Source organism: Cavia porcellus, unplaced genomic scaffold, assembly GCF_034190915.1.
Source record: "Cavia porcellus strain 051 isolate PalLab524CR breed Dunkin Hartley unplaced genomic scaffold, mCavPor4.1 scaffold_14, whole genome shotgun sequence".
In the NCBI taxonomy this organism is placed as follows: domain Eukaryota; kingdom Metazoa; phylum Chordata; class Mammalia; order Rodentia; family Caviidae; genus Cavia; species Cavia porcellus.
The window spans coordinates 3,365,467-3,617,137 of record NW_026947497.1 but is presented as its reverse complement, the minus strand read 5'-3'; the positions used below and the strand labels follow the sequence as shown (position 1 = coordinate 3,617,137).

The 251,671-nt window shown below is 47.8% G+C and overlaps 2 protein-coding genes and 1 long non-coding RNA gene across 7 annotated transcripts; 2 read left to right on the top strand and 1 right to left on the bottom strand.

Moving 5' to 3' along the window:
- Nucleotides 1–12,780: 12,780 nt before the first annotated feature.
- Nucleotides 12,781–95,719, top strand: Manba (mannosidase beta). Of its 2 annotated transcripts, XM_063260559.1 has the most exons (18): nucleotides 12,781–12,930; nucleotides 13,134–13,352; nucleotides 25,484–25,578; nucleotides 27,481–27,586; nucleotides 28,458–28,628; nucleotides 30,471–30,594; nucleotides 45,516–45,691; nucleotides 47,218–47,328; nucleotides 64,168–64,319; nucleotides 65,834–65,951; nucleotides 67,409–67,495; nucleotides 72,293–72,460; nucleotides 74,865–75,083; nucleotides 77,397–77,561; nucleotides 89,282–89,426; nucleotides 90,526–90,668; nucleotides 91,397–91,654; nucleotides 94,162–95,719. In XM_063260559.1, the coding sequence occupies exons 2-18, from the start codon at nucleotides 13,161–13,163 to the stop codon at nucleotides 94,384–94,386; spliced, it is 2,655 nt and encodes an 884-aa protein (XP_063116629.1). In that variant the 5' UTR covers nucleotides 12,781–12,930; nucleotides 13,134–13,160; the 3' UTR covers nucleotides 94,387–95,719. The 2 variants fall into 2 exon arrangements, with proteins under 2 accessions (XP_063116629.1, XP_063116630.1); XM_063260560.1 differs by lacking the exons at nucleotides 12,781–12,930; nucleotides 13,134–13,352 and adding an exon at nucleotides 18,360–25,228.
- Nucleotides 95,720–100,231: 4,512 nt separating this feature from the next.
- On the bottom strand, nucleotides 100,232–202,910 carry Nfkb1 (nuclear factor kappa B subunit 1). Of its 4 annotated transcripts, none has more exons than XM_063260557.1 (24): nucleotides 202,777–202,910; nucleotides 182,198–182,243; nucleotides 178,320–178,395; nucleotides 174,462–174,502; nucleotides 170,857–170,955; nucleotides 143,793–143,941; nucleotides 135,548–135,714; nucleotides 134,199–134,357; nucleotides 132,946–133,050; nucleotides 131,127–131,218; nucleotides 128,839–128,977; nucleotides 126,015–126,164; nucleotides 124,141–124,230; nucleotides 123,049–123,315; nucleotides 121,919–122,060; nucleotides 120,083–120,197; nucleotides 108,554–108,755; nucleotides 108,182–108,351; nucleotides 107,839–107,941; nucleotides 106,019–106,143; nucleotides 105,461–105,527; nucleotides 105,131–105,303; nucleotides 104,188–104,353; nucleotides 100,232–101,074 (listed from the first exon to the last, which is right to left on the bottom strand). In XM_063260557.1, the coding sequence occupies exons 2-24, from the start codon at nucleotides 182,234–182,236 to the stop codon at nucleotides 100,914–100,916; spliced, it is 2,997 nt and encodes a 998-aa protein (XP_063116627.1). In that variant the 5' UTR covers nucleotides 182,237–182,243; nucleotides 202,777–202,910; the 3' UTR covers nucleotides 100,232–100,913. The 4 variants fall into 4 exon arrangements, with proteins under 4 accessions (XP_063116627.1, XP_003468075.1, XP_063116628.1 ...); XM_003468027.5 differs by having other exon boundaries at nucleotides 123,049–123,222; XM_063260558.1 differs by having other exon boundaries at nucleotides 174,462–174,499.
- LOC134478650 (uncharacterized) lies at nucleotides 131,686–134,291 on the top strand. The gene is made up of 3 exons (XR_010051392.1): nucleotides 131,686–131,978; nucleotides 133,705–133,851; nucleotides 134,078–134,291. It is a non-coding gene; the product is annotated as an uncharacterized LOC134478650 (long non-coding RNA).
- Nucleotides 202,911–251,671: the final 48,761 nt, after the last annotated feature.

Below are 251,671 nucleotides of genomic sequence, written 5' to 3'. Positions count from 1 at the left end.
CAGCACAGAATGACAATACTGCTAATAACTATCTTTTTAACTATTTTTACTAATAACTATCTTTTTTAACTTTGCATTTTAGTTTTTTAGCATTTTAGTACAATAGTCTCCAGTAAGTAATATGGTACTGCACAGTACCATAAATTGAGTAGAACTATAACTGCCAACAGGATTCTGGCATTTTTTTCTGAAAATTGGAATGAGTCAGCCATTTGAATTTAACTACTTTTGAAATATAATGAAAAAATAAATAGTCCTAAGAGTTGGTTATGAATTAGTCAATCTTTTGAAGCAAGAGAATGGAATTTTAGGGGTATATTTCTGTTATTACTATAAATGTGCATTCTTATGAGAGGACTTTGTTGTTCTACAGTGATTCTAAATACTGTATTTGTTGTTCTGATGCAAGTTTTTAAAAATGCATTACTGGGGATTGAACCCAGAAACATCCTAATATTGAGCTCCATTCCTGCTCCTTTTATTTTATGTCATTACTTTTTAATTTTTGTTTTATTATTTTTTCTAAAGACAAATTCTCACTGTGTAGTTCAGACTGGCCTTGAACTCACAGCGATCCTCCTACCTCAGCCTTCTAAGTGCTGGTGTTATAGGTGTGTACCACAATGCTGGCTATTCATTTTTAATTTTGAGATAGGGTTTTACTAAATTGCCATGCTGGGCTCAAATTTGTAAGCTTCCTGCCTCAGCCTCTCTAAATTCTGGGATTACTGGGATACAGCACTGCACCTTTTTGATTAAGCCATAAATAAATAAATAAATAAATAAAACCTATCTTATTAAAAAATGCTAGAAGGAAACAACAAAAGCAGATAGGCTGGAGAGAGGACTATGATACTATTTAAAAGATCCTTCGGGGGAGAGTAAAAAAAATGATTGATTTTAGAATTTTGTAATTAACATGGTAAATGTGTTGTTTTGGGCTGGAATGTAGCTCAGGGGTAGGGTATCTACCATGTGCAAGGCCCTTGGTTTCATACCAGGGCACCAAAAAAAAGTATAAGTGTAGGGGGGGCTGGGAAAAAAAAGTATAAGTGTAAAAGATGGGTCTTCTTAGATGGGCGTGGTGACACATGAGGCAGGACATATCCAGGTTTGGCCCAGGCTCAGAAACTTTGGGATTTGGAAAGATAAGATGAGATCCTGGGGCGAAAGTATCTGGCTCATTCCTGGGTATGTGGTGTCTCTCTCTCACATACACACACACACACACACACACACACACACACACATCCCAACTGATAAATGCAGAAGGGGTAAGGGACGTGTAAACACTTCATAACACTTCAGGAGTCAAAAGAAAGGGTCACCGAGGGAAGCTAACCCAGAGAGCCGAAGCAGAATGCAGGGACAGAATATTTACATGAACTGGTGCCATCTCCCAGCCCCCTCATCTGCTGACTGAGAGGGGATGAACAGCTGTGTCAGGCAGAGGTGCCTGACAGTCACCACCTCGGACACATGCACAGGATCAGTGCTGTCACAGCATCACTTTCCAAGGGCATCAAATTTCTGTGCCACCCTTCCTGGGAGTGGTGACCTCCATCAAGTAGCACAGAAACGCAGACACACCCAGGTAGAGGGACATTACCAAATAACAGATGGTGCTCTTCGAGGGGATGTTATAAATGGCAAGGACAGACAGAGAACGTGTCATGGGAAGAGACTGAGGAAGTGTGACAAGTGATGGACTCCAGCCTTCTAGATTGAACCCCCCAGTACAAAAAGAACACCGATGGGAAAATGTGTGAAATCTGAATTAAGTGTATAGATTAGTAATCATATTGTATTTGTGTTGATGTCTTAGACCTAATAGTCTTCTGGGGTTATATGTTTAATTTTTTGTTTGTTTATTTATACTGGGACTCAAACTCAGGACCTTGTACTTGCCAGGCAGGCACTTACAGCACTGAGCTACATTCCTGTCCCTACATGATGTTAATATTAAGGGATATGTTGGAATTTAGGGTGCTGGGAAACCAAGCAACCAGCTCGCCTCCCTGGTAAGCGGCTGTCATGTGGCAGGCTGCAGCTGCCCCAGGGGGAGAAAGACCAGCGACTCCTGAGATCTGTACCATGCTGGAACTTAGGGCTCTGGGAAACCAAGCAACCAGCCTGCCTCCCTGCTAAGCGGTAGTGAGTCTACCGGTGCACAGGCTGAGAATCAAACACACACACACACACACACACACACACACACACACACACACACCGTTAGCAAATGGGAGCCAGAGATCTGAGCATCTCTTGGGAGGTTGACCATATGCAATATAGCAAATAAGGCAATTTCCTTCTACTCTTTGAAGGCAAATATTTTTACCACTGGTTTGCTTTATTCTGATTAATGCTACTGCTCTATTTAATATTCTGTTTTGATAAGTTCTATAATGTTCTGTACTTCATTTGATTTTGCTATACCTGATCAAAAAAACAACTATTGTGAAGATAACGAGATATACTGTGATACCTATTGCTGTAATCCCGGTAACCTGCTGTGAAGTTCTACACCATGTTCACTACATGGTCTAAATTGGCTTTGTTCCATCTTCTTCTGTTATATTTTACTACTTTCAAAATAATAAAAAATTTAAAAAATATTAAAGGAATTAGGTTGACCTAAAAATGTATACTTTTGGGCCAGGGATTAAGCTTAGCAGCTCAAGAAGCTTCCTAGTAAACATGAGGTCTTGAGTTCGATCCCCAGTATAAAAAAAAAGTGTATTTTGTTTTTTTTGAGACAGGCTCTTGCTATGCAATTTAGGTTGACCTTGAACTCACTGCGTAGCTCAGGTTCACCTCAACCTGTGATGATCTTTTTGCCTCAGGGTCCTGAGTGTTAGGGTTATGGGGGTGCACCACCACACCTGGTTAAAAAAAATTGTACTAATTTTGTGATGCTCTGTAAATCCTAAATGATCTGAAAATAAAAATCTTTTTATAGTGCAAAGAGACACATAGACACACACATGAGTGTGTACACATACGCCAGGAAGAACACATCGTATTGACATAAATTAGAAGGAGGGAGCAGTGGCCACGGAGAGCGGGGAGGCCGGCCTTCGGAGAGGTTTATCCCAGAGGATGCTGGGTTTACTGGGTGCCCCGTGGCCCTCATTCAGTTTCTGTAGTCACGTTCATGTGTCGAGCCAGCACCCTTGGGAAACATCCACTTGACCACTGTGTCTGATCTTACCGAGGCTGCTGGACTCGGTTTGTTGATATGTTGCTGAGAAGTTTTGCATCAAATCCAAGGGAATTAGTGTGTAATCTTTTTGTACTGTGTCTCTGTCTCCTCTTAGTGCCAGCATCATGCTGATTTCATAGAATTATGCTCCTTTCAATTTTTTGCAATAGTTTGTGAGAAGAATGGGTGGTAGTTTTTTTTTTTTTTTAAGTTGTTTGGTTTGATTCATTACTGAAATCAGAGTCTCTGTAGTTCTTGTGTTTCTTCATGATTCATTGCTGCTAGCTTATATTCTGCAGGAATTTATCCATGTCTTCTTAGTATTCCAGCTCTTTGGTATAGAATTATTTATAAGAGTCCTTGGTGATTTTTAAAAATTTCTGTTGTAATAACCTCTTTTTTATCTCTGATTTTAATATTGGCTGTTCTTGTTTTTCTTTTTTCTTTTTCTTTTCTTTTCTTTTCTTTTCTTTTTTTTTTTTTTGTCTTTTTCCTTTTTATCAGTACCGGGGATCGAACTCACGACTGCCTGCTTGCAAGGCTTGTGCCGCTGAGCTAAATCTCCAGCCCCTGTTCTTGTTTTTCTTGATTAGTCTTAAGACTTGGCGAATTTGTTTATTTTTCCAGAACACCAAGTCTTTTTTTTTTTTTAAACACACTTCTTTTTTTTTTTTTTTAATCGGTACTGGGGATCAAACTCATGACTGCGTGCTTGCAAGGCAGGCGCTTGCTTATGCTGCTGAGCTAAATCCCCAGCCCCAGAACACCAACTCTTTATTTCATTGTCGTGTAAGTCACTACTAATATTCATGTTTCAATTTTTGTGTGAACATGCATTTTCTTTTCTTTTCCTTTTTTTTTTTTGTCTTTTTGAGACAGGGTCTCACTATGCAGTTCAGGCCGGCCTTGAGCTCATTCTGTAGCCCAGGCTGGTCTCAAATTTGCCAAGATTCCCTCGCCTCAGCCTGCTGAGTGCTGGGATTATGGGTGTGCATCACCACTCCTGGTAGAATATGTGTTTTCAACTCCTTCCAGGGGCTGAAGCCAAACAGCACCTACGGCTTGTATCCGAAGAGACTCATTCTGGGGCACTGGCTCCTGTCATCCTGAGATGACAAGTCCACGGGCTGTGAGCTGAAGCCTTGGTTGGATCCCAGAGACGGGTGGGATACTGTTGAAGTAAGAGGACTGAGGCGCCTGTGTGAATGCTGTCAGTCCGGGGAAGCCAGGCTTTGCTGTCTCAGGCCGTCAGCAGACTGGGCGAGGACCACTCCCATTTCACAGGGCAGCCTGCTTTCCCAGTCCTACGGCATCTGAAAACACCTTTACGGAAATCACAGAGTCACATTCAGCTGGATGCTTGGGAACCCCATGGCCGGCCTATACACAAAAGGAAGCATTTCATCTGCTAAGAGTGTGTTTAGTTTGCTGAGAAACAGCCCAACTGCCTTTCAGAGTCGCTGTCCCTTATAGTTCCACCAGCCACGGGTGTCTGCCGCCTGGCATCCTTCCTACTTCTGGTGGTGTCCGCCTTACAGTTTTTGTTCCTTCTGTAGATCCTCCGGGACGCTGACTGTGGTTTTAATTTGCACTTGCCTAGTGGTATATGACGCTGAGCACCTTTCACATGCTTTGTTTTAGTCAGTTTGTTCATTTTCTTACCATTTAGTTTCTAGAGCCCTTTGTCTATTCTGGATACCGGTACTTGAACAGATTTGCAAATATTTTCTCCCAGTCTATTGCCTTCATCCTCTTCTTAGTATCATTTTGCTTGTTCTTTCTATTTCTTTTATTTTTTCAATACTGGATTGAACTCAGAGTCTTTGCCTCTGAGCTACCATCACCCTGGTTTTTTTTGTTTTTTGTTTTTTAACCTTGATCTGCATCTCACTAAGTCAGTAAATTGCCTGGATTGGGTTTAAACTCAGGATCCTCTACCTCAGGCTCCCAGAGTGCTGGAATTACAGGCATGTACCACCACACCTGCTTTAGACAAAGTCTTTTGCAAGGTGAATGTTTTTAATTTTAAGGAAGTCCTGTGTAGCAGTTATTTCTTTCAGAATCTTTCTTTTGCTGTTGCGTCTAAGAAGCCACTGCTGTATCCAAATGTCTGCTCTGCTATGTCTTGGGAATTTAGTTTGCGTTTCCCATTTAGGCCTATGATGCATTTTGAATTTATTTGGTGAAGGGTGTAAGATCTGTGCCTAGATTCATTTTTCTTTTTTTTTTTTTTTTTTTTTTTTTTGTCTTTTTATCAGTACCGGGGATTGAACTCACGACTGCCTGCTTGCAAGGCAGGCGCTTATGCCGCTGAGCTAAATCTCCAGCCCCTACATTCATTTTTGATTAGCCTCTGTTTTCTCAAGGGGTTTTAGCTTCATGTCTAATTGAGGTATGACGTTCCATTGTCACTCCTGCCTCACATGGACAGCCTGCCCCCAACCACAGAGACACGGGGATACAGACCATGGTCCTGCGTGTCATCAGCACCCCAGGTCTTCCCATGAGGGCCTGCTCTCCGGCTGTTCATCCAGATTCTTTTTTTAATTTTTATTTTTGATGTGGATGTTGTGTTGTTCTGGTATTCCTTGGTCTACTGTTATGTCTTTGGGCCCTGTCAAGCCCTGAGAACACACAGGGAGGACAAATGCCTGCTAACTAGAACTCAGGCTCCGCAGCTTAAGACTCCACGACTGGCTGTAAAGCTATTGCCATCGAGACAGTGCGGTATTCGTGAAAAATCAAATATATCAGTGGGGTGGACTGGAGAGCCAAGAAACAGACTCCCACAGATGTAACAGGCTGGGACTTGGTATGGGACAGGTGGTGTGCAAGGCTGGCTGTGGCCAGTCAAGACCTCTGTGTATCATATTTCTGGCCCTAGTGCCTTCCCTCCTGAGCCTTGTTATGGGAGTCCCCGGGCTGAGTCCTCTGAGATGTCCCTACTGGGAGGGGGAAGCGGGGACAGGGAACCTTGAGTCCACCTGTGTCCTCTGCAGCCAGCCCAACCCCCTTCCTGTTCTCCAGCAAGCAGCTGAGCCTGTGCTCAGGGCTCCTGCAGTGACACAGGCTCTCGCCTCTGCTGACCCCTGGCCCTTGACTGGCAGGGGGCAGGAGCACACGGTGTCCTCTCTGGCTTAGGCTCTCACTTCTGTGAAGGAAGTGACGGGACGGTGACTGTCACCCGATAGTAGCTCACTGTTGCTTTATGGGGGATGCCCACACCCGACAGCTCACCTTTCCTCGGTGTTCAGCCAGGCTCCTGCAGGACAGGAACAAAGCCCCTGGGCCCCGAGCCTGTCCCTGTGTCACCTTGGTGACCTCCTATGTTTACTTAAGCACTGATCACCAGACTCATCCTTGCTGATAGCTGTCAGTCAGGCTGAGGAAGGATGAGAAAATAGAGCATGATTTCCACCTCCACTGGCTCCTCTAGGCTCTTCGTTTTTTCAGTTAGACCTTGAATCACTGTCTTCCTCTCTGAGGAACCCCCTAACATGCCTGCAGAGGCAGGTCTACGGGTGACAGACTGTGGCGTATGGCTGGCCTGAGAGAGTCTTGCTTTCCCATTTCCGAGGCACCGCAGGCTGGCGCAGGCCTCCTCCCGACATTCAGGTCTTCTCTTCAGACCCTCCCGCCCGCCCGCAGCTGTGGCCAGGGTCCGGGCGGGTCCCTCTGCTTCCGCAGAGGTGAGGGGCTTTGCCTCGGGCCTTTCTTTCTGTTTGCTTTTCCACAGTCTGAACATGACATGCTTACGTGAATTTTGGGGGCCTTATTCTGCGTGCTGCTCTCTGAGCTTCTGGATCTATCACGAGGTAAATGACATGGATTTGCAGAAAGTCTCAGTCATTTCTGCCTCAAGCCTCGTCTGCTCTCCTTTGTCTTTCTCCCTCAGTTATTACTGATTTGTGAACATAATCTTGTTTCTCATTGACTTTGAGGAGGTTTCTCTGGTCATGTCTTTAAGTTTAGAGATTTTCAGCCCTCGTTGGTTACCTCAGGAACTGTGTTAGTTACTTTTTCATTGCCGAGACCAAATATCCGACATCCCAAGTTAGAGGAAAGGTTTATTTGGCTCACAGTTTGTATAGGTTTCAGCCCATACCTGGCCGGCTCCAAGGCAGGGTGGCATGGCAGAGGGTGTCGTGGAGGAGACACAGCTCATGATGGGCAGAAGCCAGCGAAGCAATAAGCTGAGATGACCACAGCTCTTTCTATCACTTATATCATACCCAGGCTGCTCGACATGGGCAGCTCACACACCCACTTAATCCCAGAATTGCGCCTGTATCAATTGCAGCATCACACACTCTAGATCCAGCCACTGCTGCAAAAGCCCCATCTGTGATCGCATGAGGCTTTGGGGGGACACCTGGACACCAAACAACAGGAGCCATCAGAGCGCCCTCCTTTCTGTGGTTGTTTCAGTCTCTCTCAGAATCCTGTCTTTCAACAAACACCTGTAATCCCAGCACTTGGGAGGCTGAAGCAGGAGGATCTTTGCAAATTCAAGTCCAGCTACAAAGTAAGCTCAAGGACAGCCTGAAATGCATAGTGACACCTTGTCTCAACAAAACAAAACAAAATAAAATCAAAAAGGACTGCAGAAGAATCTTGTCTTTCCCTTGCATTCCCCGCCCGTTTTTGCACGATGTTGCTGGAGAATTCCTGCCCTGCTACCTTGGATCTGAGGCTTGCTCTCTCTTCAAATTGTGTTTTGCTATTTTTTTTAAATTCAAAAGTCATATGTGATGTTGGGGCAAAGGGTCTGCAGTAATGGGCTTTGGCTTTGTGGGGGGGGGTGTAGGTGGGTGACAGTCCTGGGATGGGGGACATCCCAGCTTGGTAACTGTCCCTAGATTGTGAGGTCCACAGTGCTTTCAGAGTACTTTACCCTGTTGGGGTTGAAGGTCTGGGGGCTTGGCGAGGTTCGGATAAAACCCCAGCTGGATTGCTCAAGTAGGAAGGACAGGTCCTTCCGAGGACAGCTCTTGCAGAGATTGGTTGCCTGCCCCTCATGAATGGGTCCTTTCCTAATGTCTTGCAAGAAGTGCTAAGGGTATCAAAATACACAGTGTTTACTTTTATTTAATTTTTTTGGTACCAGGGATTGAATTCACAACCTCATGCTTGCCAGGCAGGTGCTATGCCGCTGAGCTATATCCTTGGCCCTACGGTGTTTAATTTTTAAAAAATCCACTACGTAAAAGACATACGGTCCCCTTTGCTTCAATGCACTTATCCTGTGGTTCTTGCCAGTTTCTGAAGCAGCTCTGGAGTCCTCTGTCCTGGGTGTCTTTATAAAGTGTGATTAAAAAAAAAAAATAACAGGGCTGGGGATTTAGCTTAGTGGCATAAGCACCTGCCTTGCAAGTGCAAGGTCGTGAGTTTGATCCCTGGAACCACAAAGAAAAGAAAAGAAAAAAAACAGTGAACCCTTCTGCCAACGCCATCCAACAGACAGGCGCGTGCAATCTTGACTCTGTGTCTTACATCGGGCGCTGTGTGACTTTCGGCTCCTCCCCAAAGTGAAAATGGCCACGACAGGGAAGTGTTTTGAATGATTCAGGACAATGAGGCAGCTAGGACATTCAACCACAGACTCACATTTAAAAAAAAAAGTTTAAACGCCATGTTTTTGATCATACTGCACATGAAATTTTTTCTCCAGTCTTCAGTGAGTGAGCTTGGTACAACGCCTGGGGGCAAATTCCTGGAAATACGGAGGGTCCCTAAGACTGGACCCATAGGTCTGGCTTGCCACGCATCCCTGCAGCCACTCTCATAGCTCAAGACTTTCTGCCCTGCTGTGGCTCCGCACAGCGGTGTTGTGAGCCCCGTGGCCACTTGTCCTCCCTTCTTGGCTGGGGCAGTGCTTCCCCCTGGGACGCCCTGTCTCAGGAAGGTCTGCATGCTTGCTGTTTACAGTGTCTGGCTTTTTCTGGGTTTAGGGTGGAGGGGCAGCTTCTAAACGCCAGACGCTCCTGATTGGAAACTGGGGTCTACTGCTTCTGTGACTCAGTAATCTTTTTTTTTTTTTAAATAATTTTTAAAAATTCCAAATAAATGCAACTTTTGCTACCTTTTTAATACTTATTTCTAGTTTTATTACATGATGGTTCAAGAATGTTGTTTTCCACATTGTTAGTTCCTCAGAATCAGATAATTCTCTGTGGCTTGGCACAAGGTCAGTTTTTTTCAGTGTTTCATGAGACCTGAAAAAGACTGTGTCAGGTACAAAGAGGCCTTTCTGTTACCCAGATATGAGGGTTTTAATTGCGCTTCATAACTCAAGCTCTGGGCCCATAACCTGATCACTGGTCCACCCCCTCTTTCTTTTTGATAACCCAAGGAGGGCGACTGCGACAGTATCACATAGTGACTTTTCTTTTCCCAGCTGAACCACTGGGAGACAGGTGTCCCTGACAGCATCTGAGATGTTACAGAGCAGGAAGAGTGAGTTTCTCAAGATCAAGTCCAGAACATAAAGCTACCCTATAATCCCAGCCTGAGGGAGGCTGAGACAGGAGGATCACTGTGAGTTTGAGGGTTAGTATCTTCCTCTACTGCTTCAGTTAAACCCATGTTCAGTCTCTTTTCAGTTTTCACAGGTTTTTGTTTGTCTTCAGGTACTTTTTTTTTAAGATTGGGTCTTGTTGGAGCTGGGGATTTAGTTCAGCGGCATAAGCGCCTGCCTTGCAAGCGTGTGGTTGTGAGTTCGATCCCCTATACCGATTTAAAAAAAAGATTGGGTCTTGCTATGTGGTCGAGATTGGTCTTGAACTCACTATGTACCCCAGGCTGGCCTCAAACTTGCAGCAACCTCCTACCTCAATCTGGTTCTGTTCATTTTGAAAGTTAGTCTCACAGTCATTGCAACTTTTCTGTCGTGCTCCGTGGTTCAGGATCTGTTTGTAATTGGGGACTGAGATGGAGAAAGGGGTCTCTTTTACACCCTTTCTTGCTGCTCTGCTTGGATATGCGCTTCCTTTGTGGGGGATTGGGACATTGATGAGGGATGTGGGGCTTCTGTGACTACCCCCCCCCCCTGGGAACTAGTGTACCCTTGGATGTTGGGAAAGTCGCAAGTCTCCAGTACACCATGCTCTAACAGTGGGATCATAGCTCCTACTACGTTCTCTTCTTGCTCTAATAATTGGGGCTTCAAACTCTATGGGACCTGAGCACGGTGGTTCATGTGGGAGGCTGTAATCTCAGCATTTGGGAGGCTGAGGCAGGAGGATGGAGAGCTTGAGGCTGGCCTGGGCTACATAGTTAGATCTTGTCTCACAACAACAAAGGTCCCTAAACTCTAGTGGTTAGGTCAAGCTTTTCCCGAGCATTCCTGTAGCAAGCTCTGTATTCTGCATTCCTGCTGAGATTAGGAACTCCTAGACCACGGCATTTGGTTGGAGCTAAGGTCCCAGACCCTTGCCTCATAGCCTCCTAACCTCCACAAGCAGTTCTGCTGGACCTTTCTCACCACAGCAGATTTCATTTGATGGTTTAGTTTCTATGGTTGGCAAGAACCCAGGTCAAGGGAGCAGCTGGTCCCTTTAGGACCTCTACTGTCCCCAGGTTAGAGATAGCAGATACCCAGGTGAAAGAAAATGACTGATCAGCACGCCCTTAGACTTAGACTTCTGTTTTCTTGTAACTCTTGTCATTGTCTTTGGACTGGAACACCTTTGCTGTGGCATTTGTGATATACTAATGGGCAGCCTTATACACTTAGAGACAAAGGTAGTATAATTACGTGGTGTTGTGGTTTACATCTGAAAGTCTAGAAGTGTCTGAATGGGCTGGACTGTGAAGGTTCTAATTCAAGGATCAACGCCTGGAGGAGACTTGACTGAGAGACCATCAGGCAGTGGTGGAAACTTGAGGTGGGGTTTGGGTGCATGGAGGGCGCCTGAGTGTGTCTTGTCCTTAGTCCTTTCCACCTGGGGCTCTCTCACCCTTTGTGCTTCTCGGCTGCCAGGAGCTGAGCAGCTCTCTTCCCTGTGCCCTCTGCCACGATGTGCTATGGAGCCAACCAGGAACTGACACCTCTGCAACCGTGAGCTGAAACAAGCTTTCCCTTCTCATTGTGGCTTTTCTTGGGTATTTGGTCACAGGGACAAAAGACTGGCTAACTCAGGAGGGTCCCAAGAGCCTGTGGACCCCAAACATCACATGACCACCAGAGGCCCTGTCCATTTCTTTAAACCACAAGATTATGCCAGCCATGGTGGCTCATGTCTGTAATCCCAGCACTCGGGAGGCTGAGGCAGGAGGATCATTGCGAGTTCGAGACCAGTCTGGGCTACAAAGGCTAGCCTGAACTTCATAGAGAGATTCTATCTAAAAAGACGAAAAAAAAAAAAAAAAAAAAAAAAGCAAACAAAAAACCCCCCAAAACAAAAACCAAACAAGCAAAAACACATGAGATCACTTTTCCTAAATAATTCAGATTTTGAAAACCATCAGATGAGATGATCAAAGTGGAATCATGTACACAATACAGATTTACAGATATCTATGGTTACTTTTAAGATTATATTTGGCATCAGGACTTGAAAGTACATTAAACTGAGCAGCTTTATGTTCCCTTTAATATTGAATATTCTTCAAGGAAATCATGGAAAAAGATTATCCGATAACAAAATAGAGGCTTATTTTGTCTAGGCCAATCCCAACTGTAGAGAGTCTCCACGGATTAGGGTTTTGGTTTTTCCTGATGTGCCACGATAACCTAAGTGACCTCAAGCTTATGTAGAGTATAAAAAGAAGGACAGAAGGAGCCATGGCCCTGTTTTTGTTTTGCTTAAAATAAGATTTCTCTTAAGCATTTCCTAGTTTTTCTTTTTTTTCCTTGAAAAGGTGACTCTTGCCAGATTCCCCAGGCTGGCCTTGAACTCACAATCCTCTTGCCTCAGCCTCCTGCACAGCGGGGATTAAGGAGTGGGTCACCACGTTCAGTTTAAGCATTTCTTAATAAAAAAAAAGAATCAGAACACTTTGGCTCAGTGAACTGTTGTGATTCAGCCTAAGAGAAATGCCTTTTCTTTCTTTGTCGGCGTTGTTCAAACCATGTCAGCCACTTTGGGCCACAGGAGTAGCCCTCCTCCTCCTCCTCTTTTTCCTCTTCCTTCTCCGACAGCGCAGGAGGAGCCGCAGCAGCACCGCAGCGCCTAGCAAGGGAACAGTCAGCTCACGGCATCCTAACTGTTGCGTAATCGGGGCGCGGCCCGGCCCGGCCATGGCCGCCAGCCCGGCCTGGGGCGCTATTTCCTGGCCCTGCACCTCCAGGCCACGTGTGTCACCCGCTCCTCAGAGGCGACGCCCGAGGGGGGCGGCGACGGTGCCAGAGGGCGGCTCCCCACGGGAACGGCACCCACGCAGGATGGCTCCCCACTGGGGACAGCACCCATGCGGGAGGGTGCCCAGCGGGACGGTGCCCGGCAGCCGCCGTGCCTGGATGCAGCCACCGCCCAGCCCGTGCCTGGATGCGCGCTTCGAGCTCCGCAGGCCGAGGGCCCGTGGGCACTGCATGCCGCCCCCGGCTCGCCCTGGACTCTGCCTCCGGCCTGGTGCGTCCGCGCACAGATAGCGCTGTGGCCTCAGCGCCGCCCAGGAGCGGAAGCAGGCACCGCCGACCGGAGGCTGCGGCCGAGCTCCGCCCCTGCGGCCTAGGGGCTCGAGGGAGAGGAAGGCACAGGCGGGACTCGGGCTGGCTGGGGGCCGCGGTGAGGCCGGGGCGTGGTCGGAGGTGGGCGGGCCTGGCCCTCGAGGGCGTGGCCTGCCTCGTTCTGGGGCGGGGCCTAGCGGGGGCGTGGCCGTCCTTGGAGGTGGGGCCGGTCCTGGGAGGCGGGTGCTGTTTGCTGGGCGGGCCCTGGGCGGGGCTCGCTGGGGGCGTGTCCTGCCCTCACCCCAGGTGGCGGTTTTCCAGAGCCCTGGCAAGTTCGGCGTGCAAGTCATGCTGCTCCCGCTGCTGCTGTTGCTGTTACAGCTGCTGCTTGCGCCGGGCCGGGCGGGCCCCACGGCGGGCGCGCGGCACTGCCGCCTGCGGGACGGCTGGCGGGTGCGCAATGGGAATGGCTCCCTGGAGCTGCCGGCGGCCGTGCCGGGCTGCGTGCACGGCGCCCTCCTGCAGCGCGGCCTCTTGCAGGTACCGGGGTGCGGGGACCGGGGTGGCGCTGCAGGCGGGGGGCGGTCGAAACGCCCTGGGTGACACAGGGCTGCAGGGAGGAGGAAGTGACTGAATGTGTGAGCGAGTGTGGCCGCGCGGGCGCCATCCGTGCACCCGAGGCGCATACTGTGTCCCCACCGACGCCAGCGCCCGCTGTGTGGCCCGGGGCCGTGCCGTGCTCGTGGTTCCCGCCCTCATAACAGCTCTGCGGAGCAGGGAACGGTATCCGAGTTCGCACCGCGCCAGATCCGTCCTGCCTGTGCACCGCAACTTCCTCCTGGAGCAAAGTTCGGATGTCAGGGAGTACCGGCCTAAGTGCTGCATGCGTGGGGCTGGCGGCTGGGGTCGCAGCGCTTCTGGTGCACTTCTCAGAAGTTGTTGCCCAACCCTGTCCCCAGTGCTTCCCGATGGTGTGCAACAAGAAGGAAGTGAGCTCCACAGTGACGGCGATCACTGTCTGGAGTTGAAGTGTTTTATCTTCAGTTAACAAACGACACAGCCCAAGCTGACCCTGGCGCCCTGAACCTGGGCTCACGTCTTCTTGGACAGTGCCTGGCGTTAGTTCCACCGGGTCCCTGCCTCATTTTACTATTGCGAAGCCCGTAGGAAGGAACTAGTGATGTTAGCCGTCAGGTGACGGTATCCCAAGCTGTGTGACAACCTATTCAGAAGGATGTCTAGTGACCACTTTCCCGAATAAGGTCGCATTATCATCCCACCTATTCTGTGACAACATTTCCTTGGTGTTGCCATCTGGGCACACTGTATTGTTTAATTCGAAACTGGGCCAAATACTGCATTTGCACATGACCTTGAGAAGTTCCCTGGCTGTCAGTCATTTGCATATTCATTCACCTAATTAATCATCCTGTAAGTAGTACAGTACCTTTGGTGTAGCAGGGAGTGTTCTAAGTGCTTGACCTCAAATGGTGAAGAAAACAAAATCTTAACCACGTGGCCATTTTAGTAGGGGAGACAATTACCAAATCAATGCAGAATGTATTTTTCACTGTAGAAAGATTAAGCAAGTTAAAGGAAGAGAAGGTAAAGGCTGACTGGAAAGGATTATTTTTATTTTTAATTATTTTTGGTACAGGAATTGAACTCAAGGCCTTGCATTTGCTAGACAGGTATTGTGCTGCTGAGCTACATCCCAGGGCCAAGGATTGCTGTTTAAACAGTAGTTAAAAATAGCTATTTTGATAAGGTGACTTCTATTTTTTTTTGTACCGGACATTGAACTTAGAACCTTGCTGTTGCCAGGCAGGTGCTGTGCTGCTGAGCTATAACCCTGTCTAAGGTGACTTCTAAGCAGAGACATTTTTGCTTTTGAAGAGAATTACATTTTGGGCAAAGTTCGAAAAAAGACAAGTCCAGGGACAGAATGCTGGAGCCTCGGGAGTCCCTGGGGACGAAGGGCCTGTAACCCAAGGGGGATGCTTTGGATTTTATTCCGCTTGAGTTTGAAGTTCTGGAGGCTTTTGACCTCTCTAAAGTGATCATTCTGCGAGGAGACCAGCTAGAGACCCTTGCAGTTCTGTGGGCTAGAGACGGTTTCTGGCTTGGATCCCAAGGGTAGCAATGAAACAGGAATCTCAGTGTTGAGAGCTTTTTTTTTAATGAGAGCATATTTTAAGTGCAGAACCAATGAGAGTTGTTTAATTGGATTTGTTGATGGATTGGAAGTGAGAATAAAGAGAAAGAGGAGTCAGGAAAAGTTGGGAATATTCACCTGAGCTTCTGGTTGAGGCTCAGAGGCTCTGTGATCAGCCTGGACTGTTCTGAAGTGCCTGGGTTTCCTATATGGGATCCAAACCTTAGGTGTGTAGGGTGAAAAGAACTTTCTTGCCACTCCCAGGAGTTTCAATAATTTGAGTCTGTAAAACAGACTGATGAGTGAGGGTTGACAGAACAGGCACACACTTATTAAAGTAATGGGAATTATGCCAAGTGTGATCCCTAAAGAAAAGCCAGATGGTGAGGCTTGAGTATCCCCTTTTCAGGGCAGAGGGAAAAGGAGATTGTAGGCAACTTAAAAGAGAAAATGACGTTTAAGGGAGATGAATGGACCCAAAGAAAAAAGAGCAGTGTGGTACAGACTTTGCCTGGGATGTGGGTTGCATATAAGGTCCAGTCTTTGTCCTGCTGGTTGTCTTGTGGAGGACCCAGCATCCGGGTAGATGGGGAACCCCAGAGTGGGCCTTGTCCTGCTCCTTGGTAGGCAAAGAGGGGCAAGAGATGGGGTGATAGTAGAATGGGGCCCCTGAGAGTGAGTGGAAGAGGCCAGCTAGACCTCAGCTTTCCTTTGGGTGTGTTTTTCTGAGCCCAGCGGATGTCGGCTGGGGATGACATCATGTACTGATGAGGAAGAAAAAGGGATGAATGGGGCTGTCATAGTCACTCTCCTTGTGTCTGGAACAAAATATGGACATCTTCAGCAATTTAAATGAGAGGTGCATTTTGGCTGCCATTGTGGTCAATGGTTGGCTCGCTCCAAAGAAGCAGCCTGGGCTGGGGATTTAGCTCAGCCGCACAAACGCCTGCTTGGCAAACTCAAGGTCGTGAGATCGATCCCCGGTACCAAAAAAAAAAAGAAGAACAGCGTGACAGGTGTGCCTGGGAAGGAGAAGTGACTCACTTCATGGAGACAGAAAGCAGAGAGGGGAGGAGGAATGGGATGACCTGAAGGGCTTTTCTTCCTCAGTCCTCAGTGACCACCTCTAACCCCTTAACAGAAAGGCAGCCGCACTGTGTCACTGTGCAGTCCTTTTGCAGAAACCCTGGTTTAGGAGCTCATGGAACCTTTGGGGGACATTTTCGATGCATACTTTACAGAGGCCCAAACTTCCCACTGTAATTTAGTGAGGCAGAAAACTTCGCTAATCACTTATGATGTATTGAGGGCAGAGATAAGGGGACTTTTAAAAAATTAGGAATGTTTTCAGGGTTCCTGTGTCATTTCTAACAAGTTAAAGTTTTGAAAAGATTTTTCTTTTTTAAGCATTTCTCAACATGATGAGTGAGAAGATATGAATAAAAAGAAAGCAGTTGGAAGCCCAGCTTCTGGAGGTGACCACCGCTGTGACACCTCTGGCTGTGCTCTTACTGCTGGGTCGTTTGTGCTCCGATACAAAGTTTTAGATTTTTTTAAAATAACTCTATGAAGAACCTCACTGGTATTTTGCTGGGGATTGCCTTAACTTTATACATCACTTTCAGTTATGTGAGTTTTTACCAATGTTAATTCTACCAATCTATGAACGTGGGAGTTCTTTTCATCTTCTGTGGTGTCTTCAGTTTCTTTCTTCAAAAATCTGTAATTTTCATTGTAGAGATCTTTCCGCAACCCTAGTTTTTAAAAAATTTAAAACTTAAAAAAATTTTTTAGACTATTGTGAGTGGAATTGTTTTCCCGATTTCTTTCTTAGTTCATTGTTATATGAAAAAGCAGTTTTGAGCTGGGCATGGTGGCTCACGCCTGTAATCCCAGCACTCAGGAGGCTGAGGCAGGAGGATCATTGCGAGTTCGAGACCAGCCTGGGCTACAGAGTGAGCTAAAGGCCAACCTGAACTGTACAGCGAGACGCTGTCTCAAAAAGACAAAAAAAAAAAAAAGCAGTTTTTAAAATCTTGATTTTGTATCCTGTTAAGCATATATTTTAAGATCTACTTGTTACATATTGTCTTTTTTTTTTTTTTTTTTTATACTGGGGATCAAACTCAGGACTTTGTCCTTACCAGGCAAGTGCTTAAGCCATTGAGCTAAATCTCTGGCCCATTGTACATATTTTCAAAAATGTCGCATTTAATAACAATTTTTTTTTTCTGCGACAAGGTCTTGCTGTGTAGTTGAGGCTGGCCTTGAACTCACTATGTAGCCCATACTGGTCTCAAACTTGCAGTGATCCTCCTGTCTCAATTACAGAAGCCTGTAATCCCAAATGCTGGCTGGGATTACAGGGATCTGCCACCACACCTGGCTCATAGTGATTTTTTTTTGTCATGTACGTACTTTGACATTTCATATATTGAAATATTTTAAGCCTTTTCTTTTGTGGTAGTATCTGTCTTTGGTAGTTTATTAGTCTGTTTTCCGTAACCACAGTGACACTCCTGAGGCTGAGTACATCATAAATGAGATTTACTCCATGAGTACTGTTGGAGGCTAAAGGTACAAACAGCACACTGCTAGTTCTTGCCCGGGCTCTTTGTGTCAGGTCATGGGAGGTGGGATGATGTGGACGGAGTGTGAGAGAGGCCTGATCACATGGCAGGCAGTAACAGTCTTCACCTGTCTGGCGGCGGATTTAGCTCAATGGCGCAAGCGTTTGCCTGGCAAGTGCAAGGTTGTGAGTTCGATCCCTCGTACGAAAAAACAAAACCAATCTCCACCGGTCCATACTTCTTAATTGTCCACCAACTCTCAGAGTTCACGCTGGGGACTGAGTTTCTGCCATACGAACCTACAGGGGACAGATCATGTCTGAGCCAGAGCAGGTATAGGATTAGAAATCTACTCCACTCATATGTGTATGGCTCCTTCTTTATATTTAAATTTTTAATTCGTTGGAATTGTTTCAAGTGGCTATCAGGTTGATTATATCCTATTATTTGAGCATTTCTCTTTTGTACACTGATATGGTAATATTTTATCATATGGTAAATTCTCATGTACTAATGTTAATTTTCTTATTTTTTTATTTTTAATCTTTTAAAAGAAGCTATACAAGTTAAATGCTTATTGTTCAAAAACTTAATGCAGAACCTATAAAGAAGAAATTAAAACCAGTAAAACATATTAACGCAAAATTAATTTTTTCAGATTTTTTGTAAGCTATTTTTAACTTTAAAATATATAGTTAATATCTGTGCCTATAAATATAAATCCAGGATAATTTTTAATGACTACATAAGCTCCATTATAAAATGTATTCTTATTAAAAATCTACACTTAAAAGAAAATATGTTAGAAATATATAAATAGGTACAAATACTAAAAAGCAGTAGGGACCAGATGCTTAGTATTTTTTCTCTACATTTTATTATTACCTTACATTCTTACAGGTAATTGGGTCAAGTGATCAAAGAAGGACATTTATTAGATGTGTAAGTTTATAAAATATAAACTAAGATTACCTGACAGCGGCTGTCAGTCTGCCTGGGGAGGGGAGGCCCGTGCGCAGGTTCTCATTCATGAATGTGTCCTAACCACTGTGTGGGCAAATGGACAGTTTAGTTTTGCACTCTTCAAGTGTCAGAGAAGCAGTTACCTTGTAAGCAGGTTTTAAACTTATTATTTCAGTGAATGTCAAACTAACACTGAAATGGAAGGAATGGCAAAATGAACCGTTTACCTGTACCTGGCTTCAACAGTGACTAGTTTCTGGCTGATTTTGTTTCTTCCTCCATCTGCTGTGCCTTCTCTTACCATTTTGAAGCACTATTAGACATCCTACAAACATTTGGAATAGCTCTTTGAAAGGAATGGACTTCCTGGTTTTTTTAAAATTTATTTTAATTTAGTTTTATTTATTTTTTTTACACTTTTTTTTTTTTTTTTGGTACTGGGGATCGAACTCACGACTGCCTGCTTGCAAGGCAGGTACTTATGCCGCTGAGCTAAATTTCTGTTTTTTTAAAAAAAATAGCTGCAATACCACTACCTCTCATGAATTGTTCTGGTGTGTTGTTTCAGAGTGCAAAATCCCACAATGATGGCCCACATGACATAATATACATTTGAACATAAATGTGTTCTGACACCAGAAGTCACTTTTCTGGTTGTTACACTGGCCTTCCGCGTAGGTCTTTAAAGTGAAATGTTGGGCATTCTTTGATCATTTTACCATGTAACACGAGCTTAAGAGCCTTCGGGAAGGCTCTCAGTTAATGAACTTTCTGTCTGCTAAAAGTCTGATCACACAGACTGTGTATGACATTAGGAGATAAATTACCTAGTGACTCAGTATTTGAAATTTAAATTTAACTGAAAACAGTTATCAGTGCATCATATCAATTTTTTAGCAAGAGAGAACTATGAAGTCTTTATTAAGCTCTCATTTTTTTTTAATCAGTACAGGGGATCAAACTCACGACCTCATGCTTGCCAGGCAGGCGCCTATGCCACTGAGCTAAGTCCTTGTTTGATGCCATGTGAGATAGAGTTTGAGAAGGTTGCCTTCACTGGGCCAAAGAGAATCAGGGCCATATGAGGTAGAGTTGTAGGTGCTTACCGTGTACATCATCCACCTAAGCTATGCAATCCATTTTCATGTAATATTCATTTGTTGTCTTTTACATGTGCAGCACTGTCCTTGGCCCTTGTGTCCTTATTCAGTTTCTCCCACAAGCCCATGGAAAAGGCACAGTTACTGTACTCCCTTTGACGGAGGCTCAGAAGTTACTGCCCATGATCATGTGAGCCTGGTGGAGGAAAGATTCAAACGCACATATGCATTTCATTGTCACGTGGTGTCAACTGGCAAGAAGGATAAATAGCAAAGAAAATGATAGTTGTTTTAATTTTAAAATGTCCAAGGAAAATCTGTGAGTGGTGATCAAAAAATAGGGTGTTTAAATTTAAAAACATTCTAATTACAGTAAAAGACACATTGCCATTTGTCCCCCTCGTATCCCACCCCTTTGCTTTGAACACATTTACCCACCATTCCCGCGATTCTCTGAAGCAGTTCTGGAGGTTCTTGAATGTCTTTAGTAGCAGTGGCGTGGCTGTGTCAGTGTCCTGAACAGATGTGTTAATGTTTACCTTTCATGGTCATTTTTTTTTTTTTTTTGTCTTTTTTGAGACGGGGTCTCCCTATGCAGTTCAGGCTGACCTTGAGCTCACTTTGTAGCCCAGGCTGGTCTCGAACTCACAACGATCCTCCCACCTCAGCCTCCCGAGTGCTGGGATTACAGGTGTGAGCCACCATGCCCGGCATTGGCATTCATGGTCATTTTGACTTTGGGAAAGAGCCAGAGTTGCACCATCTTAGCTCCTATGAATCAGGTGGGTGAAGACACATGGCCATGTTTTTACAAGCCTGCCATTCTTTTGGATGCTATGTGGCAGTGACATTCACAGTAGTTTTGATCAGGCCTTGTAAAGACACTCATGAAAGAGGACTCAGAACAGCTTCAAAAAGTGGAAAGAATGCAGGGTAAGTGTGCTCAAAGTGAAAGGCAGGACTTCAGGGAGTTCATGCCAATATGTCTTACTGTAATATAATTTTTATTTTAAACGTTCACTCTATCGTTTGATGACCCTTCTGTTGTTCAAAATATACCACCAAAAGCATTTCATTTGCTGAGATTTTAGTAAATGCAGGTGTTTTCTGAGAGTCAGTCCATGCCTCACATCTGTCTCCATTCTCTTTTCAGAAGCTTCTAACCGTGGCTCTGGGCCAGCGTGTTGATCTTGGGCTGCCACCTTCCTGATTACTGGGAAGAGAGTGAAGTCCACCCTCTTCCCTGAATGTCCTGGGGGCTCCTGGCACTCCACACACCCACGTCTCTCTTCTCGAAATCTCAGTCCGTGGTTTCTGTTATTGCCCCTCTTTCTCATAAAAGCCCGAGTTGCGTCTCTGTGAATGAGGCCCGGAATCCTGCTGCATCTAGATTTTGTCCCCAGCCTTCGATTTTATAACCTGCCGTGCTCTTAGTCATTTCTGCTGCTATTAGCTTAGTTGCTTTTGAGAAGAGCACAGTTAGTTTTACTGATTTTAGAGCTATGGAAAAAAGGCCGGGTGTGGCGGTGCAGGCCTTTAGTCCCAGAATTTGGGAAGCTGAGGCAGGAGTATCTTGAGTTCAAGGCCAGCCTGAACTGTGGTGCAGCAGCTGCCTTCCCTTGCTGCCTGTGTCTCCGTGGAAATGTGGGCCGGGCCAGTTACCAGGCTCAGACTTACTTGTGTCTTACTGACCGCCTTCTGTGCGTGTTGCTTGGGGCTGACCTTTCTCTCTAACTTTCTCTGTCTTAGAAATCTTCTAGGATCTGTACCTAGAGCAGAAAGCATGGCTTTCCCCCTCATTCTCCACGGAGGCAGGAACACCGCTCAGCTCCTAAGCCGGCACCTCTTCCCTCTTCTGCTGACTCTGGGAGGCCTGGCGGTGCCGTGCTCATCTGTTCCAGAATGGAGGCAGGCGGATGTCAGCGCCTTGAAGCTTCTCAAGGTTCCCAGCTGTGAGGCCCAAACTGGGGCTCAGGGGACCTCCTGGCCCCATCTCAGAGGCAGCCAGTGTGAGGAGCAGCCTCCCCTCCAGCCTCCTGTCAGTGTGGATCCCCCAGGTGTCAGTGTCCCGGCTCTTGGAGCCACACTGCACTGTCTGGGGCTCCACACCTGCCCTGTCCGTTTCCTCAAAGCCCCTGATATGGTGCTTGGTACCCGGAAGTGAGCTAAGCAAATTACCTGTCTTGTTTTGCCTACTAAGAAACAGCCTTGGTCACACGGAGGAGTCTTGTTACATTGCATGCAGCAGTGCGTTGGGGACCAGCAGAATGATTTTAGGCAGCGGTGCCATTCAGGCTGACCCAAGTCCTCCGGCTGATTCGACGGCTGCGCCATGCAGCCTTGAAGGAAGAGTTGTAGCTAAGGAGGGGAAACTGAGGCCAGGGAGCTCAGCTTCTCTGAGTGGAATGCACAAAACACTCCTAGCTGCTTTAGGGTGCCTTGGCTGGCCAGAAAATTTTGTTTCTTTTCTATTATGCAGTACTTCATCCATGGGAAATTCTATCTGTGCACACGTGTTTAGTCAGGTAATGGAATGGATATCTGTGCACTTGCTGCCCCCTCAGTCCACTGCCCACTTGTCCTGGAGGTAATCTGGGGTCAGTGTCTGCCATGGTCACCTACCTTGTGATAATCGCCCTGAGGGAGAAATGTCCCATTGGCCTGTCGCTCAGTAGCTTTCAGTGTGTGTTGAAGAGCCCACTGTCTGGGCCAGGGTGCTGTCTGCTTCCTTGTGGCTGGGCAGCTGGAAGCAGGAAGAGGGTCCCTGCAGCGTGCACAGCAGTGACTGGGAGGCCCCTGCTGAGCCCCGGAGCTTCCCAGGTACCCAGCTGGGCCGGACACTCCACGTGGGCATCCCGGCTGCCCGAGCCATGGCGCTGCTGTTCTGAACTCTCACTGTCTTGCTTTTTGCACTTGAAGGTTTTTACCAAATATCTGTGACTCTTAATATATTGTTCACCTTTGCTTGTTTTCATAACAATGGTTTCTTAGTATTTATTTGTTATTTTTGTCTAAATATCCCAGAAAATAATGCCGGTGAAATGAAATAGTTCGTCTTTCTCCATTTAACTCGGTTTGTGGTCGCCGTACCTGGGGTAGAGACCTTCGCTGGAGGGAAGCCGAGTGTGGGAGTGGAAAGTCTGTACTTGGGTAGTGGTCCCCATGACCCCATGGCAGCAGAGGTAGCCGGTGGTGTCCACAGCAGCATTACTCGTAAGTGACACTGGTGTGTACTGCAGTGATACCTGGCTTACTGATGTCCTGTGAGGAGGAGGTATCTATGGTGTCAGGTGGTTGCATGCTATGCTGATCTCGTGGTCTGACTTTGTGAGTTGCATGGACAGTGTCACCAGTGGTAGTATTTGTGAGACTCATGACTGCACAATTCACATGGCCCCAGTGCTAGTGTTTGTGAGACTCATGACTGCACAATTCACATGGCCTGGGTCTGAGTCAGTACCCCACTACTCATTGGTGATTTGACTCAGCGTTGGCCTCTGTTAGTGGGAACAGTGACAGTGCTTACCCAGCAGGGTCACACTTATTATTGCTGTTGGAGAGCCCAGCTGGTATAGAAGTGTAAGCCTGGTGGCGTGGAGCCTCGGGCCTGGTCTAAGGCACGTGGCCTTAGCCTCGAACCAAGCTGGTTTCATTCCTGACTGTACTTCTGTTTTGTCATGGGACTTCTGGGACTTACTTCACCTCTTGGGCTATTAGTTTTTTCTTATAAAAAAATGATGTCTGCTGTATTTGTTTATGATGGGGATAGGAGTCCACAGTGTAGGCTGGAGACGTGGTGTGATTCACAGCCAGCCCACGGTGCCACCAGTGGCCAGCACCATCAGTTTGCTCCAGGTCTCAGTGATATAAGTGTGTCCTCAGCCGTGGGAGTTTTATCCTGGCTGCTGTTTGCTTTAAACAGAATGCAGAATTACAACATGATCAAAGAGGTTAGGCCAACATGAACCAGTTAAGCTAGCTGATGAACGTTTGGAGTAGTTCGTATAAATGTGATCGATGTCTCTGCCACTTTTTTTTTTTGGTACAGTATTTTCCTTTAGTAAGATCAAAAATTTTAGTTGACTCCTTTTTTAAGCAGTGTGTGTGTGGTTCACAACAGTGTGTGTGTGGTTCATGACAAAATTGGCTGTTCAGGGTTCCGTGTACTACCTGTCCTGAGGCAATCAGAGTGTGCCCGGTGGCAACACGCTCTGCTGGAGTGGCGCTGAGACAGTCACGGGGGCCTTCCTTGGTGGTACGGCCAGTCGGTCTGGGCCACTGTGTGATGACGTGTTCCCCATCACAGAACACTCAGAATGGCCGGGCTGCCCCACAGATTGGCCTTCTCCCTCCCAAACCCTGACCTCTGCCCATCCTACTGTCGCCATGGTTCTGACTTTTCCATGTCAAAAGACAAAATTTCAACAAGTCAAAGATCTGATTAGCTCGTCTTCACAGTTCATGAATCAGAACACCTTCTGTTCTCTAACGTAGTTGGAGAATTCCCACTGGCCCACGGCAGAGCGTGGGTTTGAAGACAGGAACAAGGGAGTGGACGGTGGGAAACGGAACTGGGTTGGTCAGCATGAGGTGTGCCTGCAGGCGGCTTTTCTGGCCGGGGTTAAGCAGGGAGGACTTGCTTGTGCACTGCCTCAGCTGTTTGCAGGAGAAACCATCTGTTTGGAGATCTGCCTGTGTCCTTAAGGTCAGTCAGATTACACGGCCTGGAGCATGCGTGGCTCCCTGTTGGCTTGGTCCAGTCTGCGGGGTGGTGGTGCTTGAGCTTCACATTGTGGAACGTTTAGCACTGGGCTGTATGAGGCTGTCTCACCTGGGCTCTTTTGAGCCAGGGAAAAACATTTGAATGTGTAAATTCTGTTTGTGTTCTACAAAATCTGTCTAGGAGATCGCCCTCCGGAGTGACGGGCTGAGACAGACTTTGCTCCTTCTCTGGAGTTGTGGTGAAGGTTAGCGATGAACAGAAGAGCTCACTTCTGCTTTCAGTTCTGCGCTTGCTGGGGTGCCCTCTGTGGATGGGGAAGATGGAGAATGGGTAGAAGGAATGGGTACTGATGAGGGGCTGCACACACAGTGGGGGAGGACGGCTTGGAGCTATCGCCAAGGGCAGGAGGTGGCCCTGGTCTTCCATCTAGGACTTTGGGCTACGTAGTCCCTGCAGGTGGAGGGAAGGCAGCTTCTGTTGTATGGCCTCAGGTGTCTCTAGCTTGCTGGCCACTAGCAGTGGCAGTGAGTGGCCTTGTGTCTGTGACTGCAGCTTGCTCACCCCGCATGGGTGCTGGGGATGCTGTCTGGAGGTCGCGCAGTGTGTGCTGCCTGGTCTCTTCTGCCGAGGCTCTCTCTGTGCCCATCTACTCAGGCTGTGGAAGATAACACGAGAAATGCCAGGGGCGCACGAGGTGGAGCAGCGGTGCTTCCCTAGGGCCAGCTGGGGTTTAGCAGGAACAGCCAATGTCAGTCTCTATGCAGGTTCTTTGATAAGGAAACTATACATCTGGACATGGTGGCACTCGCCTGTAATCCCAGCACTCAGGAGCCCGAGGCAGAAGAATCCCCACAAATTTGAGCCCAGTTTGGACTACACAGTTCAAGGCTAGCCTGAGCTGCATGGTGAGACCCTGTCTCAAAAAGTAAAAGCAAAAAAATAAACACTCAAAAAATCTACAAAACTGTATTTCTCTCATAACTCTTCAGATGTCTGGTTTGAGTTGTTTCTTTCCTATTTTTTAGTGTTGGTTATCTAACTTCTTTGTACTCCTAGACCAAATGTTCATTAATTTTTAGGTGATCAATACTTGTCAGCTTATTTTATGTTGATGTTTGCATAGCTAGTTAACTCCTGAATTTTTTTGCTTCAATAAACAGGACCCTTACTACAGATTTAACGACCTTGACTACCGATGGATCTCCTTGGAGAACTGGACCTACAGCAACGAATTTAAATTACCCTTTGATAGCAGGTGTGTATAGTTTATATGTGTACTATTCATTGTTACTTGAGCTTTTCTTCTTTTGCTTTTGTTTGCTTGTGTTGTATATCAGCGCATTAGCTCAGATAAATCTTCTTCTGTAAGAGTAAATGTGTGAGTTACGTTTTGTTCTGTGTAAAGGTGGTGCCCTTGTCATCAGCCATGGCAATGTGTTGTGGGGAATCTGTTTTCACTTCTGTCATAGAGTCACCTAGACATGGTCCATTCTCTATGTAAACTCTTTCCTCCCCCCAGTAACCAATAGGGTCCACGTATGTGTAGTCTGATTAAATAGGATCAAAAGTACAGGATTTGTTGATGCTGACAAGCCATTGAGATCATGGCTTTGTCCTTATGCTGTGACCTGAAAGGAGGGCTCATGTTGATTTCAGTAATATTCTGTGTTATTATAAACAAATACTTCTGTATGAAGCAGAATATAATCTAAGGGCACATATAGTACCAGTATTGTTATTAAAATTAAAAAATCTTGTTTATATGAAATTTTTATTAAAATACTAGTCTTAAAAAAATAGAATATTGTGCACAGTATCTTGGAGTTTCTCTGCTGCTCCAGGCTTTAGAAGGGATTTGAAATACCTGTTAACACAGGCCTGTTTCACTTTGGGTACCACATCTCCAGAAGTCAGTTGGTTGACTTTCCCTAGTCAGCTTAGGTCCTAACAGCCTCACGTCTGTCCCGATGTAACCCCACTTCAGAACTGTGGGGGTTAGGCTGTCATGTCTTTACCTCTCTGTTTTCAGCAGTCTTGTCTTAGTTACTTTCTTGTTGCTAGGACAAAATAGCCAACATCCACGAGTTAAAGGAGGACAGGTGTGTTGAGCTCACTGTTTGTGGAGATGTAAGTCTGCAGTCGGCTGCTCCAAGAAAGGATGGCGCCAGAGGAGCACTGCAGAGGAGAAACAGTCTGTGGAGGGCGGGCAAGAGGGAGGAGGCTTTCTCTCTTTTTATCCCATCCAGGCTGCATATTGGGTGGTGCCACCCACAGCCAGTAAGACCATCCCTGGAACTGGTCTAGGCAACCAGTGGGTCATCCAGTATCAACCTCCATGATCCAGTCACCCCCAAACTCCCATCTAGAGCACATGACGCATTTGGGGGAGGGGGAACATCCAGATAGCAGCCATAACATCCTGAGTCTTTTTTTATTTTTATTTTGTCCTTTTGAGACAGGGTCTCACTATGCATTTCAGGCTGGCCTCGAGCTCACTTTGTAGCTCAGGCTGGTCTTGAACTTGCAATGATCCTACTGCCTCAGCCTCCCGAGTGCTTGGAATACTGGCCATGTAATATCCACTCATAAACACTAGTCGGTGCTTAACATGTTCTTTTAGCATCTCTATGTGTAATAGTTTGTGGAAAAGTCTGTGTCTATTATTTAACTTGGTTCTCATAAGAATTTGGTGAATTAACTAAAACTCACTACCTTTGGAAATTATAGGTATGCTCTTGACTTTAGGGCAATTGATTGACTTACTGTGGGGAAAGATAATCTAGATTGCATGTGTTGAACTATTACACTTGAAAATTGTTTTGGAAATGCTATTTAAGAATGTATTTTTTGGGCTGGAGATTTAGCTTAGCAGCACAAGTTCCTGCTTAGCAAGCACCAGGTTGTGAGTTCAATCTCTGGTCCAAAAAAAAAAAAGATTTTTTTTTTCCCCGTGAAATATTTTTTTTTTTTTTTTTTTTTTTGGTATGGGGATCAAGTTCATGACTGTGCACCTGCAAGGCAGGTGTTTATGCTGCTGAGCTAAATCGTCAGCCCCTAAAATATTTATTTCCTTAGTTGTTAACTAATTACAAAAAGACATCTAAGTTAAATGTTTCATATATCTTATATTTAAAATTATTTTTTTCTTTTTTTTAAGCAAATGGCAGAAAGTAAATTTGACTTTTGAGGGAGTTGATACAGTGGCCGAAATCTTCTTCAATAATGTCTCCATTGGGAAAACAGACAACATGTTCCGTAGATATGTAAGTAAGTATGTGGTAGTGTTGGGCTCTGTGTAGGCCTGTGCGTCCGCGCTGGTTTTGAGCACGGAGAGAAGCGTGTGTGTCGCTGGTCCGGGACAGGTGCACGCTCCCTGAAGCCCTGACTGGGTCAGTCATTGAATGTCTCCATGGCCACATGTGAAGGAGGCTGGGAACCTTAGCAGGCCCCAGGAGGTCATTGCAGGAGTTTGATGAGTGACCTCGCAGAGTGGCTGGCAAGCACCTGGCAGGTAGAGAGTGTTGACAGCTTTGTTCTCTGTTGTTTGGAGATACAGACCTTTACGAGAAGTGACGACTGACAAACGGTTATTCAGACAAAATGTTTTCCTTCTGGAAAATTCCACTAGGAGGTTGTACCGTGATCTCCCTTTCCTTTCAAGGACATTTTTGTGTGTGTGTGTGTGTGTCTTTTTGAGACAGGGTCTCGCTATGCAGTTCAGACTGGCCTTGAGCTCACTTTGTAGCCGAGGCTGGTCTCGAACTTGCAGAGATCCTCCTGCCTCAGCCTCCCAAGTGCTGGGATTACAGGCATGAGCTACCACAGCTGGCTAGGACATATTTTTTTAAAACAGTGACAGCTGATGACCTGGGGATTCAGGCTCAGGTGGCAGCAGGTGTCTCAGACTGGGGCTTGGGGCCAGGTGCAAATGGCCGGACTGGACACCCGGGCTTGAGGTTTCCTGCTGTTTCTCGGGCCGGTCATCCTGTCAGCAGAAACACGAGGAGCCCGAGACCCGCGTGGCCGAGCTCGGCTTAGGGAGAGCGAGGGGCGGCTTGGAGAGGCGCCGTCCGCCGAGGGGCAGCGCCTTTCTGTGCACTCTGTCCCTGAGTCCACTCCGCCTCCCTGCTGCAGAGCTTCGACGTCACCCGCCTGGCCCGAGACCTGAACTCCCTGGAGCTGCGCTTCCAGTCCGCAGTGCTGTACGCCGCGCAGCAGAGCAGCGCCCGAGCCGGGCCCCCCGTGCCCCCCGCCTGCCCCCCGCCGCAGCAGCACGGCGAGTGCCACGTCAACCTCATCCGCAAGGTGGGCCTCGGGCGCCAGGGCTGCCAGGCTGACATGCGGGGCGTGGGCGGAGGAAGGCGGTCTGACGACTCGCCTTGCTGGTTCAGAAACTGGGCTCAAGAGGCCAGCCATGGTAGCACACTCCTGCAGTCCCAGGACTCAGGAGGCTGAGGCAGGAGGATTGCCAAGAGCCTGAAATACACAGTGAGAACCTAGCTCGAGAAGGAGGAGGGGGGAGGGGGGGAGGAGGGAAAAGGAGGAGGAGGAAGAGGAGGAGGAGGAGGAGGAGGAGGAGGAGGAGGACGAGGAGGAGGACGAGGATGAGGAGGAGGAAGAAATGTGTGTGATTTTACAGATTAATATATAACATAACAGATTTATGACACTTGTCACCAACTGTGAGAATGTTACTGACTTTTATGACCAGGCAGTCTTTTGCAAAGACAGCACTTTTGCCAACACAATCTTATATTTGACTGCTAGGTTCTCATAACATCTAAAAAAAACGTAAGAAAATGATGCAGGTGGTTGTTTCCCTGGAGCTGTTTCCAGTCCAGAGGGCCTGAATTTATCTAGAGCACACTGTGTTAGCATTCCAGGTGGCATTAGGGTTTCCTCCCTCCGTGGTGTTGGGGGATTGAGCTGAGAGCCTTGCCCACGCTAAGCGAGCGCTCTGCCACGGTCCCTTTCACTTTTTAGGAAACAGAGTCTCACTAAGCTGCCCAGGCTGGCCTCTGACTTGGGATCCTCCTGCATCAGCCTCCGAGTAGCTGGGCTGAGAGGCACGTGCTGCCATGCTAGTCTTGCGTTTTGTTTTTAGGAAGGAAGAGTCCCCTTGGGCCCCTCTGCTCCCTCCGTGTGGACATAGTTCCCTTCTGTCTGATTCCTTCTCCAGCCCACCTTAGTGAGGGCCCCAGCTTTTCGGTTCCCCCTTCCCAGTGCTTGGCACGTCCTAGTGCTCTTCCGCCCAGTTCTGAAAGTGACGGCACCTCCATTATTGTGTTCTAGTGCAGTGATGGTGAACCTTTCAGAGGTGAGAACCCAAACTGTAGCCCTAACCCACACACTTATCACAAAGCACCAACACTGCAGTTAAATTTAAATGATGAGGCTTTAGTTTAGAAGGAACAACTTTTTTTGAGACAAGGCCTTGAATTCACCACATAACCCAGGCTATCCTCGAACTCTCAGTGATTTTTCTGCCTCAGCTTACTGAGAATTGGAATTACAGGTGTGTGACACTATACCTGCATAACTCAACTCATATATTAACATCTTTGGTCTTAGAAGAAAAACAGCCCATGTGCCACAGGCTGGCTGGAAGTGACTGTCTAGGTCCAAGCCCTAAGGGAGAGTACTGCACAAGGGTGTGGGCCCTAGAGGGGAATAACTGTGGGCAACCAGAGGCTGGTGTACACGATGTAGAGACACACATGCCATGTGTGCACACAGGTATGGGCTGAATTCTGTTGCCACAGTTCCTACGTTGAACTCCTAACCCCTGTGCTCCAGGACATCCTGTATTTGGCGATAGTCTTTAAGGAGGCCATCGGGTCAAGTGAACAGGTTAGGCCGGGCAGCATGTTGGAGGACTGGCTTTGGACAACAGAGACCCCAGGGGAGCCTGAGCATAGGCCATAATGACAAGGGCCGTCTGAGGCCAAGCAGGGACATGGAAGAGGCCCCTCAGCCTGGTTGTGACCACATGGCCTCTGGAACCTGTTGTCCAGAAGTTTGGTTTGGTGGAGCCGCTGGCTCTGGCGTTTGTTAGGCAGCGTTAGCAGACTGATGTGGCGTCGGGAGGCAGGTGTCTTACACCGTGCACACCAGCGTGGTCAGCCCCGTCTCTCCTTTGCGTGGCAGGAGCAGTGTTCCTTCAGCTGGGACTGGGGCCCTTCCTTCCCTACCCAGGGCATCTGGAGAGACGTCCACATCGAAGCCTTTGATATCTGCCATCTGAGCCACCTCACTTTCTCCTCCGTCTATGGTAAGTTCAGCCTGGTGCCTCTGGCTTTTCTTTCCGGGTCTCCTTGGTGAAGAAATGGGTTGATCACTTGAGAATGGAGGTGTATTTTTCAGAGAAGTGAGGGGTGCAAACTGTGATCTGTCATGAAAATTCACAGTGTGAAGCAGGTAAGTAGGAAGGGCACGTTAGCGTATTAAGAAGTGAGGGAGGGCAGGTGTTGCCAAAGCTTCCTGGGCTAGGAATTCATTCCTCATACAAAGGGGCGTGCGGCAGTCCTTGGTCGGCTCCAGTCAGGCTCGACCTCCTCTCCTTCCTGTTATCTCTGTGACTAAGGTGACACTGAGGGACACATGAACCTGAAGCCAGGAGGTCACACGGTCTTGCAAAGGGGAGAGTGCTGCTTTTCAGCTGAAGGAGGTATTTGCTGTCAAGGAGCACTGAAATGAAACCTCAGAGATGGCACAGACCTCAGTCAATCCCTTCCCGTCTGGACAGATGTTAGTTGAGTTCTCTGCTCACCTGGGCCACTTGGGCACAGACCGGAAGTAGGGTGTATGCAGTCACTGCTCAGTGTGCTGCCCAGGGCACTGGGTGGGAGGGTGACAGGACAGGTGACCAGGTTGTACAGGATGGTTGTGGTTTTCTGGGGTGAAGCAACCGCAGCTCAGAAGGAAAGTCTGAGCAGGGAGGGTTGGGGGAGTAGGGAAACCAGGGGGAAGGCAGAGGGGGGTGGGTGTGTGTGGCAGGCAACGGCTGGACGCTTACCCTGCAGGACCGGTCAGTGGAGGCCCCACGGCCATCCCAAGGCCCCAGGGACCCTAAGCTGCCCTACTGTTGGGTCAGATCTGAAGGCAGAATTCAGAGCACTGAGAGAGAGCTGGCGGTGGAAGAGCTTTTTAGTACGATGGTGCTTCTGAAGGTTATTTAGAAAGCCACTAAGGAGACCAAGGTCAGTGCTCACGTGTCTCATTCAGTGCATCTCAATCTGTCCTTCCGCAATGTAGACAGAGGGTTTTGCTACTAAGATCAAATATGGGTTGATTTTCTTTGTTTCCCATTCCCACTCTTTGGTTTCTCAGGTGCAAGGCTGTAGGTTGAGTATCCTTAACCCAAAAATCCAAAATCCGAAGTGCTCCAAAATCCAAAACTTTCCGAGTACCAACATGATGTCACAGTGGAAAATTCCATGCCATGAATCTGTTTAAAAACACCGTGTAGATTTCCCTTCAGGCTACATAGCATATAAATGAAGCAAATTAATTTTGTGCTTAGTCTTGAGGTTTTTCTGTAACGTGCTTCATTATGTGTTTGCCAATGTTGCAGAATCTGAAGAAACTTGAAGTCCAGGCTACTTGTGGTCTCAGGCTTTGGTTAGGGATCTTCAACCGTTAACAGAGCCTAGCAGAAGAAAGGTCTGACTCAGCAAAGAGCTCTTTAATGGTCCTTAATCAGTTTTTTAAGGTGTTTTCCAAAAAGTGCTGTAAGTTAGATAGTCTGATACCTGAGAAAAATTTGAGTATCACTGCTTTAGTTTAAAATTTTCGGTGTGAAGTGAAATATTTCTTTCTGAATGGATTTATTAGATAGAGTTTAATCTCTAAAATCTTAACTGAAGTTTATTGGAATTAGTTCAGTTTACCTAATGCTTAAAACTGAGTTTGAGTTCAGTGTAACCAACTTCCCCCATCAGCTACAGTTCTGGTTTTATGATTACAAAGTATCACTCACTTGACACAGAGAAAAGTCCATCTCCTGGCCAGGAGCTGTGCTTTGTGGACTCCTAAGCAGTAGTTCTCATGTTTCTGATTAATTTTATAGCTACCAATTTGGCTATTTGGTATAAGGAGGATAACTGAATCATAAATTTATGACAGCGTTAAAAGAACTGCCTTTCATTTTCTCAGTGTTATATTTTCTTTCAGTTTTTATGTGAAAGGCAGCAGTTACTGGTGAAGTTATTAGATATTTAATAGTTGAATAGTAGCATAAGAGAGGATAAAATAATGTAGCTTTTTCATGGTACTGGAGGTTAAATCCAGGCTCTTCACCCTGAGCCATATTCTCAACCCTTTGAAAATACTTTTAATTTTGAGACGGATCTTGTGGACTTGTCAAGTTGCCCAGCCTGAGCTCAAACTTGTGATCCTCCTGCCTCAGCCTCTTAGACCGCTGGGATTCCAGGAGCATACAGACCACCAGGCCTGGTTTCAGTCTGGATACTTTGATGCATTTATTTGTTATACACTATGAGGCAGGCACTATGGGAGTTATTATAAACTGAAAAATTCATTTATTACCAAAGCCAGAAACATTTTTATTTACACTCAAGTATACTCATTTTTAAAATTTAGATATGAAATGAGATTGCTCAGACCTAACGCAAACAGTAGCTGCCTCTGTAAGTAGTACTACAGTGTTTTGTTTGCTTATTTGAGTGCCTTTGATTATTTTTTTAAATTTTTATTTAAAGAAAAAAAACCAAAACAGAAAAAGGGTAGAAATAATACATAATTCCAAAAAAAAAAAAAAAAAAAAAACACTGAGAAATCACTAGCTGTTCAGGTTACAAAAGTGAAGCATACAAAGTGCACATTCAAACAGGGAGACTGCAAACAGTTCTGTTCAACTATCCAACAAAAAGCTTAGCAGTATGGTGATCAGTCCTACACACTTAAACATACACGCAGTTATATCAGAGCACTTTCTTTTCCTGTCTTTTTTATAATAGCATTAACACATTTTGGGTTTTATTACTCCTGCATTTCTTGTTACTTTTTACATTGGAGACAATATGATATTTATAAATATGATTCTTATTTATTTCACTAATGAGGATAGCCTAATGAAAGTTGTCTCCCTTTGCCTATGAAGACCTCAAGATCATCCTTTTTTATAGCTGAGTAATAGTCCATTGTAGAAAAATACCACATCTTTTTCATCTACTCTATGGTTGATGGGCATCTTGGTTATTTCCAAGATTTAGCTATTACAAATTGTGCTGCTATGAACATGGGCGCACATATATCACTGTGACATGACCTTTTTAGTTTTTCTGGGAAAATACCCAGGAGGGGAAGAGCTGGATTGAATGGAATTTCCAATCCTAGTCTTCTGAGAAATCTTCATACTGATTTCCATAATGGTTGCACCAGTCTACACTCCCACCAACAGTGGAGAAACGTTCCTTTTTCCCCGTAGCTTTGCCAACATTTGTTATCAGTTGATTTTTTGATGGCAGCCCTTCTTTTCAGAGTGAGATGCAATCTCAATGCTGCTTTAATTTGCATGTCTCAGATGACCAGTGATAGTGAACATTTTTTCGTGTATTTATGTACCATTTGTATGTCTTCATCTGAGAACTGTGTGTTCATCTCAGATGCCCATTTTTGGAGAGGGGCTTTGAATTTGGGGGCTTGATGTTTTTCAATTCTTTGTATGTTCTGGATATAAGTCCTTTGTTTGCAGATTGCTGGCTATAATTCTTTCCCATTCTGTGGGTTTTCTTTTCACTCTGTTGGTGATTCCTTTTGAAGTGCAGAAACTTTTCAATAATATGCGATCCCAGTTGTTGATTCTTTGAGGTGTTTCCCGTGCAGTTTATGTTTTGTTCATGAATTCTCTGCCTACCCCTATGTTTCCAAGACTTCTACCTACCTTGTTTTCCAGTAGATTGAGTGTTTCTGTTTTAATATTTAGATCTTTGATCCATTTAGACTTTAGTTTTGTGCATGGTGATAGGCATGGGTCTAGTTTCAGTCTTCAGCATGTGGAGAGCCAGTTTTTCCAGCACCATTTATTAAAGAGGCTATCCTTCTTCCAGTGAACACGTTTAGCCCCTTTGTCAAGCATCAGGTGGCTCAGTGTCTTTGTAGAAGTGTTTACATCTTCTAATCTGTTCCATTCATCCTCAGGTGTATTTCTTTGTCAGTACCATGATGATTTTATCACTATGGCTTTGTAGTATAGTTTCAAGTCAGGAATTGAGATGCCTCCTGCCTTGCCTTTGTTGGCCAGAATTGCCTGTGCTATTGTAGGTTTCTTCTGTTTCCAAGTGAATTTTAGGAGTGTTTTCTCTAAATCTGTGAGGTATGTTAATGGTATTTTGATTGGGATTGCGTTAAATCTGTGTAACAGTTTTGGGCCATTTTCACAATGTTGGTTCTTCCTAGCCAAGAGCAAGGAGTGTCCTTCCATTTTCTAATATCCTCTTCAATCTCCTTTTTTAGCATAGCATAATTTTCAGCATGAAGGTCTTTTACATTCTTAGGCTGATTCTTAAGTATTTCATTTTTTTGGATGCCATTGTGAAGGGTGATATTTCCATAATTTCTCTCTTGGTGAGTTTTTTGTTTGTGTACAGGAATACTATTGGTTTTTGAGCAATTACTTTGTATCCAGCTATACTGCTGAATTTGTTTATTACTTCTGGTAGTCTTTTAATGTGGTTTTTTGGATCTTTTATGTAGAGTATCGTGTCATCTGCAAACAATGATAATTTAACTTCTTCCTTTCCTATCTTTATTCCTTTTATTTCTCTCCCGTCTGATTGCTCTGGGTAGTATTTCTAGAACTATATTGAATAGGAGTGCGGATAGTGGACATCCTTGTCTTGTTCCTGATTTAAAGTGAAAGCTTTCAGTTTTTGTCCATTTAGTATAATGTTGGCTGTTGGTTTGTCATAGATGGACTTTATAAGATTGAGGCAGACACCGTGTATTCCGAGTTTCTGAAAGGTTTATCATGAACATGTGTTGGACTTTATCAAAAGCTTTTTCTGCATCTATTGAGATGACCATGTGGTTTTTGTTTTTGGCTCTGTTGATGTGGTATAGTACATTTATTGATTTGCATATGTTAAACCATCCCTGCATTTCTGGGATAAATCCCACTTGGTCATGATGTATAATCTTCTTGATGATTTGCTGCATCCTATTTGCCAGTATTTTATTGAGAATCTTTGCATGAATGTTCACTAGTAAGACTGGCCTATAGTTCTCCTTTTTGGTTGGATCTTTCTCTGGTTTTGGTACTTTGGAAGACCAATACTTGCCTTCAGGAATGATTTAGGGAGGATGGCTTCCTTTTCAGTTTCACTGAAGAGTTTAAGGAGTATTGGCATCAAATCTTCTCTAAATTTCTTGTAGAATTCAGCCGTGAATTCATCAGGACCTGGACTTTTCCTTCTTGGTAAGTTTTTAATTACATTTTCAATTTCATAGCTGATATTGGTTATTCAAAATTGCTGTCTCTTCTTGGTTGAGCTTTGGTAGTTCACGTTTCCAGAAATCTGTCCATTTCCTCTGTGTTTTCCACTCTACGTGAGTAGAGGTTTTCAAAGTAGGTATTTATGATCTTTTGAATTTCCATGGGATCTGTTGTAATTTCCCCCTTTTCAGTCCTTATTGCGTGAATTTAGTTTTTTTCTTTCTTTTTCTTCATAAGGTTAGCTAGAGCTTTGTCAATTTTGTTTATTCTCTCAAAATACCAGCTTTTTAATTTGTTAATTCTTTGTATTTTTTTTTAAAATTTCAATTGCATTGATTTCTGCTCTAATATTTACAATTTCCTCTCTTCTATGAGCATTAGGTTTAACTTGCTCTTCTCTTTCTAGAAGCTTGAGATGAAGCATTAGGTTGTTTATTTGCACTGTTTCTGTTTTTTTGTTGTTTTGTTTTTTATCTTTTTCTTTTTTATCAGTACCGGGATTGAACTCACAACTGCCTGCTTGCAAGGCATGTTCTTATGCTGCTGAGCTAAATCCCCAGTCTCTCTTTCTGTTTTCTTGATATGACAATTTATTGCTATATATTTCCCTCTTAAGACCACTTTCATTGCATCCCACAGATTGCAGTATGTTGCTTCTGCATTTTCATTGAATTGTAGGTATTGTTTGATTGCTTTTTTTTTGTCTTTTTGAGACAGGGTCTCTATGCAGTTCAGGCTGGCCTTGAACTCACTTTGTAGCCCAGGCTGGTCTCGAACTCAACGATCCTCCTGCCTCAGCCTTCCGAGTGCTGGGATTACAGGCATGAGCCACCATGCCTGGCTATCTTCTTTAATTTCATCTGTAGCCCACTGGTTGCTCAGAAGGTTGTTATTTAATTTCCATGTATTTATGCACGTTTTGCAATTTCTTTTGCCATTAATTTCCAATTTCAGTGCACTATGGTCAGATGTTATGCATGGGATAATTTTAATACCTTTGCACTTACTTAAGAATGTTTTATGGGACAATATATGGTCTGCTTTGGAGAATGTTCCATGCACAGCTGAGAAGAATATGCATTCTGATGTGGTTGGGTGGAACACTCTATAAACATCTACTAAGTCCAATTGTTCATAGGTGTGATTCAGTTCTATTATTTCTTAGCTGACTTTTTGTCTAGTTGATCTAACTCTTTGTGACAATGGGCTGCTAAGATCTCCTGTTATAATTGTGTTCTTGTGTATTTGGTTTTTCATGTCCATTAGTACTGTTTTATATAGTTGGGTGCTCCTGTATTTGGTGCATATATATTTATAATTGTTAGTTCTTCCTCTTGAATTTTTCCACTGACGAGTATGTAATGACCTTTTTTATCTCTTTTAGTCATTTTAGGTTTGAAGTTCATGTTGTCTGCAAATAGGATAGTTACCCCTGTTTTTTTCTGGCTTCCTGTTGCATGGAGTACTGTTTCTATTCTTAGACTTTTAATCTATTAGTTTCCTTTTGGGTCACATGCGTTTCTTGTGTACAGCATATTGTGGGATCCTGTTTCATGATCCATTCTGTCAACCTATTTCTTTTGCTAGGTGTATGGAGGCCATTTACATTTATAGATATAGCTGATATGTACTGGCTCAACCTTGCCATGCTATATTCCAGTTGTTTGCTTTCTGATTTTTCCCATTGTTTAATTGCTTGTCCTACCTGGTGGTTTCTTTCTGTTGTTGTTCTGGGGATTGTTGTCTTTTTTATCTTTATCTAGTATGTCTTTCAATACTCTTTGTAGGGTTGTCTTGGTGGACATCAGTTTCTTCAGTTTTCTTTGTCATGGAAGTATCTTGTTTCTCCATTAAATAGGAATGAAAGTTTTTCTGGGTACATCAGTCTGGGTTGAAAGGTGTTTTCTTTCAGGACTTGAAATACCTCACTCCAACCTCCTCTTGACTTAAGGGTTTGCCCTGAAAAGTCTGCTGTGATTCTAATGGGCTTTCCTTAATAGTTGAGTTGTCTCTTTTCTTTAACAGCTTGTAGTATTCTGTTTTTATACTGTGTGTCTGAGATCTTAATTTTTATATGTCTGGGTGTAGATTTATGTTGGTTGTGACTGTTTGGCATTCTGTATGCCTCATTTATGTGTGTATCAGATTTTTTCCCCATGTTTGGGAAATTTTCTGCTATTCTGTGAATATTTTAGTTATGTCATTTGCATTGACTCCTGCATGGTCACTGATGCCTATTAGTCTTTTTTTTTTTTAATCTTTTTATCGGTACCGGGGATCGAACTCACGACCGCCTGCTTGCAAGGCAGGTGCTTATGCTGCTGAGCTAAATCCCCAGCCCAATGCCTCTTAATCTTACATTGTTTCTCTTGGCATCATATTCAAGCTGCTGGATTGTCACTGCATGCTGCTTTATTTTTAAAAGTTCTATCCTTTCATGATCGCTAATTGTGATACTGTCCTCAAGGTCTGGAATCCTGTCCTCAGCTTCATTTAAACTGTTCTGCCAGCTCTGAAAAGAATTTTTTGTTTCTTGGATGTCTCTTTGAGTTTGTCTCATGAATTCTGCTTGTTTTCTAAATTGTTCATTCAAGATTTCAATCAGTTTCCCATGCTTCTGTACTTTTTTCTATTTCTTCTTTAGCTGTGCTCAGCATCTCCTTTACTAAGGTTGTTATTTCTATCTACATGGGAGAGCACTTCTAATTTGATTTCCTCTATATCCTCATGGCATTTATTATTATTTTTTTTTTTTTTACTTGCTATGTTTTCAGAGATTTCCATTGTGTTACTTTTGGAGTCCTCCATTTCAGTGTCTCCTGTACTTGCTCCTGGTGGACTAGATGTTTGAGATTACGTTTTGCTTTTTTGTTTTGCCATTTCCCCCTTTTGAGTTAGTATTTGGTCCTTCAGTCCCACTAGTGTCAACTGTTGGTAGTGTGTATCTTGGGGTCCTACTGTAAGGTTGATGTCTGTCCAGTTTCTGGGTCCCTCAATGAAGAGGTGGGCCGGTCACCTGACTTCCCCCTGCAGGGCCTGTTGGGTGAGTCCTGTATTCTTCCTGGGCTGACAAGCCTGGTAGTATTGATGTGGGTCAGCTTTTAGTTCTGCTATTACTTAATCTTCAGGTTATTCCAGGTCACCAGGTCTCCCTGTCTATCGTGTTTGTGTCAGCTGAGGCCCTACTGTGTCCCTGTTGTGTGCCTGTGTGTCTCATAAGCCCTTTTGATTTTCTCCAAGTTGGGGGAGTCCTTATTGGCACACTCCTCACCCTGCCTGATGTTTTCTGTGCAGGAAGGGGTCACCCACACTCTTGCTGGACTCACCAAGGTCTTACAGTTAGTTGGAGGGAGCTTTACTCCTGGCCCTATTTACCCACTGCGCACCTCTATTTTAGGGGCATACTCACCACACTGACTGGAGCCTGCCGAGATCTTCTGTTTGAGTGAGGCAGTCACTGAATCTCCCTTCAGCTAGCACAGTTAATCTGCTGTAGTCCAAGGTTCTGGGAGAAAGGGTGGGAGCTGAAGGTGAATAGCAGTATTAGGTCCAGGAGGTAGGGAGTGTCCCTGAGGGGCCAGCAGATGTCCTGGGTCCGGGCACCTGCTGGGTGTGGGCCAAGTTCCCGAGGCAGCATGGCATTCCTCAGTGCTGACTGGAGCCACGCAGGAAGTGGGCAGCTGTGCAGGCCAAGGTCCGAGGGCAGCCCATGTTTTGCAGGGCTGGCAGGAGTCACGCAGGAAGCTTGTGGCGTGGCAGCCGAGGTCCCAGGGCTGCGTGCTGTTCCTTACTGCCAGCTGGAGTCCCGCCTATTTCCGTCTTTTGAATGATGTTTCAAAGCTTCCTTGGTGCCCTGGGAATCATCTGGCCCACTTTTGGCTCCCGAGGCAGACTGCTGGCAACTGTTTGCTACTTGGAGCTCACTGGGTGTGGGCCAGTTGGGCCTTCGGGGAATCCGTGTGTCCTCTGGCGATTTCAGACACAGGTCGTGGTCTTACTGCCTGGGAGGGAAGTTCCAAGGCTTCCCGGGCACTGGAATTCAACCCTGGTGCACGGTCAGGGCTGGGGACTGGATTCTGGGCCCCGCTTGCTGCTTGGAGTTGGCTGGGCCTGTGTGCCTCTTCTAAAATCTCTGTGTTGAGCCTCTATCTGTTGTCCATGATGTAAGAGGAAAGTAGTTATTAAGCTAGTGATTTCACCCAGCTCAGCGTGAAAAGCTGGATTGTCTGTGTCATGGCCGTGTCTAATAGGTGGCGCTTGTTCAGAGGTGGCTGAATCTGACTGTGTGAGTGAATCATGGTGCAGTGCTGGGAAAAATTAGAAATTAATTTGGCCTTTGTAAAAACACTTCTGTGACTCTAATGATACTTACGCCTAGCTGCAGTTTGCACCTGAACTATTTCTTCTGTTGTCTGAAGCGCATGTTGCACATTTTCATAGTTAACCCCGAGTCCCACATTTCCGGGGCGAGAAGGAATGGTAGGCAGCTCCAGACCCAACGCAGCCGAGCCAGCTTAGTGCTCGACTTTCCGTAGCTCTTCTTGGATTTTTGTGTGTGTGTGTGTGTGTGTAGACGAAAGCTTGATACTTGCTTTATTTCCTTTTTTTCCAGCTCATCTTCACTAGGAAGCAGGCTGTGTACAGATGTACATAGCTGGCATTCTTTTTTTTTTTTTTTTTAAATAAAGGATTTTATTTAAAGAGAAAAAAAGCAAAATAGAAAAAAGGGTAGAGGTAATACAGAATTTCAAAAAAACATAGTAAAAATCACTAGTTGATAGATTACATATTGTCATCTTAGAAGTTGCTGTTCATGTTACAAAATTAAAGCATACAAAGTGGACATTTAAACAGTGAGACTGCAAACAGTTCTACTCAATGATCCAACAAAAACTTAGTAATATGGTTATCTGTCTTACACACTTAAACATGTATATGGTTATATCCTTTAGAGCACTTTCTTTTCCTCTCTTTTTGTAATAATAATTACACATTTTGATTTTATTACTCCTCCAGTTCTTATTACTTTGTTTGAAGAGAATAAAACCAAATGTGACAAAGCAAAATGCAGTCAGTTAAAACAATAGACATAGTATATGATTTAAAAACAAAATACAAGGTGATCAACAATGGCTACTAAAATGCCTCTTGCTATCTTCAAAAGAATTGCCCATATCTTAAAGAGGGTAAGATTAAACATACCAAAACACAACAAAACAGATCATAAGGAAACAATTTTAAGAAACACTGATTTCAAAGCAAGTCCACAGGAGATCTTCACTGTATGTCTTATTGTCTCTAGTTTTCTTCTAAATAGTTTCTTCACACACAGTGAATACATACTGAACGTTATAGAACTAATCTGATCATAACAGGGTGATGAAGGCTTTTTAGGTCTTTAAGACCTAATATTGGGGAAGTCAATAGTGACCGCCATAATGTCCCTCATTTTCTTCATAGTAGCTGTCTTTATCTTTATGTACGCTGAAATTGAACATCAGAGACTAGACTAATATCACTCTGAATAGTGAATAATAGTTTTGCTAGATTTTATATCATAATGTTACCGAATTAGCACTGGGTTTCTTAGTGTCTCTTCTTCAGAGTATCTGTTCATTACATCATGCATTATATAATCTGTTCCTGTAAACTGTTTAGAAATTCTCCCCATGTGTGAATCTCTACATGTATATCTATCTTTTCTGTATTATAAGGAAAAACAGATCATAATCTATCAACTAGTGATTCTTTACTATGTTTTCTCTCTCTAGATCATAATGAGACAAAAAAATGAATTCTTAGAAAAACATGAAATGAAAAAGACAATTAAACCACAATATTATGTGATCGTAATTGAATGTAGCATTACATAGCTATTTTAATAAAAACACAACTTTGGAGACAATGTAGGATTTCAAAAGCAGTTAATAATCAAACTGGAATGAATACCTTCTTACATCTTGTCATCTTCAGAGTAGTTGCCTTTACTCTTAGACTTGATACTATCAAGCATACTAAATTCGAATAAAATCAGTCAAGGCAAAACAGCAGTTTAACAAACCAGCTTCAAATAAGATCAGTCATAGTAAGACAATGTAGGTAATGCAGGGCTTCAGTTTAAGTTAGTAGGAAATTAAGGATAGTTACCGTAGTGTAGCCTGCTATGTTTGGGATAGCTGTCTGTGCCCTCAAATCTAGTATGAGTAGACAGACTGGAACAAAATAAAATCAAACAGAGCGATAAGACTAATGTGGCTTTTAAATCCTGATACGCTATTAACAATGTCCTCTGCCTTCCTTTTTCAGGCAATTCCTCACCTTTCCCTTTCTCAGGATGCTTTGCATATTTTGGGTCCCAACTAGCTCCTTTAGTTTTTAGATTAAGGAGGCCAACCTGTCATCTATCTGAGTGGTGCTGAACCTTTTTACCCCTGAGCTTGATCTTGAGCTATATTCCTTTACCTACTAAAACCTCAAGGTTTTCCTTCCTTCTAGCTGTGTAGTTCTCCACTGCACAAAAGTGTCATAACTTTCCAACCTATCTGCAGCTGCTGGACGAGTTGTCCCTATTTCTCTCTGGTTCCCTTTCACTTAGAGCTTCATTTTCTCGTCTTTGACTTTCAGTGTGAGTATATTTACTATCTTCTTTCAGGTTGAATATATCTCCTATTCAGAGCATCTCGATGGATCCTGCCTCCTAATCTACTCTGCCTGTGTTTCCTTTTGTTAGTGTATCTAGCCTATCTATGTTAAAAATTATAGCCCATCTTCTCTGCCTCATCTCTGCTATTCTATTTTTCTGCTATTATTTGTCCATTTTTCTCCTTCATTCCACTGTCCTCCTTGTTCATTGAGGCCTCTCAGCCACTGTTGCTGGAATCCTGGTATTTTTTTTCTCTTTCTCTCTCTAGAATATTCTTCAGTATTTTCTGTAGGTTTGGGTTGATGGCCATGAACTCCCACAGTTTCTCCATTAATTTTGAGAGAGAGATTTTCAGAATACAGTAATCTTGGGTGGAGGTTATTTTCTTTCAGGGCTTGGACTATTTTCCCTCAGGCTCTTCTTGATTTAATAGTTTGTGTTGATAAATCTGTCATTATTTTGATGATTTGTCCATTGTAGGTGATCTGCTTCTTTTCTCTGGCCGCTTTTAATATTCTGTTCTTGTAGTGGATTTCTGGAATCTTGATTATTATATGCCTGGGTGTAGATCTGTTTTGGTTGTAGGTGACTGGATTTCTGTACACCTCATTTATCTGGATATCATTTCTTTTTCCTACACTTGGGAAGTTTTCCTTAATTATTTCTGTGAATAGTCTTTATAATTCGTTTGTGGTTACTCCTGCTTCTTTGCTTACATTTTTTATTTTTAAGTTATAGATCCTTTTGCTGTTTTCTAGCCTTTGAATTGTTATTTCTTGGTTCCTTGTTATTTTTAATAGGTCTTTTCTTTCACGATCACACATTGTAAATCTCTCTTCAAATTTCGAAAGGCTAACTTTAGTTTCTGTCAAGGCATTTTGCCAGCTTTCAGTGGAGTTTTTAGTTTCCTGGTAATCTCTTTGGATCTGTTTCATGTATTCTAGATTTTGTTTATGTTCTTCACCAAAGGTTTCTCTTCCTTTTCTGAGTTCCTTCCTTCTTCCGTGTTCTCTTGAGAGGAGCTTAGCATTTCTTTAATTAACCTTTTTATTTCTTGTCTTACTTGGTTTAGAATTTCAGTTTTAAGTTAATCTATGAAGTCACAAATGTATTTCTTTATATCTGCTGATGTTGTGGCTAACATTGCATGATTGCTGCACTGGTTCTCTTCTGTATTTACCTCTTCTGGGCTTATTTTCCCAAGGTCAGCGGCTGGAGGTTTTCTCTTATCTTTGCTCTTATCATGTTTCTGGTTTCTTTCAGAAGGTGTGTGGAGGAGGTCTCAGGCCGTCTCTGTATTACTTACAGTTTTTCTAAAGCATGCTGGCTGGGGCTTGCTGCTGTCTCCAGTTTGCTGATATCTTAGGTGGTGCTCAGGGATGCTGCGGGCTGGCCCCTCCCCTCTGAGGCAGTCAACCTGCAAGTGCCTTCAGCACTTTACCCTGTGCTGTGGCAGATGTCACAGGGTCAGAACAATTTTGTTCCTGGCTATTGGTTCCTGACCAGGGGTGTGGTTCAGCCCAAGCTGCTCCCACCAGTCCTCTCTGGGCCAGGGGGGGTTGACTGATGCCACCGTGGTGCCAGGCTCTGCCCTACTCCAAGATGTCTTCCAGTCAGCCACCTATGCCAGCGGACCCAATTTCCAGCACTCACCGAGAGCCAATAAAGCTCTCTACCTTGGCTCCACACTGTGCCACATCCTCCCGCCAAGGGCCCGGGACTCACCCACTGCCATTATCGGCAGCTGTGGCTTCAGCATGACCTTGAATCATCTGACTCTACCGGGCGCCCAGTACAGCACAGAATGGGTCTCAGTGACAGTGTCAGGCTTCAGCCCTCCATCCACACTTTTCCTTCCTCATCCTAATTTTATTTTTCTTTCAATTTCCTCCTGGGTTAGTGAGACTCATTCTCCAATCATCTGACCCTCTCCATGTTGTCAGATTCTAGCATCTGGGCTGTTTTCCCCAGAGAGGTTCTCTATCCAGCTTCCTAGCAAGCACCATTTTTTCTTCTGTCCCACCTTTTTCCTTCTTAACAGCTTTTGATCTTCTTTCGGGCCGGACTCCACCTCTCTCTCCACCATGTTGGGCCCACTTGGAACCGCAGCCACTCCCAGCACGGTGGTGGTGGCACCTCTCGGCCCCCGCCCAAGCCTGCAGACAGGGCTGGCTCGATGCAGCTTTCCCCACCCGACTGGGCCTGGCCCGGAGTAAAGAGGGGCGGATGGCTCACGCCTGGTCACAGGGTCCCATGAGTGTGCATGTGGGCGGCAGGGCCTGCCCGGGAGAGGGGGGCCGGGACTCTGGGGGGTTAATGGCCTCCAAGGGGCCCCATGAGTTAGCTGGCATTCTTCACAAGATTTTCAAATCTCATGTATTGGACCCAAACTAGAGGTGTCTCAGTGGTTCTTTGACCTTTTGCGTAGAAGCAGTGCACATTTTAGTCTGCGTTTCTTTCTGTCGATGTTCACCCAGGTCGGACACGTGGTCCCTCCCTCCCTCCCTGCCGTTCTCCTTCCCAACCTGAGCTGCCCTGGGGAAATCTTACCTGCCCTCCTTTCTGTCGGGAGTGGGCCTGGGCTGTTGGGAAGAGGACAGTGTTGTCGGGAAGGGTGGACCCTGCAGAGGATTTCAAACACCACCACCTTGCTCCCTCTTTTTTCCCCCTAGCTCTCTGAAGTCACTGCCCACTTGGAATGGGTGTACTGTAGGAAATGCAAATGTGGGGTCTCCGGGAGACACTTGACAGGGAGCTGTATTCTAGACTTGAGTCCTGATTTACCAGATGGGCTCTCCTGTATTAGAAGGGGGATTACACAGCGACAAGGGAAAACAAATGCCTTGCAATATCAGGAAAATTACTGGTTAACTAAGACTGCTTTGTAAACTTTGCTCCTTATTTTCCCATGTGCGAGTCTATATAAAGTAGGTAACTGTGGTCATTAGAATAAAGCTCAAGCTTTCTACGTTAAAAGAACATTTCATGGGGCTTTGTATTGTGCGCACTCACTGGTTTAGAAGTGGCTTAGGCCTCATGTCCACTGAACCCGAGGATGGCATTGATAATTTTCCTTTTTCTCTTTGTGCTTTAGATGACACCGCCCAGGTGTGGAGTGTTGAAATTGAATCTGTTTTGGATGTTATCAGCTCAAAGCCAGTTGGCGGTCAGGTGGTCGTGGCCATCCCTAAACTGCAGATACAGCAGGCATACAGCCTTAAGCTCCAGCCCGGGGAGAGGGTTGTTGAGCTGTCTGTGAAAATTAACAAGGTGAGTGCCAGGACTTTCTGAGACCCAGGAGGAAAGTCACAACTGTTCAAAGAAAGATAGGACTTTGTATGAAAGTCCATCTCATTTTTTTCTCTATTTTTAACCTCTCGTATAATTGTGGGAGAATAAACTTTAAAGAATGAGTTTCTCAATTTTTTTGGTGGAGGGAGGTTTGACATAATCTTACTATGCAGTTCAGACTGGCCTTAAACTCATAGTGATCCTCCTGCCTCAGCCTCTTGAGTGCTGGGATCATGGGTATGTATTACAATGCCTGATACAATTTTCCCAAATGTTAAAAGAAAATGGAAAAAAAAAAAGGAAAAAATGTGACTAATTTGGAAACCTTTCCTCTCTCAAGAGGTTGGTAATACTGTATTTTTTTCTGTTGTGCTTGTGGTACCCTAAATCCAATATACATGCTATGCATTATAGTTAAGTGCAGTGATTACTTTGCTACTGGTCTGTTATTTTGAGTATTGGTGCTGTTGCCTGAATTTCTGGAGAGATATAAAAGAAATGTCTGCCTCCAGATGGGGAGGGATGACAGTCCAGAGAATGACTTGGACAGGACAGTGAGCAGCTGTCTGTCAGGGAGACTTAGGGAGCAGTGTACTACCAAAGTTACTGAGCCTTCCTTGGTAAGCTGTTGGTTTTCTAGGGCACTGATTAAAACAGCAGAAGTGGGAACAGAGGCAGAGGGGTCCTGGGAAAGTGGTGTCCTCCACTCAAGGCCAGTCCTTATCAGAAACTCGACCTGTCCCAGCCAGCACTTGTGCTGCAGTCTGGAGCTGAGCCTTGTCCCCTAGCAGAGTCACTAAAGACAGAGTGACCTTAGCTCTCAGGGGACAGGTCTCATGGGAGGTGCACACTCTCCATGTGGATTATGATTCCAAATTCCTGAGCTTTTATGGATGGAGCTAGAATGGGATTTATTCCTGCAAATTTTCCCCTAGCCACTATCTCTAACCCTAATCCTAGTCCTCCCCAGGCCTCTGGTCTCTAAACCCTGACCCCTAACCCTAGGCCTTAAATCCTAGCCCTAAGCCCTACCCCTACCTCTAACCCTGAACCTCTCCCAGCTTTGCTGTTCTTTGGTTGTAATTGCAAACTGAGAAGGATGGGGTGGATACCATTCAGTGACTGCCCTGATAGAGTTAGAGCTCCACAGCTTTTTCAGGGTACTTGGAAAGAAGAGCCAACCTTAGAGTCTTACTCCACGTGGAATCAATGCAAGTGTGGGAGTCAGGGAGAGGAAGAGTTGTCTTGGTGCCTGTCTGTCCTGTTCTGTTCTTCGCTGTCCTCTTTGTGTCTTAATGTGGGCCAAGCTCTGGGCATGTTGATTTTAGGCTCTTACCAGTGGGTTGGTATGATTTGGCATAGTCAGGTAGGGAGATCTGTGCTCGTTCAAAGTGTACAGCTTTCTGTGCTTGATAATATGAGAAACTGATATAGTGCTCTAAGTCATATGGTTTTTCTGAAAATATGCTTCATTATTTCGAGTGATTTCTCTCATTTCTTAAAAGAATATTACTGTGGAAACTTGGTGGCCTAATGGACACGGGGACCAGACTGGGTACAACATGACCATTCTTTTTGAATTGGATGGAGGCTTACGTATTGAGAAATCTGCTAAGGTAAGTAATTGTCTTAGTTATGTTATACTCATTGCTGAGAGCCTGAAGCCTAAAGTTGGGAAAGGAAAGGTTTATTTCTTACAGTTTTTGGAGGTTTCAGTCCACACTCAGTTGGCTCCAAGGCAGGCGGGCATGGCATGAACTGCAGGTCATGGTGGCTGCAAACAGCAAGCGGGAACCAGCAAAGAGCAAGACACGCCTTCTTCCTGCCATTACATCACATCCTGGCTCCACCCCTATGTGGGTGGAGCACTGACACCATCCATCCAAGCACTAGACAATGAACCATCACAAATGCACAATGCAAACTCATGAGGTCTGGGGGACAGAGACATAAACCATGACAGTAATACTTGGAGTATTTTATGAGAAAATTATATTTCTTATTAAAGTGGCTGTACAGATCTTTGAAGGAAAAGAAAGCATAAAATGTATGACTCTACCACTCAGAGTTATTACATTTAAAAGCTTTCTGTGTGTACAGATTTGCATTTTTAACTGAATCAGACTTTGCATAGTATTTTGTCACATTCTCCTTTGGTACTCTCTTTCTGTTCTTTTCATGATGTTGGGGCTGATCTCAGGGACTTCCGCCTGCTATGAAAGCACCCTACCACTGAGCCACACCCCCACCTGCTGTGCTTTTAAACTGTACTTGTTTATATCCAAGCAATACATATGATAATTTTATATACATAAGATAATTTTAAAGCTCACATATTACTACAAGGCTTATATGACAAAATAGTCTCCTTTGCCCACCTTTTCCTATTTTCTACTCCCCAGAACCAAAAATTTTAACTTCTACTTATCTCTTTTGCTATTTATTGTCATTTCCTCAAATCTACTGGTGTTTACACATTGAGCTGGGGAGTAGGTGCCATCTGGCGAACGGGGATTCTTGGGTTTTAAGGAGAGACTAATGATACTAGTTTTTAACAAAGGTTGTATAGTTTAGATTGAATGAGTAGTGCTATGGTTTTGATATCTAATGATCCCCTCAAGTCTCCTGTGCTCAGAGCTGGGGCTTTTGAGAGGTGAGTGGATCACATCGTTGTTCAGTGGGTCTAGGTCCATCTATTCATGAGTTCATGGCTGATTGCCGTGAGGAGGTGGGGCCTGGCTGAAGGAGGTGGTCATTGGGTGTGACTTGGAAGAGTATTCTTGTCACCATTTCCTCCCTTCTCTTCTGCTTCCTGGCTGAGCATGGTCGAGCAGCTTTCCTCTACCTCTCACTGGGTCATTTCTATCTTGGGGCCAACTGACCATGGACTGAACCTTGTGAAATCATGAGACAAAATCAACCCAGGCGCCTGAGATTTCAGTCAGTAAGAGTGCTCTACTGAGAACTGGACTAGAGGCCATGCATTTTACATGTGGGCAGAGTTTGTTCCTGTCCTAAGACTTTGCTGAAGGCTGAGTTTAAGGGCTGTGAAGTTGATCTGGGGGAGGAAATTTCCAGGCAGCCCAGTGTTCAGGACATGGCACAAGCACTTTAACTTTCAGTCATTATAATGGAGATCAGGGACAAAAAGAAGAGCAGAAAGTTTTGAAAATCTTAAGTTTTGTGTAGAAAAGAATCATATGTAAAGCTGGAATGAAAGAGTGGTGGTTGCTGAAGAGATCGATACCATTAAAAAGAAACTAAGTCCTTTGTACAGATACAAAATGCTGCCTTGAGGACACCTCAGAAATCAACAAGACCCCACCTACTGCAACTCAGGGTGCAAAAGTGTAAAAGCTTTCATGATCCGTCCTGCGGATCGGTCCATGGGCCTCGCCTGGAGAAAGAACGGGGATGAAGGGCAGGGCAAGAGAAAAGAGAGATGGAGACAGGATGAGATTCCAATGGAGTCTCATTTATTCTTAAAATGGCTACAACTTATATAGGGTGGAGGCGGGCCAATGGGGCAGGAAGAGGGCACGGAGTGTTATCTGATAGGTCATCGTCACATCCGGATATATGACGTAAGCAGGAGAGGATTATGGGGGATGTAGGCTGAAGCGGGAAGTTGCTCACGTCATGCGCACTGTAGGCAAGGGGAGGATCATGGGAAATGTAGGTTGACACACAAAATGCCCTCAGGGGGGAGGGGCAGGGCAGCAGCAGCCGTTCTAAGCCGCTCCCTACACTTTCATGTATAGAGAGAGCTCCTGAGACTCCTGCTTGAGAAGGCTTCCTGGGGGATTGTTTCCTTGGAATTCATTTCACAGTGTTCAGTCATCTGGGTACTCAGGGGTTGCTATAGCCATGGTCCCGGGGGCCAGGCTGCTGCTTGTGTTGGCAACAGACTTTGTTGTCATCCGTATGAGCTTTGTTTTACCAGATTTTAATGGGAGGACTGTATTGCCAGTGAAGGAGAGACTCTGCCCTGGTCAAGATTGTTGTTACTAGAGTGATTTACTGAGCAATATTTTTTCTTATTTATTCATTTGACTGGAGGTGGAGATTAGATTGAATGATCTCCTGTGCCTCCCTGCAAGTCTAAAATTGCCAGTAATGAAAATCTGAATGATATAAGAATTTGAGCTCTCTGTAAGTTTCAGAATCAATATGTGGTTTTGAAATTAAGATAAAAAGTATTAGTAAAAGCCAGATTTGGTAAGAGAGAGATGATATCGTTTCCCTTTCTTTCCATCCAGGCTGGCTTTTCCAGGGCATTTTAACTGCTCCTCAGTCCTTCACTGCCAAATCTTTTCCGTTGATTTCAGATTTGCCTGAGTTCAGCCAGCAGTTGTCTGAGTCCTTGCCATCAATCTCTGCTTCCTGCCTAGGGTCTCTCAGTCTTATTTCTTTCTAGCTGTTCTCTGGTGGGAGTGTGCCAGACTGGGATTCTTTTTTTTTTTTAAGCACTGGGAATCAAACTCATGACCTTGCACTTGCCAGGTAGGTGCTGTGCCACTGAGCAATATCCCCTGGGATTCCTTTTTATGCAGTATTGATTGTGAAATATAATACACACACAGAGAAGAGAAACAGCATAAATGAAAAGCTTAATGGATTATCAGAGAGTGAATTCATAAAACCGACCTCCCAATAAAGAAGTAGACACCATCTGAACCTTGGAAGTCCCCCCGCCCTGCCGTGAACCTCCCCAGTCACTACCTCCCCCTCACCAATCTGTTATCCTTACATCTAATAGTGGTTTATTTTCACGTGTTTTTGAATTTCCTATTCATGGACCATTATGTCCATGGCACTCAGGAATGTTGTAAGTAGCAGTGGCTTGCATGTTTCCATTGTGAGGTGATATTCCATTGTCGGATAATTCCACATGTGACGTTTGGCTCTTCCATGCAGTGCTTCTGTGACCATGGGTGATGCAACCCTGATGCCAGGTGATGCCAGGGGCACACCTGCTGTCACCAGCAACTCTGCCAGTGACGGAATTGCTGGATCGTGGGGCTCATGTGCATTCAGCTGGGTACACAGTGCTCAGCTGCATCCCCTGGCATCAGCTGAGGCTCATCCTCGCTTCCACGGTCACCAACACTGGGCAGTGTGTCACAGGGGACTACAGACACCATTCCCTTGTCACCGGCTCCTCATCTTACCATTGTGACTTTTTTCTGGATGGCCTTATTTTTACCCTGGCCTTGCTTTTTGCAGAACTGTTTCTTCTTTTGTGTGCTGGAGATCAAAGCTAGGTCATTACACACGCTGGGCAAGTGTTCTACCATTGAGGTACCTCTCCAGCTGCAGAATAGTCCTATTTTTAAAATATCCCATTGAAATCGGCATTGCTTGCTTCTCTTCCACTGAGATTAGACTCACGCATTCTATTTTTCTTTGTCATGTCACAAGACAGCAGTGCATTTAGTGAAGACAAAGGCCTTTGAGGACTGGCTGCAGCTCCTGGGCCAGAAGTGTATGGATCCTAGCAAAGGCAGTGCCATGGAGACAGGAAGGGGCCGGCTGCATTTCTTCATGAACATGGAGGAATATTTTGATGACTGAAATTCTTTTCAGTGTTGAAAGAAGAATGCTATGGCTTGAATGATTGTCCCCCAGAATTCCTGTATTGGAAACTTAATCCCCAGAGTTATGTGTTACAGATATTTGGAGGTGGGGCCCCAGGGAGGTGATGAGGAGTCTCAGGATGGGCCCCGCAAGGGCATCGGTGGTGTTATGGGTAGAGTTGAGCTGGGTTGCAGCTCAGTGGTTTGCCTGGTGTGCGTGAGGCTCTGGGATTGCCCTCTGCTTCTGAGAAGAAGAAGGAAGAGAAGCAGGAGGAGAGGGGATCGAGTCCCAAGCTGGCACACTCGCCCTGTCCTCTTTTCGTAGTTCTTTAGCCACTGTCCTGTCAGTGGGGCACAGTGCTGGCATCGGCCACCTACAGGAGAGGTTTATGTGGGCTTTCGGTTCCAGTGGGTCCAGTCCACGCTTGGCTGGCTTCCAGGCAGAACTGTGAGGTGGCAACCAGTCAGGAAGCGGACGGAGGGAGGAGAGAGGACAGAGATGCACCCTGTGAGTCATGACCCCGGTGACCCTCTCCTGTTGCCCAGGCCCTCCCCTCCACCGCACAGCCCTATGTGAACTCCTCAATGGATGGACCCGCTGGTGAGCACTGCGCCCCAGGAACCAGTCAGCTTCCCACAGCCCCGCCTCGACAAATGAGCCCTCTGAAGGACATTTTAGATCCAAACCAGAACAAAGACTACATCGCTACTGTGGAGCAGTGCAGCAACTAGGTCCTCAGGGGCTCTGTGAGTGACCTGACACAAATGTGTACTCCAGAAACCCGAGTTAAATAAACCCTCTAATCTTCATGAGTTAGCTGGCTTCAGGCATTTTGTTATAGTGACAGGAAAAGGACTAACAAAGTGACTTGGGAAAATCACCAGTGCTTTAAAAATTAAAGTCACGACATCAGACATTCTGCTGACAAATCATTGCAGGCAAGAACCTTCCTGGGAGGAGACCTTGCTTTCCACTTCCGCTGACCCCTAGCATTCCTTGCTTTATAGATGCCTTGCTCGAGTCTCTGTGTTCATCATCACAAGGCCTTGTCCTTTCTCAGAAGGACACTAGTCAGAGCCTGCTGTGACCTCACTTACCTAAGCATATCTGCAACAACGTCACATTTTCAGGGTCCAGGGGGACATGAATTTTGAGGGCACACACAACACAGTATAACTTCCTTCTTCCTGTCAAAAGTGTGGGTTCCCCAGTGGAAAGGGCTGTGGGAGCAGCGAACCTGGGAGCAGCAGAAAGTGGAAATGATATTGTATTTCAAAAACAAGACAGAAGGAAATCAGCAATAGTTATTATACTGCACATTGTTCTTCTCTAAATAGTTGCTCAGACTCCCAGATACAGGCATGCAAAATTAATCAAACAATACAACACTAAGTTGTGTCTTTAGTTCAGTTGCCATCATTCAGAAGTCTCAGGCGTGTGCCTTCTAATTTCTTTTGTGCCTGTGTCCCCGGGACTTGTCCTGGGTGGGCTAAGGTCTGAGACTGCGCCCTGCTCCTTCGTCTTGACGTTTTCCTGCGTGCCTCCGAATCAGCCAGTTCCTGAGTCTTGGGCGCTTCCTAAACTGGCTGTACCCCGAGGTGTTGGGGCCTGGGCCAGGCACCTGGGTTCCTCCAATCTAAGGTCCCCAGAGTGGTGGAGAGGTGTGGAGTGGCCGCTCACTGATGCTCCCTCTGAGGATGCAGGTCTCTACAGTGTGGCTTCTTCCCTCTAACCTCAGCCTTGCTCGTGGGGTGGGGGTGGGATGTATGTGACAGATTGACTAAAAAAAATATTTTGTGTATTAGCAGGTGTAAATAATGCCAGAAAGTGTAGTGCCCACTGACCCGTGAAGACTTCTCTCATGCATTCTGTTTTTTTCCTTGAGACAGAACGTTGCTGCATAGTCTCGGCTGGCCTTGGCCTCACGGCAGTCCTCCTGTTTCAGCTCCCAAGTGTTGGAATTACAGGCATGTGCCACCGTGCTGGGCTCATGCAGTCATTATGAGAGGATGTTTCAGTTTTGAACACAGTTGATATCTCCAGTCCTTGCTTTATTTTGTAGCAGTTAGCAGTAAAAGACAGTAGCAGATGATTATAAGCAGGAGGAAACTGTTAGCATGCGTTACTTTAACTGTCAGTCTCAGATAACTCTTGGGGTTGCAGGATTTTTTTCTCTTTTTTTTGGTACTGGAGATCGAAGTTATGACCTTGTGCTTGCCAGGCAGGCACTTGTGCTGAGCTAAATTCCCGGCCCTTCATGGGTGTTACATTTGTGTTTAAAATTTAAGATGGCAACCATGGAACACATGAGATGCCACATGTAAACCTGTGCTTGGTTCAGTACATGCTTTTGTTTGTATATGGAAGAATCTGCTAATTTTAAAAGCATCTTTATAATGGATGTTCATTCCTTTAAAATTTATTTAGTTTTAAAACTAAAGAAAGAGCTGCACGTGATGGCTCACACTTGTAACCTCAGCACTTGGGAGGCTGAGGCAGGAGGATTGCTGTGAGTTTGAGACCAGCCTAGGCTACAAAGTGAGTTCAAGGCCAGCCTGGACTACATAGTGAGATCCTGTCTAAAAAAAAAAAAAAAAAAAAAAGCAAAAAATCCCAAAACAAAACAAAACAACAAAAGCAAACAAAAACAAAGAATTAAAACATGGTGTCAGTGGTGTATTTTTGCTTAGCAACATATCTGGGAATTCTCGTGGCCTGCATGTAGCAGCCTTGAGCAGAGGTCAGGGTGCCCGTTGTGTGTGGGGCTGGGGTGGGGAAGTCACACTGGCGTTTCTGACCCATAGAAGGTTCCTCCAAGCAACTGGGTCATTGTGTCCTGGGCAACGTTGGGTGACCTAGCAAGACCCTGTCTCCGAATAAAGCATAAAGAGGGGTGGGGAGAAGCTCAGCAGTGGAGCGCGTGGTACCGTTGCATCCAGTGGGAGGGTCTCTGAGGGGGCTGGGGTCCCCCACAGTGGCCCTCCGCCTCTCTTCAGGTCCTTGCTCTCGCTCTGGTGAAGATGAAGGAGTGGGGCTCTTAGCGGACAGTAGGGGAGTCAAGACTGATACAGTGCAAAGCAGAAGTTAATTTAAAGTGTGACAAATACAGAAAAAGCAGAAGAGAAGCCATCTTAGCAGCAGGGTGGTCCTCAGAGGTAGGGGCATGTGGTTCGGGATGCCTGGTGAGTTTGGGATGTGCCCAGACTTACAGGGGCAAACTGCTTCATTGATCGGTGTGGGCTGCACCAGTGAAGGTCTGAGCCTTTGGTTCCGGGAAGGGGATCAGGTCAGCGGGTGGGGAACGTGAGTTACACTTCCATAGGGACACAGCAGGCTGCGCTTCCTCAAGTACCTGACACACGATGAGCACGTGATGGTTTTACCCCTGCTTTAACGCTGAGTGTTCTCTGCCTCTGATCTGCCCCTTCGGTGGGTCAAAATGAACTCGACAAGTACAAGTTTTGAATCAACTCAGGATGCTGAGGCAGCGATGAAGACGCAACTGAAGTCACTCCGGGAAGGCGGCCTTGAGAGCTGCCTCCCAAGTGGCAGGAGCGGTGGGACGAGGGTGTTTGGAGTGAGGGAGGCTTTGGGGCACTCCTGGCAGCGTGTCTTTTACTCTAATGAACAGGTTTTTAAGATTCACTGTGCTTTTTCTTTTTATCACGTATTGTGCGCTAGCTACACATCCGGTTGCAGGACATCAGATAAACTGTGTTGTGGATGTGCACGCTGGCCCGTTAGGTCCCCTCAGGTCTGACGAGCTGAATGGTGCAGCCCCTGAGCGTGTGTCCTCATGATTCTGCACATGCAGGCACCTTCAGAGCAAGGAAGCAGTCAGTGTTTGCCTGTCATGGAGGTGCACGGTGGTAGGTGTGAAGTGGCTTCAGAAGGGATACTGTTTACGGTGTTCAGGAATACACTCAGGGGCTTTTGTGGTCCACAAGAAAATTCCTCTTTTGAAAATCTAGTGATGCCAGCTGCTCTAAAGGGTCTGATTACTAACAGCTGAGCAGCATTGCTGGTTTGCGAATCGATGATTCACTGCATCAGAATCTGGTCCCCTGAGACAGAAACCCGAGGCGCGCAGACTGTACTGGTCACACACCCCTGAGGACCTCTCGGTGGGGCTCAGAAGGAACACTTTTGGCTCTTCTGCACTTTGTGGATTAATCCACCCATTTTAAAAATGAAACCTTTATGAAGCCAATAAAGCACGAACCTGGGGAGGAGGAAATAGACTGGGTGATAAAAAAATTGAAACTTAAAACATACTAAATTCAAACTGCTTGGCTTTCTTTTCTCTTCTTTCTTTCTTTCTTTCTTTCCTTCCTTCCTTCCTTCCTTCCTTTCTTTTTTTTTTTTTTTTTTTAGACAGGGTCTCGCTATGCAGTCCAGGCTGGTCTTGAGCTCACTTTGTGGCCCAGGCTAGTCTCGAACTCACAACAATCCTCCTGCCTCAGCCTCCCGAGTGCTGGGATTACAGGCTTGAGCCACCACACCCAGAACTGTTTTATGTATTTTTTAGGTTTTTGGTGTTTGTACTTTTTTCCAGCCTTTAGATAGTAATTTGCTTTATAGGGCCATTTAAATTTTTTTGTCTCATAAGAAGATGATACATACCTCCATTGTGGAGGCGAGTATATCATTCATGGGTGTTTTAAAAAAGCTTGGAGAGACTATTTTGTTGGAAGTGAAGCACCTGTTGCAGAAGGATTTACTGTATATTGCCTGTCACGATCCCCAGGGGACAGAGATGATGCCAGTTAGAAGGGCCTGAACAGCTGGGCATTACTGTCCCATGCAGAGGTGCTGGCCAGTGGCGTACCGGGTGCTTTCACCCTGGTTGTGCATTTCTACTGCAGGATTTGGGAGACAGGCAGAGATGTCACCTGACAAAATTTGCAAAGAAAAGAGAAACATGTTAAAGGTGTTGTGTTTACATTAGCACTGTTTACAGACTGAATAGAGTATGAGGAACCATTGAATTCTATTTCCTATATTAATGATTCTTAGGTTTATTTTGGACTCAGAACTATTTAACACTCACGAAAAGCACTGAGTACCAGAACACGCTTGTGTTTCTGTGGACTGTAGATATTGATATTTGCCACAGTAAATATTTATAGACTGTGAAATAAATGTTTGCATACTCATTTAAATTCACCACAGTAAACTCATTCATTCTGTTAGTATGTTTGAATTATTTTTTTCTTTGTTTTGTCTTTTTGAGACAGGGTCTCACTATGCAGTTCAGGCTGGCCTTGAGCTCACTTTGTAGCCCAGGCTGGTCTCGAACTTGCAATGATCCTCCTGCCTCAGCCTCCCGAGTGCTGGGATTACAGTGTGTGCCACCATGCCTGGCTGAATTGTTTTATGAAAAATAAAAATGTGAAGTAGAAAATTGGGCATGGACAATGATACTGTTTTATACAGTTTCAATTCCCTTCAATATTTTAAAAATGTGTAGATTCTCATCTACATCTACATCTGATTTATAAAATGCTGTCTTGGTTGAAACATCAGAAGAAAATCTGAGTGACACAGCTCCGGGGCCAGAGGAAGGAGGATCTTTGGTTACTGAGGTTACTGAGGTCTTTCTGTCTGTCTGTCTGTCTGTCTTCCTTCCTTCCTTCCTTCCTTCCTTCCCTCCCTTCTTTTGTCTTTTTGAGGCAGGGTCTTGATATGCAGTTCAGGCTGGCCTTGAGCTCAGTTTGTAGCCGAGGCTGGACTCAAACTCGCAATGATCCTCCTGCCTCAGCCTCCCGAGTGCTGGGATTACAGGTGTGCACCACCACACCTGTCACCAGGTGGTGGTTTCTTAAAGGTGAGTGCTGTGTGCTCTCTGCAGCCGCTCCTGTGAGCTTTCTGTGCCTTGACCTTAGAGTAGGTTGGTCTTGCTTGCACTTTTAATGGGTCCTGCAGTGTGACACTCTGGTTATTTGAGAAATGTCCACTTCCTGAGTCAACGAATGCTCCCGATGTTGAAGCCCTTCACCCTGTACCCTGTTGATCTCAAAGGTCTTCGTGTCTGGATGCTCGATGCTCTGAGGGGTGGTTCCATCTCTTAGGTTTCACTTGACGGCTTGAGTTTCCTCATGGGCCGCAGATGCCGCAGTGTTCTCTGGGGAGTGACAGGCTTGCTTCGTTTCTGCCACAGGCCCAGCTCTGAATACCCAGAGTTTGCCCACTAGTCTCCTCCTGAGGGCAGGGAGTGGTTGAGGGACACACCTGTCTCAGCTTTCTGCTGGATAGGGTGCAGCTTCTCTCTGCAGAGCTCCTGGCGCTGCGGCCTTGCATGTGCCCGTGGCGTGTCCTGTCCAGGCACGGCAGCGTCACAGAGCTTGGACGCTGCCTGAGCTTTGGTGCGGTGCAGTCGCCCCTGCTCTCGGGGACTTCCTGGCCTGCTGTGCATCCCGGCCCCTGCAGGGCCTGCGGTTCCCACTCGGCTCCTCTCAGGAGCCTGGAGACTCAGCTGTGGGTTCTGTGAATGCTTCCATGCCTCTGAGGACTGGGTATAAAACTTCACTGGGTATAAAACTTTGGTTCAGAAGTTCCCTGATGACTGGCCACACCAGCAGCGGAGCAGTGCGAGCCGACAGGGAGGCCTTCAGCTTATTTGCAAGGTGGAGGTGTGTTTCTGCAGGGTAGACCCTTGAGACCGGCCAGCCTTGTGCACACAGGTTTCCTGCTCCTGTGTGCCCTCCCCAGCTGGGAGGCAGCTGACCCTTATCATCCATCTATCAGTGGACAGGCGTCTGTGCCTGTTGCTTTGCTGGTTTAAAAAGTGTTTGGCTTTTAAAGAGCTTCTTATGCCAAGTTTAAAGTACTTGAATTTCTCCTCTTTGTTCTGTGCACTGTTAGTCTCAGAATGACACCAACGTCAGCCGTACCACATATGGGTATTTCCCTGTGGAAAACACAGTACAGTAATTTTTTTTTTTTTTGATGTGGTACTGGGAAATGAGCCCAACACCTTCACACAGAGCTGTATTTCCAGCCCTTTAATTTTTTTTTTTTATTTTGAAGAGAATAAAACCAAAGTACACAAAATAAAGCCAATCAAAGCAAGACAATAAGAGCGATACAGGACCTCAAAACAAGATAATAGGAAATCAACAATGTTCCAGCCCATTTTTGTTTTGAGACAGGGTCCTGCTAAGTCACTAAACTTGCCACTACTTGAACCTGGAGTCTTCTGCTTCAGCCTCCCAGAATGCTGGGATTATAGCCATGCACTGCCTGCCTGTGAATTACCAACATCTATCCGGCTGAGGAAAAGATAGCTTTCATTATCGTTCTGCTTCTTATTTATAATTTTACGTGGTTTCTTTGGAGTGGAGTCTTTGCTTCCATGAGCCAAAAGATTCTGTAATGTGTTTCTTTTGCTCAGCATTTTTAGATGTTGTCAATATAGTTTAGGCTGAGAATGTATCTTCTAATCCTATTTTAACAATCCATCTTTAAATGAGGAAAAAGCGTTTTAGAAATAGAATTTCTTTTTGGATGAGGTAAAATATTAACAAACTCTAAAACGCGTTTTGATGAAAATTCAATTTTAAGTAAAGATATTACTGTGAGTAGATTGACGGCAGCCGTCTTTTCCTGCTCCTGAGTGGGGTGCAGGGGAGCTGGGGTGTGACGTGGGCTCTGTGAGGTCACAGGCGTCAGCAGCGGAGACGGAGTCGGAGCTGAGCACAGTCGAGCCTCTCGCTTGCAGAGCGTCTTTCTTGGTTACAGTTCTGTTTATCAGTCCATGTTTGCGGTCCATGAAGTCTGCCTGTGTGGGCCTGGTGCACACACACAGAGCATCTTCTTTCCTTTCCTCGTCCCCTTCCCTCTTCTCCCCCCATCTCTTGGTCCCCTTCCCATCTGAGAAAGATCTATCTTCCCGTTTCCTATTACCTATCTTTCATTTCGCTCTTTATTTACACTTTAGCTTTCCCACATAAAGGTGTGTCTGATTCGGCTCACTGAACATTAGGGTTTTAAGGTATATTCATTTTCCTACAAGAAATGGCAGAGTTTATTCTTTATGGCAGAGTAGTGCTCCACTGTGTGTAAACACCACATTTGCTTTATTCATTCATCTGTCAATGGGTGAAGCACCACTTTACATCCTAAATCTCCATCCCAGATAGAGCACACAGCAGTTAGGGGCTGAGGTGACCGGCGCAGCTCCAATGAACAGGAAACAGGAGATGCTTTTGTGGACGACAGTTAACTGCTAGTTTATTTAGGCGAGCTCTGGTTTATATATTCGGCCGTGACCAATCACAGGCTGCCACAAGAAAGCAGGGCGGGAATGGGATGTAGGCTCCGGCTACCATATCCAGCTGTGGCCAATCAGGAGTTGCCACAGAGTATGGAGTGAGCACGAAGTGCACACGGGTTGGCTAATTTAAGGAGGGACGTAGCGCATTGCGGAAGCTGGCGTGGTCCTTAGTCCCGGGTGGGGTATGGTATGTTGAGCGCCTGCGCCCAACATCTCCCCCTTTCTTTATAACTGACGCAGGGTCTCCAGAGGTCGGTGCCCCTCGTGAGGTGTCACGCTGCAGTCATGATGGTGCCTCACTACTCGTTGGTGCTCTTTTGGAGGGGGCGGGAGTATTGTTTTATGAGCCCAACCCGCATGCTCACCGACATGGGGACCGGGGTGTCTCCTGGCCAAGGACGACACCCCCTGCGATGCTTTGCTCCACACCTGCGTCACAGCATGGCGAGCCATGCTGCCGGGCTTTGACCAGATTCCATGATCAGCAATGCTTGTTTGATACTTTGTCCCTATTCCTTTGTCTGCCAATCCTACAGAGCAGAAGTAGACTGCCGAATGCAGCAAGTGTAGTCATGGTAGCCAGAGCCCCTGTTCCTGCCCATTCCTTTATGAAAGCCAATTGGAGAGTTGGCCCGAGCTGGATCACAGGAAACTCGTCTGAGTCCGCCATAACTGGAACCGGTGTGAACTGGAGTACCTGCATAACAACAGCTGAAAGTGTACTGTTATCCCAACATTATAACATATAACAGGTTGCGGTGGAGCAATTTAGAAAAGTCATTGGCTGCAAGGACCGTACGAGATGTAAGAAGGAAGGGAAAAGGAGGCTACTAACCAGGGGAGTTGGCCAAGGTGCCATGGTTAATGGGAGTTGTGGGTATACTTGCTTGGTCTGGCTTGTGAGGCTCCTGTTGGTTCCCCTGTTCTGTGGTTGACGTTTCCTCTGGGTCAGGGTCTGGTGGTTTGCAGGGACGTATCAGGCGTTCCGGGACCCAGACAGGTTCGCTGCCTTCTTCCTGCGGGAAGACACAGACCGCCCCTCTCCCCCAACTAAGTACTGGGCTGGGGCCTCTCCACACCCCATGCAGGAGGTCTTTCTAGCGTACCCAACCATGTTTGGGTGCGACAGGGTTGGCATGTAGCTGTGCTGGCGTGGATCCTTGTGGGTTGATGTTTACAAAATTGTAAGTGAAGAGGGCAAGATTTAGTCTGGCCCTAGGTGTCATGCCCTGGGCAATACCCTCCTTTTGTTTAAACAGAATAGACTTGAGGGTTTGATATGGCCTAACTTTAATTGCTCTTGAATAAGTTTGGATGCGGCTTCTGCTTTGTCTCGTGGTAGGGCCGTCAACAATGGCAAGCCCCGACTCCTGCCAAGTTAACGAACTATACCTGGTGCTGACCCAGAGCAGCTGTGAGCTGCTTAATGAGCAGCATGGCTGTCTCTGCGTCTCCAAAAATTCTCCCTGCTGCCTCCATCATGCGGGCCACAAAATCTGAAAAAGGCTCGCTCGGGCCCTGCAAAATTTTTGTCAAGTGGCCTGAGACTTCTCCCCTAGCCGAGACCCGTTTCCATGCTTGTATGGCTATTCTATTTATCTGTGCATACACCTCTTGTGGAAATATCAGCTGGTTATTGAGATACTGCCCTTGTCCTAATAACATATCCGCGTTCCAGGCGGCCTGATTGTTCTGGGCATTAGCTTGGGCCTGTTCTGTGGCAAGTTCAACATTCCAAGCTTTCTAATCAAGATATTGGCCTGGGCTGAGCACTGCCTTGCACAAACTGGCCCAATCAGCAGGTGTCATGGCATTTCCTGCCATGGCTTCTACTAGGGACAGGGTATACGCCCCATTAACACCGTACATGGTGCTGGCCTCCTTAAGATGCTTTATCGCCTTCATATCTATAGGCAGGTGGGCTCTGTTTCCCTGAGCATCTACAGCAACCGGAAAAGCCTGGAGAAAACGGCCCAGGCCTCCTGGGTCGTCTCTTTTGACTTGATGCCAAAGGTCTTCCTGGAATGTCCCAGGGGACGTCTGGACCCGTTTCGGACAGCTACATAGCTGATGGCAGGGTCTCCGGTGAGTATGATAATCTGGCGGGTCGGGAGGTAGAGCTGTAGGTCTTATACGGGGCGGCCCTGGGATCCCGTACTCGCTTTCATTGACCCATTTACTCTGAGAAATCCTGCGTTGCAGCTCATTTATGGCCTCAGAGTAAGGCCCTCTCGACTGCGTGTGTGTGACTTCCCCTCTTTTGGTGGTGTCTGCATCCACCATTTTGTATACTTCTTCTTCCTCCCCCTCATTATCTGACAAGTCCTTTGTTTCTGGGTTGGGTGGGGTCACCTCGCCTGCGGCACTGGACTCACGAGATTGCTCGCGGGAGGATTCTGCCTGATGGTAATCAAGCGCCATGGCGCCAGCCCTTATATGGTCACGACAAGAGGTGTCTGCAAGGCAGCTTCTCACCACTGCCCAAAGGGGTCTGACTCCTGGCTCCAAGAGGCCATTTTCTGCTGCAAAGTCAAGATCTCTCCCTAATTTATCCCAGCTGGGGATGGTAATGGACCCCGTGGGACCAAACCAAGGTGCTACCTTATCGACCTGATCGAGGAAGTTTTGAATTTGTTCTTGTTTCATTTGTAATCCCTTTTCTCTCAGTAAGTCGCTTAAGGCGACTGACAGTGGCTGAGTAGCCGTGTTACCCATGTTAACCAGAATTTCAAGAGTTTCTTTTTATTTATTTATTTTTTTCTTTTTCCTTTTTTTTTTTTTTTTTTTTTTTTTATACAGGGACAGCTTAGTCCCCGCGCCCCTTTACGGCGCCCCCAAAACCGGCCCCTTTACGAGTTCCTGACCCTTGCGACGCGTCCGCCCAAGGTTGCCCGATAGCCCCCGCTATCCGGCCCTGCAGCCCCCGCTGCCTGTTGCGTAGCCCCCGCTACCAACGTTGAGCAGTTTAACCTGTCAGCCCCCGCCCGCCAAGTAGCCCCCGCTATTGGCGCTTGACGGTTTTACCTGTTGACGCTCTGTTCCATCGGAGAGAGGGTCTCAGCTCTCCTCGTACTGTCGGAGAGAGGGTCTCAGCGCTCTGGGAGAGAGGGTCTCAGCTCTCCGGGCTCCCCGTACGGGCCACCAGTTGACCGGCGCAGCTCCAATGAACAGGAGACAGGAGACGCTTTTGTGGACAACAGTTAACTGCTAGTTTATTTAGGCGGGCTCTGGTTTATATATTCGGCCGTGACCAATCACAGGCTGCCACAAGAAAGCAGGGCGGGAATGGGATGTAGGCTCCGGCTACCATATCCAGCTGTGGCCAATCAGGAGTTGCCACAGAGTATGGAGTGAGCACGAAGTGCACACGGGTTGGCTAATTTAAGGAGGGACGTAGCGCATTGCGGAAGCTGGCGTGGTCCTTAGTCCCGGGTGGGGTATGGTATGTTGAGCGCCTGCGCCCAACACTGAGGAAGAGTCACACATCCACAGTTTCTGGAAAAATCCATTGGAGGGAGGGAGGAGGGAGGAAGAGAAGATGGGAGAGAGGAGTGGAAGGAGGAGGGACAAGTTGTGAGGTGCAGGGGCCCCGAGGCCCCCAGCCACACTTAGAACCACAGTGTGGACGTCACAGCTCTGGACGCCCTGAGCCTTCCTGTCCTCAGGCAGCTGTGATCTCCGGCCCACCCCCACCCCAGCTGTCTGTCTCCTTGTAACCTTAGTGCTGGCACCTTTAGCCCTGTCACCGGGACGGGCCAGTAAGAAAGGAACGTGGTACCTTCATTATGCGAACAGCTGGTGATTCTTGCATGGACTTCTCAAGTGGCAGCGTGCCAGCTGGGCTCAGGGCGAGGCCTCACGGAGGCCACGGGCCACTTATCCCTGGTCTGGGTCATGGCTGATGAGGATGCAGCTGTGCCGAGGCTGTCCGAGTGTCTCAGGGTCTTGCTGCCTGGCCCAAAGAGTGGGGATGGAGTCACAGATCCTTGGCAGCAGGGACAGCGTGGCCTGTGTGCCCGTCTGACCTCGCTGCAGGTGGCACATCACGGATGTGTGTGGTCAGGGTTCCAGGCTCCAGGCAGTGGGGTTAATGTGTGTGTCGGGGTTCAGGTACCCTTGGAACAAGGCGATTGCAGAGCTCCATGGGTACAGATTGCGAGGGACGTTGCTGCTTTAGGAAACCCGGGCTGTTTCTTTGTCTCTGACGTGCACACTTTAGCACCTTTTTATAACACTGAAACGAGGAGGTGACTTTCAGTGGAAAATGCGTTAGTTCCGCTGATGGCTTTTTCTATGTTTGTGAAAAAGAATAAATTTTCAGTCCTGAAATGTTGCCTTCATGTTTGCCTCTTTTTCTCCTATAATTACCGATACCTGTTTCATGGGAAAGATAGCAATGTATCTTACCTTTAATGGTTTCCATATTTTTTTAAAGAGAAGTAACAGACTATATATATCTTCTGCAGTGTGCATTTTTACATGAGTTGCTTTGTAGCAATAGGAATATGAACATTAAACTTGATTAAATTGCTTAAAAAGCAGGCTTCCTTTTAAATGAGTTTTGCTGATGTTCTTGATATTTGTTTGATTCTGTTTGCAACAGGTTTATTTCCGGACAGTGGAGCTTGTAGAAGAGCCCATAAAGGGGTCTCCGGGTCTGAGCTTCTACTTTAGAATCAATGGCTTTCCCATCTTCCTGAAAGGCTCCAACTGGATCCCGGCAGACGCGTTCCAGGAGAGGGTGACCCCGGATGTGTAAGCTACTGGCTTTGCTCTTTTCTTCCCCTTTATACAGTGGCCCCCCCGAGGTGAAGAGCGCTCATCTTTGCCTGCTTTAGTCCTGGGAGAAGGATCTGAGAGGTAGCGTGGGATTCTAGCCTGATGGCAGCTTCGGGTTGGGCAGCATTTTGCAACCGGAAATTCCATTCTCCTGGCTACAGTCTGTGCAAGACCGCCGAAGCCGGCTGGTGTTTAGAAATCTCTAGCATATTTACTTTGGAGAAACAAAGCGACAAGGGTGGCGCTGGGGATCCTGAGGTCTAGAAAAGAAAAGAGTATCCAATCCAACCCTTTCCCCAGAATACCCTGAACATATTTTTAAATTTTTTATTTTAACTAATTATGTTTGCAATATGTAATTACATTCAGCATGGGGAGTTGGTATGGTTTTGAGTGTGGGTTTGAAGATGGAAACTCACGTTTATCTTCTTGTATAAGACTTATCTTTGATCTTAATGAAAGAACTTAAAAAGTCTTGGGGAGGGATGAGGGGGAGGAGATGAGACGCAGGCAGGTGTGGGGTGGACCAGGTGTGGGCATGGCCATGCCAGGCACTGTGTTGTGCCATCCATGGAATTCTTGAGCATTGAGGGGTACAGCTGCTCTCAACTAAAAACACACCAGAAAAATGGTTACTTTGCAAAGCGGTGGATCCGTTAATTTGCTTGCTGTAGTAATCTTTTAGTTAACTACCTATGTGCCTTGCTAGCATGTTCTATACCTTAAATATATGCAATAAAACTTTTAAAATTAAGCCAAAGTAAGTCATAAAATATTTTAGATTTAGAAAAAAAACTAGAAGTGTTTTTTTGAGGTTTTGGGAATAGACCTTTAGATAAAAATATTTCCTACTCGGTTTAACTCATATATATATATATATATATATATATATATATATATATGTATTATGTTGTATTATTTGGTGTTTAGAAAGGAAATCCTAATTTGGCTAAAACTTGTGGGAATTCCCTTTTTCCAAATGTATGTATAAAAAATGTATGTATTTTAGATTTCATAAGAAAATGAAATTCTCACTGGATGTGGTGGTACATGCTTATAACCTCAGCACTCTGAGAGGCTGAGGCAGGAGGACTGCATGTTAGTGGCTTCGTGAGACCCTGACTTGGAAAATAAAAAAGGACTTTGATTTTGTCTTATTGCTTGGAATGTTCCTGTAAAATAAGCGTGCTTTCCGGGGTTTACACAGGATTTCGCCATAGGAATAAGCTATAAAAGATAGTTTTAAAAGCAGTGCACCACTATTGCTAAAAACTTAGAAAAAGTGTGTCATCCGTAAATAACTTTTCAGTTGTCTCCTTTATGTGATGCAATTGATACGTACACTGTTTTGCCCCACTTTCTTTAATTAACATTATATACAAATCGTGATTTGTCAGGTGTGTGCTCCTGCCGGACTGGGAATGTTTTAGGAGTTTTCCTTAGTATCCCGAAATGCCTGGACCGAGGTTGTTTTGCTGGTTTCTCCTCAGGCTGCGGCTCCTTCTACAGTCGGTTGTGGACGCAAACATGAATGCGCTGCGGGTTTGGGGGGGCGGCATCTATGAGCAGGACGCCTTCTATGAGCTCTGCGACGAGCTGGGGATCATGGTGAGTCCTGGGGCGCGTGGCCCTGGGTGTGCTGGGGGCACAGCAGCGGTGACGCGGTGACCTGTGTCTCAGCAATGGGCTGCACCACGGCATAACCAGAGCCCAGGCTGGCAGGGGTATTGGAGTTGTCTGATTATTTTGGAATGTTCTAAGTATCCCCCTACCTACGCTTTCCTTGTGATACGTAGGTATGCATAAGAGAAAAGAAAATACTCAGGCAGTGTAACTGTCAGAGAATGAGGCTGCTAGGATCGGGCGGGGAGGCCGCGTCAGCATCATCCTCCCCCCACCCAATGCTGTCGCCATGTCCTTCGCAGAGTGGGGCTGAGTGGGGGAGCGTCCTCTCTCAGTGTCTGGGCCTGGATCCCAGCATCCTTGGATACCGCTATCCCTGCGTGTGGCGTGGAGGAGAGGTTGCAGCCAACCACGTCACTGTGCCAGCCCTGCACACGGACTCCAGACCTCGGGCCCCTTGCCCGCTGTGACCTGGTGGCATGTCCGTGCTTGTATTGTTTGGGGAGCAGCATTGGGAAAGTGTCTGTTGGGGCTCTGGGGAGGTGTGATTTGTTGCTTTTTTAGCATTTCTGATCCACGGTTGGATCCGAGGATACAGAGTGCAAACGTGTGGTGGGCCGTGGCCACTGTCCCTGTTCTGCTCTCACAGTTACGGGACACGCAGGGTGCCTCGGCCAGCAGGGCTTAGTGATAATCACGATGCTGCCGACCCTGCGGGGATCTGTGCGTCCCTGCTCTAACGCTCCGCCCTTACTTTACGTCATTGTCTTCACACCCCACAAGGAGCGGTCACTGTTGTCCTCTGGCTGCACTTGCAAGGAGGGAACCGACACACTGTGGGGGGCGGTGTCAGAAACTTCACCCCAGCACCTTCTCTACCCCGTGCAGAGGCCTCCTGGGAGGGGAGAGGCTTCTCGGTCTCATTGCTGAAGTGGACTTGCAGCAGGAAGTCAGTTCGCCCATAAACCAAGTGTCACACCGGTGTGACAGCACACACTTAGACTCCCAGCTACATGGGAGGCTGAGGCAGGAGGGATCACAAGTTTGAGGCCATCCCAGTGACTTAGTGACTTAGTGAGACCTTGTCTCATACACACACGCACACACACACACACACACACTCACAAAGGACAAATAACATGTTGATTTTTATCACTCTCAGGCATCTCCCTAAACCAAATGGGTGGTGAAAGTTAGAAAGAATGAGGCATAAGGAGGTTCTGGGGAACCTTCATTTGTTTTCCCCCAGTCCACTTATGATCTCTTTTTTGATTTCTCCTCTTTTTTTGCTCCCATGTCTGCCCACCTGCATGGCCCTAGGGCAGCATGAGGTCTGTGGCCAGTGCACTGCTCCTCTAAGCTGTTTCCTGGGTGTGAGGGACGGGACTCTCTCTGCGTGGGGACACTCAGCAAGCTCTCTGTGCCCTGTGTTTCTTTGCCAGGTGTGGCAGGACTTCATGTTTGCCTCTGCCCTGTACCCAGCCAACCAGGCCTTCCTGGATTCCGTGCGGGCAGAAGTTGCTTACCAGGTATGCTGTGGCCACTCTGAGGTGTGCATGTCTCATTTTCCTCTTGTTCAGTGCCTTCCCACTTCTTCTTCTTAATTATCTCACCTTTTCTTCTTATTCTATACCAAATGCCAAGAAAAATCATGCACTGGTTTTAATACTACGTGCTTGCTGGTGGCCCCAGACTTGAGCCCTGTTCTCTGCTCTCCGTTGAGCTTTTGTCCCTGCGTCCAGCTTCCTGCCCTGCACCAGGCTTCTCACCCCTGCAGCAGTCTCCAGCTGCGTGACGACAGTGTGTTCTTGGGATTGCTTGGGAGAGAAACTGAAAGTGATTCTCAACCTTGTGATTTCTTTTGCGTTCCATATGTATGTAAATGTAAAGCCTGGCAATCTGCTGACACTGTCTACAGAAGTCCTGGAGACAATGTAAAGAACCAAGTATCTTCGTATAGAAATGGTCTTTCCTGTTAAGACAAAGGCCTTTCCTGGGTCCCGTGGCCTCTCTGGTGGGCCCAACTCTGTAGGTGTTGGAGCATAGGTGCTGGAGGCCAGCCTGTGCCACAAAGTGAGACCACATCTCTGGAGAAAAATGATCTTAGCTTTAGGCTGGGGTAGGAGTTGGTGGTAGGAAGGGCCCCTGGCTCCAACTGCCACTACCGAAAAACAGATTCCTCTGGGCTGGGGGGAAGCTCAGTGTGAGAGCCCTGGCCCAGCATGCTCACGGCTTTCGGTTCAGGTTCCAACACTGCACAGAATGAGAGTGGGAGGGAGAGAGACGTGGGGAGGGGCTTCCTTGAGGACTGACAGATTCCAGGTTTGGAGTGTGTTCTTTACTAGTGGTGGTGCTTACTACAGTATCATTGGTACATGGTTTTGGCCATGGAGCAGGTTTAGGAGCGAGTGCCGAATGTCCTTATGTTGGCAGCAGGGTGCGTGTACAGGGCGGTGCTGTGACACTTAGATTGTGTTTTGTTCTTCCTTGCATCTTTGGTGTGTGGTGAGGGTTTCCACAGGGAAGTAGTTTGTTCCCCAAGCCTGATCAGAGTGTTCACTGTGGTTGTGAGTGTTGTCAGACGTGAGCTAAGTATTCTGAGCTGTGCTAAGTTCTCCAAACTGTATCTTGTAGTGCTAAGTACTCCAAGCCATCCCCCTGAGTTGCCTTTCCCTGTGGGAATAGTTCTCCCATCACCTCCTCCCTCGTGTCCCGAGCCCTAGACATCATCTTCCTGGGACCACTAGTGGGCCTGAACGCAGCTCTCTTAGGAGCCCTTACTGCACCGTGGGTCTAGGCTGGTCCTTCACCTATCCTGGGGACAGGTGACATGTGGCATTCTTGCCAGTGCTTAAGTTCTGTCACCTGGAAGACTGCATCTCCATGAGGCCCAGCACTTCCTTCTGTGCCCTGTCTCTGTCTGACTTCGCCATCTAGTGGACAGATGGATGGACGGACAAATGGATAGTGGAGAGCTTACAGTGGTCATGGTTACACGATTATGACAGAGGGGCTCTTCTAATTCTTTCGTGTGCTGCTGGGAGAAGCACAAGCGTTCCGGGCGGTTTGCTGTCATTTGTGATGTGGCTGACCCTGGTGCCGTCTACTCACCCTGCATGTGGCGCAGGGTCCCTGGGGCTCTTTGCCTCCTCAAGGTGTGCATCTGTGTGGTCACCAGCATCCTGAGCATGCTGACAGTGGGGTTGTCACACAGCTGGGCAAGGCAGAGCCAGCAAAAAGGACTGTTCACAGGGCTGCTTAATGCAAGACTTTAGTTTTTAAAAACACGAAACATGCTCTGTGCCTCAGAAGTGATCTCCTGGCTGGAGGTGGGGTGGCTGGTGCTCTCAGGAAGGGGCCAAAGATTAGATTGTAGAAATAGGGGCCATGCTTTTTCAAAGAATTGTGTTGCAAGTGCTTTATCAGTTTGAAAGGCACTAGTCTGAGTAGCCAGACTCCTGGCTGGTTCCTGGAAGATTGCTGATCATGTGCAGCTGCTTGAGCGAGCGGGTCAGGGCTCTGCCATGAGACAGGTGGAAGACAAAGCCCTACGCACCATCTTGTCTCCAGCAACCAATGAGAGGTGCTGGCCAGGGAGTGATGAAGCATGCCAAATGGTGATGTCAGTCAAAAGGTGATGTGGGGCTCCGAGTATCAGTGTTTCGCCAGGTCGTAAAGGCTAGTGTATCAGTATGTGAAAAAGAGGTCTTGCATTTTTGTGGAAGGGAAGTAGACGATGGTGGGTATGTGGATACAAATATGCGAGGTGACAAGCAACAGTGATCGTGGCTGATAGCATTGTCTTTTTGCATGATCGGACAAAGAGAAGGAATGAGGGGTCAGTTCTCTGGCCGTCGTTTGGTACAGTCTCCTTTCCAAATCGTGTGTAGCCTTTATAGTTTTAAGGACAAGAATTAAAATGGTATCTTATAAGATGGTTTTAAAAAACACAAGACATGCCTTTATTTGTTCCTTTTTCGATACCAGGAAATCAAACTCATGACCTTGTGCTTGCCAGGCAGGCAGTTATGACACTGAGCTAATCCCCAGCTTGTTCCTTTTTATTGGATTTTTATTTCCATTTGTACACACACGTTTGAAGCACATGATTACTGTCCTCACATGGGGCATGCATATAACTCATCTCTCCTCCTTCTCCTCCCCTTCCTTCCCCTCCAGCTCTTGATCCTCTTGCGTTTTGCAAAAGGTCTTTCTCCTTGTTTCCTATTATCCATCTTTTATTTTGGTCTTTATTTATACTTTTGATTTTTTACGTAAGAGACAGTATACAGTTTTTAAGCTTATGTGTCTGAGTTGTTTGCCTTAACATTATGGTCTCGAGGTATATCCGTTTTCACAAATGACTCGGGTTCATCTTTCTTTATGGCGGGGCGGTGCTCCAGGGTGTGTAAATGCCACATTTTCTTTGTTCACTTGCTGATGGATATACAGGCCACTTCCAAGATTTAGCTGTTGTGGATTGTGCTTCTCTGAACATGGATGTGCGTGGGTCACCGTGGCAGAATGCTTTTAACTCTCTTGGGAAGATACCTCAAGGGGAATAGGGTTTTGAAGAATCCCCACGCTGCTTTCCATAGTGGTTGTACTAGTTTACACTCTTCTCAGCAGTGTGGCAGGGCTCCTTCCTCCCACATCTTCACAGCGTTTGTTATTATTTGATGATGGCCATCCTTTCTGGGATCTCAGTGTGATTTTAATTTGTGTGTCTTGGCTGGCTGCCAGTGTTGAGCACTTTTTCATCTACTGACGGAGTGTTTGTGCTTCTTCTGGGAATGTTTATTTCATCTGCCCATTTCTTGACTGGGTCTCTCCTTTTTGCGGGGCAGTGTCCGGTGTTCTGAGTTCTTTCTGGAGTCCTCGGAGGAGTTGCTGGCAGCTCCCCTGTTCCTGTCATTCTGCCAGTCGTTCTCTTTGCTGTGCAGACCTTCTCGCGTTTTCTGTGATCCCATGGAAACGGCTCTCCATGATGTGCCCCAAGCGCCCTTTTTCGTGTTTCTGAGCTTCTTGGCTGCATGCTGTGACTGTCCATGCTGGCGACAGAGAGCCTGTAAATAGTGATAAAGTTGCAGTGTCCCTGCACACTGCTGGCAGGGACTTGCCTGGTCATTGGTACTCCTCATGGCCTTCTGCCGGCACGTGTCAAGGTATCAGTGGATGGGGCGTGCTGCTCTTAATGGTTCCCAGGCCAGCGGGGCTTCAGGAATAGTCCCCGGCTTCCATCCCTGTTGGGGCACAGTTGGTGGCTTCTGACCTCAGCAGCTGGTTCAGGGGGCTCCAACTGCCTGTCACTTCTAGAGATCCTCACATACTCACTGTCTAAAACCTTCTCCAGTTCTCCTCTGGCTTTACTTTTGTATTTTTTAGCTTGAAGCTGTATTTTATTGTTCAGATTTATGGGGACCAGTGTGATAATTGGGTGCAGATGTGCAGTGTGCAATGGTCACACCAGGGTAGTTAATAGTACCATTTCCTTATGTGATAAAAACACAGTTTAATTAATGCACAACCATTCCAAGTTGCTCTGCACCCTTAGGGCTGACTGTGTGGGCATAGCTTGCTGTCCCAAGCTACAGACCCATCGTGGTGGCCACACGTGCGAGGGACACTGTGGGGACTCTGTCCTCTCTGCTGATGGCATCTGATGAGGGCCCTGATGACACCCCGGACATTGGGATGCATGGATGCAGGGTTGTGGTTGTGCAGGTCAGCAGGACAGCCTGCCCCACTCCAAAATGCTCGTCCCACCGACTGATCAGGTCTGTTTTCATGTCAGATTTTTTGTTAAGTAAAAAGACAAAGTGATTGTACATGTTTATGGGGTGCAGCATGATACCCCAGGACAGGCCAACAATGTGTTGTGATTAGCTCTGCACCTTTGCTTTGTGTTTGGAGTCTTCGTGCCCCTTCCAGGTTCTGGGTTGTTGCAAAAAACTGGGGTCCCCTAGCCTCGGGTGCCATCTGCTGCATGCCACTGCCTCCCCAGAACTCACTCCTGCCCTCTGTTTTTCCTGGCAGTTCTGAGGACAGCAGCTGGGTTTCTTTCCCTTTCTAATGGGATTGAAATGGGATTTTACACAGCACAGGAAAGGAAGCCATCTCATCAGTATATGTTAAATCTGAATAAAAAGGATCTCAGAGAATTCTTATAGGGTGTCCCGCAACTGACACAACTAGCCTGTTTCTAACAATCTTGTGTGTGTGTGTGTGTGTGTGTGTGTGTGTCCTGAAATGCAGGGACTCTAGTTTCATAGACAGTTATGCTCTACATGTGTTTTTGGGAGATTTTCATGTCTTCTGCATTCCAGGTCAGGAGGCTGAAACCCCACCCGTCTGTCATCCTGTGGAGCGGCAATAATGAGAACGAGGGGCTGCTGGCCGTGAACTGGTTCCATGTCCCGCTCGGCGACCTGGAGACATACATCAAGGACTACGTGACACTCTATGCGGCCAACATCAGGGAGGTTGTGTTGGCGGTAAGTAGTGGTTTTTAATGCGCTAGAATTTAGGGAATGTGTTTCTCTGATGGGTAAATGTGGATACTGGTGGGCTATTTTATACACCTTTATGGCGCCGTCTTTGACAGGATGTGCTGGAGGAAGGTGTGTTCCTGTCCTGCAGAGGTAGCTGGAGGGACCCCGGGCTGTGTGGGCACCTGTGATGAAGACATTGTCTGGGGAGCTCTCCACACACATCTAGTACTTTGGACCGTATCCCTGGGCCTCCAAGTGTCCATTCTCCAGCCAAATTCAGTGGTTTACTGGGGTGCTGCCTCTATAGTCCTGTGCCAGTGAATGCTAATCAGGTTTGGTGTCCGTCATACATGAACGTGTTGGCATGTGACTAAGGATTCTTTTCTAGCAAAGGATTAGAGGAGTGTGAGATTCTTAATAAAGAAATCTGTTATAACCAAGAACTCCCAAGTTAATGGGAATGTATGATATGCCAGGTACTGCTACATTAATTACAATCACTTTATTAATTAATATTAGATATTCCCTGGTACCTTGGCTCCTGAATGCCTTTGCCTGTGTGTCTGGCAAAATTTTGCTTTTATTTGCAATACATTTGTGTTGGGTGAGAAAAGCAACCACAGCCATCTTTCCTTCGTGGCCATCTTTTCCAGAATTGTGGAATAAATTAAGTTCATCAACCAAGGTACCACTGTGAATGTATTAGTTATATACTGCTTTATATAATTTGTTTAATTTTAGAATTACCTTAGGATGTAGGTAATACCATGTCATCTCTGTTTCACAGAGGAAGACCTGGGGACTGGGGAGATGAGTCTCAAGGTTGCAGAGGGACAGGTGGTGGAGTCCAGTACTGCAGGAAGGGAAACGAGGTGGTGGAAACAGTGTCTGCATGTGGAGCTGGCACTGTTCAGAGTGACGCAGGGAGGGCACAGGTGAGGCTGCTCTTGCTCCTGCCAACATAGGCAGATGCTGGCACGTTGGTGTATTTGGGATCCTTTAAGAGAGCCCTCTTGGAAAGGCTGACATAAGCTATGGCCAAGCTATGTCCACACATGCAGAGCTTCTGGACTCTCCGTGGTCTCATGAGTGGAAGTGGGTGGTGGCGTGAAGAGCACGTGGGTGTCTGAGCAGGCGCCTTCAGCACCTACAGCCTTCCTGGGGCCTGGAGCCTGTGCTGTATTCCACGTAATCATAGCGTAGCCCAGGGCAACCGCACTGGGCTCAGGCCACACTGGGACAGGTGACTGAGATTGTTCCAGGGTGACCGTCTAGGACCCAGAACGACTGTGGCTGGCATAGATATTGGTTACAAGAGCCCAGCAGAGCTGCGGGGCTTCTCTCTCTCTCCTACCTTGGTTGGACATGGATATATTGGACAGACACATGTGAAAGGGAGATCCTCTTGGAGAGACAGAGAGTGTGGTCATATGTGGAGACGACAGTGGCATCCTGACCTCCGCCTAGGTGCCAGGTGCCGTGCTAGGTCCTTTCAGCCCACTCAGCACTTGGCAGCTTATGTCACACACAAGTGTTTCCTCCTCATGGATGCTGCCCATAGATTCCTGTCCATGGATAGCCACATGGGCAGATGCCATCCTCTGAGAGATGACAGGGCCCGACACTGCTCTGTGTCATGGAAGTGGGGCCAGCAGTCCTTTCTTGATGGAATTCAGTGCTCAAGGTCCTAGTGTGCACAGTGTGCTGTCCACGTCCTCGTTCACAGAGGAGATGCTCAAGTGCAGGTCAGCCCCAAATCATGAGGGACTAAAGTCTGGGCACCTCAAGCCCATCTGCTTCTGTCCTTAACCTGGTGTCCCTGGGCAGAGGTGATTGGCCCCAGGGAGCTCTTGGCAGTGTCACAGACAGTTTTGGTGTAGGGATGTTGGCATCAGGTAGATGAAAACCAGAGATGTTGCTAGGTACCGTGTGTGACTCCAAAACGCAGCATCCAGTCCCAGATATCAGTGGTGCTGCAGACAGGGAACCGCATTAGATGACCCATGGTCTGGTGAGGGTGTACAGTGAATGTTCAAATGTAAAAAATGTATCCTAGTCAAGACCAGAGGGCCGTGCACAGTCCTCCTCTCATTCTGAACGCCCCCAGCCCTTTGTTCCTTTTGAACACACAAGTCAGTCGCTGTGTTTTTAGAGTGGTGAGTTTGTTAAACCAGATGTCGGTCCAGCTCATCCCCACCTGGGACGGAGGAGCGGAGGGAAATTTACTGAAAGGTGGGAGCCGCTCTGCGAGGTCGTGCGCCAGTGCTGCCCTCACACGGAAGGACCCAGGGTGGGCGAAGAGCAGGGTGGCACTGGGATTTCTGGGACCGGGAGCGTTTTTAAAGAAGTGGTCTGTTCTTTGTAGAATAAAAACATGATGCTTAAAATCACTGTATTTCTGCCCCAGGGAGACAAGACTCGTCCCTTTGTGCCATCCAGCCCTTCGAATGGGATCGAAACCGTCGCAGAAGGCTGGGTTTCGAGGCACCCTAACAGCAACCAGTATGGAGATGTACATTTTTATGACTATGACAGCGACTGTTGGAACTGGACTGTTTTCCCCAAAGCCCGATTTGTGTCTGAATATGGCTATCAATCCTGGCCGTCCTTCAGTGCCTTAGAAAAGGTAAACCTTCATTCATTTGACTTTCTAGGCATTTGGAATGGTTGACTGTGGTGTACATAGCTTCTGAACAGTGGCTCAGGAAGCCAAATGGCTCAGGAAGCCAGGCTCTTTTTGTGTGGAGATACTGGAGATCAGTGAGCTGCATCCCCAACCCTTTTTTAATTTTGAGACAGGGTCTTGCTGAGTTGCTCAGGCTGGGCTGGAACTTTTAGTCTTTCTACCTCAGCCTCCAGGGTGCTGGGATTACAGGAGTGCACCGCCACACCCACTTTTCTCTTACTTATATGAAAGTTTAGGAAGAAGATGGAAGAAAAGACTTTTTTTTCATCTTTGGGGAGCTAAGCTCTTGTGATTGTCATCTTGGGACTGTAACTTTTCTATATTGCCTTTGGTTATGTTCCTTTGGGAACATTTACAAGTTAAATGTGAGTTAGTGCTCATTTAATCTGAATTATTGTTGCATTTAAAAATAACTCTTACCTGCTACTCTCTGTATCTCCAGCATCCGTTTCGCTGTATCTCCAACTGTTTTAGCATGGATAGATGTTCCAGACTGAGCTTTCATTACAGAGGATGTGATAACCCTTTCCTCTCCTCCTCCTCTTCTGTTTTTTCCTCTTTCTCTCCCTCCTTTTTCTTCATATTTATGTATTTGGTCTTCTGTGTGAATTTCCACTCTCAGTTTCAGAGTTGTGGTGTTCCTTTAAAAACAGCTTTGTTGAAATAGTTCACTTACTATAAAATTTACCCACGTGCTGCATTCGATTCAGTGATCTGCAGTGTGTTCCCGGAGCTGTGCAGCCACTGCATAGTCTGACTGTAGATTTCTATCATTCACGAGATTCGCTGACCCATTAGCAGCCTCTCTTACCCCATCCTCCTACCCAGGCCCTGGGTTCCAGTGAAACACTGTTGATGCCGATAGACTTCCTGTTCCCGTGGTTCATGCGATCAGAACCGCACGACCTGTGTCTTGAGACTGGTGTTTCTGTTGTGTGCATTTTCCACATTTTGCACACCATGTTTGTGCACATGTTGTGTGAACCTGTGTGTGCACTGTTTGTGTGAATTTTCAGCTGCACAGGTCTCATCTGTGAGTAGAATTGCCGTGTCATGTGCTAACTGTACATTGAGTGTGAAGAACTAATGTGGTTCCCATGGTGATGGCACTAGTTTTATGACCACGCTATTGCCAGCAGTGGTCATTTTCCATTTTAAAAGCAGTTCCTGGAAGTATGCCTGTGTAGAGACTTTGGGTTTCCTTAATGGCTGAATGTGTTGAGCACTTTCACATGCTTATTGGCCATTTGTCTTCTTTGGAGAACTGTGTGCTCAAATCATTTGCATACTTCTTAGTTGCATTGTCATTTTATTGTTGAGTTATGAGAGTTTTTTAAAAAATGTACCCTGGAGGCTTGGAATTTAGCTCAGTGGCATAAGCTCCTGCCTGGTAAGTGCAAGGTCATGAGTTTGATCCCCGGTACCAAACAAAACAAAACGTACCCTAGAATTTTAAAAACCAGATCTGTAGTTTGCAAATATTTTCTCTCAGTCTATGGGTTATCATTTTATCAGCTTGATGGTGTCATTAAAAGCATAAAAAATTTAATTTTGACAAAGTTTTACCTGCTGCCAGTCTCTTTGAGCTTTTGGCCTTGACTCTTAAGAAATCCTAGCCTAATCCACATGAGAAATGTTTATTCTTGTGCAGTCTTCTGGGAGGGTTTTGTGTTGGCTCTGGCACATACGACCCATTTCATTTTTCCATGTGGTATTAATGTGTGTCTAGATCCACTCTCGTGCCTGTGGGTGGCCAGTTGTTCTGATTCCATTTAACAGTGCCTGGCTTAAAAACCAAAAAGATCAGAGTGTCATTATTCAGTTGATGTCCTACATCAATAGGAAGCATATTCATCAGCCTTGTTTAGCAGTCACTGAGAAACAGATGATAGGAGCAAACTCTAAAACATCCCCTGTTGTCATTTTATTCCGATTTCAGAACTAGGACAGTTTTGACAAACTAATAACATAAAATAATACTCACTAAATAGACAAGAGGGTATTTAAAAATGCATATAATGAATGTGTTCTGATAAGGCAATACTTTTGAGAGAAGAAATAAGATATAACTTTCTAGGTACGAGCAAGAGAGGGTGAAGGTACCGGACTTTGACTAGAACGGAAGGTAGGTCTGTGAAACTGTAGGCACGGACCAACCTCAGGCTCTTCCCCAGCACGTAGAGTACTTTCTGGGTTTGTCAGGAACTTCTCATGACCAGCTTCCCGTCATGACTCTTCCCCTTTCCTTGGAAGGTCTCAGAGAAGGAGGACTGGTCTTACAACAGCACGTTCGCCTATCATCGGCAGCACCATCTTCACGGTAACGAGGAGATGCTTCGCCAGGCTGCACTGCATTTCAGGCTTCCACAAGGGCCAGACCCTGTCCGCACCTTCAGAGACACCCTCTTCCTGACTCAGGTGGGTCCTGTTACCGGGGCGAGGCTCCTGCAGGCTGATGTAGTGCAAAGCAGGTTTTGATTCTACTGATTTTTAAGGGGTTTATTTTCTTCACTATAAAGTGCTAACGTGTAAGATTTGAAATGATTAATTTTTGGCATTTGTGTCTTTTGTAAGAACAGCTTGTGAAATTCTAAATTGCATGTGAAAATATTCCCTAGTTTAAGGTTCTTAGAGAGGTTCGTCATTAAGAAAGGCTTTTCTCAAGGATGAAACACAACAGAACATAGGAGCATGCAGAGGTAGACTCCTGCATGATCTGGTCACCTGATTTACCACCATTTGCCACTGTGATTCTGGGGAAAAGAAGAGTTTTATCAATAAACAGTGCTGTGTCAAATGAGTACTTTTACAGGACAGTAAATGAACCTTGACTCCACGTGTAGAAATGAACTTGATTCCTGACCAGAGATTCAAATATGGCTGTTTAACTCAGTGGTAGACACATGCTTAGCACAACAAGGCCCAGAACCCAAAATAAAGTAAAATAAATACCTAAGCCTCAAATGTGAAAGGCATTGCGACCAGGCTTCCAGAGGAAAACACAGGAAAAGAGCACAACTGTATGAGTTTGGGGTCGGTAAAGAGTTCAGACAGGCAATGCATGGCCATAAAAGAAAATATTGATACACTATACTTTGCTAAAATTATGGGTATTGGGACGTAGCTCAGTGGTAGAGTACTTGCCTAGCACATTTGAGGCCCTGAATCCATCTCTGGCAACCCCAAAAACAAACAAAAATATGGGCTTCTCTATATCAAAAACGCCTCTAAGGAAGGCAAAAGGCAAGCCAAAGGCTGGGGACCAACAGTTGCAATTCACATGTCATTTTATTTTATTTTACTTTATTTTTGGCAGTGCTAAGGATCAAATGCAGAGCCTGTGCTTGTTAAGCCAGAAGTCTGCTACTACTTAGCCATGCCCAGCTACCACTTGTCTGTCTGATAAAAGAAACGCAGAATGCAGAAGTTCTAGAAAACAGATAAGTGCAGAAAACCTATTAAAAATGGACAGGAACCTTGAACAGGCACTTCACTAAAAAGATACCCAAATAGTTAATAAAACATGTAAAAGTATACTCTCTTTTTTTTTGGTACTGGGGATTGAGCTCACAACCTTGCGCTTGCCAGCCAAGCACTGTGCTGCTGAGCTAGATCTCTGGCCCCTCACTTTTATTCTTAACCAAAGAAATGCCAGTTGGGAGACAGCTGCAGTTGAAGCACACATTTGTTGTTTAACCACTGTGAAAAAGCGCATGGCAGTTTCTAGCGAAGCTTTCCCCTTGAATGAGCATACCGAAGGAAAACAGGTGCCTGTCCATCGACAATTTTCACTACCGTACAGGGAAGCAGTATTCATAACAGACCCAAACTAGAAACATAAATTTTCTTTCTTTCTTTTTTTTTTGTCTTTTTCATTTTTACCGGTACCGGGGATCGAACTCACGACTGCCTGCTTGCAAGGCAGGCGCTTATGCCACTGAGCTAAATCCCCAGCCCCATATAAATTTTCATAAATGGGAAAATTTGCAAGGAGGCTGAGGCACATTCGTACAGTGGAGTCATAACACAGCGATAAAAATGAGCACTCACGGCACTGTCAGCTGGGTGAGTCCCACTGGTGTATTGAGTGAAACAAGCCATCTGTAAAAAGGTGGCCAGGTTCCTGTGCCTTTCATGCTGGAATGCAGGTCTGGAGAAAAGTAGTCAAGATGATAGAAGACAAACTAGTCCTAACCTGAGTGGTGAGCACTGCTTAGCAAGGGGACTCGGCTTTCTGTTTACGCCCTGATCTGTGGGTGGCACACGGCCTGTGCCTCCCGCAGGATACTGCGTGGCACAGTGTGCACTCTAGCAGCCTTTGTTTGTCTGGTGTTTTGACACAGGGTCTCACTGTGGAGCCCACATGGCCTCCCAACATCCTATTAGCCATGAACTCATCAGTGAGTCAGTCCAGCGTGTGTCTCACATCCCCACAGGCCAGTCGCCTCCCAGAGCCGCCCCTCTGAGAGCGTGAGGCTTTGTGGGGACCTCTGTGTGGAAGCTTTGCCAGGGTGGCATGTGGCTCCGCAGTTGCCAGGCACACAGTTAAAAGTGAGGCTGCTGCTGCCTCTCTCTGAGTCTTACAGTTCATCTTTTGAGCTTTTTACTGCCAGTGTTCTTTGAAAGTGATTAGATTTATAAAACAGGTCAGTCCTTAGTCGTGTCTGTGTGTCTGTGTGTGACTGAGGACTTTTCAGCTGTTGTCTTCCTGCTGCCTTCTCTCCTTCCAGCTGTTCATTTTATCACTGTTGCTTTATTCTCCTTCCTCAAGGAGCCAACAGAAACAATTGTTCTTTTCTGAGCCTCTGAGCCACCAGCTGAGTGATGCGGAGTGGGCATGCCACAGACATTCTCTTTTTTGTCAGAGATGTGGCATGAGTGTCCCCTCAGTGTGGCTCCGGCTGGCTTGTCCCGGGCCGTTTCTCACTTTCGTCCTGGCACTAATGTACCAGGTGGGATCTACAGTGGGAAAGCTCAGGATTATGGTGATAGGTTTTGTGCTTAGCGCTGGGTTTCTTAGGGTAAAGCATGCAGTTTTCCTGTGACTGTGGCACTGGAGCCTCTGACTCTAGTCTGTGTGGGAATCGAGCCTCTCCTGTCCCTCTCCCTGAGCCCTCCCAACTCACCCCTTTCCTCATCTTCTGTCACAGCTCCGAGCAGCAGGGTGCTTGTCTGCGCACTGCTTTTAAAGGCTTGCTGACAGTTAACCAACTGGAGGAGGGATTTTCCCATGTCTGTCCCGTGCTGCCTTCTCTCCAATGGAGGCTCTCTCATCAGTACTCTAGTCTTCCAGAACAGTCTTGCCTCATTTTCTGAATTATCTTGTCAGATCGTGCTCCACAGCCCTGCTCAGCACACCTCTGCATCTTCATCGTGAGACCCACTCCCTCTGTGACGACGGTCTGGCACACCTGTGAGCACCACGCATGTGGCTTCTGTACCAGCCTGCTGCTTACTGGTAGCCAGCCCGGGACGCTGGGCAGAATGAAGCTGGGTGCACAGGAAGCTGGTGGAAGGCAGTGTGCTGACCCTTAGCTTGCAGCCCTGCTGACACTTCCCTGTCTTCCTCCTTTGTTTACTGAGCACCCTTCACTGGGGGTGGCCGGAGAAACCTATTCAGGCCTGTTTTATCTCCATATGCCCCAGGTAACTCTATCAGCTTTAGAAAGGTGCTGGGCTGTGGGCGTGGGCAGGTGGCACCTGCTGCTGGTGACAGTCACCGGCTCAGTCAGCAGCACTGGATGTGACAGGGGAGCCAGGCGTCTTGAGCTTTCATGATGGGGCAGGGGGAGGGTAGGAGAGGGTCACTGGCAGAGCACTTTAGGTGAAGGTGTGACTAATGACACAGGACACAGCACATCGGCTCCTCCGTATGCAGTGAGGCTTAGCTGCCGGGCAGCCTGCTTTGGTTGGCTGTCCACTCAGTACCTGGTGCTAGCTGTGAATTGTTTTGGGCCTCCCATCCCTTCCTTCTCTGGGGTTGAATCCAGGACCTTCGCACTGAGCTGCATCCCCTGCCCTTTTTTATGTTTTATTTTGAGAGAGGGGCTCACTAAGTTGCTGAGCAGCCCAGGCAGCTCAAACTTGTGAACCTCCCCCTTAGCCTCCCAGAGTGCTAGGCCAGGCTGGCTTTTGCTCACTTTTTCACATAATTCTGATGCCTCTCCAGAGATCTGTGTTGCTATTTTTTGTGTTTCATATATAAGTAAATAGAGGCTCAGAAAAATGAATATTTTGTCCAAGGGCTCATAGCAGTGAAGAGAGCATTTTTTTGCTTTTAAACCCATGCATAATATTCTATCACTTCTCAGCCTGGATAAGGACCATTCTGTGATGACTGAAATGTTTGGTTGAATTATAATCTTAATATTCACCAGTTAAGTAAAGCAGACATCAGAAATTTAGTGCAATAAATGAAAAACCAATTGGAACACTAAAGAAAATCAAGGAAGCCATGAATTAGTTTTTTTTTTTTAAATGATCAAAAAATCAGCAAGTATTATAGCTATGCTGGCCAAGGAAGAAAAGCACAGATTCAGTTGACTGAACCAGGAGTGGGAGAGCGAATAGGGCTACTCACCTTCGAGAAATACAGCCAGGTGAGGAAACAGTGGTGTTTCGCTTCACAAACTGCGTTTTTCTCCACGATTCTGGTGGCAAAGCAAACTGGAAAAGAAACAGACTTGCCCGTAAGTCAGCCTGAACCTAGCATTGAACTTGGTTTGGTTCTATCGAAAGAACCAAGTCTGTAAGCTGAGGCACCACGTACTGCAAACATTATACGGCAGCAGATCAGGTAACCTGGATACAGTGCCAGGGAGACAACCTACAAACGTTAAGAAATTATTTGAATCTGAATAGACCTATAAAACTCCTGAGATTTAGTAGTCAAAAAACTTCTACAAAGAAATGTTTAGAACCAGAAGGCTTGCTAGTGAATTCTGAAAATCGGAGAAGGGTGGATACTTCCTGCCTCATTTTGGGAAGCCAGTATTGCCTTGATAGCAAAACCAGATAAGATATGTCAAGAAAAGCAGCCTACAGGCCAATCTTCCTTCTGAATACAGAGGAGAGTAGGCTCTCAACAAACCCCGCCCAACATAGAAGGGTAACACACCATGATCAGTGGTGTTTACTCCAGGAATGCAGAACTGGTTCAACATATGAAAGCCGAGCCGGGCTGGGGATGTAGCTAGCACCTGCCTGGCAAGCACAAGGTCATGAGCTTGATTCCTAGTTAAAAAAGAAAAGGGCTGACCAGTACAACACAGAAAAAATAACCACAGCCCATCTCAGCAGGTAAGGAAAAAGCATTTGACCAAACTTAACACCCTTTCATGATAAAAAAAAAATAAAAAATTAGGCCTAGAAGGGAACTTCCTCAGTTTAATAAAGGACATCTTTGAGAAACTTGTGGCTGATAGCATATCTAATGGTGAGTGACAACTTTCACCTTGGATCAGGAATGAGCCAGCCCATCCTTTTGCTAGTTCTGTTCACTGGGGTTAAGGTAAGAAAATGAAAACCAGCCAGATCAAGAGGAAGAAGGAAAATTATCTATATCTGCAGGTGTCCTAAAGAAATCTGAAAACCTAAAGAATTTAGGTTTAGAAAACCTAAAGAATCTGGTGCATGCCTGTAATCCCAGCACATGGAAGGCTGAAGCAGGAAGATCACTGTGAGTTCGAGACCGGAATGGGCTACAAAGTGAGCTCAAGGCCAGCCTCAACTGCATAATGAGACCCTGTCTCAAAAAGACAAAACAGACAAAAAAAAAAAAAAAATCCAAAAACATGTCTGCAGAGTTACAGGATACAATAAGGTCAGTATACAAGTGCCAAGCGAAGAACTGTATGAAAATGGGACTTGGTAAACAACACCACTGGTAATCATGTCAAGAAGAATAGAATACAAGTGTTCCAGAAAGCTGATTGAAAATTGAAAACATCGTAAGTCTGACATGGGGTTAATACAGCTGCCACCCAGACATCGCCGCCTGCAGCAGCCCACTGTGGAGTTGGTGTCAGCCTCCTGCTCACCTGCTGGCTGTCGGTGTGGTGGGTGATGCTGCCGGGCTTGGTGAGGTTGCAAGTCCCAGAAAAGATGGAAAGCCTAAATCTGAAGTATAGTTTCTCTGGGTGTGACGCACACCTGTGATTGTTCCCAGCACTCGGGAGGGTGAGGCAGGGGCATCACCTCGAGTTCAAGGCCAGCCTGGACTACATATCAACACCTATCTCAGTAAACAAAGAAAATAATAATTATTATAAAATTAAAAAGTAACTGTGGTTAACTGATTATTAAAAAGTAGAAATATAGTTCTACTGAAAATGTATTACTTCTGCACCATCATCAAGTTGGAAAATCATGTCAGATCTTTGAGGGACCCTCTCTGTACTTAATGTAGTTCAAAGATAAAAAAGTACAAGATTGTTACACTGAAAACTACCAAAAACATTGGAAGAAACAAAGAAATAAAACGACATCTCATATTTATGGATTGGAAGACTTAATCATTAATGGGATAGTGTTCTCCAAATCGAGCTGCAGATTCAATGCAATCTCACAAAATTCCTGTTGACTTCTTTGAGAAATGGACAAGTAGATTCTAGATTTCATGTGAAAATGCAAGTATTATCATAAACAATCTTGAGAGAGAAAAGTAAAGTTGGAGAACTCCTACTGCAACTTTAAAACTATTACAAAACAGTAGTTATCAAGACTGAGATCCTCACCTACCGTCATATCTAAACTGAGTCAGTAGCATAGTCTAGAAATTAACACACATGTCTGTGGTCAGTTGTTTTTAAGAGCAAGTAAATAGCTTTATTTTAATTGATTTTATATAGACACATTTTAATGGTGTAGAACATGATGCACACACATATACATTGTGAAAATGGCTTAAATCAGGCAGTTTACGACAGGTAATACTCACATTCCTGGTCCTTTTTCATGGTGAGAATATTAGGTCTACTTTAGCAGCTTGTTCTTATCCTAGGACCACGTTGCACACTACAGCTCTGTCACTTCCTCTTCCTGTGTAACTTTAACTGCACTGTCCTCTCCCCAGTGCCCCGTCCCACCCCTGGTGACCACTCTGTGCTCTGTGTGTCCTGCATGTAAGTGAGATCATATAGTGTCCTTTTTTCTGTGTTTGTTTGTTTCACTTGCTGTCCTCTGGGTTAGCCCATGTTATCACAAGTGACCAGATTGCCCTTGTTTTGCAGACTAGAAGCACTCCTTTGCATCCATGAGCAGCTCCTCTGGTGACAGATACTTGCGTGAGTCCCTGTCCTGCCTGTTGTGGCCTGTGCTGTGGTGGCCCAGAGTGCAGGTGTGGCCTCCACGTACTGATATCATTTCCTTCAGACACAGACAGCGTAGGAACTCCTAGGGCATATGATGCTTTCTTTTCTTTCTTTTTTTTTTTTTTTTTTGTCTTTTTATCGGTACCAGGGATCGAACTCACAACTGCCTGCTTGCAAGGCAGGCGCTTATGCTGCTGAGCTAAATACTCTGATACTTTATTTTCAATCTTCTGAGGAGCCTCCATACTGTTTTCTGTAACAGCCATAGTGATTTACACTCCCAGCTCAACAAAATTGAGAAAGAAATAGCACTTTCAACATATGGTGTTAGAACAGCCTGGTATTTATAAGAAAAGGAGTGAATTAGGAGCCCTGTCTCATACCGTATGCAGAGTGAACTCAAACTGGATCTAAGATCTAAATGTAAGGGTTAAAACTATAAAATCTTTAAAGGAAGACATAGGTATAGATCTTTATGACTTTTGATTAGGCGAGTTTCTTAAGTAGAATACCTAAAGAATAAGTGGTCAGAAAAAACAGATGAAGTATTCTTCATCACAGTGGAAAACTGGTTTTTTGGTGCTGGGGATTGAATTCACTATGTCGTACTTACTGGACAGGCGCTTAAACTGCTGAGCTAAATCCCTGGTGCTGTGGAAAACACTATCAAGAAAGTAAAAAGAATATTCACACAGTGGGACAAAAAAGAGTCATAAGTCATTTACACCCACTAGGGATCTACTGACCTGGCTGTATAGAGAGATTTTATAGTTCAGTGTTGAAAAAGACAATTTAAAAAACAGTAAAGGCTTTGAATAGATATTTCTTTACTCTTCCTTCTCCTCCTCCTCTTCTTCTTCTTCCTCTTCCTCCTCCTTCTCCTTTCTTTTTTTTTTCTTGAGGCAGAGTATTGCTATGTAGTTCAGGCTGGCCTTGAACTTGCGATCCTCTTGCTTCAACCTCCTAAGTGCCGGGATTATAGGCATGCACCATCATGCATGGCAGAATGGGCAGAACAGAAATTTCTTTAGAGACAATGGCCAAGAAATACATGAAAAGTTTCTCAGCATCATTGGTCATTAGGAAAATTCAAATCAGAATCACACATAGCACTTACATTGGCTAGGACTGTCTAGAATATCTCTTTTAAAGGGAAGCAAGTGTTTGTGTCAGTGCGGTGGTGGAACCCTCCTGACTGCTAGTGTGACTGTAAAGTGACCCATGTGCTGTGTGCTCCTCAGAACGTCAGGGTGTAGTTGACTGCCCAGCCACTCCACTTGTGAGCATATACCCAAGAAATTCAAGATCTGTGTTCGTGCAGAAACATGTGCTCAGTGTTCATAGCTCCATTTTTCATACTAGCCAAAATGTAGAAGCAGCCTGAATGGGTAAACCAAAGGTTTCACCCACAGGGTGCAGTGGTGTGGAGAGAGAGAAAGTCAGAGGACACGTGCTAATAGCACAAGTGAGTCTGAAAACCGTGCTAGTGAGAGGAGAAAGACACAAAAGCCATGCATTGACCCAGTTTCACGTTCCAGTTTCACGACATGTCCAGAATAGGTAAATCCAGACTCAGAAAGTAGAATTGTGGTTTTCGGCATCTGAAGAAGGCTAGTAGTGGGTAACAGCTAACCAGTGTGGGGCTCTTCTCGAGGTGATGAGAATATTCTGGAGGGGGCTGGGGATTTAGCTCAGCGGCATAAGTACCTGCCTTGCAAGCAGGCGGTCGTGAGTTCGATCCCCAGTACCGATAAAAATGAAAATGAAAAAGACAACAACAAAAAAAAGAATATTGTGGAAATGAATGACGGAAAGATTTTTACAACAGATGCATACTGAAACAACCAGTTAATCATAAATGTTAAAAGGGCAAATTGTGTGTGATCACTGATTTATGTTTCAGTTTGAAAAACTGTTTTCTCGGGAAATTCTTACTATCAGGACAATGAATAAACTGCCTAGAAATTGGAAGCACTGGTCATATGGCTGCTCTTGGTTCCAGGGTTGGAAGTCTGTCTCTGACAGAGGCAGCACAGCTGCAGCCCTGTCACTTTGAGCAAGGGAGTGGGCCTTGGAAGACAGCCAGGCACCCGACACTGGCGGAGCTGGCCGTGGGGCCCAGGCCTCCTGGCTATGGCCCAGTTCCTCTTCACACCCCTTTGGAGAGGCTGACTGTGGGAGTGGAATCTAGCAAGCTGCTGCAAGCGGCATATTTTAAAAACTTAAAATAAGATGCACCTGCTCGCGGTGGAGCTGAGTAACCTAGGGAGTGACTCAATGTCTAGATTCGCTGTGGTGGAGTCTGGCCTTCTAGAAGAGCATGTGTGGAGCCGGGCGTGGTGGTGCTGTCCTGTAATCCCCGCAAGTGGGAGGCTGAGGTAGGAAGATCTTTGCAAGTTCCAGACCAGCCTGGGCTATGAAGTGAGCCCAAGGCCAGCCTGAACTGCATAGTGAGACCCTGTCTAAAAAAGACAAAAAGAAGAAGAAGAAAAAGAAGAAGAAAGAAGAAAAAGAGCATGAGTGGTGTGTAAACACAGGTACTTTTTTTTAAAGGAAACGCGACAGCTCCAGAGATTCCTAAGGAACTGTGATTGTACAACCTCGCTTTGAGAAGTGCGGTGAGCTGCAGCTTCTGTGTGTTTGTGGCTAACGCTGCATGTACCTGCTCCTTTCCTGCCACCGAAACAGATACCTGAGCTGGTCAGCTGGCGTAGGAGAGAGGGTTATTCTGGCTCACAGTTCCGAGAGATTTCAGCCCGTGATCTGTTGGCGCCACCATTGGATTATGGCTCATGCAGGTTGGCACATTATCGAAAGAGTGCAGCAGTGAGTGCTGGAGAGAGGGAGAGGCCACCCTGGGACTGGAAGACCCTGTGACCCAGGCCCTGCTGCTTGAGGTTTTCATCACCTGGCAGTGCCACGCTGGGGCCAGCCTTCTCCAGGGGACCTCTGGGGGACACATCCAAACCATAGCATGTTGGCCCTCACCCCAAGGGTTCATGTCTGTCTCCTAGTGCAGCATGCACTGAATCCATCGGCAGAACCCCAAAGTCTTAACAGTTCCAGCCTTGTTCAAAACTCCAAGTCCAGGTCTCCTCTGGGGCTTGAGGCAGACTCTGCTGTGAGCATCTGTAAGTGCAAGAACGACTGACACACAGTCTGCTCATTTAATGACCAGTTCCATTCCTGCGACGAGGTCATTAAGTGAACTGGAGCTAAATCAGGAGGTTATACAGTCTGTGCATTACAACGTTCAGACCAAAGAGGTGGTCACGGGAAGCTCCAGTTGGAGACTTTGCTTTTATTTGCATAACTTTTACATGTAGTGCTGTAACATATATCAGAACATAAAAGTGAGACTGTACTGGACAATACCATCAGCAAAAGTCACAGTACTGCATAAACAAGGGATACTCTACAAAAAGAGACTTTTAGGCTTTATCAACAAGATGTACAGGTCTGTACAAAAAAAGATGGGTCCTAAGTGTGAGCAGCAGGTTGTAAGTTTGAAGAACTGTTAAACATGCAGGTTGTTCAACAAGGAAACTCTGTCCTCCCTCAATGACAGAGACCAGAGAATCAGACCCAAGGAAGACCAAACCCCAGCACTGCTAACACTATGTCTAGCACCAGGGCCCACCATGGGTGGATGTGAGCTCCTTGGGCATGGACAGCCCTGCTTCTGCTGGCCCACTGTTAGCTGTCTCTCAGCCAGCTCTGCTTGCATCCTGTCGGGAGCTGCAGCCTGTGGACTCTGCCTGCGGCACACCACCTGGCCCCCCCAGCCAGAAGCCTCCATGACCCTTTGACCCTCACATTTTGTGCCTGTGACAGCTGTGTCTTGTGGACCATGCAGGGCCTGCTGCTGGCCTGAGCTGTGCCTGGGCTGCTTGAGCCATGGCTGCAGTGGTCTCTGAGTGCCTTGCTGGCCTGAGCGATTTGGGGTGAGCAAGGACTTTGGGGTTCTTTTCTCAAAAGAGAATCATTGAACCAAAACTGTGGGCAATCACGGAACGGAAATTGCATCATTGTTCTGGTGTTCTGTGTCTCTGAACCTGCCGACCTTGCCAATCCCTGAAATGCCTGAAGGCTGCTTTGCTGTTGTCTCAGTGCAGAGCACCTGAATTATCGACCGTATCCTCCACGGCTCCTGTGCTGCCCAGCCTCACACTTTTCAGTTTTTTCTGCTCTTGGTTGCTGATTTTTTCTGTAAATCTGGCTAAAAGCAGATGCCCAACCTGCACCCTGAGGGCTTTGCTGCTTTGAAATTCACTGCTTTGAAGTAATCCATCACCTGTTAACTCGGCCTCCCTCAACCTCTGGACATGGGCCAAGTGCCTTTCTTCACCATGGATAACAAGCATGACTTTAGCACCCCCGTTTCCATCAGAGACTCCTCAGCACAGCCCGTGCCCCTTGTGATTGCTTCTATTCATAAGGTGGCCTTTTGTCACTTATTTTTTGGTACTTGTGTTTTGAGATAGGGGCTTGCTATGTATCCCAGACTGGCTTCCGATTCAAGATGGTCCTTCTGTCTCAGCCTCCCGAGCACTGGGATTACAGCTATATGCCACCACACCTAGCTATCACCCTCTGTTACAACAAATCCATCACCACGCCTCCCAAACAGACCTGGTGCCACAGCAGCTGCTGTCACTCCCAGCGGCTAGTCCATACCTAGTATAATAGCTGAATTCCTATTGCTCATCAGATTCCCTATTGCATCCAGTTTTCTCTAAAAAAAGCCCCTCATGCTGTAATTCTGTGTGTTCTGGACAGCCTAGTCTCACAATAACAGCTATGTGTGTGGATGTCTCCCTTGATCAGGTGACGCAGGCCCAGTGCATCAAAACAGAGACCGAGTTCTACCGTCGCAGCCGTAGCGAGATAGTGGCTGGTGAGGGCCACACCATGGGGGCGCTCTACTGGCAGCTGAATGACATCTGGCCGGCTCCTTCTTGGTCCTCTCTAGGTAAGAGCTTCAGTGTCCTCTATATCAGGGAGAGAAGCAAGACCTAAAGGGAGTCAGACTAAGATTGCACAGAGCTTGAAGGGTCAGATGAATCGAGGCAGAGCTGGGCCCAAGAGGCTGTAGGATCTGGTGTGCGATCCGCAGTCCCCTCACGTCAGCAATGTCTCCTCGGCCTTAGCAGGCATTTATATTAGTCATCACTGGGACACAATACCTAATACCCAGAATTTAGAGGAGGAGAAGTGCAGTCTGGCTCACAGTCTCAGGGATTCGGGCCATGCTCAGCTAGCTCCAAGGCATATCCATCAAGGCCGAAGGGCTGGCAGAAGACAGATGCTCACCCCATGGCAGCTGGGAAGCAGAGAGGAGCCAAGGACCAAATATAGACGGGCGGTGCCCCTTCAGTCTCTAGGGTGGCTCCTAACCAATCACTGGACACCACACCCTGACCCCCAAAGGGGGCTCTGAGCGCTGCGTCTGCAGTCACAGTCACATCTGGACATGATGTCCCAGCCATGTGCCTTGCAATTAGTGCATAGAATGTGAATATATAAAAGGGCATTCCCAGGGCCGAGGGGGCTTGGCTGTGAACATCTCTACTTCAGTGCAGGAAAGGTGTCCAGGGAAGATCGGCCCACTTAGCTGCTGAAGTGCTCCGTCCTCTGCCTCAGTTGCTCTGTAAGCTCTTCTTTATTACACTGTTTACTTCAGTGGCAGGAGGGTGATAGAGTCAGAGATCCACCCTGCCTGCTGGTGGAGCCGGCAGCCTTCCGGTTCACGAGCAGCAGGTGAGAGATTGCACAGAGCTTGTAGTGTGAGGGATCCCATCTCCTGGGGGTAGCTGTTAGAAATGGAACCTTCGGCCTTCCCCTGGAGTGACCTGAGGGAAGTGCAGACAGGAGTGAGATCATAGCTTTGGGCTGGAAATGAAGGAGGGCCGGAGTGACAGGACAGGGTGCCAGGAGGCCCGAGTCCTGACGGTGTGTAGGCCTCCAGCTCCCTCACCTGGGGACTCCTGCCAGCCCCGTGGCCGGCCGTGGGGAGGCGGGGACAGGACTCTGCCAGCTGGCCGGACCCCCGAGCTCCTCACTGTCCGCAGAGTACGGCGGCAAGTGGAAGATGCTGCACTACCTCGCCAGGCATTTCTTCCACCCGCTGCTGCCCGTGGGCTTCGAGGACAGGGACGTGATTTACATTCACGGCGTATCCGACCTGCACGAGGACCGGAATGTGACGCTCACTGTGAGTCACCAGGACCCTTGCTCTTGGACATAGTGGGTTGGAAGTCAGCTCTTTAATGCTTTGGGGACAAACAGGAAGGAAATGAATTTGTATCAAATGTTTTTAGTGCCTGTGGTGGAAAATGTGCTGTCCCCGGGGTCAGAGTAGGCTTTGGGTAGCAGACAGGTTAAGGTGCTGCCATGTGCTCCAGGACTGCTTGGCGAGCTGGTGTCTGTCCCTGGAGGTGTCTACGAAGTGTGTGTCACCCCAGTTACGTAACTGCAAAGGGCTTACACGCGTGAGCTTATTTATAATTATGAGACACAAGCAGCAGTCCAAACTTTACAAAAAGAACTGGTTAGACTCGGTCTGTTAAAGTTGAAGTCAGAGAGATGATCCGGAAGGGGGTAGTTTCAAAAATGAATTTCCATTTATCACAAGTTTAAGATGTGTTAGACAGCCACCCTGGAGGACACTGGCCACCCTGGAGATGGCCATGTAAGGGGTACCTCATGGCCTCCTGTGGCTGCTTTTCCAGCTCTCAGCACTGCCTGTGAAGCCTGTGTGGGCGCCTGTCTCCTTTCCACGTGAAGAAACCTAGGCTGGGTGGCCTGGGGAGTCTCACACGGGACCAGCATGCAGCAGCCTGGGATTAAGACCCAGCTTTGCCGTCCCCTCACAGGCATGCTGCTTCCACTGCAGTGACTGTCCCCACACTCAGTGCTGCCCCTTCCTGCTTCCTCCCACAGCTGACGGTGCACTCCTGGCGCTCCCTGCAGCCCCAGTGTGCCCAGACCACAGAGCCCTTGGTGGTGAAGGCCGGGGCCGCCACCCGTCTCTACAGTGAGCCGGTGGCCCGCCTGCTGAGCAGGTGTGGGAACTGCACCCGGCCAGGCTGCGTGCTCTCCTTCCATCTCTCAGCTGGCGGCGAGGTTGTGAGCCCAGTCAACTATCACTTCCTGTCCTCCCTGAAGGACGCCGAGGGGCTGCTCAAGGCTCACATCACGGTAAGCCAGGGCCACACATGGGCTGCATCCTAGCTGCACACCTCCTTCGTGGTGCTGGGGTGACCTGTGGCCTGGGGGCCACACCAGAGGGTTTTCACTGGCTGGAAGGGTTTGACCAGGGGTTCATTTGCCACTCCAGCCTCACATTGACTGCACCCCATGGGTCCCGCACCATTAACCAGGTGCTTTGCTGCATCCTCTCTGACCTTCATGACGGCCCCAAGGTACCAGCCTCTGCTCCATCCATCCTGAGCCTAATCGGCAGCTCGAGGTCCTGCACCCTAGCTTTGAGGTCTGTTAAGCACTGTGTGCCTGGTCTTAATCACTAGATGTCTGTAATTGCCAAGGAAAGAAACAAGCTATTTAGGCTGTGCTGCTATAAAACTTGTGCCCCTGGAGGGCATGGGCCTTGACTCTCCTTCTCCCACCTAGTAGGTGACAGTATTTTTCTGGAACATTCCTTTCTTTTGGAGGAGGATACCAGGGCCCAAACTCATGACCTCTCATTGCCAGGCAGGCATTTGCGCCACTAAACCTATATTTCTGGCCCTCATTTTCTGTTTGTAATAAATTTCAAATTTACTTGTTTTTTAAATTCATTTTATACTTTTATTTCATTGAGAAAGCTTCTTAAAAATGGCTTTAGAGATAATCCTATAAACACACATTGTCCTTGCAGGATTTTTTATTGAAAATGGCATAAGGTCTGAAAACATACTTCTTCCCAAATTAGTAGTGAGACACTCACCTAGTGATGCCCAGGTCCTCAGCAATGACTGAGGTAGAACAGATAGGAAAGAGGTAATGTACACTTACATAGCTTTTTTTTCCCCAGAAAGAGAAAACTAAAACAAGCAACACTGTGACTGAACAGAGCTTTAGTTTCTAACTGGATGGCTTGGAAAATGTTTCTTATTTCTTCAGCCAGGGCTTCTTGTCTTTCCTCACTTGTGTTCTGGTTAGCCCTGTTCATCCCAGAGTAACCCTGGTGTTTGTCATCATTGCTCGGAGCTGGGGTGGGCAGAGCACTTGCTGCCCCTCTCCGGGAGGCCAAGGGTCCAGCAGCAGGAGGGGTGGGGTGCCCCAGCCTCCTGGGCTCTGGGCCAGCCGGGGCAGCGGGGTGGCTTTGTCCCTGCGGCTGCCTCATCTTCACGACAGCAGGGGAAAGGCGTCTTGGGGGTTCAGCGTCTACCCCGAGGCTGGGTCTTTGCCCCTGCAGGTATCCCCAGCGCACTTTGTCACATGTCTTTTGTGCTGCTATCAGTGCAGCTTTTCTTTTTATAACTTGAGGTCCTGGAATGATAATCATAGAGGTGCCTTCAGGCTGAGTTATCTATAGTAAAAAGTGCCCTTTGAAGAAGTTTATGTAACATATAATGAAAGACCCTGTGGCGTAGCATGGATGAGGTGTGATCCAAGAATAATTATTTCAGTAAAGACACGTTGGCATGAGTCCCCTTGGAATCCTCCCTCTTGCTCGAAACGCCCCATTGCTCCTGCCGCTTCTGAAGCGGTTCTCGAAGTCCTATTCCGTAGTGTCTTTAGTTATGCTGTGTGGCTGCCTCCGTTCCCTGAACTGTTCCCCTTTCATGGTCTTTTTGACTTTGGGGGAGAGCCAGAGATGCATGGTGAGAGACCCGTTGAATGAGGTGGAGGAGGACAGCGTTGTGTCTTCCCAACCCACCTTCTGCTGGATGACAGCTGGCAGCTGCATTTGCTGTGGTTTTGATCGCAGCTCATGGAGACGCTCAGGAAGGAGGACTCCTGCACTGCTTCTGGAGGTTGCAAGGATGATGTGACCAGTGTCTGAACCGAGGGGAGGGTTTGGGGGTCGTTTTTGGTCATGTGTCCTTTTTGATAATGAACATTTTAAATGTCAGCATTCGCCATCCTCTTTGCCCACCCCATGTCTGCATGTCGAGCTGTGTAGTGACAGGAGCACTGGTGAATGCCCAGGACACTGTGACTCTGTCCTCACAGTGGCACCTTTGGGGTACAGCTCAGCACCCTCTGCTGTGTGAATTGCCAGATAGGTGAAATGAGCCTCCTGGCTCACTGCAGCTACCTCACCCAGATTGTGTGGGATTCACACGTGGTACAAGCTGTCCTGCAGTCCACACACACCCACAGCCCCATACTCAGATGGCACAGGCTTCAGAGCCTTGAGGTCAGCTGTGGCCTTGTCTGTAGCCAGGTCCAGAGGTGCCGTTAGGCCACTAAAGCCACCCCTCTTATGCCACAGGGTCCTTTCCTGCTTGGAGAAAAGCAATCAGAGATTGCTGTAATGTGCTTGTGAAATGCTCTGTTTAGTGCTGGGAGCCTTGCATTTCCTTGGTTTGAAATCACCATTTGGTCATTTCCCACGGACTGAAGTCAGTTTTTCAAGTATCTAACTTCAGCACGGCTGGAGGAGGTGCTGGGAGGCGCCTCCCTGGTGCACGATGTCCGCCGGCTGGTGTTAGGTTCCTGGCCCCTCCGTCACCCACCCGGGAATTCCTTTTTTCCAGGCCACCATCTCACAGCGAGGTGACACCTTTGCCTTTGACCTGGAGACGTCGGCTGTGGCGCCCTTCGTGTGGCTGGATGTAGGAAGCATCCCGGGGAGGTTCAGCGACAATGGTTTCCTTATGACTGAGAAGACACGGACTGTTCTCTTTCACCCGTGGGCGCCTACCAGCAAGAGTGACCTGCAGCAGTCTCTTCGTGTGACTTCCCTGACAGACATTTACTGAGGGGTCTTCAGGCGGAACCGCACCTGGGCGTCCCTGGACCTGCCCGGGCTGTGTCTGAGTTAGCCCCGAAGGTGCTGCCACTGGGGCCTTTCCAGAAGGCGTGGGAAGGGAACAGTGGAGGGTCTGTAGGGAGCCACATGGGAGCTGTGAGCTCCTGCAGACCTTTCATAGTCAGCATCGAGAAGTACTGTTCTTAATTTTTGATTTTATTAGCTCGTTTGCAGTACGTGATATGACGCCCATAGCGGGTGTCGCACATGACACATCTCTTCCTTTCCAGCCCCTCCCCTCCCCTCTGCTTCCATCCTGCTGAAGAATCTCCCTGGATTACCTGGTCATTGGGGGTTCGGTCTTCAGAGAGAGAGTTCTTGGTGACGGCCCCGTTGTTCTTTGTTCCCAGACTGTTTAGGGGATGACTGTTGTTGTTTGGTTACCATTTGGGGATAAGATTCTTTTTTATTTTGAGTGATTATATAAAATAATGCCTTGGGCAAACCAGGGCCCAGGGCCCAGGAAGAGAAGCCAGATTACCTTTCCCTCAAGTGAATGAGGTACAAAAGCAGCTAAATGCTTGTATCATTTGCCTGGCTTTGTAGGACCAAGGCCAGTAGTGTAAGCATCTATTAGGATGAGTTTGCAATGTGGCAAGTATGGGGGATTCCTTTCTGTCTTGTATTTGAAATCCAATATTATTGTTTTGTTCCGATGTATTGTTTTGTTTTATTCAATGCTGTTTTGATTAGTTTTTATTTTTTTTATTGGTACCGGGGATCGAACTCATGGCCGCCTGATTGCAAGGCAGGTGCTTATGCTGCTGAGCTAAATCCCCAGCCCCCACTGCTTTGTTTTGATTGGCTTTATTCTGTTTTGTACTGTTGGGTTTTGTTCTCCTTAAAAAATTTAAAATAGTGCCTTAGTGATAATAATTTATTTTTCATAAGACGCTTAGAGAGACCCTCTGAAAAATAAGCTGGCATTGAAATCACTGTGGGCATTGGAAATTTTGGATGTCGTGATACTAGAATGTGTGTGGGCTTCAGATGTGGCCAAATCCAGAGTTTTCCGGCTCAAAGAAACGAATTAGATGCAGGCTTGTCAGCCCTGGTGCCAGAGTAATGTTCAAGCATTTATATCATTCCTTTGTATCGATGAACTATCATTGTTTTAAAATTTTTTATTACTTAGTATCACGTTTACAACTTTACCTTGTTAAGAACCATAATGGCACAAAATGTTAACACATAGTGAATGAGAGTAAAGCTATGTGAAATTTTTGCAGTTTTTCTATGATCTGAAATTACCTAGAAATAAAAACTATAAATTGCACTGCCAACTTGATGCTCATGCGAGACTGGGGGGATCCTGCTGCAGATGTCGTGCTGGGGATTCGTGTCCGCTTGGTAAGTGGGCAGCCTTGGGATCTCAGCCGAGACTCAGAAGGGTTTGCTGTGCTGGCAGTTGCATTGCTGGGCAGGAATTGGACCGGCAGCGAGTGGACTCGTTGGGTGGAGGCGCTGGCCTTAACCCAGGGAAACATTGGGTTCTGTGTAGAAGGAAAGTGAGCGCAGGCCGCCAGTCTGCTCCTGGGGAGCCGGGCTCTTCCCTGGGCCTGAGGCTGGGCCTTGCAGGGAGAAGGGTGCCCTCCTCTTCCATCACAGCCTCTTTCAGCTGCGCAGGAGGTGAGCTTTGACATGTACTGGTGGGAGTTTGCCCAGAAGTTCTGCAGTGAAGAAGCTTTAATGAAGCTACTTAACTTCTGTGTTTAATTTTTTTTCATTTGTGGTAAAAAGGAATAATAAGCCAGGTGTTGCTGGGTATGAGGTGCACCCCTGTAATCCCAGCACTCAGGAGGCTGAGGCAGGAGGATCACTGTGAGGTCAGGTCTAGGCTGGAATAGATAGGAGTCTCTGTCACCTGCCAGGTTAAATTTGTTTTGAAGAGCACAATAATTTGATTAACAAGTATGGCCCCATGGCTGGTAGTGTACCTGGGTCCTGGGCCAGGGTCCCAGCAGGGCCAGCGTCCAGTGCAACGTCCTCCAGGCCAAGCTCCTGCCGAGGCTTCCTGGCTGTGTGGCTGTGCGCAGCAGCCCCACTCACCAGGCCCTGGGTTTTTCCCCTGTGAGATGCAGCCGTCAGCCCTGGCCCGCAGGGGCTGCTGTGAGGTCAGAGGGGCTGGAAATAGGCCAGTGCCGAGTGTGTACTGGTCACCCAGTTCCTGCGTGGAGCAAAATAGCAAGATTCTTTCTTTTTTCTTTTTCTTTCTTTCTTTCTTTCTTTATTTCTTTTCTTTTCTTTCTTTCTTCAGTGTGGGATTACAGTCATGTGCCACTATACTTGTGCCTGTATTTGTTTATGGACATATTTGTTGGTACTGGACTGAAACCCAGGGCTTTGTGTATGATGCTCCAGTCCCAGCCCTCAGGCAAGCGATTGTAGATCCCATCTAGCCCAAGTCATGGGCATTCGAGCCATGTCCTGTCCGGCCCTGTGCTGCCCATGTCCTCTTCTTGGGGACACACAAGAAGAAAGAGAACAGCCCTGGAAAGTACAGGTCAAGAAGGAGGAAGTAGGCAGTGATTCCTGCTTAAGCATGTGGGCTTTTAGTAGGGGAGACTGAGTCACGGAGGTGCTTTTAGCCACATTCCGGGTTTGCTCTGTGCTGGGCTTGGAGCACTGTGATGCTGCCATCCTGTAGATCTGGGTACATTCTTCCTTTTTCTTGTAGGGACAGTGTCCTTTCTTCCAAGGACCTTTTAGACATCCTCAGGGGACAGGTGGCCCTGGGTTGGAGTTGGGGTGCACGGTGCAGCCTCATTCCCTGTCCTTGCCATAGCATGGGGTTGGATGTGGCCCCTGGAGGAGCGTCTTCGGGATCAGTACTGGAGACCTCCAACTGTGTCAGATGCCCTGCCTGGGCTCTCCTGTGAAAACCCACAAGGTGCCCCCCAGAAGGACTGCAGGGAACTGGACAGTGAGGAGCACCCAAAGCACTATGGTGCTTCCAGAGGACGTGAATCCGGATCTGGAGCAGGTCTGGTTCTGCCTGGCCTCTGAGGGCAGAGACTTAAAAGATGCCCAGGTTCTGAGGAAGCTGTCTTTATGCAGGTTCCAGCTGAGCAGCCAGCGGGTGGCGCTCCAGGTGCTCTGTGGCTCTGCAGACCTCCACTTCCGGGGCACTCTGCGGCTCTGGGGGTGGGGGGTGGGGGGAAGCTGTGGGAGCCGGGGAGGCAGCTGGAGAGGGGAGCTGAGGGGGCTGGTCTGTCTTCCTTCCCAGCTGGGCTTCTGTATAGAATGGATGCTGGCCTGGGGCTGTCCAGGAGGACAGTCCACCCACCTGGGCCACAAGTGTCATGGGACTGTGATTTGCCGCAAAACAGCTTGTGTCCCATGACAGCCCAGCAGCATGAAGGCCGACAGGGCCTTGGGCTGGGGCTCCTGCTCATGCTGGGGTCCACGCGCTGGCTTCTGGAGGTGGCCACGAGGCTCCTTCAGAGCACAGTGGCTGGGTTCGAGGAGAGGGTACTTCACAGGGCTGGGCAGAGTTGTGCTATGTTTTGTGACCAGGCTGGAAAGTCATTTTGCCCCTCTCCTGCCCCTGACACACACCCACACTCTCAGGGGAGAAGGCAGCCTTGTCTCCTTGATGGGAGGGTCCTATTGTGGCCCAAGGGACAATGACCAACTGCCACCTAGGGAGCCAGCAGACCCTTCCACATGCTGTCTGCCTGTGTCAGGCGACAGTGGACTGAAACCTCTATAAACTGTGAGCCCAAATAAACCTCTTTTAAGTGTGGATGTTGCTTATCGGTTCCAGTGACAAGTAAGTGACAAAGACAGTGTTAGAGAAGCAGTTCTCAAAAAACTAGAATCACAGGGGTGAAGAAAATAGCAAGGGAATAGAAAGCTGAGTCACAGATGATTTTAAACTAGTTTGGCCTAAGGTTACCCCAGGGGCTTTGCGCTCTGCTAGGCCCTGATCCATCTGGAGGAGATCTTACACATGCACCGTGTTTGCGGTAATGAATGTGGGACCTTAGTCTCAGTGGAATGCTGCTGGGCCAGCACAAGATGCTTTGCTAAAAGGTGTGCAAAAGAACAATAAACGCAAAAGCCAGATATAGCCAGAGATGGCCCCTGGGGTGAACAATTAAGATCTCAATTACCTGAACTTCACCCCTCCATTTCCCTGGCTTCTGTTCTTTGGTAAGAGAAGACTCTAATAGAAGTCCAGAGAAAATTGTAATCCAGGCTTCAGCCCTGGAGACCAGTCCCACCCCCATCCCATAGTTGTCTCTATCGTTTTCTTTTTATCAGCCACTCTCATTTTCAGGACCATCTCCGCATAGAAACCAACGTAGAGAACAGTAGAATGTCTTAAAGATTTTATTTACAACAGTCCTGATTTGACCCACCCGTGTAGCGGGTTCGGACTTCTGACCTGCCTCCCAGCTGACCATGGGAAGGTGAGCGGCGGGGCCTCAGGGTGGCTTCTTCTGAGTGCGGTACTGTAAGTTCTGCTGACCATACTGCCCAGTACAGTACTGTAGTTTTATGTTCTTTTATATATTACAGTACTGCATGTAAGGGCGATATAAATAAAAAGCAAAGTCACCAAGTTGGAGTTTCCTCTGGCCATTTCTTTGTTCTGAATATTGTAATGTGCACAGTGTAATGTAATTTCCTCATGTAGCAACCAAGTCACTGAATGACCTTGTCATGGGAACAGAATCCAGCCAAACGAGGAGTCCGTGACACACTGTAAACTGCAGAACCCAAACTGTTTTCCCAGCATAGAGTAAAGCCTGACTTAGCAGGGCTGTTTCTGCTTTAGGTCTCTTTATTCACAATTCCTGCTCCAGCTGACTCATTACCGGGGACATCTGTGTACTGAATAACCGTATTTTCTCATTCATTGATCGTATAATGCACTCCTGTGTATTTTGGAGTTTACTTCTGGACTTCTGGACTCAATTATTTTTATCTACCTTTGTATCCTACCAAGACAGCACCCCAGTCCATGAGCTCAGGAGCTGGCCAGAACGGCTATAAAGCCAGATAGTCTGCTTTGAACCCTAAGCCTCAGTTTTCTGCTTTGTAAGCTGGGGATAAATCTCCATATCCCGTTCATTTGATTAAAGAAGTGACTTAATGATGTTGTGCAAAATTGTTCTGCATGATTCCCAACATCTGGGAAGGCTGGGTCCTCTGAGATGGAGACTGGGGTGAGGGATATTTATTTGGAGTAACCCTGAGACTAAGAGCTGTGGAGGGGGTGAACAGACACATGGCAGGGACCTTGGGCCCACATGGCTCTCCTCCACCCACAGGACGAGGCTTGTGCGGAGGCTGCCTCGGAGCTGGGCACACAGGCTCTGCAGTGGCAGCCAGGGCTTGTTAGCGAAGTCCGGGGCGGGGAGGTGATCAGTGGGAGCACTTGCCTCGCACTCCACCACCGCAGCAGTCCTACAATTCAGACGAGGGGAGCGGGCTGCACAGGTGGTGTGTACCTTTGCCTCTCATTCCTAAGCGAGATTTCTTTCCTCCTAATTTCCAGCCCCTGGGGAAAAGCAGCTCATTACGGCTTCCTGCAGAAAGGCTCCTCCCCAGGCCCCCGGCCCAGGTATATTTCAACGCTTCTCGCCTCAGAGAGATTGGGGTCCACGGGAGAGGATCTGGGCCAGCCCTGGGCAAGCTTTCACCTTGGGTTTCCTTTTCCTTTTTTTTGTTATTTCCAGATCAAAAAAACAAGTCTAAAGAGGGATGTGACTGTGTGAGCCAGGCTGCGCCTCCACTTGAGAAGACGGCATCTTAGAGAAGTATTTTGCAGAGATCACACCATGAGGTCAACCATTTGCTTTTCCTTTTATTATAAAAGTAAAATAAAAAATAGCATTTATAAATCCAACATTTTTCCTTTAAAGTATTTGGTCTAAAAAACATATTTACAATACCAAAATGCAGAAAAAGGTGGGGCGGGGGGATACCACTTTCAGCCCTGATTGGAACCATGTTTAAATATTGCTAAGTGCGTGCTTTGCGAATCACAGCGATGGCACGTTGGGAAATGTGCGGCCCTCCTTCACTGCACACCAAGCGACTCATCTAAAGATTCCTCCTTCCTTAGTATCTGAGTGCACCAACTGTCAATGGCAAGAAGGGCACCGGGAGGCCATGGAAGGGGCTTGGGGACACAACAGAGCGACAGCAGCAGCAGCAGCAGCAGCAGCAGCAGCAGCGATGGAGCAGAAAGCAGCTGTGACCTGGCGGCAGCGGTGACATCGATGCACCTCTCGCCCAGGAACACTGTCGGCTCCTCGAGGGCCATGCCTGCCAGGGGCTTCCTGCCTGGACGGGACCCAGCCTGGACTCAGTGAAGGACCCGGGGTGGCCACGCTCAGAGGCCCGCGGTGGCCTGATGATCATGGTCGCCTCTCTACTGAGTGCCTCTGGACACCCGGTCTTCCATTTCTTGGGCAAGGTGCTGAGCTTTTGGGCTTCGGCTGCATGGCGCGGCCATGGAGGCAGCTAGATCTTGCCTTCTATGGGTCCTTGCTGCCCAAATTCGGGCGAACCTTTGTTAAGTGTTAGCAAGGGGCCACCGCCCGTCAGAGACTCCGTGAAGCTGAGCTTGCGGAAGGAGGTCTCCACGCCGCTGTCACAGATGCTGTCCTGGTCTCGAAGCTCATCTGTAGGGAGAGAGCAGAAACTCAGGGACCTCGGCCTTCGGTGTGGCTCTGGAGGAGGCTGGGCACCATGTGCAGGACTTGTCACCCACCCTGTCCTTCTGCCTATGCCGACTGCCAGCGTTGTCCACGTTGGCACTGGGCAGGACGTGCCTGGGACTATAATATCCAAAAAGACCCTTTTTGGCGGTTTTCATCTCTCTGACAATCCCGCTCCCTATGTACCAGACACGGCCTGAATTTTCCTCACTTTGCATCAGCTGTGTGTCCCCGCACCGGGGAAGTGGCTGAACATTCGCAAATACATTGGAAGCAGGGAAGCCACTCTGGTCTCCTGAAAATAAGATGGGCTGGGGATTTAGCTCAACAGCATAAGTGCCTGGCAAGCGTGAAGTCTTGAGTTTGATCCCCAGTACAAAAAAACCAGAAATGGCTCTGATGAAAATGAGTCTACCCTAGAAACTGATGTTGCCTTCTCATTGTTGCCAACTGGCCTTAGGGATCTGACCAATGGGAATTATTTCCTATATAGAAGGGGAAGCCAGGAAAACAGCAGTCCAAAGCTGACCCATCTGGAGTCAATGAGAGGCTGATACATCACATCCCAGTAGGGGGGATTCGGATTTTCATGACAGTGCCATGCCTGTTGTCTTAACATGGATTTGTCCCACTAACCAGTCTTAATGTAGCTTCTCCTTTGTGCTGTGAGGTGTTCCGAGAGTATTACACATTAAAGGCTTAGTGTTTGCTTTCCAGAAGAGCTGTCAGCATTCACTGTTTTCTTTGAGACTTTGCACTCCAAGAGCACCAGGCCTAGCCTGAGCCCTGAGTCGAGTCCTGGAGGCACACTCCCCCTTCCTGCAAGTGCATGGCGACACCATGCTGCTCCCCCAGAGCCTCCCTGACAAGGTGACCTTGACAGGGAGCCAGGCAGGTGAGGAGCTTCCCAGGGCTGGGTGACACTGGTGACCCTGGGAGCATACAAGGGCAACATTTAAAGGGTGGCTTTCCCCAACCTTCAGATGGTGCCAGGCTGTTACGTGTGGGACAAGGAGCTATGTGTGGAGAGCACATGACAGGTCACATCAGCCCACTAACTTGGAAAAAGAAATCACACCACTGGGTGTGGTTTACATGTCTCTTAATCCTAGGACTCTAGGAGGTTGAGGCAAGAGGATGTTGAATTTAAGCCCTGCTTGGGCAATTTAGTGAGAGCCTGTATCAAAATAATCCAGTGTGAGGGCCCTTGGCTCAATCCCAGCACCACACACACACACACAATCGCGCGCGCACACACACACACACAATCGCACCACTGTGCAGAATGGGCTGAAGGAAGAGACCGAGGAGGAGGAGTCCAGGCAGGGAAGGAGGAGTTCAGGTGGTCCAGGTGGAGTTGTTGTGGGGAGGGCACCCTGGAGGAGGGCTAAGTACTATACTGGGTGGGTGGGTGGGGAGATGACCTGGCCCAGGAAGGTGCACCGGAAATGCAGTGTGGACTGAAGATCCCTGCAAAGGCTCCTGAGCTCCCCAGAGGGGCTGTGGGAAGTGACAGCCACAGAGCATTGACCACACTCGTGGGCAAATTCAGGACAAGGTCACAGATGAAGGGGCAGCTAGGAGGGTCTTAGGGTGGGGACCTGGAAGGGCGGCGACTTGTTGCTACGCCCCCTCTCTTCTGCCGTGATGGTTCTGCCTCTGAGCTGACCATGGACAGAGCCCTCGGAAACCCTGAGCCAACAATAAACCTCACCTCCTTTCAGTGGGTTTTCTCATTTTATGTGGATGCAAGTGGGCGGGGACGTGGATTCTCGGAGTCTGTTCTAACCCCGAGGACAGCCCTACTTCTCACAGGTATAGCCAGCATTGAGTTCGAGCTCAGTGCAGGGAAGTCAGTTGGGCTCGGACTTGACGCAGGAGGCTGCGGCTGTAAGAGGCAAGTGTGGGGATGGTATGAAAAGGAATGCAAGGGGACCGGTGGAGTGGGGGCCGGTGTGATTCCGTGCTGAGAAAGGAACCCTGGTGTGTGTGAAGGAGGCAGGGCTGGAGGCCTGACTGAGGGGCCCAGTAAGGGCCAGAAGTGAGAAGGCCTCGGAACACTCTCCAGAGCGGTGAGGAGGCTCTACAATGCTCTCCTGAGAGGCGAGGCAGCTTTGGAGTGCTCTCCTGAGAAATGAGGAGGTTCTAGAATGCTCTCCTGAGCGGTGAGGAGGCTCTGCAGTGCTCTCTGAGAAGTTCTGCTGTGTAGATGAACAGAGACACACTGTAGCTAAAGTGGGTGTAGGGCCAAAGGGGAGTGAATTATTTCTCTGTTTCCATTTTTGTTTTCAGTATTAGCGATTGAACCCAGGGCCTTCACACTCAGCTCCATCCCCAACCCTTTTAAACTTTTCACTTGGACACAGGGTCTCATTAAGATGCTAAATTCACCAGGCTGGACTTGAACTTGTGATCCTCCTGCTTCAGTCCCCCAGGTGCTGGGGTATAGGTGTGCACTGCCACACCTGGCTATTTGGTTTTACAGATGAGGAAACTGGTCAGGTGCTGGGTTAACCTGCAGGGTGAGGAGGGGCTGGCGGAGCCCTGGTGGCAGAGATGAGACTGCAGCTGTATTGTTTCTGAGGGTGCGGTGGCGAGGGCACAGGATGAGGACCAGGGAAGGGTACAGGGGTGCAGGGCTATTAGAGTGCAGAGGCCTGGAGGAGACGCAGGATCCGGATAGTGGCTGGAACCAGTCCCAGATGGATGTGCGCTCGTGGGGTGACTGGTGGTGGGCAGGTCAGTGTTCTGAGCATGCAGAGGACCCTGAGGACAGGTCCCTGGGGTAACTGGGGGTGCTGCTCTGGTCTGGCATGGTCCCCAGCCCTCCACTGTGCCCTCTCTGAGTCCCTCTGCTTCAGTGAGAGTGGGTTTGCCTCACCCTGCAGGACCTGCTGGGTGCGGCACCGACGGGAATCTAGGTAGCTCACCTGTCCGTGTCAGTCGCCTGTGAGCAAGGTTGTGATGAGGGGCAGAGGGCGACAGTGGGGACAGCCCTGCCCTCTGCACATCCTGAGACCCAAAACTTCACACCAGCAGGGAGCGGGAACACCCCGCTGCACCCAGCGTCCCCTTACCGATCTGCGGTGATATTGACAGGGACAGCAGGGGGGCCTGCGTGGTACCCTTCATGGAGCTGGGGGTCCCTGAGCCGCAGCAGGCTGCCTGGATCACTTCGATGGCTTCCGTGTAGCCCATCTGTGCTAAGGCCTCCAGCAGCTCCTTGACGGTGCCTCCCGAGACCTGGAGAGAGAGGAAGCACTGTCTAGAGCTCGGCCCGTGTCCCTCCCCAGGACACCCGCAGCCAGGCAGGATGGGCAGGGCCACAGAGGGCGACGAGGACACACAGCCTTTCTGTCCAGATTCCTGCCTTGGCTCCTCTAAACAGAAAATCACAGAGAAGTGGTTCACTATAAGGGGAGAGGAAGGAGGGAGAGACAGAGAGATAGAAAGGGGAGGAGAGGAGAGGAGAGGGGAGGAGAGGAGGGAAGAAGTCAGAGAGAGAGACGGTGAGAGAGAGCAAGTGAGTGAGCTGGACAGGGAGAGAGAGGGAGAGGGTACCCAGGCCGCGGTTCCCACCGCATCTCTGTGCGAGCTAAAGCCCTAGAATCCTCTGAGACAGCAGCAAACAATGGCATTTTCAACAGAAAATAACTTGCCCTGTGTGTTTCCGCCTTTATTTTTAGCTGTGGGGACCTTGAGGCAGTGGCTCGGCTGGGTCATCTCCAGGATGAGTCCTCATCCCTGGCCATGGCCAGGGCACCCTCAGGGACAATCTACCATGCATGCTTGGGGGTCGGGCCTAGTGACAGCCCTGGGGTCTCATGGGTGGCATCCTCATGTGTATTTGGAAACGGGTGTCTCAACACCGGAGATGAGTGGACAGCATGAGTCCCCTCCCTGTCCTCTCCTGCCTGGGCAGGGAGCGGTTTTCTTCCCACCATCTGGGAGAGGACTGTCCTGGCCATGAAGTGAGCACAGGGGCCCAGCCGGGTGGTTCGGTGGCAGGGAGTGCGATACCTCGTAGTTGTCCATCAGGGTCTTGGCTGGTGCAGGGCTCAGCCGGAAGGCGTGGTTCAGGATGCCCAGGCCCAGCTTCTGTGCCAGCGTCGCCCAGTTTCTGTCCGGGTCGGGGATTTCTAGCAGCTTGTAGAGCTGCAGCTTGGCTTCCTCGCTCAGCTGCTTCATGTCCCCTGCGGAGACGAGGAGGTCACGCTGGTCCTGACCCTCACCGACCCCTACCTCCCGGAGCACACAGCTGCGACTTAGGTCAGGGACCCAGAGCAGGCAACCCCTCCTTCCTCCAGGGCCACGCGCTGCCCTGCATGACACACTGCCCACACCACGCACCTTGAGCCAGGGGGTCATCGGCCACGACCTCGGGCTCGTATGGCTTCCCGTTTAGGATGTCAAACACCTGTTGGGTGGAGAAACATCCCGCAGATGTCAGGCTAAGAGCTCTCCAGCTCTGGGTCTTTCTGGTGTCTCTGAGGTCCCCATGGCTGGGTCACGGAGGATACAGACGGGTCAAGGAGGAGCCCTGTGGTCTGGGCCACCAGCAGGTTCCACACGTGGCATTGAGCTCCCCCCAGAGGGCACCGAACCTGTTGTGTGGGAGCCCCGTGTGCAGACACCTGCCCCTCAAAGACTCAGCAACGGCCTCTCCATTCCAACCCCAGTTCAGGTCCCTGAGGAAGGTTTAGTCCCTCTTCCCCTTATTTACAGACCCCCGCAGGCTCCCGCTGGTCCTGTGTGCCTCGTCCTTGTTCTCAGCTGCATCTGCTCGCTCAGAAACGGGATGCCCAGCACAGAGCTGCTGTGTGATCTTCGCACTCGGGCCTGGCCCCTCTGCTGTGCACTGTGCTCACAGCCAGCTGATAGCCCAGTCTCGGCCTGCCCAGGACTCACCTGCCAGCTGGCCGCCATGTCCAGTGGCGTCGTCCCTGGCACCACACCTTCGTCCTCGCCGGTCCTTTCCCAGGACTCATCCCAGTCGTACAGGGGCTCGAAGTTCTCCACTAAGGGGTCTGCCCCTGTGAAGCCAGGGACAGTGTCAGGGACCCCGTTCCCTCACTCCCAACCAGCAGCAGCAGTCAGATGCCCCAAGGTAAATCACTTCAGTCACTGGAGGTGACCGCGGGGCCGTTTCTGGTGTTGACGACATTTCCACTGAACACCCACACGCTTCCTCCTAAATTTGGATTTAGCTTGGCTTAGAGGTGTCTCGGGATACTTTGGAGTGCCCAGGACACACTGAAAGCCAGGCTTTAAGCACTGTGACCTTAACTCTGCACCTGGGGACCAGGCAGGCGACAGCAGCTGGCAGAGACGAGGATGCCCTTGGAGTAAGTTCCCTGTGTAGATCTGCCCTGTAATGGCTGTATCTCCCTCTCTTCCCTGCCCACTATGTCCCGTGACAGCACTGTCGGCTCTCTCCTGGGGACACAGGACAAGCCCGTGTGGTGGGACAATGTGTACTACTGGGACAGAGATGAATCTCGGGAGCTGCAGCCTGCTCTTCAGCTTCCAGCCAGAAACCAGCAGACCCGATGTGTACGTCAGGGTAGTGGCTGCTCAGACATGGCTCCCGTGGCAGCGTGGGGTCATGTCCAGGTGACCAGGATAGACCAACACCCCCTTTCAGGATGAGAGGGCTAAGCTGCCTCTGCTGCTGGTGTGATGGCCACCACACTGAGCTCAGGACTGCATATTTGTGTTCTTGTTTATGTTAGAGGGACTGCCACTTGTGCCTTTTGGAGAGTCTCAGAATTCAAGGGAGAGCCTTTGGTTCTTGTGGCTCACTGAAGGGTCTTGCTACGTAGCCCAAGCTGGTCTCAAACTTGTGACCATTTTCCTGCCTCTGCCCGAGTGCTCTGGTTGTCAGGTGTGCGTACCATGACTGACAAGGGACCACTTTCACAGAGGGGTTCCTGCTTCTGGGCCGAGGACGTTTCTTTAGAGTGACCAGTGACTTCCACAATGGGTCAGGTGTGCTGAGACCGCAACCCTCCCAGCCAACAAAAGTTGAATTTGACAGAGGAGAGAGGAAAAGTCTGCTGCTGACCCAGAATCTAATTTTACAGGTCAGCAAAAGAGGGTCCCCTTGAGGGGAAAACTTCCCCAGGTGTGAGATGGTGCCACGCTCTGCTCTGATCTTGGATTTATGAAGCATTCACCTTCTAAAAACTTCAAAACAAAAATCAGTAGGTCAGGTGTGTGAGAACAGCATGGAGGTTCTCTGAACCCAAAGTCACAGTGACTCAGAGGTGAGCAGAGTGACTCTCCACACCCACAGCACAGAGGCCAACCAGCAGACACCCTCAGCCCTGAGCGTGGTGGGAGACGTAGGGGAGACCCCTGGAGGCTCGGCACACAGGTGGGAGGTGCAGGGATGGAAGGACCAGATTTGGTGACTTGCCATCACGCTGTCTGCTCTGTGTCTGCACCAGAGGTTTGCTTCCCTGGGGACTGTGACACAGGCAGAGACTGGTATGGCTCAGAATTGAGCTCTGCTGCAAGAATTTCTTCTGGGAGTCGAGCTGAGCAGCCCAAACCCGAAGTGAACTGCAGAATCAGCGTGGAAGTGAACTCAGCTGTGGTGGTGGAGCGGGATTGCAAGTCCAGGGCAGGCCATGTGATGGTCACACCCAAGACATCAGCACCTATCACTCTCTCATGGCCCCGGTTGCCAGGGGGCTGCACTGTCTACTGAGACCCCAGCCCCTTACCTGCAGCCTTGAGCAGTGCAGCCAACCTGGTGGAGCCTCGCCCGGCTGCAATATGCAGTGGTGTGGTCCCATCATAGGTGGTGCTGTCCACATGGGCTTCACCCTAGATCCACCACATGAAAGATCAGCGGGCTGCTCGCCCTGCCCCCTCCTCCCATCTGCACGACCCCAGCTCCTTGAACTGCCCCCTCCTCCCATCTGCACGACCCCAGCTCCTTGAGGCTGTAGATGCCTCAAGGACAGCGGCTGGGTGGGGAAGGGGATGCACAAAGCCAGAGCGTTAAACTCAGCTGAAGCCACCAGCCCGGATTTGCTCCAGTGCCAACGTGGCTGAAATGATCACCTCGAGCAGCAGACAGCCCGCCAGGGACACATTGTCCTGCTCCACTGCCAGGTGTAGTGCCGTGCGCCCCGACTTCTGTTCCTGGGCATTGACGTCGGCACCTGCGGCCACCAGCAACAGCAGGCAGGAAAGGCTGTTGCTTGTCACGGCAATGTGGATGGCATTGAGACCTGCAACCAAGCACGGAGTGTCACAAATGGGGCTCCACTTTCATTCCTGAGTAACTGTCTCAAATCACCGTGAAGGGCAAGCGCTATGGCAGGACACTGGACACGGCCAACGCCAGGTGACCAAGGAGACAACTCAGTGGCCAGCGCTGAGCCGAGACTTACAAAGCGAGTAGAGCAGGCTGCACCGGAGGCGGCCTCCTACCTTCGCCATTGGGCTGGTCCATCAGCAGCGCCGCCTTCCGGTGCTTGAGCAGGACGCTGAGGATTTTGTCCTGCCCCTCCTTGGCAGCAAGGTGCAGTGCAGAGTTGCCCAGGCGGTCCAGCAGGCTCAGGTCCGCTCCAGCCTGCAGCAGGTCCTCTACCACGTCCTCCTGCTTCGTGATCACTGCTAAGTGCAAGGGTGTCTGCGTGGATGGGGAAGGGTGGGAGAATCGGCAATGTGTGTGGCTGTAGCCTCACTGCCAGGCCGTCTCCTGTCCCCAGGGGCCCCGAGTCTTGCAAAGGGGCTCCTGCTTCATCCCACTGGCTGCTGAAGCGTTGGACAGGACCGACATACAGGCTGTCAATCGTTAGGCTCACCAGGGTGACTTCTGCCTGGCTTTGTTTCTATTGTGGACTGACTGCTGATACTCCTCTCTCTTTCTTTCTCTCTCTCTCTCTCTTTCTGGCTAGGATCAACTTTATTGATTTATTTTGAAGACTTTATCAAATTACTTGTCATATACGTAGACTGACATTCAGACTAACAGACCAAAAAACATAAAACAATTATATTACGCCAAGGTACATTTGCCATGATATTTTTCAAATCACCTAGTGCTAACTTGAGTTTTCCTGGGTTTCTAGTAGGAATTTATCTTTGGCTGATTCACGTTAGCAAATTAAATCAAGGATATGATTTGATGAAAGAATTTAAGCAAACTGCTCAATTAGAAACTGTTCACAAAGGTGCCAGCATTCTCCACTGACACAGAAAATGGGCTTGCTAAGTTAAAACACTGTTCTTGGGAGCAGCGTCCTGAGACCAGTCATTATGACTCCTCTGCTGTGATCATTTCTCAAAAGTGTTGTTACACGGTCTACACGGTATAACCAGGACAAGGCCTCTCAGACAAACCTAAAACTGGCTTTGTTGGCACTTAGTGAGCAAAACGTTCACGTGATGATTTGGAAACGGTGTGTTTTCAAAAATGAGTGATACAGACACCCGGCCACGTCCAAGCAGCCAGCAGGGCCCTGATCCAGTCCCCGGCCCTAACCGCATGCCAGTTGAATTTCAGCACATGGGAAAACTTGGAACTTTGCTCTCGGCGGTAAGATCATGCCCTGCATCTAATCACCAAAGGACACACGGACTCCCTGGAGTCTCCATGGGCCAAACTGGCCCACACCCAGTGAGCTCCAGGTGGCACGCAGTTGCCAGCAGTCTGCCTCAGGAGCCAAAAGTGGGCCAGGTGATTCCCAGTGCACCGAGGAAGCTTTGAAGCATCTCTCAAAACCCAGAAATAGGCCTGATTCCAGCCGGAACTCAGGAATGCCATGCTGCCCTGGGACCTTGGTCTGGCCACCACAGGCTTCCTGCACAACTCTCACTGGCCCTGGGGAACAAGTACTGCCCTCGGACCTTGGCCCGCACAGCTGCCCGTTTCGCAGTGAGGAACACCACGCTGCCTTTGGGATCTTGGCTGCGATGCCACAAAACACGGGCTGCCCTCAGATCTTGGCCTGTACAGCCACCCACTTCCTGCGTGACTCCAGTCAGCACTGAGGAATGCCACGCTGCCTCGGGATCTTGGCCCGTGCCCAGTGATGCCCAGACCCAGGACATCTGCTGGCCCCTCAGGGACACTCCCTACCTCCTGGACACAATACTGCTGTTGACCTTCAGCTCTGACCCTTTCTCCCAGAACCTTGGACTACAGCACATTAACTGTGCTAGCTTGAAGGGAGATTCAGTGACTGCCTCACTCAAACAGAAGATCTCTGCAGGCTCCAGTCAGTGTGGTGAGTATGCCCCTAAAATAGAGGTGCGCAGTGGGTAAACAGGGCCAGGAGTAAAGCTCCCTCCAACTAACTGTAACAGCTTGGTGAGTCCAGCAAGAGTGTGGGTGACGCCTTCCTGCACAGAAAACATCAGGCAGGGTGAGGAGTGTGCCAATAAGGACTCCCCCAACTTGGAGAAAGTCAAAAGGGCTTATGAGACACACAGGCACACAACAGGGACACAGTAGGGCCTCACCTGACACAAACACTATAGACAGGGAGATCTGGTGACCTGGAATAACCTGAAGATTAAGTAATAGCAGAACTAAAAGCTGACCCACATCAATACTACCAGGCTTGTCAGCCCAGGAAGAATACAGGACTCACCCAACAGGCCCTGCAGGGGGAAGTCAGGTGACTGGCCCACCTCTTCACTGTGGGGCCCAGAAACTGGACAAACAGCCTTATAGTAGGACCCCAAGATACACACTACCAACAGTTGACACTAGTGGGATTGAAGGACCAAATATTAACTCAAAAGGGGAAAATGGCAAAACAGAAAAGCAAAATGCAATCTCAAACATCTAGTCCACCAGGAGCAAGTACAGGAGACACTGAAATAGAGGACTCCAAAAGTAACACACTGGAAATCTCTGAAAAGATGGCGAGTGAAATAAAAAAACAACTCCATGAGGCTATAAAGGAAATTAAATTAGAAGTACTCTCCCATGTAAAGATAGAAATAACCACCTTAGTAAAGGAACTGCTGAGGACAGCTAAGGAAGAAATAAAGGAAAAAGTACAGAAGCACGGGAAACTGATTGAAATCTTGAATGAGCAATATAGAAAACAAGCAGAATTCATGAGACAAACTCAAAGAGACATCCAAGAAACAAAAAATTCTATTGAGAGCTGGCAGAACAGTTTAAATGAAGCTGAGGACAGGATTTCAGACCTTGAGGACAGTATCACAATTGGCGATCATGAAAGGATAGAACTTTTAAAAATAACAAAGCAAAATGAAATGACAATCCAGCAGTTTCAAGATGATGCCAAGAGCAACAATGTAAGATTAGTGGGCATCACTGATGATGCAGGAGTCAATGTAAATAACATAAGTGAAATACAGAACTAATAGCAGAAAATTTCCCAAACATGGGGAAAAAATCTGATATGCACAGAAGTGAGGCATATAGAATGCCAAACAGTCATAACCAACATAAATCTACACCCGGACATGTAATAATTAAGATCTCAGACATACAGTATAAAAACAGAATACTACAAGCTGTTAAAGAAAAGACACAGCTCACCTATCAAGAAAAGCCCATTAGAATCACAGCAGACTTTTCAGCACAGGCCTCAAGTCAAGAGGAGCTTGGAATGAGGTATTTCAAGCCCGGAAAGAAAACACTTTTCAACCCAGACTGATGTATCCAGAAAAACTTTCATTCCTATTTAATGGAGAAACAAGATACTTTCATGACAAAGAACAACTGAAGAAATTCATGTCCACCAACCAACCCTAGAAAGAGTATGGAAAGATTTACTATATAGAGATAAAAACGACCACAATCCCAAAAACAACAACAGAAAGAAACCACCAGGTAGGACAAGCAATTGAACAATGGGGAAAAACAGAAAGCAAACAACTGGAATATAGCATGGCAAGGTCGAGCCAGTACGTATCAATGATATCCAAAAATGTAAACGGCTTCCATACACCTAGCAAAAGAAATAGGTTGACGGAATAGATCAAGAAGCACGACCCCACAATATGCTGTATACAAGAAACACATCTGACCCAAAAGGAAAGGAAACTAATAGATTAAAAGTCTAAGGATGCAAAATAGTATTTAATGCAACAGGAACCCATTAAAAAGCAGCGGTAACTATTCTGTTTGAAGACAACGTGAACTTCAAACCTAAAATGATCAAAAGAGATAAAGAAGGTCACTACATACTCATTAATGGAAAAATTCAAGAGAAAGAACTAACAATTATAAATATAGATGCACCAAATACAGGAGCACCCAACTATATAAAACAGATATTAGTGGACATGAAAAGCCAAATACACAAGAACACAATTATAACAGGAGACCTTAATACCCCATTGTGACAGAGACAGATCAACTAGACAAAAAGTCAGCAAAGAAATAGAAAAACTGAATCACATCTGTGAGCAATTAGACTTAGTAGATGTTTACAGAGTACACCCAACCACATCAGAACACACATTTTTCTCAGCTGTGCAAGGAACATTCTCCAAAATAGACCATATATTATCCCATAATCCCATAAAATATTCTTAAGTAACTGCAAAGGTATTAAAATTATCCCATGTGTAATATCTGACCATAGCACATTGAAATTGGAAATTAATGGCAAAAGAAATTGCAAAACCTGCATAAATATATGGAAATTAAATAACTTTTTGAACAACCAGTGGGCTACAAATGAAATTAAAGAAGAAATAAAGCAATACCTACAATTCAATGAAAATGCAGAAACAACATACTGCATTCTGTGGGATGCAATGAAAGTGGTCTTAAGAGGGAAATATATAGCAATAAACTGTCATATCAAGAAAACGGAAAGAGAGACTGGGGATTTAGGTCAACGGCATAAGCACCTGCCTTGCAAGCAGGCAGTTGTGAGTTCGATCCCCAGTACCGATAAAAAAGAAAAAGATAAAAAAAAAAAAAAAAAAAAAAAAACCCAGAAAGAGCACAAACAAATGCTTCATCTCACGCTTCTAGAAAAAGAAGAGTAAGTTAAACCTCAATGCTCATAGAAGAGAGGAAATTGTAAAGATTAGAGCAGAAATCAATACTTGAAATTTTAAAAAATACAAAGAATTAACGAATCAAGAAGCTGGTTTTTTGAGAGAATAAACAAAATTGACAAACCTCTAGCTAACCTTATGAAGAAAAAGAAAGAAAAAAACTAAATTCACGCAATAAGGACTGAAAAGGGGGAAATTACAACAGATCCCATGGAAACTCAAAAGATCATAAATACCTACTTTGAAAACCTCTACTCACGTAGAGTGGAAAACACAGAGGAAATGGACAGATTTCTGGAAACGTGAACTACCAAAGCTCAACCAAGCAGAGACAGCAATTTTGAATAACCCAATATCAGCTATGAAATTGAAAATGTAATTAAAAACTTACCAAGAAGGAAAAGCCCAGGTCCTGATGAATTCACGGCTGAATTCTACAAGAAATTTAGAGAAGATTTGATGCCAGTACTCCTTAAACTCTTCAGTGAAACTGAAAAGGAAGCCATCCTCCCTAAATCATTCCTGGAGGGAAGTATCACTCTGATACCAAAACCAGAGAAAGACTCAACCAAAAAGGAGAACTATAGGCCTATCTTACTAGTGAACATTGATGCAAAGATTCTCAGTGAAATACTGGCAAATAGGATGCAGCAAATCATCAAGAAGATTATACATCATGACCAAGTGGGATTCATCCCAGAAATGCAGTGATGGTTTAACATATGCAAATCAATAAATGTACTATACCACATCAACAGAGCCAAAAACAAAAACCACATGGTCATCTCAATAGATGCAGAAAAAGCTTTTGATAAAGTCCAACACATGTTCATGATAAAAACCCTTCAGAAACTTGGAATACACAGTGTCTGCCTCAATCTTATAAAGGCCATCTATGACAAACCAACAGCCCACATTATACTAAATGGACAAAAACTGAAAGCTTTCACTTTAAATCAGGAACAAGACAAGGATGCCCACTATCACCACTCCTATTCAATATAGTTCTAGAAATACTAGCCAGGGCAATCAGACAAGAGAGAGAAATAAAAGGAATAAAGATAGGAAAGGAAGAAGTTAAATTATCATTGTTTGCAGATGACATGATACTCTACATAAAAGATCCAAAAAGCCCCATTAAAAGACTACTAGAAGTCATAAACAAATTCAGCAGTAAAATAATTGCTCAAAAACCAATAGTATTCCTGTACACAAACAAAAAACTCACCAAGAGAGAAATTATGGAAATATCACCCTTCACAATGGCATCCAAAAAAAATGAAAGACTTAAGAATCAGCCTAAGAATGTAAAAGACCTACATGCTGAAAATTATGCTATGCTAAAAAAGGAGATTGAAGAAGATATTAGAAAATGGAAGGACACTCCTTGCTCTTGGCTAGGAAGAACCAACATTGTGAAAATGGCCCAAAACTGTTACACAGATTTAACGCAATCCCAATCAAAATACCATTAACATACCTCACAGATTTAGAGAAAACACTCCTAAAATTCACTTGGAAACAGAAGAAACCTACAATAGCACAGGCAATTCTGGCCAACAAAGGCAAGGTAGGAGGCATCTCAATTCCTGACTTGAAACTATACTACAAAGCCATAGTGATAAAATCATCATGGTACTGACAAAGAAATACACCTGAGGATGAATGGAACAGATTAGAAGATGTAAACACTTCTACAAAGACACTGAGCCACCTGATGCTTGACAAAGGGGCTAAACATGTTCACTGGAAGAAGGATAGCCTCTTTAATAAATGGTGCTGGAAAAACTGGCTCTCCACATGCTGAAGACTGAAACTAGACCCATGCCTATCACCATGCACAAAACTAAAGTCTAAATGGATCAAAGATCTAAATATTAAAACAGAAACACTAAATCTACTGGAAAACAAGGTAGGTAGAAGTCTTGGAGACATAGGGGTACACAGAGAATTCATGAACCAAACATAAACTGCACGGGAAACACCTCAAAGAATCAACAACTGGGATCGCATATTATTGAAAAGTTTCTGCACTTCAAAAGGAATCACCAACAGAGTGAAAAGAAAACCCAAAGAATGGGAAATAATTATAGCCAGCAATCTGCAGACAAAGATATATCCATGCAAACTTATATCCAGAACATATAAACAATGAAAAACATCAAGCTAGAGGCTGGGGATTTAGCTCAGTGGCGTAAGGGCCTGTCTTGCAAGCAGGCAGTTGTGAGTTTGATCCCTGGTACTGATAAAAAGGAAAAAGACAAAAAAACAAACAACAACAACAAAAAAAAACAAGCCCCCAAATTCAAAGACCCTCTCCAAAAATGGGCATCTGAGATAAACACACAGTTCTCAGATGAAGACATACAAATGGCTCATAAATACATGAAGAAATGTTCACCATCACTGGTCATCTGAGACATGCATATTAAGCAGCATTGAGATTGCATCTCACTCTGAAAAGAGTGGCTGCCATCAAGAAATCAACTGATAACAAATGTTGGTGAGGCTGTGGGGAAAAAGGAACACTGCCCCAGTGTTGGTGGAGTGTAGACTGGTGCAACCACTGTGGAAATCAGTATGGAGAGTCCTCAGAAGACTAGGATGGGAAGTTCCATTCAACCCAGCTAATTCCTTCCTGTTTACTATCTCAGAAAACCTGAAAAGGTCAGATCACAGTGTTATATGTGCACCTATGTTCACAGCAGCACAATTTGTAATAGCTAAATCTTGGAAATAACCAAGATGCCCATCAACCGCAGAGTGGATAAAAAAGATGTGGTATTTTTGTGCAGTGGGATATTACTCAGCTATAAAAAGGATGATCTTGAGGCCTTCATAGGCAAATGGAGACAACTTTCACTAGGCTATCCTCATTAGTGAAATACATAAGATCATATTTATCAATATCACATTGTGTCTCTAGTGTAAAAAGTAGTAAGAAATGTGGGAGTAATAAAACCCAAAACGTGTAATTACTATTACAAAAAAGAGGAAAAGAAAGTGCTCTAAAGGAGGCATGTATGTTTAAGTGTGTAGGTTGTTAACCATATTACTGAGTTTTTGCTCGATAGGTGGACACAACTGTTTTCAGTCTCACTGTCTGAATGTCCATTTTTTATGCTTCACTTTTGTAACTTGAACAACTATTTGTAATAGGACAATACTCAATTATCAACTAGTGATTTCTTACTGTTTATTTTTTTGAAATTATGTATTATTTCTCCCCTTTTCCTGTTTTTTTTTTTTTATTTTTTGGTCTTTTTTGAGATGGGGTGTTGCTGTGCAGTTCAGGCTGGCCTTGAGCTTACTTTATAGCTCAGGCTGGTCTTGAACTCACAAAGATCCTCCCACCTCAGCCTCCGGTGTGCTGGGATTACAGGCGTTGAGCCAACACGCCTGGCTTTTTTTTTTCTTTAAATAAAAAAAATGAGTGATACAGGGCCAGGGATATTGCTCAGTGGCACAGCACCACTGAGTACCCCCCAAATGGCAAGACAAACACAACCATGAAGGTACCTTTCGAGGGACTGAGGTTCTTGAGAGAGGACAGTGATGTTTTTTGTGCAAATCAGTCTGCTTCCCAGGAGCCTAGCTCTGCAGTCCAGCGCATCCATCTGCCCGAAGTCCCTCTCCTGAGAGGTGGGTGCCTGAAGCAGCAGTGGCCACCAGCATCCTCACTGGTGTAGGAGCCACAGCGCACGGGAACCGGGAGGGGATGATGCCCGGCTGCCTCAATCTCAGCGACAGAGATTATTAATTGTGCAGGCATGTGATGCCCCTCCCTGCCCTGAGTAACTTCTTTATCTCTCTCCCGAGACTACAGGGGAGGCCTGGACTGGAATCATATCCTCAGAACTTTTGGTGTTGCTGCCAAGAGCTTTCCTCTTAAAAACAAATCTGTCACTAAAGGCCGTTTGCTAATCTGTGTTTTGTGACACGCTATGGGAAACGGGACATGGAGGGTAAGACCGTAGAAAGGAACACAGGTTATAAGATACTGTGCTGCTCAGAAACCAGGAATCACGTCCAGCTCTAAGACTGTTTTATTCACACGACACACACAAATCCCTTACCATGAGTAATAAGAGTTTTGTTATTTTTCTCCTGTAGTGCCCCCAAGGGTTTCTAAGGCACTTAGATGGCTAGTGTTGAGCCCAGGGCTGCTCTGGAAGGTGACACGGTCGGGTTTGAGCGGCCTGAGTGCTGTGTCCGTGGGCAGTGGCCCTGGGCAGACCTGCACAGAACCCCGCGACACCCTCTACACGTACCTAGGGAGGGGGCCCGGGCACCCATGTTCTGTGCAGGGCTGAGCACCAAGGTCAGGAGGCAGAAACAGGCCAAGTGTCTGGCACTGGGAGTGCAGTCCACACATGGTGTATTTACCCACGGAAATCCCACCCCTGAAACACAGGAATTCTGCCTTTGCATAGGGGGAAGGTCCTGCAGGGAGAGGCACTCTGACTTCCCGATACGTAGCCTTCTGCACTATTTTTAAAGCCACAGAGGTCGATATTTTATAGTCATTAAAAACATAAAAGAAAAACATAGGCACCAAAATCACCCCACCATGTTTGGTGGGAGCATTACACAAAATAGTTCAAATCAAACACGGTGGGTGGTTGTGCAGGATGGGAGGAGAGGACAACAGAGAACCGTTTACAGAGAGGATTTTCAAAAATCTTTCACTGTGCCCGTGGGTTATTTTGAGCGTCTCTAGGGCGGGTGGGAGAGGGATTTGATCATGACAGATGGCCACAGAAATACGCTAAGATTAGTGCAGAGTATTTGGGGAGGCTGCTTAAGATAACTGCCAAATAACTCGCATGACTTAGAGAACCATAGGTTCTTAAGTCAAGATTGATACCAGAGGACACCCCTCTTTTTTCTGGTACTGGGAATCGAACTCAGGACCTTGTGCTTGCCTGGTAGGTGCTTGTGCCACTGAGGTATACCCCTGGACCAGGAAACCCTTTAAAACAGAGAGAATCCTAGTGGTTTCTAGCTCTCAAGTCAAAGCTGTCACAGGATATATGTGTGTGTGCTTACGTGTGTGTGTGAGTCAGTACACGGACACATGCATGTGTGAGAAGGCATCGTAGGGAATCCAGAGCCTTTATTGGGTACCAGAGAGATGCGAGCCAGGAATAACGGAACTGTGTTCTGCCTAAGGTCCCCAGATCCGAAGGCTGCAGTGGCCACAGAAGGGGTGTCGGCTTTCTCTCTAGCACCCTGGAGTCTATGACGTGATGCAGAGAGGACTTCTGTCCACACTTAATGAACCACAGTCGCTCATGCCATGGAGGTGTGTCCCCTGAAGGTTCTGCACACATTCTGTGTATACCAAAGCCGGGGTCCGGTGCATCTGCAGGAGTCCCCGGTCCTTACAACCTCTGCAGTCTCACTGTAGCCTTCTCCTGTGGCCTGGGGTGGCTGGGCTGCTGGGACCTGATTCAGGTGCTCCTGTCTCTCCCAAAGTCTGGCTGTGTGTACACATGTGATCTGTGCACACAGAAACCTTGATGGGGACTGTGGGCCATGCAGGCGGGTGGTCTTCAGAAGAGGCCTGAGAAGCCACGAGTCCTGGTCCCAGTTTTACTCATAAACTCGTGACAGTTAAAAAAACAACAGTCTAGGAATCTGAGCGAATCAAGCTCAGTGAACCAAGTGACTTCCCGCCAGCCCCAAGTGGCATAAATTAGAAAGAAGAGAATCCTTAACTGTAAACATAAAATCCGGCCTCATCCCAGTCACTTGTGAGTCAGTGACAAGTCTCCAACCTCATGTTCCATTGCTTCGAAGCAAACAGCCGGAAAAGCTGACTGGTGTCTGGCCTTCAGTGGGAAGGTGATCGCCCTACAGGAAACACCTAAGCCCAGAAGAAATCCACGGAGAGCCACACAGCCACACCGTGGCTTTTAAGGCACATTTTAAAATGTGGAAGAAACAGTAAGGCAGATAATTATTTCCTTTAAAGCTAAAATAAATTAGCATTTAATTTTCTTTAATTAAAATTTACTCTTTCAAGCAAGAAAAGAAAAAACGATTAACATCTTTCTTTAAATCTTGAGAGAGGGGTGGGCTGGGCGTGCAGCGAGATGGCAGCATCTGCTTACCACGTTCGAGGCCCTGGGTTCCCTCCCCAGCACCCCAAAATACAGAAAACTCTGAAAACTGAGAGCTGACACTGATGCCTTTACGAGATGAATAACAATGTGCAATCGTTGGCCACACTTTTGGAGAGACACGAGCACCTGAATCAGGGTCGCAGCACCCGAGTCACCCCAGGCCACAGGAGATGCCCACAGTGGGATTGCAGAGGTCAGAAGTTGCAAGGCCCGGGGACTCAGGCAGGTGCACTGCACCCCGGCTTTGGGTCTGCCAAGCAGTTGCAGCACCTGCCTCCCGTCCAGATCCTGCATGAGCTGACAGGCAGTCCCTGCTGACTCCTCTCCGCACTCTCTACGAGCTGTGCTCATTTCTGTCTCAGCCTGACGGCCCGAGCTCTGGTCCCCAGCTCTGCTCATCTGGAGCTCTCTGTTGCAGAAAGACACCTTCCCTCTCCTTGTTCTGATTTTATCTCCTTTATCTGACAGATACTGGATGTGGGGATTGGCAAAGTACATTTCCGGAAACCTCAAAATTCTGATCAAGGATGGTCTTCTCAAATTTAATTTTTGTTAACTTAATTTTTCTCCACAGCTGTGACTCCCTTTATTCTAGGTTCTCTCTTTAAAGTACAACTTCAGAACGCTGAATTTCAGGGACAGGTGACTTATTATACCCACAGATCAAGAGTCCCCATCACATAAGGTTCCCGCCCAGCAGCCTTTTGGATGCTGCCGTCAAGGAGACCTGGTTGTGTTTTTGCTGCTGACGCTTCTGACACCATAGCAGACACACCGGAACCACCCCGAGTCTGTATGGATTTTTCTCTGTCTGTATGGGATTTCTGCTTACCTGGTAGAGATCATTTCTCATGTTGATGATGTCCTCGGAAATCAGTCCTGAGGTTACTTGCAAGAGGTCCCTCACGAGCTGGGCGTGGAGGTGGATGACAGCAAGGTGCAAGACGCTGGAATGGAGCAGTGTGGAGAACTCAGGAAGGTGTTCACAGCCAAAAAAGACATTCTCAAGAAGTGACCAGACTCGGCTGAGCCTGGCTCTCGGATCCCTGGTTTCACTTGGCCAAAGTTGGTCTGAACCTGTGAAAGCTCCTTGGAGGCGAGCTGCGCCTGGCACTGGGTGGCGGTGGCCCACACCTGGCTCCTGGAGGTGTAAGGGCCAGGGACCCACACTTGAGTCCCAGCGCCACCTCTGCACCGGTCTCACAGGCGCTTCTCCTTTACCTCCTGGACCTTCAGTCTTCCTGACACCCGGCTGGTGCACGAGAGTGAGAAAGCCTGCATGGGCCCGCTCAGGGAGATGTGGTTCCCTGGCCCTCCCACCCGTCCGTGCTGTGCTTCGTGCCTGCTCCTGTCCTCCATCCCCCTCCCCAAACCCCCATCCTGGGGAACTTCCCCAGCTGGAGACTGGCATGCCTTCTTAGTTTGGTTTCTACCTGACTAAGGACCTCAGAATTCAGACTTTCACCCAAAGGTGACCCGAGCTCAGGGAAACCAGTCAAGCCTGAAGCTCTTCCTTGTCTACACTCTCAAGAGAAGCATATTTTGGGCTCCCCAGGTGCATCCACCTGGCCTTTCTGAGCGACTGTGTGCATGTGTGTGGGACCCCATGAGGAGGTAGAAAGGCTCCTGCCAACCTTTTGGGGTGTCCATGTCCTGGCTAGATGAGCCTCTCCCACCAGGTAGGTGCCCATGGGAGCTATATGTACACTGCTGACGTGCAGGTGCCCATCTTCCTCAGATACATCAGCTCCACGGGGCCCAGAGCCATCACTGGGAACTCTGCTGTCCCCTGGGTTAACCTCGTCCTTTGCGGTCACATGCTATAGATTACCGCCTGGATTTAGCCCTAAACAGATCCTCTGCTTGTGCGGTCCCTGCAGGAGGCCAGTGGTCTCACTATGGTTGTGCTGTGAGGATGGAGAACAAAGGTCTCCTTGCTCAGTCCCCAGGCCGGCCCTTTCCACAGAGTGGGCTTCCTTTTTTAACTTAGAAGACAGCACTGGGAGCCCGGCCACAGAAAAGGCCTGCGGGGTGTGCGCACTATTTTTGGAAGGTGGTAGAGAAGCCTGGAATCTGAAGGCTCCTGGCCCTGTTTATTTTTATAGGCCTTTGAGATGACTTTAGAAGTCACAATGAAAGGATGAAGAGAACTCTTTTAGAAAGAGGCAGGCGGCTCCGTGGTGCATTTGCAGGAAGGGGCGCAGCGTGGGGGCTGTCAGAACTGCACCAGGGCCACAGCCTGGCCTCACAAAGCACCACTGTGATTAAAAGCATGATGAATGCTGCCGCTGAGTGCCATCCAACAGAAAGGCAGGTTCATAAAAACGGGACGCTGTGTTCTCACCCACTTTAGTCACCAGATCTGGCACTGGGTGACTCCTAACTCTGCCCCCAAATCATAATGAGCACAAGGGAAGCTTCTGAATGAATTCAGGAGGGTAGTGAGGCACCCACCACGGCACAGCCGGAGACACTTAGGGAAGAGAAGACCAGAGCTGCCTCTGAAAGCATCATGGGCGGTGGGATGAGCGTGGGCGAGGCGACAGTATTCTGAGGCGGATTCGTGGTAACGTCTCTTACTTAAACATTGGCTGTATTTATCCATCCCTTCTGCTTCCCTCACTTCCCAGCCCCAGGATGATCCTCACCACCTGGGAGCCCAACTCACCTGTCGCCATTCTCATCCTGCACCGCGGTGAGATGGCGCTGCACAGCCAGCAGCATCTTCACGTCCCCTGTGACTGCGTAGTCGAAGAGGGCGTTGGCATGGCGCTTGGCGAGCTGCAGGGCCTTCTCCAAGAACAGGTTGTCTGCAGTGCGGGGAGGACAGTCATGTGAGCCAGGGCAGAGCTCAAGTCCTGACAGCGACACCCTTGTGGGTGCAGGTGCTCCTCCCAGGCTCTGCTCTGTTTCCCGGAAGCAGCACAATGAACACCGATTCACGTGGTGACCGGCCGCACTGGGGACGGAGTTAGACAAACCTGACTGTGCCTAGCACGGGGAACTTCAGGAACGGGGTCAATGTCCATTATTTTCCAGGAAACAAATCAATTTCTGATCAATGCTGCTTGGGTATTGCCATGATTTAAAATAACTGATCCCTTGGTAAACCTGAATCTCTAACAACTACCTGGTTAGTCGGCCTGTCACAAAAACACAGCTCCCTGCCACAGGCAGATAACTTTGATCAGCCATGTGGTGTCCTGGTCAACTCTGGTCCTTAAGTCACAGACTGGGGCCTGGTAAGGTCCAGACAGACCCTGCACAGCCAGTCATTCTGTGTTTCCTGCTAAGCAAGGTCAGCGCATTGCTGAGGGAGACAGGAAGGTGCACACATGGTCGAGACTGTGTGTGGCCTCTGCGTGTGGAAGGAGCTTCAGGGAACAGCGAGGGTGACACGGGACCCTACCACCCACGAGTGCTGGCTCCACGTGAACACAACAGTGTTTTCCCTCTGCACTCTGTTCTGCAGTATAAAAGCAAAGTTCCACCTTCAAGCAGCATCAACCCCGTGAAACGGTGACCGTGACCACTGAGCGCCATGCCCTAGGGATGCAGGAACTGGTCTCTGTTATCTGCACCTCAGAAGGCGCTGATGCTGCTCACAAAACCCGAACACTTGCTCATGACTCAGAACGTGCAGGTGGATCACGGAAATCACTGCATGCACAGGTTATTGGGGTCCCCAATTGAGGGGTGATTGGGCCCCGCTGCCCAGCAGAAGCACCCCGGAGTACAGTGGACAGAAGGGAAACGTGCTTGTGAGGAATGCAGCCCCCCGCCCCCAGCGCTGCGCACCCTGAAGCCCCATGTCCTTGTCCTCTTCTGCCGGGGCGTGGGTCAGCGGCACCCCGTCCTCCCCGGGGCTGGGCTCGGCAGGCTCCTCCTCTGCTTCTGTGGCTGGGAGCACTGTCTCATTTTCACCAGCATCACAGCCTTCAGGGTCCTGATTCCGTTCAGTGTTTACAGTTCCTGCGGGAAATGCAGAAAAGCAGCTGCTTCTCATCCAGCCTGCGTTAACATTCGCTGTTTCAGGTAGGTCACGGGAGGCAAGAGGGAAGTGTGCTGGAAAGGAAAGCGAAAATGCTAATAATACAATAATTCTAACAGACTCCATGTCCTAACTAACATGCTTCAAGGCTTATTTATTTATGTATTTAGTTTTCAGTTTTTTGGAGGCAAGGTCTCACTATGTAACCCAGGCTGACCTCGAACTCACAGTGATCCTCTTGTCTCAGCCTCCCGAGTGCTGGGATTACAGGTTTGTCTCCCACACCTGGCACTTCTATGTTTTTAAACTACACTTCTAAAACTTAGGCATTGTTTCATTTATCTGTAGAGGAGAAAAAATGAAGTAAAGTTCTTCTGTTATTGGAGGGAAGTGAAAATTTTTAAAATTCTTGAAAGCATAACAGTGATTGTCTTCCTCGTGCTAATGGACAAGGCAAGGTGTGTGACAAGGTCTCCATTCACGTCCTGCTGGCCATTTCTGGTCCCACTATGCTGTCTGATGGGTTCCCTAGAGCACCTGGGGTTTGTGCACACACCTGGTTCAAATTCGGATTCTGCTACTGCCTTTAGCAAGTGCATGAGGGGGACTCAGCGTCCTCCCTCCAGAGCAGCCTCAGAGACTACGGAGGGAGCCGGGCTCTGTTTTACAGAGTGGAGTGAGGCCTGACTGCAGAATGAGAAACACAGTCAGATCTTCAAAAAGAAAAGAGAAGAGAAAAGGCTGGGGATTTGGGTCAGTGGTACAAGTGCCTGCCTGGCAAGTGCAAGGTTGTGAGTTGGATCCCCGGTACAAAAAAGAAGGAGCAGGAGGAGGAGGAGGAAGAGGAGAAGACCGCAGTCAAGACAGGCCAAGAGTCCTTGTTATAGAAACACCGTTACCATGTTTCATGCCGGCGTTGGACTTGGTGGTTCCAGGATGGAAGGCGATCCCACTGTATGTCGGGAATCCGTAGTGTGGGAAGCCATACCCTGAAATGGCAAGGACAACTAATGGGGCCGCAGGCGGCTGAGAGGCCCCGGGACGGTCCCCCCTGGCTGAGTTAGTGAGACACGCTAAGGGGACCCGGACGGCCAGAAGTCTGCACCACAAGAGCTAAACTGAGCCGAGTCAGGTAATGCCCACGCCCAGCAGCTGGGGAGCTGGAGCCCAGGTCTCTGGGATCCAGATCAAGGGAAGGGGCTCACAGGTGGACACACCCTGACTCAGCCTTGCCTGAGGGAAAGAGAAAATCACCCTGTATCAGGAAAACCAAGGTAACACAGGAAGCATAGTGATCCCCACGGAAAACTGGTGACCTGAGTTCTCATGCCTCTTGGCTAAGAGGGTGACTGGGATGTCTGTGGGGACACAGCCGGCACTAGATGTCCGACCCTCCGACACGGTCATTTTACTTCAGAGAGTCTAACTGAAAAGTAACCTGAAATACAGGAGAGGCTGCGTAGACAGCAGAGGGAGACAGCCATGTAGGTAAAGACAGGAAGCTGCTCTCAAGTCGGTTTGCCCTTTTGGGGAAATACTGCAAGTTGGTAAAATGGTGCTGGTAAATCACACCCGGGCAGCACCTGCCTGGCCAAACGGGAGTGCCCGAGTTCCCTGGAGGTGACAGGCGCACAGGACCACACACACAGTACGGGTGATTAGAACAAGGGGGTGAAAGTAACGTGCATGACCAGCACAGCTGTGCTCAGGAAAAACTTGTAAATACTTACCATGATGTATGCATAAAAATAAGAAACAGTTAATCTCTGATGGCAGGACTTGATGGTTTTAAATTTTCTGTAACCAAGTAGGTACACAGACTCTGTAGTCCAGTGTAACACGTATGTGTAATGTAGTGGTGGGTGTATGCATGTGTGTGTGTGCATGTGTGTGTATGCGTATGTGTATCTTTTCAGTATTTATTAAGGAGAGCAACAGAATCACCCCTTCAAAGAAAAGCAGAGGGGAAACCTACCAATTTACTTATTTATTCAGCGAGGTCTCACTATGTAGCCCGGCTGTCCTTGAACTTGCAGCGATCCTCCTGCCTCAGACTCCTGGAGTGCCGGGAGTACAGGTGTGCACTCCCACACCCAGCTATGCCAAAATACTTAGAGAAGTGTTTTTGGGTAACAGGCCTTGGGCGGCCTTTCCTTCACCTGTGTCCCCCGCCAGGCCAGGTCCCACGGTCTCTGGGGACGCCACACATTCCTACCATACAGTTTAATTATAAATCAGGCACAATAAGAGACCTCACTACCAATAAAACAGAACAATCCTAACGGTGTGCCGTGACAGACTCATGTGGCTGTGGTCTCTCTCTCTAAGGAGTCAAGGCAGCTGCTGGTATTTTTAGCCTGACGCTGACCACAGGTAACTGAAGCCACTGAAAGTGAACTGTGGAGAGAGGTGGGTACTGGGCTGTAAAATGAACATGCATGTCTTAAAAAACAAAGGTACACGTGTAGGGAAGTTTTAATTAGAGACCTCACTTTTTATTTATTTATTTTTTTTTGAGATAGGGTCTTGCTATGTAGTTCGGGATGGCCTTGAACTCACTGTGTAGTCTAGATTGGCCTCAAACTCGCAGTGACCCTCCTGCTGCCTACCAAGGGCTGGGATGACAGGTGTGCACCACCATGCCCAGCAAGACCCCACTTTGAATGATATCGCAGTCACTGCACACACACACATGTGCCTGGAGGCCCCAAACAGGAAGGGGGTGCCCTGCCCACCCTAGAAATGCTCTGGAGGGCACAGCCCTTCTGGGTACCTGGTCCGGTGCCGCCTGTGCCCCCTGCTCCGCTGCCACCACCACCAAACATGCCCCCGCCTCCTGCGCCCGTGCCGCCACCACCGCCGCCGAAGCTGTCTGAGAAGTTGGGCATCAGCTTCTGCCGCTTCCTCTGTACTTCCTCTTTGTCTGTGCACGCAGGAAGGGAAACAGGAGAGAGACCGATTCAGTTCCAGGAGCCGCCATGGGCTTCTGATTCTCAGAGTGTTTTATATCGTAAGAGGAAACAGAAAGCACATGAAGAGGAAGAGAAGCCACGCCGACTCCAACTCTGGGTCCGAGGCTGCAGGTTCTGCAGGCCCGGGGTGATGCAGGCTGCACCACAGCTCCAGACCCCAGAGACACGGGACAGGATATCCTCTCCTAACTGGCTGACACTTCCTGTGCATCCCCAGGGAGAATCACCACACGGTGTCTGCAGGCAGGGACAGGTGGCCAGGAGAGCCGCGGGGTGGCTGTCAGGGCAGCAGGGTAAAGGTTGGGGGGTGCATGGACCAACAGAAGCACGGGATTGGCCCTGGCAGGGAACAGGTAGTGGAGCAGACAGGAGCTCGGTACGGTGCTGGCTGACACGCCAGGAGGAGGACAGGAGGAGGATGGGAGGAGGACAGGAAGCGGTGGAGAGAGGACTCTGGGCCGATGAACTCAGCAGAGATGTGCAGGCAGAGCAAAGGTAAGCGCAGAGACTCCTAAGCAGTGGCCTGGGGTCACCCCAGGGGGCACGCAGCTTTGACACGCCATCAGGAGTGCTCCTGAGCATCCTGGGCTCGGGGTGGTGTGCACAGCTGGGTGCCCATCCCAGGCCCTGCCAACCAGTGGGTGCAGGGTGGGACAGTGCTGACGGCCGGCGCTGGCCACGTGGTCATCACGGTCACTGCCGTGGAGATGCGTGGACCCAGACCCGCGAAGAGATGGATCTGGGCCCCCGTGCCCCGTCCAGGCCACTGCCCCTGGGGTCCGCTGTGCACCCTGCTTCTCCCTGCTTCTCTTTCTCTCTTCTGTGGGTGTCTTACCCCGTGTGTCACTGTTCTCCCTTCCCTCTTCTGGGTGAAGGAGTTTTTGGTTTACACCCAGCAGTCAACGTGGCATTCTTTTTCCAGTCAGGGGCCAGGTATTTAACAACTGTCCTGTTTTTGATTCTTCAGTTTTTGTCAGAAAGATCCCGACTAGTTTCTAACCCTGGGGTGGTGGGCGTCAGGCTGGGGCTGGAGAGAGGACTTTGGGGTGACCAGAAGTACAGCACTTTCCCACCGCTTATACCATCGCTAATCATAGCTGGACTCTTACTCATAGGGCAGCTGTTCTCACACAGAATCCCCGTTTGCTGCAGGAACCTGAGTCACTGCTGGGTGTGGCGGTGCACGTCTGCCATCCCAGCATTCCGGGAGGCTGAAGCAGGAGGACTCTGAGTAGGAAACCCACCTGGGTAGCTTAGTGAGACCATGTCTCAAAGTAATATCTAAAGGGCCGGGAATTTAGCTCAGCAGCGTCAGTGCCTGCCTGGCAAGTGTGAGGTCGTGAGTTTGATCCCTGGTAATTGAAGAAAAAAAAAGTAAAACCTAAAAAGGGCTGGGAATGTAGCTCAACGTGAGGCCCAGGCACCCTAGGACCTCAGGCAGCTCGAAGGGGGAAGTGAGAGGAAGTGGGAAAGACAGGAAGGGACTGGATGGCTGCCCACACCCACCAGCACCCACACTGGGGTTTCCAAGAGATACTGGCAGGGGGGGCACACCCACGCCTGACCCAGCTGCAGAGAGGTCACAGCCCAGGAGGACACACAGCTTGCTGGAGCATCTTCTCATCCCAGGAGAGGAGGGTGGGGTGGGGAGAGGTCTGGATCTGTCTCTGGGCCTCATCTTTGAGTCAGGGGTGCTGCAGGAGATACCTAAGGCCCAGCACAGCCGCTACACCAAGGCGTAGTTCTGTCCTGGACTCTTTAGGGAGGTGGGCTCAGACCAGGAAACATCCGTAAGTACTGATCCACCTAGCGCCTGCTGTGTCTCAGCCAAGAGGCCCCGGAGCTGCTCTGGCCTCTGACCGGACCCCATGACCCACCTGACTCCCACAGGACTGAGACGAAGCCTGGTGTGCTTTCACCTCGATCCTCTCTCCCCTGGCCTGCTCTTCCTCCCTGTCCTGTGTGATCATGTGCATCTGGGAAGTGACCCCGGCCCCTCCCCTGTCCAGGGCCTCCTGGCTCCCTTGCCACCTGGACTCCATGGCTATGTGGCCTCAGATCTACTTCCCTCCACACTGCGGAGGGCGAAGCTTCTCCTGGCCCACGCTCTCACCCGGCTCTGCACTGCGCTCTGACCTGCCGACAGCCCCCTGGGCCCTTGGCATCTCCTCGGCGACCCTGATGCTGCCACTCCACACTCGGGTGGCCTGGCTGTCCCTCAGACCCGTGAGAAACCCCTCCACTTCCGGGTACACCCTCCATGTCCAGGGCCACGTCACTGTGGTCATTGCCGCAGCTGCCGGACTTGATGCCAACTGGGGGCTCCTCCACCTCAGCAGCGAGCCTCGGTTTTTGTTTCTGCCTGACTGAACTACTCAATAAATACTAGATTTCCAAATTTGAACACAAATTCTCCAGGGCCTAAACCTCATACACGTTTGGTGGAGATTACACTATACTTAGAGATTGGACTAATTCCGCAAGCTCAAATTAGCATACTAGCTATCTCATCTCTAAGATAGGGGCCGTGGCTCCACCGCTGCCCAGGAAGCTGTTCAGCAGGTGAGGAGCTGGCTCAGGGTGTCCTCTGAGCAGAGCCAGCAAGAGAGCATAAGCCATGGTTACCTTTGATTTCGGGGTAGTAGAGGAAAGGCTTGGGCTCGCTCGTTTCCAAGTCTGACTTCCTCCGAAGCTGGACAAACACAGATGCCGGTTTGGTGATGTTGATGTCTTTATACTTCGGAGTTTTGAAGACAATAGCAAACTGCAGGGCACAAAGATGCACAGGTTGGTGGAGGGCCGAGGTGTTGAGGGTGGAAACGCTGCACTCTGAACACATTCTTTGCATTTTAGTTTATATCCATGCTCAAAGTGTGCTCCAAGAACACAGCGCCCTATAAGGACGTTCCAGACCCAGCCGGCTCAGCATTCCACACCCACACACTTCTGTGCCTCCACCTGTGTGAAACTGAAACACGATGCTGTTACCATGGACCTCAGTCTCCACTGTTCCATCTGCCCAAAATTTCAGGCAGCTTCCGGTTGTGATTATCACACAGACAAGATGACTGCACAAGCTTATTTCTCCTCTTTGACATCAGTCTCAAAACCTTCCTACATCATTTTGGGCAAAGCCTGTGTAGACAGAGAGAAGCAGCCAGCACCTGCTTTCCTAGCTGAAGAGGAAACCAAGCCAAACCCGTGCTCAGAGTGCCTGACACCTTCACCCCTGCACCGCTGGGATAATTAGGCAATGCGCCATTTGTTGGTTTATTTGTTTATTATGTAACATATTCACAGGGGTTGAAGTTTAATAATTAATAAACTATGGAAAAGGTGCACAGAGTGGAGTACACGGATAGCACTCCCTCCCCTCACGGCCCTGAGTTCACCGGCCCCAGCCCGAGGACTCTGTTGTTACTTTGCTATACCCCTATGTGGTTTCTTATGAACAAAGAATCATTTTTACAGTCATGATGCTCTCCACCTACCTTTTAAACGTTCTTAACGTTGTACCTTTGAGATCGATCTAGGTTAGTCCAGAAAGCACTCACCTGTTTAAGAACTGCATGCATGGCATCTTAGATACACTATGATTTATTGAACTGGTAGCTTATTGATCAATATTTGAGCTCTCAATTTTTTATAAAAACGATGTTTCTCAATCATTCATAAGAAGGAAAGTCATCATGAATGTGGAGGTTTAGCAGTTTTATCTCTGGTCATGCTGCTGGCTGTCACCAGGGAGTCGTCATTTATCAGCCAAAACCCTGCTCAATTGTCTCCTCCGTGACTCATCTCTTGACACAGGGTCTCACTGTGCAGTTCAGGCTGGCTTTGAACTCATTTTGTTGCCCAGGCTGGTCTCAAACTCACAGCAACCTTCCTGCTTCAGCCTCCCTAGAGCTGGGATTACAAGTGTACACCAGCACCCTGGCAAGAAGCCTGTTCCTTTTTTACACTTTCCAGATTGATCTGACAGGTCTTGATACAGCTTTGACAGAACATCTAGAATGCTTTCACAGAAAGGCACCACGAAGGACAGAGGACCAGAGCCCAGGGGTGAAGTCTCACCAGCCACTCAGGCCCGTGGTCCAGTAGAACCTACCAAGGTTCTGTGGTGGGAAAGATTTCTAGATGGCCTGCAAAAGTCTTCAAAATAGTGATATAGGGGAAGGAAACTCCTCACCTATTGTATGTCCTGTACGAGTTTGTGTTCTCTAAAATGAACTTTAGGAACAACAGAGGTTAAGAGCAGAAATATTTAGTGAGAGAAGGAAAGCTTCTGTCTGAGACAGAGACGGAAGGGGTCCCGAGTCGGCTGCCAGGGACTCTGTCTTTTCTCGGGATTTTTATAGAGTAAAAACCATGAGGTGAGGCGGGTCTGAAATTGGGAAAAACTGGGAACTTGTGCGGTAGACCGGCAGGAGGTGGGACAGAGCTATGGTGGACCACTTAGTTTAACTGTTCAGGTAAAATTGACCAAATCAGGCACTAATGGGGAAGTGAGTCACGTAGGAAGCGAGCGTCCTTACAGATCGATGATGTTTCTTTAGGGGGCTGGGATGGTGGCTCCTGGCTTCTCGAGGTGATCCGGATTTAATCCCTAAGGATTATACTTAAGGGTGTGGCTGCATTTGTTTGGCTTTTTGCCCTGAGATCCGGGTCACAGTGAGAGGAGTGTGTCTCCTCCAAGGTCACCAGACCTCTGGTCCTCGGTGCCGGCTTCTTTGAGGGCCTAGCCCTGTCTGACTGCCTATAATATTTCTAACTAACTCAGCTGCCTGTAACAAGAGTACTACTCAATGGATGTTAAATAAATCTTTGCGATGTTATCTGTTTTCCATACACAAAAAGTAGGCACGGAATGTCATCGAGGCGGGTGTGAGCGATGACAGGGATGTTTCTCTTACTTGTCTGTGGACGTCCGTCGGGGAGAAGTCTCCAAACCCTTCCCAGATGCCTCCGTTCTCCTCCTCTTCATAGAACCGAATCTGAATGTCATCTGCAAATGGTCACAGGCAGGTGTGTCACTGCGTGGACACGAGGGCATGCTGGAAGGTCAGGCTAGCTCAAGGGTCTCTGTACTGGACACTCCAACTTTTTGAAAATAATTAGTATGGCAGATGTAACATTTAACAGGTATACAAACTGTGTGCTTTAAAACCCTCACCACAGGGAGAGGTCCTAAGTTTCACTTCTCATGGCAGAATCTTAGGTTAACGGATCAACCGAGGGCTCACTCCTGGTCAGTGTGGAACCTGCCCCCGGCGCTGGCGAGACCGGAAGCCCAAGGAAGGGTGTCTGAGCCCCGGTGAGCCTCCCCCGTGCTCACCGCTGCACACAGCAGTTAGCTTGCTGGGAGGCTCACCCCATTTCTATGTAAACGCCAGCTCCTTCTGCCCTCACACTGACCCCGGGAAGTAGGCCTTCTTATCTTCATTTTGCAGTAGGGAAGCAGGCATTCAGACAGTTTCCTAAGTACCTTAACCCGAAATGGAGCAGCCAGCGAAAGGAGAAACAGGCTCAGAACGCAGACGCCAGGTCTCAGTGCCTCTCAGTGCCCGAGTGCCTGCACTCTCCACCCCGCCACCTCCCATCCTTCCAGGGTCCCTGGGAATGAGCAGTCACAGGGCCCAGGAGGCCAGTTCACTCGGACCGGCTGTTCTTTATTTCTGCAGAAATAGGACCATGTGCCTCAGGCTGGCAACCCCCTGGCTTCACTTCCCACTTCACAGGAAAGACAACACCACCAGCTGATGCAAGTATGTGTGAATTTCCATTTTAGGAGGGTGGCGAGGAGGGCTGGGTTAGACAAGCATCCCACTGTGGTATGGGCCACTCCTCCGCCTGCAGGCAGGGCTACCCTGGCTCTAGTTTTTCAGATTCCTTAAGCCAAGGACAAAACTTCTGTGCCAGGCCAGGAGTAATGACCATTGACACAAGCAAAGGCAACTCAGCCTGGAAATGTGTGCTACTGAGGACAGAGGGCAGGGGACAGGCAGGGGACAGTGTAAGCAGAGAAAGTGTCCACGGTCAGCGTTGTTTAGATAAAGAACACACATTTCCTTTACACTCTGCTCTCATTGTTTCCTGATTTCCTGTCTCAGAGCATTTATCCTGTACTTAGCAGAGCTGTGCTGTGTTTCCTTAGAGTGAAGTTTGAGAAAGTAATACATAATCTCTGTTTTCACTGATTCGTTGATTTTCCAATGGGTCTAATGAGAATAAACACCAAGAACCTCTGCCCCAAATGCCACCTGGAAGAGAAACATGGTCTGAGAGCTCCCTGGCCGTGACTTTCTCCACCTGGCATCACAGGTACCTGCGGAAGTGGCTGGAGAAGGTCTCTCAGTGCTACAAGACAGTACCACAAAATGAGCAGAGCCGGCAGCTTCACACGCTCTGGGGCTTACTATTAGTTCTGTTAGAGTGTGTGTGAAGCACGAGCTGTCATTTGTTTATCTTAGTTTAACATGTGTGAAAAGTAAAGTTCAAGGTCTAGAAACACAGGCGAGCACTAGCTATAATTAGCACTATTTCTGTATCTCTCCTGATTTCTGTGGGACATTTAAGATGAATCATATGGCTGGGTTTCACCAAATGACACGGACAATGCACCCCTGGAGAAGGGGCTCCATGGGAGGGACTGAGTTCCTGAGGAACCACCCAGCAGGGACCCAGGGACCACGGGACTCAGATTCTGAGTTTGGGATTGGAGAGCGGCCTTACCTTTCTGTACTTTGTCACAGAGGAGGTAAATCTCCTCCCCGCCAGTTACACATCCAGCCGTTCTGTCCATTCTTACGATTTTCAAGTTGGATGCATTGGGAGCCTCTGTTCAAAGGGGAAAACAACACACGTCCAGGTCCGTCCTCAGCCTCCCACCGACCCCTGGGAGCCCTGCTGGGCACGTGCTCCCCAGCCCAGTGCAAGCACATGCGGTCCCCTGTGCTTCAGCAGGGACTAGATCCAACAAAGATGTTCCAAAGGTCCTCAGCATGCCTGCGGCAACAGAGCCATTCGGGGTCACCGAGGCAGACGAGGGACAGTGAGGTGGAAAATGAGGGCATTCGAGAGACAGCAAGAGCTCCCGGATGTTTTAAGAACCAAGTCGATGGGCTTCTGGCATCTCAGTGAGGTCAAGGATTTAACCCCAAATCTGTACCCGAAACAACTTAGAAGCAGCATGATATTCTTAAACTACTTCTTCGTTTTTATCATACAAAGAAAAGCAGAGATGTTTTATTTCCTTTCCCCAAACTAAATCAGGACTCTGTGTGGTTAATGGTAGAAGTTTCGCGTGGTGAGAGAGTCAGGCTTCCTTTTCCTACTGCAACAGCTGCAGTTTAAGGCAATCCATGGTATACGGTCAGCATCATTTTAGAAAGCTTTCTCTTCCTTTCAAACTTGTTTAAATTAAAGAAATCTGTTAGCCACGGTACTCACTTCCTGGAATTATCTATTACACCAACTTCTATACACATGCAGGCTTTCTGGGAATACCTGGTTAATAAATGCTACCACCAGGAGAGTCGCATGGTACACGCTGACGACAGTGATAAACTCTGAGGATGTTCTCGGAGCTGACCTCGGAGGGGATTTGGGAGTCTCGTACTCTCTACACCATGTATTCAGGTAACTGGGGTTCCTGTCTCGGCAAAGCCAACCCCCGGAAGGAATGAGAGTAAGAATGCAGTCACCCTTCATCAACCCTCTTGCAGGCTCCCCAAGAAAAGCACTCAGAGACCTTTCCTGCCCCAGGCACCCCTTTCCGCTTGGTGACCTGTGTACGAGGGAGAGGTTTGGCACTGCAGGTAGGACCCTACTGCCCACCTGAGGAAAGACAACTGTATTTCTGCAGCCTGTCTTAAAGTATTTGACCCGGGCACCTGTGGACCTTTATGCTAGACCACCGCATCCCGTTCTGCAGAGGACAATGCCGAGGCCAGCTGGGCAGGCACAGAGCGGCTGCAGGTACTCACTGCTGTCGTAGATGGCGTCAGACACCACAGGCTCCAGGCGCCGCGTGAAGCTGCCGGTGCTGTCGGGCAGGAAGGCGGTGAACATGAGCCGCACCACGCTCAGGTCCATCTCCTTGGTCTGCTGCAGGGCCGCCTGGCGGATGAGCTCCTTTTCTCGGTCTGCGGCGCCGTGCGGGGGAGGCGGGAGGCAGGTGTTTAATGTGCACATTTGTACGAAGCCCACGGACAGAGATCAACTTAAAAACCCACTTTTATATTGTTGCTAAGATTTGAAAAAAAAAATCATTCCCTTGGTTCACCCACAATCAAAGATAGTGAAGAAAGGGGTCTTGTATTTCTCTGGATTATGGTTAAAAACTGTGTGTGAGTTCTGCCTGCCTCCTGTGGGCCCCGTCTGTCTCCTCTGTCCTGTCAGTGAGAGTCAGTGAGGCAGGAGGACATGAGGCGGCCAGCAGAGTGGCCACCACGCACCAGCGACATTGAAAGTGAGGGAGGTGCTCACACCAAGTGCCCGGAGCACAACTGTGCGTCTCCATGGTGCCTGCACAGGGCCTGGGGCACAGGACTCAAAGAGGATTTGGAAGGACCTAGGTGGCTCAGCCACATCAGGCTGTGTCCCTCCTGGGGCTTCTCAGGCTGGTGGACAGGGTCATGGTGAGTTTCCACACCATAAAAGATCACATTTCAAGTGCTGAGTCCCCCAAGGGACACCAGGGTCACTGACATGGAGTCCGTAGGAGGCCATGGTCAGAGAGAGTCTCGATGTGTGGAGGGGAACAGGAAGAGTGAGCAGGACCAGGGAGGGAAATCAGGGTGCTTCTGGGGACAGACTGGAGATGCAGCCTGGGGTCAGCTCCCAGCAGGCACAGTGCCAGCTGCAGAACTGGGGTGCGATGCAGGTTTGGGAAGGTCCGCCCCTTCCCAGGGGGAGACGGAACTAGGAGTGGGAGGGGACGACACCTGGAGTGAGGGACAGAGGTGAGCAGGACGAGCCAGGACAGCACGGGGCATAGTGTGAACAGGGCAGTGGGCTGGGTCTGGAATGCGTGAGGACCAGGAGGGCACATGTGAAACCAGAAATGAGGGGCAGGCACAGGGACAGCCACAAATCCGTGATGAAGGCAGCATTCCTGATACGCCTGCTCAGAGAGCCCTGTGCCCTCTTGAGACCAATGATGCTGGGTTAGCCAGGTTCCCAGGCAGGGCCGGGAGAGCTGTGACTCCGCATCTGGGACTTGGGCAGCCAGGATGCAGCAGGAGGGCCGCGCACACAAGGAGGCAGGAGCGGGCAGTGGCAGAAGGGGATACACCAGACTCACATGGGGACAGAGGCCAGGCGTGACACTCACCCGTGAGCTGCCGGTCGCCTCCGCCACCCTCGGCCTGCAGGTAGGCGAGATCGGGGTGCACCAGGAGCCCAGGGTTGTAGCCCCTGACGCACGCGTCTGTCATCCGAGCCTCCAGGGTCTCGAACACCTTCTTCTTTGTCACGTGGAGGATGCCCAGGTTGGCGAAGCTGGAGGGGAAGCAGCGACAGCAGCAACATAATCATCAGTCAGTCGGGGACGCTGGCTCTGCCTTGGCACAATGGGTACCCATATCTTGACGGCCCAACCCAATCAACCCCGATGGGGGCATTCGGAATCAAGGCTGTCTCAAGAACGGAGGCTGGCCTGTGCCACACCACGCATCGTGTAACCCTGCCAGGGCTGGGTTGCATGGTGCAGTGAGACCCGGGAAAACCTCTAACTGGATTCACTGAAAGGACACGGACTACAAGCAGCTGTGTCCCCACTTCCAGCAGGCTTTGCTAACCGTGTGTGTCTGCGGCAGGTGCCCAGCCTTTCAGGTCACTGCTTCCGAGGTGGCCAAGCTGCGTTTCTGAGGGAGGGCTATTAGACATTAACGGGGAACTCCTATCTGGATTCATTTTAGGATATTTTCTACAAGAGTCTGTAAAAGTAATCTCAAGTTCCAATATATACAGTATTTTTCAAGAATAGGAAAAATATTGCATTTGGAAGTTTGTTTTATTTGCATCCTTCTTGGGTTTCTGGATGGGACTGGAAGTCTCTCTGGGAACCCTGAATTCTTTGGGTTTTCTGTAAGATCTGGATTCTTTACTGTCACCAGAATTGTCATCAAACTGCACACAAGCTCAGGTTTGAGTGCTTACATACAACCAGACAAGGAGCTTCTTATCTCGTGTCTAGAGAACACGGTAAGTCAGCAAGCTAAATAAAGCAACTGAAAGGTTTTAAGAAAATGCATGCACGCATGGTGGTGCATGCTGTAATCCTAGCACTCAGGAAGCCGAGACAGGAAGATCACTACGAGTTCGAGGCCATCCAGGGCTACATTATGAGTTCAAGGCCATCCAGGGTTACATTATGAGTTCAAGGCCATCCAGGGTTACATTATGAGTTCAAAGCCAGCCTGAACTACATGGTAAGACTCCCCAAACAGACAAATATGCTCCATCCATAGGTGTTTTAAGCTCCATTAAAAAAAGATACAACAAAACACAGGAAACAAATGACCCAGAATGTACTCCGTCAGGGAGACTCATTCACTCAGCAAACATGTGTCAGGTACTTTCCAGAACCAGAGCATCCTGAAGCCTATGATGGCGCAGGGTGACCGTGACAGAGTCCACATGCCAGATGGATGACCACACAAGGTCCTGTACGAGGGAATGAATGTTATCAGGGAGCACAGAGTAGGAATGAGGAGCAGGAGAGACAGAGCAAGAGGCCTGGGCGAGGGCAGAGAGGACCTGGGAGGACCCAGCAGAGACAGAGAGCAGCAAGGCCCCCAGTGTGGCTGGGGTGCAGGACCAGAGTGGGTGGGAGCAGTGCTGGGTGGACGAGCAGGTCCAGTGCTCTGGAGCCTGTGAGCTGCTGGATGATTCTGGTTCTTCTGCCTCCGCTTACACAGGTTAGCAGAGGTGAGAATGGGCCGGGTGGAGGAGTGGGTGGTGGGAAACCAGAGCCAGTGAACGAGGACGGCCAGAGGAGAGGCGAAGGCGGGCAGAGGACGGCAGCTGCCAGAACAGCAAGTGGCAACGTGGCCAGTACCTGTGGGACAGGTGAGCACCCGGCAGGAGACTGTCTTACACCAGGTGGACGTGCGTGGAGCCAGAGCCTCAGGGGTCACCTTGCCGTGTTCAGAGCAACTCCAACTCCCGCCCAAACCACTGTGCTCCCACCACAGCTGGCAGGCTGCAGAAGTCCCGTCCAGAGACTCTGGTATGATCCCGGAGGGCCCAGGAGGGAACTGGCCATGGCTGCCACCTCCCTGAGGGAGGACAGGGAGCTGAACACTTAAGGAGGCTGAGGCAGGCAGGCACTGCAAGGGGACACAGATCCTCGGCGATGTCATGTCCCAAGCTTTCAGCTGGGCAGGACTGGAGCACGGGCAGGGAAGCCACCCCAGACCACTCGAGCAACACAAGGAACAATAGCTTAGCCACAGTGTCAGAACAGCACCAGGGCTCCCTGGCCTCCCAGGAAAACACAACGGTCAATCCAGAGAAAGCCAAACAGCTTTATTCCAATCCTCCAAAATACCTACAGACATGTAAAAAAACCAGCCAAAATCGACCGTATTTGTGGTCCAACAAAAATCACAAGGTGTGGAAAGAAGTAGAAAGACTTAATTCAAATGAAGACAAGAATCCAGCCGTAGAAACAGCCGGAGGTCATACAGATGGCAGAGTTTCGTCCCGTCAGGTACGCTGGAACAGCCGTGACCTCACAAGGGCGTGGGCAGGAAGGACTGGTGTGGTGAGGAGAGAGACGATGGGACTGAAAGAGACCCGCAGAGATCTGTAGAGACAGAAACTACAATCTCTACAAGAAAAAGACACGACATGAAGTTGAGGACGTGGTAGACACTGCAAACCAAAGGGTACGTGAGCCTGCAGATGGAGTGGTAAAACCGCCCCAAAGGAAACACAGAGAAAAGAAGAGAAGGTGGGATGGGGAGAGGGAGAGAGGGAGAATATAAATCATCAATGATCTTAGAAGAGCGGCAAATGGCCAGATACCTGTGCCACTGGGGCATCCCAGAATAAGAGGAAAAGGAGTGGGCAGAAAAGTATTTGAAAAATGAATGTTTAGAGTTTTACAATTTAGTAAGAATATTAGCCCAGAGAACCAATATAAGAGAACCAAGAATTCCAATGAAGTCAAAGCACAAGAAACTTCATATGAAGAGAACTTAACTCAAGTCCATCAGAATCAGCGGGGTCAGAGCTGGTGACCAGGAGGGGACCTGCGATGCTGCTCGAGGACAGGACAGAATGGCGTGTAGTGTGAGGGACAGAGGAGGGACAGGAGCCCTCGTGGAGAGCAGGTGGACAGCCACACTGCAGACAGGAAGGACAAGTGGACACTGCCACCTCGAGCGTGCCGCCCTGCATGCCCTCCCTGAGTGACAGAGATGAAGACCTCCAGGTGCAGAACGACCGACCACGGAGTGAGAAGAGCTGCAGGATGTGCTTCAGGCAGAGGAAAATGGGGCCAATAAAAATCAGGACCCACAAAATAGATGAGGAGCATTGCAAGTGATCAGTGGGTTTATGTAAAGTCATTTCCTTAAAGACTAAGACCAAGCCAGGTGTGGTGGCTCAGGCCTGTAATCCCAGCACTCGGGAGGCTGAGGCAGGAGGACTGTTGTAACAAGTTGGAGACCAGCCTGGGCTACAAAGTGAGCTCAAGGCCAGCCTGAGCTGCACAGCGAGACCTTGTCTCAAAAAGACCAAAAACAAAAAACAAAAACAAAAAAAAAAAAAAGAAGAAGACTCAGGCCAAAATGAAAAACAATGTTTTGTGGGATTTACATCATTAATGTAATGTAAAATACACGACACAGCAGCACAACACAACACACAAGAGGTGCAACTTAAGGTTCAAGATGTACAGTGTAGATCCCAGAACAGCGGCTTAAAAAGACAATGGAACATAAATGAAATCGCAACAAGCTCAAGACAGAAAGACCAAAAAAAAAAAGAGGACAAAAAGAACACTAGACAGCTGTGACGGGCAGAAACAAGACTGGGCATGATGGACTTCAACACAGCCACATCGACAACACACTGGCAACACGCGGTCTAAACACAAAGTGCAGAGTCAACTGCGTGCAGTGCACACCCATCCCGAATACAAACACACAAATAGGTTGGAACTAAGATGCACAGAGAGTGTTCTGTACTAACATTAATGAGGGTGCTGACACAGCTAGAAGAGACCTTAGTATAAGCAACAGCCCGAGGATAAAAGAGGGCCATCTCCTAAGAACAGAGGCATGATTCATCCAGAGAACGTGAGTCCCAGACGTTTATGCACCTGATAAAGGCGGTTCATAATGGAAACCAAAGCTTTTAAAATGCAAGGAGAAACAGACGTATCTGTAAGAGTTGGAGATTCCCAAACTCCTTTCTCAAGAGTCAACAGAACCAGTAGACAGAAAAGCAGTGACAATGTGGATGGCTTGAGTAACTGAATCAAACAGCTCTCCCCAAGGACGTTTATGGAGCATTCATTCACCAAGACGAGGGTAAACGTTTGCGAAGAACACCAGGAAATGTGGCTAAGACACACCATATTCTGCACCATGAAAGAAGTCTCAATAATTCTAAAGGATACAAATCATGCCAATTGTTCTTTTACCACAATGGCATTACTCAGATAGCAGTAACCAAAAGACACCTGGCTGGGAATCCATCTAAATCAAGATTGGTCACTGGATAACTAACTGTTGAAGCTGGGTGATGGGTGTAACCTCTGCTAATTATGCTATTCTTTCCACTTTTACATGTTTGAAAATTTCCATAAGAAACAGCATAAAAGAGGCTGGGAGTGGGGGTGCATGCCTGTAATCCTGAGAGGCTGAGGCAGGAGGCTGTGGGTTTGAGGCCAGCCTAGGCTACAAAGTGAGTTCAAGGCCAGAATGAAGTGCCTAGGGAAACTCTGTCTCCAAACAAACAAACAAACAAATGTATAGAAGAAAAAGAGAGTAGGTTATCATGGGTATATATGAAAGAAAAACTCAGACTACAAATAGGAATTCATAAGACTATGAAAAGGTTCAGTCACTCCTAAACCAGTTTGGTGGCTTCTTATCAAAATAAACACAACTTCTGTCTTCTCAGAAAGCTAGAAAGAAACAGTGTCCTTCAGACAGGTGGATAAACTGTGGCGCACTGACACCATGCAGGGCTACCTAGAGGTTAAAAGGAATCCGCCAGGGAAGCCTGGAGGTTCTACCCTCCAGCTGCAGGGCGTCCTGAATGGGCAGACACGGCGGGCAGGGCAGGTACATTTCCCAGGCCTGCTGGATTACAGAGGTACATAGGGCTGGTGACAGAACTGTGCCCTACCTCGCCCGTGGTGGTTAAGTGAGTATTTGTCAGGACTCTGAAATGAACATTTTAAAGGCTGACTATTGCAGTGATTAAGTTCTCCTTCCATAAACTGACTGTTAAAGCTAATAGAAGAGGCTGGGAGTGTAATCCCATTTCTTGCTTAAAATGCCGTATGCTGCTGCCTGGCCACCAAATGAGCATTATCTTAGAATCATTAGAAAACAACCCCGGGGCTCCCGCCATGCCTACAGGTCTGGAGCCCTGGGCCGGGCCTTGGGATCCATGCTGTCTGCAGCAAACCCTCAGCAGTCCTGGTGACTGCTTGCCCTGCACGGTCCTGTGCCACCAGACGGGAGTCTGGGGGAGCACCTGGTACCCGAATGTGCACACGGTGACCCAGGTGACACTGGCAGCCAGGCCTAGACCCTGGCACTGCCCCTGAGTTTTTCTGCTCAGTCTTCCCTGGCTACATCTGAGTCCCTGTCCCCTGGCTGAGATTTGGAAGTGGCTTTCCCCGTGCCTGGCCTCGTTCACAGCTGGAACACTTCTGCCTTCTGGGGGTTCACACACAGCCTCTGCCACACGCCCACCTCAACCCACCCGAGGCACCCAGCCTGGGAACCTGCTGGCCAGGAGCTCCACACGGCCACCCAGCTCACATGGATAGACACACTGCTTCTCCTCTGTACTCTACCTGCCCAGGTCACCCTCTGTGCCTACCAGTACGCACCGTGTGTATTGACTGAAAAAAGAAAAAGTCTGAAAGAATTTCATGGAAATGGAGCGTTGTTGAAAAGTTGGTGATATTTCAAGTTAGAATGAAATCATCAAACTAGGGTTCTTTTTTCTTTAATCAGGAAAGGCAGTAAAGACTACATAAATAAGAACTAAGACAAGGTAAAAGCTAACCCAGATATTTAAAATGTAAATAAATATTAAAAAAAAACACATAAATATTTTAAAATGAAGTAGTTTTGAGAAAAGAACGTAAGCATATTGAGAATTCCCGCAAGAGCAAGGTGAGGAGAAACACTGCCAGGAGGAGTCACTGTGGGCGGTGGGGCTGGAGGGCCTCTGCCCACTGCCCGCTGCCCGCTGCCCGCTGCCTCTGTGCTGGGGCCGCAGTGGACCTGCACTTAGGCCCTCTGGGTAGCTGAGGAGCGCTTATCTAATCTGGTGCTACTCCTAGCAGGAACAAGCCTGCGGAACGGGCTGCCGCCACACAGCTTCTCTGCTGGCTCTTCTCGCCTGCAAGTCAGAGCCGAAGAGCAGTCCCGGCGCCTCCCTCCGCACCGTCCGCCAACCCTGGCTCCATCTACGACCCTGCAGACAGACAGAGCTGGGAGACAGACCCAGGAGTGCAGGCTTCTCGTCTTATAGGGGCGAAATTAAGGTCCCCAGACGCAACTCTTCTGCTGTCAGGGGTGGGGGTGGGGGTGGGGGTGGGGGTGGCACCTGGCTCCCAGCTGCTCCTGCTTCAAAAAAGCAGTGGGTCCAGATGTGGCAGACACATGACCAATGCTGGAGGAAACAGTGCACCTTGGGAAACACTGCGAGCAAGAATTTCTCAGCTAAAAGCCACACAACAGGGAGAACCAACGTTCCATGGAACAGTGACCAAGAAAGGCAACAGGGTCTGGTGCTGCTCTTAGGTGGCATCTCCTCGGTCACGTTTCTCAGTGATGAGTTCCACGTGAGAGAATCCCACAGAGCTACATCAAACCAACATCATGTGGATGGAACTCGGGGTGTAGGTGTGCTCCGGGTTTGCGCGATGAATGAATGCATGAAGGATGGAGGATGCTTCAGCTCCTGAGCTCTCAGCCCAGTGCACTGCAGGGAAGTGCGGGAACGGGCACACTTTACCCAGGCACAGAGAAGAATTATATGCCTGCGCTGGGCTCTAAACAATTAACCACTGGTTCCTTGTGAGAGCACCTGGGATCATTAACCCAAGCCATAGGACAGCAAAGGTCAGACAGCATCCTGGGAGTTTTCCTGTAACAGGCACCGTTCACAGGGAACTTGGTCTACGTCTCCCACCCAGAGACACAATTACCACACTCACTGAAGAGGACCAAGGAGAGAACGCCCTTCATACTGACAGGGCCCTGCAGGCCAGAGTCTGCAGAAACCCCAGCCCCTTTCTGCCTGACACTGTCACAGCAGCCGCCCCACATCCAAGCCCTGAAGAGTGGGTCAGGTCTGGACAGGACCAGGTCCTGTCAGCAGGGGCCCACTGCGGCCCACAAGAGGGAGCCACTGCCTGCAGGAGGACACTGTGACAAGTGCACACAAAGCTCTACCAACTGAAGGCTTCCTTCTTTAACCTTTTTTTTTAAAGACCAGAATAATAAGGTTTGTGACTTGAAAGTTTTGTGCTCTAGCTTTTTCATACCTGAAGTTTTTAGTCAAATGAGCGATACCTAGGAAGGCCAGAGCTCAGCCTTCCCGGTCCTGGCCAACCTGAAACCTGACTCGAGTTACTATTTAAATCAGGATTGATTACTATTTAAATCATTTTTTTAAAAATGAAACAAAATTAATAAAAAATTTCTGCTTTTATTTCAAGGAATCCCAAAGTAGGCCTTAAAATTGCCACTTTGGGGAGTACGGTCGCTTACGTCACGGGTCATGCTCAGTTGCTACGTTATTGTTTTGGGAACATGAAAAATAAAATCTGTGCTTGAGCACAATAAATACATCTTATTAAAAACTTTCTTGATTAGTTCCGCATTAATGTTATTTCTATAAAACTTCATTCACTAACAGTTGATTGTTTTATGTGACCAATCCCTGAATTAGCATGGCTCTTTCTTTCTACACTGGGTGACGGTCGATGCCAAGCGAATCTGCCTCCCGTGGCTGCTCGTCCTCGCACGCCTTCTGAATCCACTGAAGGAGCATCAAGAATGTAAAAGCCAGCCACAAAATGAAGACTTTGTTCACAGTCAGGTTTCTCTGAATTTGTTCCTATCTTTATTTCCAGGAGAATAAAAACGTTACAGGTGATGCAAATAGCTCCTAGGTCAAGTGGCCTGTACCCTGTGCTCCAGACTGAGCTGCCTCTGAGCGCGTCACTAGGCCAGCGCCCCAGTGCACACGGCCGCCTTCCTCCACGGTCCAGGTGGCAGCACAGGTCTCCTGGGCTTTGCTGAGGCCCCCAGGGATCAGGGCAAGGTCCACAGCACGTCCACACATCCCAGCCCCCCACATCCCCTGCTCACCTGACCACCATGTCCTTGGGGCCCGCGGTGACAGTGCAGACGCCGTCCTCGCAGTGTTTTCCCACCAGGCTGTGGGCGTGGAGGTGGACATTCTTCCCGTTTGTGACCAGCTGGACAATGACTTTGGCAGGGCCCACGTAGTTGCAGATCTATACAAGAGGCACATTTCAAAAGTTAGAGCACCTGACACTTTGCAACATGTGAAAACGTCTATGGGCAGCCTAAGCCTAAGGCAGGCCAGCCAGGACAACAAGAGCAAAGTAAGAAGCATCACAATCCTGGACCAGCGGTTATATTGCAAAGCTGTAGTGATAAAAACAGCACAAAAAACAGACAAGAGGATCAATGGAGCAGCACAGAGGATGCAGACTAAGTCTAAGCACATTCAACTATTTGATCTTTGACAAAGGGGCCAAAAACACACAAGAAAAAGGACAGCTGCTTTAATAAGAGGGTGCTGGGAACACTATCCACATGCAGAAGACTGAGGCTACAGTCATATACCTCACCACATACTAATATAAAACCAAAGTAGGTCAAAGAACTAAGTGGTAACCCAGAAACACTTAACCTGCGGGGAGACAAGAGGTAAAGCTCCTGAATCACAGATCATAGATAAGGGTGAACCCCAGATGCACAGCAAATCATTCTGAGAACCAACACATGGGACTGGTTCAAACAAAAAAGCTTCTGCACAACAAAGGACAAAACCAGGAGTGAAAAAGAAAACCTATGAATGAGACAAAGCACTCATACAGAATTCAAAGAAATAGGGGTCTCCCAAAATAAAAGACCCAATCAAAAAAAGGGCATCTGGGATGAACGGACATGTCACAGAAGTATGAATGACCAATAAATACATGAAAAAATGTTCAGTGTTGCTGATCATTAGAGAAATGCAAATTATAACAACGCTAAGCTGCCTTTTTACCTCAGAAAGAATGGCATCATCAAAAAATCAAATCACAAATGCTGGAGAGGCTGCTGGTAAAAAGGATTCTCCTGCACTGTTGGTGGGGCTGTAAACTGGTACAACCACTTCAGAAATCAGTGTGACTATTTCTCAAAAAATTGACTAGAAATTCCACTGGACCCAGCTTTCCCGTCCTCCTGAGAGAGTGTTAAAGACCTCACAGAACAGTGATCCACGTGTACCCATGTTTCTAGTGGCACAATGTGGGGTAGCTAACTCTTGGAAATGCCCTCTATGCCCACCAACGATGAATGAACAAAGCAAATGTAGAGTCCTGGTCTGCCATAGAGAAAGTTGAACTTGAGTCATGTGTGGGAAAATGCTGCACCTTGAGGCCATAATGAGGGTGAAATTAACCAAACACACAAAAGCAAATAGTACATGGCTTTTTTTAATATAAGGAATTCAGAGTACAAATAAAAGATAGCTAATGGGAAGTAGGGAGGCAGACGTTTCTCAGGCGGGAAGGGGTGCAAGAGCTGGGTAGGGACAAGGGGGAGGGAAGAGGAGACAGGCCTTGAGATGTGTTGTGACCATGCACCAACTCCACGCAGAGTGTAAACATCATTTACTGCAAACATGGACTGATACAACAAACAATAACAAAACTCCCCCACAAAAACCCACTCCGAAAGCCGAATGAAGAACTACGCCAAAGAAACAAAAAGTATGATGTGAAGCTATGCACGGCTGTGCTCACACGTGGGTGCCACGCTGGGATGATGGACTTCCAGGCGGGGCTGTTTCAGTGGTGAGGGGAGCTTCTCCAGGAAGCCGGCCTCGTAGGTACAGAGGACGGCACTGCCGCTGGGACGAGCATCCCTGGGATGCCGTGTGGTCCTGCCAACCTCCGAAGTGATTCCTCCTGCCAACCTAGCTGCCATTTCCTCAGCACCTTCATTAGAAGCCTGCAGGATCGTGGGCGAAGGCCCACAGGTGAGGCACTCTGCACCCTAACTACCTGCCAGGGGCCGAGACAGCGTGGGACCTGGCTCTGAAGGCCGGTCTTGGACACTTGAGCCCAAGGATGTGGCCCTGTGCCCTGCCCTCTCGGCTAGGAGCTCTTGCTGATGAAGTTACATGTGCTCAGGTCGCAGGAAGTCACTGCAAATTTTGGCTCTGACAGCAGTTTAGTTCTTTGGCTCTTGTTTTATAAAATCAGATTTTTCATTTAGGGTAATTTTTATTTGCACAGCTTTTTTTTTTGTACCAGGGGTCAAACTCATGACTTGTGCTTGCCAGGTAGGCATTTATGCCACTGAGCTAAAATCCCCAGCCCTTGCACAGCTTTCAAATGATGGTTCAGCAATAAAGGAAACAGCGAAAGAGCCTGGACACCTTTCTACTCCAGCTGGCCATCCACCCCCTGTATCAGATCACAGCCTCTGTGACACAGCGTCAGTCCCTCATTCAGCACTAACAGAACAAACAAACAAACAAACCAGTGGCCTGATTTTTACCACCTGAGTCCTGGTAAATCAGAAGCCTGCAATTCACCTGAGTCATTTGCAGGAAAACAGATGGGTCTTAAGGTCACAGTGCTATGTGAAAGTGGTCATAGAAGGTTCACTATCGCGTGGTTTCTCTTACGTGAGAAACCCAAAGGACAAATTTAAGAGCAAAATGAGAGATTTTAGGAAACATGAAGGAGGAGATGGGAAAGGGAAGCCAAAAGGATCAAAATGTTGTGTGTGTTTACACCAGTTCCCCGAGATGAATGGGATATTTACGTATCACAAACACATACACATAATTAAACAAAGACACAGCAGATTCCGCTGGGCTGCTGGGAACGTGCTGTGTCTCTGAAGTAGGCTGACACACACCTGGGGAAGAATTCCACTTGCTGAGGATGCTCCCCAGATGGAGGCGAGCTGGCCCCTTCTCCAGCCCTGTCGCCAGTTGGCTGTGCACCACAGCGAGCTGGGGGGGAAGGGTCTTTCTGGGGTTGCCACAGCAGAAGGAGTTGGTCATGGCTGTGGCTGGTCACCAGGGGTGGGGGGAGGATGTGTTCCCTAAACAGAGAAGGGGCTCTCATCCCCAGCCAAGTCGCTGGGTGAAGGTCGCTCTGAGTCTCCCACACTCACTGAGGGTGGAAGGTGCCCACCAAGTGTGCAGACATCTCCTCTCCTGCAAGGCATCATGGAAGAGATGTAATCCATGGTGCTCAGGAGGCTGGGCCTCTGGGCAGGTTAGGGTCAAAGGAGCTGGGAAGCAGAGGACAGAGCGGGCAGCATGCTTGGACACGGTGCCCATGGGTCCAAGTCCATTCCATGGTGTCTGAGGCAAAGGGCCTGGAGATTTACTTGACCTGAATGCTGCCTGGCCCAGCCTGGAGCCTGAGCAGCACGACACCACTGTTGTCATGGACCACTGACTGGGCTTTTGGACTCCCTGAAGTCCCAAACCGACAGTTTGTAACTTACATGGCACATGAGGAAAGGCTGTGATGCAGCATGCTTTGCGAATGGTTCACAAGTCCTGGGGTCTAGGGATGTCTGAATTCCACTTATTCAACCTCCCTTTTATTTCTTTGACTAGTGATTCCCTTGAAGACTAGGTTCATACAGAGTATATACATCTGTCAGAAGGGTTCCTGTGGAGCCAGGCATGGTAAAATAAGCCTGGAATCCCAGCACAGAGGGAAACTGAGGCAAGAGGACCCCAAGTTCTAAGCCGGTTTGGGCAACGAGAGGGACCTTGTCTCAAAAATATAAGCAAATAATGACAAAAAGGACTGGGGATATAGCTGAATGTGTTCTGGGTTTGATCCCCATTACCAGAGATAGAGAGAGACAGAGAGAAAAGAGAGAGAGAGAGAGAGAGAGAGAGAGAGAGAGAGAGAGAGAGAGAGGCTTCTTTGAAAGAGTCTGAAGACAGCAGGCCCCTAACACTTCCAGGGTGACACAATTCCAGCTTGGATCTCAGATAGCACCAACCAGTCAGCTCCCAGGAATGCAGTGGAGCCCATGTCAGTGGAAGTCACAGCAGCTCAAGGGTGGCAAGGCTGACGTGCATCAGTGAACGCATGCAAGTGCTAACTCGATCTCCTTCACTATGTGTCCTGTGCTCTCCAGGGGTCGCTCCACAGTGCAATCCCCGAGAGGACTTTTCAAGCTGCTCACAGCAGGTGGCTGGAATGAACCGGGAATCCGGCCACTCCTGTTTCTCCACAGGGCTGTGCAGCATCAGGCTTTGTGAGTTTTCCAGTAACAACTGTGACCGTGCAGTAACGGTGTTGTTCTCGGTCTCCTGGTGACATCCAGCACCTTCTGCCTGTAGCTTCATAACACCTTGGTGACCATGGCCACACCCACTATCTCAGTGACATCAGCAAAGCATCTGCCTGTGTTGTCCTGTGGAAAGCATGTGCTGGTTCTTCCAAGGTGGCTCAAATTAGCTGGAATTTTCTAGGAATCGGAATTTGAAACATCCATTTATTCACTGGTAAATTCAGCTGAGTCCCCTCAGCAGGGAGCAGACACCAGCAGACATGAAACTCAAGGCCTGAGAGGAGCTTCTCTGCTTAGGTTTTCTCATTAAATGATGATGAAGATGACAGTGAAGAAGAGGACGGGGAAGCCCCAGTGTTCACACAGAAACCTGGGCTGACCGCTGTGTCCCTGACTCCGTCCTCTCCCACAAAGGGCTGGGTCCCAGCGCTTGGGGCTTGGCAGTGTCACCAGCAGGGCAGGTGGCTGACATTTTGGGTTTCGGTTTCTTGGTTTTTGACATGAAAGCAGCATGGTGCTGGCTGCCCCAGGGCTGTGCCAGGATGGAAGGAGCAGCACGGTGCCAGGCACCCACGGGGTCAGCACACCCACGTGCCGGGAGAGTTTGTCAGACAATGTCTGTTGCAGGAACTGGCCTGGTCAGGAGGTGGCAGAAAGCTCTAGGGGTTTCCGATGGGTTCCGGGGCTGGGCTCTTAGGACAATTCGGGGCATGGGCTCAGCTCCAGTGGACACTATCTTCCTGGGCTTCTGCCTGATCCTACCACCGGGTTGTTTGCCATCTCCATCGCCAAGGGGAGGACCCCAACCTGAGGCCCCACCACCCCTCACCGCATTCACCTACTGGGATGGACGGAAACCAGCAGCCCTGAGAACTCAGAGACAGCAGCCAGACCATGAGCCAGGGGGTCAGCATTGTGCTCGCAGTGTTTCTGTGAGCCAGAAGCCTCCCTGGGATCCAGCACGGCTGTGACACAGGTGTGCTGGGTGCTCACACGGGCCACTGGCTCTCACCGTGCTTTCCCACCTCTGGCTCTGTGTGGCCACAAGCACCAGAGCTGCAGAACCAGGCCAGAGGGCACAGAACGCCCAGGGCCACTGCGGGACAGTGGGGCAGCTGTCACCCGCAGAGGGTACACAGCACCTGCCTCCTGCCACTCGCTGATCTAGGCTGCCTCCAGGGCTTTGAGTTTCAGTTTCATACCATCAGATATGAACCGGAACAGGAAATACACACTTGCTGGTGACAGGACTCACTGGGGACTTTACCTCACTGTGAAAGCATCGTGAGGAGACCTCATGCACATGTGCGTGAACCATGTGGGAAACACTCATGTGTAAGCTGGTTAGTTCTCAGGGACGTGGGTGCATTTTCAAGCAGAAACTGAAGGTGTTTGGGGACTGGGCCAGTTGTGTTTCTTACTCTCCTACCGCACGCATCCCACATTCTTTGGAGTGAAGCATAATCTGCACGGTACTGAGACGGATCTTCAGGAGCCCTCACTGGCCACCTCCGCCGCGGGCTCCAAGCCCACATGGTGTTTCCTGAGCGTCCTGTTCAAGTCGTGTCAGGCCAAGTCTCACCCTGGCTCTGCTCAAAATTTTCCAAAAGTGAAAGGTGACGAAGCTGCGTGATTAGTGCCAGGCGCCTATTATCCTCTTCTCTGTACACGCAATCAAAAATTTCCACACGGAAGGTGGCCTAGCAATGACCGTGCAAAAAACAGAATGGAGGGGGAGGGGACACAGCTCAGGGGCAGAGCGTGAGCTAGCGTGGGTCAGGGGCTGCATGTGATCCTTGGCAGCGGAAAACAAACACAAGAACCAAACAGGGCAGAAGCACTAACCCTCAGCGTCTCTCCATCCTCAAAGCCCAGGAGGCCTGGGTCACTTCATCCTGTCAGTGCCACTCTGCACCTGCCCAGGTGAGTCCTGTCCCAACAGCTTCGGCAGTACAGTGCTGTCACTGCCAGGGCCACAGCCCTGGGATACCTGCACCTCCTGGTGACCGACTTGTCACCCAGCCCCGCCCCGAGCTTTCACCACCTCACACTGCGGTCCCTGCTCCTCTGCTGTTAACTCTACATTACCTCTAATTACTGCGCATTTCCCGCTGAGTTCTGTCTGCTGCTTTCTTCCCCATCAGAACACAGCTTTCCTAGGAGTGGAGACACTGACTTCTTCCATGCTGTTCCCCGTTACCTGCAGTAATGCAAGTACTGTGGGCATTCAGTGACTAATTCTTTAATGAGGACATAATTAAATAATCCAGACATGAATAAAATGTTGTTTGATGAAGGCAACTGTTATGGATTAGAAACTGGTGGTTAACTTAACACCAGCTGAATTAAATCAGCATGGTGCTGAGTGTAGATGGCCCAGCTGAGGAAAGTTGCCAGCATAAATAGAGACGTGGAGAAGGTGAAGCCAGGTGTTGTGGGTTCTCCTAAGTGTTGCTGTTTCCAGCCTTTGGTCCCTCTGGAGGAGCTTGTCACACTGGCTTCCCTGATATGAGTTTGGAACCCTGTTGATGAGAGTGGCTGTGGTTCACTTTGGGGGTGCTCTGCTCTTTACATCAAGAATCACTTCCTGGCTCCAGAGGGGAAGATGTGTGCTGTATAATCTCCAGGAGAAGCTCGTCACATTGACTTTCTGGCACGTACTTGGCTGTTCTCATAGTCAGAGCTCGGGACCTCCGTGTCACTGAAGATGGCTGTGGTGCTTTTCAGGGCAGCCCTTGTCCTTATTTTGTGCGTGACTTCTCGGCTCCAGTGTAGAATCTTCAACCTACCCACACAGCTCCTTCACCCCACTGGCATAGACCTTCTAGCTTCCACTGCTGACCTTGAGCCTTCCCAGTGCAGTTCCATAAAACAGACCGGCGTGAGTCCTTCTTACGGGCTCTAGACCTCCATTTGGACTTGTGGGAGGCATCGTCATAGGCTCTTCATCTGGACTCATGTAGGACATTGCTGTGGGATCCAAGCCCTTGGCTGAATATTCTGGGTCTTTAGTGTTGTAGATAGATTTCTTGTACTTTTGTGTTTAACTCTGGGTGACCATCATAAAATAATATTACAAATTCTGTGTCCTAATTGTAATTGTTCTGTTTGAAATCCCTGACTAGAACAGCAACTTACTGACATACAGAGGTGTGTGAGGTGGGAGGTAATGGAGGTGACTAAATTCTTCCTTTTGTCATTTTGTCTCTGAAAAGACAACTGGGTCTTACTCCACCTCTCCATAGCCTGTGGGTCTAGAATGTGACCACTGCCAGCAGGGCAGAATGTCAGCCAAGGCAGGAGAGGATGGTGTAGCTGGGCCCATCGGCTGCTTCCAGCCTAGAAAGCCTGGAAGCCCAGCAGCTGTGGGAGGGCGTTTCACCCCTGGACCACCGAGGCAGAGCTGGACACCTCACCTCCCACGCTGCTGCCCCCAGCCTCCCTCTTGTGCTGAGTCTCAGCATCACTGCACTTGGTGCCTCTGTCTCCTCTCCTAAGCCCCTGGGATCCAGGACCCATAGTTTTGGTCCCTCTGAATTTATTGCCTATCACTGCGCTGACAGTAACAGCTGCTAAGGGGGTCATCATGAGGGACGTAGAGCTCCATCCCTGACATCTTAAAGTAAAGGAGCCTGTGGGCTCTGGACCTGGACAGGCGTGGTCCCGACGCTGGGTCCTCCATTCCCAGTGAGGACACGCTGGGCGACTCACTTAACCTTCCTGATCCATTCTCCATCTTAGAACGTGAACACAATACACACTGAGCCTCCACAGGTGCTGAGGGAGTCAAGGAAGCAAATCATTCATCCCTGGCCCCTCCGCGGCCACCAGGTGCTCTAACGAGAAGGTGGAGTCCACCGTGGGTCCCTTCGGTCTCTTTTCCTGCTATCAGGAGGCACAAGTGTCCCCTCCCTCTTCAGAGAATCGTAAGTCTGTTCCCTTTTCCAGGAATAACCACTCTGTCTTCACCCCTAAGGCTTGTTCCAGACCTCTGTGAATACCCCCCACCCCGGCTCTCTTTCCTTGTTTTACAGACAGCTGTCTCTTCTTCCTTATTCTAAAAACAATGAGGTCTCTGATGATGACAACAACCGTAAAGGTTACCAGGTTACCGTTTATTGAAGCCCACAGCCACGCACTACCGGGGAAGAAAGAACCAAAATATCCTCCAGTTTCGGTCACCCAGGGAGATAGTCCCGAGCCGCTACACACATCTGCCCCAACCTCGCTCTCTTTTGCCTCCTAAGCACACAAGGAAACCTCAGATCACCAAGGTGAACCATGTCTGGCGCCTTTCACAAGGTAGCTAAATCCCCACTGCTTAAACTTTAAAAAGCACCTAAAAGTCACACTGATGCAATGTTTCCAAGCTCAGCAGCCACTTCTCATTCCCACCCCACACGGCGACACAGGACCTACGACTGTCGCCCCAGCCCTCTCCCCATGCCGTGCCACGCTGCCCTCGCCCCAGCTCAGTTCTCCTTCCCGAGGACAGGCTCATCCCGAGGTCAGGTCTCGGGCCATCTCTGGTATCCACCATCCTCAACCTGCACACTCGGGCCTATCCTGGATTAGTATCTACACCACGTGGACCCCTGCTGAAAGGACCCCTGAGCACATCTGACCTTTCCAGCTGCTTGCAGGCTTCCTGCTTTGTCACACACCCCGCACCTCTGGAGCCCAGCCAGCCCACTCCACTCCTGCTGACCAACCGGTCCCTTCTGGGTCACCACACCCGTCCTCCTCACCTTTCTGTCTTCAGCTGGTGCTCTGAGCCCAGCCAGTCTGCAGAGGATCGCTGCAGTCCTTCCTGGTGCCCGGGTACACCCTTTAGTGCCTGCCCAGAGCACAGCGCTGGAGTCCAAGCTCCAGAGGAAAACGCCCGTGCCAACCCACCTCCCTGCAAAGTTCAGTCTGAGTTCTTGCCTGATTTGTCCCTGTCATATCGTCCCAGCCTGGTCCCCTCCCATCCCTTTCACGTGCTCTTCACCCCCGCATGCGCCGTTCAACCTCAGAGATTTCTGTCAGCCTCTGCTGCTGATTTTTCTGCTTCTGTTTTCTCCTGGCTTTCTCCAGTCTCTCCTGCCTTCAAATGTCCAGCCCGCAGGCAGGGACTCCCCCTGCCCCAGGCCTTCTCTAATCACCCAGTCAGTCCAGGCACGGCCCTCCACCTGACCCTGTAGGCCATTACCCCCTTTATTCTTTCACTCAGACAGTGCCCCTGATTGCTACATAGCAGCCACAGGTTCCATAATGGGGGAGAGGGGCAAAGCACGCGCTGATGCTGTTTCCGATACAGGGACGCCTCTTTGTTCCACTGTTCAGTGATCACCAAGCACAAAGCCACTAGTTCTGTGCCTCTGACCCTGTGTGCAGATGCGGTACTCGCCGAACCAGTACCGTGAGAGCTTGTTAAGAGAATAATGATGGGTAAACCCTGGCTCCAGTGGACAGACGAGGAAGGAGCGGGCAGAAGATGGTGCACAGCCCTGGCAGCTCCAGTTAGGAGCAGATGCCAACAGCAGGCCACCAGGCTGTCTCAGCAGGAGGACCCTGGATTCCTGTCATTAGCAGGTGTCCCAAGGAGTTTCTCAAACTTCCCAGCCGCGGTGAGAACAGGAAGTCAATGACTGTATGAAACTGCGAAATCTTTGGCTCCTGCAATATCAGGAACACCTCGCCTCAGGCTGCAGCTAGCTGCTCAGAGAGGAATAGTTTCTGAGGTCCATCCTTCCCAAGGCCCTTCCTTGGGAAAGCAGGGCACTAGACAACATCTGCAGAGTGAAATCAAGATTTTGGCGGGTGTGCGTGTGTTACTGTTGTTTTGTGACAGGGTTTTCCTACATAGTCCAGGCTGGTCTTGAACTCATTACATAGCCCAAACTGGCCTTGAAGTCCCAGCAAAGCAATCCTCCTGCCTCAGCCTTCTGACTGCTGGGAATACAGGTGTGCACCACCACGCCTCAAATAAATCAAGAAACTTTAGCTGAAACAAAGTCATGCTTCACTTTAAGTATGAGTCCAGTTTTGAGGAAAAACTAGGAATGTGTCAGGAGAGTCTGAATAAATTGGGTTTAATTGCAATACTTCAAAAGTAAAATTTTGAGGCTGTTCAGAATCTCCCATTTTGGTGCAATGGGAGAACATCCTCTGTCTTACCAAACATACCCGTAGCAGGCATCTCTTATCTCCAGCGTGGTGCACCCAGTTTACCTTTTCAAAAAACTTTAACTTCTTTTTTATTCGCCTAGAGGCCTGGCCTGAAGCCTACAGGTTTCAGATTACAACATTGGGTTGCTTTTAAGTGTCCAAGCAGCTGATGGCCAGAGCGCTGGTCAGGGCTCGGCTCTGACCTCCCCCAAGTTCCCCATCCTCAGAGCCTCGTGACCCTTGCTGGGGGGAATCCCTAGAGGATTTCAAACACGCCCTCAGCTCTCAGTCCCTCATTCCCACTCACATGCATCAGACACACAGGGTGAGGCCCAAAGACCACTACTTCAAACCGCAAACAGCAACAACAACAACACGAAAAAATTAAGAAAAGAAGGAGAAAACGGAAATCGAAAATCACAAAATCTCCAAGTTGGAAGGAACCCGACAGGTAAATTTCATTACATATTTGTGAAGGTTTTAAATGCATTTTACCACAATTACGAATTAAGAAAACACACAATCAACACTTAAATTACCTGTTCCAATGGGGCCTCTGATAGCGTGGAAAACCAAAATTTAGAGACAGAGAAAAACCTTTATGTTAGGCAAAGATTTCTACTGTTGTCATTAAAACTGAGACTGAATGTTTGAACTGCTTGTTCGCAGTGAATCCGGCAGGCCTGCTTTGGGGGGCAGTCTTCTCTGGGGTACATCAGAAACAGAGATGCAAACTCATTTTAATTAAAGCACTGTGTGTGCGTGCGTGTGTGTCTGAGATGAGTTTTCACTATGCAGTCCAGGCTGGCCTAGCACTCATGATCCTCTGCCTCAGCCTCCTCCGTGCTGGGGTTGTGCCACCATGTCTGACAACCAAAACGTATTTTAAGAATCACTAGAAGTAACTTTTACAAATTAGAGGAACTAAGATACATGTAAGTATGATTACAGAATGCTCAAAATCAACATACTTTTGGTCTCCAACTATTCTTTGAAGACATCAATTATTCAGACACCTTTTTAACATTCTTTTTAAATGGTGTTAAAGTCTCTCGACAGTGTTCTGACCCAGACCTCATCTGAAATAATTAAGCATATCTCTGACTTTGTGATCCCCAAATCAATTCGAGATTAAACATGACTGATTTCTCAGAAGTGTATCACCGCCCTTACGATGTACTGCTTTTCCTTAGAAACCCCTTCTGTTGCTGTCACAGAAGCCACAGGTTACAGAAGCAGTCAGGATTCACTGACCCGCGGCAGGGAGCTGGGGGCCACCTGGGCGGACAGCAGGCTGTCCCTTCCCTCGGGAGGAAAGTACACCCGGCCAGCGCCCCGAGCGCTGCTGCTGTCACTTCCTGTGGAAAACCCCTGCTACACCAGAATTACTCCTGAGCAGAACTGGGAAATTTTCTCTGTCTGATTTCTTCGTGCTGCTTTATTGGTCACCTTACACCCCCACACACAAATACGACAAAAGAGAAGACGCCCAGGCTATGTGTCAGACTGAGGTTAACCAGAGACCTGCGCCGTTTGCATGCGGGGAGGAGGCCATGGGGGGACCCCAGCGTTGGTGCTGTTTCTAGGGCAACGTCAGGCAGGCGTCTGAGCAGCTTAAACTGCTCTGAAAATGCTGTCATGGCGCAGCTCTGTGCCGCTCAGCCTGGATGGAGAGAACCAGCCTCAGGTGGAAGAGCCTGCTGGCTGCGGCCGCCTTCCGTGACTTTCGAGTTTGTTGGAAAATTGTGTCCGTCCTGTAACCTTCTATTGATCAGCCCTTGTTAGAAGGTCCTGATTTGTTGAGGAAAAAATCTTTCCTAAAGGCGTAAACAGAAAGAGAGGTGGGACTTGCTAATTCCAAAGGGTTGTCCCAGAGCTAGGGTCGTGCCCTGTTACCTCGTCACCCTGTCCCAGCCCGGGCGACCCTGACTCTGTTGGCTCCACACATGCCTTCCTCTCTCTCCTGCAACAGACCGGCCCGGCACACCTTTCCCGTGACAGCTGTGCTCCTATGCGAGGACGCACGGCCCTCCTCCGCTTGGAGGCTGCTCTGCAGTGGAGCAGAGTAAAGCCTTGGGGATCCCACTTTGAGCTCATGCAAGCTGGTTCCCTGCTGCCCCCCTCGGGCCTGGCAGGGCGTGTGCCTCCTGCTGTGGGCGAAAGCTCAGCACCTCCTCAGTGTTACACACTGTACCTCTGTTAATGCAGCCCAGAGGGCTTCCAGGCTTGGCAGACCCAGGGCCTGGTTGGCTCAGGTCTAACTGGAACTTCTGCCTCTTTCTGCAGGCGTGGCTGCTAAATCCTCTCCCTCCCACCTGGTCCTGAGCCCGATTTTTTCTCTGTCTGGATGCATGTAGCTTTTTGCTGCTTAGGACCTGGCTCCTGGCCCCAGCTTTTCAAGAGTAATGTGAATTGAAATGAGCTGTTATCTACCGCTTCCTGTCACTCAGGAATTCGATAAGAACCTTAAAGGGCTCCAGGGAGGCTGGAGCCAATGTATTTAAATGTTATGGAAAAATCCCCGGGGCTCATCCCTGGAAACAGCCTTTTGGTTGACGCCAGTTAACCCTTGTCATCCCAAACAGGGTCTGTGGTGCCTCCTGTCCCAGCACTCAAGGCCCCTGCAGTGTGCGGATGCCTGGTCTCCTCCAGGAGGGGTTGAGCTCTGGTAAATTTCCTTGGTGTCCCAGTGCCAGCCACAGTGCGTCTCCTTGCTTCAGCCCTTTGACACACACAGGTGCACACACACATGCATACATGTGCCCCACTGTCCCCCAGGGATTCCAGGAAACCCCTAACACCATCTCACAGGCATCTGCTTCTTGATGTTCTATGTGGCCTGGGACAGGGAGGGGCGGTCCCATGTGTGCACTCAGAGCCCAGCCTCATGCCTGGCAGGGCCAGGGAGAAGGAGGAAGAGGAGGAAGAGGAGGAAGAGAAGGAAGAGGAGGCAGAGGAAGAGGAAGAGGAGGAGCAAGACTCTGGGGTCTACCCTTTGGGGTCCCCGGGGCCAGGCTGCAGAGAGCTTTAAATCATAGCTCCATGGATCCCTGTGGTTTTCATAATTGCATTTTAAAAAGCAGCAAAAACAGCTTGGCTTTCTAATGATTTGTAACAGCTCAATCTCACACAGATTTTGTGGAACTGGCAAAGGCTGCTGTCAACAAATAAAAATTAAATCAGGCGGGATGGGAAAATTCCTACACTACAGAGCCTAACTCTATAGCCTCCTGGCAACACACAAGACAAATCAGACCCAAGGAGACACTGTTCTGGCCGAGTGCCCCAGGACGCCTGTGACTAGGGAACCACCGAGAAGCTTCCAGTTCTATCTGATAAGTTTGTAGTGAGAGATGATAACGGTACAGAGATTCTCAGATGACACCATTTCTCTTCATCCTGACTGTATTTCAGGATGGAGAAAACAAGTCTCTAGGCAGAGGGCCTTGGATCTGGGAGAAGAGATCGAGGCAGAGGATGCGAGAGGCCACCATGAGCCCTGAGGGCTGCACCGGAATTAGAGGTTTGGATGCAGTGTCCGTGTGCCGGCTTTTCTCTAACAACTTCTGCTGGAAGGAGAGTAGAGAGGGATGGATGCATCCAGCCCGAGACAGCGCTGTGTGCTAGGGTGTCCCCTGCTTTCAGAAATAAGAAGGTGGTGGAAAAGGGCTGTGCCCAGGCCCCAGGGAAGTGATAGCCAGTGTGGGAGACGCCCGCCCACTGGCCAGTGTCAAGTCTGTCCCAGCATCACGAATGATGACCAAGGGTCTGTGGCTTCCTTTATCTGAGATGCCTGGGACCAGCAGTGTTTCAGAGTCCCTGGATTTTGGAATCAGGCAAGATCTGTTATCCATGAATCTTAAATCTGAAATGCTTGGAAATCTGAAACCCATGTCACTCAAAAAGTTTCAGCTTTGGGGGTATTTTAGACTTTGGATTTTCAGGTCAGCACGGCTCAATCTACACTAAAAAAATCATGGGAATTATATTTTTTTTTAAAGAAAGAAAAGTATCAACAAGTATAAAGAATGACAGAAGTAGAAAAATCACAAGCGTATCATCAGTTAGTGATTGATCAGAAAAGGATTTTCAGCTGTGATAAGCACTGGGGCAGGGGGCTGCGGATGAAGGTGTGCCTGGCAGAGGGCAGGAAGTCATGCGGCTGTGCAGGCTCTGAAGTTGACAGTGACGTGTGGGTCACGCGGGGCTTGAGAGGAGCACAGGTCAAGGTGACACCAAGAGTTTTTCTGAGAAGGGGAAGCTGCTGAGAGGAGCTGGCAGGACTGGGACTCTGCTGGGCATTATTCCATGCCCCATAGTGCCACAATGGGAGTCTGGGCTGGAGAAAAGAATCCAGGATCCAGGGCATGAGTATGCACACACACACTTACACATGCACACGTGTGCACACCTGTGCACACCCACAGCCACACCCACAGCCACACCCACAGCCAGGAGAGGGAGGCAGTAAGGAGGTCAGGTTCTCATCCTGCCTGTCCCACAGTAACACCTGGGGAAGTAAGATCTCCCCTGCCGGGTGTGTAAAGATCACACAGCACCGAGACACAGTGAGGACTCTTGAGGGTCGGGGGGTACAGCATACTTCCTGATGTTATAATCAGGCATCGTCTGACTTGGGGGGCAATGACTAACACACAACGAAGAAGAGGAATCTAGCGGGATTGTCAGGTATTCGCCACACCTCTCCCCACAGGCAAGACCTCAAAGTCCAGGGAAGAGGAGATGGCACCCCAGTGAGGCCAGCGAGACAGTGTCACTCACGGTGACAGAGACCTGTGAGGCATCACAGTCTGCTGAGTGGACGCCACAGGTCACCCTGTGTCCGGGGTGAATGGGGCCATTAGGCCAGACAGCGAGAAGCATCAGGAAATACATGGAGTAAAGGACAGCAGCTCAGGAAAGCCAAGAACACGGAAAGGCAGGCACACGTAGGGCAGCTCATGCCCGCAGGTCAAGCGTTACTAAGACCTTGGTTAAGCGTGTGGCTGGCATCAAGTGGTGGCACCCAGATGGGCTTCCAAGTGTGCCTTGGACGGGGGACAGGAAGGAGGCAGCTGCAGGGGCTGGAAGAGTCCACACAACCGCAGCAGCGATGAGACACTGCACAGTCCATGGGGCAGCACTGCTTCGCACAACCCTAGCCCACTTCATCTTCCAGCGACACTGTGGGGACAGCACTGCTTGATCAAGCTTTACAGAGGGACAGAGAAGTTAACCAACTGCCCCAGGGTCGCACCCCAAACAACAGCAAGAGCTGGGTTGATCCACTATTCCCAGGATAGGTGAGCCACGATCCCCAGGGTGGGTCTGCTGTTAATCACACGGCAGTGCCACCTTCCTTGAGGTCCAGGGGTGCAAAAGGATATGCGAAAGTCACTAGGTAAAAAGAGCAAGCGGGGAGTGAGGGTGAATAGAACCTTGTGTGTATGCATGAGTGTGCTCTGGGGTTTATGTTCATACACACGTGGATGTGTAAACACACACACACACACACACACACACACACCCTAACCTTGTAAATCCAAGGGTATTTTAGAAACCAACTCCTGAAATTGCTAACAATGCGTCTCTCTGGGAAAACAGGTATCTTGGGCAGAGGAAACCTACTTTTCATTAAATGTCTTTGCATTACTTGAATTTGCGTTACATGCAGTTGATATTTGTAAATAAATTTTATAAACTAGTCCTTAGTGGTTTTTTTGAAGTGACCCAATGGGAATGGTACTCGCAGCTTTTTGTACTGACCTTTCCTTCACTACATAAAGCACTGCTGGCCCCCTTCGTACCCTCACTGGTACCCAGGGGCTGGAAAGAGAGCAGCAAACAACAGACAAAAATGTCTCCCCATGGCACCAATAATGCTATTAAAGGCGTTGATCATTAGGAATCCAATCGTCTTGTGTCAGATGCCAGGGACTGTTATGTAAATTACTTCACCTATCTTCATCTGGTTCCTGAAAGGTAGATGTTTTTATTTTCATCTTACAAGCAAGAAAAACAAGATTGGAAGAAGTGAAACCACTTGCTGAAGCTCCCCTCTCCCCCAGAAGTAAGACCTGGCTTTTGCTCTCAGCCCAGCCTCCCCCTGCACCTCTGAAGACACACTTGCTTTAGCTGCTGGAGGTGAGCAGCTTGGTGAGGTCACCAGATCCTGCAGTCCTGGTGCTCACAGGGAGCAGCAAGCAAGCTGTCTTCTCTTGATCTACTTGCTCTTGGCCAATATACTATGTGTGATCTGCTGTCTCCACAAAATCTTGCAGTGTATATTGGAAATGGCTTGAGCGGCTCTCAAGTGATGATGGTTAAATTTTCTGGGATTTTGCAAATGAGTTGACTCCATATTAGTAGCTTGGACTTGAAGATGCCAGGGAAATGGGCTGATGCTGCAGATCAGGGTGTTCTTGGGTATGTATGTATCTCCTGAGAAGCTAGATGTCTGACAGCACATCCTTCATTAGTCAGTGAGAAAATAGATAGGCTTTTCTCTTTCTTCAGGTATTCAAAACACTGGCAACATTGCAAACCCCTTCAACTTGAAGGGTTTTCTACTACTTCCTAAATACATAAAGATGATTCGCAGGGGAACTCCACAAACTCAAATGCATCATGGGGCTGATGAGGGACTGCCCCATACCCTCAGGACTACTGGTCTACCTCAGTGCCAGTGCAGTCTTGGAGTGGGTTGGACAGCACCCTCTCCCCCCAAACTCACACCCACTCGGAAGGAGGCTCAGAACTCAGTCTGATTTGGATACGAACTGTCTGTGGATGGAATTACTCAAGATGAGGTCATCCTGGGTTAGGAAGGACTAACAATGACTTGCCTGGTGTCTTTATGAGAGAAAGGCGAGGGAGGTGGGGACGCAGAGATGGAGCGAACACAGCTATGTGAGGACAGAGGCAGGCACCAAGTATTTTGGCCAAGCGCCTAAGAACACAAGGGTTGGGTGACCATGAGAAGCTAGACAGGGCAAAGAGGGGTCCTCCCTGCGTCTCCAGAAGGAGTGGGGGCTCCAGAGGGACTGTGGATGCTGACCCTCCAGAACCAACACATTCTTTGGCTTTAAAGGATGGTGCCACAGTGATCTGCTATAGCAACCCCAGGCCACTGACAGATACTTGTGCACAGCCATGTGAGCACAGAGTTAAGGAATCAAGCAAGAACTTATAAATTCCCTTCTGGCCTCCCAAGACTTTCCCAAGACAGCCTGTGTTACTTCTAAAAGCAAATTTTTGGTATCATATTTGGTTTCTGTTTCCCACCTACCCGCCCCAGGTAAAAGGAAGGACACGGTATCACCAGTCAGTTAGGGGGACTGTGCTAGAAACACACTAGTGAACTGGTGAAACTTTTGTGTAGTTCCGTGAATCTGCAAACCAGCCAACAAAGCTGCCTCTCAGCATCGGTGATAGTGTTTGGATATGGGGAAGCGAGCAGCTCTCATTTCTAGGTGCTCGCCGTGTGCCAGGAGCTGAGCAGTTCACGTTATACACGCACTCTAGGAAGCAGGTTCTGTGAGCCGATTTTGCAGCTGGGGTTGCTGAGGCCCAACAAGTTATTTAATGGCTGATGACCAGCACCACTAAGAAGCAAAGTTGTGCCCAGTCTGGACCAGGGGACTTCAGAGCCAATGCTTTAAGTCCTGAAGTGTGGCCCACAAGCCACCCAGGAACAGACTGAGATCTGCTGCTGAGCTCTTGAGGTCCCCGTGCCCCACGACACCTGTCGCCACTTTTGTACAGCCTCTGTTCCTGTGTCTCCGCACTATGTTCTGGGAAGTTTCCTCCCACCCACTTTGCCATTTAATGCACATTTTTCCCACTGTATACCAGCTTGCTTTTAATTCACTGAGTTAAATCCTTTCCATGATTATAGGTTTAATTTTTAAAAGCTTGACTTTGTTTTCTTTTTTTTCTCCCCAGCCTGTTTTCAAGCCTACATTTCATTTCTCTAGCATAAGCAAACTTATTTTGTCTTCACACAGCAAACAACCAGACAGTTATCTGGAGAATCTGGGGTGCATTTCTGCTCCCTTTGTTTAGCAGAGGACACAGCCGACCTGGGGTCAGGGCTCACGCTGTGTGAACTGCGCCTTTTGCTCCATCCTGGCTGGAGGGCACCGCAATCTGCAGCTGCTTCCTGGCAACACTTAGACTTCAGTTCTCTGGACTACAGAGAGTGTGCAAATCTGAACTCCAAGCCTGTAAACCTGGAAGAGCTGAGCCTGATTCTCAAGAGCAGAGCCTGGGCTGTGACCAGCAACACCTTCCTTCTCGCTCTGCATGAGGGTGCAGCGAGCAGGGGCTGCCACGCCACAACAGGTGACCTGAGCGGACGCTGTGCTTCAGACTGCAGTGCCCGAGGCCACACCTGTCCCTGAAAAGTTGTCAAAAACCAAGAAAAAACAAGCTTCTCAAGAAGCTGGGTCAGCGAGTGTTTCCAGGGTGCCTGTGGCCTCACGTCCAGCCCTATCCTATCATATTTCCTCCAAATCTTCCCTTTTATTTTAGCAGTGCTGAGGATGGACCCCAAGGCTCGTGCACCATGACCACAGAGCCACCCCAGCTCCAAACCGCTCTCTGCCTTCTGGTGCCTGAGAACCTTCAACCTTTCTCCTACATGCCACTGTACCAGAGACAAAAGGCGGGCCACAGTTTAGGTGCGGTATTTTTGTTCTACGTATTCGGCAGTGGCAGAGTTATCCCTTCTGCCTGTCTGGAGATGAGCACAATCAACCCCTGGAATCTTTCAGAGGTTTTTATGCATAGCACGGTTCAGGATCCACGCGGCACTGGCTCCCACAGAATTCACAAGGAAAGCAGTGCATGTTGCTCTGTGTCTTCACTACCTCTTACCTTCCACTAAAATGGGCTGGCGGCTGGCGCTGCTCGTCTGCCTCACATATCCCCCTCAGCCCGGGGTCCTGCTGCCCAAGGTACGGGCTTAGTGTCCACCCATCTAGTTTAGTTCATGGGCAAATACTGCTAAAGTACCACTTGCTTGATGCATTTGAGGCTTTATAAAAAGAGAATAAGATAAACAATTTAGAGTCCTGGCCTTTTCTTCGTATTAGGTTACAAGCAGTTTCCATACCAGACAGAGTTCTTATCATTGTGCTTTTTAAAAAATGGCAACAAGAGCCGGGCATAGTGGCTCACGCCTGTAATCCCAGCACTCGGGAGGCTGAGGCAGGAGGATCACTGAGAGTTCGAGACCAGCCTGGGCTGCAAAGTGAGCTCAAGCCAGCCTGAACTGCACAGCGAGACCTCGTCTAAAAAAAGACAAAAAAGAAAAAAAAAAGCAAAACATTCGATTCCATAGCTGTACCTGGATTTCTGTATTGGATCAGCTGCTGTAAGGCACTGTCCTTATGTGAGAGGACGTCCTTCAAATCACCATAGAATTCTGTATGGCTTGGCTATGTGTAGGACTTGGCCTGTGCATGGCACCCAGGTGTCTCTGCGGTTAGAATGTTTTTGGGTGATTCTTATGCACACCATGATTCAGAACCACAGATTTAAAGAGCCCCACAAGTAGAGACAGGTCTCCTCTACCATGCTAATTAATTGTATTCTATGATGATATCGCAGTATGGCCTGGGCCAGCGTCTATAGCTCTGTCCTCCAGGGCTGTGGGATTCAGAAAGCGGCATTTTCTCCCTTCCAAAATGCAGGTTATTGTGATGCTTAACCCTAACCCCCTCCCTAGCCCTGAGCACAGTTAAAGCACTCTGATAATCACTCTGCTGGCTGCAGGGGTTGGGGAACAGGGACCCAGGGGGCAGACGACCTAGACTGGGAAGGCAGTGATCTAGGAGCCACTTGGCAGGTGGGTTGCCCAAGGCTGAAGGAAGCTTGTGGTGTCAGTTCCAGGCCTGCATGGTGGTGGAGGCGGGGACAGAGGTGGACACTGCAGATCCCCAGGTCCCTGCATTCACTGTACCTGACTGAGGAGAGTGAGCACTGTATGATAGGATGGGTCCGACACTGAGCTGGACACCATGGGCTCAGGGGACAGTTGAAGACTGCTTGGATTGAGCAATGATACCAACAGCAACACAGCTCCAGGGAAATGCAGGAAAGGAAAACAGAATAGCCAGGCCACAAGCTGCCAGGTCACCAAGCCAGCACCGAGAAAAACAACTGAGGACTCTCAACTCTGAGGAGGCGGTAGCTGTGTTTGTCATGTTCCCTAGCAGTGGCTGGGCTACCCATTTCCCTGGCTGAGCAGCTTTTTGACTTTGCTTTCAAAGGCCATTTTACAAACACTGCACAAGGTAATAGTTTGTTCCAGGAGCCCAATGCAAAAATTGAAAAAGAAAATTAGACAGAAGTCCAGCTCAGTTTTCCATGGTAGGGTGGGGATGTGCGTGGACAGCCAGAGCCAAACCTGACACAGAACCTGACCTGCTAACAAAGGGACCCTTCCTCCCAGCCCCACTCAATCAGGAACTGGGGGAAGCAGAGAGGCCTGCCCCCCTTCTCCATCACCAGTGCTAAATCCTCACTGTCTTCCACCAGCTGGCTTTTCTGACACATCTTGGGCAACCTGAAACATTCCAACTCACATAAACTGGAGGGGAAAATGCAAAAATACAAATGGAAAATTTTAAAAATGCAAGAAGAAAAAGGGGGAAATGTTAAGAAGACATCAGAGACCAGTTTTTTAATTAGCTGCTGTCAGAAAGCCAAAGTGATGTGTACCCTGCAGCACACATTCCTAACCACGCTGAGAATCTGACCAAGTCCCACATGGTCTCCCAGAAAAACACACACCAAGCCTGGTGAATCAGCTCAGGAATCCAAAGCCCTGGGCGAGGGCTGAAGTTCATGCACTCAGGGGTCCATGGGCCCCTGGCCACAACGCCTTGCTCCACACAGAAGCGGCTCTATGGGTGTCCCGGAACCCTGGCTGCTTCCTCTTAGGAACACACTGCCCAGTGAGCTTCGGACAGGACGGGGGCAGAGGAGTCTAATTAATTAGTGTCAACTAAAAAGACACTGATGCCTGGTGGACTGATTATTGGAGATCTTCCCGTTGGGCCATCAGTAGCTGACTCAGACTAAATTATTCAAAATGAGCACCCAGCTGTGGCCGTGGCACAGGAAACCTGCATGAGACAGGTCCATACGGGCAAGGCTGGTCACATGGGGCCCTGTGTGCGACAGCTTCTGGTGCCGATGCAGAGCTGCCAGCCCCTACTGACCTTGACAGAAATTTAACATGCAGGATTCCTAAATGAGAAGCACCAAGAAACTTCACGTCTTGGTCAGCTTTTGGGCTGGTGGTATTCGGGTTTCAAATAAGCCTTTTCCTCAGTGCAAACAGTCTGACGCGCTTTCAGAAAACACAGATTAAAAATAGTTAACTTTAAAAAATTAGTTATGCTTGTCCTAGTTTTGTTTCAATTCCCCTGCTTTTGATATTTACAATATTTACAAAATACCAGAAGAGAAAATAGCAATACTAACAGCAAGCTCCTGGCATTTGGGAAGCAAAGTGGCCGCTGTTGATTTGTGGGTAGAAGGGTCCAGCAACCGCCACGCAGGAGGCCCAAGGGAAGGAGGAACCAGTACCCGAGGTCCGTGCGGCTGGTTCGGGCCTCCTCCACCTTCACAAAGAGGAAAGCAGACAGATTAAAAATCTTCTTGCCCAGCTTTCGGGAATAAGCTTACGGGAGCTTCCCGGGCACTCCCTGCTGAGTCACCGACAGGCAGGGGCACACTGGGCCTGCAGCTCTGCGCTCCTGCCAGGACCCCGGAAGCCAGAACCCAGCAGGCTCTGGGGGAGCTTCTTGGGCCGGGGCGGTGGAGATAAACCATTTAGCAACAGGAAAACTTGCCTTAAAATAGGGCAGCACAGAGGCCAGTCTGCAAACTGACTCTCAATTTTCTCCTGAGCATTATTATTTTGCTCCAAGAGGCAGCACCCACTACACTGTGGGCAAACCTATTTTTATTCACATAGTCAAGAGGGACCCATAGGGTCAAAGCGAGGCCAGGTTAATTTTTAACAACCCCTCATGGAGCTTGAAAAGGAGCCACACTATGTAATCAAAGTGCTGAGTGAAGCTGGAATGGCCTTGAGAATCCCAGAGTTTATGAATGCGTACGTGTGAGCAGCGTAAGCACGGACATAAAGGCAAGAAAGACAGAGCTCAGACAGCAGTTTCCTTATAGAAACAGAGTCCACGGCAGGGGTGCTTTAGCTGCAACCATGTAAAATGTGAAATGTCCACGTCTCTTCAATGTATGTGAGAGTCAGTATGCAGACTTTCTGTGTGTCTGAACTATTTTATAATTTTAAATGTTAGCAGAAAAGATGGGACACACAGCAAAAGATCAGAAAACTAAATGGGATTCTCTCTTCTTGGCTCCATGACAGAGACTCACAGAACTGCGCTGGGGACGGCAGCCTGGGTTCCAGAAGCAACCTCCACCAGGTGAGAGATGTGCACCCTCACCTGCTCCCTGCTGGCCAGCAACAGGACACAACCCCAGCAGGAGATGCAGGGGCTCAGTCAGCCTTCCATGATTCACGTGGACAACCAGCGGGAGTCCTCAGGGGACTGTAAGTCTACAAGTCCCACGAAGCGAGCTCACGTTCTACAGCCCTCATCCCCTGCCAGCCCCAACCCTTCAGGCTAGCTTCTGCCCTGACTACCACAGTGCAGGGACCACTGGGCCTCTGGGCCTCTATGGGACAGCAGAGTGGGAAGGGAGAGCAGAAGTGCGGGGGGGGGGGGGGGGCTGTAGGTGAGGAAAGACAGCATCCACAGCGCCGCCCCTTCGAGCCTGAAAAGCACACTTGCTGACTGTGGATCGCAGCAGGGCGCGGAAGCGAGGTTCTCCCTGGAACACATGACCGCTGCAGGGACAGATTTCAGGGTGGGCACGGGTGTCTCCTGACTCTCCCTGCACGTGACAGTGTCCTCTGAGGGTGCTCACTGCCCAGTCCCCGGATCCACCCTCCTACCTACTCTGCGACAGCTCCTACTGGTCACAGAACTTCCACATACGGAGTGTCTAAGATACATGATTCTCCTCCTTTCTTTCTCCTTATTGTCCACATAAACTAATTAAGAGATTCTAGGAGAAATTATTCAGTGTCAATACTATGCTCATTGTCTTAAAAATAAAAGACCTGCATGTTTATTGGGTCATATACAAATGTGGACAATTCCATGTGATTTACACGATCTGACTTTGGAAAAGGATGCAATGGTGCACAGTGAAATTGATTCAGGCTTGTGTCTATGCCAGCTTTTTTTCTTTCTTTTGGTACCAGGAATCAAACTCACAACCTCACGCGTGTCAGGCAGGCACCTTGCCACTGAGCTATATCCCTGACCCTACATCAGTGGTTCTTAAGCTAGGATGATCCCCACCGGGAGATGTCGGACAGTGACACTTTTGTTCACTGCTAAATATCCCATCATGCACCCAGGAGCCCTCACAATGAAGAGTCTGGCCCCCAACAACCATAGCATTAGCTTGAGAGATACTAATTCAGGCCCCATGGCTACTCTACCCAGTTCTCTGAGTCCGTAACAAAGACAACCACTGGTGCCAAGGCTCTCCTCGTAAGAAAAATGCTGAGAACATCCCTTTTCAATGCTCAAGTGTCAGAGGAAAGGGATTTAAAATCATCTGTCAAATGATTGGTCACCCACGGGACTCTGTCACTGTTACAGGGACTCTGGAAGAAGGGCTCCAGAAAAAAAGCTTTTGTAACCCCTCATTACCTCCCTGTCTCATCTCTCTGTGAACAGTCTCCAGAGTAGCACTGTGTCCATTAAATGGTAGAAACAGCAGAGCCACTTAAACTCCTCAGTGAACCTCGGCCAGGGGTATGGGCGGCTTCTCAAGGTCAGGGTGGGGAAGTTCTCTAAGTTCTTCCTCGTCTTTTTAACTGGGTAGCACTGTAATAAATATACACTCAGCCAGCAAGTGAGAATGCAGAGATGCTGCTGCTCCAGCTGAGGCTCAAAAACAGCCAATCCCGAACGTGTATATCTGGTCTCACTTTATTATTAGAGCTTTATAAATTTCCCACTGAGCACGAAATGCCTTGATATAGACATGATTTGTCAACAACAGCTGACACCCAGGCAACTTTGTTTCTAAGTTCTTTCGGGACTGCGGGGCAGCAACATGGCTTTGGGAGGTACAACAAAGACGGAGCTTGAGCGGATGCAGATTTTTGTGAGTGAATCCGTTTACCACAACAATGTCATGTGTTCTTAAGTATGAAGAACTGGTGCCGAGCCACAGAGCCCTGGAACAATCAGATTTTGATTGTTTTTTTTTCTTTCTCGGAGCTGAGGATGGAATCCAGGGCCTCCAGCTCACCAGCCAAGCGCTGGACACTGAGCTACACTGCAGCGCCTCCCAGGTCAGCTCTTCAGTAGCTGGAATCAGCATCAATGCTGGTGAGGCACAGCCTGCAACGACCCTTCTCACAGGGGTGCGTGGATCTGATGCCCGGACCTGCTGCTCTGTCCTGAGCTCCCTTCTCTTATCTTCCAGAATTCTCCATGCCTTATCTTACTACAGCCCCAGTCCTGTTCCTGGCCCCCTGGCCCCAACAGAATCTCACCACACAGGCTCTACAGAGAGGATCCTGAGTGCCAGGGTGCTAAAGGACAAAAAGTCCCATGAGAAAGGCCAGTTATTCCTCTCTGTGGCTCAGTTTCCTCACAGGCACTGTACCTTTGACCTGCAGGGTTGTTATGAATATTAAAAGAGATGATGTGCACACAGTATCTGGCAGTACTTGGCAAATGACCGACTTTCTGTGAGCACTAATCCCCCCCCCTTATTGGTATTCCTGATTCCTAATCCACAGCTGAAAGCCAGGACCTTGTTGCGATGGTTAATTTTAGGTGTCAACTTGGTTGGATAGGGTACCTAGTGTGCTGGCAGGCGCTGCTTCTGGATGTGTCAGTGATGGCAATTCCATCAGTGGAGGTCCAGAAAGAGCAGCACAGCAGAGAGAGACATCTTTCCTCCCTCTTTCCTGGAGCCAGGTCACCTCTCCTAGAAGAGGAGGTCAGAGCCCTGGGCTCTGCAGCCTTTGGACCCTTGAACAGACACTAGCAATCTTATCATGCCCACCCACCCCTGGATCCTTAAGCCTTCAGTCTTATAGCTGAGAGTTACACTATTCTCTCTTTGTTCCAAGGCTTCTGGACTTAGAATAAGCCACGTTACCAGTACCTCTGGGTATGGCCTGCTGTGGGATTTACCTCTATAATTATGCCAGCCAGCTCCTGACATCCATCTGTTCACACATCCACACACACATTCATCTATCCATTTATCCACCAACCCATCCATCTACTCACCACCCCATTCCACCCACCCACCCATCCATTCCCACAAATCCATCTATCCATGTACCTATCTACCCACCCACCTATCCTTCCATCCACCTATCCACCCATCCATCCATCCACCCACCCATCCATCCATCCACCCATCCATCCATCCATCCACCCACCCATCCACCCATCCATCCACCCATCCATCCACCCATCCATCCATCCATCCATCCATAGGTTCTGCTTCTGTGGGCTAAAGACATTGCATTTACCTATCTAATTACCTTTAATAGGGAAAATGTTCTTCATTACACAACTATAACTGAAAGCCTTAACTGAAAATATGGCTCATAGGACTAATACTATGGTTATTTTTCATTCAAAAGTAAACAATGACAGAATAGTACTTTTTTCCTTTGTTTTAAGACAAGGATAAGTATTAGAAAAGACCTTGGACTGTGAGGAAGGAGAAGAAACAATGCAAGCCTGGCAAAATCAAGGAACCATTTTCTTCCGTCAGTTTTGCTGAGGGCCGGACCTGCTGAGCACCAGCTTACACCAACGGCTACCAAGTCAGGAGCCCAAAGCAAGTTCCACGATTGGGGTGTGCAGTGTTGATGGCTCTTTGGCCCCTGCTTTGGGTTACTTGGAACAACTACATTGTGATGGTGAAATGGCTTTCGTGGGAAACCACAACCAAATGCTGACAGCAAAGCCTCACCTAACTTAGAGAAAGCCGTTCTCAGTCCAACAGCAGACGAGAGCAGCTGCAGAAGCACAGGTGTGCCCAGTGGTTCAGCTCAAGGAGGCACAGTGTGGTCACGCACATTTGTGCAGGCTGGGGTCCCTGGGGTCCCCGAGAGCTCATGGAAGCATCCTCACGGAATCTCCAAAAGACCCTGCTAAGCTGCCGCCTCTGCATTGTGCCAGCAGGACACTGAGGCTCAGAAGTGTGCACAGCCTGCTGCACTGTCTGGATCTGAATTCGTGATCCTGAATGGCACACGACCTAAGCCCCCCGCAGTCATCATCAGTCCTATTCACTGATCCCTCTGCAGCCAAAACAAGGCGCTTGTTTCAAAATGTTTTTAAAGTTCGAGGGTTTACTGCTGAGCACGACTGAGAAACAGGAAATGTTTCTTAGCTGATCTTGAAAACATTTCTACTCAATTGGAAATGTTAACAGTTTACAAAACTTGTTCCTTCTATTGCTGTGACAAGATTTCCATTTGAAAATTATAACCATCTTGTGAATCCTTTACTTTAGGAGCAAAGGCAAACCGGAATCATTCCAAGCAGTCTGTGATTTGGCATTTAGCAAATCAAGTTTCATGGGCCCCTGCGGGAGGAGACCCCAGACTTACTTTGACCTGCGGGTAGGACTTCTTGTTCTTCTCACTGGATGCGCCCGGAAGCCCACCGTGGGAGGGGCCTTCACACACGTAACGGAAACGGAATCCTCTCTGCAGAGGCGAACACAGTGCCAGAAGCATGAAAAGCAGGCATTAAATGAGAGTGACAAAGTGACACAGAACTTTCTAGTGCTTATGTGTGCTAGATGGAAACACAGGAACTGCTGAAAGAGGACCCTGGCAAGGAGAAGGCATTTCTCAAGGTCACCAGGGTGACCGCATGATCTGGAACCAGTGAGCTGGGAAGCCCGGTGGTGTCTGCACGGGACAGGCTGCTGCAGCGACACCCAACACCAGGGCTGTGGGGCTGGAGTCAGAGCGCCCCTCACTCATCTCAAGTTCCTGCCGCACTCTGAGCTTCACCACAGCAGGGACAGTCATGCTCCCTTGACTGTGACTTTGAGGCAGTCATTCTATACCCTGCTGATGACAGCTGGTGGGGGCGGTGGGCTGCAGAGGCATCCTGTGGGAGCCACAGCACAGCCCATGACACGCTGAGCATTCCCAGCTCCTCTCCACACCATGGGAAGGGCTTCAATTTCATGATGACCGAAGCAAGGAGCTCAAGCTTATACCCACTGATGCGAATGAATAAAAGCAAGATGGTCCCATTATATGGTCTGATCAGGGAATTTTGCAGCTGCATTCATCAAAGAGGCTGCTGGCACCTCTGCTGTGTGTGAATGACCCTGGGAAGGCAGACCTACCAGCCCTGTTCTCTGATAGACAAGAAGACCACTGACACCAGCTAAGGCCCAGTCTTCGAGGCCCCATTCTAACTGCTTATGATCTAGAAGGCTGGCTTAACTATAATTCTTCAGCCTAGTATGCAAAGACCATTCTTCGAATGGAGTTCATAGTCACACTAAGGAAACTTGCCTGAAACATTCACCTTTGTAATGGTGTCATTCAGTGCACGGCAATGTCAGTAGTTCGGAACCGTGCAACTGCTGAGCTGGATGGTTTTAGCTTTTTCTATTTCACCCTTTGGTGAGAAGAGGAGTGTGTTTGTGTCCTTTAAGAAATAACCTCAGGCTTTCACCTATTTTTATTGTGTGGCAGGCTTTATGGGAACAGTGCTAGGCCATTAGATCATCAGGACATCCCTTGCTAGGAGGGTTTCTACCACACATATGATAGAACCCAGCAGACACTAAAGTTTCATCAGCTCTGAGCTCACAGCCCAACGTGCAATCTGCCCTCCTTGACTGTATGGCATTTCCTCTCGCCTGGTAGAACTGTGTAGTCTATGAGTGGCCCACGTTCCTGGAACTCATCTGAATCTCCATGGAGCACAGACACACAACCTTACTTTCTGATGGTACCTGATTTCTGAAAGAGATGCTCCCACAGTATGTTTCGCTTTGTGAGGAAGGGCTGCAGGGCTCAGTCGGTGCTCCAGTCTGGAAAGTTCTCCTGCACCATGCGGCCTGCAGTGTGTGTCCAACTCACCACAGCAAGACCTCAAATCACTTTCACTTCTGGCTCATCTGAAGCCCCCAAGCCTGGATACCTGGGAAGCCCTCAGAAGAGAGGTGCTAGGGATGCTCTTGCTGTTTTGCATCTCATAAAATTGAAATTAAAAGAGTAAGTTGCAGATTCAGCCCTAGCCTTTTTAAGCAATGGCTGTTGGCTTACTTTAAATAAAGAAATGGAATTTCTAAAGGCGTGAGACACCAACAACACGGGTCACAGCACCGTGGTGGCTGACCACAGAGGTGGAGGTTTCCCTGACTGCTAATTAATTCAAACACAACTTCAGTCTTAAACTGGGATTAGCTAATCAGCACTGAGAACTGGATAGTGGGAGATCTGCAGACGTGCTGTGACTCATTCCTGTCACGGCTAGGAAACCCAGGCCAGAAAGGCCCCAGAGTCAGAACATTTTTCTATCTTAAAAAAGTGACTGAAGTGATTCATTATCTTAAATCACAAAGTCCCTTGAAGGCACTTGGAAAAGTGCATCCGTGTTCACTTTTGTATGTTATCGAGAGTAGAATCAAAGAAACTCCACATGGGTATGACCAACCCATACGCGTGTAGTTTGAAAAATAATAGGTATTATTCAGGGTTGCAGGACAGCATCTACATTTCCACACAAGCTAATTTTTAACCTGAATGTGGAAATTTAGAAAATTTTTCCCCCAGAAAGGTAAGATGTCTTTAAATGATGGTCTGAATTCATTTCTCAGTCTGACTTTCTGAGACTCAAGGCTCTTCAGTCCCCAACCCTTCATCTCGGCCACACCGACTGCTCCAGAAGAATCATCAAGCCCAAGTGGGAAGCACCCTGTAGCCGGGCGGAGACTGACCCCTGCGTGGCCTCTGACTTTTGCTGAAGTCAGACGTCAAAGCAGCAGCAGTGTGGTAAGTAAACGCCCGATGCACTCCAGCGAGCTCTTACACATGCACGATGAACTGGAGTCTGAGTCTAGGAACTACATTTGCCTTGCAGGGAAACCCTGAGTACCAATCTTGCCTTAGGGCTGCTGGGAACTGCATGTGACAGTCTTACTGTGGCACTACACTTATGGAAATAGGTGTCTTAAAAAGTAACTTGGTGTGAGGACAAATTTTAGTTGCTTGGTTTCATAAAACAGTGAGCTAGGAAATCTTCGAGGAGGCCAGGTCCCCTGTCGAGTCTCAGGATACCATCACTGGGGAATGGGTGACTCTGTGTGCGAAGTCACTACTGTGGAGCTGGAGGTGGAAAAAACAAGCCAGCATCGCTGGCAGCTGTGAAGGGACTGACCCCACTAGCAGCTAGAACAGTGGCCGAGGTTCCCCGTGGGTTCCTGTCGTGAGAGAGAGGCTGTCCTCTGATTCAGCCTTGTGCAGACCAGCTGGCCATCAGGAAGACGGCTGCTGGGCCTCTCCTAATGAATGAAAGGTCCCCCAGGTGGACAGGAAAGCTGCCTTCCTTCCTTTCACAGCCCTGGAGCTGTACAGTTTCTACCATGCATTTTTGCAGGGAGTTGGGACTTGGTTTAGAGAAGCCATTTCCACCCTGAGCTTAGAGGAAGAGCCTAAATAAGATAAAGCATCCCTCTCCTGGCGCTAAGAGCTTGAGTCCAACCCTGGCGCCAGCAGGAAGAGAACTCTAACTTTCACGCCCAGCAGCACTGTCAGGGCCTTCGGTGACATGTTCCGCAGACAGAGAGGAAGAGGCTGGACCTGCTGCAGGAAGGGGAGGGCCTGGGGAGGACGGCACATGGCTGATGTGAGCTTCACGTAAGTGTATTTTCTCATAGACGAAAATGGGTGGAAATAACTCATGCCTTCCTGGGAAAGGCTGATAGCTAATCTGGTGGAGACGGCGGAAGCCAAGGATCTGTAATTAACTGGGCTTCACAGAACCACACTGAGGTTCAAGAAAAATGAGCAGGCAAAACGGGAAGCAGAAGAGCAACGTCGTTATATAACTTGGCAGGTCACTGATCTTCCAGATAAACTGCTTCCTCTATAAAATTTATTTAGTAGTTTTCAATGCTTGAGATCTTAACATTAGCTGTAGGGATCTAAGATTGTATGAACAGTCCCCCCTTTAACCGTCTTACCTGTTTAGGTTGCTCTAATATTTGAAGGTATGGACCATCTGCTAAAAACAAAAACAACAAACAGAAACCAAAAGACACTGTGAGGCTTCTCAAATTGGGTATACAATGTAAAGCAAGTCAAAGTTATGTTTTTAAATAGATGTTTCAAATCAAATCCATAGCTACAGTTTCCTGGGGATACAATTTCTCTTCCTGGTTTGAAATATCCCATTTATCGCTTCTGAGACAATCCTTTTACATTTTTAGAGGACCAGATAAATTCATGTTTGCTGACCATCCCTCCCAACAGTGGGCTCATGGGTGGCAAGGATTGTTGCCTTTGCAATTCTGTCTCCAACAAAATACTTTTTAAACAACAAGAATGCCAGTTAAAAGCAGTAAGCAGTTCCCAGGCACTGCGACACTGTGTGCCTTTACGTCACGTGCTCCGTGTGACAGTTAAAGAGCTGACGTGGTCAGTGCCGGGCATCTGCTTCTCGCCGCCCTGTCTTTCTGTTCTTTGCCCTCACCTGACGCCCTAAGTGTGGGTACCGCCCTCACACTCTACCCTTGACTGTCTCTCCTCTCCATTTAATTTGGCCAATGAGACACAGGGAATTGTACTTATTAATTCCTGGCTTGCAATGTTATAACATTTCTGAGTATTAAACTCTCCCCAGAACTCTACTCCAAAAACACAGATGAAGATAGGTACACGCCAAGTAATTACTGAAAAACATAATGAAGAATAGAGGCTGAATCCCCATCCTACTACACCTGACTTGAAAATCTGAAGGGTGCCAGGGGTTTAGCTCAGTGGTGTAAGAGCCAGCCTTGCAAGCGCAAGGTCATGAGTTCGATCCCTGGTACCAAAAAGAAGAAAAAAAAGGAAGAAAATCTGAAGGGCCATCAGACCCTCACCAGCACAAGTATTTCCCTGCTTGGCCTGAGGAAATTCCCCGGCACCTCGGCTGGTTTGTGGGTCAACAGCACCATGACCTGGGCTCTGTGACGGAAACTTTAAGCCTCGGTCCCTTTAGCGTATTTAGTACTGACAAGGCCCTGGAACAGAGAGGCTGTGAGGACAGAGTTTCTACCTCCTTTCAGATCTGCAGATAAAGACATCAGTGAGGAGATAATCTTCACTGAAATTCAAAATAAATTAGAGAGAATTTATTTTTGTCTTCTCAGCATTATGATGAATCGGACAAACTAAGGGAACTTTAGGAAACCAAAGTATAATTATTCACTCAATTTACACAGAAGTCAGCTGAAAAATTACTGCATTTGAAGCAAAATGGTGTAGGAGAGAGGAACAGGGAGTCCTTGTCAATCGGGTCAGGTGGGAAACAATCTCCCTTCCATATGGAAGTCGGCCCTGAGCTTTGCAAACTACTTCTAGAGAAGTAGCTGTAATTTCAAAATTTAAAAAAATGGCTAGAATTTAAACTTCCGCTTAGGAAATACAACAAGTTAACAATAGAAATATGTTTACACCACCGATAACGTAATAAATGTAAAACAATTTCTGCTGGGGTATGATAGAGCATATGGAGAAGAGAGGTTCTGGGAAGCCACGTGGGTACGGCATCGTGGAACACATTCACATCAAACTCAGGCCCTTCTCTTCTCAACTCTTTGAAAAAGACTACTTGCAAATCCACTTTATTTTTTTCTACAGGACTTAATTTCCTTCATGTGAAATTTCAAGTGAAATGTCTCCATTCTTCTCCTTGAGAATATGCATTCAAAGTTAAATCCTCTAGAAAATTAGACTTGACGTGCTCATCTCCCTTTTAAGGCCAATTCTGGGTGGGAGGGGGCCACATTTCTGATCTATAAAAGTGATATCTGCTGCTCACAGACATTTAAACTACCAGCCTCGCAGGTACACTCAAACCCACAGGGTTCAACAAGTAGTTGATCTACTAATGGTTTTCAATATAAAAGACCTGGTAATTGAGAATATCCATAATGAAAACAAGTTAATACTGGTTTACACAACATCTCTACTCTTTAAAATTTGAATAAATATCTCATACATCTTGGTATCTAGAATCTAAACTATCAATAGAGAGGGAACACATATGGATAAAAATGGTGAGTAGCCAACTGGAAAATAAGATTTCTAGGTATAATTCTGAAAGCTTTTCTAATAGCATGACAACATCACTTCCATAACATGAAGCTCTGACCTCAGAATGCCGGCTAACATGCTTCTTCTGATTGTATTACTTCTATGCACATTGATGTCACAAAAAAGAAAACATTTTTAAGCAATCTGCCTCCGGATACTGTTTGTTATTCACAAGGCATGAAACTGATAATCTGTACATTTCCTGAGGGTGGAACCAAGTTCTTACATGTTCAATAAAGCATTAACACTAAGAAAAATACTTTGAACCCCAGAATTGAGAAGCTCACAGGAAACACTGATTATCAAGACACTCGCCCGTTTACAGGAAGCTGACCCAGAGCTCAGATTGGTCAGCACATCACAAGGCCTTAGACACCATGGCCCAGATAATGTTTTGTGGGGGAGGGACAGAAAGGCTCTTGTCGTGGCTGTGTGTGGATGTCCCCCCAAAGCCTCATGCAGTCATAGGAGGGGTTTTTTCAGAGGTGGTTGGATCTAAAATGTGTGGCTGACTTATGGTGCAGTGTTGGGATCAAGTGTGGGTGATTACTAAATTGGTCCACTGACTGGTTTGGCACTGCCCTAAGCCCGGTGGCCCAGATACCCTGTAAGGGACAGAAAGAGTCTTGTCTGCCCCCTTGCTTGCTTTGCTCCCTTCTGCCAGCCATGAACTGTTTCTCCTCTGCAATGCCACCCTGTGCCACCCTGCGTTGAAGCCAGGCGGTTGTGGACTGAAACCTCTATACACTCTGAGCGAAATAAACTTTTAACTTAATATTGGATATTTCACCTCAGCAATGAGAAAAAGGTAACCAAGACATCTCTTTAATACAACGTTTACTGGTGAAGGTGAAAATGTAGCAGATTTACTTTCTCTCCTTCCATGAACTTCTAGAACTACTGAAGATATAGCTGGAAAAAAAGTCTGATCTAGACAATGAAAGGTGGACCCCAGAGTAACCACAGCAGTTTTAGATGAAGTGATAAAATGAGATGAAGTCTCAGCAGGAGACAAACTAGTCAGCAGCCACCTGCTATCTGCCCGAGTCATCAAGCTCTCCATCTGATACAAAGCTCCACAATTCAGCCTCCTGGCTTAGAGCGCTAAATCCCACTGTAACTGGAGCCATGAAGCAAAGCAAAAAAAGGTCCACTGGACCATGCTCACACAGGAAAGGAGGCCAAATGAACTGAATTTCTTAGTATCTAGATGACATGAAACAGTTTGTGAATCCAGATAATTAATGCAGTCATGTTAGAAGGATTATTATTGTAAGTTGAATCAATTAGTTAGAATGCAAAGTTTGAAGGTTTTTAAAAGACAGTTTTTCTGCTGAGGTGGGCTCTATGACGTTTGTAGCAGCTGACATACAGGAGGCCTCAGACAAACCTTTGGGGAGCAGAGCTGAGCCATACAGATTGGCACAGGACAGAAAGGGTAAAAAGGGACTCAGCAAGATTGGGCAAAAGGAAAATCTTGACATTAAAGAAATTCCTTTTGCGTTGTCTGAGCAGGCATTAGCAATCACGGCTGCTAATCCAACACGTAAGCGAGGTGAAACATTTCTGTGCAAATCTATTTCAAGAAAGTAAACTGCAAGGTGACTGGTGTGGAAGGTTGGTGTCTAATCATTTCCTTGCTCTGGCACCACTGCACTTCTAGAAGAGACTCTCTGAAAATACTGCAATTACTTTTAAAAATGAAAACAAAGCAGCAGGGAAAAACGGATGTCTTTTCTTACCTGTCGGCAGGGGCATCTCTGGTGGAAATAATTCTGGGTTAAATATGGCATGCGTCAGAGGAGGCAGGTGAAACATCTGTAAAGAACAATACGGACATCTTGCGTTCATTACTTTCCAACGTTACATTAAACATGCAAAGTCACAACACTGAAAAGGTAATCACAAGAGCGAAAACTAAAGACAAAAACAAGAGCAGGGTGTGGTGGCACCAGTCTGTAATCCCAGCACTTGAGAGGCTGAAGCAGGATGATGGGTGTGAGTTTGAGGCCAGGCTACATTACACAATTGAGTTAAAGGCCAACCGGCACTACACAGTTAGATCCTGTCTCAAAATAAACACATAAATATTAAAAAATAAAATCAAGTATCTGAAAATATCCCAAATCAGGATTCTGAAGTTCCTTTATGAAACCTAGTTAAGCTTTCATATCCACGGAGCTCAAGGGACAAAAGGATTTGAGCAGATTAACCCCGATCTCGAATCTCAGGGCCAGCATCTAGCTGGACCTGCTCACTCACAGGGTCAGTTAATGTTTGTGGAATGAATGACTGCAGTTCATTCTCTTAGAAATGTAAGGCGATGGTCCTAGAAAGCTGTATATCTTTAATGATGGTAAATACCTCTAATCTAACCTATTTCAAGGCTGGAAGAATTCTAGACAGCAGTTCTGGAGCAGTTCACGGCATAACTGGAGTACAGTAGGGACCAAGCTCTGAATGCATTTGTTTTTTTCACCTCTAATGCAAAAAGCATGAAGTTGTATGGGGAGTCAAACTGCACAATGGTCCTCCAAGAGCGTCCACACTCTAGTCCTGAATCGCAGAACCCCTAAAAGCTGCCTCAGACATCAAAAGGGACCCTGAGTATGTGGTTGGTGTAAGGGAATCAAGGTGAGGTGATTACCCTGATGCCAGCTGGGTGGGGAGGAGAGGCAGGAAGCTGAAGCTGTGGAAGCAGCAGGCAGTGATGGGAGGGTCCCAAGCCGAGGACTACAGCTGGCTCAGAAGGCTGCCAGGAGGGCAGCTCAGTGCCTGCATTTGTGTGTGGCTCAAGGAACAGGCTTGTGCTGCTCTAAGTCACACCTCTGTGGGACTCTCTTCTGGCAACAACACGAATCTAACACTGGGAATCAAAGCAGCTGGCATGCAACCTATTCTGGTGGAATTAAATGTCCCCACTTAGTTCGCTCACAAATTTCAGCTCCTATTTCTGAGCTTCCTACTTCTTTCAGTCTACAAAAGTCACTTCTCTGAGAAGTTTGTGGACAGCGCTAAAATTGGCCTGACTTCATTTTCTGTGAAAGGCTGGCAAGTGGCTGCAAAGAATATTTAAAAATACATCTACACATGACAGTTTGTCCCCTTGCCTTTATTAGTAAATTACTGGATGCTCTTGGGTTCCTTAGAACCTCCCATGACTAGTTAAATCAAAAGTAAGAAAAGAGGTGTTTAGATCAAGAGCACTTCAGATCTACTGGTGAGTAATACAGAACAGAATAATGTGTCCAGCTTCTTGTAAGAAACACTGATCTGCTCATCATTTGCTGGAAAGAAATACAGGCAGCAAAGATGAGCCCTGCAAAGCTGAGCCCCTGATCCAGAACTCCTTTTCTGTGGCCCTGAAGGTGGCCGAAATGACACGGTCAAGGGCAAAATGTACCAGGAAGACAGATCTTATGCTGTGCACTGCCGGCACTAACCCTAACCCTAACCCTAACCCGATGGGATGGACAGTAAGCTCCAGCTCCTCCAGCACGTGGACCGTATCTCCCCAACACAGGCTGTCTCCCCGCAAGGATGGAAACACCAGAACGCACCCCACCACTGTCACCAGTAAGCCTGAAACTGCCCACATAAGACACTTTCAAAATGAGTGTGTTCAGCAGCTTTTACTCCTGTGTGGCACAGGGTCGTCACTTGATAACATTTCCGGTGTGCAGACAGGAGAGCACAGTTCAGCCGAGCAGAGGCTGTCCTCATGCTGGGTAGTTTATCTTTAACTGTTAGAAATATTAAAAGTGAAAGGCAACACAAAGGGTTTTGATAACACAAGTAGCCAAAAACGTCTTTCATGGTGCCATCAAAGGAAACGTCCCTAGATTTATCTGATAGCACCACAGTACAAAGAAGCTGGGAAGGAGCACCTTCGCGTGAACAGCAATGCATCTGTACTTCCTACAGCAGCCAGGACAGTAGACCAAGACGCATGCCTGCTCCGTGTCTATTTTATTTACAAAAACAACACCAGGTCCCTCAAAAGTAATTTGCTTTGGGTTTAATTTTTTGGGCTGATTTTTAGAATGTGCAAATTTGGAAAATGCATTGTTTTAGGAGGCTGCATCAAAATTCAAATGTGTCAACACATGGAATCTCAGACCTGGATGTCCCAGAGCTTGGTGTTCTCTCTCCTGGCCCAGCCTAGCCAGCGCCTTCCTTCCAAGTCAGCATGCAGGCTCCTTTGCGCCACCCCCCCGGCCCTCACTTCCCCTGGCTCCCAGGAGTCCCTCTGAGCATGTCTGTCCTCTCTGCGTGCCAGAGTACTGACACTGTGCTCTCTCCCTACCACGGAAACGGCAGCTCCCGGAAGTCAGAGTCTAATTTCCTTTCTATATCCCTGACTTTTTTTTATTATTGCTACAACATCAATATTCTGGTACATAATGAGGCTTCAATAAATAACTAAGGAAAAAATAACTAAGGAATGAATACCTGTGCTTTAAATGCTTCTGAAAACCATTACATTCAAAACCTAGTGTCAGCATGGAATTTCTCCAGCCTGAAAATTGCTTTCAAGTGGTTCTATACAAATAAAAATCTTACACACTCATACACACATGTGCACATGCGTGCACGCACACACGCACACAAAGAAGACAGTAGCAGAATGTAAATGCCCAGCACAGATTTGTTGGACTGTATTACATTTTTGTAGGCTTTGAACTTTTTTGAACTAAAAAGCGGGGAGGCTATTACCCCTTCCTAATTGCTAAATATATCGATAGCAGTTTTGCGCTCTCAAAACACAGTCCTGGAACTCCCGTGCAGCTGGGGCTGGCCTTTCTGGTTGTGAAAGAGGTGGAGGATGAGGAGGTATGGATTCCTGGGTCTGAAGAGCCTGTCAGTTACCAGTAGTGACTGTCACACAACCAGCTCCGAATTCTAAGTCCAAAGGTCTTTTCTCTACACCCATCTGCCTCCTCACTGGGAGAGAGTTAAGTAAATATTTTACAGGACGCTGGTGAGCTGAACTGTGTTCCTCTTAAAAAAGAACTGTTTAAGTCTTAAGCCCTGTTAGTCATGAAGATGCCTGATGAGAAGCTCGGTCTTGGCAGGGAAGCAGATAAGATGAAGTCGTGCAGGATGCTAGAAAGAGCAGATGAAACCCAGGCACTGTAGCGACACAGAAGGCAAAGGCCACAGAGCCAGGGACTGAGGTGCTGCCACTGCAGGCCAAGGTGCCAGGGTAGTAACAGTCACTCGAAGACACATAGGGTCCAGATCCGATTCTGTTGGACCTGCCTGGAAGCACCCGCACTTTTGACTGCCTGCCTCCAGCGCTGGGAGAGTGCCTCTGCTGTTCAAAGCCACCAGACTTACGCTTATGTGTTACAGTCGTCACAGGACACCAGCACAGTGACTGGTGTCTGACCTGTCCCACACACAATGTTTACATAAATCACTGAGGTGAGCTACCCACTTCATACGACATGTCCACACCGATCTTGTCTGGAGGGATCAGGACACTTAAGTTTAAAATTTTTTTTTAAAACTATTTTTAGAGTTTTCCTGATACTGAATGACCAGCGCTGCCCCTGTGTAATCTGAAACATGAACTGATGGAAAGAAAATGGTCTATGAGATTGCAGGGAACACTTACTTGTTCGTGCCCTCTCAGATACGAATCGTCGTCCGTCATCCTGGAGCTGTGTATGAAAACAAAATAAAACAAAACTGAAATACTGGACCGAGCCTCAGAAAGTCCATCACTGCGGAAGAGCAGGCCCAAAGCGCACCCACCGGCAGCCCTCACCACATTCTTTCTGCGGAGCTCGGGAGGGGGCGTGTGCAGTTCCTGTTTGGTTTCTAAATCTGACATGGGGACATTGCACAAGCGGGGAACTGCCACTTACGCAGGATCCAAGTACCACACTGAGCTCATACTGCCGGAGTTTGGCACAACTGCTCTTGTCCTCTGTGTAAAAAGTATGCACCCTGGGTTTCTTTGCATCACACCTAAACTTCATGGGTTCACAGGCTCAGCCTTTATGGATGTTACCTTCCCACGCTGGAAGTCACAGAACTGTCCCCCAATGCTCTGGAGTCCTTGGATTGAGGAGCCCAGTGCTACATACAACTTGGGGATGGGGCAGTGTTGTTCTCTGCCACCGTCAAGGTGGAAGAGAAACTCTGTCTTATTAAGAGTGCCATAAAAACACAAAGTTAGGGGCCTTTACACCAAGGCCGCGGGGCTCAGAAACAAACTCACCGCTGGCCCCTGCTGCAAAGGCAAAGGCCCACTCACGAAGGCCCAGTGTCTCTAGGGTCAGGAATACTTGGCATTTGCTTGCTTAAGAAATACTCTTTTCAGGATCAGAGGTTTAGCTCAGTGGCTTTATAGGCTCCTGCCTGGCAAGCTCGAGGCTGAGAGTTCAATTCCTGGCACCAAAAAAAAAAAAAAAAAAAAGAAATACCCTTTTCGTTATTGTAAGAAGTTAGTTTTATTTCAATTTGCATAGATCAAATTTTTGATATACAGCCTTAAAAATGAGAATTTTTTAAAAGATGAAATTGAGAACAAATACAAATTCCTGAAACAGATTCACACATTTCTTCACAAAGCGGGTGCTGCTCAGAAAGGGGCACGGACACATACATGGCCCCTACCTCCCGGGAGCCCAGATGCCACCACACCAAATGCCACAGGGCATCCTCTACAAGTCTCTCCTTTTCTCAAGGGATTAAAGTCCTGCACAGAGAAGCCCTGGCTCTGCCACAGGGCAGATGGTGAGTGACCTGGGTGAACCTGGGCCCCTGACCACACTGCATGACAGAGCACTGTGACCGCCGGGGCTCACACTGGGGGTGATGAGGGTCAGGGTTAGCCCAGTTCCAAGACCCAGACCTCATTCTGGGGAAACCTTCTTTCCCTAGACACTGCACGCCTCCCTAGGAGGCCTGGGGACACTGGAGCAGTGTGCGATTCCAACCACCGCGCCTCGAGCAGCTCATTCTGATTTATAGGAAATATTTGCCTACCCGAAAATATTCAGGCACCACAATTAAACAGAGATCTACTAAACAGTTAAGAACAGGGAAAAGTGATCTGATGCAGCAAACAGAAAGGCTTACTTGAAATCAGACACTCTGCCCCTCCTAGGGGTGCGGGCTGAGACGCACCGTGGCCCTGGCTCCTCCTGGGTGGAGCGAGAGATGTGCAGAGGACGGGTTGATGTAGAAACAGAGCTCTGCTGAGCTGGGGCTTGTGTTAGCTGCAAGGTGCCTACTTCTGGAAGCACACATCCTTTACATTCATGTCAGTCTCTGCTAAACTTGGATTATGTTTTTGGTGGCACTGGTGATGAAGACCAGTGTCTTTTTCATTTTTTATTTTGAGATGGTTTTCATAAAGACACCAAGTTGTATAGGCTGGGCTCAAATTTTTGATCTTCCTGCCTCAGCCTCATAGTGTGTGCCATCACACCTGGCTGAACTTGAATTTCTACATGAATTAGTGTGTGTGTGTGTGTGTGTGTGTGTGTGTAAGAATTTTGTATCTATTACAAATGTATGTATATTAACATAACTTCCAGTTATATAAATACTACTAAAAAAAAGTTATGTCAAATGACAATGCTAATACCAGCCAAAATAAACTCTGAAAAATCCCGAGCCTTTTAGCACCATTGGAGCCCAAATTCTCATGAAGCGTTTAGAACCATTTTCTTGTTTCAGACTTGCCATTAACTGAGTGGTTTCTTGAGTCTTTCCAAACAGCCTTGGGCCACTGCCTTCCCTCGCTGAGGGCAAACCCCCAGCTTACCATACAGACAATCCCACTCAGCCAGCAGGCCACGTGAGGCTGGTTATGTGCAAAGCGAATCTTGGATGGCTTCACAGATTCAGCAGAGAGCAGCTCTCACTCTGACTCAGCATTCAACCGAGGATCAGTACGGACTCCTGGCCTAGCGTGTGTGAAGCCCTGGATTTAACCCCTCAGGCTGCCAAAAGAGTAAAAATTAAGTTGAAAACCTCAGTAAAACCTCCTCTATCAGCACGGCGCTAGACAGAAGACCAGATTAAACAGCCTTCCCTGCACGGACCCCCACCAGCCTGTGCCCAAGTGGCACAGCCTCAGAGACTGGGGCAGCGAGGGACCCGTGGGTGACCACTCAGGGTTCATGTGCGCAGCCTGGGCAGGGTTGTGAGGGGAGAGCGCCCCAGGGTGACGTCGATGTCAACTTGTAATTTAAAAATAAAATGTCAGAGAAACCAAGAATCGCTTGGAAAGGATGAATCACCAAGGAATATTTGCATTCGTCGTAGAAGCCAGTTTTAATTGTCGGATGTTGAAACACAACTGAAGCTCCAGCGTGGCCCATGAGGGCCCAGGGAAAGCCCCTGCCAGGCCCCGGCCGCCTCCTCCCTTCCTCCAGCCGGCTGCGCTCTTGAGGAAGGACCCTGAAACAGAAAGGGAGACCCGAGCCAGCCAGTGGCCGCTCCCCTGTGTGAGGAAGGGAGATTTTCTCCCCCAGAAAGAGAAACAGAAAATGGAGCTGACCTCACGGGGTCCTTTGTCACCAGTCAGCCCTATTTTTGAGATGTGTTCTTCTCGTGAAAAGCGTTGTGTCCAGCCCAGCTCTGCCTCCCTCTGCAAGCGTGACAAGCCCCCTGGAAGCCCAGTGGTCATTTTCCAGGCGTCTGGGACTGTTCAACCCACCCCACGGCAATGCCTGTCACTGCCACTGCAACTGTGTGGGCCCAGAGCAGTCCATGGCTTCCTGCCATGCCCTGGGAGCAGCGGGCACCGTGCTGAGATGTCATTAAAAACACTTTCAAAACCCACGTAAATGAGTCCATGAGCACTAAGGACTGAATCTGCAGTGTCAAAGATGTAACCAATCGGAGGGGAAGTGTCTTCAGATTTTAACACCTCACCTTGGATCACAGTAAGGGCGAACCTCCGAAAATGTGACTTTTCATTATTTCTGTGTTGGGCAGCAAATCGATAGAGAAAAATATGCTGAAGCCTCTTTCTAAGGAAAAATTGTCTGAAGGAAACACAGCAGCTGACCTGTACACAGGGCACTGAGGCAGGCATGTAGCTGGACATCAGGGGACCCCCAAGGCCCAAGACTGCGGGCATTGCAGGTATGGCACAGAGGTGCCAGTGGGTGACAGGGGCAGCCTAAGGTCACACGCTGTGCACAGCCCTCCAGACACTTGGCCACCTGACCTCAAACTCCAGCCAGGCCCATGCCGCTCCTGGTGCCACCACCTGCAGCCTAAGGACATGATCCTCAAAGACCCTCCCGCCCTGGGCCGCAGGTTTAAATGGAGAACTTGCCTCCCTTGAATTCCTTCTGTGTGTTCCTTACGTGAGGAGATCCCCTGGGGAACCACTGCCCATCTAAAAAGGACTTTGTGCAGTTCCTAAATCACCTCTAAGTAAAACGTCGATAAACTCCCTAATCTCTGGACCCCATGAGTAACTCCCGGGCTAAAGAGGCGTCCAGACTCGCACTGGCCTTCTCACTGGAAGGGGGGACCTGCACTGTGCCCACTCCACAGTGCGCTCCACCTGGACTTCTGCACCCCCGTCCTGGCTGAATTCTGTATCAGGGCGCAGAGAACCTGGGCCCAGGCAGTGAGCAGCTGGGTCCTCGCGGTGGCAGGAGGTGGCTTCCCGGTGACACACTACATAGATTACAAAACATTCAAGCGAAAGTAACTCTTGATTCTGCAACTTCACCTTCAGGAATCCACATTAAAAAGCTGCCTGAGCAAATATGAAAAAAAAACAAGGATATTCACTATAGCAAAAAAAAAAAAATCTTAATGTCTTTTGAAAGCAGATTGCTAAATTGTACTTATCCTATATCCATAAGTATTACAAAAATTATTAACAATAATTCAGATATATGTATATACACAGTGACATGGCAACTTTTAAGTTATATATTTGTATACTTTAATTTTCTAACTGAATTATGTAAATGGAAATATATTTTAATAATAAAAAGTAGAAAATTGAACTTGAAAATTTAACTCTGACATTTTAACAACTGATGACATTAGTGTATGAAATATGAACAAACCAAAACTTACTATACACTTCCGAATTCTCCTCTCTCATGATAACTACACTAGGAAAACATTTTGAAAAGGTTTGCTTCTTTGTATCTTTCTGATGATACACTGCCCAGTAATGATGGAGCAAAAACGCACACTGGGTTTAATCCCTCTTTTGGGAGGAGCTGATTTCTGAAAGTTTTTGAAAGGAGTTGATATTTACATGCTATCACTTTTAGATTTGTAAAAAGCTATTTTCACCCTTCTGTTTTTATATCCACGTTGTTTCACATGGGTGTGATGTGACCAAGAAACCCATAGAATTGCTACGAGAGGCAGTGCGCCATGATACAACTGGTGAACGGGACGCCAGTCTAATGGGTGGCGGACCACGTAGAAGACTCAGCTGGCTCATTTTTGCAAAGCTTATCAGCACGAGGAGCGACATGCAGCAGATGCTGGCCACTTCACCCTGCACAATAAACCACACGTTTGAGGTAAGACATGGAGACGGTGGGGACAAAGGCCTCCAGGCACCCCCAAGGCAAATCTAGCGTTTTCTCTTTTTCATATACCGTTACGGCGACACTGTCACCTTCCCTCTCCAAAGTGATTCAGTCCCTAGTGGGTATGACATCTGCATGTTGTCCCGGGTGCTGCCTGGCCAGGTGTGGCTGTCCCACGTGGTGGGTGGTCCTACGGTACCCAGTGTGCAGACAGGGTCTGTGCAGCCCCAAAGTGAAAAACTGGAGGAGGAGGGACTGACATGCCACCTGGCACACAGTGCTTGGCCCACTGGGAGAACGAGCTCCATTTCTTGCCTCTTCCCATGGGAAGGCATTGTCACTAGTGTTTCACAAGTTCCACACACCTCTCATCTGTCCTAAGAAACATGGCCCGGAAAAGCTGCAGGGCAGGAGCAGGGAGTTACTGATGGGCGGGGGTCACCGGCAGATCGGAATCCACCACCCAGGATTCTTCCTGCTGCCTGTCAGGTGGACTGGATTTTCCTCTTAGCTTGCAGCGCTGTTTGCTGCCACAGGGCATCTTTGTGTCAGCCCTCCCGGTGCTATGGCTGCAGCCGGTCCATCCTCAGCTGCAGGCCCACAGGGTGAAGGTAACCACCATCCATGGTAACCACCCACTCCTACCAGAGCAGAGAACTGATCCCAAGGACTCCAGCCCAGGCCTTCCTCCGGGTGACCCAGAGGGATCCTTCTCTCTACACTTCCATTACCATGCTAAATCCTCGCCCTGCCCACAATGGGACGTGTGCAGCATGACCTCAAACTGCAGGTGTGCAGGGGTGTGCCTCCCACACATGTGTGGATAAGCACACATCTCCCCAGTAAAATCCCGCCTCCTTTTTTGGGGGAGACACCATTTGGAGACGAATTGGTGCTCTCCTCCTTGCTCTTCTGCCTCTAACCTCCTGGCTATGCAGGACTCTTGGTCTTCTGGGGCAGGAGATCCCAATGTGTCCTCTGCAGCAGGAGGTGGACAGCCAGGCAGGGTGCTGACCCCACACACAACCAAGGCAATCGCCAGAGAACACAAAAGTACCAAGCAATGTTCGTTCAAGGGATGGTTACTATCTAAAAAAGATCTCTTGGGGAAAAATTACGAAGGACAGAAAGAAAATAAATGTTCTCCATAAAGAAGTTCTATACAAAACACGTCAGGTATGGTGGCACATGCTTGTAATCCCAGCACTCAGGAGGTGAGGCAGGAGGATCATCCAGCCTGGACTACATAACAAGACCCTGTCTCAAAAACAAGAAAAAGGAAGGGAAGGGAGGGGAAAGAAAGGAAAAAGAAAACACCATGCTGGCTGCTGATATAAGAGAGTGCTTGGATTTAAAAACCAAAATCTGGGTCAAGTGTGGTAGCACATGCCTATAATCCCAGCACTCAGGAGGCCGAGGTAGGAGGATCGTCTTGAGTTCGAGACCAGCCTGGTGATGCAGTATGTTCCAGGGCAGCCTGAACTGCACAGTGAGACCTTGTCTCAAGAAAAAAAAAAGATAACAAATGACAAACAAACAACCCAGAGTCTATGTGAAATGCCTCCCGATAGCCAGATGCCCACAAGGTCCACAGAAAGCGGTGCCTGAGTGTCCATCTGCTTGGGGTTGTCTTTTATGCAGCGAAGCTAACTAGTCTAGCAGGCTGTCGAGCAGGGATGCAAACAGGCGGACACAACACAACAGACAGTGTCGTCTGATGACTTGGGCAGGGTTAGTTACCCCAGTAGCAGCTAGCGGAGCCCTCCCTGTGCCGTGGCTTATTCAGGCCCAAACTAAACCAAAGAGCAGCAAACCATCCCGGAACACTATGGCGTCCACACAGAATCGGGACTGTAGAGACTTTGAAAGCAAGTCGGGGCAGGCCGCTGACAGCTGTAAGAAATGACAGCGCTGTAACAAGTTAGTGGTCCTTCTAGCCCTAGTCTCTCCGAGCAAATCTCCTACTCCTGGGCAGTCACTGAGCTCCTCTCCGGGTGCTTTAATTTCTGCCGGGATCCCGTCCTCACACACAGCCGGTCAGTTGCTGCTGATCTTTCCCGTGCACTGCTTCTTGTGCGCCCCACCTTTGCGTGAGCTGTCGCACCCAGCAGATCTACTGCCTCACCCATGGGGACAGTTCCTGTCTCCCTCTCTTCGTTTTCTCTCCCTTTGCATGTGCCGCATTATTGCCTGATTACTTTGTGATAAAGTTCAAGGACCTCAACTGCTGAGCAGAGTGTATTATACTAAGCCACCTTTTATTATAGGAACCGAGACCCAGCCAAAACCCTTTACGGCAGGCAGGCTGGCCGGGTGAGAAGGCCTTGCTCACGCCTGCCCGTTTATGTGCCTGTTCACGTGTCCCAATTTTTGAAATGCCCTATATCTACCTGAAGTATCGCCCACTCTCACCATCCCCTGTGTTTCCCCTTCTGATTTGCACCCTCTGGCCCGAAGCAGTCTCTGACATGTGTTCTGGTCACTTCACACTGGACAGTGTCATAGTCTAGTACAGCTTAACTCATATTTATAATCTTCCTTAGTAAATATAAGTGCCAGAAAGCAGAGACGGGAGTTTTGCTTTTTTGTGTTTTCAAGCTGGTAGACACTCAGGATTTCTATTAATATTTACTGCCTGTAAGAAGTATTTCCAGGTCACATTTGTGAGAACACAGAGGCCTGGTTTCAATTGTGACAGTGTAAGACAGTGAACTTGCCCCTACCTACTCTACTGTGAAACTGTGAGAAACATTTCACAATGAACCGCCGCTGTCACAGGGCTACAAGGACCACGTTCACCTGGCCTCGTCACTGAGGACATTTGCTAAACTATGACCCAAAGGGGAGGCCCCAGCAGTGGACGGGACTCAGTGGACAAGTTTCACACTGGGAGCAGCAAGAGCCTCGGAAGCCTGCAGAAAGGTCACCCGGCCACCATCCGAGACCGAGCAGTGCTAGAGCTGGGAGCCCAGGGCACGGTGGGAGGGGAAGACAGCCAAGAAGTCAGAGCACCCCGAGACCACTGAACACCCTCACACTCAGCTGGGACCCAGAGTCAAGAGCACACGAGGAGAACCAGAGAACCGCCTCGGACTAACCCGAGGGCTACTCCAAACCTGTCTCAGTAAGACAGGTGACCCACTGGGAAATTCACTGCCCATTACAACAGAACAACTCGGGGTAGAGAGGTCAGAAGAGTAACCTGTACATGTGACACCCACACTGTACAGTCAGAACCGCTGACGCCCGAGAAGCAGGAGCTTTGGCTCAGAAGGAAGAAAAGACACAGAAGAGCGAGTTGCAACCAGTGATTTTAAAACAGCTAACGGTGAGTGTGTTCAGTAACGTAAAGCAAAAGATGGGCACGTGAGTGGACAGACAGCGAATGGCACAGACCTTTCAAAAGAAATGTGGTGAAATTTTACGAGGTGGACTTCTCAGCGCACTGACTGTGAAGGGGGAATGATCAGCAAAGCTACCCAACCTGAAGCCGAGAGGAAAGGCTCACAGAAGCCAGGACAGCTTCAGGGAACCTACGCACAGCAGCCGCTCACACGATCTAGAGTCCCACAGAGAAAAGATGCAAGAAACAGAAACAACGATGGGGACTTCTCCAGGCTTGGTTTAAAAAGTTCACCCCTCACAACCAAGAATCTCAACGAGTTGCATGTCAGATAAAAACCAATAAAATCATGCTCAGGCATATTTCAAACTGTTAAAAACAAATGGTGGCAGAAAATCCCCAAAGCATCAAGGGACAGAAGGGACATCTCTATGTGGTGTAACTTCAGTAAGTACGGAGCTGACCCCACCGGAAACAGTAGGACTAGAATACTACGTAAAGGCATCTTTAAAGTGACAAAAAAATAAGATCAGCCTAGGAAAGAAAATATATTCTTTAAAAATAAAGACGAAGCCACGTGGGTGGAGCACATTTGTCACCCCAGCTTCCTGGGAGAATGAGGTAGGAGGACCACAGGTTCAAGGCAGTGAGATTCTGTTTAAAAAAAAAAAGATAAAAACACTGGGGTTGAAGCTTAGTGGTAGAGAGCTCCCCTCGAGTGTGGGAGGCTATGCGCTGAACCCCCAGTTCTGCAAAAAAAAAAATTAGAATAAAATAATATGAAAGGGCTAATTCACCATCAGCGGAACTGATCAAATACATTCCTGAAGACAGATCTCTGTGCTGAGGAGAATGATGTCTATGAAGAGGACCTGGACCCACGGGAAAGAGCAAAAAACAGCGAAAGTGACAAAAATGTGGGTCGGCACAAGGCTGTGATTTCTTCTTGAACAGACAACTGTTCAAGACTGAACAATGTACTGTCGGGTCTACGACATGTGCAGAAGTGAGCTGAGTAACCGTGACAGACGGAGGGAGGGACGAGCACAGGCAGAAGCTCAGTGCCGTCCAGCGTCCACAGCAGAACCAGGGCCGCGGAATTAACTCCCTGCAGACCCAGGTGCGTGTCGTAACCGCCAGTGTAACCATGCTGGGAAACATCCAACGGAGGAATTAAAATGGAACAAAAAAGATTAAAGGATGGCAATAAAGGGAAAACAAATAAAGTGGGGGCAGGCAAACAGACAACAGTTCCCAAAGATGGGCGACATAGCTCAGCCTACGGAGACTCACATTAAATGGACAGACTCAGTTCATCAGAAGGACAGAGGGTGACTGGATTTGAGAAAAGCAGGGTCCAAAACTATGCTTTTCAGCAGAACTGCATTGTAGCACTACAGACACCATTTTAAAGTATAAAGAGAGAGAATTATGCCAGCTATATCACATGAATACCAAATACACAGCGGGCATGACCCTGGGGGGCCAGGGGCCCCTGGCGCAGCCAGCTCTCTCTTCTCTATGCTTCCCAGGCCGCGTGGCTTTGTTCCACTGTGCACGGCCACCACGATGCCCTGTCCCTTCGGAGGCTTCGGAACCTCCAAAGCCAGGAACTAAAGTCCTTCCTGAATTTTGTTACAGTGATGAAAAGCTGACTAATACAATACGTTTCCTAAACATGAGACAATGAAATCAGAAACCGGGAACAGAAAGACCTCAAACATGTGGACTAGGGCCAGGGAAGAGTTGCCTCTTAGAACGGATAAAATACAATAAACTTGACTTTATTCCCCATCTGGAAGTGTCTGAATTCTCACTGCACAGACTCAGGCTGACCGTGGGGGACAGGATTTCCTGCTGAAGTGATTAAACGCATTCCTATGCGCCCCCCGGAACAAAGGTTTGCCTATGGTCATCTTCACAATCACAGCTCAGTAACGTTCAGAGGATCAAAAAGATGTTTTGGACGCTTTTCAATCATATTGTAATTAAGTGTCATTTATATAAAAGGTAGATGCCATTCTGAGTAAAATTCATCTTTATCATTAACACTACATAGGGCAAAACCTGCTGGGAATAAAGCTGTGGGGCTGCAGATGTTCTCTAAGAATGGTATAAAGTTATGCAGACTTACACATTATAATTAAGGCCCCTCCTGGGAAGCCTTGTGCTTCTTCATGAAAACCCACTCAGTGCGTCTGCTTAAAGTCTGAGGTCCTTCATTCAGGCCTCAGTGGAAAGGAATTTTTTTTTACGTCCTTTCTGTTCTGACCTTTTCCTTCTTAATTTCTAAAATTACAGACTTCTTCTTCTTCCCTGAAACCAGAGCATGTTGGAATTCAGTTTCCGTGCTGGTCTCTGCCTTGAGTCCCCTTCTGAAGTACGTATACTGTCAGATTGGACAAGCAGACCCATGGACTGTGACTTAGACATTGCTCTCCTTTGTACAAATATAGAGAAATCCATCCATCTCTCCTGTCTCTGAATACGGCTTGACTTATTTTGATTTTCACTTTGTTTTTGTGAATCCTTAAAAAAGTCACAAAATATGTGCTTTATGTTTTTTGGGGTTTTTTTTGCTTTTGCAGTGCTACTGGATTTAGAACTCAACCCAGGGCCTCGTGCTTGCTAGGCAAACGCTCTGTCCTTTATGTTTTAAAAGAAATGGATCCATCTCAGGACTGGCCTGACTTGGTTCTTATACGGTGACATTCGGGCTGGAGGCAAAAATCACAGCTAAGAAACCATAGCGAAGACTTCCCACCACACACGCACACACACACACATGCACACACATGTGCATACACACACCCCCCCACAGTGATCTGCTGGTCTGGGGATCTTCCCCCTTGAGTGGAGCTGCAGAGCCCTTCCCAAGGGACCATTCAGACAGAGAAGCCCTTAGGACACAGACGTCACTATGCAGAGCGACCCAGGAGGATCAGCCAGCTTTGCACTTCTGTCCCACAACCCTCGGGCTTTCGAGGGTTACTTTAGGAAGACAGTTTTTTAAACAAAATGTTCTATGATCTGAGCCTGCAAAGATCTGGGAATCTTTCTGCCTTACGTTCCAGTACACAGAACAGAGCCTGGTGCATGAGGAAGGCTTCAGCAGTACTCCTTTGGGGATTACAGTTTTTAAAAAAAGTGGAAGCAAACATTTTACTTTGATTTATTCATTTCGCAACGTGTGTGTTTACAAACAAGCGTTATCGTGTGTACCGTGCAGTACGGAACTTGCCAACTGTACTAAGCTGGGAGAGGGAGGAAGACCAAAATGACAAACAATCACCATGACCACACCAGGACGGAGGCGCTTCCGGAATCACAAGGCTCCCCTGGCCTCCGCCCCTCCAGTCCTGCTTGTGCTCGCTTTCAGGTCTCCCTGGTGGTTCTATCCGCTTCTCCACCTACATGCTCACACCTTTTTCTCTGGACTTGCCCGTTTTAGACACTGCGTTCCTTCTGTAACCATGGAGGTTCACCTCACCCGTCACCGGTGCCGTCTGTCCTACTCTGACTGCAGCTGACTAGTGAGACCTGGGCTCCCTGCACAGCCTCATGCATTTAGAATTCAACTACTGAATTTTATACTCAATTTCTCTCTTGAATTTCCATCAATTTCTTTGGAGAAATCTAACGTGAGGTCCTAGTTAACTCTGAAAAGATGAAATCATGGAAACATCTGGGAAACATCTGTGGAAGGAACCAGACTGGAACCAAATATTACAGTTCCTGATGTACCAGGTAGGTCCCGGGATCACACAGACACCAAGGACGGGTCATGCACCCTCGTGTCTGTTTTCCTGTGGAAGACCTATGTCAAGGTGGCTAGGAAACCTCAAGTCTTCTCATTAATGCCGATGTAGCAAAGACAGAAGCCGGCAAGGTGATGCATGCCTGTATCCCAGCACTGGGGAGGCTGAGGCAGGAAATGGAAGCAAGTTCAAGTTTGAGGCCAGTCTGGGATATCAGGTAAATTCTAGGCCAGCCTGAATTACTTAACAACACCCTGTCTCAAAAATCCAATAAAAATGTTTTGTAAGTAATATTCATTTAGTGTACCCTCCTTTTATTTATTTATTTGTACCGTGGATCAAACTCATGACTTCACACTTGCCAGGCAGGTACTTATGCTGTTGAGCTAAACCCCCAGCTCTCTCCAACCCCATTTTTCTTAAAACAAGGAGAAAATAAGACACAGAAAAGCGAATTACTATTGTACCTCAACGACTGCCACACAGTACAGGAGCAGGGTTCTCTAACAACTTGTTCCATCAGTGATTCATTCAGCAAACATAGAGGGTACTGTGTGTATAAAACTGAATAAAATAAGCTGTTGTCCTCAAGATGATTCTCCTGCAGAACACTGAAGGAGGACAGGGGAATACAGACGTGGCTGCACACCCGGGGATGAGGGTGAGGAGGACCGTCAGTCGGCTGGGAGCCTTGGGTTGAGCAGTCACCAGGTGGTGTGGGAAGGAGAGGGGTGCAAAGGGGTCCAAGTGGGAGGAGCTGTGTCAGCGGGGTGGGTGTGGGGGATCAGCTGTGGACTCAAGAAGACCCTGTCGAGAAATAAAAGGTGCTTTTCAGAGGAGTTGAGGATGCCGCTCACGGGGACCAACAGGAAAAGAAGAAAACGGCTGGTGCCCGGGGCTGGAGGAAAGATGGGCTGGAGGCCAGAGGGAGGCCGGGCGGAGGTAACAGCCGGACAGGGAGGGCTGGGGGATGGGGCCCCACAGAGCAGCCAGGGTGGCCAGGGCCTGCTGGGGACAGCCGCACAGAGCCCGGCTGGTCTCCCGCACAGCAGGCACTCAGTCAAACACACTGTGACATCACCCAAGTCCCCATTGTCTGTCAGCGAGGCGGACTGACTCCTCGGCTGCTATGGTGGGTTTTCCAGGGGCAACAGGACCCTTCCCCACCGTCATGAGAGGGAACCACAACTGCACAGTGAGCAACTGGTAACCTAATCAAGAAATAGTTAAAAGATTCTGTGTGCTTGCTGAACACCTGCAGTGGGAAACGGGACAGAGACACCGCGTCACTGGTGTGCTGTCACGTAGCATCAACGCCAGGAAAACACTGCCAGAGATCATGCTTTAGATTTTAATTTCCCAGGTGTGCTGGTGTTTACACAATCACAATGGACTTCTAATGTGCTTTTATTTATTTAGTCTTATTTTGAGACAGTGTCTCACTATGCAGTTCAGGCTGGCTATGAACTCACTTTGTAGCCCAGGCTGGTCTTGAGCTCTTATCGGTCCTCCTGCCTCAGACTCCCTCCCGAATACTGAGATGACAGGCGTGGATCAACACACCTGTCCCAATGTGCTTTTAGAATGTGGGGAAAATGTCTGCTGTTTTCAGTGTATCAAAAGCAGGATATCTGGGTGTGATGGCATATGCCTGTAATCCCAGCACTCGCGAGGCTGAAGCAGGAGGATCATTGCAAATTCACAATCAGCCTGGGCTACAAAGTGAGCTCAAGGCCAGCCTGAACTGCATAGTGAGATCCTGTCTCAAAAAGATTTAAAAAAAAGAAAAAGGAAAACCCACCAAGAAATGCCTTTAAGAAAGTCCTAAACCTCATCAGTCTCCACTTTGCTTTCATTATGACAACTTCTCCTCAGCTATGAGACATTTAATTTTCTTTCCATCAGATTTCTGGTTCACTTTCTAGATCGTTTTCTTTATATTCACAATCAAGACAACTGCCTAGGGGACTCTCCCTCTCAGTCTTTATCTATTTTTCCATTATCTTTTGCTTTGGTCAAATCTTTGAAAAGACATTAAGATTTGGTGACATACTTATATGCCTTACTGTGTTCTGGCAGCCTAATACATAAATGAATTTAATAGGATAAGGAGACCACTTGTATTTTGGTCCATTTTCATCCATTTCCTCCAGAAAGTATTTTCCCGAATTTTCTGGTTAGTTTGAAATGGGTTTGAGTGCCTTTCCTACTGCCTAGATCTTACATTCAGTTTTTAATTCTGATTTCAGATAAATCAGAGTTTACATATTCCAGGTTCATTCAGAATCTTTGGAAATACCCAACACAGTGAATGAAATCGGATCTCATGTCATTCTTAACCTTCTGTGTATTTTTCTTTTCTACTTCAGATCACCTCCACTTTCTCTACCCTTCCATATCCTCTTCATTTCATTTTCTAAGTCATGAAAGGGCTCAAGCCCCTGCAGAGGATGAGTAAATTCTCAGGGATTCTCCTGGTCCCCACCAAGCCCACACCTCATTTAAATGAGAAAGGCACTAAGTATAAACCAAGCCTCCCGGGCCCAGCACCAACCAAGAGTTAGCCCTGCAGAGCAAAGCACCCAGCAGAGCTGTCTGACAACGTTCTTCAAATGTCAATGAAACACGAGTTAGGAGTTTTGTTAATGCATTCAAAAGGAGCCATGTTCTCATTCCTAAAATTGTTGCTTTGCAAAGCAATTAAGTAATTGATCTCACTGCTTGACTGAATTCCAGGCCCAGACAGAGAACCAATAATCAAGCGGACAGATGAGGGTCTGTCGCCTCCTCTAATCAGCTCTCTGCAACCTGGTCTGTGTTAGTTTTGGAGTCTGTGACAAAGGAGCCACAGTGTTGCTCTCACACTGAAATATGATGAATATGTTCATGTCAGACCACATGATGCACAGTAAAAGTAATCAATCTTAAAATAACTTATTTTTTAAAATTGTTTTGATCTTTTTGAGACAGGGTCTCACTATGCAGTTCAGGCTGGCCTTCAACTTACTTTGTAGCCCAGGCTGGCCTCAAACTTGCAGCAATCCTCCTGCCGCAGCCTCCTGAGTGCTGGGGTTATGGGCGTGCATCACCACACCTGGCAAGAACTGCTATTTTAACGAAACAACATTCATTAAAGCAGTCATGCTTTCTTAAAGGTCCGCTCTTCCTCCAGTGGTGTGCTGAACTTGACGTGGGGCTCTTCTGTCTTTAGTTCAAGTTAACAAAGAATAAATCTATCCAAGAAACACTGGAGAGCCCATTTATCAGAAAGATTCACACAGAAGAAAAACCCAATTGTTTAAGTCCCCTGTGAAATATGAGTTTCCCAGACATCTCTGACTGATGCAGGGAGGGTTAGGACACAGTGACAACTTTATGCTCAGGAGCTGCAGACTAAACTGATCATGCAATGGGACTCACCCTTCACATGGTCCTCTCCAAGGGAGACTACAGATGGGACTGAGGTGCTGTGATAGGTAAATTAATAGTCACCTTGGGGCACCCAGCTGGGCGTGGAAGGCCCACCTGAGGATCACTGCCAACAGCATAAAAGGAGACCTGGCCGGGAAGACAGTGCTGTGGATTCTCCTGGAGAAGCTTGTCACGCTGGCTTTCCTGATATAAACTCCACTGTTGTCACTGACTGGGGAGCTTGGGTCCTTGCTGTTGTTGAGGATGGCTGCGATTTTTTTCGGGGGAGCTCTGGTTCTTACTCTGCGTGCTGCTTCCTGGCTCCAGTGCAGATCCCTCAGCCCGCTGGCACAGATCTTTACCCCACTGGCACAGACTTTCTAGCTTCCACTGCTGACCTTTCGGCCTTCCCAGTGCAGATCCTTGATGCACACTTGCATGAGAATTGTCATGGGCTCTGAGTCTCCAGCTGGACTTATGCAGCACATTGCCATGGGATCCAGGGCCTCAGCGGGATTCTTTGTTTCTCTAGTGTGTGGACAGATCTCCTGCACGCTTCTGCATTTGACTTTTTGAGTGAATATTGCAAAATAATCCTATAAATTATGTGCCCTATGTTAAATTCATTCTCTTGTAAGCCCTGAGCACAACAGGTGCTTCTGTTATTAAAACTAATAGACCCTGTGCCATGCGTATTAGCCATGAGAGCTTTATAATGCACTTGCTTTGTACTAGACACTAAATTTCTGTTGGCCATAACAAAGACTTTATGTGTGTGCACATAATTTTTCAACTTAATATCCAAGCCTGGGTGATGTTTGTGAGTGACAGTGTGTCTGGGCCAGAGGACAAAGGGGCACTGGGAAAAGAGATTCTCTTCCCACAGGATGGGCGCAGGCTCCGGGGACAGTGACCAGGGATGGTCAGGGTGCCGTGCGCCGTAGCATTTGCTCCTTCCTAGTCTGAACAATGTCTGTTGTGGCATAAATTGGGTTCTCAAGGAATTAAATTAGTGGTCAGCCACAGAGTTTCCAAGGTGGATTGTTTGAAAATGCGAGTTGGCAATCTGGGCAGAGTTTCTTTTTCTGGAGACCCTAATACTGAAACCAGTGGACTTTAGAAAAATTCCATCTTTGCCAAAGTTCCTCTCTTCACTGATACACGCGCTGTTTATTGCTCCCATTCCTTCATTACCTTGCTTGACAAGTGCTTTCCCAGTCACGTGCTCCTATTTCAAAACAAAATGCCTCCTCTGGAAGGCACGAGGTACTTTTTAATAGTCCGCTTGTTCTAATAAACTTCAAGTGCACTTTGTATAACAAAATACCTAGGAAGCAGGAACTGGGCTTTTGGTTGCTTTCTTAACAGAGAGTAAGGTAAAACTATGTGATTTTTATTCTCTATAGAAAAGCTGTCCAGGGGCCAAGGCTATAGCTCAGTGGCATAAGTACCTGCCTGGCAAGTACAAGGTCCTGAGTTCGATTCTCAATACAAAAAAAAGCTGTCCATTGAAAACACAAAAGAATGTATTATCAGGCAATCTTTCAACAGATACGTGTACTGGGTTCCAACAAACACAGTGTTAAGTGTCAAGATACTTCTCTTCAGTGTGATATGATCAGATATTATATTATTCCTTTTGGGCTGGAACTATAGGAATTGATTCTTTCAGGCAGCTGTTTCTTTTCTGTTGGTGTATACTTCCAGAACATAATACTTCACCCTGGGAAATTAGTATACATCTACATTGCATCTTGCTTGTCTTCATTTTTTATAATTTAGAGTCTTCTAAAGAAGAAGTCATATAGAATATTAATGGTATTCTTTAAAGCTCAATTTTTTAAATAGTTTAGAGCAGGTGGATATATACATAGTTTTTCTTTTTGATATGTTGTGTGTATGTGTGTGTGTTAGTAGAGATTGAATTCCAAGCCTTCATGCTCAGCTTTATCCCCAGTTTTTAAAATATTATTTATTATTTTGACACAAGGTCCTACTACACTATTCAAGCTGTGCTCCAACTTGTAAATTCTCTGCCTCAGCCTCCTACAGATGCCTGGGCTAGGACACCCAGCTCTACTAATGGTTTAAATCTGTTGACATCTATTGAAAGCATGGGTTAGAATAAAAACTGATTATAAAGTCTTGGTTTAATGGTGAAAAAAATAATAAGCCAATCTGCATACGATAATTAAACTATAGACAGTAAATGTATCATGATTTCAATTTCAAAACATGTAACAGATTAAAGTAGACGAAATTTATATAACTGATACTGTAATCTGTGTTAGTTACTATAGACAACACAAGGACTGAATAATAATAGCTGTCATTATAAAATTTTAAAATACAGTATGCATGACTGATACTCTAGACAAATATTTTTGTTAACAACCTGGACTATAGGGTTTCTATCGCCTTCAGCCATCACATCTCACATGCCTTTTGTGGGCTCAAATTCTTCGTGGAGAAGCAATACGATTTGATTTCACAACTCTTCCTAAACTGTTGGTTGCCAGTTCAAGGCCAGGTCTCCCTCAGCTGAGCATCTCAGAGCCGGTGCGTGGATCTGCACCAAGAGACACCCTGCAAGCGGCAGCAGAAGCAGTCTCAGCACGAATGTGGCTCTTTCTTCCTTTTAAACTCACACATAGTCACCAAGGGACAAGTGCAAGGCTAGGTGGGTTGGTTATGTTACTGTAACTATCCACTATGCCGGCTTGTGTTGGTTTCAAACCATTCATTCCCCCACGTTTCCCAACCATGACTGGGGTCAGCTCAAAGGGATCTCTGCTCCTCCAGGGATCTCTGCTGCCTCTGAAGCGCAGGCTGGCACAGGGCTCATGCCAGGCATAAGACCTCACAGCAGAGTTAACTCGCAGAGCAGGAGCTGTTGTTCCAGGGAGCCACTGCCCATCAGCCCCCCGGATACAGACACAGATGCAGGAGCAGGACACCTTACATGTGTCCTCTAACACTAAGCTTCTATTCTCCCACCTCCTCCTGGTCTTCTTACACAACAACCCCACTGCCCTCCACAGTCCATCCTGGAGACAGCGCCAACAAGCCGGCCAATCCAAGCAACCTTCCTGCTACTGAAAGTGAGGCAGGTTCAGGAGAAATTCCGCAGAGGCTTGGCTAAGGGGATTATCACTCAGCCTGCAGAGCAGAGCAGCACATTGATTCACTGCCTGCATTCCTCATCTACTTCCTGCTGCACAGAGAGCAGCTTGTCTACCAATCAGTTCTCACCACTGAGAAGACGACACCTCGATCGCCTCACCAGAAATCCACACGCCAGGGCTGGGGGTGAAGTTCAGTGGCAGAGCGTGCCTGGGACCCTAGGTTCCATCCCCAGCACCGCCAAAAAACAACAACAAAACCTACATGGCAACTCAGATCGCATTATTTCATCTTACTGTTTTAAAATGTCAACTGCTTTTCCCGAGTTCAAAATCATTGAAGGTTCTGCAGTAACCACTTCCCCTCAGAGGCGAGGACTTTCACCTCTGCACAGGGAAATACCTCTCATAAATCAGGTAAGACAAAGGGTGTGCGGACGAGTGCCGGCCCAGGATCCTCACAGCTGCCAAGTTTGCTGAAAGCCAACGTAGACGCTCACTTCTTCAACTGTCTACAAGTCTAAAAGCAGTGATCAAAACAGCCTGCCAAGATTCTATTTTCTCACGCGGGCTTCCATTTGTGTCACTGCACGCACAGTGAAAACCGTAAGGAACCAGCTCATTCGGGCTGAAATCTGCCTGTTTAGACTCACTGGGCTTCCACCAACTGCAATTTGATCATCACAGACAATCTTAAAAGATTAAAAAGAAGTAAAAAAGGAAGTACAAAGATCAAAGCAGTGCTGACAGGGGCAGGACTGTTTTTGAAGTGTTATACCCCAGCAGTTACTGCCTGGGCTCAGAAACCAGGGACACTCACTCAGCTCAAGGGTTTAACAACTGCAGAATACACGATAAGGCCGAAATTTCAAAACTGAGATAATACAGTGTCAAATCGCCACCAGCCGCATAGCACCAGTCGCACAGGGTTATCTACTTGCTTAAAGAATTGTTTCAAACAGTTTAGAAGTGGGTGATTTTTCACAGTTAAGTAGCCTGAGTTCCAGCCCTAAATCCACATGTCACACACCTTCCGTGGCGTCTGGTTTGCTGAGCAGGCTGCGACCCAGGAAGACCTTTTATCTGAACAGGTGAGGGAGTGCCAAGCCTGTGGCTAGGGGAGGGCAGCTTAAGATTTCATGCTCCTGTTCATTACATTTGACAAATACAAAGCGCCATTGGAAGCCCCTCTCTTTTTATTTTCTGTCTTCCCAAGGCAATAAGCTCAAAACAAAATAAACCCCTTGTTTTAAATTATTTACATAATTTTCTAGTGGATCAAACAGCAAAAAGATTCATGTCTAGAAAGCACAATATGAAAATCAGGAAAACAACATACTTCAGACAAAGGCTTAATTCTAATCCAGTTTCCTTTTGGATTAGACAATTACTAACAATTACTAACCTAAACTACTCAAGACTCCAGTTGGGTTTTGAGAGAAAACCCATGAAATCTTGATCAGAAGCTTTTTCGTAGAGCAAAGCCCATCAGAAGAGTGTTCTGGTGCCTGGTGAATGCACGGGCACTGTAACAGCTATTTCTCTCTTAGAAGCTCACAACAAAATCTTTAGGTTAAATACTGTTATACTACAAACTCCACATAAAGCTGCACTTAACCGATGCACAGAAAAGTCTTAAATCTTGCTGACCGGATCCGGGACCCCCAGTCCTATTTCAGTTTTGGAACAGAGCAATAACCCGGGCCGGCCCCTCCGCCGGGTCCAGGGTTGGGGCCGGCAGGCCGGCAGGCCGGCAGGCAGGCAGGCGGCTGCCCGGGCACTGTGGCCCAGAGGTCACTGGCTGCCCGGTGCCTGGTGCCGGCTTGTACATAACGAGCGTCCCCGAAGCGCGGCGCGGGGAGCTCCCGCCTGCAGCGCCAGGCCTGCGGGGACCAGGCCCCGCTCGGCTCTGCTCGGGGCGCAGCGGGCAGGCCAGGCCGCGCCCGGGGCTTCGGGGTCCGGCTCCCGCCCGCCCGGCCTGGCCCGGAACGAGGAAGTGGCTGCGCCGCGGGGCGCGCCCTGCTCACCTCGCCGGGTCCGGTCCGGTCCGGGTCCGGGGAGGGTCCGGGGCGGTCCGGGGCGCGCGGGTCTCCGGGCCGGCCGCGGCGGTGCTGGCGATCGGGCCGGATCGGGCCGGGTCGGGTCGGGTCGGGCCGGCCGGGCCGGGTCAGCGCGCCTCCATGTCGCGGGCGCAGCGCGGACGGCGGGACGCGGAGCAGCAGGCGCGGACCGCGGGGAAGGCAGCGCCGGCCCGGCCGCCGGTGGCGAAACCTCCTCTTCCTGCGGGCGGCGGCGCTGCCTCGGCCTCGCCGCGCTCTCACTTCCTGCTGGAAATTCCCGCTGACGTCGGCGGCGGGCCGGGGGCGGGGGAAGCCCGGGAATGGGGGCCGCGGCGGGGCGCGGGGGCGGGCGGGACCCCGAGAGCGCGGGCGGGGCGGGGCGGGGCGGGGCGGGCGGGACCCACCTCCCCGGCGCCTGGAGGCTGCGGCGGCCGGCGGTTCCGAGTGGGCACGGCCGGAGCGGCTCCTATGCAGGCTGCGCCGCCCCTGTGCACCGCGGCCCACCGCTCCAGTGCCCCCAGTCTGTGCGGATTCTCTCGGAATTTCGAGGTGGCCGCCTGGCCACAGGAGGGGTGGCGGATGAGGTCCAGGTGTCTGCTGAGGTCCTCAGACCTCCCGCTCCACCTAGGCTCCGGGGCGCACCGGCCAGGGCGATCCTGGTGCACCTGGAATTCCAGGAGGAGCTCCCTGGCAGGCCCTGTCGTGGGACAGCACCAGGGACAGGGCTCCTGCGGGACCCTGCGCTTCCCTAGGCTCCCGGCACCGGACTCTGGCCGCTTTAGGCCCAGGTCAGGCCGCTTGGCTGAAATGCATCCTGCCGAACTCCCTATTTTGCCCCTGAGCCCAAGTGTAATTTAACTGGAAGCATAGGAATGGTTAGAAGCCCCAGCCATATTCTGGGGGCTTGGAGCTCGGCTCTGTCCCGAGGCTGTAGGACCTTGTGGTGGAGTTGGGGAAGGAACTGGAGGCAGGTGACCTCAGGACTTTGGCGTGGCCAGCAATCTACTGTCATTTAGCTCCCTTTAAAGTTAGGATTCAGAGGGTCCTTATGGGTCAATAGCAGTGACATTTTACAAGCTGTGTTATTTATGGGACGTTATTAGGACTCTGCCCTATTACATCCTGTAGGCTGATGTGTAATTTATCTAAAATGTTGGGCCTGTCCATCCTGCCCATGGACGGGTGTGGACGGCGGGCACAGCCACAGTGACAGAGCCAGTGTTGCTCATTTTGGGAACACAGATCAACTAACTAACTGGTACCGAGTTAACTTTCAAGCCCAAATGTCCCCGAGGAGTGGACTTGAGGCTGAGGGATGATGTTACTTGTTAGTTTCCTCCGACTGAGGCCTCCCCTGACCTTGCTGTCACAGTTCTTGGGCTGTGACTTTGAAATCATGGAGGCACTGTGGCCGCGCTCCCTGATGGCTCCAGGAAGCCCCGGTGCCCTCCTCACTGCCGGTGGCTCTGGCAGCCCTGCGGGGCTGTGTCACCTCATCTGTGTCTCTGTTGTCACCATTCTTCCTCCCTTGCCTTGGTGTCCGGACTTCCCTCTCCTTTCTCCGGTTAAGAAGCTCAGCATTGGGTTCCCAGCCCTCGCTACGTGACTTTCTTTCAACTTGATTACACCTGCAAAAGACCCTGTTTCCAAATAGAGCGTGTTCACTGTTACCTGGTGTGAGGGTTTGAATATATTTGGGGGGTGCAATTCATAGCTTAGCAGCAGACGAAACCAAGCCCCCTTTGCTCTCTTTGGTTGCCCAGTTAACTTTCCCATGTCCCTGCTTTATTGTCCAGTGTTTTCTCTGAATTGTACACAAATGCAAACCTGCTTTCAGAACATTCTCACAAACTCTTGCACTCTAAGGTGTTAAAAGGCACTGCCATGGTTCCGTTACAGAAGTGAAAGAAAAACGCACGCTGGAACATCAGGCACTTTAACAGTGTGAATCCTCACCAGATCCTGAGGCCTGGATTTCCTTTCTGGAGAGGCCGAGCTGGGAGTGGGATGCAGGGAACCCCGAGGTCGGCCCTGCTGCGTGTGCACTGATCAGGAGGGATGGCGCAGTGTGTGCCCTGGGAGAACACAGCTGTCTGCACCAAGGTCCAGCTTCCCCTGGGCTAGCGTTCTTAGAAATACATCCTCTGGTGAAACAGATCAGACTCCCATAGGTAGCACCGCATCGTCTCCCTAGTGTACGAAACTGAAAAAGTAAATAAGATCCAAAATCTACAATAGATATTGTTGAAACAAAAGAAGCTGCTCAAAAGGAAAAGACAACTGAAAAGGGCGAAAGGTGAAAAGAGTACACGTACAAATTATACATATACATACACATACACATACACATATACACATATACATATACATATACATATACATACACATACACATACACATATACACATATACATATACATATACATACACATACACATACACATACGCATACGCATATACATATACATATACATATACCAAAAGCTGGTTATACTACTGATTTCTTTCAGTTCTTTGAAAAAAAGTTTGTGCTCATAATCTTTGTTTAATCATACATGCCTACTTTATAATCTGAGCCACTACTTTGAAGATAGCAAAATATAATGCAGTTACCATTATTAATTTTCCTAACTTGATGTTTTGACATTCTGTATCATTGTTTTTATTCTTTATTTTTCCCTTTAAAATAAAAAAGAAATAAAGCCTCTGCAAGATAGGAGCTGGGCGAAATGGAAAGAGCTCACTACACTTGAGATCAGGTTCGAGCTGGAGCCCTGGCTCTGTCTTGAATTCTCTGTGTAACTTTCACCAAGTGACAGCTGGTCAGAATGGCAACCTTTGTGGCTTACAGATGACGACAGCTTTCTGCAATGCTTTGCATTATGCGTGCCATATGTATGTCACAATGTGCATGCCATGTTATATATATACACCGTGACAACATGTGTTACGTTACAACTGCCCTGACTCATGGTTCTATGGACTAAAAGGAGATTTAAAAATGCAAAGGCCTATACAAGTATACACATTAAGAGAGCTTTTAAGTTAAAATCAGTTGAAGTTGGACCGAACATTTAGCTCAGTGGCGTAAGTGCCCGCCTGGCAAGCACGAGGTCATGAGTTTGATCCCAGGTATTGGAAAAAAATAAATTGAAGCTCATTTCCAAATTATCTGGGGTATAAGTGCTGGCCCCGAGGCCGTCAGAGCATTGGCTCCTCCCCACAGCTTCACTCCTGAGCCCCTGCCTGAGGCTGTTTCCTGCCTCTGCTCAGTCCTCACCCGGCCTGCCCAAGGTAGCATTGCGAGCATGCTCCAGTGCCTCCCCGTGGTCCCAAAGACAGGCGATACGGTCTCTGCCCCACTCAGGCTTGGAGATGAGCCCTCATTGGGGAGCCGGGCGCAGTGAATTATATGACAGATTTTATTCCAAAAGTGAACCTGATGGAGAGGAAGAGAAGGATCTGTCCCCCCGGGGGAATTCAGAGTGTTACTCCTTTGGCCGTGAAGAAGCTGACTGCCTACCTACACATTTAAAGAGTGACCATCACTCACCTGTTGCACACTGTCATTGCTGTCACCGTGCTTACAAAGCACGGGAGTGCAAGTGACTGCAGGGCAGTGTGTAGCCCGAGCTTTCCGGGTAACCCTGGAGAGGGAGGGACGGTGGGTTGCACTGCCTGGTACCTAGATGGACACTCCTGACCCATCCTGAGATGCTATGTGGCTGTGCAGTCCACTCCTCTGTGATGCCATCTCTGCTGCCCAGCCATGTCCTGGGTCATGGGAATTGCATACCGAGCCCATTAAAGCTCCAGCTTGGGGAGCCCTCGGTCCTGCTGGCAGTGACCAACAGTGCTTTGTGTTTCTGGGAGAGAAGCCCAGGGAAGAGGTCTGCACTGCATGGTGCTGGGTGGTGGTGAGAGAGCCCACAGAATGGACCAAGAAGGGAAATGGAAATGGTGTGACACTCGGCTCCTAGCACAGGTTTACAGTGCTTAAAGCAGACACTCAAGAGGGTTCTGATTATTCTTTACTTTAAAATTAGGCTTTGTGGTCATGTGTGCCTAACATGCACTAAACCACACTAAAAACGATTGCCACATTCACACTCACACTCAGGACTCAATGAAAACCAAGAAAATACATCCTTTCACTGAAGAGCCGGCCATTAGGTAAAGCCCACCCTGCCAGGTGTAGACGCGGAGGAGGATTTGAACCCAGTTGACCTGTCCTCCACATCCAGGGCCTGAGAAGCAGGCAGCGAGAGGAGCTGAGGTTGGTGGAGGAAGTCCTGGAATTGCCTGTCCCGATTCTTTGAAACAGTGAAGAAGAAATGGCTTATGCATTGTTTTCCACCTTGTTAGAATCACAAAATACTATTTTTCAGTCTCTTGACAGTAAGTACCCTGGAATTAATTAATTATACAACAATATCACTGGGCAGAGCAAAGACTTTTCTAACAAAATATATCTAAGGGATTAGAATATACTGGCCAGAGAGCCAGTGTTTATGGGATCCTTGGAATCTGAGGGGAAGATGCAGCAGTCATGGAGGCACCGTCTCTGTCACTTATGGGGATTTACTTTCTGCGGGCTTGTTTCCAGTGAATACACATGGTGTCTGGGGTAAATAGTATTCACAGAGTGATTAAAAAGTGTAAAAGCAAATGCTAAACATTGGTAATGCAGTTACATCAGAAAAGAGTGAACCAGGCATGGTGACACACACCTGTAATCCCTGTACTTAGGAGGCCGAGCCAAAGGATTACTGTGAGTTCATGGCCAGCCTGGACTGGTCTACATATTCAGACCTTGCCTCAAAAAACAAACAAATGACAACAATAAAAAAAAAAAAAAAAAAGAAAGCACAAATACAAGGAAGTGTCTTTAGTGCCTTTGATTGAAGCTATCAGTGTATTCATGCTTACCATTCCTAGCCCCACTTAGAGGAGGAGAACCCTTAACATACAGTTTGCTTGTGCTTTAGGAAGAGGAAATAGGTCAGATGCGTGTCAGGCTAGTATTTGCTACACATACATTGCTACGACTGGTATCTAAAGTCACCTAAAGCCTCCTGTGCTCATAGGTGGGGCTTTTCAGAGGCAGCTGGATCCGGGGTGTGTGATTGCTAAATGGGTTAGTACAGCTCTGGGCATGGATAATGGAAGTCTGTCCTGGGCGTGGGTGGCACCAGTCAATAGGCTCGTAGTCTATTGACTGAAAGAAGGTAGGCCTGCTGCTTGCTGCCCGGCACGGCTGTTTCTCCTCTGTGGTGCCCCTTTGCAATGCCACTCTGCCTTGGAGCAGTGGACAATAGACAGCAACTCCTACAGACTCGGAGCAGAAGTAAACCTCTCCTCCTTTAACTCTTGGGTGTCGGGTGTTTTGTCCCAGCAATGAGAGAGTAACTAAGACACATGTAAATCACGTCTCTCAAACAGTCAGGCAGAGCAGGTCATCACCCGCATCTCTGTTTTTACAAGTGGGAAATTGGCCACTTTTCCTATGACATCATAGCTAGAAAGTGATCAGGGAGCCAGGATTTCCAGGTGATTGAACTGCAGTGTCCGTGTTATTAATTGTCTTGCTAACCAGGTGTCCAGTGACGCACATGTGGAGATCTCTAGGTGGTGGAGTCCACAGGATGCGTCCACATATCATCTGTGCAGTTTCAGAGAGGGGAGCTCTCAGGATGGGGCTGAGGTTTTTAATCTCCAGGATCAGAATGGTGACAGAAGAGCATCTGTGGGGCTGTGACACATTCACTGTAGGCAGGTGAGGCATGATAGGCCCCGAGAGGCACCCGCATGGACATGATAGCATTTAATTGAAATTAAAGCTTAAAACTCAGCAGAAGAAACCAGGGTTGCAGATGTGCTCCAGAACTTTTCTCACGTTACTGGCCTGGGGAGCCAGAGGAGATGAGGGGACAAGAGTCAGGGACAGCCATACATTGCTGAGGCTCTGGAGGCAGAAGCTGGTGGGGAGAGTGCCTGGGAAGGGCTCCCGGAAGACTGGAGGAAACCAGTGTCAGGGCCAGAACCCAGCAAAGGGCAGAATCCAGAGACGAGGAACTTAGTCCTCAGGTGATGCTGAGAGCAGTGACCGTGGTGCTAGGTGACTGCTTTCTCCAGGGCCAGGAAATCAAACTGGGACCCTGCGTGTGGGGCAGGAGCTGCACCCGGCTGCACCTGGGCTGTTGCCTGGGAGGTGGAACCTGAGCCAGCTCCAGGAGGCCAGGAGAAGGGGAAGACAGTCCTGGGGTTTGTCACTGATCTGACTGATGTTTATGGGGAGAGTCAGCAGAAGGGCTGGGGGCAGAGTCTCCAGGGCTTGGAGTGGGGGCGGGGGGAAGGTGCAGAGGGTGAAGCTTGACGACTCTGGAGAGGCGGTCTGTGTCCAGTTCCCCCTGGGGAGGCTGAGCCCCTGGGGGTAGCCTTCTCCTCCTGCTGGGTGTGCTGAGGGCTATCCCAGGCTGGTCTCCCTCCGGGACTTGCAGCTGGGTTCTGCCCTGTGTGTCTCCACCGTCTTCCTCCAAGGACCCCAGTCAGTCAGGCCGTCCAGAGCCTGTGACACAATGAGGTCAACGGCTGAGGAGGGCGGGCAGCCACATCTACAGCCCACCTCCGGGGTCCTGATGCTGATCACAGGGGAGCGGGTGACGGGCTCACACCAAGGCAGCTGCCAGTCGCCTGCTTCATGACGATGGGGTCCTCTGATCGGTCCTGTGATTCCGTTACTGTAATGCCCCCCAGTCGGTGTCTGTCTCTGCCTGTGTCCGCCAGGCTGCACCGTGAGGCTCCCGGAGGGCGCGCGGTCCATCATCAGGAGCCCGGAGCTCGCGGGCCTGCAGCGCTGCAGCTGACCGCTCCTGCCTGCGCGCAGCGCGGGAACAGCCGGCTTCCCTCGCTCTCCCGGAGACCCACGCGGCTCGTTTGTCCTCAAGTCACGTTTTCCCTAACAGCATCATATATAAACAGTTCCGGATGCACAGGACGGCAGCTCCGGAGTGAGGCAAAATAAGATCCGGTTCAGCGCGCTGCGATCGCCTTGTAGTGGTTGCTTCTTGTTTAAAATTTCTGCTGAAATCCGCGAAACACGATGAAAGCAAAGTATGTTATTTGTTCTCTACATTGCTTTCAAAGCAAAATAGTTTTTCATGTTCCTGTGTGATAATTATCATTAAGGATTATCAATCATTCTTTCTATTACTAAGCCTTATGTTTTAGATGTGTGCAGTTACTAAACTATCTTACAAACACAATACTTGCAAGAATTTTATGTGTATAGTGCCTTAAAAATACGATTAGTGAAACACTGTTCGGTATCTAACTCTTTGCTACTATTAGAGTGCTTGGTTAGTATTAGAGCTCCTCAACTCTTTGGATTGGGTTGATTTAATGACCACAATTATGGACTTTTGGAAGCAATACTTTTGAAGTGAATCTATAACTTTGAACATTTTAGTAGTGCAACCAAAACCTATTTCTTCAGAAGTCACTAATTGTACTTACTGTTAGTCTTTCTTCATAAACATGCTTGTTACCTGTGTTAGCTTTTCATCATGGTAACCACACACCTGAGAAAGACAAATCAAAGGAGGAAAAATCTGTTGGCTCCATAGTTTCAGTTGTGCCCTAGATACTGGACATACAACTTCAGGACTGAAACTTTTCCTTGCTGGGTTTGGTTTACTTTGGTTCAGCTCCTTTCTTTCTCCCTTGGAGTATGTAGCTTGTTCTTTATCTTCACACTGGCTCACAGCTAAACCTTTGTTTCGATTTGAGAAGGGGCATTGGACTTGGACTTGGGCTTTTGTGCAGTGCTGGAACTGGGGAGATCACTACTGCAGGTTTAGGCGGTAGCTCCGCAGAGCACTCCCCCAGGGAGCCTCCCCTATCCTGGGCCTCCTGTCCCCTGGATTCTGTCCCCCCGCTGCTGTCCTCCTGTCTCAGCCCCAAGGCCCCTGGGACGTGACTCTCAATGACATTTTCATGAGTCAGTCGTTTGTGTTTAAATGTGGGCTGCGTAGGCCACCACTGAACACTCCGAGAGACAGGACGCAGTGTGCCCTGAGCTCTGCCTGTGCTGCAAACTGCACACACCAGTCCAGGTGAAACCCACACATGTCAGTTGTTATACATGCATGTGTGACTTGGCAAATAAAGGTAGCCACGACTGGGGAAGACACTTCAACCTACCTGTACCTTGTGTCAGTGAAGACGGTGTTTAATGTTATGGAGCAGACAGGTAAGTTTTCTCACTTTATTATTAAAGCTGCGCTTGTAGTGCTATTTCATGACATACTTAAAAATAGTAACAGAAGAAGATTGTCACTTGTATGTATTAACTGTGTTATATATTTTACTCGTGACCCAAGATAGTTCCAGTTCACTCAGTGTGCCCCAGGCAGGACAAAAGGCTGGACACCCATGATGCAGATGAGGTGTCAGGAGGTGGCAGTGCCACCCTGTACATGACAGGGTTCCCACCCATGGAAGGATTGAGGAGGGCTGCCAGGGGAGCACCAGCAGCTGGGAGCAGCAGCTGTGATCCAGAACCGCTGTCCACCTAAGGCCTGGTCCCAGAACTGGCAAGGAGGTGCAGGGCTCCTGAGGAGGCACCACGGTGTTGGGGCTTTGAGAGTTTACATCAAATGAAAGCCACACTCACCCAGAACACTTAACACCATTAATCCTTTTTTTAAACTCCAGTAAAGACTGTTTGAGAGCATAGACAAAATGTAAACAAATTTTGTGCCAGAAAATAACACAAATTATCTCTAGCTCAGTTTCTAAATGAGCCCTCATTCTAATCTGACACTTCATGTGCACAGCCTTTTTTTGCCAGTATTCATGTATGTCTCTAAATCCTGAACAAAATTGTCCATTAAGCTCTACTTAGAAGATTATAACTTTTTAAAATATTGATTTTCTAAATTTTTCCTAGTTCTTCCCACAAACCAGTTCCAAAAGCTCCTGAACTCCTCAGCCAGGGATAGTCGCAACAAGAACTACTCCTCTGGTACCATACGGTGTCTACATTATGAATTATTGAAAGTAACAGGTGGAATATATAACCTGCCCTTTGTAATACTGGAAAATACAAAAGTCGTACTTATTGTACTGTGCTGTTTTCCTGGTACAGGTTCAATACTTTGTCCTGGAGGAGAAGCCGAGCTGAGCTCTAGGATGCGCCCCCTCTGGTGTGCAGTCTGCACCTCGGCTGATAGTGATCTCCGGAATCACACGGGTGTGCAAAGGCGCATTGTTCACCAAGGCTGGAAGTCAGCCAGCACCACAGCTGAGCACTTGAATCACCCATGCTGCAGGACCAACCCTTTTTCTGGGTTTGGCTTTAGATACACTTAGTTGTCTGTTTTTCCTTTCGGCCTCTTGCAGGTGTTGCAGGCATGCAGAATACAGAACTGATGGCATCATGAAATCTCTTCTACAGAGACTTCAGGGCTTAGGCAGCTCTGCCCCTAGGACCTAGCTGCTTGCAACCCACGTGCCCCCTCTCCTGTGGCTGTGGCTCTGCTGCATCCTCAGCAGATGTTTCACATTGCTGGCATCTCCAACTTGCTTGGGTTTCCACTGCAGCTTTAGCTTTACTGCTACAGTTCACGAATCACCCTCTCAGTGTCTCCCTGGAAGGACATTGCTGGTCTCCTCGGCCTTTCTTTGAAATCTCTGTAGAAGCCTCCATGACCCAGTCATTTTTCTTTTCTGCATGCCTGTAAAACCTGCACCACATGGATGATGCCACAGTCCGCCAACAGCATGAGCAACAGCCGGGCCCCTTTGGACCAAGCCTGCAGCAGCCTCTGTGTGCCTGAATGGCTGAACATGGGGAACACTTTGTTGTCTTATATTTGTGGCACAGGGGATCAAATCTGGGACCTTCACACTGAAACACATTCCCAAACCTTACTTTATTTTTTAATTTTGAGACAAGGTCTTGTTAAATCACTAAGTGCTTAGGCTGGTCTTGATCTCTCCATCTCCCTAGCTCAGCCTCCCAAAGTGCTGGGATTACAGATGTGTACCCTATACCTGGCTAGCTGCAAGACTTTCAAGATCTTTGTCAGAACTTGATGAAAGGAAAAGTCATACTACAATGTATATTTCTTGGCTATATTTTTACTGTCCAACTATTTTTTTAAAAAGTTCAGTTTCAACATGATTTAAAAGTACATTCACTGTGTGTAAAAGAATTTTTAAACACTTAAGCTTAACAGCTAGCTTTCTGTGTATATGCACACAATTGTGCAATAGAGTACTTCTATCCTAGTCAGACTTTTCTTACTTAGTATATAAAGGAAAATAACGAAGAAATGTTAATTTTCTTAGAGTAGAGAACAATTATATGTGTTTCCCTTAAAGTAAACTACATAGTTATTTCTTTTCAAAAATGTTTTTTTACAAAGCCAATATTTTCTTTTGGAAGATGTGCAGCTCTCAGTAATTTGTGAATCTTTAGAACTCCAGAAACCTTCCCAGAGGCAGAAGAAGCCTAAAGACCTTGAAGTCTAGCATGTCCACTGGGCCTGTGGAGAACCCCAGAGACCAACAGAGATGTCTTTGTGCTCCCCATGTCCTAAATTGGCCCTTTCTGCTGCAGAAGATGCCATCCTCAGATTGAGCTGGAATCTATTACTTTGTGGTTTGTACTGTTTCCCCCATTTGTTCCCATTTACTCCCTCATTTATAAAAGAGTCCTCGAGACATTTAATAATGCATATTTTTATCCTTGTAAATCTGATACTTACTGTCATTGTCCAAATGCTGAGTTTCATCTACATGATGACTTTTAAGTCTTCACAGCAATTCTATTGCTTCTGCTTTCCAGATGAGGAAAACAAAGTCTGAGAAGTTCACTCGGGACCTCATGTTCCGATGGCGCACGCATCTGGTAGTCTGGCCACAGCAAGTGTGCATGGGGCACGGTGCTGACAAGAGCCCTCGCAGCCCCAGCTGGCTAAGCTCACTGCCAGCAGACTCACAGTGTGAGGAGTCATGGGCTTAGCTCGAGCCTGGCGATGTCCCTGAAGGCTGCAACAGTTCCAAGCACATAGAGAAAGGCCAAACCTCCCGCGCTCAGGCGTTAACTGCAGGGACTGGAGAAAGCCTAGGATGGCACCGTGGTGCTGCGCCAGGCTGCGGGAGCCTGACTTTCTGGCTCTGTCTCTCACCCCTCGATGCCTTTCTATCCTGAGCACGTGGCCTCTGTGTGTTCTGTGGAGTCTCTGACCTGGGAGCCTCTGTCTATCAGGATGATCCCGAGAACCCTGTGGTGAAGGTCCCCAGGAAGGGAGGTCCTCCCCACGCCCCTCTGTGTAGCTGGTGTAGGAAGAACAGTAGCTGTATGGCAGGTCTTCTCTTCCGGGGTGGATGGGTAAGCGTGGAGAGTGGCTGTGTTGGACAATTTGCAGTTCCGCAAATGGCCCCCAGTCTCCTGATGAGGCCACTATGAAAATGGGGTGAGACTACACCGGCTACACAGAGGGGCTGAGCCCAGAGGTGGGGGACCCCAAGGCTACCTTCTCAAGGGAGTCTTTTCTCAAGCCTGAAGTTACCTAAGCCTCCCCTCTTAAAATTCTCCAGTTCCTTAGCCCTCCAACTGGAGTTGTAGTGTGTTGTATAGATATCTACTGAGCCAGGGTTTAATTAATCTTGAATGTGAAAATATATGACCATTTCAAAACACAGTCTAATGAAGTAAATTTAAAAAGTAGAGCAGAATTTAAAAACATGACAGCTACCCTGAATCAGTAAGGTTAGAAGCCCAGTGATGCCCTCAGGACACTAAGGAACCTCAAGAAGGGTTGTGTATGGGGTCACGGGTAGAGTTAAGGGGGTCAACAAAGATGCCAGGGCACCAGGGGCTCAGAGAAGTGGAAAGGCACTGAGAGAATAGTACCAGACAAGGAGCAGAAGGGCTTTGCTGGAAGCCAGCCCTGCAGAGGCAGGGACAGTCACCTCTGTTCCCCACTGCACTGGCTGCCCATCCGTGGGGTTAGACATAGGCCAGAGGCATGAGGAGGACGGAGTGCAGTGGGGCCAGATCTGAGGGACAAATGCAGGGCATCTAGGACAGGACGCAGTCCCTGTAACTGTGTGTGACGATAACATGTCTTCATTGCAGGGTGGCCTCAGAGATTCAGCTCCTGTCAGAGCCCCAGGGGACAAAGACTCAGGGGGAGGAAGAGAGTGATGCTCTCCCCGACCTCCAAAATTCCTGTCCCCCATCAAACTGCTTCTGCAGGAAGTTACAAAGCCATCGTATTGCTTGAGTACACAGAAGAGAGGCCTGGTGGCTTGATACCTGGTTACTCTGAAGTGTGCAGCCACCAAGTTTGGCGTAGATCAGACCCCTCAGCAGCATGGCAGACACAGAGGTCCCCAGCTGTGAGGCGTGTGGCTTTGGTTTCTGCTCCTACCCTGCAATGCAGGGGAGTGGGATCTCCTGACGCCCAGCCTGCGCCCCACCTCAGGTGCTGCTGGACTCTTTCCCAGGCTCCACGTCCTCCCACAGAGCTGACAGTCACGCCGCTTCCTTTGTTCTCTGCTCACAGGTCACTGAATAAAACAGCCAGTGGCCCTTTGGGTTGGGAACAGAGGCTCTGTTATATCTAACTTGGTTACAGTGTCAATGCCAGTCTTTAAATAGTGTGACCTGGTCTCATTTGAGTGCCCAACATCAATCCTTTAGGATGCTTTTTACTTTGGTTACATGTATCTATGTTTTATCACTGCTTTGAAGAGGCTGTTCTATTGATGCTTAATTCTAGATTGAGTTACTTTCCTCTTTACAAATTAAACATTTTGTTTAACTCTGGTTTTCACTCCTGCTATTAAGAAGTCAGTCTGGAGGCTGGGGTGGAGTTCAGTGGTGGAGTAGGTGTTTAGCACTGTCTAGGTCCTGGGCTTGACTATCACCTGCACCCCCCTAAAAATCTTTAAAAAAGAAACCAGCATGTTCTACTTTCATGTATCCTGTTTTATTAGGTTCTCTATGGCTCCCCGGGACTCATGATTTGATATATTTCAACAATTCTGAAAGTTGCAAGTCCATTATCTTTTGCAATTATTGCCCCCCCCCCCCATGTTCTGGCTTTCTGGAATTAAACTAGATGTAGGCTGGATCTTATCGTGTTACCTTCTGTGTCTCTTATCTCTCATGTCATCATTTCTTTGTGTTGCATTTTCAGTACTTTCTTTAGGTTTATCTTCTAGTTTATCAACTCACTTTTCAACTACATCTCGTATGCTGCTTAGTAAGTGCATCACTTGAGTTATGATAATACACTGCTTTCATTTCTTGAAACCTTATATTTGGAAATTCTTTGAGGTATCATGTTAGATTTTTGTTGCTGTGTTGAAACACTCAAGAATAAGAACCTCTTCGAGGAAAAGCTTTTTTTGGGTCACAGTTTTAGAGGTTTTTGTCCATATCCAGAGAGCTCCATCATTTCTAGGCTGTGGTGAGGCAGCATCATCATGGTGGAAGTGCCTGGCAGAGGAAATCAGCTCACCTCATGGCAACCAGGAAAGAGAAAGGGAGAAGAGGGAAGGAGAGGGGGAGGGAGAGGGAGAGAACAGCAGGGAAAAGGGGCTGGAAAACACAGAAGCAGACACAGTTCCAAAGGTCACACACCATGACATACTCCCTTTAACTGGGCACTGCTTCCTGGTTTCCAGTCCTTTCCAATCCACCAATGAAGAGCTCAGTGGATTAATCCACTGATACGTTAGAGGTCTGGTGATCCAATCACCTCTGAGATCCCTCCCTATGAACGTGGCTTGTGGGTAACATTTAATTTTTTGATTTAATTTTTTATTATTATTAAGTTTATTGGTTGTCATAGTTATTTTTCTCCTTGCTGAGATAAAATATCCAATACCCAAAGTTACAAAGGAAAGGTTTGTTTAGCTCACAGCATGTGGAGGTTTCAATCCATAACCAGCTGGCTCCAAGGAAGGGTAGCACATGCAGAGGGGCAACAGTTCATAGCAACAGAAGACAGCAAGAGCAACAAGAGAGAGAAACAAGTCTCTTTCTGTCCTTTATTTTGCATCCAGGCTACTGGGATTAGGGCAATGCCAATCAATCAGTGGACTGATGCAGGAATCCTCCACCCTTAATCCCAGTACCCTTAATCTCAGCATTATAATCTGAGTCAGTCAGATACTCTAGATTCAGCCACCTTTGAAAAGCCTTCCACCCATGACGTATGAGGCTTTGGGGGGACATCTAGACACAAACCATAATACTGGCACAATGTAGATGTACTTATGAATCCCATTGGTCATAGAGAGTTTGTATGTGGACATGATATATCTTGATATTTTTTTCTCCATTCCCTTCCCCTCCTTTCAATCCCTCTTATTTACAAAACTTTGTTCCCAGTTTATCTTACTTTTCTGATTTTTTCTTTTCCCTTCCTTCCTTTGTCCCTCCTCCCTAGTTATGGACACTTTAGACCTGAACCATCACACACATGTGGAATGCTTTTCTTTTTTGTCTGTAGTATGGATATACTATTAACTGAGAATTCTTTAAATTAAATTTTTTACTCGAATGATTTTTTTTTTTTATGTGTAGTGTGAGTGGTTATGAAATAACAGGTGGGAAATTTTTCTCATTTTACACAGTGACAAGGGCAAGATGAGCAATTTATTATCTGTTCCTTGTAGTTTTCACTTATGGAAACAGACGAATTCCTAGCATTCATGGCAGCTAAACAACATGTTAATTTTTAAAGTACATTATGTAATATTTCAGTTATCTCCATCACCTATTTCATTTTAGCTGCTGAGTTAAGGGGCATAACTGTCAGAAATGTATGAAATTATTATCCACTTTTATATGGTTTTTAAGAAGTTCTAACATCCATCATACATTTAACTGAACCTCTGAATCTTTTGGTGTGAACTTACTACTTTTTAAAAAAGTTTTCATCTGCCTCTCCCAGCAGTTCTCTCTCAGTGGGACACCTGCTTGAAGTATTTGTCTGGTTTTCCTCTTGCTGGCTGTGCCCCCCCCCACCTGGGGCAGGTTGATACTTTCCACTTCCTGCTGTGTCCACTGACCTATAATTACAGGCCGGGGAGTGGGGGCTTCAGTGCCATGCAGACCAATGAGGGAAGCTTTCAGTGCTTGTGGGCTGGCATAAACCATCTGGCAACCTGTCAACACCGGCAGAGCTCTGAAAAGAAGTCTCTTCCCCCTCTGCCCCTTGGTGCAGACAAGGCCTCCTGCTGACCTCAGGGCTGGGGCTCCTGCACCTCCTGGGTGCAAGGTCCCTCGTAGCTCCTGCCCAGCTGGAGTAGGCCAGCACCATCCCCGATCCCCATGAGCACACAACTGGGGTCCTTCCTAAGGGACCTGTGCTGCCCGGGGTCAGGGGTGTGAGCCATGTAGGCCTGGGCCAGGGACCTCTTTGTAGTGGGTCCTCCAGGCTTCCCCAAATAGAAACGTGGAGGCTCCTTCTGGAGCGTGTGATCTCAGGCACCCCCTTTGCACTCCTGCTGATCCATCCTGACTTGGTCTTGTTGGAGTGGTATGGGGGGGGCGGTGTTGGGAGGAGAGGTTGGTGGACCAGGACTCAGTTTCCCACCTTCTCACATGTTCTTTGAAGTGCGCGTCCAATCTTCCGTCACAGGGAGTGTGTGCCTCATGTGGCAGGCCTCAGTGCAGAGTGCAAGGCCCATGGGTGGCTGGCAAGTCGGGGGCACCCTTATTCACAGGAGGAGGAGGGATCATGAGACGAGAGGAAGAGCCGTTATCCACGGTAACAATATGCAGAGACACGTGCCAATTTTGCCGCTATGCACATCAGCAGATAGACCTGGCGTCCATCGTTTAACTATTCTACACCGTGAAGTTTAAAAAAGTTTAACTATTCTACACCGTGAAGTTTAAAAAGATAAGTAGTTTGATTGAATAACACAGTTCTATCTGGTAACACAGTATAAATTGTTCACATGGTTTTCAAATGAAACCATACTTATCTGGTGCGATTTTCACTGCCAGATACAGAATCCTGACTCGAAATAGGTCCCCCACATGGAGTGTATTAGCGCCTGCAGCTGAGGATCTTCAAGGGGAGCTGCAGGTTTGGGCCCGGGGTGGAGGAGCTTGTCTCGTCTTTCCTGTATCTAGTAGTGACTTCCTCGGGCTGGCTCTGCTCCTGCTGGAGGGCGGCTTCCAGCTGCACTGTGGGCTGTAAACCTCTTCACACTGAGGAGAGTGGGGGAGAGTTCTCTAAAACCAAAGGACGTCCCCAGGAACTCTCATTAATCTTGTTTCCATCAGCAGAACTGGGGCGCGCGCATGTTCTCTTATAAAAGGTTTCGCTGAGTTAGTTGAGCACACAAGCTGATAGGTGTGGACATGCGTACCTCTGTGCCATGAGACCACCCTACCGTGCGGGACTGGTGTAGACAGTGTGTCACGGCTTCTGTGCTCTGTCCCTCTCACTCCCCCTCCTCAGAGGAAGTGCCCAGTGGCTCCCTGCCACTCTAGTCTGCATTTTCTAGGGTTTGACATCAATGGAATCACACAGCATGTAGTCTTTTTTTACCTGGGTTAGGCCCTTCAGCACAGTTATCTTAAGATTCATCACATCGTTGCATACATCATTTTCCTGTGATGGAGCCTCGGTGGTGTCCAGTTTGGGGTACACATAGACCACTCCTTGTTACCTTTGTCTGTGTCCTTGTGGGAAGTAGGAAGAATCTGTCTTAAGAAACTGCAACTATTTTCCCTAAAAGGTTATATTATTTTATATCCCTGCAGGAGCTTTATTATATACTAGCAACGCTTGTGTGGTCAGTGTTTTTAATTTTAACCATTCTAATTGCGTGTGTGTGTAGCTTATTGAGATTTACTTTGCTTTCCTAGTGTCTGATGGTGGTGGCCGTTGTTTATCTTCTTATTTGCTGTTTGGTGAAAAGCACAAGTAAGTGTTTTTAGCATTTTGGGGGGCGGTTTTCTTCTTACTGGACTGTGAGTGTTCATTTTATATTCTGGAGGATTTCCTTCTATCAGATATGATTTTCAAAGATTTCCTTTCATTTCATGCCTTTTCTTTGCCTCATTTGAAGATAAGGCTTTTATTTTAACAAAGTCTAATAGGTTATTTTTAAAAGTTGTTTCAGGGCTGTTCCTGAGAACTCCTTACCTCACTCAGATGCCCAGATTTTCTTTTTCTTCTTTTTTTTTTGCTAGAATTTTTGTAGTTTGAGAACTTAAATTCAGGTCAAGGATACAGTGTGACTTGAGTTTTGCACATCACAATGGAATATGTTAATTGAAGCTCTTTCTTTTTTTCTTCTTGTAAAGTATTAAGGCTGTGGCAGAAGGTTTGCAAGTTCAACTGAGCCTCTGTCTCAAAATAAAGAATAAAATGGAGTTTTGCTCAACGCAAAAGCACTCACCTACCATGCTCAAGATCCCCAGCACCTGCAAACAAATACACACACGATTCTCCTTCTCTTGTGAGAATGTTGGTAGTTGATATCTTTCAAAGAATTTTCCATTTCAGCGCAGGTGTTGGATTCATGGTCTTAATATTTCCTGATTATCTGCTGGAGGAATTGTGCTTTGTTTTTGACGCTCCTGAATATTCACACGCAGTGACAGAGCCAGGGCAAAGAGGCTTTGTTCACCTCTTACCCAGTGTTTCCCCAATGGGCTGCCTTACAACGTGTCGGAGTGCAGCCAGGTTGCGACACAGCCACCATCGCAGCACTGAACATTCCCATCAGCACCAAGATTGCTGCTCCTCGCCCCAGCTACACCCACCTTTCTGATCTTCCGCCCTCCTCAGCTGGCCAGCCCTGCTCTGCTCCCCATGTCTACAGCTTTCTTCAGAGAGGGCTTTGTGGAAATGGGATCACACGGGATGGAGCTTTCAGAACTGGCCTGTCGTTCTCTGGGGTGTGACTCTGGAGTTCCCGGGTGGTTGCGACCTGGTAGTTTCCCTGCTTGTTCCTCCGCTGCAGTGCTTAGCCGTGCTCCATGTTCTTGGGGGCTCACACTGTGTGCACTGAAGGACGGCGGGCCGCTTCTCCTTGCTGGTGATGGTGGGTAAAGCGTCTGTGAATATTCTCGAGCAGCTGTCTGCAGGAACCCCAGCCCTCACTTCCTGTTCCCTTAGACACTTGCTCAGGAGTGTCATGCCAAGGTGTATGGTGGATACAGAGACTGCTTCCTTCAGGGTTCTGGGGTGTCCTCTTCACAGCCTGTTGTCACTCTGCTCCCCTCAGTGGTCCCGCAGATGTGTGGGGACCTGTTACTGTGGTTCTAGCTGTATCCTTAGGGCTGGGAGGTTGCACAGACTTGCATGTGCTTGCTTGTAGGTTTGTCCTTTTTAGTACTTTCCAGGTTGTGGCTTGTGTCCTTTTGAGCTGGATTGTTTGTTTCTACTGAGACTGAGAGTCCTTTATGTGTTAGCCCTATCATTCCTTTGTGGGCTCTATGGTTTGCAAATGTAACCTCTCAGGTAGCTCAACATTTAATCCTTGTGATGGCTGATACATTGTGTCAACTTGAGTTTAGAAGTTTAAGGGAGAGACTCAGCAGGGAGCCAAGATTGTTACTTTGTAACTGTTGTCATTCTGTGCAAGAAGAGGCTAGGAGATTTTGTGAGTGCTGCATCTGCCCTGGGGAGCTGGGGTGGGGGTTAGGGGGTGGTCTGCATACAGTATAAGGGAGGAAAAGAGGCTCGTTTTCCCAGCTTTTTGCTCTTGCTGTTTTGCTGACTGCTATATTGAACTGTTACCCGCTACCTGCAACTCTGCCTTGGAACCAGCTGATTATGGACTGAAACCTCCGTAAACTGTGAGCTAAATAAACCTTTCCTTCTTTAATTTTGGGTGTTGGGTGTTTTGTCTCAGCAACAAGACAAAAGTAACCAAGACAACCCTTTTAACTGTCTCTTGGAGGAAAAAGCTCTAATTGGATGAAATCCAGTGTGTCACTTTCCTCCCCTACTTTCATGGAGCATGCTTTCAGTGTCAACACTAGGAGCTGTCAGCCTTGTCATAGATATCAAAGATATTCTTATTGTTTTAAAAATGTTCTTAGTTTATATTTATTTTATATTTGTGGCCATGAGCTGTTGTAAATCAAGATTCTTTGTTTCTTTTCTTCTTGTCTGTGAATATCTAGTTGTTTCACTTATTATAAAAGGTCTCTTTCTCTTACTGAGTTGCTTCTGTACCTTTGCTAAAAATAAGGAGGGGCTATGCGGCGTGGAATCCCAGCCCTCAGGAAGCAGAGGTAGGAGGCTCACTGTGAGTTTGAGACTGGCTGGGACTACCTAGCAAGACTCTGTCTCGAAAATAAGCACAGACACCCCCACCCCTTAGCAACCAGATGGTTCCAAGGAGAACCTGAGTTGACAGCAACTAAGGTACATAAAGCGACTAAATATTTGCATTGTTGGTTGATTATGCAGGCCTGAGACCAGCGGTCTGAGCATCTCTTGGGAGGATGACAGTATGCAATTTAGCAAATATGGGGGATTTCCTTCTATCTTGTCTTCGAAATCCAATACTATTTTCTGTGTTTTGATTTGTTCTGATTAATTGTTTTTGCTTTATTCGATATTCTGTTTGGATTGGTTTTTATCGTGTTTTGCTTTTGGTTTGATTTTGCCGTACCTGATAGAATGGATAGCTATTGTAAGGTAACAAGGTATACTATGGTAGCTATTATTGTTTTCTGGTGTCCTGCTCTGAAGTTCTGCACCAATTTTGCAGCATTCTCTTGACTGACTTTGTTCTGTCTTGTTTTGTTGTATTTTGCTGTTTTTAAAATAAAAAAATTTAAAAATTAAAAAAATAAAAAAAGCACAGAAATAAAACCAAAAATATCACCGTGACCTATTTCTGCACATTTACTTTGAGTTCTCTATTTGATTCTGTTGATCTGTATGTCTGTTCCACTGCTAATAACTCTTAATCTTGATGATAATAATAGCACTTCCATGTCTTCCACTGAGGAGAGATTTGTTTCCACTTTAGTTTGTTCTTTCAAAAAACTTTAAGCTATTCCAATTCATTTGCATTTTCAGTTACATTTTCAGAATAATTTTGTTTCCTTGTGTTGCTATTCTAGTTCATCTGTTTTTCCATTGGTGTTTAGAATGTTTTTGTCTAAGTGTATTAAACGTTTTGCTGGATTGAGATAGGAATTGCGTTAACCTACACATTGACTCAAGGACACTGACCATTTACTACCATGACACTTACAGCTCTGTACACAGCTGTCTCTTTAATAATTTAGATCTTCTTTGATTCCATTCATCAGTATTTTGTAGTTTTATAGATTTAGATTTAGAGCTATTTTTTATTTTTATTTTTGAGTGATTATAAATACTACTGGATTTTAAAATTTCCTATCTAGTGCTAGCCTCTAGAAATACATTTGCTTTCTTCTTCTTCTTCTTCCTCTTCTTCTTCTTCTTCTTCTTCTTCTTCTTCTTCTTCTTCTTCCTCTTCTTCTTCTTCTTCTTCTTCTTCTTCTTCTTCTTCTTCTTCTAGTTCACCACTAAAAAAAGATTTTCCACATCTTTGCTCCTGTACGTGCACAACCTCCCAATATCCAGGTCCTTTGCCAGAAAGATAATTTGCGGACCATTGATAAACCTGCATTAATACTTGGTTACTACTCCAAAGCTGGTGGTTTCCCTTGGGGTCCACCTTACGAGTTTGAGCCGTGTCTAGTGACATGCATCCAACACACCTTGATAGTAACCCATAGAGCATTATAAAACTGCCCCCTAGGTTTTCTGTATGTCACTAAAATTAATTTGTGAACTTGCATCTTTCTGTGGATTCCTTAGGGTTTCCAGTAGAAAAAAATCATGGCACCTCCACATAGAAAACTTTCTATTTTCCTTTTTGGCCTGTTTGCCTTTTAAATTCATGTCCTTCTCCAGCCTGATAGCACCGATTAGAGGAGCACTATGTTGGGAAGGAGTGCTAGGACAGGGATCTTTGCCTTGTTCCCAATCCTAGGGGGAAAATATTTCACCTTTCAATGTTAATGTAATGTTAATGTTAGAAATTTTTTACTAGATGCTCCTCTTTAAATGGAAAAGTTTTCCTCTGTGCCTATTTTTCTGAGACTTAAAACAAATCAATAGTGGGTATTTAACCTTGTCAGAGAATTTATCAATGAAAATGATCATGTGGCTTTTCTTCCTTAGCTCTTACATGGTGGATTACATTAATTGGATTTTAAATATTAATGCAGTCTAGGAATCAGCCCCAGTTGGTAACAGCATGTAATTCATTTTATATATTATAGAATTTATTTGTGAAAACATTTCATGCTCGTATTTATGAAATGTATTGGCCTATAAGTTTTTCTTTCTTTTGTACTGTTTTTCTTTTGGTATTAAGATATTACTAGCTTTATAAAATGAATTAAAAATATTCATTATTCTTCTGCTATCTGGAAGAAATTGTGTGGAATTGTTGTTAATTCTTCTTTTACTACTTACTAGAATTTTCCAGTAAAATTCCCTGTGTTTGGAGATATCTCTTTGGGAAGTTTCAAAATGAGTTGTTAAGAGCCATTGAAACTGAAATTGAGCACACATGCAGGGCTGTGTCACAGCTGAGGTATGGTCCACTGGAGAACAAAGAGGTTGCCTCAAAGGGCAACATAAGGCCATAGCTGAGGACACCGGCTCCCGCCCCAGTTAACAAGATAGAGACTGTAGCTGCAGGCATGTTACTACAAGAGTGAAATGCAACCTGGAGACTTTCTCCTAAAATATTTTTCCTAAATTAACATAAAATAGTTCTCCTAAATTAACATAATCAGTTAACTTGGAAAAGTCTTTGAAGCACTTCCAAGTTCCTGCTCAGTTTCCTGCATTTTCTACTCTAACACTTTCCTTGTTTGAAACCTAAATAAATATGGGCGGCCCAGAAACATTCCTTATCTACCACTTGTCTCATTTAAGCCTTTGCATATACTCATTTGGGAGATTGGGGATCTTGGCCAGGTCCCCAATAAAGAGTAATTCCATTTTGTAAAGAAATATAGGGCTCTTCAGTAGCTTCAACAATCTGAAAAACATGAAATCCAAACTGCTACAAAATCCAAAACTTTTGGCCATCACCTTAGAACCACAGGTAGGAAGTTCTGCAGGTCACTTCATGTGTCCGAATCACCCTAGGAAACATGATAAAGTGGTTTCGCGTTTTGTGTGGAGTCAGCCTCATGTGCAGCGTGGGGTACAGTCTCCAACAGTGTTCACTTCGTGTGTGCGACTTTTCCAAATCCCAAAATTCAAAGTACTCCCTGTCCCCTGCCCCAGCACACACACAGCAGAGTGAGCCCAGAGCCTTCATCCTGAGCTACATCCTTAGCCCTTTACAATTTTTATTTTGGCAAAGAACAAAACAAAAGACAGATTATAGGAAGTGGGGAGATAGATTGTTCTTGAGGGAAGTCAAGGGGATCGGTGGGGGAAACAAAGGGCGGAAGAAGGAGATGGCAGAGGAAGAAGGCGTATCCTGTCCACGCACCGATTCCTCACGATGTAAGCATGATGTGCTGCACTCCTGTACTAATCAGCTAACAACAACAACAACAAAAGCCACTTTTTCTATTTTGAGACACAGTCTCACTCAGGTTTGATCTCAACCTGCAATACTGCCTCAGCCTCCCGGAGTCCTGGGTCTGCAGCTTGTGCCATCATGCCCACGAAGCATTTGGGTAAGGAGCACTCAGCCTGCCCTGATTTCCTACAGGAATTGGGTTGGTGTTAGTTTGCATTTTTCAAGGATATGAACCGCCAGGCTTCTTTCTGGGTGGCATTCACTCAGGTTTCCCTTGTTCCCCTCGGGCCTGCAGGGACTGTAGTGAGCACCTGAGTTGTGTTCCCTCCTGGCTTGGCTCCTTTGGGTTTTGTTTGTCAGAGGGGAAGCTGAGCTTTGAATCCACTGGGTTCATTTTTCCCTTGGAAGATCTGCCGATCCATCAGCAGCCGTGATTCAGTACAACATACTTCTGTCCTTTGGTGGGATGTTTGTTTCCAGCCTTTGTTTTTGAAGCACCTTAATGGCATATTTAAGGTTGGAATTCAAACTCTTATCGCTTAGAATTTGGATATTAAAAAAATTTTGTAACAAAGGAAAGAAAATGAAAAAGTGCTACAGGAGACTCATCCCCTTGCTCCTCCTGTGGTCCTGCTCTCTTCTCTTCTTTTGTACTTGGTCTCATTCAGGGGAGAGACACCCCGTGGTAATCAGGTTTGCGCGGCTAACTGATTTCATCCCACATCATACTTTCTCGGCACCTCCACTTACTGCAGATGTCTCCGATCTGTCCCTCTTCACAGCTGGAAGCATCCAGAGGAATAGGGGTGAGGGGTGAAGAGGAGAGGGTGGGGAGGTAGGTGGGGAGATGTGCGGGAGCCTCAGTCACGTGGACATTGTGTGCTGCAGAGGTGAATGATGGGAGTGCCGAAAGGAATGAAAAGTGGGCTGGGGCTGGGGCTGGGGCGGGACCAAGGAAAGAAGCAGCCTGCAGTGCGCACGTGCACCAGCTGCACAAGGTGACTGGGAAATGCATGGGCTGCAAACATGTGTTAATACTAGAAAAAATCACTTGTTTTATACAAAAACTTGATTTACAGTTTTATAGACATGGCCAAATTTCTTGTTCTTACCAACTCTATGCTTTTTTTTTTTTTTTTTTTTTTTGACTTTTTGAGACAGGGTCTCACTTTGCAGTTCAGGCTGGCTTTGAGTTCACTTTGTAGCCCAGGCTGGTCTCAAATCTGCAACGATCTTCTTGCCTCAGCCTCCTGAGTACAGGGATTACAGGTGTGCACCACCATGCCTGGCTTCTTATTGACTCTAGATCTGGATTTTATCTGAAAGAATTTGGACTAGAAAATTTTACTCTCTCACACTGAGCATCTTCTTATCAGCAAGTTTAAATCCTGCTGAAGGAAGCTGAATGCAGGAAATAACTCAGTTAGTGACATGCTGCCTTGAAGGCACGCACTCTTCACCGCCAGTAGCAGCAGCAGCAACAGCACAGACCAAGCCATCTCCGTGCAGCATCTGATGCTGGACCCAAAGGCTGTCTCGCTTTTCCTGACTTCTCGGCATTATCAGTTGTGTCTCTTTTTCTCCCGTGTGTCTTACTAGTCAGATTGGCTAGCAGTTTGTGAAGACTCTACTATCCATCCCCAAGTGCCTGAAGCTAAAACCTGCCCGCAGGGAGAGTCCAACCGTGATGGTGCAGATGTGCGCGGGGACCTGCAGGACCCTTCACTCTGTGCCCAGAGGCCACGGAAGCTGCCTGGGGAAACCCCAAGCCTGTCAGTTCACAGGTTAACAGGACCCTGCAGATTCTGAACTGCAGACACACACAGGGGGACAAGGGAGGAACTGAGATGGGTGCAGGGGGAGGCAGGGAAGAGAGAAGGGGTGAAAACAGGCATTCGGAGGGCTGCACACAGGCACCCACGCCACACAATGAGCAAAGTGTGTACTGCTCTCGGGTACTAACAAAAAAGGAAAAAAAAAGACGATGTTACAGATGAAAGCAACAGAAACACTAGCAACAGCTTTTAAGAATAAAGAAATTGAAAATGATCTTTTAAAAAAATAAAGCATGAAACAAAAATCAGGCATTGCTGGGAATTCCCCTTCACAGTAGTAACCATCAGTTTATACGGAATCTTTTCTACAGATTCTGTTTTCTTTTGTTTTTTTCCTTTCTATTTTTCTTTTCTTTTTTGGTCTCTTTTGAGACAGGGTTTCACTATATATTTCAGGCTGGTTTCGAACTCACTTTGTAGCCTAGCCAGGCTTTGAACTCAGAGTGATCCTCCTGCGTGAGCCTCTCGAGTGCAGGGATTGCAGGCGTTCATCACCGTGCCCACTTTGTATAGACTTTCAAAGCTAAAAAATTGTGACCCAAGAATTCTGTGTTTGCTCTAATTTTTATTTATCTGAAAAGGCAACATAAAGATGTTCTGAAAATATCTAATAGTTCAGAAAACACGATCCTGGTGCTTTGTGTCGGATTCTTGTCTGAAGACACCTTTCAGTTGACTGTAGGGTTAATAAAAGTGTTCCATAGGGGAGGTCCACTACAAAAGGACGCGAGGTGTTCTCGGAAATGTCTGGGCTTGCACAGGTCCTTGCTTCAGTGATAATGGAAATCACAGCAGAGGCTCTGGGCATGAATTTATAGGAAAACGCTGTAACTTGGACAGTAAGAGAAAAGGGAGGGGTCACAGCTCTGGCCTCAGCACTGGGAGGCAGGGGGAGCAGGGGCCTTCACGTAGGGAGAGAGGGGGACATAGGTCCGACAGACATTGGCAGGGACCAGCCTGATGGGGTGCTGTGGACACGGGGTTACCTCCTGATACCTTTCTCACGCTCTGTTACCTCCTGACACCGGGGGAATGTTGCCACTCCGGGGCCACTGGGCTCCTGAGGTAGCACACCCAGGGCCACCAGACTGCTGGAATCCAAGGAAGCTCAGTGAGTGGAAGCAGAGATTCTGGGTGTGGCTGGGGTCCCTGGAAATCCCTCACCCTGCTGTCCTCCCTCTTGAAGGGAGGTGAGACAAGCTGGGTAAGATGGGGCTTGTAAGCCTGATTTGCCAGCCGTTAGAAAGTCACTCCCAGCAAGACCAGCAGCCAGCGGCCACACAGGGCCGAGCAGCACTTGGCCCAGGGCTTCACACAGTGAAGGTCAGGCTTCCTTCTGCTCCTTGATACGTACTGGGCATCTGGGACTCAGGAGAGGAGTCACAGCTTTCAGCAGAACTCATCCTGTGAGTCCCTGATGACCTCAGGGGAAAACTCCAGCCAGGCTTTAAATAGCAGTAGGTTAAGGGCCCAGCAGTGGGTTTGTCCTCTGTCCCTGTGGTGGTCTTAGTGTTGGGAATAGTCAAACAGAAAACTAGATACACAGCCAGTGTCGTTCAGAGAAAAGAAACCAATGGGATGTGTGTGCAGATATATAGAGGTGTTATATATGTATATATATATATATAATTTATATATATTTATATATTTTTTAAATTTCAAAAATTAAAAATTTTCCTTTATTTTTCAAATTGAAAAAATTTTCCAGAATATGGTTCTCTCTGCCTGAGTTTTAGTTGTCACAGGGCAAATATTTTAAACCAGGGTACTTGGGGTTTCCTTTTTCCACTCAGAGAAGTTGTTGGTTTGCTTACTACTTTTATCTTTTATTTTTGCCTCTTATTCCCACCCCGAGCACCTCTAATTTTTAACATAGATTATTGTGACAAACCTTTTATTGACATTCAAAGGCGAATTCCACTCCAGGACCTTTGCACAGACTTGCCAGGAGAGTGAACCCTCAGGTGCCCCAGGGCCGAGTCAAGGGGATGCGGAAAATTAACCACCATCCTGGGTCTAATGAACTATTGTCATTTTGCCATTAAAATAATGCAAATGTCAGACATTGTCCCTGAAAGAGAAGAACGTGAAAATTATATGACATTAGCTCACAATCATGTGGGCCTAAATGTGCAGGGAGAGGTATGTGAACGATAGGGAAATTTAAAAAGGTGGCCAACTTAAAACTCTCGGGAAGCCAAGAACGGAAAAGAGTGACTCTCAGCAGTACCCAAAACCAAGGTGATATCTTCCAAATCTTCAGAAGATAAAATCAAACCAAAGGATAAACAACAGAAAACAGGAGAAGCAGCCAGAAACCTGAAAAGAAAGAAAAAAGGCGACTTCACATGCAAAAGCTGAGCTAGCACCATAAGACAAGATATTTTATGTCTGGTGGTACCTTTACATGGTTTATATGCCCCAACTGACACAAAGTTTTCCCAAATAAAGTTAAAAAGCAGAATTTGTATACTGCTTTCAATAGGTGCACCTGAAACAAAACACACTTTAGAAAATAAAGAGACAGAATTTTAAGGCAAACCTTAAAAGAAAAAGAATTGACCATTTCAGACAGCCTAGGTGTCAGGACTCAAAATATTAAATGGTTAGGAAAGAGGGTCAGTTTTATCATGCACACTCCACATGCAGCTCAAATTGTAACAATCAGATTTAACACCTCCAGCCATTGTTAGAGGAGAGGCTGCAGTAGTACTACTATTGCAGGAATCTTCTAGAACTGCTCCAGGGCTGAAGGACCCTCTGGCTGGCTTAGCTCTGGCTCCACACGCTACCTTAAGGGAACCACACTGTAGGGATGACCACCCAGGGGGCTCAGCTCTCCCACCACAGCACTGGATGATTGAGAGGACCTGGGTTCCCTGGAGTTCCCTCTAGGCCAGCCCCCAGCTTTCCTGGGTTCTGCAGAGCCTCTCGGGGCTGCCCTTGGTGTATGCCCCCCAACGCACACACCTGTCCACAGGAGAGCTGAAAGCACTTTGGGTTTAAGGCTTTCAGCCTCTCCAGATCCTGGCTCCTTCCCCGAGGTGTAATTTCGACCCAGGCTCCTGTGTCACATGGGGACCTGCTGGGCTCCCCGCTTGCATTTCTCCATACCCTGACAGTTTTCTCCTGGAAGCATGCTTGGCTTGGGGCTAGAGTTGGTGACTGGTACCTGACTGGAGCCGGCCTGGCGGAAGGGTTGCCTTTCTGGCTGGGGCTGGCGGAGGCCGCCCGGTGGGCAATCCACGCCCTGCTCTTCATGTCTCGATTTGCTTCTGGAGAAAGGAAGTGTCTCTCTGTCCCTGTGACTATGATACACAAGGAACAGGAGCAGAGCTGCCAGGCCTGGTGCCACCCAGAAAGGGGGCGGTGAGGCTGGCACAGGAGGACAGTGCCAGGGGCTGTATCTGAATCCCAGACCACTGCTGTGCGGTGGTTTGTGGTTTCCCCTGCAGCATTAACTAGTTCCCAGTCACTAACCGTCATTATGTGAACTGGTTCTGGTTCACCAGCTCTTGTGATGAACTATGCTAGCTTGAACTGGGTTTATGCTACTTGCACTAAAAAGATTTCTAAGGACACCGCAGTCCAAGTAGGAAAAGAACAAGGCCTCAGAGCCCCTCTTCATTGTGTTCCCTTATCTGTGGGTTCAGCCCATTGGGGTAAAAGTGTTCGTAAAAATTGCATTTGTACAGAAGCTGTGCTGGTCTTTTCCTTGTCATTATTTTCCAAGTCACAAAATAAAGCAGCTACGCCAATGACATTGATGCCACAGTGCTGGTTATAAGTAGGCTGGAGGGATGTAGACAGAGGAGGTGTCACTCTAGGATGGGGACGCCAGCACAGGGTCCTGGGATGAATCCTCTGAAAAATCAGAGGAAGCCGATTCACAGCGTGGTGAACACATGGTCTCGGCCATGAGACCGACTGTATTTGCCTAAAGACAGAAGTCTGTTAGCTACAAAGCGGCAGGACACACTTCATTCTCCAAAACCCTTTTAAAGAACACATTCTTTAAAGTGTAGCAAATCTGGAAACTAATTTCCGAAGGTTGAAATAGTAGAAAGATGCATGTTGAAATTTAAAATCCTTGTGCAACAACTCCGGGGTGAAAAGCAAAGCCACAGCGGACAGAGCGAGAGTGTGTTTAGGGGTGCAGGGGACAGTGCCTCTGTACTCAGGCCCCCAAGAGAGATGTGGAGTGGAAATGAAATCATTTCTTTCTTATGACTTTTAATAAGTGTATAATTTATCTTGGAAAAGCGTGGGGTCTTTAGGGAAATACTGAGATAGAGAAAATATTTGGCCATGAATGGTTTCACAGGAATGGGTTTCCTCCCTCTGCCCCGAGCAGGAGAGCGTGTCTAGGTTGAAGGGAGAAGAAGCCCTGAGAAGGAGACGCCATTCCTGCCCCCGGCCCTGTCCCGGAATCCAGGCTCTGAGAAATGGCTTCCACCGGGCGGGGAAGGCGACAGGGTCGCTGGCTGGCCGTCGTCACTGAGGCGCCCAGTGCAGTGTGACCCTGAATGCCACTGTCTCACCCGGTGGTGTTCGAGCCCTGGACCAGTCTGGAGGCTCAGTGGCCTCTGGGGACACCAAGGGTGACCTCCGCAAAGGGAGCAGAGGGGGTTACCCCTGGCTGAGTGGCTTTGGAGCAGACTTGGAGCAGATGCTGAGTTGATCTGTAGACAAGCTGGACAGCATTTAAGTTTTGGACCACGAGTCACGCCCGTGGAACGTGGGCCCAGGGGCTCGGGGAAGCAGAGCCTCACACCTTGAGCTCCTAGCCTGGGCCCAAGCCCCAGGAATGTTCATTAGTTTCATTTTAGAAGTGTGTCCATTTCCACTTCAAGGTTTTAGGCTCTTGCCCTCAATTTAGTCTCCACATTGCAACAATATTTGTAACACACATCGTCTCTCTCTCCTTCCTCCACCCTCCACCCAGGGCCTGGAGGACTTTCCTTTTACTAATGTGAAAACTGCTATATTAGGCTGTTTATTGTCTTGCAACAAGACCTATTTTTGGATGAAATAGTTGGTAATACCCTAGTTTTTCTCTCTTGAGACATACGACTTTCACCTAGTCGCTTCTCAATAGCCACTTGCCTCGGTTACAAAAGAAACCCAAAAAGAAAGAGAGGAGCACATGGATAATTTGAAAATGTGAATTGCGTTTTACAGAAACTGTGCACTGGCATGCAGAGAGGTGGTTGGTCTCACATCTGTGTATTTTCTACCCACCGCCTGGGCCCCCTGTCCCTGCAGCCTGGCGTGTGATGGGGAAGAGGAGCTCCATTCCTGTGGGTTTGAGGGCTCTGCTGGGGTTCTGCTCCTACACCGCAAGCATGGCGCAGTCAGCCATAGCCCTCCCTGCGGTGCCAGCTGACGCGGCTCCTTCAGAGCTGTGCCGAGTCCCTGGTGCAGGCCACTCGTCCCTTGTGGCGCCATCCACCCTTCACTCAGCAGAAAGCTTCCCGAGGTGGCAGGACTACATCTACATTTATAGATGTTTTCATGGAAACTTGGGGAGAAGCGTGTTATGTAAATTAGCCTGCTTCCTAAAAATCTCTGAAAAACACCTCTCTGTAATTCCCTTCTTGTTACGTTCACAGAAATTCTCTCTCCTCTGATTTCTAATTACTGATGTGAGAAGTTTTGCCTGTACTTCACGCTGCCACTAAACTATGCTATCTTATTTCATCTTTTTCTTCATCTCCAAATATTTGTGCCACCAGAAGTATCTTTTCCTCTTTCCAAACTACACAGGCTCCTAAATGTTGATCTCATTTCTTTTTTGAATTTTATCTAGTTGTGTGCCAAGCTGGGCCAGAAAGAATCTCATAGCTGAATCAAGTCATGAAATATCTGTGCTTGTGTAGGGAAATCATAGTTTATTCCTATTTCTAGCAATGCAGCTTCTTTTTCTTAAAAAAAAAAAGGGGAGGGGAAGATATTTAAACCAAATCTTTCAGTATTTTATATATAACAATAATATATATGGGTATTAGCTGTGAATATTTAAAAATAATGTCTTTAAAATTAAAAAAGATTCTTGATTGAATTCTTAAATTTTCTCACCACACAGATGAGATCATATCATGTCTACTTGGATTATATCATGTCTAATATAAATTCATAGATCTAAATTTCCCTTTTGAAATCTTAGCACACTAGAGTTTTGTGGACTTTTCGAAATCAGGGTGGGCCAAAACTTGTGTGATCTTCAGAGAAATAGTATATAACAATGTGCACATCTGTTCTCTAGAATTTGAGTCATTCTACACCAAGTGTGATTCACTGCCCATTTTTGGTTTGCTCTAGATGAGAATTCATGAGGTGCAAAGAAACGAGACTTTACCCCAGAACAAATTCTAGTTTCTAAAGTTTTAATGCAAGTTTCTAATAATAAAAATACTCTTCACTGACAATGAGATAGAACTTCATAGGAAAAGAACAGGAGGACTTTAGATCTGTAGGTCTACAAATCTGAAGCATGTTTCTCAATAGGACAAATTTAGGTCACTTTTTTAAAAAAATGGAGATTTTTTTTTTGGAATTTAAAGCTGTGAATATCTTTCTGTCAGGCCTAGACAAAGATACCAATTAATGACAAGATGGAAGCCTTTACAAGGGTCCCAGAGCCCAACTGGGACAACCAGCATAATCCATGACTTGGCTGTTAATCTGAAATCTGGCCTGGCTTCCTTCCTGGTCATCTCTCTGCAGTTGCCTGTTTCTCCAGAAAATTGTGGCTATTATATTGTAACAGTTTTCCTATGAGAAACAAAAATAGGCCCTTTAAGGGTTGGCAGTGTAATATCTGCCCTTCAACACATCTCCTGGATTCTTGGGGCAGGGTTGGGAGAAGGGAGAAGTGTGTATCTGGTTTCCACTTTCTCCCAGCAGCATGCCAAGCCCTTGGCAAACGTGCATGAAGTGAATTTTTGTGGAGAGACTGTTCTCCATCCACAATTTACTCACTGGGGCCTGAATTAAAATGCAAACTTCCCTTGTGTTTCTCTCACCATTCTCTGAACAAGGCAATGACTTTGGCATAGTCTCACTAGCCTAGGTTTTAAGATTTAAAAGAACTCCAACAAAATCACATTCATTTCACTGTCAAGTTCAAGATTCTGCTATGATATTATCCTAAGGCCTCTTCCGTCCAGACTTGATTGACTGTCTTCTTACCCCAGACCCTCTCTATCTAACACCTGTGCTGTAAGTCTCAGTCACAGAGCAGTGACCTATGCTGCCCCCTTCTGGCATCTTCAGAACAGGAGACAAAAAACGGGTTTGGTTCTTTGCCCCATATTAGGCACACATGGCCTGCATTTATTCTCTCTTCTTGCTTACAAGTTTTGGAGGAACTAAAAGAGCTTGACCAGGACATTGTTTGTCGAATGTGCCCAGGCTGACAGAATTCAACGCCTACCGATGGCTCTGTTTTACCCCTTCCTACAGAGCAGGAAAGCAGGTGATGGTGCTCAGCGGAGAAAGACACTGAGATCCTCGGTAAGCACTAGCATCTTGCTATTTGCATGGTGGCTGCGGGTTTGCGTCAGAGCTGTGTGTTCATCTGAGGAACTCAGCCACGCTAAGTTAGGTAAAGAATTTCTCGCCATATTGCCCCACACATTTATTTTCTTTAATTTTAATCAAAATGACGCTCTGACATTTACAATAATGTGATTGCCAATAAACCACGCTGTGCTTATGAAAATGATCATTTAAAATTGTATTACTGGTTCGGACACTGCAGCACAATATTAATTTGCTAGATGAAATTGTCAATCACTTTCTTTTTTTATTTATTTATTTATTTTTTTTAATTTTTATTTAAGGAGAAAAGAAAAGAAAGAAAAAAAAACAGTGAAGTGGTACAAGTTATACAGATTTACAGAATAAAAAAATGCGCAGTAGGAAATCACTAGTTAATGGATTACATATTGCCATCTTAGAAATAATTGTTCAAGTCACAAAATTAAAGCTTGTAGAGTGGACATTCCAACAATGATACTGCAAACAGTTCTGTTCAATGATCCAATAAAACTCTGTGATATCATTTTCTATCTTATACACTTAAATATACATGCAGTTATATAGTTTAGAGCACTTTCTTTTCCTCTCTTTTGTACAGTGACTATTACACATTTTGGGTTTCATTGCTCCCACGGTTCTTATTGCTTTTTTGGAAGAGAGTAAAACCAAATGTGACATAACAGAACAGAATCGGTCAAGTCAAAAGGGTGGACATGATAGATAATATAAAAACATAATACAAGGTGATCAACAATGGTTACCATAATGCCTCCCGCTATTTCTAATAGAATTGCCTATATCATTAGTTGTAATACAATTGAACAAAACCGTAAAGAATAAAACCGACAAAACCAAAACATTGGAGATATTGTAGGTCTTCAAAAGTAGATAAAAGTCAACGAGAATGGGCGTTATAATGAATCTCATTATCTTCTCAGCTGATGCCTAAACTTTCGAACCTGATACTATCCAGCAAAACAGAATAGAGGAACCTCAGTCAAAAACAAGATGGTGAGAGTAATACAGGGCTTCAAATCGAGATAATAGAAAGTCAAAGTGGGTTACTATATTATATCCTGCTATATTTTTCCCTTTAATTAAATGGATAAAAATAAAAAAGTAAATAATGGAGTGGAGATTGAGAAAAAAGAGGGCATAACAGCGAAACAGGGCAGATCAAAACATAACCATTTAAGCAGAATAGTGTTTCACCACCAGATAATCCTGACCCAAAAATAGTTACCATATTGACTCCCTCCCTGAAGTCCTTGAGTACAACTTCATATACTGTAGCATTAAGTATATCAAAACAATGTAAAATTTAAGAGAATGACAGCATTATAGAGTATTTAGAATCGACTAACAGAAAATGAACAATGGTCTCTGTATAATCTCCTTGTCTTTAAAAGGTTTTTGCTTATACTATCGTACATAACAAAATCCAATAAGATACAACCTGTTTAGACCATTGGAGACAGAAGAACAAAAGCTAGATGAGACTTCAAAACAAGATGGTACTAAATCAGCATTACCTATTAAGATGTCATTTTCTCCAAAAAAAGCTGTTCCTATCATCCAATCTTCTCTGTCTCATTTCTGTTGAGCTCTTTTTCTGTCAGTAGCTGTCAGTTTGTCTTCTTCATTTTGTTCTCTGCTCCATTCGTTGTGGCCTCCCCGCCACTATTTCTGGGTTCTTTGTATTTTTCTTTTTTTAGAATATCCTGCAATACTTTCTGTAGGGTTGAATTGGTGGTTGCAAATTCCCCCAGTTCCTCTTTATCCTGGAAGCACCTCGTTTTTCCATCAATTTCCAGGGACAGTTGTGCAGGATATCTCAATCTTGGCTGGAGATTATTATCTTTCAAAGCTTGAATTATTTCTCCCCATGCTCTTCGTGATTTGATGGTTTGTGAAGAGAAATCTGCTGTAATTCTGATGGGTATTCCCTTGTAAGTGATCTGTTTCTTGTCTCTTACAGCTTTTAATATTCTGTTCTTGTATTGAATTTCTGGAATTTTTATTATTATATGCCTGGGTGTTTCTCTGTTAGGGTTGTAGGTAGCTGGGGTCCTGTATGCCTCATACATTTGAGTATCTTTACCTTTTGCTAAATTAGGAAAATTCTCCTGGATTATTTCTGTGAGTAGCTTTTGTAGTTCACTTGTTTGTGTCCCTACTTCTTCTTTTATGTTCTTAATCCTTAAGTTATGGCTCCTCTTATCATCTTCTTGTCTTTGTATTATTGCTGTGTGTTTCTTTGTTATTTTTAAGAAGTTTTTCATTTCATTCTCCCATGTTTCAAGTCTGCCCTCCAATTCAGATAGTCTGTCCTTAGTTTCTTTCAAGCTGTTATGCCAGTCTTGGGTAGACTTCTTAATTTCTTGATAGTCCCTTTGCACCTGCTTCACATACTCAATGCTTTCTCTGTTTTCTCCATCAAGCAATTCTCCCCTCTTTTTCTGTTCTTCCATTCCACCATCTGCTTTTTCCTGGGTGGTGCTTAGCATTTCTCTAACTATTCTGCATAGTTCTAGCTTCAGGTCATTGATAACTTCATTCCTGAATTGGTCTATGAGGCTCTCTAAATGGCGCTTAATGTATATTGGTGCGGTGTCCACTATTGCCTGATTCTCAGGATTGGGGGCCGAGGAGCCTTTTTTGTTGCTTCCCTTCCCCATATTTTCTGTTCCTTATAAAATGCAATCTTACACAGGAGGCCCGGCTTCCCTGCCTGTCAGCCACAGCCTGATCAAATTGCGCTGGCTAGTTGTTCCCGCCCACCGCTGCCCCAGGGAGTTGCGGAGGAGGCAGCCTACACGGGAGTCGGTCGCTCCTCAGGGCCACCGTCAGGCTCTGGGATCTGGGTTAGGCCAGCCTAGGGAGTCCGCCAGCAGCGTCACTCAGGCCAGGCACCTTTCACCAATCCCGTCCGAGAGGGGAATGTGCGGCTGCAGTTGCCACTGCGCCCTGCTCTTACAGGACTGCCCGAGCCCAGAAAAACCTCCGCTGGAGTCAAACTGTGGTAGGGAGTCAGTTTCTCGCTCACCTCGCCACCAGTCAGTTTTCCTCCTTGTCCGTCCTGTTTCCGACTCCGTTCGCAGACTCCCGTTCCCAGAGCTCGGCGCGTCTCTCCTTGCCGAGCCGCTGTGGAGGCAGCCAGCCGCCGGGCGGCGGGATACCCAAACCGCGGTTTCCAATGGCGCGGGGTCGAGCCTCCACACCGAGATTTTTCTGTTCCTATTTTAGCGCCAGGACTGTATTCTAAGTTGGATTCTCTCAGCCCAGTTCGTTCCTGAGTCAGCAGAGCATATCTCTACTGGTTCGTATTTCCTTAGTCCGCATCATTCCTGGCCTCTGAGCCGAGCCTTTAGAGAGCCTTCAGTAGTTGCTGTTGTCTGTCCGCCATGTTCGCAAATCCTCCCGTCAATCACTTTCAACAGGTAAAGAATCTGAGTTAAGGCACTCCTAAGAATCCTTTGTCATGCAAAACTCACAGGAGGAACATGGTTGATCAGTTTTGAATTGCGAATGAGGAAAAAGTCTTTTAATCCATGTGACCTGTTGCTCTCTGGTGAGAAGGGTGAACGGTAGATTTATCCAGGGTGTTTTTGCTTTAGCTACTGTGGAGTGGCTCACACTTAGCAAAAGGCCTAGCATTTGTTACATTCGCGGAGTGAAGGACTGATTCTCAGGGCTCTTACTCGGCAAGATGCTGCTTCTTCAGCTTGGCCTAGGAGATGGTATTTACAGGTGACAGTGGATGTGGCCATGGCACTAAGGAAGGACAGGCTCCTACCATGCTGCTGGCCCAAACTGGGTTGGGGCATCAGCTCTGTGGCCCTCACCAGGGAGCTGGAGCTCAGGCCACCCCTGCCCCGGAGCTGGGATCTTCACTTATCTCCCAGAGTGCACCCACAGATTTCTCTTTTCCTAAATAAAACTATTCTATGACCAGACTTTCCCCTACTTTCTGGTGGAGCCCACGAGAAATCAGTTTTTTTACCTCTTGCTTCTTTTTTTTCTAAAAGTTGCTCAAGCTTAGAAACTGTGAATTCCTCCTCCCAAGCTATGAGTCAGAGGGCTTTTTTATAAGGGAAACTCCTTCAGGGCCATCTGATTGAAGTGCTTTAGAATAAGTGAGGTGAATAATTGAGGTGATGACTGCTCAGACACTGCTCATACCGGGTTTCTTCTCTAAAAGAGCCCTCTTGGGAGGCAGGCTCAGCACCACGCTGGGGAAAGACTTCCTGCTGTGGGGTTCAGAATGTTCCTGAAAGAGAAAGCAATTGTCACACTTGTTCTAGGGCTAAAAACAGACAATGCCAGCAAATGTTTTTCTGGGCTCACTCCTGTGCAAACTTATGGGAAGTGTTGGACCAGTTATTTGCTAATTTTGATTTGCTTTGCACTTAATTGTTACTAACATGAGTATTTTTTTTTTGTTGTTGTTGTTGTTAAAGAACACTGTCACCACTTTAACTTGCTTAAAGATACTCAGATTTTTAGTGTAACCAGAAGCAGTGGACATACCAGTAACACGGCACTGGTGGCTGAGGCAGGAGGATTGCCGTGAGTGTGAGGGTAGTTTGTGCTACATAGCAAGATCCTGCCTCAAAAACAAACAGAAAACCAAACAAACAAATAAATAAAAACAGATTTTAAGTATAGAAAAACATTTAAAATTGTTGCTGGTTGTTCTTTTCAGTGGAGAGAAGCTAGTGGTCTAAACTAGATGTCTTCAGGTCAGCTAGAGCTACCCAGCAGCTAACCAGGCCCTTCAGCTGAGGCTGGGCCAGGGGACAATCTCCCTGGTCCCAAGTGCTCAATGTCAGTGGAACATATCTGGGACCTACGCTGTAGCCGCTTGTGCACTCGGGGTCTGGGCACACCCCAATAGTGTTTCCCGCTCAATTCTCACAGTGCCCTGGAACACAGTAACCGACCCTGACTGTGCAGGATCTTGTGGTGAGTCTGCTCATTCGCTGTCACTTACCAACAATGTGATGTTTGAAAATGGACACTCATTATATGATTTTCATTAGAAGATGGAGAAACTGAGCCATAAAAAGATGAAGCTGCTCCAGGTAACAGCACAGAATCAGGCTGGATTTTGAGCTCCGTGGTTAATGTCCAGGATCCGTGCTCTCCACCCCTGCAGTCAGGCTGCTCCCCAGCTTTCCCATTCTGTGGGTGAAGAGCCCTCCCAGTCCCCCTCGGCAGAGCGGGTGCTGAGTTCTTTCACCATACCACAGGTCTCGACCTATGACTCTGGGCAAGATCTCCCAGAGACCAGTGTGCATCTCCTTTGCCAAAGGTCAAGAGAACAAAATCGCAGCCCAGTACACACAAAGTAAGTTCCCTGGGGCTCTAAGAACGTCTTTCCAGGGTGGGAAGACCTGTTTCTGGTGGCTCTGATCTGTCCCCGAGGACACAGGAGCCTGTGACAACCGTGTGTCACCCTGCCATCTGAGAACTGCAAAGCACAGACCCGAGGCTTTAAAAACATTATTGTGAGTGCACATGTGCTGCGAGAGATTCCTGTCTCAGTAGAAATTATGGCAGCGGTCTAGCGAGGCAGAAGGCCAGCGCGGGAACCCTGCACTCCTGCTCCTTCCCCAGCTCCTGTTTGTGCCTGAAGAAAACTCCAATCCGTGTCAGCCGTGCTGCCCTAAGCGCCACCCCAGGCGGAAATCATACGTATGTCCCGTGCCCCGTGTTTCTGCCAGAGAAAGCCAGGCCCCGGGGGCCATGCAGTTCTCTCCACGTCCTCGGAATAAAGGCTGTTTTCACTTTATATTCTCTCTTTTATCACACTGAAAACTCTTTCATGCTGTATGTAATGTTATATTCCAAAAGCTTTGTTCCCACTTTTCCTTTCCTTTTCCCATCCTTTTTTTCTTCTTCCTTTGTTCCTTTTGTAAATAAAGAGGGGAAGGCGGCTTGAGGGGAGGCCAGGCAAAGGGGGAAAAACCCCAATCAAGTCATGTCATGAGAGCCCTATCATGGACTTTGATTGTGAATGTGATCATTGTGTGTACCTACAACGTCCCCAAAATGTAATTCATTAAAAAAGACAAAAATAAAAAGAGGAAAAACTGGTTATATTCCTCACTGGGAGTTGGTAAATGTGCATTAACACAGCTCAGTTCTTTCTATCTCTTTCCTCTCCCTTCTCGCCATCTCTTGGCCCCCTTTCCTTTTGCAAAAGATCTTAAACATCCCCAAAGTTTCACGGAAGCTTAAATAAAGTGCTGAGCAATCAGAGTGTGTAAAGTCCAGCCACTGGATGTTTGGAGGCAGAGATCTCCAGAGCAGGGGAAAGGGGAGATCGTGCCCAGCATCCTCGGGGCTGTGGTCACATCTCCTGAATGGTCACCGAGGGAACTGTGGCTGTACTGCTTGTTCCTTCTTGAGACTGCTGTCCAGGAGCGTGACTTTTGGAACCTGATGGCTGAGTTTAAAATCTAGTCTCAGCCATTCCCTGTCACGTGGCTGCAGTGAAGTTCTTCACATTTGGGTTTCTCAGCTCCCCTGTGTGGCAGACACCAGTGAGCCTCACATCACAGTTGGGAGAAAATTAGTTGGGTTAAATTTTTTTTATTAATTTAGAATGGAGTTAAGTTGGTGGCATTTAAACAAACGAAGAGGGCTGGGGATGTAGCTCAGTGGTGCAAGCCCTGCCTGGCAAGCGCAAGGTTGTGAGTTCGATCCTTGGTACCAATAAATAAACAAATGAACACATGGAGGGTGCTTAATACAGAGGCCATTGTGATTAACCCATGGGAGCGCGAGGGGGTGGCCCTGGCTGCTTGCCTGCTGCCCAGGTCAGGAGGCTTTGTGTGGACGAGCGGGAGCCGCCTTCCTTCTGCACACAGGAAGGTCCCCGAGGGGTCTGCTGGGGACACAGCAGGGCCCTGTGATGTGGACTGCACAGCACAGTTTTCCCCGAGGGTTCACATTTTCTGAGAGGAGAGCAGAGCACAGAATCACCCCGGCCTCTGTGCCCCCTAGCAGCTCAGCCACATCTCAGGCCTCAGGGAGGGAGCTGAGGGGAGACGGGGCCTGGCGAGCTTCAGGGACGCCAGGCTGCCGGATGCCTGGCCTGTGCAGAGACGCCGGCCCTGCTCCAGGGACGCAGCAGAAGCTTCCAGGGCTTGGCCAGGACAGCCCTCGGCGACGGCGTGAAGCGAAGCCAGGCGCAGGGCCCAGAGCTGCTCCTCCAGAGTGACTGGAGAACTTCACACATTCACATGCATGTGAATGCGTTAAGCATTCTCAATGAAGCGGTCAAGAGAAAATGCTTAAAAATTGGAGAAACGATGGAGAGATGAACGTGAGCAAAACAGACACATCGCAGCTCCCTCCGAAATGCGGCGGGGGCACAGGGACAGACGATCAGCTGAACGCGTGAATCTGCCAAGATGAAATCCATTAACCTGAATAACCGACAAAAAGAGTGAAGGAGAAAAAGAAACAAGAAAGTGGGGAGAATCCCTGGGCAGATGCATGCCTAGGCTAGGGCAGGCGATGCTCTTGAGTGCTGACAAAGATCAGACCTCAGTGTGCTCCCCCAAGCTCACCCCAGCCCTGCTCAGCGCCCCGCCCGCTTGGCGAGAGGCCCGGTCCACACTGGTCCAGGGCTCTGGGCCCACACCCTGGATGTGAGTCCCACAGGACCTGCGTAGCAAGACTGTGAGGCCCCGTGTGTCCTCCTGGTTTTAGAGCTCTCTTGTTGCAAAAATCATGAATAAGAATCTTCACTGGTTTTTTTTTTTTTTTTTTTTCTTTTTTCTAGTACCAGGGATCAAACTCAGGACTGCCTGCTTGCAAGGCAGGCGCTTATGCCGCTGAGCTAAATCCCCAGCCCCTAATCTTTACTGTTTTAACAAGTGTCAGGATAAGTTCCCTTTAGGAAGGAGAGAGAGATCTAGATATTTAATAGTGGGGAGCTAAATTAAAATGCCGGCATGGAATAGCCTCGCTGGCACCAAAAGATGGTCTTCGACGACCGTGCCACACTGGACCCAGGGCCTTAGAGCTGGGGTTCAGAGTGGACCGAGAGTCCCTATAACCTATGGGTAGCATCCCCTCATCCATGACGGAGTTTGCTCCGCAGCCTCAGGGCAGCCTCTACTGCCACTCACGATGTTACCGGGGTGCAGGCCCTGCCCCGTTCTCATCCCATGGTCCTTCCTTGCCCTGTGCTTGCTGTGCCTCCTGGGTGGGGCACCTGTGTCCTGCGGTGACCTGTAGTGATTGACAGCTGCACACGGAGCTCGTCCCTGATGCAGTGGTGGGGCTTTGGCTGCAGAGTGCAGGGTCCTCTGTGCTCTCGTTTCCTGCTGGCTGGGGTCCTGGCTGCTGTCCCTATGTCCTGGGAGTTACTGGCTCTGACCAGGGGTGGCCGGTAAGATCAAGGGGGTCTGCACAGGGAGTGGTTTCAGTGCAGGGCCTCGGGGAGGCTGAGCTGCCCACCCCAAGGCAACAAGGCTGTATTTGGGGTTCTTTGGTTTTGCTCTGTGCTGGGATCCTTATGATTGTAAGTCCCCCACTGTGGCTGGTTTCCAGTGCCCAGCAGCTTAACAGCAGCCCCATGAGGACTTTCCCTTGGCCCTGAGCGCTGCACATGGGGCTGGGTCAAGTAGCTGCCCCAGGAAGGGTCATCTTCCTTCCAGGCTGCTCCAGCCCCGGGGGGTTGCCTATCAGGCTGCTGTCCTAGCCCGGTTGGCTGTGACCATAGTGCCAGGATTTCCTGGTGGTTGTTGGTGTCTGCTGTGATGCAGCAGAGGCATTTGGGGTGTGCTGGAGCAGCACCTCTGCCATAGTGGTGCTCCCAGCACATAGCCTAGGGCAGAGGCCCAGATACAAGGACATTTCCAGGAACAGGGGCCCTGGAAGCTGAGGTACAGAGCCGAGGCACGCAAGGAAGGCGAATAAGGCCGCGTAGTAAGTTTTACAAACACGCTGCCCTCCTGCTGAGGTAGTACAGTGGGAACCTTAAGCTGCAGAACAGCAAAGGAGCCCAGTGCTGCCAGGACCCTCCCGGGCCAGGGCAGCCCCCGCACTGTGGGGTGGAGCAGGCGGGGCACGGCCCAGACCCTGACTCTGAGTCCAGCAAACATCTGACTGAGATGCACTAAGTCTGGGCCTTGACCCTGGGGAGCATCTGCTCTGGGTGTGCTGTGGAAGCCAGCCCCACGCCCCCAGCTTCACCATGGACCTGGCCCGTTTCCTGATTGTGCACACCCGCTGGAGACATGCTTCTGCCACTTCCGTCCGCGTGGTCACAAACGTGGGGTGCGCACCTGGCATCTCAGCCAGCTTGGCCCCCAACACCCAAGGTACCTGGCATACAGGGGTTGGGGTGAAGGAGGAAACCTGGCTATTTAACTGACATGGGCAATACTGACCCTTTCTAGTGTTCAGATGGGAGAAGAGAGATAAGCTAGGTAGAAAGGGGCTGGGGAGAAGCACACATGTTAAATTCCACTTCAAAGAAAAACTGCAGCTTCAGGACGTAAAAGTGACCCAAGCGCTCTCCCCTTTCAGGAAACTCACTCCAGAGAGCTCTTGCTGGTCTGAAAGTGAGCCTGCGTGGTGGACCAGGTGTACAGTACGGCCGGGAGCTCCCGCTGGGCTGTGTGCGGCCCCCGCTGTGACCCTGGTACCAGGTGTGGTGCAGGGCATGGAGGGCGCAAGTGGGTTAAATTTTGTCCTGAGGAGAAGACAAGCAGGTGGCAATTTGCAAGAAAATTTAATGAAGGAAACTTGTTCAGGGAAAAGCATGGAGCTAGTGCTGTGTAAAGATATCCTCCTGGAAGTTTATCTCCTGTGACTGTTTTCTTTCCTTTTGATGATGAAAGAGCTAAAAGGTTTACAAATGGATATTCATTTATACATGCTGATTTAGACAGTACCTAATAGAATGGAAAGGCTTTTTTTTTCCTGCTTTTTATTGATAAGGGCAGAATCATTGCCATGAAATAGGGAAACATGGAAAAAGACAGTGCCATGGTATGGGTAATGCTTTATCTTTTTTAGACCTAAAAGAGTTAATGTAAATAATTTTGATAGTATTGATTAGAAATTAATAACATGCTTAGTCCATATTCTACTTTGCCCCCAATAGTATGGCTGTTACACCTTTCTCTTTAATTAAAAAGAGAATTTACAAAGTGGAAAAGTCAGGAAGGCCTCGGTTTGATTCAACTCTCTGCACTGATTATGTTCATCTCATTGAATGAGCATTTAAAGCAAATTCGGTATGAAATCTTCAACTACATGTAATCTTCCAATTTATTTTGTTACAGAAAAACCAATAGCAAAGCAAGTGGCAGAGTCTTTGCACAGAGAAATCTGGCAGGCACCTGTCTATTGACCCCAGTGCCAGCGAGCCAGCGGGATCAAGTCCAAATCACTAGCACTGAGGCAGTTTTGAGTCCAGTTTAAGTCCAGTGTACAAGCGGGAAGTACGAGGCATCACGTGATTGATAACACGGATTGAGTTGAGTGGTGTACTGTCAGACAAACTAACTCTAAATACATTTATTTAAAAGGGAATTGTTTATGATAACAGAGGAACATCCTGGGGCTGAGGGGAGGGTGTTCAAGTGGAGCAAACAGAGTTAGAAGTATCTTTGACTGAAAACTTTGCCCCCACCAAAGTCATTGAAGCCATTTAGATGCAATATGTGTTCTTAATCAAGGGAAACTTTAGCTAAGAATAGTCCAATCAGCCCGGCACATCATCAGAAGAAAAGCAGGTGGACCCAGACAGCAAGGCTGACTGATGTTAGCATGATGTTTACGTGACAGGCAGCGGGGGCTAGGCAGGGGCTGCTATCTGATTTTAACTTGCTAGAACACGCCTACACATGTGTTATTCTATAACCGCGCCTTTACTGATCATAATTGTGCCCCTCACAGTCTTAGATAGAACTTGCAAGTGCTGCTAGGCTTGGTGACACCTATAATTCTAGCACATTGGGAGGCTGAGGCAGGAAGACTACAAATGTGAGTCCAACCTGGAGACCGGGTCTCAAGTACAACGACCTCTAGGAATGTAGCTCGGTGGAAAGGCCTGAGGTTCATTCCTCAGTACTGAAAACGGAACAGAACCACAACAACAAAATTTCAAGTGCTGTTTATATATATATTTTTAGAACCCAACATTTAAAAAAACACAGTGCAGATAAATAAAAAAGTTATTAACAACAGCAACAAATTTTAAAATCCGAATAATATTTCAGGGACCACCGAACACCTGAAGCAAGCTATAAGCTCTATTTCCTCTTCAGAACTGAAATCCTGATATTTTGGCTGAGTGAAAACATCAGTGATTCATAGTTTTCAATCTTTAACTATACTTTTTTCCCTTAGACTAGAAATAGGAATTAAAAATAATTCTTGGTAGCCCAAAATTCCAGGCTCTGCATCACAAAAAACTGGAAGAAATCATTCACCCTGGTGGCCTTTTGGTAGGAGTCAGCGACCAGAAGTGGTTTAGCCCATGGGGAGGGCACTGTGTGACTGTGCCAGGGGACAGGGTAAGGCCTGTCTGTGTCGGTGACAGTACCAGCTCTCTACTGGCTGTGACAGCCAGGCCCAAGTGCAGTCTGGCCCCAGGCTGGGAGACAGGTGCAGTCGGACTCCAGACACCTTGTCCGGTCCTGTTTAATTTTCCTTACAATTACTTCCTTAATGAGGACAATTATTAAAATGGAAAACAGTGCACCACAAAGTAATGCTATGGTTCTTCATGCGAATTGGAGGCCAGTACATTTTTTTTTTTTTGGAGACAAGTTCTCTCTATGCAGTTCAGACTGGCCTTAAGCTCACTCTGTAGCGCAGGCTGGTCTTAAACTCAAAACAATCCTCCTGCCTCAGCCTCCCGAGTGCTGGGATTACAGGCCTGAGCCACCCCGCCTGGTAGGACATTTTATATGAAAGAGTCTGGTACAAATATTGCGTCTGCCTTGTGATAACACTTTATTATAGGATTAGGTAGGTATCGAGTCTGAAGGGGAAGAAGCAACCTTAAAATCCCCAAGTTCCCGATTTGTGGGGCGCCCTTCTTCTCCCTCTCTGTCCCTCCTGCCCCTCGGCCTCCTGTCCTGCCCTCGCCTCTTCTGCTTCTCAGCTTCTTTCTCTTTCTTTTTCTTTTTTCTTTGAAAGATGATCTCACCCTGGAACAAACATTCTTGCGAAACTGACTAGGAATTTTGCCAAGTGTAGTGTGTACCGTCAGCTGCTTTCTGGAAAATGATCGCAAGGGTGACACTGCCTGTCTTTTTAATTAGTCCCGAGGAGTGGCTCCTAAGTGTCTCACTGGGCGGCATGTCCCACACCCCCATGCTGATGAAGCAGAAGGACGCCCTCAGACGTTTGGTGTAAGTGCACCTAGCACCTGCCCTGATGGTTAAGTGAGAACCCACTAACCCTAACCCTAACCCTAAGGACTTCAGGCCCTGCAGCCTGCGACGGGGAGAATCAGATCACCCAGAGGAAATGCCCAGCAAACTGCGTGTGGGAAGGCCACTTTCTGGGGAAGATATGCCTTCCCTGGAGACTCAGCCCTCACTACCTTTCCAGGTCTGGCCTGTCCTCTGTGGCCAGTTGGAGTCCCAGAATGCTTGTGTGTGTGTGTGTGTGTGTGTGTGTGTGTGTGTGTGTGTGTGTGTATGCTGAGTTCAAGAACTATCAATTCCATGACCCGAAAATAAGACTCACTCTGTGGAATCATCTCAGAAATTCCCAAAGCTGAAAAGAAAAGGTCTGTAGTGGAGTGGAGCTGGCGCAGAAGCCCTCCTCCCTCCTCCCACAGCTGCTCCCCAACCTCACTGCAGGGCCAAGTAAAGAATAGGAAAAGTCCCCCCAAAGGAAGTGACTCCCTCCTCACCTTCTGGGAGCCCAGGAACAGGGGCTGTGGCGGCTCCTCCACCTGTCTGCAAACTGTTTGTGTCCTCTGTGTGGCTTGAAGGCCATACCTAGGGGCAGGGCTGTGGTGGTACAGCCAGTCCTCCTGGGAGAAGGGGCGTAGGACAGTGCCTGCTGTATGGGCACAGAGCCTCATCCCAGCCACACGCCCAGGGGTCACAGCAGCCCTGTCAGGGACAGTGTCACTGTGCTTAGAGTCTTCTTCTGCTTCATCTCCCAGATCTTCTCATGGGTGCAAAATCCAGCAGCAGCAAAGGTCAGGCGGCTCTCTCTGTCCCCGGGCAGCAGACCCTTAGCAGCAGCTGCCTTGAGGATCCACCCCGCTGAAGCTAGTGTGACTCTACTTCCTGGAGAGCTCTACAGACATTTTTCTTGATTTTGTCTGTCCTGTTTAAGCCTCCAGTGCTGTCACAGCCTGCACATGGGTCCTGAAGGAAGGGCATGTGTCTTTGGTCTGGGGGTGGGCATCTCTCTTGTCTCAGGCAGCGGCTGGTGTCTGCAGGGTGACCCTGAAGAGAAGTCAGTGTGTCCTTGAGAGATGGGCTTTGCACAGTTTTGGAAGACATGGATTTGAGGTGGGAGAAGAAGCCAGTGCTGCTGGGCCCTGCACATTGCATGGCGCTGGCTGCAGGCAGGAAGTCTCTGCTGGGCCTGCCTCTTACCTCAGGGTGGGGTGGTTCCTTCCACATGACCGGGAGGAGCCCGGAGAACAGATGCATGTTGGTCCTCGCTCTGTCCACATGTCTTCTGTAATCATCAGTAACAGGGTACAGGCGACCAGCTCACTAGCCCCCTTTCTCGTTGGCTTTTTGGCCACAGCCTGTTACTCAGTGAGTGAGTAACTTTTCATGCAGAGTCGGCAGAGCTGGGTTTCATTGCAGCCGTCATGGGACTTTCAGGGAGGCTGAGGAAGTTGATGCGATCTGTTATTTGCTGATGAAGGAGACAAGGAGCTATTTAATATTCTGCTTCAGTGAAGAACTAAGCGACGACCAAAAGTATGAAAAATGGGCCTTTTTAAATGACTGACCTCTGTTGCAAAGCATATTATAAAAAAAGATAGTAAATTTCCCCTGCTCTTGGACAAGGTTACAGCTCTTATTTTTGCTTCCACTTACAAGGAAATCTATTGCCACCTAGTGTCAAAGCCCCAGAATAACCAAATCTCTGTGTTTGGAACTGTCGTATTTCTAAGAGCGCTGTGGCCGCTGGGTGGCGCCGCGGACAGGTGTGCTCACCAGCCGGCTAAGGCCTGCGAAGTGCGGCAGGTGCATTGTTTTTCTTCTCAGGTTCACACGTGTTTCTGAGCTTCTCTAAGAAATCTGATCTTAGATTTTGAAACTGATATCTCAACTCTCAAAAGTGACTAGAAACTTAAAATACCTTTAGATATTCTGATTTTCGCAGTTTTAAAGAAACTACTTAAGACTCATTTGTCTTTTCAGGCCCTCTCTCCCTATCCACAGAGCTCCAGTCCACTCCCATCTCAGCGTGAGAAGAACGATTTAAAGCATCTGCACAAACGCCCAGGGCAAACACACATCCTCCTCACCTAACCCAAAAGAAGAAACAAAGATGACCCAGATCAGCCCATCCTATGTGTGTTTAGAAAGTGCTGAGTGTGGGGTGGGGCTGGGGGTGCGGGTGGGGCTGGGGAGCTCCTGTTTTATCCCCGAGGATGGAGGGGAAATGAGCCTGTTTATGAGCAGTTGTCTCCTGGTCGATTCATTACACAGGGACACCCGGGTTCGGTCCAAAGCTGCTACTTACAGATGCATCTGTAACTTATTATGTGAGCACACTTCAGGGCTTGTTTTGATTTTTGATGCCCTCGGATTTGACAATAGGAAGGGAAAAGCACTGGAGATGGAATTCAGGGCCTTGCACTGTGCCACCTCCCAGCTCTCTTTCTATTTTTATCTTTTATTTTGAGGAATGGTCTGGCTAAGTTGCTAAATTGCCTAGGCTGGCTTTGAACTTGAGATTCTCTCGCCTCAGCCTCTCAGCATGCTGGGATTATAGACTTGTGCTAATACATATGGCTAATAAGGCAATTCTTGAAGAAACTACTCAGACCAACTGAATTCCTTACAGTTTTGCAAAGAAGGGTAGAATGGTAATGAAAATACAGTGACTGATCAGAAAACTGTACACTAAGTCTATCAACAAAGAATTCTCCACAGAATTCTCAGTGGTTATTACAGGTCCTATTCTCCCATCTTTCTATTATCGATCAATCTGACGTGCCCATTCCTCATGCCTACTATAGTTTTCTGAAGTTTTTATTTTTATTTTCTGGTCCTGGGGATCAAATTCACAATCTTGTGCTTGCCAGGCAGGCTTATGTTGCTGAGCTAAATCTCTAGCCTCTTTTTATTTTTTTAAAAATAAATTTAAAATTAAAAAGAAATTTAAAGATAGTAAAATCCAACAAAACAAAACAGAGCAAAGCCAATCAAAACAAAGCAGCAAAATTGGCACAAAACTTCAAGGCAGGATACCAGGAAACCAATAATAGGTACCACAGTGTATCTTCTTGTCTTCACAACAGTTCTCCATTCCATCAGGTATAGCAAAATCGCATCCAAAACAAAACACAATAAAACCAATAAAGCATAATGTTGAACCAAGCAGAACAGTGAGAATAGTATTGGGTTTCAAAGACAAGATAGCAGGAAATCCCCTGTATTTGCAGTATTACATACCTTCATCCTTCCAAGAGATGCTCAGACTGCTGGCCCAGGCCTGCAAAATCAACCAAACAATATAAGCATTTAGTTGTAGTTGCTATCAATTCAGCCTCTCTTCGGAACAGCAGGCTGCATGGGGTGGGGGAGAGGCTAGGTTATCAGCCTGCAAGCTGGTAGGCTCATGCGGGGCACTGACTTTTCTCTTCCTGGAGGCTGCGTGGCTTGCCAGTTTTCTGAAGTTTTATTGTGCACATAATATCTTTTTGGTGAATACGTAACTTTAGTGATTCCATCTACATACTGTTGCTTGTGAAGCAGGAAGCTACTTGCCAAAATAATTCTCTGGTGTGTTCTGGTCCCTGGGTGTTCACGATCCCAAGGCTCCTGCGCAATGAATCCCCAGAGCCTCTGCTGTGGGGCGCCACACTTTCCCATGTTGACTGCTCTTCCACACCACCATTTCTGTCCTGATCCTTGTGGTTCTCTGCTCCCTTGGCCGTGCTCTCCCAGGGTGCTGCTTCTCGCTCTGTGGGGACAGCAAGGTACCAGTCTCCATAGCTACCTTCCCGTCTTCGCCTGCTTGGAGGCCGGCCTTTCCTGGAGCCCTGGATTCCCTGTGCCCTGAACGTTGCTTTCTTCCTCTGTCTCCCCCTTGCTCATAGTTAATCTTTCTTTGGCTCCCCCATCCTTAAAAAAAACAGACAAATAAAACAACACAAAACCTCTCCAGGCAGGCTGGGGGACAGGCGCCTACCTGGTGTGTGTGGCTCTAGGTTGGGTCCCCAGCAGTAAAAAAACAAAAACAAAACAAAAAGCAAGCAAACCCTAAAGCCCAGATATGGTAAATCTCAGCCCCTCCTGGACCTGCATTTCCCCTCTGTCTGTCATTCTGTCTTCTCCCTCCGTTTTCTACCCCAGTCGCCTCTACTGTTTGGTCCCGGCTCCACTCCTCCACCGTGCACCCCACTCCATTCCCACATTCTGGCCTGTGGCGATCTGTGATAGTCCCCCGTGACTAGCAGCACCAGCTCACTGAACCTATGTGCCAAAGTTGAGAGAACTGGCCAGGTCTCCTTGTAACTGTCCGGCATTCTCTTTGTAGCTTTTTGGGAATCCTGTCTTGGCTTCTCTTACGTAGCTCATTTCATAAATGGTGATTTTTCCCCATTGGCCACCTTTTACCTTTTGATTGTGTACATTAAGAATTATTAGGGGTCAGGTGTGGTTGCACACACGCTTGTAATCTCAGCACTCAGGAGGCTGAGGCCG

Bases quoted from the DNA above. Each gene is read 5' to 3' on its own strand.
- Manba (XM_063260559.1), top strand. From the start codon at position 13,161: ATGCTGCTCCCGCTGCTGCTGTTGCTGTTACAGCTGCTGCTTGCGCCG. The intron at 45,692-47,217 runs GTGAGTGCCAGG...ATTTCTTAAAAG, and splicing joins TGTCTGTGAAAATTAACAAG to AATATTACTGTGGAAACTTG. The intron at 90,669-91,396 runs GTGAGTCACCAG...TTCCTCCCACAG, and splicing joins ACCGGAATGTGACGCTCACT to CTGACGGTGCACTCCTGGCG.
- Nfkb1 (XM_063260557.1), bottom strand. From the start codon at position 182,236: ATGACGGACGACGATTCGTATCTGAGAGGGCACGAACAA. The intron at 124,231-126,014 runs GTACCCAGAAGG...TTGCCATTTCAG, and splicing joins CACAGGCGGCACCGGACCAG to GGTATGGCTTCCCACACTAC. The intron at 108,756-120,082 runs GTAAGCAGAAAT...CCATCCACGCAG, and splicing joins TGAGAAATGATCTCTACCAG to ACACCCTTGCACTTAGCAGT.